This window comes from Meleagris gallopavo, chromosome 6 (assembly GCF_905368555.1).
Source record: "Meleagris gallopavo chromosome 6, MGAL_WU_HG_1.1, whole genome shotgun sequence".
Lineage (NCBI taxonomy): Eukaryota > Metazoa > Chordata > Aves > Galliformes > Phasianidae > Meleagris > Meleagris gallopavo.
The window spans coordinates 42,427,398-42,709,647 of NC_139409.1; the positions used below are offsets into that span (position 1 = coordinate 42,427,398).

At 43.2% G+C, this 282,250-nt stretch overlaps 8 protein-coding genes and 1 long non-coding RNA gene across 22 annotated transcripts; 4 read left to right on the forward strand and 5 right to left on the reverse strand.

Moving 5' to 3' along the window:
- The first annotated feature begins 4,529 nt into the window (after positions 1 to 4,529).
- Positions 4,530 to 27,122, forward strand: CDCP1 (CUB domain containing protein 1). The gene is made up of 9 exons (XM_010712960.4): positions 4,530 to 4,712; positions 13,627 to 13,830; positions 15,213 to 15,566; positions 16,864 to 17,232; positions 19,756 to 19,983; positions 20,716 to 21,099; positions 21,526 to 21,891; positions 23,099 to 23,177; positions 24,341 to 27,122. Exons 1-9 carry the CDS (start codon positions 4,640 to 4,642, stop codon positions 24,786 to 24,788), a joined length of 2,505 nt encoding a protein of 834 aa, XP_010711262.2. The 5' UTR covers positions 4,530 to 4,639; the 3' UTR covers positions 24,789 to 27,122.
- Positions 27,123 to 31,580: 4,458 nt separating this feature from the next.
- CLEC3B (C-type lectin domain family 3 member B) lies at positions 31,581 to 37,981 on the reverse strand. Its single transcript, XM_003207243.5, has 3 exons — positions 37,841 to 37,981; positions 34,528 to 34,626; positions 31,581 to 33,324 (listed from the first exon to the last, which is right to left on the reverse strand). The coding sequence occupies exons 1-3, from the start codon at positions 37,944 to 37,946 to the stop codon at positions 32,924 to 32,926; spliced, it is 606 nt and encodes a 201-aa protein (XP_003207291.2). The 5' UTR covers positions 37,947 to 37,981; the 3' UTR covers positions 31,581 to 32,923.
- A 10,153-nt stretch (positions 37,982 to 48,134) lies between these two features.
- Positions 48,135 to 66,477, reverse strand: EXOSC7 (exosome component 7). Its single transcript, XM_003207244.4, has 8 exons — positions 66,322 to 66,477; positions 66,069 to 66,170; positions 64,050 to 64,144; positions 59,427 to 59,592; positions 55,594 to 55,664; positions 51,176 to 51,299; positions 50,113 to 50,268; positions 48,135 to 48,270 (listed from the first exon to the last, which is right to left on the reverse strand). Exons 1-8 carry the CDS (start codon positions 66,376 to 66,378, stop codon positions 48,166 to 48,168), a joined length of 876 nt encoding a protein of 291 aa, XP_003207292.1. The 5' UTR covers positions 66,379 to 66,477; the 3' UTR covers positions 48,135 to 48,165.
- A 1-nt stretch (position 66,478) lies between these two features.
- Positions 66,479 to 97,694, forward strand: ZDHHC3 (zDHHC palmitoyltransferase 3). Of its 10 annotated transcripts, none has more exons than XM_085226502.1 (9): positions 67,898 to 68,032; positions 70,784 to 71,145; positions 71,836 to 72,128; positions 76,467 to 76,796; positions 79,386 to 79,510; positions 83,594 to 83,690; positions 85,504 to 85,585; positions 88,694 to 88,824; positions 95,636 to 97,694. In XM_085226502.1, the coding sequence occupies exons 4-9, from the start codon at positions 76,491 to 76,493 to the stop codon at positions 95,867 to 95,869; spliced, it is 975 nt and encodes a 324-aa protein (XP_085082628.1). In that variant the 5' UTR covers positions 67,898 to 68,032; positions 70,784 to 71,145; positions 71,836 to 72,128; positions 76,467 to 76,490; the 3' UTR covers positions 95,870 to 97,694. The 10 variants fall into 10 exon arrangements, with proteins under 10 accessions (XP_010711266.1, XP_010711265.1, XP_085082629.1 ...); XM_085226501.1 differs by lacking the exon at positions 70,784 to 71,145 and adding an exon at positions 75,538 to 75,727; XM_085226500.1 differs by lacking the exon at positions 70,784 to 71,145.
- A 734-nt stretch (positions 97,695 to 98,428) lies between these two features.
- TGM4 (transglutaminase 4) lies at positions 98,429 to 108,921 on the reverse strand. Its single transcript, XM_003207247.5, has 14 exons — positions 108,781 to 108,921; positions 104,924 to 105,103; positions 104,743 to 104,849; positions 104,414 to 104,543; positions 103,974 to 104,092; positions 102,647 to 102,754; positions 102,043 to 102,217; positions 101,394 to 101,532; positions 101,053 to 101,156; positions 100,542 to 100,793; positions 99,975 to 100,331; positions 99,413 to 99,582; positions 99,100 to 99,236; positions 98,429 to 98,779 (listed from the first exon to the last, which is right to left on the reverse strand). The coding sequence occupies exons 1-14, from the start codon at positions 108,788 to 108,790 to the stop codon at positions 98,638 to 98,640; spliced, it is 2,130 nt and encodes a 709-aa protein (XP_003207295.1). The 5' UTR covers positions 108,791 to 108,921; the 3' UTR covers positions 98,429 to 98,637.
- Positions 108,825 to 124,802, reverse strand: TMEM42 (transmembrane protein 42). 3 transcript variants are annotated; one of them, XM_085226512.1, is made up of 4 exons: positions 124,625 to 124,802; positions 120,429 to 120,575; positions 119,641 to 119,687; positions 108,825 to 108,969 (listed from the first exon to the last, which is right to left on the reverse strand). In XM_085226512.1, the coding sequence occupies exons 1-4, from the start codon at positions 124,739 to 124,741 to the stop codon at positions 108,924 to 108,926; spliced, it is 357 nt and encodes a 118-aa protein (XP_085082638.1). In that variant the 5' UTR covers positions 124,742 to 124,802; the 3' UTR covers positions 108,825 to 108,923. The 3 variants fall into 3 exon arrangements, with proteins under 3 accessions (XP_085082638.1, XP_085082639.1, XP_085082637.1); XM_085226513.1 differs by lacking the exon at positions 108,825 to 108,969 and adding an exon at positions 118,403 to 119,519 and having other exon boundaries at positions 119,637 to 119,687; XM_085226511.1 differs by lacking the exon at positions 108,825 to 108,969 and adding an exon at positions 119,266 to 119,519.
- A 14-nt stretch (positions 124,803 to 124,816) lies between these two features.
- On the reverse strand, positions 124,817 to 159,715 carry KIF15 (kinesin family member 15). The gene is made up of 35 exons (XM_085226507.1): positions 159,572 to 159,715; positions 159,316 to 159,355; positions 157,385 to 157,568; positions 155,901 to 155,977; positions 155,003 to 155,040; positions 153,718 to 153,815; positions 153,167 to 153,346; positions 152,222 to 152,431; positions 152,003 to 152,128; positions 151,065 to 151,187; positions 150,223 to 150,346; positions 148,188 to 148,279; positions 147,231 to 147,440; positions 146,286 to 146,463; positions 145,714 to 145,855; positions 143,251 to 143,392; positions 142,757 to 142,954; positions 141,714 to 141,821; positions 140,892 to 140,997; positions 140,340 to 140,505; positions 138,877 to 139,027; positions 137,794 to 137,876; positions 137,390 to 137,465; positions 137,043 to 137,129; positions 136,071 to 136,175; positions 135,133 to 135,255; positions 133,520 to 133,666; positions 132,582 to 132,689; positions 132,061 to 132,225; positions 131,536 to 131,645; positions 128,675 to 128,747; positions 128,018 to 128,055; positions 126,852 to 127,017; positions 126,310 to 126,441; positions 124,817 to 125,985 (listed from the first exon to the last, which is right to left on the reverse strand). The coding sequence occupies exons 1-35, from the start codon at positions 159,588 to 159,590 to the stop codon at positions 125,902 to 125,904; spliced, it is 4,209 nt and encodes a 1,402-aa protein (XP_085082633.1). The 5' UTR covers positions 159,591 to 159,715; the 3' UTR covers positions 124,817 to 125,901.
- Positions 159,716 to 159,794: 79 nt separating this feature from the next.
- KIAA1143 (KIAA1143 ortholog) lies at positions 159,795 to 218,938 on the forward strand. Of its 3 annotated transcripts, XM_085226508.1 has the most exons (5): positions 159,795 to 160,026; positions 161,017 to 161,176; positions 210,975 to 211,129; positions 213,215 to 213,278; positions 218,134 to 218,938. In XM_085226508.1, exons 1-5 carry the CDS (start codon positions 159,919 to 159,921, stop codon positions 218,175 to 218,177), a joined length of 531 nt encoding a protein of 176 aa, XP_085082634.1. In that variant the 5' UTR covers positions 159,795 to 159,918; the 3' UTR covers positions 218,178 to 218,938. The 3 variants fall into 3 exon arrangements, with proteins under 3 accessions (XP_085082634.1, XP_085082635.1, XP_003207298.1); XM_085226509.1 differs by lacking the exon at positions 213,215 to 213,278 and having other exon boundaries at positions 159,796 to 160,026; positions 218,134 to 218,157; XM_003207250.5 differs by lacking the exons at positions 210,975 to 211,129; positions 213,215 to 213,278; positions 218,134 to 218,938 and adding an exon at positions 166,553 to 168,060 and having other exon boundaries at positions 159,803 to 160,026.
- A 9,205-nt stretch (positions 218,939 to 228,143) lies between these two features.
- LOC104911554 (uncharacterized) lies at positions 228,144 to 269,526 on the forward strand. The gene is made up of 4 exons (XR_014883995.1): positions 228,144 to 229,894; positions 230,294 to 230,372; positions 233,901 to 234,032; positions 244,455 to 269,526. It is a non-coding gene; the product is annotated as an uncharacterized LOC104911554 (long non-coding RNA).
- The last annotated feature ends 12,724 nt before the right edge of the window (positions 269,527 to 282,250 follow it).

A 282,250-nucleotide genomic window follows, 5' to 3' on the forward strand; every position in this document is an offset into this window, starting at 1 on the left:
GGAATGCTCCTTCTGCTAAGCTGGTTTGCTGTGATTTCACTTACAGCAAGATAAAAATGATGAAATATTACTTCTCCCTGACAAAAAGTTGGGTTTATTCCTGGAGGCACAGAAGCAGACAAGCCTGGAGACCCTTCTTGCTACCTGCACTGCTCTGCGATGCATGGCAAGCACTGCCTTCCCAACAAGCCAATGAGTCCTTCCCAGACAAGGTGCTGTGTGTCCTAAGGCTGTGGGTCTTACACTGATCTGCCACCAGCCCTACCTGCTGCTCAGAAGCCCATAGATACACAGCAGTTGGAGATCTACTATTACTTGCTGATGTTTTTTTCTCGTCCTGCGTGTTGCTTAGCACGAAAGGAAGGCAGTAAGCAGGCGCTGATGGCATTTTGCATTTCTTTTCCTGGGTAAACTCCCTGTAAAATGTAACCACAAAGAAAACAGTAAGTAAATACCGAAGACAAACGAGACACTCTGGAGGCAGCATTTTGTCTCCCATTCTACTGCAACACCACCAAATTATTCACACACAGCTTCACAGGAAAATTGTCTGCTATCTGTTTACTGAAGCGTGCCTAGTGATAAATCCTGCTTGTCTCCAGTACACGAATGAACGGCCCTCCTTTGAGCACACAGTATGACCGGGGCAGAGCTATCGTGCAGTCCCCTTTGCCCTCCATCCAGCCCCAAAGCAATGGACTGCAGGATAAGAGCTCCACACATAATTTGCAGCTTCAAGACGAGCACGACTGTCTCATAACTACAGTGTAATTCAAAATTTCCTAATGGTGCTATGATGAGAAATACGAACAGCTTAACTAACTGACCGAAGGGTAACCCGAGTCAGCCTGAAGGCTGTTTCTGTTTTGACCCCAAATGGCCGAACCAGCTGTATTTCTGCACTCTGCCTGACTTACCTGCCAAGTCAAGTCAGAGCTATCATTGGGAATGTTTTGAAAGTTTTGCTGAAAGAAAACTTTCTTTAAGCTCCTCAGGTGCTTGGTGAGTGTACGTTCAGGTGACAAGCCTTGGAGCAAAGCCATGCATATATGGATGTTGCTGAATTTCACTTGTATTCAAAATCTAATAAGAAGCTGTATTTGAATGCTATAAGCAGTCCCTCTGTGACACAATTCATCTAATCACCACGAATAACTGAGAAGTAATTAAGCTTTTGACCAAAATCATATGCTGTATGACTTCAGACTCTGGAGGACTAATTTGTTGACTCCAAAGTGTTGAAGGCATCATTATTATAGCTGTGCCTAATTTTCCTCCATTTTTAAAAATGATCAATAATGTATATGTTGTAACTGATCATGCAGAGCTACGTTCCTTATTTAGCATTATATGAATCTCCATTAAGCACTGTAATAGAGTAACTCCCAAACAGGGCACATGGGTGTTTTGCACCTGCAGCACTGATACTCTGCATCTCAAGGAACTCTCATTTCATGAACAGCCTTAAGCAGATGTCTATCTTGAAAGCAATTGAATTTAAGTACATGCAAATGATTGTATTTTATTGTGAGACAATATATATTATCTTATGTAGATAGACTTAACCCTGTGTCTGGACATTCAAGTAAACTGGCGACAAGCAAGCTGGTGTCAGGAAGGCACAGTCATATTGATTTTAAACTACCTAAATATGTACTTCAATTTATAAGATGGGGCCTGACTCTAATGCACCTTGCTGTTTATGCCAAACACCTGCGAAAGCTAAAGCTGGGTAGAGTCAGCATAGTAGTTACCAGCAGCCTCAAGTGGACACTCTCTCACTGGAGCAAAGCACATGTAAGTGAGACATGTAAGTCTCATTGTAAGGCTGCTGAATATTTCCTGAGCAGAGTTTTTCCCATGCTAACTGTAGGAAGCTGTGCTCATGTTCCCTACACAGTCCTTACTTTAACAGTTTCTTTACAGGTGAAAAAAGTGGGGAATGTAGTCTCTCATTAGCAGCTCTATTGGTAGGAACAACACTGGCTCTTTCTTTGATGCACTCACTTAGCAAAGTGAATGTGGGGATAAGAAAGCTGAAGTGGGAGATTTGCTCCTCAAAAGCATGGTTTCATGATTCCTGTACTTCCATTGATAACTTTTCAGTGTTTTCTTGTAACTTGCTCTGTGTAATTAGTATGGAATTTCCATGAAAAGAATGTGATTCCCAGGAACAAAAGAGAAATACTTATGACTAATCTCATGCATGCTTTTTCATTTTATCCCACTATATCTCTTCCTTGCCTTTCCTTGCTAAATTCACATTTTCAAGATGATTAATCCCAACTCTTTCTCAGAAATGCATTGACATTTACTGTGTCAGCTGCTCAGGAAACAACACCACTGACCAACTATACATGAGCATGTAAACGGGCTTCTACACAGCAGTTTGACTCTTCTGAAAAATGAATACTGCACAAGTGACAAATAATGTTCATGGCTATTTGCCTCAGATTTCAACCACAACATGATTAAGCCCTCTAATTTTCTGTGCTGTTTCCAGCTGTACTAAGGCACTGTGCAGTAAGCTTCTGAGAGGTGAATAACAAATCAGCCATTTTGAGGGAGCTCTCATTGCGTGTGGGCACATTGTTGCTGTTACGACATTCTTGCAATTATTTTGCAATTCCTGTGAAGCCTGAGTTCCAGTCCATACATTTGCTCCAGTGAGACTGCCTCACAGCTGACCCAGCTGACTCCTGTTCTTTTCTGAGGAAATGACAGTAGAAGGGGAGGGAGAAATGCAAGACAATGTGCACTGATTTTTCTCACTCCCAGCCCAAGCTGGGAGCTAGAGCTGCCTGCAGGATGGGAGGGCCATTGCACAGTTATATGTTTTGGCAGGCTGGTTTTTTTTTATTTGAAGTAGGTATTTCTGTGTGCTTTCCCATGCCAGATATTTTAGGCATCTTAATACACCTATCTACACTGCTTATGGCACAGCAGATGCACAAATTCCATACCAAATGGCTCCCCTATGCAGCCAGTCCATTACTACACTGCCCTCTCCATCCCATCTCTCATCACATACAGACAGTGGTAAGGACAATCTATTCCTTGGTTGGTCATCTCTAAAACAGGAGGGGAACTGGTTAGGAAACAAAAAGAAAAAAAAAAGAAACTGTAAGGTAACATAAAAAGCTGACATAAGAAATACCTTCAGTAGGAAAGTACTGACCTTAATGAAGATTTGAAAGATGATGAGACAGAACTAACATAAACCAAAATTTGTGAGTTAGCTGAAAACCTTTTTATTTTCCTAACAGCAGAAAATTAAAGGCCTAGACGTTCCTTGCTTCCTTATGTTAACCAATTGGTGGCAGAACTGATTACAGGAAAACAAATCATTATTTTCCTCCGCATATGGCTGTAAAACCCATTCATTTCAGGACTGTCTTATAACCAGTTAACCGCTTTCTTATTAACAGCACCCATTTGTGAAGATCCTCAGCAAAGTTTGTGGATGACCAAGCTGCGTGGTGCAGCTGGCACACAGAAGGGAAGGAGGGAAGGGATGCCATCCAGAGGGATCCTGACAGGCACAATTGGTGGAACCATGTGAAATTCAACAAGGCCAGGAGCAAGGCCCTGGACCTGGACTGAGGCAATCCCAGGCACAAATACAGGCTGGAGTGGGGGAATGGATTGAGAGCAGCCATGAGGAGAAGGACTTGGGGGTGCTGGTTGATGAGAAGGTCAACATGAGCCTGCAATCTGCACTACAGACCAGAAAGCCAACTGTGCCCTGGGCTGCATCAAAAGCAGCATGACCAGCCAGAGTGAGGAAGGAGATTGCCTCTGCTACATTCTCTGCTGAGGCCCCATCTGCAACATTTAGGACATGAACCTATTGGAGAGGATCTAGAGGAATGGAAATCCTCTCCTAAGGAGACAGGCCGAAGGAGCTGGGGCTCTTCAGCCTAGGGAAGGTGTTGAGGAGACCTCATTGCGGCCTGCCAGTACTTAAAGGGGCCTATAGGAAAGCTGGAGAGGGACAGGCAGTGTAGTGATAGGACAAGGAGGGAATGGCTTTAAACTAAAAGAGGAGAGGTTTAGGTTGCATGTTAAGAATAATTTCTTTACTCAGAGGGTAGTGAGGTCCTGGCACAGCTGCCCAGAGAAGCTGTGGTGCCCCATCCCTGGAGGTTCTCAAGGCGAGGTTGGATGGGGCCCTGGGCAGCCTGGTCTGGCGGGTGGCAGCCCTGCCCATGGCAGGGAGGAACCAGGTAATCTTTAAGATCTCTTCCAACCCAAATCATTCCATAATTGTTTATTTTTTTCTGTTTTTGTTTGTTCGTTTGTTTGTTTGTTGTGTGTATGTGTGCGAGCACGTTTTGGTTTTTGTCTTTCTTTTGACACGCGACTTCTCTTAATTGCATATGATTAAGATGAGTTGAGTAAAAACTCCCGCTGGGCAGAGGACGACGACAGAGAAGCATACAACTCCCGGATAGCCCACGGCTCCGTAGGCCGGAGGGGAAGAGGCGGCCCGGCAGAGCCCCACCTGCATGCCGCCGGGCGGGACTGCCGCCGTCCCCTCCTTCCCTCCGTCCCTCCCTCCGTCCAGGTGCGCGGAGGAGGCGGAAGCGAAGGCGCGGAGGGAGCCAGCGCCCGCCTCGGCGCTGGGCCCCTGCGGGAGATGGCGGGGGGCCGCGCGCTGCTCGCGTTCGCTGTCCTCATCGCCGCCTCGGCGCAGCACCTCCAGCGGGAAGGTAGGGATGGTGGGGCTGCGGGGAGGGATGAGAAACGGTGGTGGTGATGGTGATGAGCGGGCTCGCTCTTTGGCCGGGTTGCGAGTGAAGGGGCGGCCGCCCTGAGCCCGGGCACTGGTGCCTGCCCGCTTGGCTCGGGAGCGGTTCCGGTGTTCGGCGGCGTGGCTGGGGAGTGGGGCCGGGGCCGGGCGCGGCGCGCAGTCCCGAAACGTGCCTGAGCTGGGGCACCGGGCTGTCTTGGTTGGAAGTTGGTCTTTGTCGTTTAGGTAAGTGCTGACCGGGTGAACTTTGCGATCTCTGTGCCCTCGGTTTCTCGTATTTAGGTTACGGAAGTAACTTCCCGAAGCCCTTTTCCTTGGATGCAGGGAGAGGGAGTGGGTTACCTGCGAGGAGCAGGAGCTTGAGCCCTGAGCCGGCCTGAGCAGGTCCTATAGTTTGTATAATTTTTAATTCCGATATAACTTACTGTTCCTTTAAGTTTGCAGCGGAGAGAGCGGCACTCGCCCTAGCAGAGCTCTGCAGTGCCCAGTGTTTGGGTGTGCTCGCTGCCGGCTGCTCCTCTCACTCTTCCTGGGTGCTCCATGCCATCCATGGAAATGGGCCAGGAACAGCCAAATCTCATCTGCAGCCCCATAAGAATTCCAGCTGTGAGCTCAAAAACAGCACATGGGGCTTTTCCTCGATTTCAAAAGCTGCTCGGTTGCTGAAAATGCAGGATGGAAACACAGGTGGTCCACACTCGTCCTTATGTGTAAACAGTCTGCTTTGTAGCTGTGTGTGCTCTGAAAGACCCTGGAAGGATGTACAAAACAAATGCAGCTACTTGGGGTGACTGCGAATGACCCAGGCAGCCCAACCTGAGCTTCATGCGAACATTTCTGTTGCCTTTAGCTGTGCCCGTTGCACATGCTTGCAGCCATTGATTGTAAGCTACACAGTTTAAAGCACTGGCTGTGAAACTGGGCAGCTCTGAGGGATAAGTTTCAAACTAAGTAATCTAGAACTTCAGTGTGTTGCTTTGGAGTCAAACTAATGACAGCTCTTTGCTTGTTAAAACACTTCTAAGAATAAAGAATGTTACACTGTGATTGATTATGGGTTGTTTCATGGAGTGGAAAAATTGAGGTAGACCCATGCTAGAAGGAGACAAACCAGGCTTTCTCCAGCAATAAAGCAGATGATTTTAGAAGCAGATGAAAAAATCCTCAACGGCATTTTTTTTCATACACAGATCTGGCCTTTCAGTGGGAAACGCAACTGCCCATTAATCATGTTCTCCATCTGAACCACCCTTAGACTGTCTATTCATACATTATTCCTCAGTGTCTGGTCAAACGTTCTTATCAAAATCTTACGTTCCTTTTTCTTCCCTACCATAAATCTCCTTGATGCCTCCCATTAAACTTCATGGGCTTGCTTCTGAGGTGAGCTGCAGCTCTGTTAGAGCCATCGTCTCTGATTTTTTTTGCTTGTTGTCATCATCTGATCCATCATCATCTCCTCTGTCACACTGAAAACATCCAAACTGCATCCAGGTGTGTTGTTCCTGCTTTAACAAAATAAAGAACTTTATGTTTGCCTTATGCAAGAACACAAAGTCCCTCTTCCTACCTCTGTCTCCTTTCATTTCAATGTCACACTTCTGCCTGCCTGCCCCAGCACTGCAGCTCCTCTGCAATCCTGCTGGATCAGCTAACCCAGTGTCCCCACTCTCTAGAACTTTCCTCTCAAAAAAGATGTGTCTGAGTTTGGCAGCATGAGTTGAAGGTTGGTGTGGTATGAGTGGGACAAGAGAGAGGAATCTGTTTCTCAGGCTTGGCGTCCAGATCTTGCATACCTATTGTGTTCATCATTCTGGGAGTTACTTCTGTTACTACACAACCAAAACTGTACCTGAAAGTTCCCTTAGCAAGGATTTGGCCTGAAAACCTGATATACTTCAGGGTAATTTTTTTTTGCCTCACATTCCTACATCTCTCATTATTTTTGAGGCATTCCCTTTGCCCTGGTGGTGCCATTGGTGCACATTTTATCACTGGGTGCAGTTGTGGGTTGTGTGTGCAGAACTGCACAGAAAGTGACTGTGAGGCACGTGTGTCTGTTCTGGAACTGGCTACACTCTGGTAGGACAGCTGCAGGTCCTGGTGCACGCATCCTTACTCTGCTGCTCGTTGTCCTTGGGGAAGACCCATCTTCTCTCCTCCTTCCAATCCTTCCCAGCACATGAGAGCGTTGTCTCATCTTTGCTTTCCTGTGGGAATGTATATGGTGTGACTGGTCATACTGACTGCAAATGAGTTTGTGGTTTTTCTTCAGATGCAACTTTGCTCATAATATAAATTATTAAATGAAATGTTGGTTATCTTATAGGTGGAAAACTATTTGGTGCAATCACTGTGGGTAGTGTGGGAGTGTGTGCATCAACCGTTACGTGCTTGACCTTTTAAAATATGTTTTCCAACTAAAATTTGTCACTGTAGCAGTGATAATGAAGTTAATCAGACTCATATGAAGTCTATAAAACACATTGCAGATTTGTACTTAGAATGCCTTTGCTATAATAAGTGAATTCCCTGCGTTGCTTCTTGCTCTGCCCTCAAGGTAACTTTTTCTTCCCAACTGACTGATTCAAGTCATGCATGAATCATAATAAAAACTGCTGTTTTTTTTTTTTTTTTTTTTTTTTGGAAACTGAGCTGGTATCTGGCTATCTATGGTATTCTGACTTAGTATTGACAGAATATAAGTAATTAGCCTGTTTGTGCTCCTGTGGAAGGCAAGGGAAGCTGGGTTATTTCCGCTTGGAATCAGTGTTGCTTGCTGGATCTCCTTTTAAGACCATAATTGTTGCACATGAGTATGTTGTAGTCTTTTCTTGTCTTGTACCAGTATCAGTACAATGTGCTTAGTTTTTATTCTCTAGAGGATACACGTACAGTAAATTACTGTTTTATTGTATGTCCCAGTTCTGGTGCTACTAGCTTAAGTATAGTCCTTATCACCTAGCTTAGTATATATACACATACATATCTTAAATAAGAGGCTCTGAAATTCCAGTGACTAAAATCTCAGTCCTAGGTAAAGGCTGAACAGCTTTGCATGTAGTCTGTTATAGAAACATTTCATGTGAGACCTGGCATGAAGAGCCATTCTTGACTGAGAAAAAAGCTGTGATACTTTTGGCTTTGCCTGTGCTGAGTGTTGCAGCCATGAAGTAGAAGTTAATGTTGGGAAGGAGAGCACCAGGAGGTGTCTGACAAGAGGAGGTTTTACCATGTGCTGGCAGATGGAGGGCATCTGCACTGTAGCTGCTGTACATGGGTTAATGGCTTTATTACAGCTGTATGTACTCAAAGCAGGCAAAAGGAGAATGACTGGGAGGGGGAAAAACCCTCGGTTCTTGGAATTGTGTGTGACAAAAACATGGCTTTCCCCAGGTCCTGGGAAGCTTAAGGAAGATGTGGGAGAAGAACAGATGTGTGTGCAGCTGCATCCTCTTGTTCAAACTGGTGTGGGCTGTAGCCAGTCAGACTGTAGCTGGTGACAGCCTTCACCTGCTGCCAAAGGGAACTGAACCAATGGGCACTTTCCTTCCTATGGCTGCTGCAATGTCTCTGGGTGCCCCTTGGTGCTCTCTGGTCTCGGCCTCCACTTGAGGGCTCCTGGAAAAACTCAGACTGAGGGTTCCTTTTGTTCCGTGCCTACCTGTGCCACTAGGGTGTGAAGGAAAGGATGTTGGTTGTGCTGTACTTAGCTGCTGGCTGTTACATCAGAGCAAAACCGTTGGTTTCTGTATTAGGTAATGGTAGTGGTGAGCTGAATCTGGCCAATGCATTGATGGGACCTCCAACTGGCAGAGCCAGTTGAACAAACCTGCCGTAACCTCTTGTAGATGTATGTTTTCATAGAATCATTAAAGACCTTTAAGTTCACCTAGTCCAACCACCAACACACCCCCACCATGCCCACTGACCATGTCCCTCAGTGCCACATCCACACGGTTCTTGAACACCTCCAGGGACGGTGACTGCACCACCTCCCTGGGCAGCCTGTGCCACTGCCTCACTGCTCTTTCTCAGAAGTGATTTTTCCTAATATCCAACCTGAACCTCCCCTGGCGCAGCTTGAGGCCATTCCCTCTCTCCCTATCACTGTTACATGGGAGAAAAGGCCTACCCCCACCTTGCCTCTTTTCAGGAAGTTGCAGAGAGCAATAAGGTCTCCCCTCAGCTGCCTTTTCTGTCTCACCTACTTCTGAATGCCCAGACTGCCAGTGCTGTGGGATGACAGATTTTCTTGACTTGTCTCGTCGTGGATAGAGAAGTCCCACTTGTGTCTGTTCTGTTGGCTGCCTTTGTATGACTGTGTCCCGCATGCACTCTCAGGGAGAGCATGAGACAGTTTGCTTGAGGCTGTGCCTTTTGATTTCTTGAGGGATAAAGGGAGTGTGGTCACAAGGAGAGCGCAGCTACTCAAAGTTGGAGCAAGGACTTATTTTGAGCAGCATGATGATGCCAGTGTTTCAGAGCTGTCCCTGGCTGTCCTGTGCCCGTGAATGGAACTGGGAAATTCACATGTGAGGATGGGTAATGGTGAGTGGAAATGTGACCTGCAGTTCCACAGCAGAGAGACAAAGATGTTGGTGGGTTGTTTGGCATGGGAGGAACCACAGATTGTGAAATGTGCTTCTCCATGTTGGTTAACCAGCGCCAAAGCTGGAGAACTGCACAGACATGCTCCAAGATGTCATCCTCTCACTACCTTACCATAAGGTAGGGATAAACTGTGTAAGCAAACATCCCTTTGATCAGAGGAGGCTCCTGCAGTGACTTGCATGGTGCCTTTGTGTTTCTGGTGCCCGGGTGGTAGTGGCTTGTACAGACCCACGTCTCTTAGTTTTATGCGTTGTACAGGGGCTCACATCCAGTTTGCAAAGTGAGTTTCACTTCCTACTTCAATTGAAACAACAGAAGTTAAATAACTAAAAAAGAAAAAAAAACAACAAAACAAACAAGCAGCTCAGAGTCAGTGTTCTCCCTTCTGTAATTACAGACAAGCTTGCCAAATCCCAAAGTGTCTTTTTTTCCACTTCTGGTGAAAAAAGCTTCTTAAAAAATGTCTTTCACACATGAGTTATGAGTGTCTCAATGAGCCATCTGAAAAGGTTCGAGAGAAAGGAATAGAAGTACTGAAGCTTGAGTAATGACGTAGTTATTTTTGAAGTCAAGGTACTTTATTCCTGTGAGGTGCTGCAAATTAACTTACTTAACCACTTCTGAGTGAGCGGTCTTATTGCCCTTGGGGACTGGCAGAGCTCAGCTGAACTGTGCCAGGATGGCTCAAGACATTGCCTCCTTTTTCCCTGGTGAGAAGGCAGCAAGTTGTATGACATCTCAACTGCTGTGTGTCCCCATCCTGCCCTGGTGTCAGTGCAGCCCCCTGTGAGGTGAGGGGACTGTGTCATGGTGGCACAGGAATGGGTGCCATCTCTAGGCTGGAGATCCTGCTGCAACACTTAGCAGCAACCTCTACGTGTGTATAAGCTTTGCAGCTTTCAGCTTCAACTGGGTGATTCCATGAAAACAATTGCTTCACAAAATACGGGCCTCATCTCTTGCATTGGAGGACGGGTGATCATTAAGCAATAAGCAAAGTAGGTAGTTTGCATTTTAAATGTAAACAAAATCCTATTTGCTTTATAAGGTTGAGCTCACAGCAACAGGGCTGGCTGCACTTTGTGCTGGTGATCTCCATTTGCTGCTTACAGCTCTGTCCAGTAGTTGAGTAAAGTTTAACAGTGTGTGATTTGTAGAATCATAGACTCACAGAATGGCTTGGGTTGGAAGGGATCTTAAAGACCATTTGATTCCAGCCCCCCTACCATGAACAGGGTCTTGGCTAACTTGAAGCACTTAAAGAAGGCAACTGCATGGGTAGGCATCTCAATTGGGGTTGGAGCAGTTGACTCTGGCCACTCAGGTACTGTAGATGAACTGGACAGCTGGACCGAAACCTAGAAGTATTCAGTAAGGCAGCTAGAAAATGGCTCAAGTCATCAAATTGAGGAGATATTTGCCCTTCAAAGTATTTTATGACCCATTTTTGACAAGTTGGAGTTGAGAGTGCAATGAAAATTGTGCCAGGGATTCCAGGGAAATGGCTGTGAGAGGTAGCACCTCCTAGCTGAGCCATAAGGGCATTGAGTTGGGATGCAGGAGCTGTCCCCATCATGTCCCTGTGCTGTCCTCCTGTCACGGAGCACTGGGTTGGTTGAGGCCATCCCCAAGGAAGTGAGTGGAGAGCGTTCAGAGCCCTGGGTAGAGCAGGGGCTGGCATCCAGATGCTTCATATCCGCAGAGAGCCATGCAGTCGCTCGCCTCCCCCAGCTGTCTCTGATAGTGAGTGGTGTCTGAGTCAGTCTGATCCAGCTGTTTGTCTTGTTAAGAATGGCTAAAGTTGGTGACTTCTGTCAGTTCTGTTTTTTTGGTCTGTCTGGTTGGTTTTAGTTGTCTTTTTTTTTTTTCGTTTTGTTTTGATTGTTTGACTCCATAGATTGAAGTCACAGAAAACAATCATCCATGGATCCTTATGGATAAATAGCTGCAATAAAGCTCAGTCACTCAGATCTCAAGAGGTGACTACTGGTTGGACTCTGTTCTTCTGTTCTGTTTGGCAAGGCGCTGTGCATAGCTATAAATCACTGTTCTGCCAAGTCCTTTCCTTGTACGTACACTCATGCACGTGCTCTCTGTGAGCACCACTGGCTCCGCTACCCTCCAGCTTATCTTCTGCATTGCACAGGAAAAATATGTTTAAGTGAATAAATGGGTAATTAGTGGTTATTGCAGCTAAGCTGAATTCTGCAGAATAATCTCACTTGTTTTATGCTACGCAGTTTGTTTCTAGATCGAGTTGGAGAAGCTCCAAGCAAAAAAGTTGAAGAAAGGTTTGGAAAAATTATGTTGAGTAAAATCTGGCTGGGATGCCTTGGTGGGGAGATGGGCAGTATGGAGTGATAAGGGGATGCTGTGATGAGACAGTTGTGGAGATGGAGTCCTAAATGAGGACAAGCAGTGGTGTCTGACTACAGCAGAGCAATTCAGATTAATATTTGGTCAGCTGAAGAAATAGTCAAGGAAGGCCACGGAGCTGTAATCGTGTAGAGGAAAATATTTTCAGACAGGCATCCGCCTGTGAACGACCTCCATCCAGGGCAGCCCAGGGCTGGAGGCTTCTCCTCCGACATCTTTTAGCCCAACAATTTCATCACTGTGCGGAGTGGACCCAGCCTTGGTAATGCTTTTCCTTTTTTCAAATATCCTGTGTGTCATCTGTGCAGAATTAACAAGGTGTGGAAATTCCTTCATTACGAGAAGTGTGGATGGTTACTGGTAATACAAATAGGAAGCATAGTGGGAATCATAGAGACAGATCAGGGTGAGTCATGAGGAGACTCACCAATGCTTATAAAAGCTCTGCTGTAGTCTCAATTCTGTTCTGTATTTGGCTATAATTTGGGTTTTTAGCCATTTAATTTTTTTTTTTTTTTTTTTTCTTTTAGTGACTTTGAGATTACTGGATATATTTTCTTCCTGCATGATTCTTTTTTCCCAGTTTGCCTACAAAAATGAGATCTGATAATTTGATGTAACTTAGCACATGGCTAGCAGCTGAATGCTGTTGATATTATGGCACAGTGCTCTCAGTTCTCTGACCAAATGGATTACCTGTGGGATTTGGTTTTAGCAAACTGTGCAGTAACCTGGCATAGTGCCTGGCCATGTGTGCATCTCCAGCAGGTAGCTCCACTGAACCTAATTGGGTGTACAGTCTGCACGGGTGTGCAAGAGAGAAGACACTTTTGTCCATAGATATTAACTATTGATAATGGGCTATTAGAACTTCATATCTGAATAGCATAAACTTCCAAAAAATGATGACTCTCATGATCAATAAGTGCAGTAAAATACAAACAAACGTACAGTGCTATGGAAAAATACTCAGGACTAGTCTGGAAGTAGTCATTTCTGTTCTGAAAGCTGTTTTGCCTTGAAGAGAGAGGAGGAGCAGCAGCTATTTTCTTTTCCCCACCTCTAGGAAGCTACCTCTGTGATTGCTGCCTGTGTGTTTGGGACTTCATTGCACAAGGGAAATTTCTGTGTCTCCTGGGTCCCCCTTACCTGCTGCACACCAGGCTCTGTGTTGTGCTGGGATGCACAGCACTGCTCATGGTTCAGCTGGTGCATCACAGCAGCCTTCTGCACGATCCCTTCTTCATTTCCCTCATATCTTCTCATCTTTTTTATGACTGCTAATATTATTTTTCCACAGGAAAATTCAAATTGAGAAATGCTCATACCCAAAACTGTTGTGTGGGGGCAGATATTCCTCACATTAGAGCTTCTTCCTTGCCTAGAGGATCAGAAGGCTTTCCAGCAGGGCAAAGCCAACCTGTGCAGTAGCTAATGTGGTTTTAGTAACTAGGAATGATTGAAACTCTTAACTGGTGGCCATTGGTCTGGGCACTTGGTCTGTATTGGCGTCACCAGAGTACCTCCTCTGACCTGCAGGAGTTGTTGAGGTTGACCTGGTACCCTACAGTGCAATTTAAGCTGAGGCTGAGAGCCTAAGTCTGGAAAGCAGAAATTTAAAAGGAATAATGTGAAACCCATGACGCTGGAGCAGAAGCGATCCTCCACAAATTGCATTCATGCCTCTCTGGGCACGTGCAGCAGGTGGATTTCTGTGTCATCTGAGCTGGGGGAGCTGCAGGTATTTTATGGAGGTTCAGCACTCAAGACTTACGAGACAGGTGTAAATGCTCCCTGTGATAGCACGGTGTCTCTATAGATGTGTGGTGATGCTTGTATGTGCTAGTAACACAGCACTTCTGCCTTTTTTTTTCCTTCCTTAGCTTCCTTCACAATCTCCCTTCGTGCAGCGGACAACATCACAGTTACAATTAAATTGAAACCTGGTGTTTTACCTGTCTGTCGAATTCATGTAAAAAATGGACCCAGGTTTGAATTGAAGATAAGACCAGGGGAAAATGTGACTTTAATCTTCACTTGTAACACTCCTGAGAAATATTTCATGATGGAAATTCAGAAGAATATTGGTAAGCCATGTTTCTATTTTGTTTTCCTCAGTGGTGATTTTCTTCCAATAAAACTGTGCTTTTTTTTTTACTGCATCAAGGTATTGCCTATATTCTTGGCTTGGAAAAGAACTTTGGATGCTGATAGACAGCCTTGAATTACTGAAACTACTCAAGTTTAAGTCTGTATTTCAGTCTGGCAAAATGAATGTTAGCTCATTGGTTTTTGAAAATAGTTAAATGACACTTCATTGCATCAGTTGCTTTCTGACATCCCTTCTCTTGCAGTTTCTAGCCTTTCAAAGGAGTGCCCTGTCAAAAGCCTTTGAACATTGATAATAATGTCATGCTTCTTATTCATTGAATGTCTTGATTGTGCCTGTATGGACAAGACAAACATTGAGTTATGCATGTGTTTCCTTATATTAAATGAATGGTTCTGAAGACAAGAATCTGAAAATTTGAAAGTCTTGGAATTAAACTTGTATTTGTTTTGAATATAATATCTATTCTATGTCTGCGTGGTAATATATTCTTTAGTGTCATGAGCACGTACTATTTATCAACTAGATCCCAAACTTCACTTGGCACTCAGTTTTTGACTGTGTCTTCTTTATTTTTTAACTGATGTGCAGACCTTGTTATAAAGACAGTTCTTTTCATGTTTGGGGTTTTTTTTCATGTAGTTCATGCAAATAGTAATATTCATAATATTTTATGATACATATTTGTAATATATAGTTGTTTTGTGTTTTCTTTTAAGCTTAGATATAAAATATGATTCATTTTCCAGCTTGAACTATTACTATGCTGGATTTTTCTGATAAAAGTTCTCTGTTCTTCTTGAAGTATTTTGTTGACAGTTCTTAATCGCTTTTGCAAAATCTAGGCCCCAGGTTCTTATCAGGGCACCAAGGAAATGAAGGTACTGTTCACAGCAAGTAATGGAAAACATAATGATTTGACAGGCATTGTATCACAATTCTGAGTGCAGTGGCTTAAAATCAGTTCTCTAGATTCATTATTTCCATCTCTCTTAATATTGAATTCCTCCCTTTTGTTTATTCAGTTCTCTGTTCACTACATACCTTCTAAATTCTTCAGCAAACAACAAAGAATGAAATGCCCTCTGTTAGTTTAGCTGGCTCATTTGTAAAAGCAAGTTTATCCTGTCTACTCAAAGGGACAGGAGTCCTGTTTAAAGACAGGTCTTATAGGAGTGGTATGTCTTTGAATCTATGTAGAATAAAAGTTAAGTGCAACTTTAAAAAAAAAAAAAATATATATATATATATATAAAATACTGAAGAAGTTTAAAGAAACGATGAAAGGGGAAGTAACATATCTTATTTACTTGATGATTTTCTATAGTGTATCACGGCTGTTCTCTTTCTGCATTTTAGACTGTGTATCAGGCCCGTGTCCCTTTGGAGATGTTCATCTTTACCCACCAGGGCTACCTCGCCTTAACAGGACTTTCATCTGGGACGTGAAAGCGAGTACAAAGGCTGGACTTGAGCTGAAATTTTCTGCCCCATTAAGACAGATTCACCCAGGAGAGATATGTCCAGATTTAGTTAGCTACAACATCAACAGCTGCATCGATACAGCCACGGTCAACATTGGCACCTTCTGCAGAAATGGTTCGGTGTCTCGTGTCAAACTGCTTGGAGGAGTCATCTTGTCTCTGCACCTCCCTTGGAACTTGACTCTCACAACCTCAGGCTTTAACATTGCCAACAGATCTTCCATAAAACGTAAGCATGGAGGAGTTTATTGTCCCGTTTTCTTCCCCATGCAGTCCTCTTTTAGAAAAGGTGGTGGTGGTTAGTTTTTGTTCAGTAGCTATTCCCCATCTAGGATCGAAATGTCTTAGTAGTTTGGTTGTTCAACACAGTAATTATGCAAACTGTTGAGTTGCTGCTTTTGGTGCAATCTTTTTAAACTTCCTAAAACTTAAAGATAACAGTTTTCTTGCTTTATGTGAGACTAGATAGCATAACTAGAGTGATCCAGGAGGCTTATTTGCTAGTTGTAGTGTGTAGTTATGTTTCTTTATTTTTAAATAAAGCCTCCTTGACTTGCTTGTGTCTCAAACTAATGTCTCTCTTCAGGAGAGGAAGGTGGGAATAGGGGAGCCAATGCCTGGAGGGCACATGAGTGCCTAAATACAGATATCTGTTTCAACCTGTGCAGTAATATAACAGATTGTGAAATAATCTTTTAAAAATACCTGAAATGTGTGTAGTAGTCAATGGATTACTCTGTGATCCCATGACAGACCTTGATTCAGGATTTTTCTTGGGCTTTACTTGAATTGTGTGATTGTTGCCATCAGCTATAGACCAGATCTAGGTTTGTGTTTCTAGAATGCAGTAACAGAAGATTTGTCACTTTTGCTCTAGTGTGGCACTGTTGAGACATTCAGAAAGGTAAGGGGTGGCACTCCTTGCAGTTGCTCATAGTTACTGGCTAGAGCAGGTTGTAATCTTTGCATACATAGCTTTGCTCTGCCAAGTGCTGGGATTCATCCAAGTACAAGTCATGTTACACCATCTCTGTGGTTCTCATTCATGTTTTATCATGCATATTTGAGGCTCTGTGCTGGTGTGCTCTTTTTAGAACTCCAAAGTTTTTGGACTGAGAGCTCTCTGCTAATTTAAAAGCTGTTGTATTTGTTTAATGAAATGTGGTGAAGCAGTACTAGCGGAAGCAGTAGTCAAGCTTCATGATTGCTCTCGTTAAGCCAGGACTGGAAGTGATAACTAGGATCTTTCCTTTTCAAAAAATATAGGCCCATCCACGTGTTTGACAGGTAAACCCATTACACTGAAAATACAGCGTTAGCACATCCCTTTCCTTTTCTGTAATTGAAGGTAATAGCATTAACTCAAGTATTATGTTTTAGTCTGACATTTTTGTAATAACCTAACCTGTAAGTGCAGTGGATGAGCTCACTGTCAAATAAAAATATTCAGCTGCTGCAGTGCTACATATGCTGGTGTGTTGTCTCCAATTGCTGATAATTTTCATGATTCTTTTCTTCCATCTTAGGGTTATGCATTATTGAATCCACTCTGAAGGGGGAGTCTTCCATCATGTTGATGTCCCCAAACTATCCCTTGGGCTTTCCAGAAGATGAGCTTATGACATGGCAGTTTGTAGTCCCTTCCAACATGAGAGCAAGTGTGTTTTTCCACGACTACAGCCTTTCCAATTGCGAAAGGAAGGAGGAGAGGGTGGAGTATTACATACCTGGATCTGTCAGTAATCCTGAGGTGTTTAAGCTGAGTGACAGCCAGCCTGCCAATATTGCTGGCAGCTTCAACCTGTCTCTGCAGGGCTGTGACCAGGATGCCCAAAACCCAGGCATCCTTCGCTTGCTCTTCCAGGTCGTCGTTCAGCACCCTCAGATTGATGAGAGTGAGTACTGGTTGGTTCCTTCTGTCTCTCTCTGCATTTATTACTTTTTCCTTCTGCAGACACAAACTGGCTCTGTTGCTTTTGTTTGTAGACATTTAGTCTGAGCTCCACGAGGAAGAGAATAGTGCTTTTGTCATTCCTTTTTTTTTGAGCCCTCCTTTAGTTAAAGAGGTGGCTTGTTGAGCAGAACTGAGGCCTGCATTACTTTATTTGCCACTGGCTACTGTAACAGGAAGATGAATGGCAAAACTGAGCTTTGCAATTTGCAGCAGGGTCAAAATGTCCATTGTAGGTTTTATACTGTATCTTGTAAATGGAGATTCCTTTCCTTTTCCAGTGCGTACACCATGTAACTGAGAAATGCCTTTAAGATCTGTGATATCAGACCTTGCACTCTTTATAAACAAAATTAAACATAGGGCAGCATTTCCTTGAGGCTATGTTCTCTCTGTAGGGATCTGATCCAATTATCTTGCAAGAACCTTCTTGATTAAATTGTCCAGGCTTGTGTGTCACCTCGCAGTCTCCCTGTCAAAGGTTTTGTAGCATCCCAACACTCTCATCCTCAGTTCTTTATCTGTCTAGTCTGTTCACAAACAGCAAATGCTCCTTTGTGTACATTTATTGTGTTACATCTCGGAAGCCAGACAGAGAGAAAACATTGCATTCAGTTAATCACCTTTATCTCTGCTCTACTTTGGAAAGCAAAGAATCATTTTAATATATTTATAGCCAAGATAATAACCATCTAAAAAATAAATTATAAAAAAAGGTTGTTGTTTATTTTATGAAGTGCAAGCAATAAACTGCTTGGATTTGAGGAAGAGCGGTGGCTTCTCTAGGGATTTCATAGGATTTCATGAGTGATTTTAGTTATGTAAGTTCATCAAAGATTCAAATTCAGCCCTCAGGACCATATTGAAACTTACCTTGTGTGTCGTGTGCAAGTTAAGCATGGTTCTTATTAAAAATGCATCAGTATCTACACATTCTCAAAGCTTCCCAAACATTTTGGTATTCCACAGCTGTCTGTGATGCTTGTTTTTAAGTAAGGGGAAAATTCAGCTATTTTCCAATCAAAATAACTTTTCAGTCTGATCTTGTGCTTAGCTGCTGAAAACACCTGAAGAGTTAATAACCCTGTGGTGAAAATCCTAGGTTGTTTGCTTGATCATGGCAATGACCTGAAGATTTCTAACTTGCTGAGGAGTGTATTCTATCTTCTCATTCTGTCAATAATGAAAATATTAGGAAGTTCTGGTCTCAGTACTTACCCAGTAGGGTAGACCACTAATGAATGTCCTCCAGACAGACTTTATGCTGCTGATCACAAACCTTTCAAGGTCACAGAATCACAGGGTTGGAAGGGACCTCAAGGATCATGAATCTCCAACCCCCCTGCCACATGCAGGGCCACCAACCTCCACATTTAATGCTAGACCAGGCTGCCCAGGGTCCCATCCAATCTGGCCTTGAACACCTTCAGGGACGGGGCATCCACAACCTCTCTGGGCAGCCTGTTTCAGAACCTCACCACTCTGTAAAGAACTTCCCCTTGACATCACCCTAAATCTTCCCTCTCTCAACTTTAAACCATTTCCCCTTGTCCTGCTCTTATCTACCCTTTCAGAGAATTGATTCCCCTCCTGTTTGTAGGCTCCCTTTAGGTACTGAGAGGCTGCAATGAGGTCACCCCACAGCCTTCTTTTCTCCAGGCTGAACAAGCCCAGTTCTTTCAGCCTGTCCTCACAGGGGAGGTGCTCCAGTCCCCTGATCATCTTCGCGGCCCTCCTCTGGACCCTCTCCAACAGCTCCCTGTCTTTTTTGTACTGGGGGCAAAAAAAAAAAAAGACAGGGAACTGTTGGAGAGGGTCCAGAGGTCAGCAGTTGAGGCAGTTTGTAGTCCACATCACTGTCTGACTTAGTTAGTCTGTATCGGTGTGTTTGGGAATATACATTATGGGAGATGTTCAACTCAACTTTTGCAAGGCTTTTGAGACTGTTAGCCACTGCTCTTGCCTCATCCACCAAGCCAGTCCTGTCATTCTAGAGGGGGTGTCACATTGCCTAAGTGTGGGTTCCTTTTCCTAAATGCATGCTGACTAGACCTGATCACTTTCTTGTCTTCTGTATGTCTGGAAGTTGTTTCCAGAATTGTCTGTACTACTGCCTTCTCAAGATTTGTGGTGAAAATATCAAGGCACTTTCTGAGAAATCTAACAAATCTAACATAGCTACTATGGAGCTCAACTATTTGTATTATAACTAACCTGTTCAAAAGGGACTCTCTTTTACAACTAGCCATTACAACTGAAAAGTAGTCAGGGAACAATGTAAAGGCTTAAACTTAACTGGAAGAGTAATATGCTACTATCCGAGTTTTTATTACATGGATAGAAAGAAGTAAATAATGTTTTCTTAATATAGAAACAGCTTTAACAGCTCCTTGTCTGATAGTGTGAGATGAGATGGAGGCAATTCTCCTTCACACCAGTAATTGCTCTGAGATGTTTGTCGTTGCAGATGTCACTCACTTGGTTGACCTCAGCAAAGAACGGAATATGACTGTAACAATACACTTTGAAGGCTGGCCCAGGCGAACCCCGCTGGTATCAGAACCGATGTGCTTGATCTGCAAGGATCCTCGCTCTTGTGACCGAGTTCTGACCTTGGCCTCTGGCGCCACCTACAAGATTTCCTTTCTGTGCAAGGACTTATCCCGCCTGAGGATCACAGCTGAGAAGGGCATAAGTATGACAAAAGTGGCTTAATCTTGTTTCCTAGAGAATGTTTCTGTGTGCTTTTCCCCACTGGTCAGCTAAACCTTGAGAGACAACGGTGTGTGTTGAAAATCAGGCTTTGGCCGGATGGAGATGGGCACAGTGAATGTGGAGATGACCTTGTTACTCACTGCAGCATCCCACTTTTAAAAATAGGAGCTGCATTGCTATTACTAGAAGGGAAATGACAAAGGCGTGGAAGAATCTTCTTACTGAAAACTGCAAAATATGGAAATAGAGGAGGAGAAGCCATAAATCAGTCCAAGAACGTGTGGGAGCAAGGCAACCATCAGGAATGCATCTTGTGCTGTTTATATATTCTGGAAAGTCCTGTACCAAATGGCTGCTTTTTACTGCTAGTAGAAAAAGTTTTAAGGTATAAGTCTGTACCTTAGCTAGTTTGCAGCTGTGTCCCAATAAGCAAGCAATATAGCAGAAGTGATTTCCCATTTTGCATCTGTTTGTATCTGTACATTTCTTTGGTGCACCCTTCAAAGGAATCATCTTAAACAACAAGCCATACATACATTTGGTAAAGGTTAATAAGAGAGGATGTCTACTCAGGTAAATTCTTATCTGGATCTGTAACACGGATGTAATAGGACTCTGTGGTTACTCTGGTATATCAGAAGGCTTGCTTTTCCTAGGTTACTTCCTCTGCTAGAAAAAAATGCAACTGTTTTACTTGTCTTTGTGATTACAGGCTGTGTGGGGAGTCTTCGGTGGTGTGAGAGCAAGATCCATTCCCTTTCAGTGCCCAAGACTATTACCCAATTGCCAGTCCAACTGCATAAATTCATTTGGAAGCTCATAGCTCCCGAACTGATCAATATAGAAATCACATCTCCGTCATTGAAACTGCGGCAACACCTCCCAGAGCAGAGCTGCAACACAAGCTACAGCTATAGCATTGTTAGTGCCACCCCGGAGACAGAGATGAATGTTGGTATATTTTGCCCTGGTGGAGCCATTGAAAAGATTCAGCTGAGGAATAATATCACCATATCTTTAAAAACATTTGGTAAAGGTTTTGTCAATGAGTCTAATCATCAAGATCTGAAAATGTCTTTTGTGCCACATATTAAAGGTAAGGTAATGTTTTGTACATCTTTACCCCATTGTTGGATCTTTCAGTACATTTATTAGAACACATATGAACAAATAGAAATAAGAATTCAATTCTTTAGAGTCTAGGCCTGGAGTCATTACTTGAACTGATCTTTATGTGAATCAGTGAGGTGGCTTATTCTTGCAGGAAGAAAAGATTTGTGCTGTAGATGGTTGAGGGGAAATTCTGCAGTTATATCTGTGATGATTACTGATACAGAAGAGATGATAGGTGAATTGTATTGCTGGTAATGACATAGAATGCGAATGTAGAAATATACTTTATAAGTGATGTTTTCTGTTACAGAGAAGAAAGTCTATATAATTTTACATGTTGGAAGATAAAGCTTTAGAAACAGATAATGAAACTAAGTTTTCGTGCCTGTATTCATTTGCTTTCTTACAGACGAGTGCACTTTTACTGTGAGTCCAGATTCAAAAGCTAAAACTTACTTACAGACTCCCAACTCACTTTATGGTCTACCCCCTTACGTCTCCATATCCTGGTACATCATTGTGCCCAGTCAGCAAGTTGCCCGCCTAGGGTTCTCCACGGACCGCATGGGCATTGCTTGTGAGACAGGGCGTGCCTATGTCAACATAAAGGAACAGATGCCTGGAGCAGAGGAGATTGTACGCCGTGAGGATGAGCTTCTGCCTCAGCCCCGAAACATGCATCATAACTTCTGGGTAAATGTCTCCAATTGTAAGCCTGTGGACCCGATGCAACTGACCTTGAAGTTCTGGGTGACTTTTGTTGAAAAGCAGATAGGTGAGTCCTGTAAGTTTATCGTGGCTTTTTTTTCAGTTCCTACCACTGGGGAAACAGTACTATATGCTGCTCTGCGTGCCTTGGGTTTTATAGGATTCCTGCTTCCTGAAATGCCTGTCCCTCATAAGCCTCTGAGAGTTACAGATGAGCACTTCTAGAGGCTGAGCAGTAAGGAAAGTTTCTTATGTGGCGGGGGTTTGGCTTTTGTGGCTTGAGGATTGCAAGGCTGGAGGGTGTTTTATTTATTTTATCTTTTTAAACTGGAGATCACAGCTGGAAGGTGTAAAAAGATCAAGTGGTGTTTTTTCACCTCTCAAGGTCAAAGACCTAGTGAACAACTTGGGATTTGATTGTGCAAATTTACTAATCTGAGTAGTCTTCACATGAGTAACAAATAATCCTTGGGGGAGATCTCACTGTTCTGTTGAGACTGCCTTGACTAATAACAGCAAAATCTGCTTTTTGTTATCTTTCATCTCTCTGAAACACAAGTCACTAAAAAAAAACATTTTTAGGGTAGGTTTTGCTCAGATACACGTAAATTTGTTTCATGTTTGCGTTTCGGTGGGAGACTGCTGCTATCCGTAGAGGTGTTGTTACATGGACATTTGATACAGTTCTGGTCTAGAAATGTTTTTATTCTTTTTTTCTTCTTCTCTTCCTCTTTCCTTTTATTTTCTATAATGAATACTTCTGTAATATACCACTTTTTCATTTTTGCTCAAATATGGACTTTCCTGGTCAATTTAATGACTCTCTGAAAACTCCAACTCAACATAACTCTTGTAGTTTAAGGGAAAGGATTGCACTGAGGGGGATTTGGTGAAAAAATAACTATTTTGTTTGTTGATTACTTGCCTGTCTTTTTCCATGCTTTCTTCTCAATACTACATGTTCAGCCAGAGGCTTGTGAGACATTGCAAGTAAGTTCAGCAGCACGTGAGCTGTGTTGAATCTTGCACCAAGGGCTAAGTCTGGCAGAGGGAGTGTTGGTTGTTTTAAAGTCTGTGATCCACTGCTAGCAGCTGGAGCTTGTCATTGCTTGACTGCCAACCTCTTGGAATTGTCTTGTGTTACCCCTAGGCATGCACAGCTTGGAAACTCCCTCTTTGCATGCAACAGATGCACTTAAAAACTGCTGAGGAGGTTTAGACCCAAACAGCTTTTAGGAAAATGCTCAGTGTTCTTGTAACTTGTCTGCTTTCAGATCTAGCAGTGATACTTGGTGTACTGGCTGGGGCCGGAGTTCTTGCGGCTATTGGACTCACAGTGTGCTGTGTTAAGAAGTAAGTTCCTAATTTAGCATGTGTGTAGGTTAGCAGTTCAAGAACACATTACGGGAGAGGTGGGGGCCTTGTATTTCATTTGTTGATGCAGTTCCCTTAAACAAAGATGTGGAGCATAATGTAGGCAATGCACTGGGCATTGGAGCGGTGTTGCTCCAAGAATGCTGCTTTATTCTAAATTGATTCTCTTAAAAGTAGAGCAGCATTCCTGGGGTCGCATTACTTCAGCTCCCAGTGCATTGCCTAGCTTTGCTTTTGGCACAAGCTTCTGACAGTACTAGAAGTAAAGATATTGCTTGGATTTATCAGTGCTTCATGTGAAATGATATTGTGATGAATGTGGGCTGCACATGACTCTAGACAAGTCTTTCTTAAGACAAACTGTAAAGTCACTTAGGGTATTTAAAGACTTGTCTTTCATCTACAAACCCTCTAGCAATTTCTTCCACAGTTTACACACCAAGCAGGAGCACTTTTTCGTGAGATGAGCCCTTGGGGAGAGAACTCATTTGTGCAAAGCCAACACACCTAAATCATGCAGTGGGAGTCTGAAGCCATCAGTATCTTGGGGGGTTCTGATGTGTGTGCACTCAGGGTGGTTTGGTCCTGAAGCTGTAAAGCTGGAATGATTTGTGTAATATAATGATTAGAGCAGTTATGAGTGCAATTCTCTGTTGCACAGGAAAAGTTTTGAGAGTATAGGCTTAAAAAGCCTTTATTTCAGCCTTTGGTCTTTCTGCCTTGAGGACAGTTACAGCAAAACCGGGGAAAGTTCATTTGATTTTCAGAGTGGATCTGCTATTTCACTCAGCCTTGTTGGCCCTTAGGTCCTCTTAACACCTGTGGAAGTTGAGAGGGTCAATACACTGCATAACTGAACTGGAATCTCTGTACTTGGGTGGCTGATGGTGTTAATCTTGCAAACTTACTCAGTTTGCAACTGAAGATAACTGAATAGCTTAAAAACAAACAAACAAACAAAAAAAAGCTTGTCTTAACTCAATAATTGTTTTTCTTAAGATTACAAGTGCAGTCTTTGATCCAGGTAGATTAGACTGACACAGGGTAGGTGGAATGTGTAAACAGCAGCTGCCATTATTGAGCTCAAATGCACTGAGCCATGTGCTGTTTCTGACCTGTGAATCACTTCAACTCTGTAACAGGAAGAAGAAAAACCAAAATCCCATGGTGGGTGTATACAATGCAAACGTCAATACCCAGATGCCTGGAAAGCAACGCTTATTCCAGAAAGATAGGAGAACCAACGAGTCCCATGTCTATGCAGTTATTGATGATGCTATGGTCTATGGGCACTTGCTGAAGGAATCCAATGGCTCAGTCACTCCAGAAGTTGATGTGTACCAGCCTTTTGATGGGCCCATGGGTAGCTTGCCACCTTCTCCACCTCCATTCTCCTTTAGAAAAGACATAAAACGCTCTCCTAACACAGAGGAACCTGCACTTCTGGCAGAAACAGACCGTGACACTTACACATTTGCTCATCAGAAATCAGGGGAACTGGAGGACAGTGGAGACGGAAATGAAAAAAATAATGGCGATACAAGCATGTCCTTGCTGGAGAATAAGGAAGAGGACAGCTTAGAAGAGTAATTTTATGCCAGGCACACCGGTAGTTTCCTGTGGAAATCCAGACAGCCTGCAAGGACAAATGTCCAGGGAAAAAATAGCAGAAGAGGAGTGTTATTTTTAAGTATGTTTTGATATTGTTTTTGCTTTGTTGTTTGTGGTGTTGTTGTTGTTGTTTGTGTTGTTTTAATTCAGCTGTTGGTAGCTTCCAGTTTTAGAGTGAATATCTGGTAAACTCAAACATTGGAGCACTCCGAAAACGTGTGAGTTGTGAGATGGATGGCAGAGGTATGCTCTCGCTTTTTATTGTCAAGACATCAGGAAGGAATTCATAACAATACCAATTTAAAACTGTGTTAAGAAATCGAGTAGAAAGTGTGTTTTGTGCAGTATTCCCTCTTTTCTCACAAGTCATTTGACCTGAGTGTTGGCTGGTGACTTTTTGAAGGCATAGGCCACCTCATGGACTCTAGGCAGCTCCAGATTGCACAGGTATGGGTTCCTTCTCCTAATGTCTAAGCAGAGTAGGAGAGACTGTCACGCCTACTACTTGCTGCTTGAAAATTCCTTTGTATTTAATGTAGTGATTGCAGTGTAAATGTACTGAAAGACCACACGTATGCAGGCTGGAAGAGCTCCATGCATGTTAATCAGTGTGTATGCCTGAGCTTGGGCTCGCCTAGCTCAGAATTAAAGTTGTGTTTTTTCTCTAATTTCCAACAGATATTCTAGTACTTCAGTAGCACTGTGTGAGCCTATACCAAAGACTGTATTTTCTTCTGCTTTTTTTTACAGAAACAGTTTCAAAATTCCAAAACAGTTTGCACTTGTTTTCAGGTGCCTGCAGCATTCACATTTTGTTAGTTTCTTGACCTTTTTGTCCAAGAGGGTACAGGTTTGGCGAAGATGTAACAGTATAGCCATCTATACTAATGCATTTCACTTCAACTCATAAATGCTTGTTTATCTAATAAGGTTAAAAAGGAGGATAAAGAAAATAGGTTATATTCAACAGCCTGTTTCTCTGAAGTGTAAAGCATCTGAGTGAATCCTTAAGAGAGGCCTGGGTTTTGGTTTTTTGGTCTAAATTTAACAATCACATTGAAACAATGTTGGAGATAACTCTTGATTTCTCCCGGTACTTAGCTTCAGTCATCTGGCTCCTCTGAAATACACCTCTTGAAATAATCATTTTCATTTTTGAGTGCTGTGTTTAGCTTCCCCCTCAGTTCCTGTGCCTTCTAAAACTTGAGAGTCATGTCCTCACTCACAGCACTACAGGTGTATGAATCCAGTTGCTTTTGATACACAAGCATCTGGCTTGTCTAGGTGTGCAGTTACTGAGGGTGTTTGCAATTTTGCATGCAAAACTAGATTCAACTTGAGAATTAGTCTCTAAATTGTTCTGACGGCTTCTTGTCTAATGATGCTCAAAGGTGCCACATGATTTATAGGAGATGTTGCATGCAGTGGCATTATGTCTATATTAATGTGTAAAATGAAAACATCCTTGCTAGGAACATTACTGTTTACATCAAAAGAAATGTGGATTTCTTCCTCTGTTAACTATGCTGGCATTGCAAATGACTGTGTTAAACAATCAAGCGTGCCTGCTTAACAGTGTATACCAATATGCAATTAATTATATCTGATCTGACTCAATTTTCTGTGGCATATAGGAAAACGTATGCCAGCTGGAAGTGCCTTTTTATTGCTTCATGTACTTTTTATGCTTATGTTTTGCACTTTTAATACAGAAATATGTATTCCTAGATCTGTGGCTGGTCACTGGGATCACATATTTCTAAGTGTACTGGGAGTGTTTGAATGCCATTTGACAACTTTAAAAGATTTCTCCAGTAACACTATCTACTTTTTCTCAGGTAACTGAATTGCCACTGGATGTTTTATCAGGGTAGCCCAGTTGTTCATTCATGTGGTCAATGCTTCTTTTCTTTTCCTGTGTGTCTGAGAGAAACTCAAGGCTATCTCATCCCTCCGGCTCAGTTTCTGCAGCTGCTTAGGTGAAATCTTCTAGTTCATGTACTTTCTAAACAACTGATGGAAAGGGAACAGAGGTCAGGCTTTTGTTTACAACGTCTTGAAATTTGAAGGAGGAATATGATGTTTGTTCACTGTTGTGTTTTTTTCCTTTTGTTCTATTTTAACTCAGCTTTTGGTACGGTGATATAAACCACAGTTTACAGTTGTTTTCACTCTAAGGTTGACTTCCACTGTGCTTACTTCATGTTTTGAATAAGAGTACAGGTGCAAATTCAAATTTAATTTTCCCTCAGATAAAGTTGTGTCTTAATTTTTTTTTTAAATAAATAAAACATAACTCTATTACCATCTGGAGTATTCAGTGTACTCATGTTTCTCATGTGTGTAAATACCTAGTTTGCTACGAAACTAGTGCTTATTTATTTATTTCTGTGGAAGCTACAACAGACACAAAGAGCATAATAATGCTATTTGATAGAGAAAATTCTCAGCTACGAAACACTATTTTTCAACATAGTCACTGCCATTAGCTGTGCTTTTTCACCAGCAAGAAAAAAAAACCCTGCACGGTTTGTCTTTTAGGTCACTGTCACCACTGTGAAATGCACCACCCACTGTGCTCACATCCACTGTTTGGTCTCCATAAACATTCAGCAAGTGATGGTGATTATCGACGAGTGCCATTTCTCCTGCATGCAGGAGTGGAATGGCATACCTTTGCTTCATACTCACTTCCATGTCAGGTAGCATTCTGGCAGACTGCCCCTCTGCTGCCATCTGCTGCACGACTACAAAATGTAATGGAAAAACTGCAGGGAAGGTTCATCCCCTGCTGCCATACCACCACCATCTGCCTCTGACGTTGTGGGACAGCATAATACCGGGAATTTCTGAAGATTTGAACATCACTCTGAAAGGCTGGAGTCATCCTTCAGAGGTCTCTGCAGCCCCACCAACTCGATTTGGCTTTCTGCACGGGAACAGCCTCCACTGGAGTGACTGGGAGAAGATCCAGAAGCAGAAGATCTTCTCTGACGCTTCTCTGATCCACAAGCACGCCTCAGCAGTGCTGTGGAGCTGAGAAGCCTCCTGCAGGATTTCAGAAGCAAATATTCTTGCAGGGAAATGAGGGAGGGATAATCTTACTAGCTAGTATGTAAATGTTCAGTACTGTGGATTTCACGATGGGAAAACCTGCATGGACTTTGGTGAGTGTTGCAGCTGTGTGGAGGTCAGCCTGAAGTATGTTGATATGTCAGTAGCTTCATCTCCTTAGTCAACAGCAGTGAGTTTCTGGAGAACCTGCTTTGCGTTTGGTAGCATATTGCATCCTTTCAGTTGCATAGCCAGTGATGTGCTCTTATGTGCTGTTTTTAAAGGTGATTTTGGGTCACTGGTGAGAAGTGCGAGCCACAACAATAAGTGGTTCAGTGGTTTCTTGTTGGGGTTGTGGTGTTTATAACTGGAAATTTTCCCTGCTAGCATAATGACAATATAGATGAAGATAATGTATCACTTCACTTCTGAAGTATTATTATTTGAGGCTCAGACACCAAATTTAAGTTCTAATCATTAAGGTGAAACTTATCCCTTATTCTGAGTGAACGTTTTTTCTGGATCTTTCTGATATTTAAGTGCTTTCTTGAGGGTCGGTGTGAGAATTTAATCTTGTCTGCTCTGAGCTTTTTAGCAGTGGCCAGCTTGCTCCATCACATGAGACCACACATGGTCAAGTGAGAGCTGAAGTGGGAGGTGTCCCAGGAGATCCTGACAGCTCTCTCATTTTTGCCCAAAGAGGAGAGGAACCACAAAGCTGCCCTTGATGCAGCCAGATCCCAGGCCTCACAATCAGGACTTTCCATGTACCTCTCAGATCGTCGAGGCCCCCTGATCATCATGGGAACCAAAGACTACCCATTTGCTTTTGGATGCACACACTGCTCACTGCAGTTTTCCTCCACAGATGTTTGCTCTCTATTCAGAGTGAATTTATCACTTGATAGAAGTTGTGAGGTGGTTTTACTTCTGACTGTGGATGCTACTGATACTTGCAGTTCCAGCAGGTTTGAAAGCAGACTGTTCTCACTATAGGCCAACAAAACAATTCAGGTAAATATTTAAAAGAAGGAAGAAATCTGAATGACTATTTTTGCTTGTTTTCATGCTTTTCACATTTGATACGTAGGAGGTTTTTTCCTCAGTTACATGCTTTCAGGTTTGACTCCCTTTCCTGGGGGACCTGCTACAGTGACATGCTGTGCTTTCCTTCCTTTCCAGAGAGTGTGTTTTCATTTATCATTAGGAAGCACTGCCTGTTGCTCTGCCTCCTTCTTGAAAGCACATAGAGTTTCTAGGCTGTGTAGAAAATTGTCAGTCAACGGCTGTAGGTACATGGCACCCCACCCACATAGCTCCTCCCAGGTCCTCATTTTTCAATGGAGACAATTGTTTCACCATGTTTTTAACGGATGCTATTTCTGGACCATTTCCTAAAAGTTGACTCTTTTAAGGCATACTTGAGCATTTGGCTTTCTGTTCTGACGTATTATAGAATGAAGTACAGCAGCCAGTTTCCCTGTGTGTGTTTTGCAGCAGCTGGTGCCCAGGCAAGTGGAGAAGTTGGAGAATAGGAGGCACAGGGGAGACCTTACTGCTCTTTTCAACTGCCTGAAAAGGAGGTTGTGGTGAGGTGGGGGTCAGATGCTTTTTCCATGTAAAAATGATAGGACAAAAGGAGATGGCCTCAAGCTGCGCCAGGGGAGGTTCAGGTTGGATATTAGGAAAAATCTCTTCTGAGAAAGAGCAGTGAGGCAGTGGCACAGGCTGCCCAGGGAGGTGGTGCAGTCACCGTCCCTGGAGGTGTTGAAGAACCGTGTGGATGTGGCACTGAGGGACGTGGTCAGTGGGCATGGTGGGGGTGAGTTGGCTGCTGGACAATGTGATCTCAGTGGTCTTTTCCAACCTGAATGGTTATCTTGCAGCCTTGGTTATCTTAGCCCCAGCAAGGTGAGTGTTGTCACAGGTGGGAGCAGAGGTGTTTGGGAGCAGTTCCTTGTGGAAGATAGTGGGATAAGACTGCATCTAAATATTATTAAAGTAGAAGGTGTTGTGTAAGACCATGTGCCATGATTGTGTATTGTTGTGCCCCTTGCTTAGCAGGACACTTCAGCACAGTATTAACTGCTCTGTGATTAGCCAATCCACTTTTAACCAAGTGTTCCTTTGCTTGTTCTTAAGGAACTTGGTGGACTGGTGCCAGGGCCATCAGTTGGGTATATCAGTGTTGCTCTGTTAAAATCAGCTGTGGATGGTGTAGTGCTGGGTAACACTTTCTAGGACATCAGCCAGAAGCCTTTCTTCTCTTACGAATATGTGTGCCTTCCACACTTCATCTTTTCGCTCTGCAATGCAAGTGGAGAGTCAGCTGAACAGCGTGATGAGTGGCACAAGGTCTATCACACACTGCTATTTTAATGGGGTTTATCTGGCCTTGCTGTAAGGTTTGGAGACATCAGAGCAGCCTCGATGCCCCAGTCCTGTGATAGAAGGAGGTGGAGCCAGGACAGAGGAAAGATGTGGATTCTGGCCTTCAGAACAAAAAGGAATGCTTTGGTTAAGGAGTCTTCCAGAGAGTCTGCCACCAAGAAACTGCTGATACAAAATCTCAGCTCCTCCCTGTGTTAAGAACAGCACACCTTTAGCTTTTAAAAGAAAATCCATAGTTCATAATGTACAGTAAAGAGCAGCATGTAGAGAACTTTTAAACTCTTAAGTGTATCCCTAAGTGTACAAGGTGAGGCACGGCATCCCAGGTCCAGCAAGATGGCAGGAGCAATGTCACCTTTTCCCATGCTCATTGCAACTCCAGAAGAGCCAACTATCTGGGAAGGACAGTGCCTGGTAGCAGCAGAATGCTGTGAAAACAGGCAGCAAGAGAGAGAGAGGAGAGCAACTTGTTATACTGTAGTTTTTGACATATTGACTCCTTAATGTTTTCATGATGAATATCCTTTGGCACTGTTCTCCAGGGCTGTTTTTAAGGTTCACACTCCGTGCACCTGCATCTTCCCCAAAGCCCAGCACTGCAAAGACCTGTGGCTTTCACACTGTCCCTTTTGTTCCTGGGCTATTATAAAAGACTTATTTTTATTTCTCTGAATGTGCATTTGCATTTTAAGACCTTGCAGTTTATGAGCAATCAAGATCAAAGCCAGCAAGGCTTTGGGCTTTGCTACTTTGCCTTCATACAAATCTCAGAAATGGAGAGATCATCTGCCTAGGGAGCCAGAGAGTATGCATGGAGATGAGCTGGCTCATGGGATGCTGCCTTGGCATGCTGGCAAGCTCTGCCTTCCACAGCTCTGCATGGTTTTTGGGGGACGCTGAGGGGAAGGAGGAGGAGGGAGGAACTCTCACCACCTCAGCAAGGGAAGGAAGGGGATGCTTAGTGCTGCCACAGCTTTGCTGGCTATGAAGGAGGAGGTAGGCAGGTGGGGAAGGGCCACCTCCCCAGCATTGCCACTGCTGCTGGGCATGGGCAAGGGAAGGACCTTTCTTCTGGGCTGGCTCCTGAAAATTCCCAGCAGCAAGAGGAGGGAGGAAATGTTATTTTCCTGTAAAAGGATTCCCTGCCTCTGACTGAAATGATAAGAGGAGGGACAATCCTACAAATGAGGTCACAGAACAGTGGACCCTTGCTTCCTGCTTTTGCCCTCTGCCTCCGATGTCCCTTACCCTCAAACAGATCCCTGGTGCTGTTTTGAAGAGAAAGGAGAAGGAAGCAGTCCCACCACACTGACTCAACTCCATTCCTTCAGCAAGCTATATATATTTTTATTTCATATTCATCTGAACAGCAGAAAGTTTGGCAATAATAACAGCCTGGGAAGTATGCACTGTGTGTGTGTGTGTTTTGACCCCTCCAGCTTGGCTCTCCCACATGAAATTCTGGAAACCCCACCACCATGCTGGTTTTAGGCAAAGCAGCAAATAGAAATGCTTCTCCTAAGGGCTCCTCATGAACATATGATTCCCAGCCATGCTAGGAATGTGTAACCCAAAGAACTGGGCTGGCACCAAGCACTGGGCATCAAAGAGCCACTGGTGTGCAGCAGTCAGCAAATCAGTGTCAGCAAGACTGTGATTGCCTTCCCATCATTCCAATTTATATTTCAATTTTTTCAACCCTTTTCTCAGCAGAAAGTTTCCAAGGCCAGGGTCTTCAGCTTTACCAGCGCATGTGGTTCTCAGCACATTTGTGTTTGCTGAGGACTGGGCCTTGACCATCAAGGACTGGAGTAATCACTAATACAGGCCCTAGAGTGACTAAAGTCAGACTTGTTGAGGTTTACTTTTGGTAGCTAGTTGCCTTCTATAGAGCAGCATATTACCAGATAGCGTTGCAGGTTTTTTGTTTACTTGATACTTTCACCTTCTGCTCTCATGAATATATTTGACTGAGTATGCTGCAAGTAATCATTGCTTCCTGCATGGGGCAGGAGGATAAATAAAGCTTATGGCAGGAATTTTGAAAGATCTGACGCTGGGGCTAGCTCCCTCACTGAGATAAATGAAGCACTTTCTTCTGACTGATGAGAAAAGGATCAAAAAAAAGGGGAATGCTTGTGGGAAAGACACTTTTCCTCTCAGCATGCCAGCCCCTTGAGCAGCGTGACACTGAGCCAACAGTTCCAACAGTGCTTGGGTACAAGGCCAACGGTTCTGAGCACAAAGCAGAAATAACACGCTCTGCTCTCTGAGACAGGATCCCGATCCCTGTGCCAGGGCCTGCAGAGGAGCAAGGCTGGAGGAGAAGGCACAGACTGGCATTGCCGTGTCCCAGCAAGGTTCAGCAAAGTGGCAACGGAGGCTGCAGAGAGACAGCCCGGGCAGCCCACATGGCTGTTGATGAGGCTGGGCTGTTACACCAGGTCTTCATCGAAACCACCTCATCAGTTCCCCGTGTACAAAAATATATCTATACATCATGCCATAGGGAGAGGGATGCAAATGGGGCTGGATGCAGCCGAGTGAAAGGCAGCGCAGCTCCGACCTGATACCAGGCCATGGCGGCTGCCCCGGTCGCAGCGCTACGTGGAGGTGCGTGTGGGTGTGTGAGCGTGCACGTAGCCATCCTACAGCTCTACAGAGCCCCGCTACACGATCATGAACTGGCAGACGTAGGGCAGCTGCTCCTTGCACCGCTTGTCAAACCACTTGCCCACCGCCACCCCTGACAACGCCGCGCAGTTTTCCAGCTTGCCGCCATCAGGCTGGGTGGTGATCTCGGTCTCCCAGTTCTTGTAGCGGATGGGGCCACCCGTCATGTCAACCCACTTGCCCTCGGCTGCCATGTCATTGAGGCCCAGCCAGATCTCTGCCTCGTTCCCGATGCTCTTTCGCATGTAGTCGTAGAGCGCGTCGTTCTCCTCTCCACCCTGCGGCGTGCCCAGCGTGCCGCCCTGCGAGATGCAGTGCTCGCTGGCTTCGTGATATGTCTTGCTCTCAGAGAACGCCAGGAAGCACTTCATGTGAATTTTGGTGCCTTTCAGGCAGACTGAGAAGTTGCCACGTGAATGGAACAGAGAGACAACAAGAGAATTGGGTTTAGAATGGACATCCTGCAAACACAGCATGTGCATCCCTCAGGGCCCCTTGTTGTCACGGGAAGAATATGGCCTCCCCATTTGGAAACAGCCTCCCAGAAAGATCCCAGGGGTGAGCCCATCCTTGGTGGGCTCAAGTTGAGGCTACAGGCTCTGGATTGAGTTCCTTGGGGTACAATGTATCTCTGCTGGGGGCTGGAGCATTTAGGGAAAAGCAGCCAGCAGCCTGCAATTGCAGTTCAACCATCTTGATTATGCAAGAATGAAAAAAATGTCTTTTTTAATAGGTTTTGATCAGAAGTGTTGTACTTGCAGAGGTAGAGGTCTTTAGAGGAAATTTCTACTTGCCTCTGATTTCATTGTTAAGAATAGCAACTTTTTAATTTTTAAGCTTTAAACCCTGAGAATGCAGGGTACTCCATCCAAAGAATAGCTAATCAGAGCTATGCATTAATATCCAAACTGCTTACATTTCAATGACTGAGCTTGGATCTAAAGCCTTGATTTTGCTTGTGTTTCTTTTCCTTTAGGGAGAAAATTCTCCTTAACTTGCACTTTTGGTGCATTTCTGTTTCGTGTTCTGCAGATCCTACTGGTGTCATGGAATTTGCACAGAATAACCATGGAGCACATGGTTCTTTTTCATGGAAAAAGAAATTTTGGGGCCTGTACTCCACGCTTGTCACATAAGGCATGGGGGGATCAACCCCCAGCAAGGTTGCCTGGGCAAGAGCATGGAATGTATGAGGGATTAGGTAACCAGCTCCCCAGGCTTCAGACAAAAGCCTGAGGCAAAGAATAAAGCTCATTTGACTGAAGTGGAGAATAATCTATTACCCTTCTTGCTGATTCGTGACGGAAAATGAACATCTGGCTTAGTATCATAGAAATATCAATAGCTCTGCAAATGGGAAGTTCTAAGGCATAAAGAAAGGAGCCATATGCTGCATGCTTGTCATTAACTGCCTGAGGCGCTTCCTGTGCCTGGAGGAGCTGCAGAGAGACCACGCTTTGCTTTGATCCACAGTTTGCTCCGTGTGATGGACACATCATCATGGCCTGCTTGGGTATCCCTTGTCAACATCACCTGGACTACTTTAAAAGCACCTCCTCTCTCTAAGCAAAAGCCAAGCCTTCTTCAAGGAGTCCTTTACCTGTCTGAAGTGCTTGCTTCTCCTTCAGTAGAGCAACCTCCTGAGAGATGTTGTCAATCATGGCCTTCAGGTCTTCAATCATTTTGAGACTCACACCATCTGTTGGAGAAATCCAGAGAGAGCATAAACATCCACCACAGTCCCAAAGGAGGCAGCTGAACTGTTTCTATCATCAAAAGTCCCCAATTCCCTGCCCACAAAGAAAGGCAAAAAAGATTCCCACAGTCAATCAGATAGCATTTACTCACTAGTCTGACTGCACCATCAGCCCAGGTCCCTCAGGCTGGGTTTTGGGGCACTGCTCTCCTCACTTGTTAACCACCAACTCCTGGATTCAAGCATGGGCAGTGGTGGCACCAGTTCTGGGATTGCTGGCTCTGGGTGAATGACATGGCTGATCCAAGCATCATGGCTTAATGTTCACAATGTTTCCAGCAGGGGAGTTGTGGTGACAGCAGCACCACTGTAGTGGGCTGCTCAAGCTAAAGCGTTTGGTCTACTGTACATTCGTATTGCATGGGGAGACCTGCCCAAAATTATTCTGGGAAGCACACTGATATTGCCTGGTGAAAAGTGTCATCTGTGGCTTTTTTAGGTGAGAAGTGCAGCACAACATTTTCATTGCAGCCTCCTTTGTAAAGTTAATCTTTCCTCTACTGCAAGCCACAGTGATGTCTCCTAAGACATAATGAGGAGAATGAGCTGCAAGAAACTCATCCCTTCAGTAAGATTTTGCTAGCATTAAATGGAGTCCTGTATCATGGATCACGCTGTTACCAGAAAGGTCACTAACATATGGCTTAGCACCAGCCCTTCCCTCTCTGGTTTCTCCTGCACAGAAAGACTGGCATGGGATGGAGGAGGTGGAAGATGGGACATAAAGGCATTTGTGGTCATTGCACTATACCTGTCACTCCTCAGTTTGCCCACAAAGCGGCAAGAGAGGCTTCCTTTGGGGTTAGGGAGCTGGGGAGCCCAGCCATCAAGTGAGGCAAGTGGGGAAGGAACTTGGATGCTCACCAAAACCACCAGCTTGAAGATTATATGTGTCATGAATACAAAAGCACAGACAGACCAGGAGGAGAGCCTTCAGCTGCTTTCCTCCTTGCTCAATTAACTTTAATGGGTTCAGTTGCAATTCAGGCACTAGCTATTATTTTGGTGCCTTGATGAAAATACTTTGTGGGAAACAGCTAATTAGCACAGATGTTTATCCACATAAGCCTCTTTTCTAGCAGAACGAATGTCCCTCAGGTTTAAGTAACATCCAAAGGCCATGGTGAGGCACTCAGTGAGTCTTGCCAGGGCACTCCATTCGTTGCTCTGCTTGGGAGCAAGAGTAGTATTTGTCTCTGCACCTTTATTTCCTGAAAGCTCATCTCTGTAAGCTGTGATCAAAGCTGTTGCAATTGTTTTTGGTGCTGCTGAAGCCATCAGTGTGCCAGTGCTGTACCTGGGAGCCAGAGCAAGTCCTGGGGTAGCCACCCCTGAGCAGGAACGCTGAGGACAGGGACAAGAAGAGAAGGGAATTGCAGAAAGACCTGGGTTTTGATGCTCTGGTCATGAAAGCTTCATAAGCAATGTTTCTGAGGCTGCAAATGGGGGCTCAGGACTGATTTTACTTGTTGCAAAGGCATGTTGCATAAGCTGTGCCTCAGCCCAGCATGTTCCTGGAGCACAGGAGGGGATGGAGAACCTCTGCATGGGGTTTGTGTTGCTGGAAACGTCTGCAGGCACTTTCTGAAGACTCTTCCTTACTGACGTTGAGGCTCTGAGATCACATGGGAATTGGGGTAAAGTCAGGAGCAGAGCCCATGTTCAGCCTCTACATGCCTATTTGCAAGTACCTGCATCTGGACTCCAAATACCTTAAAAATATGTGTTGGAGCTACACAGAGGTGCTCCCTCCATGTCCTCATGGACTCTGTCTGGCTGCAATCAGGGGAAGCCCCCAATGCCAGGGGTCCCTAGCCTGGACCCTCTCCTGGTGGCATCACTCCTGCAGCTGTGGCCACCCCCACCCCACTGGGGTTTGGAGAGGATTTGCTGAAGTGCTGCAGCTGGAGCAATTACTGGGAGCAATTTGAGAGGGGAATAAAACAACAGGCAAAGTGAATGTGTTATTTCAGCATTTTTGAAATGGTAGTTTTGGGTTTTTCTTGGTGAAATGACACCATTTTTGCTCTGAAGGAGATCCAAATGTAAGCAATAATTACATCATGAAGAAAGAAAAGAAATAGCGCAAAGAAAGAAAAGAGAAAAAAGAGCTGAAAAGGCTTTGGCTCAAAGCATTGATTTCTTGTTTGTGGCTTGGCCACACAGATTAAGAAATACAAACCCAGCAAAATGCCCCAACACTCCCATGACTTTGCCCTGTCCAAGCCACCCCAGTGAAGGGCAGGGGGACTGCAAGGGGGTTGCTGGTGGTTTTCATTCCCTTCATCTGGCCTCCAAGTGGGACAGGAGCAAGGATGGGGGACAGAAGAGTGACATCCCATCCTTACCATGAGTGGGCTTGGACATGGCAAGGGATGAAGAGGAGCCCCAGGAGATGGGGCTCCATCACTTCCAGCGATAGATGAGATCTCCCTAAGAAATGAGATTCCCTCCTGCCACATTCCAGAAATGCAAGGTGGTATTTTTGCTATACAACACAGGTAGAAACCACTGCTGTGGACTAAGCAGATCTGCACCAATTTCATAGAGGTCCACTGGGAGAAAAAGCTTCTCAAGGATGGGATCTGACAAAAATAGCTGCTGGGAGAGCACGGCCAAGTGAATTCCTGGGATGCTTCCTTTCCACTCTCGTTTGCTCCGAAGAGCAAAGTGCCTGCAAAGCAGTTCACCGCCTGCTCTGTGCTCTGGGTGTTTGCTCTGGGCTGTGGAGAGGAGGGATGAGAAGAAAAGCACTTGAAAATGATGAGCCGTGTTGCCTGTAATAGGTGATGTACCTCTGCCTGCTCCTGGCTGCAGCTCTGCCACAGCTGCCACTTAGCTTCTGGAAAATGAATGAGCAGAGGTAGGGGCTGGAGGAAGGGAGACCATAGCAGAGGGGAAGTTTGGGGAGAGCCTAATGGAGGACGCAGAAAACATGGTACCTTCTGACCATTAGGCTGCCCCACTGCATGCATTCAGTACAGCAGCCCACCCAAACCACTTCCCTATCCTTTCTAAATTATGAAAGCATTCCTACAGGTGTTAAAAGAAAAAGAGACTTCCTTGGGTTTTTAAAAGCTAAAAGCTCCATTAGAGCACCCCTAACTGTGCCAATTGCCCCCCACGCCAGGCAGGATCCTGCAGACTTGGCCCTTACCTTTCTTGGAGGCCGCAGGCTTCTGCCTGCCCTTGCCGTTCTGCTGGACGGAGATGTGGGCGAGGGAGACGAGGCAGAGCAGCAGGCAGGCTTCCCGCAGCGCCATGCCGAGCACTGAGCTGAGCAGGACTGACTGTGCTCTGCTCGGCCCAACACGCCGGCTTTAATCAGCAGCGTCTGGCCAAGAAGCTGGCCCCGGGCTGCTCGCGGCTTCCAGAGGCCGCAGGGAGGGCCCAAACGGCTCTGGCCAATGCTGAGAGCAGCCCAGCCAGCTTTCGTCGCTTGTTTTTGTTAAAAAGTAATTAAAAAAACCACACACACACACACGAAAAAAAAACCCACAAGCGTACTGAGAGACAATTCAGCTGAACCTAAGGGAACGGCTGGGAATACAGCTGGAATGATTCCCTATGACTCTCAGCACAACGCCAAGAGGTTGGTCTCACGTTTCAGTGATGGCAGTGGCACTGTGAATCACAAAGCCCCCAACATTTCTCCCCTCATTTAACTCAGAATCTGTAGCATCAGTGTTTGTTCTCCTGAGGGTTCAACCAACCCAGCTTTCCCTGCATGTCAAGCCAGGAGGCAGAGGCTGGCAATGGTGCAGGACAGGGAGGTTCTGGCCTTGGGCAGCGCCCTCATGGGCGTCTGTCACTGCTTCTCCTTGTGCCCATGGGGCTGGGAACAGCTCTGGGTCTTCATGCTCAGTATTGACTCCTGTGCCATCAAGGGGAGAGCCGCACTGGAAGCAAGCTGAGCACCCAGTGTCTTCCCCACAGGCCACTCACAGAATTTGGGTCTCTGCTCAGTATGGGGAACCTTACGGCTAATATACAGCCCTGAGCTGTGAAATAGGATGTGCGTGGCTTGGGGTGGTGGAAATGTGTCCCACAAAGATGTTCTGCCCTCATGGGGTCTCAGGGTGACTTCAGGGCAGTTCTGTGGCCTAAGCCCAAATTACTGCTGGGTTTTTGGGGAGCTGCAGTTGTTCTGGAGTCTTTCCTGTGGGGAGGAACAGAAATATCCCAGCAAGTGGAATGAATTCACATATGGAGAGAAGGACAAAGTGCTCTGTGCAGCTATCATTAACTGAAATCCTTTCAGAAAAACAAAAACAAAAAGCAAGATGCTGCCCAACACGCTGGGAACCACTAGAGTTGCGTGCACATAAAAGATCTGAGATAAAAAGGGGTATGCATGGAAAAAGATCTGCTGTTGATTTAGTGTGGTGAGCTGTTACACTGCCTAGCTCCTGTGCTGAGCAGGCAAAGCCTTCACTCCTACCTGAACAGAGCTCAGCAGCAGTCCAAACTTCAAAGCCAAGGAAATGGGTTTGATCTTCACTCCCTGTTACCACAAACATACACACACAGTCCCACTCAGACTCAAGCAAGAGAACAAATATTTGGGGGTATTTCTCCTTCCTGGCCTCTTCCAAAGGAGGATGGAGCCCAAGAGGTGCCAAACATCTTCACACCCACATGTGTTCCCTTCTCTTGACACTCGAGCAGCATCTCCCTATCCAAAAAGGCTTCTGACTAGCTCAGCACCTCCCAGTTTTCCTTGGCTGCAGATTTGCTCGCCTGTCATTTCTCTGATTCATGTTCTGCCACACAGGGAAAAAACTGAAATGCTCTCTGTGAAACACAACTCGGGTGTGGAGCCACCTGGTCCCTCCTCACACAATTTAGATGGCTGTGCTTCCTGAAGGGAAAGGTTTTTGGCCAGCACCATCTCAACATGTGGTTTGCAGCAAACGGGTCCCTCCTGCAGCAGCCAGCAGGTACCAGGTTTTTACCAGGTTCACTACAGGTGGGACTTCCACCTGCCATGAATGTCAAATGTCACCTTCGCTTTTCTTGGAGGCTCAAAAAGCTCGTCTCCATGAGACCTGTTTGACAGAGGCTAAAGGTTCCTAAACCCACATGAACTCACACAACAGTACAAAGCTCACAGGCTACTGTAGCAGGTCCAGGACTGGGATGCTCGTGAGGAAGGGCATTGTATAGGCTGTAGGGTTCTTGCCCACATGAAGCATACACCCTGTCTGGGCTTGTGCTGAGGCCTGAGACTCCCATTAAATAACAGGGACATCAATGGCCTTTTGTGTGCTGGCACCTCAGCCAGATAGAACACTTCTGAGATCTGGGTGACTCACATATGTTATGTAATGGAGGTGGGTAGAGGTAATCCTCTTCATTAGATGAACTAATACAACTGGAAGACGATGAGGTTTTGGCCACTGGAATCTTTCCCCTTTCAGGCTGAAAGCTGAAAGTGAAGCAGCAAGAAGAGCCACAGCTGGGAGCCTCATTAAGCACAGATAATGAGAGGAAGGAGGAGTGGGACTTGTGGAAGGGAGCAGTAGGTAATTCACAGAAGAGCTAACCAGAAGTAGGAATGTAAGAAGATGCCAAGAAACCAATTTCATTGTTCATATTGTGTATATATATATATAATCTGGAATTCAGAATTCTACTTTCCAGTAAAAGTACTTTCCTCTCTTGTTTCAAGATGGGTCTGCGGTCAGACAGAAAACAACTCCTGTTAGCTGTAAGGAGACCAGTTTGAGGTAAAAAGAAAGAGCAAAAGAGAACATGCTTAGGAAGATTGCCCAAAGACTGCAGAGGCTTACGTGGCTCTGGGAAACCCAGTAAGTAGGTTGAGATGCTGTACTTGGAGAGGGTTCAGCCAGCAAAACAGTGGCTGGAAGGAGCCCATGGAAGGAAGCTGGATGCTCCTGGCAATGATGCAGACCTGTGATTTCGTGCCCAGCTGGGCAAGGAAATGGGCAGCGACATCAGAGGCGATTTTGATCCAGCTCCGAGGAAACGAGATTGCCAAGCCAAGTAATGCACGAGTGCCACCACACAATGGCTGGAAGGTAGAAGGGTGGACTAGATAACAGCTTTCACACGGTTATTATCGAGATAGGCAATCACTGGCCCTGGCTGCTCAAGGCTAAGCTACCAGCCCAAAGGCAGGCTGTAGCAATGCCAAGCCATGCTCGCTACTCGCAGAGCAGCAGGAGCACAGAAAGGCTGCAGCCCCTCTCCTCTGGGAGGTGTCCTGCATGGCAGAGACTTGAAAGCATCTTCAAACATGGGCAATGCAACAAGCTCAGGAAGGAACAGAAGAGAAACAGTGGTGGACAGTAAAAACGTATTCTGAGGATGTGGGAGAGCAGAGGAAAATCTCTGGTGTTAGCCACCTTGTGAACTTGTGCTGGCATTGGTCCTGATTTCCGCCAGCGTAAACAACATCGGAACAGGTTAAAATGGAAAGAGCTGAATCTATGGATCATTGTTTCAAGAGAAGGAACACGATAATACTTCAGGAAAGGGTGGTTTTCATAAGGACAATGATGGGGAAAATGAAGGACTCAGCACTTTGCCAAAATGTTCTCTCCAGTACCAGCACTTGGAAACTGGCCTTGAGCCTAAGGAGGGAGCTTTTCCATACCCTGTACACTCTAGGGGCAACAGTTCAGAAAGATCTGTGCTAAAAGAGATTCTCAGGCCTTAAACTGAACCCAGTTAAAGCCAAACCACTTGAGTTCAAGTGCCAGGAGCTGCTCTGCATCTTCCCATTTCCAAAAGGAGCTGCTCCAAAGCTCTCACCCCCTCTTCTGCTCAGAGCACGCAGACTCCACTGGGCTGGGGGGAGACCCATCCGTCTTCACTGCTTTTCTTTCTGCCAATCATTCATAGCCCAAAGTCTGACCAGCCACAGGAAAACTGTAGCCACGTGTCTAAATTGAATGCTAAATCTCTGGAGAAATTCCTGATTGCGTAGGTTTGCTGAGCAGACTATGAGAAATCATCCATCTCACCATCAGCAGAAGTGAAGACATTGCCAAAGTGAAAGTCAGTATTTTGGGACTGGGAAGCAGTCAGCCATTCTGCCAGCTTATAAGTGTGGTTGTGTGTCTTCTCCATTGTTGAGCAACTGGTTTGCTTCCATGTAGCTGCAGATGCTGAATTAGGGGGTTTTAAGAGAATTTCTATGAATTTTGTAAATTCTGAGAAAAAGCTGCATGATTGGACAGTGGGAAGAAAGCAATGTGTGTGCTTAAAAAGCCTTATCAGATCAAAGTTGAAGGAAGGAAGAGAAGTAGGACCTCATTCAGGACTTTTCAGCGCACAGGTTCCCAACTCTGGCAATACCTAAACTTACCATTTGCCAAAATGCAGTGAGACCACGTGCTGTGAGAGCACTCTGGTGACAGGAGAGGACAAATTGGTGGCTCTCAGTGCCTCCAACACCTGCACGGAGCTGGCATAGCTGTGCTCCTGTGGTGACAGCTGGGAGACATATTGGCTGCATCAGGAAGTGGCTGAGATTGCATTTCCTTCTTCCCCTCCCACAGGATTAGCAAAGCTGCTATAATTGTTCAAGTCTAAACCAGGGAGATCAAATCTGAGCTACAAGTGACATGATACAAGAACTCCAGGGTGCCTGTACTGCTGATCTTAATCAGCAGGATGGCAACAGAGATGTTTACAGAGCTTGTAAGAAAACCTTAGCCTTATTAAAGTGTTCCAGTGGGTAAAACTGAGGTTGGAACTATCTCTGGGGAGTCGTTAACAGCAGTACATCAAATAGTCAAGTGTTTTTTTGCAAGAATGGCAAAAATATATTTTACAGGATAGCTAGGAATGCGGCTAATTAAAGGAAAAGCAAAAGCACCACATTCTCTATAGAGAGAAGGATGCCAAAGTGCCCAGCTTTCAGTTTGGCCTTCTCCTACTTGCAAGCCCATGCAACTCGTGGGAAATGCTGATGGCTGGGAAACCAGGCCACTGTGACTGAGGTCAGGTCACAGAGTCACAGAATTTCCTGATATGGAAGGCACCCACAAGGATTACGGAGTCCAGCTTTTGGCTTCACACTGGACCACCCCAAATCCAAACCCTGTGTCTGAGAGTGCTATCCAAACGCTACTTCAACTCTTTAAATACAGTTTTCTTTGCTTCTGGACTCAAGTTCAAACATCTGTGGCTCTGTGCAGGACCAGCAACAAGTGCTGGTCAGTGACATCTCCTCTTGCTGCTGCAACCAGCCAGGCCCTGGGCACCACACGCTGTAATGACATGTGGGCATCATAGTGACATTTGAGCATCTCCCAACAGAAGTCCCTGACAGTTCCACTGGATTTCACTTGCTGACTGCCAGGGCGAAGATGGCTCATCACAGAAATGTGTCTCTGTGTGAGAATTTCTGTTAAACTGAGACAAGAAAAATTAAAACTGAACCACCTGAATCAGAAACGTCTTCTGTTTCTGAGCCAGAGAAGCTGGTTGAGTCCTCAGGCTTCTCTTCTCCTCATCCTCCAGGACAGGATGAGAAGGAACAATTTGGGACACTGCTCCAGCATGGATAAAAGAAGAAAAGGATTCATTAATTTCTTCTTCTGAAGAGCAAACCAAATGTTTCCCTCACATTTCTTCTGTGGAGAGCAAGCCCAGCATCTCAAGCCACCATCCAAGCTGGCGCTGCTGCAATCCTGCCAGACCTGCTGCAGAAGCACAGAGGGAAACATGCCAGCCTCTGGCCCCCTCCCTCATCTGCTGCTTCTGCTCCTCCACCTCACACAAGACCCAAACTTACAACCGGCCCAGCACAGCAGGAGCTTCCCCGGCACCCACAGGCAGCAGAGCGGCAGCTCCTCGGGCCCTCCTCACCTCATCCCTTGCAGCAGCCGTGCAGGGGCAGCCCCGTCCTGCCCCAATGGCACCTGCAGCTCTCACCGGGCTCATGCAGGGGATGGGCCGGCACCACAGGTGGGACCCACTGCAGGCAGCGGGGACAGCAGCACCAGTGATAGGTTCATGAGTTGACAGCTCACAGACAGGTCTGGAAAGATGTTTGAGTAATGCACCTCCTCTCCATTCTCTGGTCCTTTTATCTATTTATTTATTTAATGGTTCAGGAAATAAAATGTTTGAATAATTAACTTTTTCAGCTGTCATGTCCTTTTAGTCATTCATTCATTCATTTCTTTAATGGTGACATCTCAGACCGATCTGTATTTTGTCTCTCAAAAGGAAGCAGAACATCAACTTAATGGTCTTCATTAAAGAAAAGAATCAAGCTCTAGATTCTTAGCCTGTTAATTTCAAGAGATAGCTTCCTCTGTTAAGCCTTTCAAGTGATACTTCCTTATTCGTACTGCTCTCAAGAATCGTACTGTGTCACTGTTGATCCTACCCTCTGGGAATCTTTTCAGTATATTAGGAAGTCTGAAGATCACATTAGAGATGCAATAAATTGCCAAAACATGAGCTACATCTTATTGGCAGGCATAGGGCAGCTTGCCTGGTATGCATATTTTAGTTTAAATTTTATCTTTGCTTTGGAGTTCATCTAAAGAATGTGGAGACTGATGCACTTAAACTCAGGCACCAACATCCAAAAACACTGTCCTGGGAAGGAATGCCATCATCTGCTGCTGCATAGAGAAGATGGGCTTCCCAGAGAAGCTGCAGTGCTCCATCCCTGGAGATACTCAGTTGGATTGAGTCCTAGGAAGACTACCTAGTAGTTGGCAACCCTGCCCACAGCAGGGAGTTGCAGCAGAGTGGTCTTTGAGGTCCCTTCCAACCCAAACCATTCTGTGATTCTATGACATGGACTCTCTGCAATCTGTTGCTGGTGACAGCCATCTCTGTATCACATTGTGGCCATGGGCCTGAGTAGTAAAAGAGGTATTTCTGTGGGGTTATGGCTATCCAATGGACTTGGATTTTACCTCTTTTTCTCTTGCTTGTAATGAAAAGACTCTGGTTTAGAAAGCGAGTAGCAGAAATTCCCCATTCTTTTCACTAATCATTGAGTGTGCAGGGCATGAAGTCAGGCCTGCGGATGAGACTGATCAGGAGTCCATGGCTGACAGAGAACAGAGGGACTGGGCATTCAAAGCTCTAACCCTAAACCAGCACCAGGCACCTGGCAGCACTGCGAGGAGCAAGATCTGGCAATACCCGCCCCTGCCAGGCACAGTGAATAAGAGCTCCTATGTTGAGTCTTGTGGCAGCAGCTGACTCACAGTGCAGGGAATGCAAATGGGCAGGAGCTGAGCAGGAACCAAGGGGTGTGTGAGCAGGGTCAGGCTGTGCTAGAGGAAGTTTTTATGAAGTCTGATTATGGGTGGGATGGGCCCTTTCCTCCCCACTGCCTTAGTTTCCCTGTAAGGGGGCAATAAGCTCTCTTTTACACCCCAAACTAAACAATTCCAATATTGAACCGCTACTGTAGTTTTGAAATGTTAGCTGATCATCACGTTTCCTAGACTTGGTAAGTGTTTACTTTCAGGGTGACACAGAGCATAGACCCCACAGAATGAACTCAAGCAGCAAACCAACCGCAGTTGCTGACCCACAGCCTGGCCCTTGGGGCCTGTCCCTGTCAACAACGAGGTAAACTGCAGCTGAGTGCTTTTTGGGTAACACAAGCAGAAGCCTAGCAGGACTCCCCAGACTCCTCGTCTCTAGCACACAACTTTCAGCCTCTTGACACTCCCAACAGAAGCACTTAATTTCTGGGACAAACACAGAGCTATCCTGCTCCACAGATGTTTCCTTTTAGCTCTACTGGACTCAAGTCAATGAAAACGTGGCAATATCTGCACAGCAACACATGGAACTTTCCACCAGCCCAAATGGGAACAGGAGCAGTCTCAGTTGAAGCCTTTATGAAAAATCTCCAATTGCTATTTTTGTTTGGGGTGGAAGGGAGGAGTTAGAGAGCAAAGAAAATAGAAATGGGCAGCATAGTCCTTCGCATGCCTGAGAACCACAGCCTCAGAGATTTCTTGGCAGATGTTGTATCAACTGGGAGAGCTGCAGGCCCTTTCACCCCTATCTGAGCTTTGTTTATCCATTCGGGCTATGAGTTGGTAGCAGTAAATCTCCAGGGGCAGCTGGACTGACTAGCGGCTGCGTATTGCTTTTGGCTGAGCTCATTATTTACATCTCAGGGGTAGAAGCAGCCCCAGGCTGAACTGGGGTCACACTCTACCCCACTGTTTTTCAGTGCCATTAGATGGGAGGTAGGGAGCACATGGACCAAACAGGATCCCCCAAAGGCCTCAAAGTACTCTGCCTGCTTACACAGCTACAGAGGATGGAGGGAGGACACACATAGTTGAAGGAGCCTAAATCTCAGGCTAAATATCCATTTTCTCTAGTAAGGAGAGCAGAAGGAACGCATGTATATTCACCTCCATGGACATATCAGTTAACCCACCTGAGCTGTGTTGGGGTTTCCTTTTTCTCCCAGTCTTTGTAACAACTAATTTAACATGAAAAAGACCAGGAGAGGGGCAAGGAAGCATCCTATCACCACTAGTGAAGCTATGACTATCACTGGTAATTTGTAGAAAGTCTGAAGTTCCTTCAGCTGGACGGCTACTAGAAATATACTGCTATTACAGTGTTACAAAAAGCATCCTGAAAATAACTCCAGGCAGCCTTCTGGTACATGATCACAAATTTGTAATAGAACAGGCAACAGCTCCGCAGAGAACAGCTGCGGCTTAAGACTTGCAATCCTCAACCATTTTCTGAAACATTAAACAATACAAAACCAAACCAAAACTGCCTGTGAGATGTCTAAGGTACTGTAATGGTTGTGGGGTTTTTTTTCCCTTCAGTTTTCTTTCTTTCTAGAAGTAGCATTGCATGGCAAGGAATAAAACACATCTACCGTAAAACTTATGTCAGGTTTGTCTTTGCTTTACACAAAATAACTCTAATGGAGTAACTAAAGATGATCTACATAATCATCATCACATCTTGTCTCTTGTTATCATAACTTACCAAACCCATCACTTAAAGTGCTGAGAACCTCCAAACTATCTGAAACAAGACATCTTGGGCAAATGTTGTGGAATTTTTCTACTTGCTCATTATGGTATTGGCTGCACGTATTTGACATACACAGCACACTGAACTTCACCTTGAATAATTATTTTACCAAGCTCTAGGAAAAGAACTGAAGAGATTTTGAGATCGCTGTTTTAATGTAAGCATAGTTGTTTTGCACTGTATCCGTAGCTCACCTTCAGCAAACGTGTTCCAGTCAAGAAATTTTCTACGTCTGGAAACTGTAAAACAGGAAACTGAGAAAAAGCTGCTTGACTAAAAGGTAATGGATTTTGGGATTACCGTTGTAGCTTTTGTTATAACATGTTCTAAAGGAACCTTCTAACACAGCTGAAACCCCTTCTTGTAATTTAACTTTTCCTCCAAGTTCTCCAATCTGTCATCTCTTCCTATCATGCGGGAGGAACAGCTCTTGCTCTTCTCTGTACCAGCCAGCTGATGCAAGCATCCACTGCTTTGAGGATCTGGTGAAACAACTCAACTGCACACATTATCTGGCATTTTCTCCCGTATTTCCCAGCTTTGATGTATGCCAATCTTTGTGAAAACAAAGCAGAATAACAAGAGTTTTCCTCTTGTTACAAGCTGTACAACTGCCTCCCTGTTCATTCCAGCTCCAGTCCAGTGAAGCAAAAAACCTGCATTCTCTCTCATGTCTCTGTAGGGCAATAGCAGAAGTGAGGCTTTAGCTCTGTAGCACGGCTGCCCCATGACTGTAAGGATCACTACTCACAGCCACTATGCTTTTCCAGCTGAACTAGCCAACTCAGAAAAATTTACTTATTTTCCCTTCAACCTTAGCTGTGCCCCTTCTCCACCATAAGAGGTTTCACCCAGGCTATTGCATCTGCTGGCAAGAGGGACAGACAGAGCTTTGTTTAACAAAATATCTTATTTTAAAATATGATTTAGAAGCTTGTGAGCACAGTGCATTTATAGTAAAATCTAACTTCTTTTTACTGAAAGAAATGTAAGATAATTTGAAGGAAGACTTTCATTAAGTACCACTTTCTTTCCCCCATTAATAAGAATTATCTGGCTGATGAACAAAGAAGTTCTAAGAGGCCCAAAACCTGGCTTGTGCTGTACCAAGAACACCCCCACAGATGCTCTCAAACTCAACAGCTGGTCTGCAGAAGTGGAACACATGTGAACAGAATTAAGCGGAACCAACATCAGTCACCCTTGAAAACAGACTTGAGCACTTCCAGTGCTATTGCATCAGTTGTTGGTGTGCATCCTAGGTGCAGGCAATTACCCACAGGGCAAGCATCCCCTATTTGCCCTTCACATCTAACTATCCCTTTCTTTCAGCTCAGTAACACTTTAAAAGCCTTTTAGTTGGAAGCTACGTACTGCAACAAAGCATCCTTTCTCTATATACAAAACAGACAAGGTTGCACAACTGGTTAAAAACAGTTTTGAACATTTAATAAAAACTCATCCTAGAAACCCAACTTTCTGACGTGTGGTCCCCAAACTCTCTTCTTCATCCAAAACCTTCTGAAGTGATGCGTGCAATGACTTTCCTACTTTCTTTCCAGTCTGCAATGCAAAGAAAGCAAAACAAGTCTGAAACATATGCTTATTAACAGGAAGACAACTCTCACGTCCTTTTGACAAATATTTTCCCATTAATGATTAATATACACCAGCTGGTATAATAAAAACATAGTTTTAATTAAGATAAATTATGGTGGTGGAAGTTCCATTTTAATTTGACTCAGTTCTGGAAAAAGTGCACATAAAGGCAGCGCTCCTTTTTTTCACAGAAGTATCCCACAATCATCAGTGCTAAATGCTGTGCCCCTGGATTGCCCAGGAGAACAAATTAAATTCACATCAGGCACAAACACACACTCAAATTAGCCAGCATATGCAATACAGAGCAGTACATTTTCTGTGTAACAGAATATGGGTTGCTGTGTTTGGGGCAGTGTCAAACAGATAATCTCTCACCTCCCAAAAAACATCTTTGTTTCTTCTCATCAATTTACTCCCTCACTCCCTCAAAACTGCTCACCACCTAGAAGACTTCTTCCAAAGCTTAAGCTTTAATGCCTTCCACAAACAAGTAGGGAAAAGAACTGTTAAGCAGAATAAAATGGTTTGAAGATTCCCATACACAACTGTAATTAGTGTTTATGGAAGCACTGTATCATCTCAGAGTCTTTGAGGGCAGACTATACAATGAAACCACATTAGTTCATTTTCTAGTTAGTGCTCAGTGTAGAGTAAAGTTGGTCATCAAAACAGAACTTCTGATCAATGTTTTTTTCTGCATTTAGACATCAGAAAATTTGCATTGGGGCTGGCTTCTACTATGAGCTTGTATCTAAACTAAGCACCTCTTACTTTGTAGCAGCCCTAGACCTAAAAGCTCAAGTCTTCTGTGACATTTAGTTAGAACTGGACTCAAAATCCATCAAGGCAGACATATCAGATGTCCATATGAAGTTCTGTTCGTTTTGTTTCTTTGTTAGGATGCCAGGTTAGAGATAAACCCTACTCATCACTTAACCAGCAGGATAAGTGACCTCTCTGGATGCAAGAAGACCCTCATTGGTACCACCAAGATTAGAACTCTGGATTGACATCATGAAATAGTGAAGTGTAACATATACTCAACATAAAATTTCCACTTGAGAACAACTGTTTTCAAACTTGGCTCCAACTCCTGCATTCCTCACTACAGCCATGCTCAAATTAGTTCTGGATCTCTAGGAAACGGAGCCAGTTTTAAGTATTTAATTTTCATTCTGACTCAAAGTTCAAAACCCATTTCACTTTGATGTTCAAGGCCAAATCCAGGCATGAGAATTTATACTAGAAGATGGTTTCAAGAAGAGCCTGAAGAAAAGTTTCAAATGGAACTCTCACATGGATGTGAACAACACCCAGATAATGGTATTTTAATGGAGTAAGGACATACAAAAAACCCAATAAAGGAGCAAAGAAAAACAACAGTAAAATGAGAAGAGCTTATCACAAAACAAATGAGTTGTACTAGAATGAATACACCATGCACAAGCCTGGTAAAGTCCCAGTCCTACTTCCACAGGGACATTACCACATTAGAAGTTTTGCTCTTTCAGTCTTTACAGGAAATAATGGGATAGGGGACATGTCTTACAGCTGTGAGTTGCCCAACTGGAACAGATGTGAATACTACACATTTCAGGTATCCTGAAGTTTTACACAACTTCTATCCATATGAAGTTCTGTTTCAAAGGAACTGTCTGTGCCCTGTAACAAGCCTCTTTCACATCTAATACAAGCACCAGGATCCTTGCTTTTAAAGTCCTCACTGTAACATTTCATATACTGAGGTTCCAGTTCATCCAGTATCACCAGCATGCAAGACAGCAACTGCACAAAACTTCTTACCTCCATCATTTCAAAAATGCTCTCAGGATCAAGGCTACCTTTCCCTATTTTCTTCATACAAGTGAGGGCACCTTTACTGGTTATAGCAATAAGCAGGCTGGCCAAACAACAGGCTTCTTCCTGAAGGGTAGCATCCACCACATGCCTATATCCAATCTGTAAGTTAATGACAAAAGAATATGTCAGTCTGCAGTTGTTTAAGTTCTTTACTAAGAAATTAAACTGTAAGTTAGACAGTTATCTGTCAACCTCCTACCCTAACAGCATGTAATCTTTGGTAGTGTTTAGAGACTGAGTTGACAGTACATCACTACAACAGCTTCTGACCACAAAACCACATGCACATAAGAAACAGAAATGAGATAACCATGTTTCTTCAGCATATTTTTTTCTGAACACCCTTTTAACTGTATGAAACTCCATACTCCCTTTTCATCTCAACTCCAAGGATGGACTTCCCTCTCTTCCAGGCAAAAATAACAAATCTTGAGATTGAGGTGAGCTCCTGGTTCAGTCAGGTGGACTTCCAGCTAGGTATGTAACTTGCTTAAAAGATACATCATACAAACGTCCCAGTAACAAAGCTAATCACTAACAGATGCAACGAAGAATGCAGTATCCAGCAAAACAACTGTTAGCTGCGAGCTTCATGTGGAAAAGGAAAGTGAAAACCTATTTGAAAGGATGATTTCACAGCCTTGAAAAGAGAGCTCTGCTCCCAACAACAAACTCTAGGCAGATCACTCAACTTTTGAACTCTGCAATAATGCCCATTTGTTTCAACATACTGGAGCGTCTGTTGCTCTGAATGTTGATCAATGAGTAAATGAAAAACACACAAAGATTTCAAGAATGCATCAAGAGGAAATGTATAAGTCAGAGATGGAAAAAAATGCTTGAAGTAGAAGTGGATGAGCCAACTGGAATACTTCCAAGGATGAACACGTACACAGTAACCACTCATCCAACACCAGTTTTATCTCTAAGGAAAAAAAAACAAAAACATCTGAAATTAATAGAATCTGAAGTCTCTGGGCAGGTGGTCAGAATTTGCCAGGCTTACTTTGTTTAGTGTGACAATGCAGGGCACATCATCCACATTAAGTCGAATACAATCGTAAGGGTCATCAGAGAGCTCAATCTCTTTAGAGCCTTCTTCATCCTCCAGAACACGCACTTTGGGTATTCTGCAGAAACAGAAGTTTGTGCAAGTTCATTGTCAGAACAGATAATGAAATGAGGCTACATGTTTAGAAAAAAATCCAGGATGTTATCAACGTTATTAACAACTCACTGAACAAAAGATGAAAGATATTCAGAATAACTCTGTTTATTTGCATCATTCAGACCTGTAGCTCCCAATCTTGCAGACAACCATAAAGCTGTCAGAATTACAGCAACTGCATTCCCTGGCAAAGCCATGCTATCAGTAGCAAATGTAAGCAGTAAAGCAGCTCGGGAAACAATGACACCAGTTAGGGAGACTTGGGAAAGGGGTAGGATGACACTAGTAAAATCCTTTCTCTTTAGGAGCTTGGGAAGGTTGACAAGATATTCTCATTCTTTAGAAGCCAGAAGACTGCTGTTCTAAAGACAGATATACAAAAGCAATAGTCAGGGATAAAAACTCTTGTAGGAATGCAATTGTGAGTGATGAGATCTTTCACAAAGAAGCCAGACAGGCTCATCAGTGGTACATATAAAATATCTGTCACAGCCTTTTAATGGGGGTTTCAGAGGATAATTTATTACTGCATTCTTAGCATAATGAATCGCCATTTAAATCAATTTAGCAGAAGGTGGTATCTCAAGGAGACAAGAAATTCAGCATCTTAAATAACCTCATTTATCCAGGTGTCTGCTAGAATGCAATACTGACTGACATACTCTGCCTTACTGGCCAGTACAGCCCCCACACAACTCAAGTGATCTGCTCATACGTATTTGCACACAAGAACACAAAATACTTGAAGATATCCCTGGAAAGCTAATTTCAGTAACCGTGTGGAACATAACCTCAAACTCTTTTTATGTTAGCACTCTTACAGTAGCACTGTTTTTCATAGCTAGACTCTCAAGGTTACATTTGTTTATGCATTCTGCACCAAATCCCTCTTAAAAGATGAGATAGAGACGGAATTTTTCTCCAGGAAACCAAAGCGATTTTTGTTGTTCCCTAGACAAATGTTTCAGTTCTTTGTGGCTGGGAATCTGAGAGCCAAGTGCTTTATAACAGCTAACCCTTTTTTTAGTAAAAACAAATTTCTTACAAAAATACTGCCCTGAGCCAAGCTAAAACTAAAACCTTCAGTAAGCAGATAGCTACTATGTTTCAAGAAATTAAGCTCAAAATGCTCTGTGGTACGTAACAAATCCCTGGAGAGGCATCAAAGTCTATTTTCAAGCTAAAAATATTCCATTAAAATTGATGGAATAAAGTCACAAGGTGACTGCTCCTCAGGATACACAGACAATGCACAGCACTGGACACCAGCCTAGACAAGGAGTACACGTGCCAAACCCTGCTTAAAGAGAAGGAAGATCAAGAAACAGTCCATGAGATTGATTAAGCAATTTTAACTCCATCCCAAAATAGTAATGAAAGCACAGCAATGTTTGGGCTGCAACAAGAAGCTGGCAGGATTCATACCTGAAAATTCCCTGCAAGGAACTCTTTTGGCCAAGAACAGATAAGACTGAGTACAAACTACGACTACTGGAAGGGCTGAAAGATTATTGATCAAATGCAAGCACCGTGTTAACATGAAAGAAAGGTACATACACATAAAAAACTAAGGATCCAAATGAGCATAAAGAGTGTTTGCAGCACAAAGAGCACGTCCAGAAAATGTGAGATTTCCTCTCCAGGTTTGTGAAGATTTATCTTAACAACTAGCTGTATGTTTGCTTTGTAACTTTGTAACTTGTATTCTTCTGTTGTGATTCCTGCAACTAATCAGCACAGAGATCTGTACAGCAGGACTGAGTCACGTAACGAACAACGCTCTTGTCCGTGCAACGGAGACACACAGTTCACAGCAGCAAAACCTGCTTTACACTTACATGGAGGCATCAGTTGCAGATGCTGCCCAGCAAAAAAGCAGCACATCCCACACCTGTTGTGCTACAAACTCTGCAGCTTTTGCCACTCGCCTCGTTTCTGTTGCCTCAGCTGCAGTGGAGCACATTCCGTGGGATTAGGTTTAATGCTAAATTTTGACGTGGTGGCTGCTTGCACATTTTGCACTATCTGCTTCAATCACGGATAAATCTAGCCTTAGGCACCTAGGATTCAGTTAGGAATAAAGTCTGCTATCAGCCATCTTTCATACATGATCTGGATCTAGTTTTTAGAACACAGTAAACAAGATGAATCTCCAAAGAGTAAATATTCCCCCTATGACAGTCATGTTGTCATTGCTTCACGTCTGAAGGGGATACAGTGAGTCAGGTTAGACATAACAGGATTTAAATACTATAATCCTTGCACAACATTCCCAAAGTTACTATAATGGATCTACTTAGCCCTAAAGAAAAAGCTTGCTGGATGACACAGCTATTATAAAACATGGTTAGAGGCAAGATTTTAAGGATAAAGCTGAGCTTTTCAAATGCCTATCTGAATACCAGAAGAAAAAAAAATATATATGTTTCAAAGAAAACAACCCAGCAACTTGAACTTTCTGCTCTTGATTTTAAAGCTGAATTGAAGACTGACAAAGATCTGAAAACACTTAAAACCTGGCTGCAAACAGATTATGAAAGGCAAGTAAGACTCAAAAAGAGACACAGACATCAAGTGAAGTTCAGAACACTTAATCTGAAGTGATCTTCAAACTGCCATCATCTTACTCAGGCAATAGTACTTTAAGGAAAGTGGGCAGCTGCTCTAAACTACCTTTGTATCAATCCAAAGAAAATTTAGTAGACATTAAGGGAAAGGGGGAGGAATACCGAACACGGACAACAGCTTTTCACTTTGAATTTCAGCCCTGACTCTCTGAGCTCTGATGAGATGAGATGTACTAGCATTCCCTGCTCCCATCATAGCAGTTCTCACAAATCAAAACTAACCTGCTTTTTGTCATGTCACATCAGACCACGTTTTGGTTTGATATCCTACCTCAACAAGACTGAGGATGGTTACCCACAGATCAAAGACTGTACAAGAGACAGTTTCCAGAACAATCATAATACAGCCTCTATGTTTTCCATTTTCCTCCAAAAGCAACAAACTCACCATTTTTTTTTTAATTTGTTTTTAAATGTGATCTTCGCTCTTTACTCAAAACTAGAACTCTTGTTGAAGTAAGAAAAAAGGCTGAATAATCCTGCAAATAAAGGATGTGCCTTGGATCTGTGGAACAACTCACGTGGGAGCAACTGTTTTAAACACTCAACTTTTGCATCCTGGAAGCCCACACAGCAAGAGAGGAATTTCTTCCCTTTAGAGTGCTGTCAAGTCTTTGTGAGCTGTTACACTTATTACACTATTTCTTATGCTACAAAAACAATCCACTGTTAAAAGGTACAGTTGAGAACTTAATTAAGATGGGAAAATTCTCAGCAACACAAACAAGCCACTGTCTCAGGTGGGTTTCCCCCTTCCCCAGCATTAAAGTGTTTATAACCCAATATATCGCCTCTGTCTTCAAAAGTTTATTTTCTTCTTCTTGCATGCCCTTTTTCAGCTCTAGTACTGCACAATGCTTCCCTGAGGAATAAGCAAGAACTGTGCCACTGACTTCACATTGCTAATTTACAGCTGGAAAACAACTAGAGATCCAATTTAAAACTTTTATGCCTTTAAGATTCTTATTTTTGCACCTCTTCCAGACATTTTTGCCAGATTTTTTAGCAAAAACATGGTTTCTTTCTCAAGAATGCTACAAATCTCTATATTCCCTTAAGATAACGAAGATAAAAACACTAGAAAAAATTGCTATTGAATACTACTGTCCTTAGAACACTCAAAATGTAATTGTATTAACGATACTAGCAGATTTCGTTCTTCTATTCTTTGAACTAAAATGCATGGGAAAAGTCAAACTAAAGACACATCGTTTCACAGTCCCCACAACCTCTCAAACCATTTCTCCCCTCTGTTTTAAAGAAGGCTGTGTATTAACAGCCAGTAAGAAAGAACATGGGAAAACAGAGCTAGTTACAAGCTGCTGGCCATCCTGGCACAGAGAGGGCTTCTTAGTTGGAAGCATCACCTGTCAGTAAATGCTTCTTATTTTACAAACACAAAGGCCTTCAACTACTTGCAACAAGACTATAGTGTGAATACAGTGCAATACAACACTTTATTGGTAGGAGAAAGTCGTGAGTTCATGTTACTTGCTTGCAAACAGACTGCTTTTTACCTGAATTTAGGTTTTCTTACTTAAACACACTGAGCACAAAAGGCTTAGCTCATAGAAAGTAATTCTCTTCCCCTACCACTTGCACTCACATGAAATGAGCTCTGTGCTTTACCTTGTGTTAAAGAGAGCTGCCTTCACCGCGATAGAGATTGCATCAAAGAGGTTCCCACCACATTCCAGTAACTGGGGAGGAGAAAAAGAAAAAAAAAGAATCTCTTTAAAAGAAAAATCGAGTTAGTGCCTTTAAATGAAGTCTCACAAAACTAAGAACTAGAATAGGCTAAAAAAAAAGTTATCTTTAAAGCCTATGGCAATGAACACCAGGTACGAGATTAAGATTTCCACTGACTGCATTTGCATGAGAAATAGAAGACTTAAAGCACTTCATAATAAAATTAATGATAAAATTTCATAATAGAAGCTGAACTGAAATCACTACTATTCTTACTCTTCTCACAGTAAGGCTCTCAAGTAGAATACAACCAGACTATTTCCGATACACTCAGAATGTTTAACGTTAGCTCAGGAAACACCACCTTCTATTTAGTACTTCAGAAAGGAATCTTTGTGTTTTTAATATTAGATGGGCAAACCCAGTTGGTGTCACTGTTTCTGAAAAAGCAATGCAAATTCTCACCCAGGACACAGAGTGAAGTTGTTTAATACTGCTATACTTGAAATTAATTACACAAAGTATAGTTTGAAGGCACATCTTGATTTATCCTCTATTCTTTATGGAAAAGGAGTAATCTTTTCCATAAAATTCTAGTTTTTCTTGTAGCTGACAAAGATCTAAGGAAATACTGTTCTCAAAGTCTACGTATTGATAGCACTATCACTTGAATCAAAGCCTGTGGAAGGAGGCTAGCTTAGTATCTTTCCATTAAGTCAGGAGAAAAACAGCCAAAAAAGATGAACAGCACTGCATACAATTACAAAATAGCAGGGCTCCCATAACCACTTATACCTTCTATAGGCTGACAGACAACTCAGAGATGCATTTAGTGATAGCCTAGTGATAGCTCTCTGACAAGCCCCACTCCGAGTTTGCTCACAGACAGGACTATTCGATGATCAAATCCTCACAAGCATTTGAAACTATGCTGGTAAGAACACTAAACGTAATGAAGAAGCATTCATTCTGCACTGCACAATGAGAGCAAGACAAGTCTTACAGCACTGATTGCACTGACGGTTCTTCAAAATCTATTTCCTCCCTCACTGGGAGCGAATCATAAATCAGATATTCTGGAAAGACAGCTTATTTTTATTAAGACAGACTGAATTGTGTAAACAGAATGACAAAAAGTTGGGATGGAAAGCTAATACAAAGGTGATCGAATTATTTCCTTGCCAACAGCTGCTGGATACAGAGAGGTTAACTTGCCACTTTCAGCCATTATTGGATTTTAGTGGATAATGGAATAAGCCTGCAATATTTTTGTTATTAAAACACAATAAAGGGATGTGCTTGTACTGTTACTAGGTTTGTGTTCGAGCTACTATTCTAAAGCCTTATCTGTATTACACTTGCGCCTATGGGCTAGGAACTCAGCCTGTACCAAGCATGGTGAAACAATTCCTCCAAAAACAAATGAATGCTCTCTTCTCAGCCTAAGCATGTTGTCACGTTGTGCTGAGACTTCTCCCTCCCACTGCATTCATACCTTTTTTTTTTTCTAGAAAGGTCTGAAGAAAGCCTGCTCAATTCTGAGTTTTGGGAGGCAAAAGTTTCTAGGAAGGACTCACTTCTAATTTACTGATGCACAAAAAAGAAAGTTATCATGAGTAGAAAACAAACTATTGTAGGTCTTGCCTTATTCAGAGATTTTCATCAGAAAGGACTGATTTCTAAGTTGCTGGATTTCTTTCCTCCAACAGGGCTGGGTCAAGGTGGGGATAAAGATGACAAAATCTCCTGAAGGAGGCACAGTAACATTTCAGCAGAATCTAATGCAAGATCCAAGCGCACCACGTAGTGCAATGAGATAGGGAATGGAAAAATAATGCACAGCTTCAGCTCTCCTTGCTCAGTGTGGCAGCCTGCTGGTGTGAGTTATGCAAAGAAGGCAAGACGTGTCAAAAACATCCCTCCAAATCTCCTCAAAGCTTACTTCAAACATTAATAACTTGGGAAGGGAAAGAAAAAGACGGAAAGACAGAAGGTGAGAACAGGCTGTACAACTCCCACATTCAAGGAGTAGCTCACACATTTGAACTTCTACTGTTATTAAGAAAGAATATTTTGAAAGGTCAAGGTACATTTCTCAATTTTTAAATCATATCCATGTGTGGAGAGTGGGGTTTCTGAGTGATCAATCAGCACCTACGCAATGTGTCTGGCTGAAACCTGTAAGTATGAAGTGCTTGCATCAAGTATAACTATCACATGTGATAGACACACATTATCTGTTTGGAAAAAGAAACAATACAAATACCATAAAAAAGTTAAAATACAGAAAGCTTGGGCAGCGTGGGGGTAGAATAGGAATGTTAACATTATCTTATTCCATCTACACCACAGCTCTTCCGTGGCTGTCACATAAAATTCTGCAGAATATTACATTAAAAGTCTTATCAACTTTAGAATCCTAGTTACAAACCTACAACAGATTCTTTATTGATACTATAAATAAAGCTAAACAAAATACACCACGGAACACAGGTGTTCATAGTTCTGACATGACTAGTAGCTTAAAAACACCAAGGGTGTTCTCCTCTGGAACTGTGGACAATCAACAGATTTGTGCAGAACAACTCAAATAATTGTCAGTTGTATACCATACAAAAGTTGAGCAGAGCAATTTCTGCAGCAGTCAGCATTATTAAAGTCCCTGTTTATGCTGCAGAAGCAGCACATGGCTTAAATAAGCACAGCTTTTAATATTCTGTACCTCTGCATGCAATTACCTAGTAACGGAAGGTCCCGGTGTGATTTCTGAGAACTAGCACTTTACTCCCTATTAAACTCTGCCAAACTCCACTAAGGTGGTGACTCGGGTCGTTAAAGCACTCAGCAGTGGTACACATTTGATCGTTCTGTACTTGGAGAAAGCCACAGTATGTTCCATGTCTACTATAACGAGAGTAATGCTTTTGCCATTTAAAAACTTAGTGAATTAATTTTCACATTTATTCATATCTCATTCTTGTTTTAATACAAGTCTGTCTGCACCTTTTTGGGGGGGCAATGCAGCTTAACATGTAGTAAGTCATTCACAGACATTAACTGATTCCAGTAAGATCCCTCAACATATTTTCAGTTACACATTTGGCAAGTGGAAACTCAACTCTGCACCAGTAAGAGTAGGAAACAAAGCTCTGGAGACTCTGACTTGCAGAATTCTATTAAATTTCCATGATGGGAATTTAAATATAGCATTACTTGGAAGCTGAGCTGCTGCACACATAAGACTTACACACACAAAACTGAGTTTCCAGTTTTTAATGGGAACAAATATTCACTTTCTTTTTTACATTCAACATATGTATACAACTTCCACACAAGTGCCTAGGCCAAATGTTACGTTTGCCATACAAGCTTCACTGAACAAAGAAGCTGACAGGAGGGAAACTCATATTAGGGCTAACATACATTCATACTCAGTTACACTCAATCAAATGATACATTCACTTAGAAAAAAGTTCAGCCTTCTTTAGTGGCAACTTCCTTGTGAATATAAAATCACTGATTTTTATTGGTGACAGATTTGGAGTATTTCAATCTGTTTTATTAGCTCTGCAGCAGAGCAGAAAGAGGAGGAAAAGAATAAGCAGAATGCAGTGACTATTATAGAGAGATTTGCAAGAAAGTAGCCATCCATGCTGTGAAATATTAAGCTGCATTAGAGAAAGAGTTTTTTATATGAAGCTAAACATGGCTGTGCTAATACCAGTGCCTTGAAAACCTCCTCGAACCTTTTTAGTTTTCATTTTCTTACTTACCAATACATCAACGTAGAGAACCCAGCAGTGTTCCCTGGGATTAATGCAAAGTGATTTCAAGTCTATGCTCCCCTCACTGCTAAATATTCTGTAGAGAGTACTTGCTATCTCTGTGCCAAGTTCTTCTCCTCCCCGGCCTTCAAATTCAGGAGTAGCATTTGCAGAACTGGATAAAGAAGAAGAAAAAAATACCTTTCACTTTTGAAGTTGCATTTCTTAAGTGCAAATACGTACCTCAGCATAAAATGCTAGAAATCTCCAAGGATTTACGTGTACAAGAATAAGCACTTAATCTGTGAAAAAATTATTTCCATTTTGCATAACCAAATGTCTTAATGCAGACCGATTACCTATACTAGGTATCAAATCCGACACTAACTAAATTCCAGTCTTCAGTTCCCAGCATTAGTACGAAAGGTGGTGAATTCCCTCTGCAATTAGTTCTTAGGCAATTTCATCTTCTATTGCCTCAACTCTTTCAAGAAAAAGAAATGAGAGAAAATTGTACTAAGTTCAGAATGGCTAACAAGGCAGCCTGTTAGAGATGAATGTTAAATTATCAAGATAAGAACGTAAGGGAAGAACGTAATTCACAAGGTAAGAAGAGAAAGATGTGACGCTATAACAAGGATATGCAGAATTCATAGGACTGCCTGATTTAAATTGGTTATTTCTTTTCTGTGAGCATACTCCATGCCACCAAACCTCTTACAGACTGCAGGTCATTATTTTCAGCAACCACTGTTTATGGATAGGAGCTAAAAAACATCTTTTTCCAGAAAGAATCTGACAAAAAAAACGTGTGTGGTCTTTGTTTTCCCAATTCCAATGTAACAAATTTTGTTTATGAGGTCGTGCAATAAAGCGTTCACAGCTAAGAACAACATTCTAACAAAGAGCAGAAGACAACAGGCCTATACAAAACAAACAGAAACAAAACCTCCAAATCACAATGAAATGGAGCAGAAATGCCCAGAGATGAATACATGGCATCATAAGAAACATTTTGAACCTCCTCCAGTGTACAGAGAGGGCAAAAGCGTGCTTGAAAGTGGACTTGTGGCAAGCACTGCAGATTTTGGTTTTAAATAAATTAGTCAGATCTCCATCTCTCCAAGATCAATTTCTCTTGACAGAATATGAGAACGGAGGAGATTCCTCAGAATTAGCTTGATCTGTACAAATCTCTGAACGCAAATTTCTCACACACGTTTTGTACCGATACGACGATCCTTAGCTCTCTTCCAACACTGAAAGAATGCAAACATACAGCAGATAACAAACTCTTGGAATATAATTGCTTCACCTTTAAAACTTAAACCATCAAGGGTGCTGTATCAACATGACTGTGGAGACTACAAGGCAAACCCCTGCCACACAGCAACTCTCCCAACTTTGCACAACTGATGAAAATTCAGAATGCCAGGAAGAGCTACTGGATTTCCTAGGAGTTATTTGCTGCTTATATAAGGAGACTTTGCTATACATGCTAAAAAAAAATCAATACTGCTGCCAATCAAGCACTGACCTGTGCTTGCAGATAAAATCGTGCAAATAAGCACTGAAAGAGAAACGCTATTATTTGCAGTTGCATTCATATTATAGAATCATAGAATGGTTTGTGTTGGAAGGGACCTTTAATATCATATAGTTCCAAACCCCTGCCATAGGCACGGACACCTCCCTCTAGACCAGGTTGCTCAAAGCCCCATCCAGCCTGGCCCTGCACACCTCCAGGGAGGAGGCATCCACAGCCTCTCTGGGCAACCTGTTCCAGTGTCTCACCACCCTCACAGCAAAGAATTTCTTCCTAAGATCTAGCCTAAATCTACCCTCTTCCCATTTTGAAGCCATGACCCTCCATCCTGTCACTACGTAGCCTTACAAAAAGTCCCTCCTCAGCTTTCCTGTAGGCCCTCTTCAGTTACTGCTATAAGGTGCCCCCAGAGCCTTCTTTTCTCCAGGCTGAAAAGCCTGTTCTCTCAGTCCTCGCAGGGGAGGTGCTCCAGCTCCAATTTCATAAGACAGGACCATAATTAAATGTACCTTAACTCTGGAAATATGTCCAAATCAACACTCTAGGTTGAGTTAAAGGAGAACTTACCCATTAAAGCAGTTTTTTTGCAAGTTCACTATACTATTCTGTTTCACTTCTCTTTAGATTACAGCTTATGCAAGCATTATGCTTTTCATGATAAGCTGAAAAGAATCATACAAACTTTAATCTATAGCTCATTATTTTTAAACATCAAGTTTTATCAAATGCTCTAGTTTTGAAATACAAATGGTTGCTTTCTTTGATAGCGGGTAAGAAGAACGTAAGACCCAAGTGGAATATTGCAAGTTTTACTCCATCTTAATTCCACCATTATTTTAACACTTCAGTTCCATGCAATCCAAGTGCACTTAAGAAGTAATGTTGACAGGGTACTGATATAATAACTATGTGCTAAATACTGCCACCCAATGCTCACAGAACACTTCAGTAATTCACACTACGTATGATATGAAGGGGGGTTATCTAGTACACTAGTAAAAGAAAAAGCCCAGAAGTATGTTTTACAAAACACAGAAAGAACTCAGTAGTGGCCATGGTGAGTACAGAGCACAGGAAATTTCTACTCTCAGAATGTAGATTTGGAGAATTTTAAAACATTTCAGTGTCACATCACACAACATTCAAGATTCTTCTGCTTCCTTAAAAATCTTTTTTCTCCCAATAGCTGAAAACTGTTGCTCAGTCCTTTAATATACTGTCATATACAATGCAGGTAATTATAGTAGGGAGAACATTTAACCAAATGACAGATAATCTTAAGGATGTATTTACTTTACTAGTTTAAACAATACAAAATCCAAGCAACACATAGAAGAACTTCACTATGAGATGCAGTGTATCAAAATGTGCTGAATTACTACCACCTAGTGGGAGCCTGAAAAAGCATCAGAGCACTGAGAACATCTCACTATCCTATCCATGCAGAAACCAAATAGCTCTCACTTCAAACTGTCTTTGGGATCTTCGTTAAAGCTAGAAGTCACCTTACCTTGAAAGCACAAGCACAGGAGAAGAGATTACTCTTCTCTCAAATTTATGCTTTTGGCCTGTGTTATTACAGAAAACAAGGACAGCACATCTCTAGAATCAACAAGATCCATCGATATTGCTGCACATCTCCCTCCTGTCTTACAAAGCAGTGGTTAATAGCTACAAAATACAACCTAACATTAATCTAATGAGTTAAAGTTTCTCTAACACATCATTACACAGGAAAGAAGCATCCCAGAATTGCTGTTCCTGCTGATGAATTGAGCAGGAGAGAGATGAGGTCTGTATGTCATCTCTGGAATATTTCTTGCTGTCAGTTCCAAGTACTGCTGAGCAGAACATTAACACAAGGGAGAGTACCAGTGTTTCTTTTGTTGGACTTTGTCTAAAAACCAACAGAGACAAGTAAGTACTATTTGGAGTATTTCATACATGAGCTTTATAAGGAAGTCAGCAATACTATCTAAAAACAAGACCAAATCTGGGAAGAACACCCTACTGTCTTACATTTTTTGAACAGTAGTTACAGATAAATTCCTAGCTGAATCCTTCCCTTGGCAAACCATAAGTTTCCATAGCTAACCAGGATAGTGATGTATGCATGAATTCTTAGATAAAATTGCATAATGCCAGAGATACAAAAGTATTTACACAGATAATACCAGTTACCTCAAAAAGATTATAAGATATATGAGTTTCACTAAGTAAGCATATCTCAGGTTTACTAACACAGATTTAACTTCAGAGTACCAACAAATATATATATATATATATATATATGTAATAAGCAGAAGAACTAATTTGACAGTGGCAAAGCTTTGAGAAGCTCTCAAAGCATTTTATTTCATTAAGAATAGTTTTAGGAAGTCTGCAAGACATGGATGCCACAGCTTCAGACAGCAGACAGGAGTAAGATCAAGGTGTCACTAAGCTATCTCAGGGCAGCTGTTTCCTTCTAGCTTCCTTCACAATTCAGATGCTACTAAGCCTGTAATGATAAGCAATGGTTTATTTGTAGCACAATGCTTGGAACTCCATTGAAAACAATTATCACTGTAGTTAACGAAATACTGATTTGATGATAAATGCGATTAATAAATCTATGTTCTAATCAACCTTTGTATCTGAAGTTTATATCATGAGAATTTATTTTTTTTAATGAATGGTCTTGCACGAAGTACACTTTTTACACTGCTTTCAAAGACAAAGTAGATAAAATCCTTTGAGATACAGTTTTAAGTATAATCTCCGTAAGTTAATTCTTTTCTTCCTCCATCTCAGTACCTGGAATACTTCATTACTGAAAGACATTGTCTATATTCAATCAGTGTTTAAAAAAAAAAAAAAAAAAAAGGCAAGTGATACTATAGAGCTGATACTATAGAAATGATGTCTCTGAACGCTCACCACAGCTAAGACAGTAAAATAAACTGCTTCTGTTACTCGGACACTTAAAGCAGGTTAGGGCAGTGAAGGTATACATTTCAGATCTGTTTAGTTTTTTATTTCAAATGTGAGAAGCAAAGAAGTGTATATGCATACTGCTCTATTACCTTTTCTTCTAATATACTAACCAGTCAACAAAGAATTCCAGATAACCTTCATCTGGTTTCTCCAACTTTGGTGTCCCCATTTCAGCTTTTACACCAACCAAGATATCAGTGTGTCCCTGTTAAAACAAAAATACATCATACAACTAGAACTGTGGTCAAAATACACTCAGTTAAGATGCCTACAGCAAGCAGACACTCCTGTCTATTCTGTTGTCTTTGCTAATTGCTCTATCAGAGAATCTCAAAACAGAAAGGCTTTAGAACAATGCTGTGCCCACATATCAGCTTTCTCTATGTTTAGAAGACAATCTTAATAGCTACAGCTTTTTATCATTTCAGTTCTGAATCAGTTATTTCTGCAGAATATTTATAATACTGCCAAAAAATGCCTATTTTCTTTACAGTCAACACATGCCAGAAGTAGCTTTGCTTCACTGTAAAGGAACAACTATTTTTCCAGTGATTAAGCACAACAGTGTCTAACATCAAATAGCAGATCAGCTTCAGGCTCCACTATAAATCTAGCTCAAATAGGTTAAGCTAGCTTGAATTACTCATATATCTTGTCATTATTTCTTCAACCTATCATTTCAATTAGTGCTAAGCACATACATACATGCATAGGTAGCTCTGAAAGTAGTGCCTCCTATTTATTTCCATGGAAAATATAAGAGCTACAAAGAGCACAATAACATTATTCGATTGAACAAATTCTCAGCTACGAAACTTTATCAACATAGTCACCATCACTCTGCATTTTCACCACTGATGAACAAGAGACTGCAAGCTGCGCTCACAAAAATCTGCACCAGCAGAGGTAACCTACTGTTTCATAGCTATGACTGCACCGTTGCTAGGAAAACATTGCTTGAGCAGTCCATTTTCCATCAATCCAAAACAGGGGGAAGACAGAAGGCACCAAATCCAGACTACACAGTGGGCGTGGTAGGACAGTCCAGCCAAATTTGGTAATGTGCTCCATGGTCTTGAAACTGGTATGGGGCCTGCTGTTACCACGTTGCAAGAGAAAAGCTGTCTTCATCTCTGTCTGACCCTGAAAGTTCAAGCCTTCAGCTTAGTTAATGTCACGATGCAGCAGTCAAAGCCGATGTTTTGTCTGGGTTCCAGAAAACCCAGAAGAATCACTCCTTTCCTATCCCAAAAGACAGTGCACAATACTTTACCCACTGAAGGCTGTCTCTTGAACTTTTCCTTCAATAGGGAATTCACATGCCACCACTCCATGGACTGTGTTTTGACACCAGTGTGCAGTGGTTATACCAAATCTCATCACCATACTGATGTGATCCAGGAAAATGTCACCTTCAGCCTTGTATTGGTTCAACAGATCCTGACAAACTTACATATGGTATTCATTCTGCTCCTATGTGAGCATTCATGGGAGCTACCTGGCACATATTTTCTGATATTCCAACACTGCTACCATCGTTTCTGATGCACTGAAGCTGATATTCAGCTCCATACAGAGTTGCCTGGTCATAACCTGCTGATTTGCACAGATGAGCTGATCAAGACACTTAATTTCATCATGTGACAGCTGTGCATGGCCATCCAGAACATGTCTTGTATTTCATGTCACTGTTGTCACTGCTGAAATGCACCACCCACTGCTCCACTGTGTTCACATCCACTGCTGGGTCTCCATCAACATTCAGCAAGCAACAATGAATGTCAATAAGTGCAAGTGCTTCAACATGAAGGAATTCAATTCCACATCTTTGCCTCAGAAGCATTTCCATGTCAGATACCATTCTGTCAGACTGCACTTCTGCTGCCCTCTGTCACACAGCAACAAAATGGAATGAAATACTGGTGGGAAAGTTGAACCTTTACTGCCACACCACCAACACCTGCCTCTGATGTTGTGGGCCAACATCATAAAACAGGAGATGCTGTTTTTGGAGCAGCTCTCATACTAGAGACACACACATATTTACAGACAGCAATTATTTATCATAAGCCAAGTGAAATAAGCCAGTTTCATCAGCAACATATGTGACTCCTGAGACATTCACCTACCAGCTTCACTCTTGCAGATCCACTTGTGTTGGATACCACATCTGTTTCCACTTCTGCACATCTGTAATCTTCACAGCCACGGCCATCCACACGGAGATCCTCCTAAATACGACAACCAACGGATTTTGCTTAAGGGAATCACGAACGTAAAGATAAGAATCTGCGCTTTTAAAGTTTCTTTTTCCCGTGCCAAACACATCAACAAAGAACGAAAAGCAACTTTCACGTAAGAGTAGAGCCGTACAGCCGCTACCTGGACGCCGTGTATGATGTACAGCTTCTCCGCGTCACTCAACACCACAGACGCCATGGTGCTGCGCGCGCTGCACAGCACTTCCGCTTCCGGCCGGTAACCGGCAGCCGCCCCTCCCTCAGGACCAGGAGGCGGGAACGAGCAGGCGCGCGCTCCCAATCACGTGACCCCCCCCCGGGGGGAGGGCGGGCTCTGCACCTGCGCACGGCCCCATTTCCGCAGGCGGGAAATGGTGCGGGTCGCCTCAGCGTCGTGTGCTGCGCGGTGGGTCCTGTCTTCTGTTTGTGCCCTTAGATGAGGTAAAAGCGCCCTGAGAACCCTCGAGCGCGTAGAGAAGGCTTTCTCGGCCCTCAGACCGTGAGGAAATACGGAGTTTTACCTCGTGGAGGCGTCGCGGTGGGGAAAGCAGTGCTGGCGGTGTGGGAACGTGATTAAAGGCTCCGGCTTGACACTACGTTGTAATTGAGGGTTGTTTATTATGGCAGCTTTCATTGAAGTTTCACGATGGTTAGTTCATGTTGTAAGTTTCACACGCTCAGCGCGTTTTCAAACTACTTTGAAGCTGCCTTGAAGCCTCATGCACGTGTGTGCCAGGTGAGGAGGGCCCACGGGCCATACACCAGTGCTAATGGGAGCTGGGCAGGCGTGCTTCTGGGCCACGTAGTGCTGGGAGCCCTGCTGTCCTGTGGTGTGCTGAGCACTGCCCACAGGGAGTGCTGGCCATGGGACGCTCAGCTGCCAGCTGGTCTTGTGGAAGCGAGCAGGGGACAGGCAGGAGAGGCAGGCAGAGCCTCTGTTGGCCTCGTGGAACGTTTCTTGGCCCTGATGTGCAGTGTGAAACAAGCTGCTAGAAGGCTCTGTACAAAAGTGAGCTCCTCATCTGAATGGAGATGTCAGCAGGTGTGCTGCTGAGTGCTTCCCACGAAGGGCAGTGAGATGAGGTTCTGGCTCTGGTCCTGCCTGGCTCCCAGCCGCACCCGCAGTGGCCAGACACAAGGAGGGGCAGCTTGCTTCCTCTGTTTCTGCCCTCCTAGCCCGGAGCTGACCTAGCGTGGCCAAAGCCTCGCACAGTCCAGAAGCACAGCCAGCAGCTCCTCACTGTTCGCAGGCAAGTAGCTTTACACAAGCACAGGAATTCTGGATCCGGCTCGTTTATCTGTCTCACGCAGCCTCCAGGGCTGGCAGAGTGCTGCCCCTTTCAGGGGCGTTGGCTTTCCTGGAGGACTGAACTCCTCAGAGGCAAGGCTGCCCTGAAGGCTATCGGACAAAAGGATGCGCTGTCGTTTTTAACAAGGACACAGCGATGTCCTTTCGGCAGACGGATGACCTCCGTTGGCTGAAATTAAAAAAAAGACCGGGAGGGAGCCCGCAGAAGCTTACGCTGCCTTGTGAAGCTGTGGGTACCGCAAGCGGCAGCCGCCAACGGGGAGCGCCGAGCAAACCCAGCGGCCGCAGGTGCCGGCTTCGGCTGACTGGCTGCACGGTGCCCGGGGCCCAGAGTCCGGGGCGGGGACGGCCGCCACCACTTCCTGGTTCCTCCGGCGCCGCCCCACCTCCTCGCCGGGATCGCGTAAGGGGACGGCGCTTGGGGAGGGGGGGCCGCGCGCCGCCGGGCCCGGTGCCGCGCGCGGGGCGCCCGCTCCGGCGGGGCGGATGGGAGGCGGCGGCGGCGGGCGCGCGCGGCGTGAGGGCGGCGGGCGGCGGCCTGCGGGTAGGTGGCGGGGCCGCTCCGCGGGGCCTCGGGGCTCCGCGCCGGGCGGGCGGGGTGAGGTGAGGTGAGATGAGGTGAGGGGGGATGCGGCCGGGAACGCCTCCGAGAGCGGCCCGTGACACAGGACGCGGGGAGGGGAGGCCGCGGCGCGCTGCCCGCACTGCCTTCCCTCCCGACCCGCTGCGGTGTGTCCCGAGGTACCGCGCGGCTCCGATCGCTGCCTCTGGCTCGGCGGCGTTTGTCATCCCGCGGGGCGGATTACGGTCTGCGAGCTCCGTCCGTTTGGTTACCGGTCGGGAAAGCGGCGGCAGTGCGATGTGCCTGCAGGTTGGGGGCACCTCCAGCAGCGTTTGGCACGGGCAGCGCAACGCCGTGTGCGTTTCTGTTGCCGTTTTTCATTATGAGAAGTGTGGTTGTAGACAGGATACGCGTTTGTCGTTGGAACTGCTTGTTAGGTGACAGACGACAATGCCAAAGCATGACTTACTCCAGCTGTTGGAGCAGGTTGGGGGAAGATGAGTGCCACATCCTTCAACCAAAACACACCTGTCGTGCCCCGGCCGAGCCCATGGCAGTGCATGTACAACCCAAGCAGAGATGGCTCTGTTATGACAAACCCCAACATAAGCTCACTTGTTAGGATATTTGCTTCCTGCACAGCTCCAACAGCAGCTCTGTATGATCAGTGTGGTTTAAACCCATGTGTTGCATTATTTCACAGAAATGTGCTTGTGCAGCCTTGTTGTTAGGGCACAGCTGTAGTGGGGTGCAACCTCATCGAGGAGACTGTGGTGCTGGCGATGGGCAGCCACACTCACTGATCTGACACTTGTGTGGCTGCGCCCAGCCAGCCCCCACTGGTGTTATCTGAGTCAGGGTATGGTTCCCCTGGTCACCCTGTAGTGTACAGTGACCTTTTTCTTGGAGTGATGCTCTGGAATACAGGGTGGGTTTTTTTTTGCATTCCTTAGAGCAGATGGTTTGTAATGCAATATATGGCAATGTATAACATTGTCCTTTTTTATTTTCTTTGCCCTGCACTTAGCTTGCTGAAGCAAACCAGAGCTGAATGATGTGGTACCCAGAGCATCACATTTGTTTTATGCACATAACTAATCTGAAATTCCAGATTGCTTTAGAGTAGATGAGAAGTTAGAGCTTTCCTGATGAGAGCTGTCTGTTTCCTGGGTTGTGTGGATGAGAAGAAAAAAAGATAGCTTGCACCTTGCTTGGAGCTGCAGTGCAGCAAGCCTGCCAGGAGCGCTTCACACATTGCCCTTCTGAGAGGGAGCCCGAAGAAGGATGGCAGCTTTGGATCTGCAGACACTAAGGCCCCAAGCAGTGCCAGCTCCCAGCCGGTATGCAGAGGGTGACCACTATGCAGGGGCAGGAGACCTCCCTCGGACTGCTTCTGGCACTGCCCCAGGAACCAGGTGCTTGGCAGTGCCTTGGGCCGCAGCTTCAGCCAGGCAAATCTTGGGTACCGCTGCTCCGTGAGCTCTAATTGCAAGGAATGGTGCAGAAAGCTCAGCGTTAGTGTCCTGTGGCTGAGGGAGGAATGTTGAATGGGAGGAAGAGCACGGCTCTTGTTGATGTTTGTGCTGCTCGCCTGGTGATGGATGGTGCGTTTGTGAAGTTCAACTGTGAGTTTTGCAATAACAGGAACCAGGCTTAAATGTGGTGCAGCTTTTGGAAGTTAGAACAAATGGGCACAGATTGAAGCAGTACAGGTGAATAAAGGTAATGTGAAGCACTGTGCTACTTAATAATAAAAGAAACAGTTGCAGCCTTATTTGCAGTCTTACTGAAAAGGCTGCAGTACCCCAACAGAGACACAGAAGTTATAGGGCTGTAGCAGGAGTAAGGGTGGTGTGTGATGCACATCTTTGATCTTTGCAGTGACTACTTGGGTCACTGAATGTAACGTGGAGTAGACAGGCAATAGATTCTGTTCTGCAGTTAGGCTTATTTCCGTGTCTCAGTATTTCAAAGGATAACAAAATTAATGTTTACCCATAGAAAATGGAAGACAGAGACTGTTTGTGCTGGCCAGCAGAACACTGAGCAAAAGTAATGCTGTTTGCCAACTGAAAAGTTCTTTGTTTGAAAGCCCTTAATATAGGGCAGCTCTGAACATGCAGGTTTTTCCAGTTCCCAAAGTGGCACCAGAGCTCTCCCTTTGGCTAACTCTTAACATCATCACATTGGATCGTGACAGCCCCAATTTTCACTTGATGCCTCTGCAAGTTAGAGGTGATATCTTCAGTCACTGTTTCATCAGTGCATTACTTAACATACACCCTGTGTCTTTCTGTATCTAGTTGTTTAGGTGCAGCATTTAGGTATTTTAAATCTGTACGCCTTGAAGCCTTCATCCACTTGTGAAAGTCCCTGATGTGATAAGGAAGAGGTGTAGGCCAAAGTGGGGAAACAATAGAAGAGGCTGAGCGACTGGTTCATGCTTCTGGAGGGCCTGCAGCAGTGGCAGGAAGAGCCAAATCTTGGGCTCACCTGATTGAGTAGGCACATCTGAATCCTACCTCCAGTGAGCAGAATATTCTTCATGCTGGGATGGCTCTGGTTCTGGATTGAGATAGTTAAAGTGTAAAAAACAACTATTTTCTGCTTCTCTGGAAAATACATTCTTTATGCCATGAAAACAGTGTGGTTTTTAACACAAGCATTAAAAACAATACCCACTGTATAGGCAAACCTTCCCCTTTTGCTTTCTGTCTTTCCCTTTTTTCAAAGGGCTGATGCAGGACAAATGGAGAATTTGAATTCCCTTGATCCGGTGGCTTGCTGTCAAGTCCTGAGTCAGCATCCAAAGTGGGGCAGCTCCTGTCACATCTCACAGGGCCTGACATCTCTGCAGCTCTCTGACAACCACTGATTGACGTGGCTGAATGTGGGATCAGACCGTGGGCCTGACCTGATTCCTTACTGCCCGTGTGACCTGCATCACCTCATCACCTGGTTCAGTCACTCTCCTGTGCTCGTGTACCTTGGTCAGGAACTGCTTTCTCATCGCCTCTTTTCCTGCTCTCAGGCCAGCAGTGACAAGGCTGTGTAGGTGGAGGTGCAGCTATTTGTCAATTACTCAAGACTCTCAGGCGAGTCTTTGTTGCATTATAATTTATTTATACAATGTGTATTTGTTGGTTAAACAGAAATGATATAGGCATTAGCCAGGAAGCTGTTGCCATCTGTCCTGAGAGACTGTGTACCACAGACATTCTTTTAATTAAGAAAACGTGGCCTTATTTTCCTTACTATTATACTATTGGAATTCCACTGACACTGCAGAAGTTGCTACTTTTTTACAGTGGTGTCAGTGAGAAAACTGTGGGATTTGTGCCCTATGTGGCCACCCCTGCCCAGCCTGTTTGTGTTGGCCCTGGGGCAGGAGTTCCTAGATCGGACAGGTGTCATTGAGGTCATTCCCTCTTTGTACCCTCTCATTAAGCTAAAACTGCTTCCCTAAGTGTGGCCTCAATTTCCAGAAGAAAAATCTAAGCTTGTTTCTACCAGCATAATGCTGTTCCCCTGCTCTTGGGGTGACTGCAGTAGGGCTGGCAGAATGGACTCTGCCCTGTGTCATTTTGATCCGAGTCAAACAGAGTGTGGTTGGTGTAGTGCTAATATCCTGGGGCCTAAACCTTCCCTATGCCTTTTTAACGGGAGAGAGGTAGTTTGGGTCTGTTGTGTTTTGAACTGTATGTAGAGTCTTGAAAACGTTTTGATGAAAGTACAATTTTGTAGCAAATTTAAACCTGCTGATAGTAGGCTTGCTTTTTTTTTAGCTGCCATTCACAGAGCGGCTCGAAGTGTCCCGCTGACTCTCCAGGGTTCTATATGCCAGGAGTTGCAGAGTGCCAGGCAGATGGATGTGTGGATGGATCTGCAGGAGACGGCCAAAAATTCGCAGCATTCTCATTCCACTCCTGTTGATCAGATAGAAGTTTTCAGAAATCATTAGAAGAAATACACAGAATATTGGTATTTCCTTGTTATTCCTGCTGGAACTTGCTTTGGTGGGTTCTGACAGACTTGTTGCTAGATCTGGACTGTATGAAATGTGGCAGGAGAAGCAAAGGTAAATATCCTGTTAGTTAGAAAACACACTTTCATTTCTGTTGCAAAGAAAGATTAAATACCTAATGTTTTCATTAATGTGGTTTTATGTCTGAAGACTGAAATGAACTTCAAAATGAGCTTGCAGTTTATATGCATATTTATGTAGGTATAGGTCACTTATTGGTGTTGTTACAGAGAATGTCCAGTGCCTAAAGATCACTTAGTGTACCAGTTGTGAATACAATGTGACCAGTAATGTATGCTTGCTTCCTCCTTTTTGATGACAATAAAAAGTTAACCTGATAATTATTTATCAGCTCCCAAAATGCTGTCAGTAAACTAGTTCTCTGTGTTAGAAAAACTGTCTTCAGGAATGTGTTTATCTTAAATAATGTAATAATAACCAAACCCTCTAGAAAGACACAGAGTTTGCCCTGGTCTCTCTCTCTCTCTTTTTTTTCCTTTCCCTCAAAATCGCTTTAATACAACTGGCAGAACTTGATGGTCCGTGCAGGTAACTCCTCCCCACAATTTAATGTTAAATGGACTTGTAATAGGGGAAACACTTCCAATGTCAGTGCAGTAATAGTGCAGTGTGGCAGGTCATACTGAGGTATTTCCCAGCATGAGTAATTAGATGCGAATCAGCCAGGTGACGGTGAGCAGTGTACGTCTTGTGAGGTCAGAACATCAAACTGCATTCAGGTACCCACTGGATGAAGGCCCAGATCAGTGTTTCATGCATTCTTAATGTGTTGTTCAGCAGTTACAGGCCATTGGAAATAGTTTGTTGGGTTTTTTTACATGACTGATGTGAGGTCAAAAGACAGTTATTTAATCTATAAAAGGTGTAACTGTGTATTGTAAGTGTTCATTCTAGCAGGAAGTGGATTTTAATTCCTTCTGTTTACATTTCTAATGCGTATATTACGTATTCCTTTCATCACTCCTGTGGTGCTAAATGCCTTCCAGATAAGAAAGAAAAGTTTCACTGTGACATGGAGCTGACTGGACGCGTTTGCTGTCACTGTCTGACGTACCTGCTGGCCTCCCTGCAGCCTGCTGCAGTGATCAGATCCTTGCTGTTGGTGTTCACCTGTTGTGTGCTCCTGAGCACGAGGGGCTGACACACCCAAGCTGTGTGTGACAAACTGAGCTCCTGTGCAGGGTGATTCCAGGGCAGGGCTGCCAGGGCAAGTTACTCCCCCGTGCCACAATCCCTGTTTCTTTTTTAATATGAAAATTCCAGGCTAGCCAGCATAAGCAAAAAGATGTTTATGTAGGTCAGAGCAAGGAATTAAAAACATTCACCATGTGGAAGGGGAGCTGAGACTCTGTGCTCAAATAGCATGACTGTTAGATGATCTGGATGAAGGGATAGAGTCCACCCTGAGCAAGTTTGCTGATGATGCAAAGTGGAGAGGAGTATACATCTGGCTGATGTACCAGAAGGCTGTGTTGCCATTCAGTGTGGCCTGGAGAGGCTGGTGAGTTGGGCAGAGAGGAATCTGATGATCTTCAACAAGAGCAAGTGTAGGGTCTTGTGCCCTGGGAGGAATTTCTGCACGAGTCAGTGCAGATTAGGGGCTGACCTGCTGGAAAGGAACTCTTCATAGAAGGACCCGGGGGTCCTGCTGGGCAACAGGTTGGCCACGAGCCAGCAGTGTGCCCTGGTGGTCAAGAAGGCTAATGGTATTCTGGGATGTATTAAAGAGTGTGACCAGCAGGTCAAGGGAGGTGATCCTCCCCCTCTACTCTGCCCTGGTGAGGCTGCACACTGCACTGTGTTCAGTTCTGGGCTTCTCTGTTCAAGAAAGAGAGGGAACTTCTAGATAGAATCCAATGCAGGGCCACCAGGATGATGAGGGAACAGAACATATCCCTTATGAGGAAAGGCTCAGAGACCTGGAACTGGTCAGCCTGGACAAGAGAAGGCTGGGATTTCATCACTGTTTATAAATATCAAAAGTGTGGGAGTCAAATGGGTGGGAACAGGCAGGACAAGGGGCAGTGGGCAAAAGCTGCAGCACAGTAAGTTCCATACAAATAATGTACATGGAGACACATAAGCGTTTCTCGAGTAATGAATAGTGTTCATACAGCAATTACTGATTTTCCATTTTGTTGCTCAGTGATAACTCTGAAAGCAGTCTTAAACTCACTTGTCCTCCAGCCAGAAGTCAGTGTTGGAGGCCTGTGCTGCATCTTACTGGCTTCCCTTCTGTACTGCAGAAACTGGACCCTCAGGTGAGGTGCCTGCAGGGTCCTACTGGCACTGGTGTGCCTCCAAGGTCCTGCCAGTTCCTTCTTTTGGCACTTCTACAGCAATAGTTTTATTTTGCACTTTATTTCTGGGATGACTTCCGTTGGAGTGAAAGAGCTTTCTGCTTTAGCTCTGCATTTTGTTTGTCTGCAGAAGTGTGCTGTACAGGGCTAAGCCCACAGCCGTGATCAGTATGCATTGGTCTAGCTTTCAGCCAGGACTGACCTTAAGGTGACTTGTCAAACTCATTCCTCTGTTGGTAGGAGCTGGCTTTTCTTGTGATTCTTTCACTCCTTTGCTTTGGAAAACAAAACACGAGGGGAAAAAAAATACAAAGGTGTCTCAAAGGGTCTAGGCAGAAAATCCTGAAAGTCAGTGCTCGAGGCTGTCCCAGCTTGCTGCCGTACCTCACATGTGTAGTTTAAAAGCTGAACATCTGAATTGCAGTTTTTTCACACTTTTAATGCATTATGTTACAGTCAGTTAAAATACCATTGTCAGGCATGAGTCTTTTGTCAGCTTTGTTTTGAGCTGGCAAACCAGTGTAACAATTTTAGTAAGACTATTAACCAATGCAGTGAAGGTTGGCTTTAGCTATAGCTGTGGTTAAAACGCATAATTGTAGTGTGATGGGTGAGTTTTGCAAACGAGTTTTGTTATTTTTTTCCTCACCAAAGCAATTGAGATACACAGGCACTCCTTTAATCTTGATTTTTCTATTCTATGTGATATATCTGTAAAGTTGGTAGGCTATAACATTAACCCGTATGACTTCTTATCAGATTCCTAAAACATCCTGAGCTGTTTCACTTGGTAGCAAACTATGTGTTAATGGCAGAAATAGGAGAACATATCTAATTAATCACCTTGTTCATTAACAGCCTTGATGAAAACTCGATGTCCTTCTGTGAATTTGGCTCTCCTGAAATAACAGCAAAAAAGCAAGTTGTCATCCCCGTTACTGTTTGGATAGGGCAGCAGCATGGCTGTGGAGCTTGGTGCTTCTGAAATAAAGCTTTTTCCTCTCCCGGACAGAACAGAGCTGTAAATGCTTTGAGAGAAGAGAAGTTCTGGATGCTTTTGTGATCTTACTGTGTTTCCTATAAAATTCATCCATTTTGTCTAATCAATTGTATGTTTTAGGGTTGTTTTTTTTTTTTAACAGAGAATGCAAAAATAGCTTCAGTGTGACCTTTTAGACAGAAAATGTAACTAGCGGCGAGCATCACCTTCCTCTCTCTGAATTGAAATGGAAACGAGCGCTGTTTTTTGAAAAGAGATGAAACCAATCCTTATGTGTTAAGGGGGCAGGCAGCTGAGCCCTTCTGCTGGGTCCGTGCAGTTCGGTGTGGAAGGTGGGTCCCATTTTTGTGGAAGTTGGGTCCTGACACATCGGTTGCGGCGTTTGAGTGTTTCGAATGCTGTGCAAACACTTGTTGAGGAATGTCCCTAGAAGAAGTGGCAGAGTGTGTAAACGGCACTTGCAAAGCCTCCAGGAGTTCCAGAGGAGGGCAAAGCAAACGCTATTGAGGGATGGAGTGGAGTAGAGCAGCAGGCTCCAAGGGGCCATGAAGCCAGTGGAGGAGGGAAGAGCACAGTCCAGGCAAGACTGGAGTGTTCTATAAAAATCTTTGCACGGTTTGCTGCTTCAGGAGTTGCTACCACTACTGCTCAGTAGTATGTGCAGATTGAGCCCCCTCTTTTTTCTTCCTTGGGCCTGACCCAGCAGAAGGGGCTCTGCTCTGTTCTTTTTCCCCATGGTGGTTCCCACGTGTTTCTGCAGCCGCTCCTATTGGCACCACCTGGCCACTGTGCTCTGCATCTGCTCGCTGCCTTTCCTCAGTGGGGGTGGCTGGAGTCAGCGTGTGGTTAAGCAAGTCTTAAAAGCACTTGAGAGTCTTCTTGGGTAAGAGGTGTTCTGATAAGTATGAGAGTCTGGCTTCCAAAGCCATTATTTTTTGTTTGACTCATCTTTTTCACTGTTTCTACTTGGTTTCTACAGTTGGGAATGTCTCATGCCGTCCCATCCTGCTGTGTGAAAGGATCTCAGAAGGCCTTGCGAGGCAGTGAGTGCTGTTTCTGATTCTCTTTCAGATGCAAGTATGGACATAATAGCCTATGATGATTTCTTCAGTCCGCCGCTTCAGAGATATTGAAAGGACACCTGAATACCTGCAGCCGGAGAAGTGTGTTCCACCTCCTAGCCGCGCTTCGTTGGGAACAATGTGGTTTATTCGAGATGGCTGTGGTATCGCGTGTGCTGTCGTCACCTGGATGCTGGTGTTCTACGCTGACTTTGTAGTCCTTCTTGTCATGCTAGTTCCCTCAAGAGATTACGTTTATAGTGTCATCAATGGCACGCTGTTCAACACCTTGGCGTTCCTCGCTTTGGCTTCACACTTTCGTGCTATGCTGACAGATCCAGTAAGTATCTCTCCCTGCGTGTCTCGGGAAGAAAAAAGCAGTGTTTTTCTTATCTGATCAGTGTTGAGTAACTCGGTTGCTGAGTGAGTGGCAGATTTAAATAACTTCTGCGTGTCAGCCTGCTGAGAGAGGCTGCTGATGTGGGAGGCTAATTCCTCATCCCACTCAAGTCAAATGCAAACTTGAGGACCCAACTGTAGATTCTCCTTGCGAGAGCAGCTTCTCTTTCTGCACTGAGGAGGAGATCGTTTCTCCCTGAGACTTTTCTCACAAATCCTGGATCTCATGTTTGTGGCTTGTCATGTCTTGACAAAACAGCAAAGCAGGAAAAGCTGGTTCTGGTTATCTTGTGCCTTGGCAAGCACTACTTCAGCAGAAGGGAGCAAAACGCGCATAGTTTTAAAAAGCCATGCAGCCATCTCTCACACTAGTGTTTTAATGAAGTTTATTGGACCGTGCAAAAACAAATGTTATATAAGCATGCTACCAGCTGAAAGTTCTTAGGCAGACAGGAAGCGTATGGACTGTGGCACTCCCTTACCTCTGTTTGTAGGACACTGCCTCTCTAATAAGAGATGGTTTAATATTGCAAAGGTTATTGTGAATGGCTTGTGCTTATTTTGTATGTCAGCCTCTGAAAAGTAGTAGAATTATTCAGTTCAAAGCTCCGTTCACACTAGACTGTGGAAGGAAAAACAAGCTTAGTTTCCTTCTCTCCTTCCTTCTGAGTCTTTTTCTTGCTGTTGGGAATGGCAGTGCATCCCTGATACTCAAATTATTCCCTCCAAATGTCATTTCCTACTTGAAACCTTGTTAGGTGCTGTTAAAACTTCAGTATAATTTTTATTGCTTGATTTTTCAGCTCTTCTAGAAGCTGCAGAGCTGCAGAAATTGCTTGGTTTGGGGTAGTTTTGCAGTTTGTGGTAAAGCAAAGACTGATTCATTGCGTGCGACTGCTTCTGGGCAGAACTTAGAGCAGTAGTTGAGGTGCTGAAACTTCTGGTCTTTGGGGTCACAAATACAAGGTTGTATCAATTTGTTACATAAGTGTTATTGTTGTTGTTAATTATTATATTGAGGACCTTCTAGTGTTATTTTGCAGAGCCAGTGGTCACTCTTGAAACAAAAGCTGTATTTTAAAGCAGGCTGAGAAAGCATAGCTTCAGAGAAACAGATAAAATCTACACAGAGGAATCTGGAAAAGATATCTTAATCCCCACTGTGTGGTTGGTGGGATTTTTGTGAGTGGATGGAGGGAACCAGTGAGATTTTGTTTTATTTTTCAAAGAGATTTTTAGAAAGAAATCAGCCAGGCAAAATGGAGAAGGGAACAAAGGGAGGGAGTGCAGCAAGGCAGGGCGGGCAGTGTGAGTTTGGGAGGGAGGAAGCTGCTGGGAGATGGAGAACAGCGGCGCATCTGGGATCAAGAATGAAGCAGAGCACTGCAAAGAAATGGGAATTGTTATCAAAAACGAATGAACACCTGTATTTTTCAGAATTGATAGCATATCGTCCTTTTCAGGAACTGCTTCCTTTGTGTTCTCCCTAAAAACATTCCTCGTGTTTGGAACTTTGCTGTGTGCTCAGAGAGCATCGGTTGTACTATTTTGTGTAAACTGGTCTTGGTCATCAGTCCTAGATTGGCCAGGACTGTTGGGAGGTTTGTGCAGAAAAATCCCAAGACTGCTCAGGAAAGCCTTATAATACCTGCTTAATGTGTTTTGTTAAGATGCATTATTCTTTATTGCTGCTGAGAAATAATATAGCTTTAAGAAGAGGCTGCTCCATCAGAAATGTGTTAAAATGTTCAGTCCCTTCTTTTATTTCGGTACAAAAGCCTACACCTGCAGGGATGCATTGTGTCAGAGTCCCAGCAGTGATTTCATACATCACGTTTCATCTTTTTTTCCACTTTTGACCAAATTGATGGCCATGAGCTGGAAATTCTTGAAAGTTTTGAAAACTTCTGAAAGTTCAGGCTTCTGCAGCTTCTCCTGTTTAAAGACCTTATTTTAATGTCACAATTGCACAAACAAGAACATTTTGCCTGGTTTTACCTGGGGGGAAGGATTCTTAGAGTGCACTGTTTGAACGTTACACCCTGATTTAAATATCAAATACACAACAGAAGTATAGCTATAAATGTATTAGATGCTTATCAGCAACTGCTGCTGTACACAATGGTACTTCAGAAGTAGCTGCTTCTACCTGAATTAAAACATCTGCTGTCTTCGATTTGTGATGAGAAACACTGGGATGAAAAATCCATTGATAGATGTGGGGAAGGGGGTAAAAATTCTTAAACATTTGAAGATTACTGTGGGATTACAAAAGACTGATTCCTTCTGTAAGGATGTACTGCTGCTTGCTTTATTTTGTTTTTAAAAGTGATGTTTGAATATCTATATATTAGGACCACCTTGTTTAAAATTCTTTTTCTTCTTGCTCTTCCCAACTCCCTGTTGATATTAGAGATTTTTTTTTCCTATTTTCTCTTCCTCCTCTTCCATAGTTTTAAGTCATCTCTACTATTCTGAGCACTGACAGTGTTCACAGGATAATCTTCTGGTTTGATTTCCTTTTCTGCAGGGTGCTGTGCCCAAAGGTAACGCAACAAAAGAGTTCATTGAGAGTTTACAGCTAAAGCCAGGACAGGTGGTTTACAAGTGCCCAAAATGTTGTAGCATCAAACCTGACAGAGCACATCACTGCAGGTAAAGTCTCTGCACCTCAAGAATTGTCCTGTGTGCTTGAATTATTACTAGAGTGTGAGACTTGAGTGATTAAATTGGGAGTTTGGCATTCAAACTCTGTTGCCAGGAGTGGCAGACGCATTCAAGTAAAAAACTCAGGTGTTTTCAGGGACATTTTCATCTTCAGCAGGCTAGGGCTACTTCTTGCAAAGTGAGAAACACTTCACATGAGTGCTGCTTCACACCTGAAATTGACATTCTGTGATTTGTAGTGCTGGCTATTGTGTGAAAAAAGACCTAAAATGACTTTAAAAGGTTCACTAAACACCAAAAATCTGTGCAACATAAATGTCTCAAAGGTCAATGGCCTTTTTATTTTTAAGTCAGAATATTGTCTGTAGATTTAGAAATGATACTTAATTTAAAACTGAAGTTCAGGTAACAAATTGTGTGTGTGTGTGTGTTTAATATATTTTTTCAAGAGTTCTCGTTTCCACATTTTCATTGAGTACTGTGACTTTGTTTTGTGCTTTGTGACAGATCAGCATGCCTACTGATCTGTCATGTTCTTTCTTTTTTGGGTAGGATAAACTTCCCTGAAGAAAGCAACTGGCAGTGAGCTTTTTAGTACTTTTTAGTACTAAAAACAACAACTTCCTAACATATTCTTCTGCTTTTAAAACAAGCAAACCTGCTTTCCAGTAATTAGTAAATGAATGTGCACTGGTATCCTTTCCTTATCTACCCCCAAACCACAATGCATACTGAGAGAGCTCGTGTTGTGGTTACTGGATTCAGGCAGAGGTCTTGTAGGGAGGGAAATACGCAGATGTGACTGAGCTGAACAAACGTGCTTTGCTGTTTGCATTTTTCAGATCTCAGACCTTTAGTGTGCAATTTTTTTGTTGCTGGCTTTTTGTTGTAATCCAGCTCAGGAGTTGGTTGTTCAGTAGGAGCAATGTGATCGTTCCTATCACTTATTAATGCCGCTGTAAAATCCTCTCTGACACGTCTTCAATTATGAATGAAGCTTCACAGCTAAAAAGCTGTCTGGCTGATGACTCACACTGTAGGCAAATGAAAAAGGCTGTTTGGCAAAACACAAAACCTCATCTCCACAGTTCTCCATTCTTTAAGTTAATTTTATAGACGTTAAAATTTGGAAAACCCATCCACTGTGCATTAATGGTGTTAAGAATCTTCAGCCCAATGTTCCCTGTGGAGATCTGTTCGACTTTCACACCCCAAGTCTGCGCATGTGCATCAGCAGGAGTCGTTGCTAGCTGTGTGCATGTGGGACCACAGTGCTTTTTGATTCACGAGTCCCTGGTGCCCAGCAGCATTCCTTCCAGTGTTTGGAAGCTGGGCTGTTGAGACGAGTGTATTTTAGAGTATGGGCAATCCCTGCTGTTGACCACTTTTGGTCCTTGGTTCTGTGCTTCCTTTTCAACCAGTTAGTTTCACCTTTTGCCTCTTATCCACCTCCTTTTGGTACACAAGCAGAGAATGATAAGTCTCCTTCCAGCCTTAGCTGCCTCCTTTGTGGAGCTCTTTGGTTTAACTGCTTCAGGCTGTCCCTATTTGGGGAACTAGGACCTGGCAGCAATTGTAGGGGTTGCTTTAGTGCTCAACCTGCTTCACAGCTGAAGGGAAGTTTGTCTGCTCACACAGAAAAACACACAAACTAGTTCAGAGTACAGGGAGGCACCCTCCTGCTTTATGCCATCCACCCTTCTCCCTCTGCCTCTTTCCTTTTTTTCCAGGTGAAAGGTTGATGTTTGTCCTGTTGAAGTCTGAAATTTTCAGGCAGATAACTTGTTTTTACCACACAACCTGATTTGAGTACCACATAGCTCAAAAACATTTTTGAGTTGCTTATTCTAGCAAAATGAGGCTTCTTCTGTTGTCTACTGTGTCGGGGACCAGTTGTTAACAGGCTACCTGTGCCTACCTGAGCTCTTGCTCTGGCAGCCTGCCCAGGCAGCCTTTCCCTTAGCATTAGGACTGTAGCAGCTCTTTGATTGCCCAGGCATGGCAAGGCTCCTTGGGATTAACTCCTCCTGCTGTGCAGTCACTGCAGGGCTGTTCAGAGAGAGGCTTTCTATTATTTATTCATAAGTGCTCATAAGAACATGCTTATGTTTTTATTTGAGGCTCTCTTTAAGTGTTTGGATATTACTGTTTATATTAAAGGTCAAAATATTTTGAATTCTGAGAAGAAAAATGAACATAAAATGAGGCAGCCTTCAATTCTTCCTGTTCCAGAGCCACGAGAATTGTTCTGGGATCGCTGCTGCTGCTCCCTCTTATGGGGCTATTGTTCGTTTGTTTTGGGGCTTCGTGCTTTTTCATATTTGATTTCTGTGCTTGTTTGTGTGATGCAGTATCAGGAGACAGCCTTTCGTCTGCTATCATATGAGAAAGCAGCAGAGAAAAAGACCTCTTTTATTATGAGGCTCGAAGCAGTTCCTGACTAATCAGGAGAATGATGTTCAGACAAAGTAGCAGTCTTTTAATTATTTGACTTCAAGCCACAGTGTGCCTGCTGGCAAGAACTTGAATTTTGATTTTATTAGTGTGGTTTTGTGAAGTACTTTAACATCTAATTGTACCTTGGATGTATACCGTGGTAATGTCTTCCTGACTATCTGCCCTGGCTGTTTTATGCCAGCGTGTGGCTTACCTTGTTTTCAAGGGTCTTTTCTCACGTTTGCTTCAGTTTTGTTCTTCACAAGTTCCTGCTAGCAGATAATGATAGCAAATAAACCTTTACCTACTATTAGCCTGGTCTGGTGGTTGGTGACCCTGGCTTTGGCAGGGGGGTTGAAACTAGATGATCTTTGAGGTCCTTTTTAACTCAGGCCATCCTATGATGAGATGATTCTGTGATTAATAATTCTGGAAAGTGTTCTTGCTTATTAACCGTTTTTCACATCTTTGTGTTGTAGGTGGGATTTTTGGTTAGTCTTTAATCTGTAGATGTTTTCAGAGACTAACTAGATTAAAACCAGACTAACACACAATTTTTCCATCTGCCTGAATGTATTTTTCAAACTGTATTTTGGCAGAAACTCTGATAACATTATGAGAATGTGTATTGCCTGACATGAATTTTTTACGGTGGTCATTTTGTACTGTGTGGCTGATTTCAGCAGAGAGAGAACCAGAAATATTAAGGTGCTGAATAGTAAATTTACAGACGTTCTGAGTTCATAGAATCATAGAATGGCCTAGGTTGAAAAGGACCACAATGACCATCTAGTTTCAACCCCCCTGCTATGTGCAGGTCGCCAACCACCAGACCAGGCTGCCCAGAGCCACATCCAGCCTGGCCTTGAATGCCTCCAGGGATGGGGCATCCACAACCTCCTTGGGCAACCTGCTCCAGTGCTTCACCACCCTAATATGTGTGACACCTTCCCCCTAATATCTAAGCTAAACCTCCCCTGTCTTAGTTTAAAACCATTCCCCCTTATCCTATCACTGTCCACCCTTGTAAACAGTCATACCCACTCCTGTTTATACATTCCTTTCAAATATTGGAAAGCCACAATGAGGTCTACCCAGAGCCTTCTCTTCTCCAAGCTAAACAAGCCCAGTTCCCTCAACCTTTCCTCATAGGAGAGGTGCTCCAGCCCTCTGATCATCTTAATGGCCCTCCTCTGGACTTGTTCCAAGAGCTCTGCATCTTTCTTCTACTGGGGGCCCCAGGCCTGGACGCAGTACTGCAGATGGGGCTTTACAAGTGCTGAGTAGAGGGGGACAATCACCTCCCTCTCCCTGCTGGCTACTCCTCTTCTAATGCAGCCCAGAACACAGTTGGCCTTCTGGGCTGCAGGCGCACACTGCTGGCTCACGTCCAGCTTCTCATCTACCAGGACTCCCAAGTCCTTCTCCACAGGACTGCTCTCAAGGGGTTCTTTGCCCAGTCTGTATAACCCCTGGGATTGCCCTGACCCAAGTACAACACCTTGCACTTGGCCTTACTGAACCTCATTACGTTTCACTTCTGTTTCTTTCATTTCTTTGTGTTCCTAAAATTTCTGTGAAATCTTGTATTCCTGGAATGGAATGTGCTATAAATAAAGTTCTGTTTTCTTTCAGCGTTTGCAAGAGGTGTATTCGGAAAATGGATCATCACTGCCCATGGGTCAATAACTGCGTAGGAGAGAATAACCAGAAGTACTTTGTACTGTTTACAGTAAGTATTTCACATGTGTTGTTTGAGGCTGTCCAGTGTGCAGCCACAAAGCTGTGTGTCATTTCTGAAGCAGCTCCAATGCTGGCTTGCTTTTCTTTCCTGTTTCAGAAGAGCTTTTCAGGGAACTCCTGCAGATTCTTGTTTCACTAACTAGGGAACGCACACAATATAGCAACTGGGAAAAGGCAGAACAGAAAGTGTTTGCCAGGGCTTTGTGAGGCTTGTTTTATCAGGTGATTGGCGTGCTGCTTCCCAGTTCATGTGGCTTGTTGATTCTTTCACTCTGTTCTGTGTTTGGTAGAGTTGCAACCCGTACATAGGGTACCTAAATGCTGTCCTTGTGAGAGCACCTGTCTGAGATTGCATAATAAGAGATTGTGTCACATCTTAAGCGAGGAGAGGAAAATCTACATCCCCTTTGGAAAGCATTGTTCACGTTCTACTTGCAAGCAGTTTATTTTTGTGCTTGAAAACTGAGGAGATTTTGACTTTGTGCTGTTTTCTATAGTATAACGTGTAAGAAAGCAGGAGCACAGACTTGAATACTACTTACATGGGAGGGTGGAAATCTGTTTCATCAAAAGGACTGCAAATGTCCTGTGGGAGCAGCATGAATGTTGCAAGGCTGCTTGTTAGTGATGCCCTATTTTATTAATAAGTCTTTGGAGAAATCTGTAGGTTCAAGGAAGCATGTTCTCATGTTACCAAGCAGAAAGGGAGAAATTTTGAATTAAGAGGGAAGTCTTGCTCCTAAACTTATTTTCTACTGTGTGGTTTGTTAGGATGTGGGTTACAGAACAAAACCCCTTTTCTTTCCCTTGAGCAAGGTTGTTTTCACTGTAAGGGATAAGCAAGATGCTTTAATCATATCAGAAGGATTTCTGTTTCCCTTAAAACTGCCATTGCTTTCAAGCGGGCTCTATTAAACAGCCAGTGTAGTTGCAAGAGAAACAAAAGATTTTGTTTATTCTTTTTTGTTTTGTTTCTGTTTACTGTCTTTAAGACCTGGGGAGATGAAAGCATGGCAGCTCCAAGGGGAGGCAAAACGCTCTCCTGTCACCCTTTTCTGCTCCCACAGGGTCACCCTGTAACAAAATGTCCCTCACACCTACTAATCTGTAGGTCCAGGAAAGTCATCCTTTTAGCCCTGTCTCTGTAAATTGTAGTGTAGTACTGCCAATAGTTTGAAGTATTTTGTTGCAAAGCTAAGACAGGATTTGAAAAACATGGATTAAGTGCAAAGTGTTGAAGGCTGACAGGAATTTTCCATGCCAGTGTCTGCCTCAGGGAAAAACACTTATTTAAGGGAAAAAAATGAAATCCTTTTTCTCAAACTGGAAAATAGATGAAGTGCTTACTGTGGTTAAAACAAATTAGCTGTTGTTTCACTGGTAAACTGTAGTGCTCTCATGCTTGAGAGCACGGACATGAGCTTTGACAGCACGACACCTCAATGTCAGAGAGCTGCTGGTGTCTGAGAGCTGCACTGTGCTCAGCAGAGGAGGGGTTGCACGCTGTCTGGGAGGCCACACTGAGGCGCAGGACCAGGCTTTGTGTCTGCCTGGCTTCCAACTGAACAACTTCTTCCCATGCCCTTGGAGCTGTTGGTAAGGCCAGATTGAGTTGGGTGTCACTTTAGTGTTTACCACCTTCAGGTTGCTTTATTCGGGGGATGGAGGTTGTTGATTTTTGGTTTTAGGGTTCTTTTATGTCTGAACACTGCACTTGATTTTAAGTTGTTGAAAATAAGCATTTTGGTCTTTGCCTGATACCTATATTACATCATTTTTCTTCTCTTTTTATTTTTTTCCAGATGTATATAGCACTGATTTCCCTGCATGCTCTAATTATGGTGGGATTTCACTTCTTGTATTGCTTTGAAGAAGACTGGACAAGTGAGTACTAATGAAGCATCTCATTAAAATATCAGATGAGCGTATGGAAAAGACCTTGTAATACAGTTTGCTTGTAAGACAACCCTTTTGTATCATCTTTAGGAGAATGGTATCAAAGCTCTGTTACGTGATCTTCAATTTTTTTTTTTTTTTATGATCAATCTTGGAACTTCATAATTCTTTCTGACCTGCCAGGAACTTTGCCCTGGAAAGTCCTGTTCTGTCTTAGGGCTGAAACTGCCTGAGAGGAAGCTGAGACATAAAGACTCCTAGATACTATGTGTGCAGTAAACTACTGTTTCCCTAAATGCAGCACTGATTTCCTGAATGCCAAAGCAAGATAAGGAGAATGTGTATGCTCTTTTTAAAAGGGTAACGTGAATCATTCTTGCAAGACTGCCAGGAAAACATGTTAACTCAGATCCAAAAATCCACCCTCACGAGAACAAGTAATTCCTTTCCACACACATACAAAAAAGAATTAACAAGAACCAAAATAAACTGCCAGCCCTTGTTCTGGAGCAACAAATGAACAAGCTTTCACATAAGCATTTGAGATATGTTTTTAAAAAGTATGAATATGGGAAATCCTCTAGATAATGCTGAGTTAATTAGACAGGTGTCTCATTAAAAGTTGTGTGTGCAGCTTGCACGTTTCTTGGAAAGGCATTAGCTTCCTTTTTCTTAGAATTCCCTTTTCTTACAATGTGTCATTGTGCTTAAGGACTGGTTTTATTAGCTTACAATAATGTGGAGGATGGGTACACTCACACTTATGAGCTGAATTTGACAAGGTTGTTCTGCAGTTCAGAACTTTGCCAATTAGCTGCTAAATGGCACTGAGAACGTCTGGATTTGGCAAGGACCATGAAGGAAGGATACATCAAAAGAAAGTTCCCTTTCTCCTAGCCTGTGTCTGTAGGGGAAGCAGTTTCCCACCTGTCCCAGGTTTTGGAAGCAGAAGAGGGCATTTACAAGAGATGGATTTGTTGTTCCAGCTGCCTTACATTTTTGCTGGTTGTGCCTGATTATTGCTTATCTCTCGAAGCTTCACGTCTGCTCATGAGAGAAATACTCATCTTTTTTTATTATTTTTGTAACAATGCCATGTGCATACTACACGTGGCACTTGTTGAGAACAATGCAGTGATTGCCAATACTAGTATTTCAACCTACCTCACAGCATCTCGGAAGAGAACAGAACCCAGAAAAAGAAAAATGATGGACGAAGTGTGCTCAACAAAAAAATGGACAGATGGGTGCTTGTTTTTTGAGACAAATAACGTGGCACTCTGCTTAATTTGTAAAGAAATGGTGATAGTTTTCAAAGATTACAATTGGAAAAACATTACCTGCAAAAACATGCTGCCAAATTTGATGCGTATCTGGGAACACTTTGAAAAGACAAAACAGTGGAACCACAAAGAAGTCTGTCACTTCAACAAAATCTTTTTTATAAGGTTAAAACTCAAATGGACTTTAAGAGCTAGTCACGTGGTAGCAAAATAAATCTAAACTATTTACTGATGGTGTGCTTATTAAGCAATGTTTGGAAAGTGTGGCAGATATAATGTGGTATAGCTACTGACATTGCCCCAGCAATGGCTGGTAAAAAAGGGGGATTTATTAAATTAATAGAAGGTGATGCAACTGCCACCAGCAAATGATGCTTGATGAAATATCACTGCATCATACATCCAAGAAAACATATATGCAAAAGCTTTAAAAATGGATATTGTTATGCAAATCATTATCTAAGCTGAGAATTGCATAAAGTCCAGTGGATTGAATCGTCACCAGTTCCAGGAGTTCCTTGAAAGAAGGGATGTAATTACGAGGACATCATTTACTTTTTTGAAGGAAGGTGGCTAAGTCAGGGTAAGATGCTGAAAATATGTTATGATCTGTGACATGAAATCAAGTCATTTGTGGAATGGAATTTATGCCAGAACTTGAAAATGAAAAATGGCTCACAGATTTAACAGTTTTTGGTGGATTTGATCGCTGATTTAAATGAGCTAAACGTATGTCTTCAAGGTGAAAATCAGCTTATCTTTTCTATGTTTCAACCATGACAGCATTTGCAATGAAACAAATTATGGCAAGCTCAAGTGATGGCAAATGATCTTATGCATTTTGATGTGTTGGCTAAACATAGGCCTGTGAACAGCAAAAAATATGCATCTCTGCTTTCTGGTTTGATAAAGGAATTTGGGAATAGGTTTCAAGATTTCCAAAAGAATCATCATTTTTTTTTGTTTTTTTGTGACTCTATTTTCAGTTGACATAAATACATTACCTGCACATTTTCAAATGGAACGTATAGAGTTGCAATCAGACATTCAAGTCAAAGCAAATTCGGTCCTGTTTCATTACTGGACTTTTATAAGATCTGCCTTAACAGAGAAAAATATCCTGTGCCTCACAATCATGCCTTATTCGCATCATTGCTTTTTGGCAGTACGTGCACTTGTGAACAATTGTTTTCAAGGATGAATCACAGGAAGAATAACATTTCATCGAAAGTCTCTGACGAGCACCTTGAGAACTCTCTAACAATTGCAGCCACTTCCATGGAACCAGACTCTGATGCATTGGTTTCATAAAAACAAGGCCAAACATCTCACTAGTTTTATGGTTTTGCTCCTCTCTGCTTTTTACATTTTAATAAAAAATATATGGAAACGTAAGTTTTGTTATTTTATTATATATTTTACATGTGGCCCAAGACAATTCCCCTTCACTCAATGCAGCCCAAGCAAGCCCAAAGGTTTGACACCCGTGCTGTAAGTGAAAGAGAGTAGAATGGGTTCCTGACTAGCAGGCTGGGAAAACATCTCACTGAAAAAGGAATCTGCTACTTAACAACAGCAAAGCCCTGTGATGCTTTCTTGTTACTTTGTTAAACTTGTAGGAGTGACTTTGTGCATCCTCACATCCTTTGTGCATCTTTGTTGTGCATCCTCAAGACATCTGAGCTTCCCCGTGCACCTTTTTGAGTATGATCACCATGCAGTTTATTTTGAAAACTCATGGTCTAGTGGGTGTTTTGCAGCTGCTGCATTACCAGATCTGTCCCCTTCCAACTCTGTTGTTTTGTCTTCACAGAATGCAGCTCCTTCTCTCCACCAACCACAGTGATCCTTCTCATCCTCTTGTGTTTTGAGGCGCTCCTCTTTCTCATCTTCACCTCGGTTATGTTTGGGACCCAAGTACACTCCATCTGCACTGACGAAACGGTGGGTGTTCCACACCCTCTTTTCTTTACCTTGTCTCTCACCGTTAATAGAGTTATGGGGTTTTGCCTCATTGCATGGGGAATTCATGTGTACTCTTTGAGGAAAAATCCAGTGTGACCAGCTGAATCAGCACGGTGATAAACTGTCCTCTCTGAAAGTCACTGTGAGGAGTGGTGTCCACCAGCATAATTATTGGTTGGGATGCTGTGGGGTCAGACATTACACTGCGTAAGGTAAGGCATTGGTAATGGGGTTTACTCTGTACAGATTCAAGAACTGTAGATTCAGGAATATTTTTCCTTTAATGAAGTGCTGCTAGGCTGGTCTTTCAGATTTTTGTTGTGTCCCTGCTGGTGTCACAACGTGCAGCTTTGCGTGCTAGAAAATTTTCAGTTTTAGCTTGTTAATCTGTTCAAAATCCACTCTCAAGGAGTGGGGGGGGAACAGCAGGGGAAATTTGAGACATTCCTGGAAATGGAATACAGTCCAATAGTGGTGGGTACAATCTACTGCAAAGCCACCGTGTTTGAATACATCCAGTAAAGGTGACACAGTAATGTTGCTACCCTTGTATTGCTGCACTTGCTGCTTCTGTAAAGGTGGTGCTGGTGCCTCCTGGTGATACTCCCACACATGAATGCTGCTGGCTTTCACCAAGCATGCTCAGAGATACGATAGCTCACTTAAAAAGACTGGAATTAACTGGAGTGACTGAAGATAAATTACAGTCTTAAAAGAGGGACCGGAGTACCCTGCCTCCTTTAGTTGTCCTTATCCTTCGCTTTACTCATGGCCAGTTAAAGCTAGAATAAATATGTTGGCTGCCATTGGAGAGCTGTGACTGTCACTGCAGTGAGTAAGAACCCATCACTCTGAGCCTTCTTTACAGTGCATGTTTTTCTGCCTGGCTTCTGCAAAAGGCTGATGTTCTCATTGTGGCTCTTCTGTGCTCAGAGGAGGGCTGCAGCTATTCGTCCTGCCTCCGACCTCTGCGATGGAGTACAGTATCATAGGAAACAAGATCCTGCCTAAGTCAATCAATAAGTGTGTAAATTAGCAGTGCTCTCTGTGAAAGCATCACCCAAATTTCTCAGTCTTTGAAACCTGGCAGGAATTTTTAGAAGCTGTTTTCCATAGTCAGGTACACAAATAAGTCTCCTTCATTTCCCATCCCCTCGAATTCTGGAAGCTCTTGTGAAAGGACTTAAGCCACAAAATAAAATTAAAGATATGGACACTCCCTGTTTGGTTGTAGAGGTTTGCTTTTGATTTATGTTTTGTTTTTTTTTTTAATACTCAGCAGTAAAGATTTTGCTCTTTGGATGCCTCTATGTTGTCTGTTAATTTTTGCTAGCTTTGAGCTAGCTGGGTCTGGCAAACAATCCGTTTTGAGTGCAGGATATTTCCAGGTGAAGTTCTAATATGGCCCCTTGAAGAATTGTATGTCACATTCTAGAGACAAGACTGTCTTGTGACCTTTCTCACCTTCTTCCAATCCCCAGGAGACCTCCTTCTCCGTCTTCTGCATTGCTGGCCCCCTGGGATGCTTCCTCTCTGTCTGGAGGCACCCAGATCCCCAGTATTGTGCCATTACCTCTGGAGGTGACATTCTCAAGGGTCACTGCAGCTCTTGCAGTTGGCTGAGCTTTTTCTGCAGAGCACCCAGAACTGGTAACTTGAGACACACAGATGTATTACAGTGCATTAATCTATAGCACAGGAGAAATGTGAAGGTCAGGAGAAGCTTACCTTGCAAAAGATCATAAGTTAAAAAACATAACAATCTGCCTGCCAGCACTACCCATGGAAAAATAATTCTCTCCACTGACTGCACCAATTAATTTTGCTTCTGTGACAGCCAGTCATAGCTTTCCTGGAAGACCCAATTCGTGTTTATGGTATAGCACAGATTTGAGTTTGTGGGGTTTTTTGGTTTTGGTTTAAAAATGACTGACCAGTGAGTGTTCCAGCTGATTGCTTGATGGCTTATTTTTATTTTCCCTCTAACCTGTACTAAACAACGCTAATGATTTCTCTCCAGTTGGTATCTTATATAGCCTTTTCTCCCTGCTGTTGGCCCATGCATGTTTTGGCAGTGATTTAATGAAACATGAAGAGGCACCAGGTAGACTTAGCCACATGGAGCCATGGGTGAATCTGAACTTCCTGAACTTGCTTGGTGAATCTTGGAGCATTATAGATATTATCTCATTGGGTTTTTTTGTCTGCAAACCTATGATTGTTTCCTCTAATTTTTTTTTTCCTGTCTGGTTAGCACGTAATGCTTTCAGCCATTAAAGTATGTGCTTTGTATTTGGTTTTATGTGGTGGGTTTTTTTAATTGACAATACAGACAATTGGAGGTCAGATCTTAAAAGGTTTGATGAAATTTCCAGGCCTGAACAAAATCAAAACAGTTCTATTTCCAAGAAATATTTTCTATCTTTTTATTAGTAGTACTATTAGTAGTAGTATAAAGCATGGAAAGAGGAGAGGCTCTAAAGATGGGTTTTAATGTTCTTACTCCATCCTTTGGATAAGGGGTAACTGAGAATAGACCTTTCCACAAACCCAGAGTGACAAAAACTGAGCGTTTGACTGAAAATGTGATATTTCTGTTTTCAGGGAATAGAGCAATTGAAAAAGGAAGAGAGAAGATGGGCTAAAAAAACAAAATGGATGAACATGAAAGCAGTATTTGGCCATCCGTTCTCTATAGCATGGCTTAGCCCATTCGCAACACCAGACCAAGGAAAAGCAGACCCATACCAGTATGTGGTCTGAGGAATTCTTGACCAGCATTTCCACTAAGATAGAAACATATTGCAGCACTACTGTTTAAATTTTCCATGAATGTTTAAAACGAAAAGCAAGACAAACTTTTTTTTATGTCTAATGAATGGCTGATAATTGCAGAGAAAAAAAAGCCCTGTATTCCACAACTTCAGATAATTCTATATCTCTGGCTGAAACTGCTGCTGTTGCTTTTCTTTCTTTCTTCTTCTTTTTTTTTTTTTTTTTTCTTAATCATGTTAACTTTACTGGCCTTTATTTCTTTCTGCTTTTTGTATGGCATAACTAACGTGAAGGGAGTTTTCCTTCTCCGTTGTGATCCACCTCTTCTGAGTAGGTTTTCATGCTGTCTCCTGACTGTGCTGAGCTCTGTGGAAGACATATGAGTGCCAAGTCCTACACAGACACCTTTGGACTTCCTGAAGGAGCGTGCTGCTCTTTCAGAAGTGAACTTGAACTGGGAAGTAGACCCTTCACTTTACCAAAAGGCACAAGACGAGAACGTGACACAGCAAGAGAGCCAGTTGACCTGGTGATTGCACGCAGTTAAAGTATTTAAAACAAACATTGCCAACACTGCTTCCCCCTCGTTTTTCCGTCTAGCTACAAAATCGATCTCATCTTTCTGGCATTATTTTGTCTGTTCCCTCCCTCGTGCGCAGGAAATTGTTGCCATCTTAGGGGAACTGTGGCAGATTTTGAAGACTTTGTGGATTTTTAAAATGCCTTACATTTGCAGAAAAGAAAAAGAAAGAATCTGATTTTCAAATTCTTAGAATGGCAGCAGCATCATGTTGGTGTGTGTTTGTCTCGGTAAATGAGTTGTCGGAGCAATACCTGTTAAATAGCTTTTAAAAACTGATGTGAATGCCTGGAGGCAGATGGATAAAGACTAACCTTGGTGGGATGTGTCATTAAGCCAGGGAGATTGATTCTACGTTCTTAGCATCGCCCTGGTGTAGAGCTTTGTAAATCTTGTATCGTGTATATGCACAGCTGTGTGCAAATGCACACAATGTGTACGTATGTTAAAGCTGGGAACTGGTGGTGGTAAGGAGCATGTGTACTTCATGGACTTTGTGGTGATGAAAGGGGAGGGACAGAAGGCATTCCAGAAACAGGTAAGGCCAAACTATTCATAACTGTGACCGATACCTTGTGTTCAGGCAGAAATTTTGCTATATTTTTGGATCATTACTCCAATAGACTTATCAGAATATTGCTAACAAAGGAAAAACTACACATCAGCTGTGTCCAGGAATTCCAAGGAATCTTTTCTTTCCTTGGTTTAAATAAAAGCCGTATTTTTTGGAAGATGATGTGTTTAGACTGCTTCAAAGCCATGGGGGGATGGAGGGAAATCAGGGAAAGAGAAGTTTAGCGGATGTCTCATTCTGGAAGTAATGTGAATGCTGCATCTTTTCAATCTGTCAATGCTTCCATATGGAAAACAAATGCAATAAAACTTTTCCAAAAAAATTCTTTGCTGTTCTTAACTTCTTGAAACTTTGGGAAAATCTGGAATGGCTTCCTGAGCTTGGTCTGAGCAGGGTTGGCTTTTGTCACCCAGATAGGTAATGAATGAATGCATCTCACAATATAATTAATTGCTGAATTGCATGTTCTGGTTTTGTTTTATGTCCTGTGTTCACTATGCATTTTGAAGGAAGGCTGCTAGCATTGTTCTGGCATGTAGATCATTGTGGGGAAAACAAAAAGTTAATTACTCATTTGTGGTTTCAAACAAACACAAAGTGTTGAAGTATTACCCAGTACTGTATTTTTCAGGCAAACTTTCTGATGTTCGGAGCTGGCAGAAACGTCTGTCTGTTGGTGCCTGGTGTGTGCCTCTCTAACTGGTGTTCTCTGGTTTATTTGCACTGTGCATCTCAGAGTGTGACTTGGTGCAATGTGGCTCAGCACCAACATGAGGAAGGCAGACTTGCTGGCTCTCCCAAACAGCACCGCCTGATTTCAGGCACTGGTTGTGCTTTGGTGCAGCTGACAAAAATGGGAGCACAGATGTGGAGAGGAGGAGTTACGGTGTTTGCCAGTTCTGCTTGTGCCTTCCTTTGGGATTTTAAGCATATGAAAAGAACCAAAGCCTTCCTTCTGAGCCCTGAGAGCCGTCTGCAGGTCACTGCTCCTGAGCCAGAGCCCCCAGCACCCTGTATGGCACGGCATAGAAACGGGTGCGGAGGGAGATGGGGCAAGGAGCCAATTACACAGAGCTGCTGGTAAAACATAAGTTCCTGACTGCTGATTCTTTTCCCACTCGGCTCTATTTATCTGTGCTTGCATATCACAAAGTAAACTTATTTATCTGGGAACCTTTCTTTATCTTTCCCTCCCTTTCTGTAACCTTCCTCACGCCCTGCTGACTGTGGCAGCCAGGCAGAATGTGAACAGGAACTGATTTTGAACAGTTTTGTCTGTCTTGAATATGTGCCCAGGAGGGATCAGTAAGGCTGGGGATGGAGAGGAGAGGGAGAGCCTTGCCCTGCCTGCTGTGCTGCTGCTGGCTGAGCTGCCCTTAGCACAGCTTCAAGCTGACCTCACATAGTGCCGTGATTGGCAGATGCTGTTCTGAGTGATGGGTGCTGGTTCGGAAAGATGTGGCTCGCTGCTTGTAAACATTCACGATCCTTATCCCCCATTTTAGCAGCGTGGATTAAACGGTCACACAACCAATTGCTTAAGGAAGCTGTGGTGCCTCATCCCTGGAGGCATTCAAGGCCAGGTTGGATGGCATAGCCTGATCCAGTGGGTGGCAGCCCTGCCCATGGCATGGGGTTGGCACTGGGTGGGCTTTAAGGTCCCTTCCAACCCAAAACATTTTGTGACTCTGTGACTGAAGACAGGGCTAGAGCTGGCATGACCAGGGAGGCTTTCCATGCTTGGTGCTTTTTCTCCCCAGTGTTAGTGCAGAAGCAAGCTGCTGCTTGTTAATTATGTAATACCACATTAATTGGGGGCTCACTAGGTGTGCAGTTGTGGTGCCACAGAGATTCATTCACATGTCGTTGTTTTCCCCTTGCAAAGCTCTGAGATGATTTGTGGGTACTTAGAGAACACCTCCAGAATCAGAATGGAGGACTGGTTTGTATCACGCTATTCTAAAGCTGCTGTTTTAAATGGTTTGAACTGAACTTGCTCATTTTTCCTCTCCTTGAACATCTCCAAGCTCCAGTCTCATGTCTTCGCTTCTCGAGGAGCAGCATTTCTGCACTGTCACCTTTGTCATTGGTCACTCTCATCTACAAATCTGACTCCATCTCATGTGTAACGCAGAAGGTGGGCATGAAGACGTGTGCCCGACTTCACATAGGAGTGGCCTTAAAAACAAGTGCTCCAAGTGCTCTGTTTCTGCATAGAGAAGACTTCCAGACCTGAGCACTTACAGTCAACATGTGTCCTTACTGGTGGTCGTGGGAAGAAGATGGGTCGGAGCTGACCCAATGCTCCTTCGCACTGGGATTGGCCTTGGACAATTAGTGAAGTAGAAATAGTGTTCCTCAATATTTGCTCTTAATTGGTGCCAAACATGCATGTTCTCATATTAATTTTCATTACCAAGCAACATCTGTCTGTAGTAATTCCCAGTGACTGGGAAATGCAGCTCTGTGATCTTGTTTCTGAACCACTGTAAAAAAAAAAAAGAAAAGCCCAAATAAGGTGAAAATTCAGGTTGTGACTGTATTTTGTTACTTGTTGGAAGGATTTTAAAAGCACTGGGAGAAGAGGTCTCAGTTTGAAAGAGGGATGACCTTCCAGAAGCCTTCTTATTACCAAGCAATACCAACTTACACCCAAATAATTCGCCAAGTTTGGGGCTGTCCATGAGCTGAGTCGTGTTTTGGGGATTTGATGTTATGTCTGAGAATGAATTCATTGGTACAGCAGGATTTCTGTCTGCCTGCCTGTCTGTCCACCTCAGTAGCTGAGCTGTGAGCACCATGATGCAGCTCAAATACCTATTTTGAACATGAAACGACCCCAAACTCTCCTCTTCTTGCAGGGCATCGAGCGCCTTAAGAAGCAGAAGCCGACCTGGGTGCGGATCAGAGGCTGGGAGGGGATGAAGGCGGCCTTCGGCGGTACCCCATCCCTGTCCTGGCTCAACCCCTTCTCCAACATGGACTGCAGGAGCCCACCACCAACCCCTGCCGCCCCTGCGGCCGCCATCATGACGCAGGAGGAGATCGAGCAGTTCCTGGCTCAGGAGGTGTCCATCCAAGTGCCCCATGAGTAGCAAAGCATCAACCCAGGGGCCAAGGGATGAGTCCAGGTGGTGTGTTATTTTATTAACTACTTGTGGAGAAGCAGGGTGGATTTTCTGGTGTTTTTTTGTTTTTTTTTTTAATTGTACTTTGGGTACTTCTGGTGCAGAATATAATTCAGGACTATTTATGGGGAAGTCGGGTACAGCACCAGCAGAAGCAATGCAAATCTCCAGAGCAAGTTTAACCCAAAGTGAGAGCCACACGCCCTTTGGAGCTGTGTCCTGCCTTACCGAGCAGCTCTTATGTGGCCTTCGGGGAGAGACTCAGGTGTGGGGCCGGTGCCTTGGGGCTTCGTGTCCTCATTGCACTGGTTGGATGAGTGTTGCCTCTCATCCTGCCAGTGCCTGCATTCAGAGGTGATGCTCCAGCACTCTGACAACCAAGATCTAGACTGGTTTTTGGCTGGTTTTGCCTTGTCATCCCCCCACTTTACTGACCAGTGACACCTCATCTGGGCAATGTGCTCCTAGATTCCCACCCCCAGTTGTGCAGCTTTGAGGCCCTGTAACATGCAGCAAAGATTATCATCTTGGGAAAGAGAGATGGAGGAGTTGGGGAATAAACTGAGGTATTGTGGAAGACCTGGATTAACTTTCAGTTATTTATGAAAGTCCAAATTCCACTTGGTATTGCAAGGGTTTTTTCCTCATGGCAGTGATAAAGGAGTTTGAACATGAGGTAACAAACAGTCTGGTGGGTGGAAGCTAGGAGTACAGTGGGGCCAGAATCCAGGAAAACAAGGGGAGATGTTTTGAACCATAGTGACCCCCTGTGTTTCTCTTTTTCAATGAAAAAAATAGATTAGGGGGAAAAAAAACGCATAAGGAACTGTGTGTCTATCAAAAATGTCTGGGTAAAGGGAAAGGTGCTGTACCCTGGGGAAACTGAGGTATCATCTTGCTGTAGGTTGGCCCTACGAAGCAATGCGGTGTGGAAATGGGAGGCTGTCTCACTTCTGCACCAGCCTTCATGTCTGCATGTCAGGGTCTGCATCACTGGGACATTGGGGACATGTGTGAGTCTATGCAGGGAGAAGTGGGGGTGTGTAATGTGGAAGCTGGGAGCTGCTGTTCTCAGTTAACTCTCCCACCTGTGGGTGGAGGTGGGGTTGCAGGGCCCCACAGGAAAACCAGCACTGGAAGCAGCATTTGGTGTAATGTGACAGCTGTATCCTCAGTGCTGATTGCTGGGGTGATCTCCTTCCACTTCCTCCTCAGCGATGAGGTTTGTGTGCTGTTTCAATAGCTGAAACTAGAAAGCTGTATGAAAGGGGGACTCCTCTCTGCCCACTCCATGCTGCCACATTTTTGCCCATCAAAGGTGCAGGAGCTGGAAGAATGCTGGCATCAGGAAATCAGAGTGTTCCCTCACTCCTTGGTACCCTCCTGCTCAGCCTTGGTACAGCATGGCAAAAGTCCGAAGCAGCAGAAGTCCTCATGAGTTGGAATGATCTGCTTCGTTCCAAGCCTTGGCATCCACCTCATAGTGTAACTCCCACCAGGTAGCTTGAGACCAAAGTTATTTCCATGAAATTGAAACCAGCCCCCTTCCCCTCCCTGTGGCATCGTGCCTTCACCTCCAGCCCAGCTGGGCTCCATCAGCACTGCAGCATGGGGCTTCAATCCTGGTGGATGGGATCACAGTGGCCATGTGCAGCATTCATGGTCTTTTAAAGCAGGCTTTCTATGCAAGTAAAGATCCTGTATCTCTTGGAAATATATATATTTTGATAATCATAACTCTGGTTTATGCCTCCGGATGCTAACTGTACTTATTAAAGAATTAATATTTCCATGCTGCAGTCTCTGCTCCTCTGTTCCCTGTGCTCCACTCTGCCCTGGGGGGCTCCATGCCCCGGGCAGTCTGACCGAGTGCTTGGTTAGCAAACCTGCCCACAGGAAGGGTGCAGAGTTAAGTCATCTTTGAAGCCCCTTCCAAACCAAATCCTTCTATGACTTTATATGAGTCTATGGCAGGGGGTTGGACCTGAGTGGTCCCATCCTGTACAACCCAAACCATTCTGTGATTCATATAATAGAATCAGGTTGCAGAGGACTTTAATGCCACTCAGTGTCAACCCCCTGCCGTGGGCAGGGTTGCCACCCAGGGCCGCCAAGGGCCCATCCAACCTGGCCACGAGTGCCTCCAGGGATGGGGCACCACAGCTTCTCTGGGCAGCTTGAGCCAGATAAGGGGTGATGTTCTTCCAGGAGAGTGCTGGAATTATGGTGGTACTTCGAAAACGGACACCCCACCCCCAAAATAATACCAAAGAAGGGTGCAAGAGGAGAGGAAGGTACATGAAAAATGCTGCTGGGGAGACTGTGCCAGGTTTGCTCCTTTTGCTGTCTAAAGCAAAACGTACAGAGTGCCAGCATGTTTGCCAGCAGGGAGAGAGAAGAAAGGACACGGGGAATTGCTTGAAATTTATCTTGAGCTCCAGTGCACTAGGGTCTGGACAGCTTCATGAGACTGCAGAGGCTGCAAAACAGCCCCTGCCCGAGCATAAACATCGGTCACACAGTGAATTTGTCGATTTTAACGCTCTTTATTGAAGCACAGTCAGCTACAATCAAAGCAGCTATGGCCTTTAACCAGTGTAATTCCCTTTGCTTAATGGGATTGTAGTTCTTTGCTCATCAAGCCCTATTCTGCAGTCAAGGAGAGGAGTGGTGGCAGTGACCCGCAGCTGTCACATGTTCAGGGTCCCCTTCTGTCCACTGCCGTGGTGCTGTTCCTAGTGGGTGACCATGATGCCCTTCTCCACCGAAATGTCTTTGACCTGATTGGAGGTCAGCCTGGCCACGATCTTCTTCTCTCCTACTCTTGTTGGAGTGCATATGACTTCAGACTTAATAATCCTGCCTGGCTGTATATCCCTAGGGAAAAAGGAGAACAGTCCCAGCATGAGCTCCTTGCACATCACCGGTCTCATTTGCCTATTTGTCATAGTTTTGCTTAAAGAAAAAGCCACTGCATGTGTTAAGCATGGGTATGCCCTTCTGCAACCAAATTGCAGCAAGCAGGGCTTTGTACCCTATGTTGTACCCCCCAGGCACTGTTTTGAGCATGTATGTTGAAGAGCTGCACCGCTCACTGTCTCCTACCACTTCCTCAAGGAGAATTAACAGACAAGAAAAGGATGTTATTCCACGCCCAACAGCTCTGGGGCTCAGGGTTGCCCAAAACCTTGTCTTACCCTTCATCAAATGTTGCCATCTTAAATATGCCCAAGCCCTCCACCATCAGCTTGCAGTTGTCCAGAGGGACGTTCAGCTTGTTCTTGAAGATGAAGGCGCAGGTGAAGTCCTTGTTCACCTGTGCTGTTTCTGGCATCTGGAGGAGGAAAGTGAAGCAAACACAAACACGGGGAATCAGAGAGCTGATAGAGGTGCTGGAGGTGCTGCTAGCTCTGCCAAGGGGAAATGTTTCCTTCACTCCCCCCATCTACTTTTGGGACCTTTGCATGGGGTCCCCTGGCCCCAGCCAAGCCTGGAGGAGTGCAGCCTCACCTGGACCTGGATGGGGGGGTACTCGAAGCTCAGTGACACCTCCTTGGTGAGCTTCTCAGGTGTCCCCTGGATCTCAGCGATGGCAGTGACGTGGACGTGCTCTTCATCGTCCACTGTGGCCAGTGCCTTCATGTAAGCCTCGGGCATGATCTTCAGCGGGACACGCACCTCTGCGGGACAGAAGGCATGACCTGGCTCTTTAGCACATCAGTGGCAGAAGCAGCACTGGTGGCAGTGCCTAGTGATTGCTGGCGGGATGCTGGGTGAAGCATATTTGCTGAGGCCATCCTGCCCTGCATACCCATCTCCCCCCTATGCAAGTGTTGGCTCAGAAAGCACTAGAAGCAAAGATATAGATGTATATTTTTGGGAAGGGTGACTCATGCTTGGAATGAGCAAGTACTGTTAAGTATTCATCGCTCGTTAGTGTGTTGTTTGGCAGATTGCAGTCGTGCTGCTGGGGATCAGCAGTGTAGCCTACGTTGCTCAAAGATATGGAGCAAGCAACAGATAACCCTGGGGGTAAATAGCCTATAAAACATATCACAATTTCCATGCTTACCAGATTGGCCTTCCACCTTGACAGTCTGCTTGATATATCCAAGATTGGCATGGACTTTCCCAGTGTAGGACTGCAGCTGGCAGGAGCTGGCAAGGTCGACAGTCCAGCTCCCAGCCACAGTGCTCTTCACGGTGATGACCACCTCAATGGGATTACCAGGACACAGAGGCTTTTCGTTGGTTATCTCCAGCTGGACACCAGACTTGGGGACCACCTCATTTTGGATCGTGTCCTCGTCACCCGCATTTCTTAGGTTCACATCTAGGGGGACTGCAGCAAAGCGTGAACGAGGTGTCATCCCTGAGGGCTGCAGGTAAGAGACGGCTCTCTTCATGGACGCCCTTTCCTCCGAAGAGCCTGATGAAGCAAAAAAGCTGCCTCAGACCTGTATCTCAGTGCCCTCACCCAGAGCCACCTCCCTTCCCTTTATTTGTTCTTCTGCTGCTGAGCAGAAGGTGTCAGGGCATCGACTGCCTCAGTCTGAGCTCAGGAGAGCCCCGTGGTTTGTGCTACTGCTGGGAGCGGGGCCTGCCTTTTGACTCTGCTTTGGAGGATGGGGGCAGTCACCTTCAGGGAACTTGTACTGCCAGGTGATGTCCTCCCGCCTGTTCTGCCCCACAGCCTTTGTGCTGATGTTGGCGCCGATGCTCTGGCTCTCCACGCCCAGCTTGGTGTACTTGTTCCTGCCGTTCTCCTCCTTGACGCGCCAGTAGACCTTGTCGGCGTTCACTTCCGCGTACACAAACTTGCTGTCATAGGGCAAATACACGTCTCCATCTTTGACAGCCTTCACTGGGCACGGGCCACACTGGAAAATACCTGTAAAGCACATTCAATGCTATTTACTGTGCCAAACATGACACACACATATTGCATTTAAACATTCGTGCACCCACAGTGCCCTGCAGGGTTGGCTTCCAGCCTGCCAAGAAACACAATTCCCTGCTTCCTGGGCTCAGACCGCAGGAGTGAGATTGCCGGCCTCAGGAGCTCACAGCTGGCTGGAGACCACAGCTCCATACAAAACATCCCTGCCTCCCTTGGGAGTTGCAGAAGAGCCCTTCCAGGTAAATCCTACCTTGACTTTGCTCCTGAGGGGTTGCGTCGATTGCCTGCCAGCCATCAAACCCTGATGGCAGGTCCTTCCGCTTCATCCAGACATCATTCCACACGTGGAAGTTCCTGTGTACATGCAGGTTGCAAAGAAAGGGAGTGAGGTGTTGTAGGTAAGAGTGGTGAGCTTCTCTGCTTAGCTCTTCCAGAGGACAGCTTTATTAGAGGATTTGTGTGCAGCCCTGTGAAACTCTAGGCTGTCTTCTTTCCTCAGCAGCAAACACAAAGCAAAGGGAAACTCTCAAAGAAAAGCCTGCCGGGGCTGGGGAATGCAGCGTTGCAGGGATTAAGGAGGGTTAACCCTACCAGACGGAGTCAGAGGACATCCATTTCAGCTTTTCTCCTTTCTCGTTCAGGTAGACATCAACCCTCAGGTTCTCATCGGTGTCATGCGCTGAGTTGAAGTTGCTCACACTGCGGGCTGGGATCCCCAGGCAGCGCATGACTGCAACACAAGCAGAACACAGGGTTACAAAATCACTGGTAGGCACCACTGGGGTCGCTTGGTCCAAACCCTGTTAAAACAGCAACACCCAGAGCAGGAGCCTAGGCCCGCATCCAAGTGGGTCTTGGAGATACCCAAAGTGGAGACCCCATGGCCTCTGGGCAGCCTGTGCCAGCACTCAGTCACCCACATAGCACAGAGTGCTGCCCGGTGTTCAGAGGGAGCTCCTGTGCTCCACTCTGTGCTCGTGGCCTCTTGTTCCAGTGCTGGGCACCGCTGAACAGAGCCTGGCTCTCAGTGCATCACTCTCTCCCACTTGGTGTTTATACACATGGATAAGACACCTTAGCCATCACTACAGCAGTCCCAGCTCCCTCGTTCTCTTCTCACATGATAGGTGCCGCAAGCCTTTAATGAAAGCACCAGGATCAAAGGGCATGCAGAAGTTTCCCTGGATTACTAGCCCAGTAATTAGGATATCAGATAGAGAGACGTGATTTCACCCCTTACCTGTAGTGAGGACTCCCGAGAAGACCCAACATTGACCATAACTGACAGGCTTCTTCGTTTTGTAATACTGCTGCAAAATTGCAACGCTCCCAATCCATGCCATGGGGGAAGTCCCGTTCTCGTACTTCCCTGACCAGTTTCCCAGCACGACACCACTGTCGTCGTTGGCATTCACCTGTGTCCATCCACACACAGAGGAGACAACTTCAGGGATGAGGCTGAATGAGGCCCACATCTTCCCAAGGTGCTCCACAGCTCTACATGGCTGCTGGCACCAGCTGGGGCTTCCCTGCCTGGAACCCATCTGCCTGGATGTCTTCAAGCATCCTAGGCCCCAGCGCTCCCAGAAAGCGTCCCAGTGCAACCAGCAGCTGCCCCTGAAGCATGACGTTGGGCCTGGCCACCAGCTGCCTACTAAAGGACAACGGCACATTTTGGAAATGGAGAGATGCTGCATTTCTCCTGCCTCTTCCCTTCACCCAAAATGCCTCCCTATCTCTTCTCCTGCAGTTTTGTATTCATTCTAATCCTCAAGGAAATAAAAGCGAGCAAGAAGCAGGAAGGAAAGCTGGAGGGGCAAACCACTCCTCTGAGAGAGTCGTACCAAAGCAGACATGGCTCTGGACACAACCACAGGATCCCTTCTACTGCTCATCTTGAGCTTGCTTTTGTCCAGCAGGTACATGCAGGCATCCAGGATTGATTCCTCAAACTGTTTTGGAGAGAAAAAGGAGACTTTTTTACATATCACTCTGAAAGAGGATTTGGTCACTCACCTTAAGGTCTATCTAGGTATTTGGAGACTGCCAAACTGCCAAACTAGCCCTACCTTCTGATCTTTCCTTATGATATTGAATGAACCTACTTCCATTCTCTGGCCAATATCGGTGGTAGGTGGCTAGCTGGACTAGATGATCTTAAAGATCTTTCCCAACCCCAGTGATTCTGTGATTCTGGAGCCTATGGAGCTTCCAAAAGCCTTTTTCTCCAAAGAAGGGTTTAAATGAAAACCCACCTTGGGATAGACGAGCTTATGTCATCCGTCTTGCAAGCAGAGCCAGAACCTGCCCCAGCAATTTCTTGCTCTTGTGAGCACTCCTCAGTCAGCTACATCACCTCCCTGAAGCCTTGCACATCGCTCACATGAATAATGACATTTTGAGAAGGTTACAGATATTCAGGCCATTGACATATATAAAATAGATTCTGGTTAAAAAAATACATAATTGCAGATTACTATGACAAAAGATTCCTAATTAGCAGAGGCTGATAAAGCTCCCTTAGATCCTTCTCAGAGAGATGTCAGGCATCCTACACAATGAAACCTGGCAGAATATCAGCATTGCTTCCCCTTGCTTCATGGCAGAATAAATACTAAGACAGGCACAGTCCTATGGGCGATGGCCTTTGGCCCGTCTGTGGAAAAAGCATCACCATAAGGACTTTTGCTGGGCTCTTCTAAGTAATTACGTTTGAAATTGCAGACTTGGAGAACAAAATAGAGCAAAAAAAGGAACCCCCAAAAGAACCAAAAAAAAAAAAAAAAGATTGCAACAGCATTAATGATGCAATGGGGACAGAATCAGATGTCATCGTGTATCCACCCTCTCCCCCGCTGCTGAGCTGCCAGTAAGGGGGATCCCAGAGGGAAAGATTTGGTCAGAAATTCTCTGTTCTCAGTTTCTGAAGAATTTACCAGTGTCTGGTGATCTGATGGCAAATGCGCCACTGAGCTCTAGTCTGGGGCTAGGGAAGATGCTTAAGCAGATAGTTTACTCTAAGCACCTGAGATTTCCCAGTGAAACTGAGGGATTACTCAAGTGCTTTAAGCTGCTCGTGGGCTTAATCTATTTGTGGATTCATTTAAATTAACACCAAACAGAGAAAGAGTGAAGAGAGGTATCGATGCTGTGGGGACAACTGTGCCTCACCTGCCCAAAATTCCAGGGTTTGCTGTGTATGTTGAAGGCAGACCCAACATAGATGTAGCCTGTATCGTTGAGTACGTACTCCTTTCTCTCAGCCTCGTTGGACAGGAAGACAATATCACCTTGAAGAAAAGCACTTAGATGTTGGCTGACTTTCACATCCGCTATAGGTAGATTTTCCTGGAAAGCTAGACAGTGGCAGCTGGTGGTCTGTAACACTCACACCGCTTGGTGACTGTGTGGCATTCACACTTTTCTTGCTATTGTGGGAGAGTTCCTATAAGGCTAGGGGCTCCCCAGCTGGCTCATTGCTCTTGACCCACAGGGACACAGCAATTTGGAGAGAAGAAAGGATGTACATGGGAAGGGGGAGAGGAGAAGCTCCCAGATCAAGTCCTTGAAAGCAGTATTAATAACCCAGTTTGCCAGACCGCTTTCCTTACCTTCACACCAAGGGTTGAACAGAAGGTAGACAGTGTTCTTCTCGGGCTTGTAAACATTAGGGCCAGTCTTCACTATCAGGCCATATATTCCCACAGCAGCATTGGGTGCGCTGGTGACAGACAGAGTGCACTGGAGGCAACAAGGAGAGGGGACGTGACATGACCAACCCTCCATGGTGGCACCAGTGCTGTGGGGCAGAGGGATGGGGCACATCCTGTGTGCCCAGTAGGGGAGTGGGAGGTGAACAGGGCAAATGGAAATCCATAGGGCTAAAGAAACACAGGACGGGGGCTATGGGGTTTTATTCCAGTGCCGCCCCATGCCCTACCTCTGTGCCACTGGATTTGACGATGGAGATTTGCCAACCGCTGACATTCCTCGTGCTCCTGGGGTTCAGTGACATCAGGGTCCCCGTGGGCTCCTTAGGCTTTTCACCTGGAAATAACAAGTTGCATGGGTTTGCAGGGCTGTGCAGTGCCCGGTGCTCTCCCACTCGGAGCAGTGCTTACCAATGCTGAAGTGCAGTGACAGCTTGTCAGAGGCCCGCAGCTCCCTGCTGAGGGTCAGCTGCACCAGGAAGGGCTGCCCACGCCGCACCACCAGGTTCGAGGTGTTGTACGCATCCGTGTGGTGCTGCACTGAGTTCTGGCTCTTGAGGAAGTCAACCTTGGTGACCTTCAGGTCTCTGTCTGAAAGATCATTTGTGGAGAGGGAGGGAGATAGGAAAAAATATATTGGTCAGTAAAGACAGCTTTCTTCTTACTAGAGCTTTTGTGGGTCATGAAAACGCCTGGGCACAGCAAATATGCTTGTCAAGGACCACTGCAAGGAACAGATGGCTCAACAGCAAAAAACAATACCACTTAACAATACCACTTCTCCTGCCTTCGGGTCTGGAGCATCCCACCTCGTGGTGCAGGTGCTGGGGGCAAGAGGGGTCATGCTAGCAGCAGCTGGGACCATCCTCCTACAACACAACTTGCTTCGCCACAAAGCAAACTTTGCCTCGGCACAGAAACACTTCTGTATTGGTTTTAGTTTTGTTTTTGCTGTTCTGGAGCAGATGCCAAAGGGAATGATGCCACAGGCACTTGCATGCAGCTATGCATCTTCTTCACCTTGTTGTCCTTCACTGTAGGTAACATGCGCACGTGTGTATAAACAGCTATAGAAATATATGTATAGCCAAGGGCAAGGATCTTTGAGCACTACAAACGGTTGTTATTGCAGATATTAAAGCAAAACAGTGATAGTAGTGACAGTAGAAGCAGTCACTGTAGTAGGAGTAGTCAATAGCCAGGACCAGTGACTTAAAAATTAACCCCAACTGTTGATTTTTTCTCAGATCAAAGACTTTATTAGCCTTATCTTGGCACTGAATTCGTCTCTTGTGATTATCAGTTAATGGTTGACAGCAGCCGTGACCTACCCCTGTGGGACATAGGCACTTAGCCAAGTTGGATGTAACCCCAAAGTGTCAAAAGTCAGCCTTCCAAACTGCTGAACTTCGCAGGAGCAAAGCGAGACCCCTGACCCCTCTGCTCCTCAGTAGGGTGGGGGCCTGGGGATCTGCTCAGGTTGGGCAGGGAGAGCCAGAGCATGCCAGGACACGGCCATGCCTCCTCTGAAGTGTCAAACTGTGTTCTGCCTCTGCCCATGAGCCTCTTTAGAGCTAAGTGCTGTGCAAACAGCAGGGAGTAGCAACGCAAAGCAAGCGTTTGGCTCACGAGTGATTCAGATAAAGAGGTGGGCGAGTCACGAAATATGAAAACTGGATCACTTTGAAATAAAGGAGTCAAAGGTAGGAGGGGTTAAGGGATTAGGTCACAAAATGCCTTGACAGTTTTATATGGCACCGCCAGCAGTGCCAAGGTGAGCATCACTGGGAGCCAGCCCTAGCACCAGGGAGGCTGAGATGTGCCGGTGGCTGCGGCGGATACGGCTTCACGTGAGAAAGGCTGTGAGCAGGGCTGGATCCTGAAACCCAGCCCGGATCAAGGCTGCAATTGCTGCACAATGACTACAGCTCTGAGCAAACCAAAGTGATCACTCAGTGAGCTGCACCGAGTTACTGCCTCCCTGCATTTCCTCCTATTTACTCAATAAACCACATTTATCATAGCTGTGTAAGAATTATGGTAGAAGTATGAAGTTAGAAGTATGGTAAAAGGACTTAAAATTAACCGTCACCTTTAGTTCACTGGCTGCCTTTTGGAGTGCTTTTTGTTTGCTTGCTCCATGCCACTGTCAATCTAAGTCTGATATTTTGCACAAAAGGGAATGCAGGACACCAACATTTCAGCAGGAATTGTACAACCCTTTGCTGAAGGGGAAGTGAAGGAATAAACCAATCTCCAGCCACCAGAGCTGCTTGCCCTTGCTCCTTTCTGAAGCTCAGGTTAGCCTGTGCTCAGGAAAGACATTCAGCTGTTGGAGCGGGTCCAGAGGAGGGCCACAAAGATGACCAGAGGGCTGGAGCACCTCTCTTATGAGGAAAGGTTGAGGGAACTGGGCTTGTTTAGCTTGGAGAGGAGCTGCAGAGAGACCTCACTGTGGTCTTCAAGTAATTGAAGGGAACTTAGAAACAGATGAGGAACCGACTTTTTATACCATCTGATAGTGATAGGACATGGGGGGATGCCTTTAAACTTAAAGAAGGAAGATACAGGTTAGATGCTAGGAAGAAACTCTTTACTCAGAGGGTGGTGAGGCCCTGGCACAGCTGCCCAGAGAAGCTGTGGTGTCCCATTCCTGGAGGCATTCAAGGCGAGGTTGGATGGGGCCCTGGGCAGCCTGGTCTGGTGAGTGGCTGCCCTGCCCATGGCAGGAAGTTGGGTTCGGGTGAGTTTTAAGGTCCCTTCCAACCCAAATCACTCTATGATTCTATGATTTTCATCTCAGAATATTTTTTTGTTGACTATCGTTGATATTGAGGATGCAGAGAGAAAATAACGTGGGTAATTGTTAATTTTTTTTTTGAAGCATTCCCTGACTGTGCCAAGTCTCAAGTTGAGGAGCTGTGCCTGCCCAGGGCTGCATGCTAACCTCCCTGCACTGATTTCTGAGAAATCAGTGATTCCTGGTGATCTGTAGTCCAGCTGACACAGCTGTTTGTTCTGAGGAATGCCATGGAACTGGCTGGAGGCATCCCCTATCTTTTGGAAGCATCTCCACCCTTAGGGTGCCTTCTTTGCACTGCCTGCAGGCTTGTAAACATGAGAATTAATGGTTTATAATGGATGAGTGCTCTGAAATACATAAATATACAGATATATTTTTCTCCTAGTTCCATGATTTATCTGTTACAGAGGTGTTACAACCTGACCCACAGCCTCATCCTTACATCCCCATCTGTAAGTTATGAGGTTTAAAAAATCATATTGTAGAGCAGTGTGTTTATAGCCAGCCCGGCTTCAGTGGGAATAAGTGTTTCTCAGGAAGGAAGTGCAGTGGGAATTATATGGTCTGGCTGCAGGAAGGAACAACATTTAGACACCTGCATTTACTTACCATCCTTACCCAACCTCGGGAGAGCACTCATCTCAGGGCAAAGATGTTGCTGCCTGAGGCTGGCAAGGAAATTCCAGCTCATCCACATACAAGGCACAGAGGTATGAAATTATAGATTCATAGAATCCTTAAGGTTGGTACCACATCCACACGGTTCTTGAACACCTTCAGGGACAGTGACTGCACCACCTTCCTGGGCAGCCTGTGCCCCTGCTTCACTGCTCTTTCGGAGAAGAAATTTGTCCTAATATCCAACCTGAGCCTCCGCTGGGCAGCACTGCACAGCCCAGCTCTGCTGCCAGCTGTGCCTTTGGCACCAGCCACCCCTGCTGCCCTGCTGCCCAGCTACACACCAAGCCCAGGGCTTAAGGTGGCCCCAGCAGCTGCAGCCGCTGCAGGAGTGACTCAGGCACCTCACTGGTCAGTGCAGGTTCTGCTGACAATAGGGTAAGCCAAATAAATCCCTCTCATTCACATTGCAACTTCTGACAGGTGGTGTCAGCCATCCCTAAAAAGCAATACTCTACACAATCAAGCAGGATGAAAGAAAGAAATTCCTTTCAGCTTAGCCCAGTAAGTTCTTAAAAAACACACTTCTTGCCCATTACCATTGGCACAGCCAGATTTCTACAGGCTGAAGGAAAACAATGAACACTGAGTTGCGCCTTCCAGCCACGTTCAGAGAGCCCTCAAAACCACCTGCACAGCCTGACCCAAAAGCAGCACTTCCCCAGCAGCACCCAGATGCTTTCCCTCAGAGTCCCACTCACCACAGCGTTCTTGAGCCCCAGTCCCCACCACAGGAATCCTGCCAAGCTGCAAATATACTGCAAGTTATCATAAAGCTCATCAGTACCTTGGCTCATGGTTCCTGATGGTGGTGTGACCAGAGGAGAATGCGATGCTGATGGCTTCTGAGCTCCCGAGTAGCCTCTGCTCTTGCCTGTGTGCTTGCAGCAGGAACAGGGCTGCCCTTTTTATCTCTCCTGCTCTGAGGTGTCAGCAGGTCCATTGCCAAGGGGTGGTGTTTAAAGAAAGGAAGTTCCTGCAAAAAAAAATGACTACAACTCCCTCTGCACATAGTCAGCCCCTGAAGAACAGCGAAACTTAAATCCCGCCTCACATGGAAGGTAAATTTGCACAATCTGATGACAACTGGACAGACCCTTCACTGACAAATAGTAAATCATGGATTAGATGAGTAACGAGAATGCACTCGTGCCCTAATATCCAGGCTACTGGGACTGAGCTAACTTCAAGAGGAAGCTCACAAATGTTCAGTTCTTCAGAAATTAAGAGTTTCCCATGAGGAATGGTCCAACGTTCTTTGAATTTAACAGGATTTTTGTCATGAGGTTTGGGACAGAAACGTCCGATGCCGTGAGCTAACAGCCAGTGCTCCCGCCTGTGGCAAAGCCCCTTAGCTGTGGGGTTGGGTGGAGGCTGGAGGAGAAAGTGGGTGGGAAGAAGAGAGCAAGACTAAGTCCAGAAGGAACAAGAAATGTGGTGGACCAGGAGCCCATGTGCCCCATTGCCTCCTTGTCCTGGGGTGACCGAAGGGAGAGAGAGGAAGGGCATCCCATTGAGGGCACAACTGGTGGCACAGGTCATCAGTGACACGGGCACGGTGGCCAGGGGCAGAGAGAGATGAAAATGTTCCCTCAGGTACTCCAAAGTGAAGGAGCAGCTCAGCAGTGGGAGCAGCCTCAGCCGTCCAGTACTCCTCTATGCGGCAGCAGTCAATGCTGAGTGCTGCACAGTGTGCTTTGACCACCAGCATAGAATTCAGGATGCAAGAGTAGCACATCTAAGCGTAGGAGCTCCCTAAATAACATCTCAGTGCTCTCAGTCACGTGGTCTGATTTTTGTGTGTTTCTATGTGGAGCCAGAAGTTGGACTCAATTATCCTTACATATCCCTTGTAACTTGGGATATTCTGACTACCTCCCTATGAAGCTTTCAAAGGCACCAATTTTTCCCCATCAATTCAGGTAGCGAGGTATTTGCTTTAGGAGGACCTGTTCCATTCGGTGCCAAGTTAGCAGATTCCACCCTCCGAGCATGTCCCTGCTTGCTTCAGGAGCAAGTGAGATGTCCCCACTTGAGAGCATGAAAGGCGCATCACGGGGCATGGAGGGTTCAGCATGCATTCCTTAATCTCACAGGACATCTATATGAACATCTGAGCTGGCAGCGTTTGCAATAGCCACAGCATCACCCACCCTTCAGAGCCAGACACTGTGCCGTCTCTTGAATGTTTCACTATTGAAAAAGCAATGCAACTCCAGTTCAGCTTTCAGCATTGCCTTCATTCTGTGCTTTCATCCTAGAGGGTGGAAGACACTTTTGTTTAGAACTAGGATGAGATGAAGTAAAGTATGCATTGAATGTCGATACAATAACACAACCAATAGTAGGTGTGATCTGAACATTTACAACCTATGTTGCTGGTTTCCATTTGGTTGTAGCAACAACCAAAATCCACTTAATCTGAAGTCACTGACAGTAGCTTTCTAATCCAGTCTCAACCTGCTATAGACATCATTCCGTGTTTGGTTGAAGGCAGCTTACATTGTCTTGGCACAGTAGTCTTACAGCAAAAACTACAGATTTTTGCAAACAGGAAGGGGCTGATGTCAGTAACGCTTTGCTCCTGAAAAAGGAATTACATCGGTATGCACTGGAGGGTCAGTACAGGCAGGGTGTGTATTCTAGTTCCGTAGGGTTTTGCAAAAGGCTGATTTCAACGAGATGCACGTTCTGATCCTCTGAGCCTCACAGTTCAAAGAAAGACTGCTGAAATCAGATAGGTGTGAGTTCTGTCCTTCAATGAACCTTTGTCTTCGAGGACAGCTGACCTTTACACTGTCTCCAGGACTTCTTGGTTTACACCAGCAGACAGGGCTAGCTTTCATTTCTGTTTTCACTTTGTGCAGCTGCTGGTCTTCCCTGCTCCCATTACCTACTTCTGTGCTTTGTTATCATCTCAAATCAACAGCACTAAACTTGGAGCACATGGTGCAACGCTTCGACAAGAGAGCATCCTCCCCCACCTTTTACCAGCTTGCTCTGCCAGAAACGGCTGGTATTAAGTGTAATACACACTGGGAGAGCCATTGGCAAGCTCTGAGAAAAGGGATTGTAGGAATGTTTTTCAACTACATGGCATTTACTTGTTCCATTTTGTCAGCAGGTCATCTCCCTCCTTCCTGCCACCACTCTCCTCCTGTCCCTGCTGGATGGAGCGGGCAGAGGGCTGTGGTCCTGTGCTGTGGCTTTTTCCCATCTCTGTTTCTTGCTGTTAAAGACCTCAGGCCTCCTTATTTTTTTCCCCAAGCAGTTGCAAAGTTAATCACTTCAATCAGGCTTATGAAAAACCTAATATGCTCTTCTAATTAACAGAAGCAGGACATGATCTTTTTTTCCCCTGGCTATCACCAGCCTGTTACTTATCGCTGCAGCAAAGCTTAAGCTCCCACAGTTCTGTTCCTAGCTTGCAAAATCAGACACCAGAGGCTATTAGCCTTATCTGCACTTACCTGCAGAAAGGTTAAGTCAACTTATTAGCTGACACAAAATGCAACACAATGCAAACAAACAAAACTAGAATTCCCCAGTGGCTGCTCCCCTATTTACAAGCTCACTCTTTGTCCCAGGTTTTCTTTATTTTGTGTATCAAAACGACGAGAGTAAGGCAAACTTCCAGAGCATTCCCACAGATACTGATGCCGTGCAGGAACAAGAAGCACAAACCAATCCTCAGCTTGCAGTTTTAGTCAATAACAGCTCTCGTTACGGAGGAGTTGCCTTTTGTAACAGTGACAGCAGACCTACGTTTTTTATCACCGTTCAAGCATTTGAGTTGCTCCCATCGTGCCTTTTTTTAATTTCCCGCATCCAGAGCAACTCTCAAAATCAAACACAGATCAAAAGTGCCATGGTCTTCTCTGTCTTTAGGAATTTCCTCATGGTGAGACACATCTACATGTAAAGAACCTGACGTGCTCTCACTGCTGTTACTCTTGAGGGAGCACTGATCCAATCACTCCTCACTCATGCCCTTTCAGCACAGGCCATGACAGTGGCCTGTCGGCTACGCCCTGTGGGCATCCCGTCCTCCCAAGCAGGCAGATTCTCCCCTAACCTGACGTGAGCTGACTTGTGGCAGCCGATCGGACGTCAGGGTTGATGCAAGATGGCCAAGCCCAGATCGTAACCATTTCCAAGGCATCTGGCCACAGCTCATTCATAATGAGTTTCTCATTAGCAAATACTGAGACGTAATAGATACCAATAAGCTTGCAATGGAAACTCCGTTGTTTCGTTCTGATTTATCCATTAAGGAATGTTTGGACCTAATGTTATGGGTTTGGGTGCCAAGTTTTGGGCATTCATTCCAGCAGGAATGAAAACAGTCCCTGTACCCAACTCAGCGTCCCTCGGAGGCAAAGAAGGCTTTTTGCCTCAAATGGAGACCAAAGCTACACATATCCCACACATCAGTTTATGGTCTTGTAATCCCTCCTCAAGCAAAAACCTCTTGGTGTAGCTCTGAAGGAAAAGAGTTGCTTTAACAGTAAAACAGAGTGACACAGTGCTAACATAATTCTTCTGGTTATTTTTGAAGACCTTTCTCTGGCTGAGTTGCATGAGGCAAGGGCAGCCGCAGCATATGGGGCAACTCTGTCTAGAAATAGACTCTGGGATGTCAGAATTACGCAGTGTGACCCTTAACTCTTGTAAAATCACCGGAAGCATCAAAATAATCACCTTGTAGGGCTGAAAGGATTACATTTTTTTTCAGGTCAAAGTACTACTTGTTTGCAAGATGCTTCTTTAGAATTATGTGCAAGAACTGATGAAAATACCTCCACCATGCCACTTCTTCCAGGCAGCAGCTTCCTCTCTTGTGAAATTGTTCCTTTTTTAACCCAAGTAAATCGTCAGCACTTGCTGTGATGCAGGACAGGGTCTCCCAGACTGAGGTCTGTTCCATGCAAGGAGGAAGCTACTTCAGCTTTGCCTGTGGCCCCCATCCTTGTGGTGGAGGAGATGGTGGGCAACTGGCAAATACAAGTCATGGCCTTCTCAACCCCTTGTTGCAAGACACCGCTGGCCCCTTTCCCATCCTAACCAGCAGACCTGCTCCTCACACCTCCACCCCATCGGCAGAGCTGGGACATAGAGAAAGCCTTGCACCCCAGGAAGGCCAGCACGCGGCCACAACATGGAGGACATCCTGGGAAAGGGTTCAGTGGGGCGGGTGCAGCCACCGCAGGGCCATTACTCCACCCTAGAGCCCTGAACCAGCTTCCAGGGTGCATGTGTGGCCACGCTGACTGATTGCAGTGTGGACACACATCCACGGCCTACACCTACAGCAAACAATATGAAAAGGCACGAGGAAAAAGGAGCAGAAGAAGGTTATAGAAAAAATAAATGGTAAGGGCAAGGAAATCAACAGCATAAATATTGACTCAGCGATAAATAGTTTATCCATATATTTAAAACAGTTTCAGAGAACAAGGAAAATACTGACTGAATGCCTTCCCACCTACAGGATATGTGTTTGGCTGCACATGTCTGACTGAGAAAATAGAAACTGGCCTGCCAGCTTCTTCAAGTGACATTTCTTCCTGCAGGGGCGGCACAACTGCTTCCTGTCTGCCCCTGTGGGGATGCCCACAACACGTGTCGCTGCATGGATGGGCATAGCACGGTGGGTTTTGTGTCTGGGGACCTGCAGCTGTTTGCCCTGAGAAGCTGCTGAGGCAGCACGCTCCCATTCACCCCTCTTTGCAAGATCCAGGTCATAGCCCTTCATAGCAGCTCAAGAAGCTCTCACTTGGATAGGCAGCTGGAACAGCTCCAGGCCCATTAGGATTTCTTAGGAAGCATCTTCCTGCAGCACTGGTTCCTGACAGCTGTGCCTGCCTGTTGCCTAACTTGGGAATGTCCTGAAGGGATCGAGTCACTTGACACATCTCACTCGGCAGCAAAAAACGTGGAATATGTAATGGCTTATTTTTCCTGGGGGCACAGCTTGCTGTTCCTAGCATTGCTGTAATTTACAAGAAACCCTGGCTGATGTTCAGGACGTGCACACGCACTGAGAGCTGGCCATGGCGCCAAGCAGAATTGCTCAATGCTTATCTCTTGATTCAGATCCGAAAGAACCAGCTGCTCTTTTCTCAGAGGAGGTGAGCAGGTGTCACGTCCAACATATCCATGCTTCATCCCAATTCCCATAGATAGGATGAAACTATGGTATGAACCTGTCATGAGTGATGGGTTCGGGGTAAAGATGTACACGTTTCTTCCAAATAGTGCTGGTACCTCCTGCCGCACCCAGCTTACTGCCACTCTTCCTGCTGCCTTCCTCCTTACTTCCATCGTAGTGGCCTCATTGCTGCAAGGCATAGCAAAGCCCCTGCTGCCCCAGCCCAGGAGCTCCCCGGTGCTAACTAACCCAGCACTGGCAATTTCATGGGCCTTCAAAGGCATGCAGTGCACGTGGGAGCTGCTGGTTTACTGCTCAGAGCAAGTGTCCTGCATGTGCCAAGTGTTATGGCTGGATATTGTGGTGCTGTGTGTAACTGTGGACTCCAGGTGCTTTGGCCAACTGGCACTATCAGCAGCCATGCAGTGGGGCCCTTGTCCTTTGATAACAGTGTGTCTCTCTTCAAACCACGAATGCATACCCAAGAGTCCATGACAGTTTCTGTGGTTAGCTATCAGGCCTTTGGTAGCCTAGGTCTGTATGGTACCTCAAAGAGGAACCTCCTTTCTGTAACACAGCAGCACTTAATAGGAACTGGCAAATGTGGAGGCAAACAGCTTCCAGTAAACGTAGTGTTGCCCATGCAATCTGTTCCCGGGTCACAGAAAGTCCAACCTTCTGCCCAAAGTGGGATGGTCATCAGTACTAGACTGGGTCAGTTGAGGTTTTGTCCAGTTGAGCATTGAAAACCTCTATAATGAAGAAGCAGCCATATGGGCAACTCAACTCCTGGTGAAACGTTTTTTTCCTGAATGCCATCTTGGAACTCTCAAGGCACAACCTGTGCCTGTTGCCTCTTCTAATAATGTTTGCTAGAGAGAAGCCTGGTTCCACTGCTTTTGTACCTTTCCTTCAAGCTGCTACAGGGTCACCCAGACAAGCCCACAGCCCTCAGTCTTTCCTCGCAGACCTCTGTCATCTTGGTATTCCTCTCCTACACCAGTTTCCCAACATTTCTCTTGAACTGGTGTGCCCAGTAAGGGACACAACACCCCAGACATAGCCACTGACCACATTAGGGCCTGAGGGCACCATCAAGACAGTGCCCACTGTGCCAACAGCTCAGGAGCCCATTTCAGATATTACAGATAAGTTGATGATGTGTTTTCAGTGTTAAAAGATCTAGAAACGAAAATACTTTAGAAAGAGTACTGAAACACCTAGTCTAACAGCTATCTTTTCAAAGTTAGAACATGTACTTCAGTCTCAAATATTTCATTTTTTCCTCAAGACCACACTGTTTTTTTGGGTGTCAGTCAAGTTCAGTCCCGTGGCATTACTCTTCTGTTCTGAATCATTGAGACTTTCTTTCTTAAAAAGTGTACTATAACAATTTATGGTGTTACAGTGCAATTTTGCAATGCCATCAGCGTTAAAGGTCTCTGGAGGGTCACATGAGGCACTAAATTGTGCTAGATGGAATTTTTTATACACCAGACTGCAGAACAATCTTACTGAGCATATTCAACATACTCACTTCTACCACTTACCACCCTTGTAAACATAATATCCTGTAAGCTGTCTTGATAAACACTGTCACTGAGCTATCTTGATAAACACTGTGACTGAGCTACTGTACAAATCATTCAAGTAAGTGACTCATTGTCAATGACAATAGGGACACTTCTCATATTTTACATATAGTCCTTTACCCAATCAAGTCAAACGATGCTTTAAGGTTCAACTGCAAGTACCATTTCATCTGGTTTTGTTCCCTGTGAAGGTATACAAGATATTATTTATCTTAGAATATAATACTCTCGGACCTTTCTCATACAATAGAATTTTCAAACATTTCCCACAATTAACTCAAGAATTCTTCAATCTTTGTGAGCATTGTTGTGAATCCTGCTGTTCACCACGCACCTGATGGCTCTATTGTTTGAAGCATGACATGGCAGAGCCCTGCTTCAGAAGAATCTGATCACCAGGATGCTTATAAATCGGCTTGTGTTTGACAATGAGGGAAAGGTGCGGGAAAGACTCATTGCCATCGGTGCCTAAGAGATGTGCAAACACAAGTGCATTTTGTTGGAGAGATGTGTACTGGACAATCCTCTCTATAAATACTTGAGCTCAATGTGCAGAAGCCCCATGCACTACTGTAGTTTCAGCATACGGACAACCCAACTTCTGGCCTTGTAAGCTAAGGTTGTATGGTTGGTCGTGATTTTCAGCCACCTCACAATTTGCGAGTTAGTCTCACATCCCTCTTATTGTGTGTGATTTAAAATATCTGTACACAGAAAATTTCAGCCACTGAGGTTTGGATAGAGGAATGGGCTGCCCAGGAAGGTATTCAAGATACGTTTAGGGACATGGCTTAGTGGGGAAATATGAGTGGTAGGTGGATGGTAGGACTGGATTATCTTGGAGGTCTTTTCCAACCTTGGTGATTCTATGATTCTAATGAAATGACATTGCTTTCTAATGAAAATGACAACACTGCTGTTTGTGATCACCTCAGGTGCACTTTGGATAACCACACACAAACTATTTACAAGAAGCACACCATTTGATCCCGCAGCAATTGCAGCCCCAGCCCTGTGCTGACAGGCTCCACCAAGCCCTGCTTACATAAAAGAGAGGAATTCCACCACCAAAATGTGCCCTGCTCAGCAATCTTTCCCTCCCACAGCTCTTGGAACTAAAAACGTGGTTTCCACTTCCAGCATGCAGTATTTATGAAGTCTTGGACAATGTTTTCACAGTCCTAGTTTATCTTCTACTGTCCTAAAAGTATCACAAAGGAAAATGTTGCCCATACTTTCTGTGGATGTACGAACATCTCCCAGACCTTGGCATGCAACAGTGATTCTGAAATAAATGGCAGTTTTGAACTATAAAAAAGAAGGGCAGCAACAATCAAACTAACAACGAGCTCAAAAAGTGATAGGAATGGATAAACTTCTTGTTCCTGCACTCTAGCACTGGGCTTAGAAGTGAGCTTGACACTCATTTGGTAGAAGTCCTTACTCGTGGCAATGCCAGGTGAGAAACCAGCTAAGTTTTCCTCAGAGCCCAGAAGGATACAGTGTAAATTCTACATTTTGCTTTGGAGATTTTGCACACATTGAGCCAAGGGCAAAGAGCAAGGCACAAAGTGGACGCATGGCACAGCGCTGTGGGCACTGTGGCTATCCACAGACCAGATATCTCAGTCACTGCCGGTCTGGTCTTTCTCCAACCACTTGCATGAAAGCTTACAGCTGACTGGGAGCTAGTCATGCTTCAAAGTGACACACCAGGGTAAACAAACTAGGCTTGTAGCCTTTTTTATTTCTCAGTCACATGTGAAGGTCTAATGAGATTTCATAGGCTTGAAAATGCACAATTCTTGGTTGTCAGCTCTGCAGACAGACGAGGGATGATGACGGGTCTTAGCTCCTAGCAGCTGTTTTCTGCTCCCACCGAGGTGTTCAAGTGTGCAGGAGCAGGGGCTGCCCCAGGCTTGCTGCTGTTTCAGCCATTGACTGCAGCAACTTCCTTTCTAATGCCCTGAGTCATGGCAGCTCATTGGCAGCTCTGCAGATCCTGTGTCAGACAGAGCTGGCCAATGTTTGCCTTTCTGCTTGTCTAGCACATGTGAATTAAGCCAATTCAAACCAATCCATCGCCAGTTATCAGCCAGCCTAATCAAACAAGAAACACCTCCTCCTCTGTCTGTCCCTCACTGAAACATGGCCCGGCTTCCAAGGCCATTGGACATATCCCACTCAATCTGTCCTTGCTGGCCTCCAAAAAGCCCTCTCCACATTTATGAGGAATAGGCATTGGGAGCACTCAGTCCCCTTTCCCACCAATGCTGTTTTCTTTGAGGAAAAGACTTATGAGCACAGTAAGGGGGAAAAGCAAAGTGGCTTCTCAGGACACAGATGGCAAGCACCAGGAGCGAGGGCACTCCCTTGAAGCAGCAAGGGGACAGCGACTTTGTAGCTATCTGATATCAAGAAGGAAAAGGCACAAATCCAACTCCAGTGGCATTTCCACCTACAAGTCTATTTTTACAATCCTGTTGGGCACGGAGCTGATCTGCCAGCTAATACAAACATGACAGGTCCTGATAATGAGGCTCACACAAACGTGTCCTTGGATTTTCTGCACATGCCATGACTATGACTCACTTTCTGCAGTTACAAGAAGACACAACTTGGCAAGCCCAGAGCAAACAAATGGTATCACCAGCATGATGCATACATTTTTAGGCATCATTATGATTCTTTATTAGGACTGCAATCAAAAATTACCACAGAAATCAAGCATGCGCAGGCAGTGGAAAGAAACCAACACCTTGTAAATGATGATTCTTGCCACATGCAACATACTGGCAGGCATCTCATTCTGGCAACGAAGAGTAATCACTGACCCAAAATTTAGCACGAGAGGGAACCACTGATCTATTTAGTTACATTGCACAAATGGAAAATAGCATCATTCAGGAGTGATAAAAAATGTTGCCTGAGAAAAAACTTTTTTACTTAAAGCAATTGCTAGCTCAAGTGATGAGTGTTCATCACAGACACTCACAATGAAGAGGGCTGACTGATGACATGGTGTTCTTCCCGTGTTACAGTACGACATACACAAACCAGAAACAGTGATAAAAAAATCAGTGCTGGTTAAGAGTTTAAATGAAAAAGCAACCCCTTACAGTGAGCAACGTGTCAGGAATGGGAAACTGGGAATTACAGCAACAGACGTAGATGGCAAGTCAAAAGGTGTGTGTGATAGAGGCAGCCAAAGGAATTAATGTAATGCTCCACCACCTTCCAGACAATAGGAACCTGGAGCAAGCATAGGGCCTCTCCAAGAGGCAGCAAAGAAAATCACCACCAGCAGGGCAGAAATGTCCACAACCTTCAGTGCCTAGTTCTGCTTTCTTTTTCATTTTAAGATGGTTCCTCTCATGGAAAAATACCAATGTACGGTCACCTTCCACAGCCACTATGTTTACTTTCTCCCTCCCGTCCTGGCACTGGGAAGGTTCCACCAGCACAGGGTGTGAAGAGGAGGGGTGGCTGATAAGCGCTGGCTCTGGTTTCCAGACAACTGACTCAGACTGATCAGCTCTCCCTCAAGTTGCCACTGTTCCCACACCTCCACCAGGCACACGGAATGGTTGCTCTGGCCAACCATGGAAAATGCAATCTGCATAACTTTGCAAATCGATGGAGAAACGTGCAAGGGAGCTGAGCAGGTCTGATGGCACTCAGAAGGCTCTGGCACGGAATGAGAAAGTGCATGGTGTGAGGACCTGGTTGGGACCTGGCGGCAGCACTATCTGAAGCATTATCCAATGGAATAGGATAGGAAAGCTGGAAATGGAGAGAGGAGAGATGTCACAACCCCTTCTTCTCCACCATGTGCAGCGTTGGCTGGGGTGCAGCAGTGTGCAGCAGCACGAGGCCACAGAGCGTCACAGTGAGGCCAACCCACCACAATGGTGTCCACGTCTCCCCAAAGAGAAGTTTGCCCAGGATGGCCTGGAGGAAAAAAGAAAGACAAAGCTTTGCCGAGCTGAACCACCTTAAAGCTTTCTGCATTGCCAGCTCCTTCCTGGGGCTGCTTCAGCAGCCCAGGAGAACTTCCTAGAGAAAACTTCTGGTGGGACCATCACCAACATATGGATGATGATGATGCTGGAGATGACCTTGTTTAGCAGCCAGCCAGGAAGCACAGCCAGATGGAGCTCCCCAACAGGATTTTAGCAGCTGCAAGCATGCTTTGCTGCCTTCCCTGCACCACTCAGGAACCAAGTCTCCACTTCAGTCAGTAAAAACACAGCTCCACTGACTTGAGAGCGTTTAGGACAAGGCTGTGAGCTGGCTGAGAAGGGCTGGAGCACAGAAAGAAGATTAATGGCTTGTGAGAGTGAAATGCAAGCATACCTGTGGGCCAAAAGTGCTTGTGCTCTCATTAAGAGGTGGCTTTGATCTGTCAAAAGTGAGGTTTTGCTTTAGCTAAACCAAAACAAAGCAAACACTCCCAGCCCCAACTCTCACTGGCAATTAGAAAAAACACCTTACAGCTGCTCCAAGGTATGGCACATGGCAGTAATGCTCTTCCTCCCACACCACGCAGAAAATCCTACAGCCTCTGTGTGAGGAACAGCTGTGAGCTGACACAATTATTTCACTGCTGTCTGCACATACCTACACCTCCCTTCACAGCTAGCATCACCGTGCTCCTCTAGGCTTCTGCACCTTGGGAATGAATGTACTCACCGAAGAGATGAAGTTGGAGGCTGTTGTGGTCACAGAAGCAGAGGCCGAGGAGGAGGACAGTCGCAAGGCTTTTGCAAAGACTGTCCACATGACTGCATTGCAGGCACACACCAAGCCAATGCAGCCCACACGAAGTAGAACAGGCAGCTGTGGGACAAAAGGGAAAAACCTGATTATTTTCACTGCTTATTAAGCCTTACTATAACATGAATACTTTGGAGTGAAACCAAAGTAGCATGGGCTTGAAACTGATTTACAGACGGTATTACATGAAGATGAATATATTACATCACAGAAGGCAACAGAAACAAGAAAACAGCCCTGGCTCTGAGGCATCTTAACATGAATCCAGCCTCACAGTACAAGCTCAGAAGTGCTAGGACAGTGTACAGCAGCTGCCAAAGTCCAGAAAGCTTCTGGCCTCACAACTTGGTGTGCACACCATGCAGTGAAGTGCCTTTCCATCACCAGACATATGGAAAAGGGTCATATTTTTCCCTATCAGATTGGAATGCAGCTGTACATGTCAGCACTGTGTAAGAGCACAGCTTTGCCTAAAAAGCCTTTAACTCTTGCAGTCTACCCAATATCCTCTGTTCCAGCTGCTGTGGCCCATTCCTTAGCCTCTCAGTGTTGTGCAGGTGATGTGAAGGCCACAAGGGATGATGTCACAGGCAGAGTAAGTCCTTCAAACACTCAGGGAGTCCATGAAGGTGAGGAAAAGCAAGACTTTGCTCAGCCCACAGTGATAACATCTTCACATCCCATTGCCTCTCTCAGTCAATAGAAGGCCGTTGTGAGATCAGCCCTTGAGGCACAGGCGCTGTAGGCATGAAGCCACCCACAAATCCAGCTTGCCTCCTAGGAACAGCAGCACTGTGCCCTCCTTCTGCTAACTGATCCCTGGGGCCTCCAACCACCTCATGCTCCTACTCAGAAGAAACTAACAGACACCAGCCAGGGAGGCTGTTAAAGGAGCAGAAACTTAAAGGGAAAGGCCATAAATCATAGAAATAAGGAATGGCTTGGGTTGGAAGGGAACTCAAAGATTGTTCAGTTCCAATCTCCTGCCCAGGCAGTGCTGTCACCTACTAGATCAGGCTGCCTAGATTCCCAACCAACCTGGCCTTGAGCGCCTCTGGAGATGGGACATCCACAATCTCTAAGGGAAGCCAGTACCAGTCCCTCACCACCCTCTTAGTGAAAATATTTCCCTGACATCTAATCTAAATCCCCCTCCTTCATCTTAAAACCGTTCCCTCTCTTTCTATTACTATCTACCCATATAAAAAGTTCACTTCTCTTCTGCTTATAATCTCCCTTTAAATACTGGAAGGCCACAATGAAGTCTCCACGCAGCCTTCCTTCTCCATACTGAACAAGCCCAGCTCTCTCTGCCTGTCTTTGCAAGAGAGGTGCTACAGCCCTCTGATCACCTTTGCGGCCCTCCTCTGAACCTGCTTAACAGCAAGATCCCTTTGGATTGGCATCCTTTCCTTCTGTCATCAGAACAAAGCCCTGCTTGATAGCTGGCACAAAGTCTCCAAGGTTAACCCCAATCCCACAGAGTTCACGTTTGGCCTCATTTTGCCCCACTGGTAGCAAAGTCCTCCAACTTTATCAAGGCAACGGCAAACATTCCCAAACAATTCCCACCTGTGGAATGCTTTGCGGTCTGAGGCCCTTTATACCAACACATCACCGCCCGACAAACCTTGCTGAGAGGGATCACAGGGTCAGCCAGGCCCAGACACACCAGTCCTTCGAGGAAGAAATCTGCTGCTATGTCACGGCTCATTGTGGGATGGGGGTTGCCTTCCAGACAACTTCTTACTCCTGGCCTCTCCCTCTGCCTAGATTAATGGACATTTTGCCTTGGCCGGGGCAGCTCAGTATGTCCATGTAGGCTGCTAGAGGTCAGGCAGATTTGGAAGACATGAAAAATATCTCCATGTTTTATAAAAATTCAGTATATTCTTCTCTGGATCAAAAAAAGCCTATCAAGGTAGACTGTGAGGAGAAAGGGCCTTAAGATAGAATCACAGAATCAGAGAATGGAGAATGGCCTGGGTTGAAAAGGACTACAATGATCATCTAGTTTCAACCCCCCTGCCACAGGCAGGGTCACTACCACTAGACCTAACTGCCCAGAGCCACATCCAGCCTGGCCTTGAATGCATCCAGGGATAAAAAGATCTCATACTGTCTCCAGCTACCTACCAAGAAGGTGAAGAGGTGGTGGAGCCAGGCTCTTCAGTGAGTTACATTGGGGTATGACAAGGGGCAGCAAGTATGGGTTAGGAAAGGGGAAATGTTGATACACACAAGGGAAAACAAAAGCAGTGAAGCAGAGGCTGCAGGTTCTGTAACCTTGGAGGTATTCCAAGCTTGACTGGAGAAAGCCACGAGCCATCAGCCAGCCCTGCTGGAGTTACTCCATGAGCCCACCAGCCTTGGAACGATGCTGGCTGTCTTCAAAAACAACTCCACCGCTGAACTTCTACTGCAGAGCCATGAACTCAGCTGTAGCATGCTCTGGAGGTGGCACGTGTCCAGAGGAAGGTTTTCCAGAGAGGCTGAATCCTTCTGCATCTCAAGCAGAAGAGTAGTCATGGCAATAGCATGCAGTGCAGAGATGGGAACATCCCCAGGTGCTTCCCACAAGGAAGGACAGAGGTGTAATTCCTTCCCTGCAAAGTGCTCAGCAGAGCCAGCCCAGTGAGTCAAAGATTACTGTTCTGATTGCTTTTCTAAGAAGAGATTAAGTCAGTGTACATTTCAGATAATCCAGAACCACTGTTGAAGTGGCAGAAGCAAATTTAGACGGAGGTTGGCGGGAGAGTGGGGAAAGTAAAGAAAAGGCTTTCTCCAGGCAAAATGACCCCTTGTGGTGAGGTCGCTCTCAGGTGGGGCCAGCACGCATCCGTCTGCCCTGGAGATCGGTCTCTGTGCTGCTACTGAGCATCCTGAAGCTCTGTCACCACCTCTCAGAAGCATCAGTACACTTTTAACGTCTACTACTTTCCATACTATACAAGTGTCAGCAGCTTTTTTAGATGCATTTGTAGATTTCTGTAGTTCTTCCTCAAATGCAAAACTCAAACTTCAATCCCTTGTGGCAGCCCTGCAGAAATGCCTTCATAGCAAGTGCACAGGAGTCAAACAGTGAGCCCTCTGAAAGTGTTTATGGTCCTGCAGGTCCTGTAACATGTAAGCTCTAGGGAAACCGGCATTTGCTTCAAACTTATGTTTTACAGTAAGACTGATTAATTTAGTTCACAATAATCACTCAAATGGACCTGAAAAGTAAGCGGAGGAGCCAATCTGTTCAGAAAAACAAATCATAATCACAGAATTGAGCACGACTGAGCTCTGGAGTTCTGCCTCTGGAGTTCTCCTTGTCCAACCTGGAGTTGGACCTGGGGCACATCAGGCCCACGCTGCCAGCCGGGAGAGAGAAGGGTTGTTGTCCCACTGTGCTCACTTGCAGCACTGAGTGCAGTTCTGGGCAACACAGTCTAAGGTGGACACAGAACTATGACAGTGTCCAAAGGAGGGCTACCAAGACAGTGAAGAATCTGAAGGGCAAGGAGTACAAGGAGAGGCTGCAGTCCCTGTGTTTGCTCAGAGCAGAGCAGAGGAGCCGAGGAGGGGCATCATGGCAGCTGCAGCTCCTCGCAGGAAGTGGAGGGCAGCACTAAGCTCTGCTCTGTGTGACAGCGATCAGACACAAGAGAAAGGAGCCGTGCCAGGGGAGGAGCAGGGTTTACGGATGTGGATGAGATCCCTACGAGCCTCCCCTCCCCATGCGAGCAGTCCCAGCTCGCAGTTACTCCCACATTAGGGGCTGACACTCCACGCTTTACTTTTCGGTCAGCGCAGAGCAGAATCTTTTGGGAGGGGGGATCAAGAGAGCACCAGCATTTAAAATTTTCATTCTCCTTCCGACCACTCTTAGAAACATGAAAACTCCTGCTGCGTTTTGCAGATACCCGCTGAGCTCAGCATCTCCCCACACCCCAAACGTTTAGCACATCTCCACGGGCTGCGAGAGCAAAGCGGCACCCGCTGGAGCACGAGGAAGGGCCCGCACGGACTTCTCCACCACATGCGAACTCCGACGGGCCCGCCCGGAAGAGGCCGCAGACGGTAACTCAGTGCGGCCGCTTCCCCGCTCCGGCTCCCTCCCTCCTTACCCAGCCTCCGGCCGCCTCCCCGCCGCGCAGTGGCCGCGCCCCCAGTGCCAGCTTCGCCGCGCCCGCGGCCGCCGCCCCCAGCAGCCCCGCGGCCACCGCCGCGCCGCCCGGCCGCATGCCGGCACCCCGCGCCCGCTTCCGGGAGCGCCGCAGCCCCGCCCCGCGCCGAGAGGATGAAGGGGCGGGGCGACGTTTGTGTACAAAGGTTTTATTTAGAAAGGACGCCGTACCGATAGAGCTTTAGTAGTACAGACGCAGACGTACAGCTCGGCGGTGCTCCCGATACTCCAGCTGGCCGTGCCGCGGGCGGCTCTGTTCTCCTTAGCCCTATCTGGGGGCAGAAAGCTTTGTGGCTACCCTGGACAAAGAGGGTGGCGTTACTGACCGTAGAATCCACTAAAAAGACGAGTGCTGTCTGTCACAACCTAGATCGATGCGTTGCGTTCTGCTAAGAAACGTTTCGCTTATTTACAGTACGTGTGATTAAATGGCCTTACGCCACGCTCCTGCTTCACGTTTCTCATCACATTTCTATCTTCTGTTTGAGCACAGAATGGTTGTAAATCGCTTAGAATGCATTGCCTACAGTACTAATACAGAATGCAGACTGATAAAAACTAACTTAAAAACATACTAGTTTTTCGAAGCATTTTAATTTCAATCAGAGAAAGAGAAGAATAAAGGCAAAAGAAATGTATGGTGCTATTTACAAATCTATTATTACATACACATTCCTGCTTTATCGAGCAAACTTCAATTTGAGAGTTGTTTTTAAACAACTGTTGAAGCTTATGGGTTGTTCCATCTGACAAGTTTATGTTCACCTAGTAAAAACATACTACGCTTAGGTTAAAAAGACCTTAAGAATTGTGCTTTTTAAAATTCAGCTCAGGTGGAAAACGCAGCATTTCAGAAATTCCAGCAGGAACCGAACAGAAGCGCGAAAGGAATGAAGAATCCAGGCATGTTCCCAGAGAGAAAGCTTCTCCTTGACAAGATAAAACAATTCAAGAAGGTGTCTGTTAGCACCTATATAAAATCAGTTTTTGAAGAGCCACAGAGCCTCTTCAACAGGGAGGTATTGAAACACCAATGAGAGCTGCCCATTTAACTGAGAAAATTCCTCACTAAAAGTTGTTACCAGCAAAAAAAAAAAATAAATCTAAGGAGTATGTAATTGTACTGAATACAGCTGACAACATTCAGAGACAACAACAAAAGTCAAGCTTTTGCTTATGCTGTACATTTTAAAAATACAGCTTTGCAGATTTGTGCCATTATAACTGATCATGATGTCTACATACGTCACATCTTTTAGTTTCTTTCAAAAAGGCATTTTCAGCTCGCAGTTTTTCAGTCTCCTGTAAAACAGAAAAATGATATTTAGAACTGTGAGTACGGAAGGGACGTTATTCTCGTACCTTTCATGTTTCCAAATAAGTTGCATACATCTATGCACGTTCAGGTGATTTAAACAGCTCAGGAGATGTGCTTTGAGGAAATACAAAGGTAACTGTTGTTTGGGACCTGTGGGAAGGGAGAGCAGGCACGGTCCATACAGCTGTATGAAAGCAGAGGTATGTGTCATTCTCAAACAGAAGAGCGAGAATGCCAGTTTCCATCATCAAAGTTTAGGTCTCCTTTATATCAGATTGCTGCTCTGTGTTCTACTCTCTGGAACTCACCTCAGTAAGTTTAGTGTAATCTTTCTTCAGTTTCACAAGATACTGAATCTTCTGGTTTACGTTTTGATGACCAAGTAGTTTCCCATTCTCCTCAGCAAGAGAGTCAACTTGCTTCCTCAGCATGTCTATTTCCTGTAATTAATAAATATATCATGTACATTTTCTAGCTTTAGAACCTCCTATTTAAAAAGAAATAGCTCATGTGATTAACATACTAACATTTACACCTGTTGTAACATATGATGCAAGAATTGGTTCATCCAGGCAACAGATATTTCTCACATGCTATTCTGGATGCCTCTGAAGAGCAAACGCCTCGTGATTTGTATTACAGATTGCAACACTCATTTCTGTACTCAGAGTTCCACTAGGATTTACCAGTGCATGAGTAAACAGCATTACAAATATGACTGAACTGTAAAGCAAAACATTTTCAGAGGCCTTCTTTGGTTGCTAATTTAGAATATCATTCAAGTCGCAGCGGAGCTCTACCTCTGCAGAGTAAGATTTTACTGGAAAGATAAAAATTACACATATATAACCTTTCCAATTCTATCTCTCTCTTCGTATGTTTCTTCCAATTTTGATCTAATTTCTTCTTTTTCATGAAACGCCTTCAGCTCCAAAGCTCTTGTTCGCTCCATCTCCAGAGTCATTTCAAGACAGGTATTCTCTCTGATTCTGAGAGTATTTTTGGTCTCTTCTAATCTGCCAATATAAACGCATCATGAAATATTCAAAACCCAACATAAATGGCATACAAATGAATTACTCGTGTCAGCTTCAGACACAGAGGCAGACTTTTAAAGACATTCTTTTGACAGAATTTAGTTTTCCAGAGAACTCAGTGCTAGCAGAAGAGGAAATTGCATCCTGTTGCACAACTGCTACATTTGACATTATCTCTTAAGATGAGCAATGTTTTCAAGCCGCTCTTCTTTTTGGGGAAGTGGGCTGTTTCCAGTTCAGGACTCACAACTCCACTCATGAAGCAAAAAACTTCTACTAAAACTGTCTACAAAGAAAACATGCTGTTAGATGGCCACAAGCCAAATATTAGGAGATTCAGCTGCTATGAGTCTCTGAAGCAATACAGATGAGCCTAAGAATAACAGGAGGAGCAGCGCAAATTAGTTTTTGTCTACTAATTCTGTATTTTATTTCTTTACTACTATTTGTCTGTGGTGTGGCACACCTGAATTTCTAGTACTACTTGCACATTAGTGCAAATACAGTGTAGGAACCCTCTCATAAGTAATTTAGTTGCTCAAGCTGAAGTGCAATAGAACCCCAACAAATAGCATAAGAACATTTAGATTAAGTTTAAAATTATGTAATATTTACAGTGTTAGTAAAGAAATGAGAAGTATTTCAGTTGCATTTGAAAAGGAATGTGCTCACATGTCACTAAGCATAGAAGTATTCAAAACCTTATCTTGTAGATTATTTTAAACAATTCAAAATTAAGTCTCTTCTAACCTAAGCTTTGCTTATGCTTCCACCTCTTTCAGAGCATAGGTACGCTATGAACCCTTTAGAAAATGTCATAACAGGTGCTACCGCCACCTACTGGTGAAAAAGAGTAAGAACTCAATGTTACTCAATGTATTTGTAATTTCAGACATGGACTTGACTCCTTAAATACACATTTGTGGTATTAATAAGTTTAATACAAAGTCTCCAGTTCACTGTGCAATATTAAACTTACTCTGCTTTGATTTTCAGCATCTCCTCCATTGCTTTGTTCTGTAAAATTTCAAAATATTAGTTACATTCATTATGTTTAAATTGCTTGTATGTATATATATGCATTCTACTTTTTTTTTTTTTCCCCAAATGATTTGTCACTCACCTGATGCCAAGTATCTCATTCCAGACACTACCAAAATCATCCTGTTACCCAGTAATTCACATCTCTAAGATTCATTATAAATTCACCTTTTGGCTATACGCACATATTTTCATTTCATGCCACCACAAATGACCCACACTCTGCCCATTCATACACAGGACAGCTAGAGCTGGAAGTTCTGCCTGAGAGATCCATTTCAACTTCTATTGTGACATTAGCTTCCCTTTGGTAGAGCCTTGATATTAGCAAGTGATACAACCTCCACTTTCCAGCTCCATGGAGATGAGTCAGATTTAATGATCTGAATCTGTTTTTGCTTATTGTGCAAGCTGATAAACAGTTTACTGAAGTTTTACTAAGATAGAAATCTTATGAGCTGAGCTCCAGGGTCTAAAACTGGTAGAAACCATTAAAAATCAGTACTTGTTTTACTGGCATGAAATAGAAGAAAATATGAGTAATACTTCAGAACAGGGAGACAGCAACCGCTGGGTGAAAAGGGTATTACGATACCTTTGCCCGTCGTTCTTCAGCAATCTCCTCCTCTTTCTCTTGGAGCTGCTGAACATCAGTGTGTTTCTGATCACTGGAAGGTTCAAGAACAAGAAAAAAATTTTGCAAACATAGGAAACCAGTTGTAAAAACAACTGCTTATCCAGATTAAACTACTGGTGCATATAAGTGTCTTAATGCATCTTGAGACTCAGAACCCTGCATCATCATAAAACAACTCCAGAAGGGTATTAACTTTTACAATCCAAGAACATCTCATTTTCCTTTGGCAGAGTACAAAGAAACAGATTTTTTAACAACTTCAGGATTGAGGTAGATGTCTTATGAGTTGGTGATGCTCACTTGCACACAGTCTGCAAAAAGGAACTCCTTCCTACTAGATCCTTGCACAGTGATGTTGCCAAGTTAAAAAGTTAGAACTTTTGTATTCAGATGGCTTGGACACTTATTTTGTTCTTTAAACATGGCACTGGATGGAGGTAAGCAAACACCATTTAAAACAACCACTCCAAAACTGCATGCCACTGGGGTCACTTAATTCCCATTGAGCACATTAAGTGAGAGAACTTCACTGATTAATAGTGATTCCAATTTGACACAATTTTAAAAGTTCAGTCTTTTAGAAACTTAAAATCTTTGTCAGCTTACCTAGCTAGGGGAATTTATTTGTTGTTTGTATCTGGTATATGTATATAACCTCAGGCTGAGAGTGTGAGTGCATCTGTGTGCGTGTGTGTGAAATGTGTTTTTTTGTTTTGTCTTAAGCACTTCAGCACCAACTGGAAAGCTCTGACAACTTCTGAGATAACTGCTTTTCCTTGATAAATTTCAGAACCACCCACTTCCAAAATTCAGCCACATTCAGCCAGCTTATAAGTGGCTGGAAAGAACTACATGCACATGTGTTTGCTTACATTCACTAGCTACTTAAATTTAAAGAGCTCAGGTACAGTATAATTGATAATTATACTGAGTCATTCTTGTACTAGACTATCAGACGGCCTATACTATCTCAAAAGTAATGAGAAGAGTGTTCCAGCTTAGTTTTGCAGAGGTGAACACTCATCTTTCTTGCACAACTACTCTTCCCTGCTTTAAGGCTAAATACAAGAAGAGAGCAGGCACTTGGTCTCATCATGTGTTCTCAAACATTCTCCAGTCCAAGATCTCTGCATCTTTTTTGTTATGTGTGACACCAGTGATCAAAGCATCTTGCTTTCTAATATCACACTGCACAAGGAGTAACTACTGCCTGCTGCTGTCAGCTCTTCCCACATTGTATGAAGTATGTTTCTGTTGTGAATATCCCCACTTGAAATATCTGAACCTGATTTTTCCAGAGCTCCTATAATCTTCTGTCTATTCAAACCACAACTCCCATCAACTAAAAGCTGGGAATTGGGACTGCCTGTCCAAATTACATCTGAAGGTCTCCTGTCAAGAAACCAGCAAACGAAGAACATACAAGCAATGCTTTTCCCTGAAAGAAAGTGGGACCAAGTAACCTATTCAACAGCTGTGTCAAAAACGAAGCCACATAATTCAGTTTTCCACAGCAATCTATGTATATATAATAGATACGTATGTACATAATGTGTGCTGCTGGCAACATGCACTTGCAGCCCAGAAGGCCAACTGTATCCTGGGCTGCATCAAGAGAAGCATGACCTGCAGGTTGAGGGATGTGATTCCACTCCTCTCTCTGCTCTTGTGAGACCTCACCTGAAGTACTACAGCCAGTTTTGAGGCCTCAGTACAAGAAGGACATGGAGCTGTTGGAGCGTATACAGAAGAGGGCCACAAAGCTGATCAGGGGGCTGGAACACTTCCCCTGTGAGGACTGGGGCTTTTCAGCCTGGAGAAGAGAAGGCTCTGCGGGGGTGTATGGGAAATGCTGAATCACGGCCTGAACCTCTGATTGACCACCTGAGGTGAGCACTGAGTCAGCCTCAGGAGCACAGGTGAAGGCAATTCACCTGTGCTGCAGGAAGGGGTGGAGCCTGGCTGCACCTCTCCTAGACCCATTTAAGAGCTGACTGCCAGTGGGGAAGGGTCTCTTCTGGAGATCTGCTCTGCTGGAGTTTTGTAAGCAAGCCCAGGATACAGGTAAGCTTTCTATCTATTTTCTTTTTGTTATTATAATCTGCTTTGTTTAACTCTCTTGTTTATTTCATTATTATAACATCTTAATATTTATTGATTATATAGGGGGCCTTACAGCAGCCTGCCAGTACCTAAAAGGGGCCTACAGGAAAGCTGGGGAGGGACTTTTTATAAGATCATGTAACAACAAGATGGGGGAAAATAGCTATAAAATGGATGAAGGTAGACTTAAGGTAGATATTAGGAATAAATTCTATGCTGTGAGGGTGGTGAGACACTGGAACAGGTTGCCTAGTGAGGTTGTGAATGCTTCCTCCCTGAAAGCATTCTGAGGCAGGCTGGATGGGACTTCAAGCAACCTGGTGTAGTGGGAGGTGTCCCTGCCTATAGCAGGGGGTTGGAACCAGATGATCTTAAAAGGTTCCTTCCAACACAAACCATTCTACAATTCTGTATCTACTGAATCTGTAAGACTTCAAGTAATGTGACAATACATAATACACTATAATGGCTACTTGTATAATTATTTAAGATTCTTTTTCTTCTGTATTTCCCACATTAAATGCAACAAAGTCTTATAATTTATGATTTAAAGTTAGGAAGACTTAAAGTTAGTAAATGATTTTCATAGAAAAGGCTGAGTCAATCTGTAATTAAATTAGCAATATGTGAGATTGTATTTCAAATAAAACCAGTATGTTTCAGTTTATTGTACTTAATTGCTTCAAGTTAAGACTTTTCTTTTTATTTTCCTTTACCTGTTCTTGCTTAGTTTCTGAGCTTCTGTAAGTTGACTCTGTAAATTCCTGTTGTTTTCCACCAATATCTGCATTTCCAAACGTAAGCTCTCCAGTTCATTTAATTGTTCCTAAGCAAGTGAGATTGAAAACACTTCACATGAATATCAAATGGAGATTCCTGTCTGAGTAAAATAGAAGACAAAGCTATTTGTCCAAAAATAAGCACAGTCCTCTGGCAAAGGTCATCTGCATGACCTCTTGATTCACAGCTTCATTAGTAATTTGATTTAGAAGTCAGAACAGTTTCATTACTAAAGATGGTGTTACCATTTGACACTCATGAAAGGAAACCACTCATTCCTTAGGGAAGGCAAGACACAGGGATTTCTCAAGCAAGTTGTCAACATTTGTTACGAGCCAAAGAGAAGACCAAGAACTGCCTTCCTGCATTAATAAACAAGCTAATAAGCAGAGCTCATTAAAAATCTGAACTCTGTCTTACTGTAATCTTAAAAATTGATGATAGAGTTTAATTCATAGTACCTTCAGCCGTAGAATCTCATCATTTTTAGCCCTTCGTTCTTCATTCAGTTCATGTACAAGGTGCTCTAGAGTGATTGTAGAAGCCCTCCTATCAGCTATTTCTTGCTCATGGGTCTCTAAGATTTTTGCCAAATTCACATCAAAATTAGGAGGAGTTTTTGGACACTAGAAAGGTAAAAAGCAAAACAAAAATGGTCCGAAATGATTAGTCAAGAACAGTTTTCACACAATCACAGACTGTCAGGGATTGGAAGGGACCTCAAAAGATCATCTAGTCCAATCCTCCAGTTTTCTCCTGTGTATTGGTGATGTACTTTAATAAGACAACATAGATTAACAGATCCCTGGCAGAAAAAATCATCAATAATATATAAAAGCTACAAACAGGTGGATAGGATTTGACCATTCTTAGATATGCTGTATTTTCTGCTCCCATCACAGTGTAGTAAAGTTTATTAAATCCTTTTCAATGAGTTCTAATAGTCACTATAATGAAAATGTTTCTCTTAGAAATGTCATACCTGAGGAAACGTTACTGTAGATGAGTCCACGAAAAAGCTATCTATTTGCTTCATCTTGAATTCATATTCACTCTTCCTCTTCTCTAGTTCTTCTGTCATTTTGTCCAACTATTAGAAATCCCAAGTAGAATTAAATTAGCTCAGAATAGTCACAAAACATGAAATAAAAAAGCAACCATATCCCTATTTTGAGCGAGGCAAATAGATGCTAATATATATTACCTTTGACATTGCTTTCATAATTGTTTTCTACATTTACCTATTAACTGTTGATCATTTGACAGTTGCACACGAGCATTTTTTGGAAACATATATAATATACATAATGTATAGCTAATTTGAACTTTGTTTGCAGGTGTTACTGGTCAAAACATGATTTGATACAAATATTACGCTGATGATTTTAGACAATTACCTCAAAGAGAATATGGCAACGAGATGAAATGATTCTTTTCCAAAGTAATGTATCACTATTAGAGTTTTTGCCAACACAGATATGTGAATTGGCACTGTAATAGTTATGGCAATTAGAGTTAAAATCTGGATAAAGCCTTAATGTAGGCTATTGGTCTGCAAAGGTTCAAAATCATTCAGACTCTATCATACACAGAACTCAACTATCTCCATTACATAATGATCCTGTTTGTAGGTAAGAGAGAACCTCAGGTTTCTCCATCATCATGCATACTGATAATTACTCTATGGAAATATTTTTCTTTGAAGCTGATCTCAAGATACAATTTCCAAAATATGTAAAGGTTACTTATCCTTTGCTCAAAAGCTTTTGAACAACTACTTTGATTTACAGTAAGAAGTGTTGTTCAGGAAGGCTGTGTACAAGGTATTCCAAAATTACAGGTAAAATACTCTCCAGAAGTTACTGTTAGTCACGACCCACTCCTAAGAAGCTAATTATCACAAGACCTTCCTTGTTTTACCTGTTCTCTGAGTTCCTGGATTAAAGCTTCTTTCTCTGTTATGTCTTGCTGTGCACACTGAAGCAATGCATCATGTTTCTTAGAGGCCTCTGTCAGTCTTATCAGCTGATCAGAGGTGTGATGCAATTCTTCACACAGAAGGTCCCTCTATTTTAAGTTAATGGATGAGAGAAGGAAACAAAGTTACTACTCTAAAGCAGTTTCTTAAGATGTTTTATCAATCTTAACAGCAGTGATAATGCCTAAAAGCATCTGCCCTTTTCTTCCATTTTTCCTTTATGAACTCTATCAAGCATTCACCTATATATTTCTTATTTTGGCAAGTTTTCCATATCCTTGATTTCGATCACAGAACAAAAATTCGAGAACTTACAGAGAATATAGCTGTGGTTAGATACTTGTGGGAGATATTTAGCATCAATCGCTGTATTTAAGAATAATACATACTGCAAAACTAGATACAACTCTGTAAATTAACTAGAAAAAATGTAGAGAAATGCTCAATCAGCAATTACAGCCTTTCTAATGCATTGCTATTGTGTAGACACCTCTGAATTTGTTCTAGGATCTAGACTCCATCCCTGATATGATGGGGCATCAATACTTCCACTAAGCATGCTAATCTGGAAGAAGCAGTTCTTAGTGTTTTAGATACTACCTTGGATTAGAACTGATAGAATTTCCCGTTCATCAGAAAAAACATGAACAAAGTTAATGAGTGATGTACAAAGGCCAACAATGGGAAACTCTATACTCCCATCAGTAGATAGATACAGTCCAGGATATATTGAGATAAACTATTTTCGTTTAAAAGAAGTAGCAAAACAGAACAAAGTGATTCATGTGGCCAGCAACTTGGTTTAGGATTTCATAATGTTACATTTAGATATCGCTGTTAGTGAAGATAACCTGCTTATTAAACTTAGTGAATATATTTAAGAATGGCTTTTGAGAAACAAACACTGCTCTGGCAGACTTTACTGGTAGACTTTATTGATAGGATGAAGCATATGTAATACGACTGGTTATCTTGTGAAATCTGAAATTACTTCTAAGGACAGATTGGTGGCTTTGCCTGAAGGGTGTGTTTATCAGAATAAGGGAGACAGCGGTAACAGGAAAGACTAAATTAAAAAGAAAGACAATTTCAAAAAGCAAAGCTGTACTTGAATCAACTTTGCAACTTAACTAAATCGTTTTCCAGCAGGTGGAGCTTTAGTTTAAAATTATGAGTAATGAAGCCATTGAATATAGTAGCTACTGGGGGAAGAGAATATTGAACATAATGTATTCTTCTACCTACTTTAATTTCTCAGCTGCATCATCTAATACTACCATTAAATTCAGCTGATGACTCCTCAGTGGTCTTAACAAAATTAAACCAGACTTTCAGCATAGGTTTCTAATGAAGTAGCTTATAAAATATTTATGTCAAGTAATGTGATAATTTAACAGAATTTGTCAGGTATCTCATTAAAAATTCCTTTAAGAGCAGCCTAACCAGCTTTATTTTGAACTGAAATGATGTTAAGTCTTAAACAAGTATGTTAGGCAAAAAACACATCCAATTAATCTGTTAAATAATCATCACACACCACCATAAATGTTTTTACCTCAACATTATCTGCCATTTGTCTTCTCTCCAAGGCTTCCCTCAGTTCTTCAATCTTCTTCTCCTGATCCTCTATGATTCCTTTGCTTTCTTCTTTTGCAGCCAGAACAAAATTATACTTGCACTAAGAAAAAGATTAAATTAAATTTAGAGCATTTTAGGAAAGCCTGTTATAAAAGCAAGTTGGCAAATGCAGAATAAACAAATGCATGTCATGCATCCTTATAACAACTACAAAATGTTTAAAAATCTTATCTGTGTCAATTGCTTAAATCAGTGACTAATTAAATTGTTCGAACAATATTATTTAAAATGAGCTGTCAGAACAATGGAAAATTAATACATATTAATTGCCAAAATAATTATTGATCAAAACATGTAACCATAGACAGAAATTGTTCTTATGACCATTTTGTCAGTAGCTCACTGATACACAGCGTTGAGAGCTGCATGTCAGTGAACTGTGTGATGGGTTACACTATCAGTCTGCAAGCAAAATACATTTTAATAAAGATGTATGATGTTTATTAATATTCACATAAACACTTTAGGGCTGGGTTTTTTTATGTAGAAGATAGTTATCTCAGCTACATAAAAATTCACTTCCTCACAAATGAATTTACAATTCTGCTTCAGTTGCTCATGTCTGAAATCACCATTTTCTGAGAAAATCTAAATGTGACTGTCAGCTGAGTGTAGTTTACAGGATGTGAATAGGTCCCCTTAGAGACACTGCTCTTTACCCACCACGTGGAGAGAGTTCAGTTTTCAAGACAGCCTTAGGCATAAAATGTTCAGAAGATTTCAACATGTCAAAACAAAGAAGTTTCTTTCTAAAACACTACAGCAAGTTATGCTCTTTGAGACCCATGATAAGACATGTCATTGCCTTCCATTTCTGAGAAACGACACCATGTCCTTCAAAATGACAGAACATACATTTATATCCTCCAGCTCTCTTGTTAGCCCATCTATGGATTCAGTTTTATGATTAATTGAAGACCTCAACTCCTGGATCTGTCTCATCAAGTCAGTTACAACTTCCTGCAACATAAAGAAAAAAAGGTTAATCTGGAGACATTTTTTCTTATATTAAAAATAAAATACATGTATAGAATGATACATACACACATGCTTCTCATTACTGAACTTGCTTTGGTGGATAATCTGTCAATACCAAATTTCAAACAGACATTTGAAAATGAGGCTCCAATATGCACATGTAAATGAGTAACAGGAAATAAGTTCTTAAAGTTTTGTTTTTGTCTATGCACTTATTTAAAGTATTAAATAATCTGCTGTGTTTATTATAAGAGATTTATACCCAGGCTGTGATGTGATGTGCTTCTAGCTGTACTATAGTTTAAGGTTACTTTATTTGTTTATATTTATTTGTAAAGTAAAAAGCTGCATTCAAGAAACACCACTCACCAAGAGTACCAGATTCTTCTGACCTCTACTTATTTTTTTTAGCATGGAAAACATTTAAATGTATAATGTGTATATCTTCTGAGTAATAAGAGCACTACTGCTTTACATACAGCATAAATACTTGTGCTGTGGGAGCTTCTGCAATTTAAGCTTTCAAAACCCAAAGCCATCTTTTCAGCAGGGGATCCAGGGGATCTATGCATCATTTCTACATAGGATATTTTGTCCAGCAGAGAGCAGTAACCTTTGCTCTCTTTTTTTCCCCCTTTAGTTATCTTGTTTTCCCTGAATGCAGATTAATTTCCTACCACCCCACAAACTCAATGCCAGTAAGTGGTAAGATGTATTTTACCTAAATATACAGCCAGAATTGCCTACAATCACAGAATTACCAAGTATAATAGAAAGGTTCTGAGCTTTTAAAACAGAGCATAGAGCTACCTGCAAAGCTAGGTAGCAGTAACGGAAATAAACACAAACCTTATCTGCATCATTTGTCTTCTTCAAAGAAACAATAATCTCTTCAGCAGCTGCCAACTCCTGTTCCAATTTCTGCAGTTTTTCATCCTAGAAATAATATTATGAAGAAACTTAATTACTTTTATGTAATTAAATGTACTTTAAATACAAAGCCAGGAAAAAAAATGGAAGAAACTAAGTTGTTTACCTTAGCAGAAAAATTAAGAGTAGCTTAAGCTTTATCTAAAATTTGAGAACTCTAAATTTATTTTGCTGATAATGTAAAGAACAGTCAGCTTTCCAGCAGAATTGCTATTAACATACACAGATATCCATCAAAATTGACTTATTCAGTTCTGCTGTTGTACCTGCTGTTCACATCGCGTCAGCATTTCAGATGATGGTTTCTCCACTTGTGCTTTTTCAAGTACTTTCAAGAGCTCTCTGGAAAAGGGAAAAAAATTTTCTCATGAGAAATATAATTGGAACATAAGAGTTTTTACAAGAATCAAGTCATGTATGGTTATTCTCATCTACACTTAGTTAAAGAAGTTAAAAAAAAACTAAGTGCTTTTCATTGTCATACAAGACTAATAGTTACATTACCAGACATAAACTTACCTTCAATGTGAAGAACTTTATTGGCAATGAAAATTTGCAATGTTAATTGGAATGAAGATACCTCATTTTTACATAATTTGGATAAAACCTAGCATAAGACAAAACCAATGAAGTTAGATGAGAATAAATGACACAAGGAAGTAAAACTCACTTTGAATTTTCTTTGTCTTCTTGTAATTGTAATCTTAGTTTCTGATTATGTTCTTTTTCTGCTTCCAGGAGTTTTAATAGGTTCTAGAACACAGAAATATTAATAGTTATAAGAAGTTAAAAGAAGGCTTTTAGAATAACTTACAGTAAAATTCTAAGCAACTACTAAGAAATAACTGGAGGAAAAAAAACCCACAATCCTAATTGGAAAGATGTTTAGAATTGGTCCAGGAAAAGGCTAAAGCAAAGAGTTACGATTAGAAAACAGCTTTTTTCACCTGCCACTGATAATAATACCCTGTGGCTGTAATGTTCCTCAATATCCATCTTATTAAAAGAAATAAGAATTTTCCAATATAGATTAATAGAAGGGAAAGTTGTTTCAAATTTTAACCAGCAATTCAAGATATTTCACTAAGAGTAATTTAAAATCATGTTTTTTCAGTCTGTTAGTATTCCTTTAGACACCCAAACAGAAATGTTACAGCAAACTTGCTGAGTAGGCAAACAGCATACACTGCAGATAACCAGGAAATATCATTTACAAAAGCCCTTGAGCAACCTTATTGCTGTTTTGCACTCACTGCAGTCTGACAGTCTGTCAAGGACAGCATCAACTAAATTGCAGGACCCCCCCCACAAAAATCATAAAACATTTTAACAAAATTAAATTCACTATACAAAGCAAATTCTTTTTCTTTTTTCCCCTCCAAGAAGGGATACACAAGCTCATTTTAGGTAGCACTAAGATAGAGTGCTGTTTAGATATCAGGGTTCTTTTCCCAAAACAGTTTCTTATTCCTTTACTAACTGACCTATTTCCTTCAAAATTCCCCGAGGCATTTATTCAGCCAAAAAACTGCTACTACATCGTGGTATTGGATCATTTCTTCTAGACTGCATTCTGTAAAACCTTGTCCTATTTTTCTTTTTTAAAGAAAACCCTTTGGTTTTGTTTTCCAAGAGAATGCTAGGAAGCCTATCATTACTGTGGAAGCTGTTATTGGTGATATAACAGCAGGAATTAAGTAAGTTGGCTATATAAGTAATTGTATAACATAGTCTTCTAAGAGCTTTTTCTTACACAGAGCTCAGTTTTCATTGCTTCAGTTTCTTGTTGTCTGTCCTCAAGCTGTTGCTTCAGCTGATCTGTCTCAAACTTTGTCACCTCTTGCAAATTGTCATAGTCATCCTGAAGGCTTGCTTTTTCTTCAAGATTCTTTTCATATTCTAGCCTTTATTTAAAAAGGAAAACAACACCCACAGTGTTAACAGCTTCTTTCATTATAAAAACATTCCAACCAATTGTTTTACAAGCTTCAGTGAATCCACAACGTACAGTTATTCTCAAAACAAGTGACTCTGACAGAACTTCTTTTTAAATCCCATATTTATGAAATAGGAAACTTAAATGGCACTAGCAGAGAAGGCAGAACGCTGCTTCTGATCCCTAGAAATAATTTTATTTTTTTTTGCTAAACTCTATAGAAATTTTAGTCGCCTAATCTTGATAAGTGTTCAGACATGGTTTTTTTTTGTTTGTTTTTTTTTTTTTTTTCCCCCAACTGCTGGGCAAAGAAGTCTGTAGCTATTAGAACAGTCCTGGGTACCCATATCTGCTTAGCTGGTATCTGGCTAATTATCCCAGATATAAAGCCTCTATATACTCTAAAGGGAAATAACTCAGATTTCTTCAAATTGCTACCCTGGAAACTTGCTTCATTTGATCTTTCACAAAAGTGAACAGCAAAGAGGGATAAAAGAACCACTAAACAGGTGTTAGGAGTCGTGTTATTAATGGAGAGTCTCCAGTAAGAGCATATACCCTCCACATAAGTCAGTACTTGTGCTGATAAAGGCATCAAGGACACCATAGCACAATTGCAATTGCAGATTCCCAATATCACAATGCATCCCTCAAAAAACAACTTTGGATGAAACACGAACCACTACAATGCAATAAATGTAATTAAGCTTTCCAGGCAAAACCAAATCAAAACATTAACATCCTCACCTCCCACAAAACCTATTAAGAAACAGCACAACCAGGTCACAATAGTGATTAAAACCTCACTCCCAACAATACTTAGTGCTTATTATTGCTTACAACACAGCGATATGTTCCGACTTCAACAGCCAAACTTTGGTTTCTTTTTTGTTATTGTTTCTTTCTGTATGTATATATTTTTAGATCAGCATCATTCTGTCAGCTGCATCATGTGAACAGGAGGTGGAATGATAGTCAATTTTTAAGACTTGGCTTAAAAAAACCCACTCTACTTATCTTAAGCTTGTAAGTATCTCCTAGTAAATGGGAAAATGCTGTAAGAAAACTAAAATTAAGGAAGCTTATTTAATTATCTTCCTGCTAATTTCATCATCATGGTCTGCCCTGCATCTGAAAAGAACTGGGGAAAAGAAAAAAAAAAAAAAGGAAAGAACATTTAAAGTTGCTTTTTGTGTGTCTAAGAAATGCAAAGTGCAAGTTTGCAGACAGAAGATGCATTAGAAGGAAGGTTAAGACATTTTACCAAACTGCCAACATACCTGACACTGTCCAGCTTGAACTGGACATCCATATGTCTATCAGAAAGCTGACTCATTTCCTTCTCTTGCTTTTCCCTAAAAGCTCTATATTCCAGTTTTACAGCAGACAGCTCCTTGTCTGCAGACTGCAGGACAATGCGTAAGTCATGGACTTCACTTTTTAATACTAAAAAGAAAGAAATGTGAAAAGTCAATAAACGATTGACTTGGAAAAAGGCAGAATCAAACAAATTCCATCAGAAATCACTGTACTTCTTTACAGAGCCAGAGGATTTCCCTTTATTTTTGGATCACATTTTCTTTTAAAAATACTGCATCCTGTACTCTATTCATATCAGAATGAATAGAGAACACTCATCAAAATTGCATACTGTAGAAGACTGAGCAGAGAAAAGGTTATTCTGCAACTATTAGAGATTTATTTTAAATCAAACCTATGTGACATTTGAAATCTTAAACCAAATTAGTTACTTAGCATGTACTACTGTTGATTCATTAACACAAAGACAACCTCAAAGCTTCACTTAGAATTTCAGTGTTCCACAGACTTACTATCAGCCTTGCTTTGAGCATCCTGAAATTGCTTTTCAAGCAGTTTTATCTGCTCAAGTAGCTCCTCACGCTCCTTACTCCAGTCATTCCTTTCAGATGAAAGAAGCTGGAGAAGTAAAAAAAAAAAAATGTAAATGAAAATAAACATAGAAGGTTAAGTCACAGAGCTGTAACAACAACATTTTAGAATTGCTCATCAGCTGATCATAAATGCAATTTGATGCAGGTGAATCTGAAATCAGTAGAAGTTCAAGAAAAAATACTTCAATATAAATGAAGAAGTTACCTTTTCTAAAGAGAAAAAGATCACTTAAAAGTAATGCACTTGAGAACTGAAGTCTACTCTAAAACAGATTTATCAGATAAAGGACTACAAGCCTTGTTTTTCCTTTTCATATTAAAGGAAGTGATTAAGGAAGACTTGTAAATATTTCATATCTAAATGACTTTTTGGCTCGTTTCCAACTGAGGAAAGCAATATACTCAGCATTCTGAAGTTCAAAATTTTGATGACTCCTTTCTCTTTTTTCAGAAATAATGAAGTTGGCCAAAAACAAGCACTGACATCCTGCTTGTCTATTTGCTTATGTTTTAGCTTAAGATCCAGCTGGCTCAGAATTACAACCTATTTATTAATTATTTTTAAGCTGTGCTGCTATTTTAATTGTCATTCCTGCCTTTTTGTACAGCCCTGAGTTATGATGCTACTATTTTTTTTCAAAAGTCAAAATGCAAGTGATGCTTCTGATCTCACTAAGAGACAGTAGCTTAAGTGTGGTAGCTATCACTCAAACATAAACCTTCATTATACTGATTTCTCACCTCCTGTATTTGTGCAGAATGATGTTCCAGTTTATTAATATGTTGCTGGAGTTTTATATTTTTGCTTTCTTCTTCATCCAGCTTTGTCTGCATTGTGCTCAGTTGTTCCTGTGACAAAAAGACATTCAAAATTAGAACATTCATCTTTCAGTTACTCTTAAGGGCCACGCATTAGCGTGTCCGTATTAAATACAAACTTTTTTTTAATGACCTGAATGAACAGTAAAAAGAACATCCAAAAATCAACTGGTAACTTAAGTAGTTGATTTCTCCTATTGCCAATAGGACTGCCAGAGCAGAAGAAAATCCATCTGTGAGAACAAGGACCAAATCATATAAGCACTTACACGTTTGTTTCATTCTCAGACGCTCGTTCATCTTAGAGATCCAAGACTTAAAAATGACATTATTCAAAATATTGACTAGGTACATTTCTTTTTGTCTGTTCACAAAGTTTTGGCTGTCGTGCATGCTGGTTTGATTTTGTCTATTTTACAAGCACCAAAATTAGTTCCATTTCTAGAGAATACTTCAGATAATTGTGTAACACTCTTCTATGGTAAGCAATATTTGGCAGGTTTCTTCAAAGAATGCAGTGTTTTACATTATGCTTGGGGCTTGTTCCAAACATAGTCACTTCCCACTTACCACGAAGTCCAAAAGTGTCACTTCCCACTTATCAGGAAGATTCTTTAGATAGGCGTTACCAGGCTAGAACAGTAAAAGGTTAAGTATCCTGCTTATCTCAAATCACAGTTAGAAAAAATGCATAGCATTTCTTAATGTAATAGCTGTTTGCAAGTTTCAGCTTCACTTAGGATTAAGATACACAAATCTCAAATCCCTCTCAATACTTTCAATGTAATCCCTCTTAAGTACATTGTGTAATTAGACAACATTTCACTGATAGCTTAAGTATTCATCACATGCTTCAGTCTCCTATGCTCATCAAAATATATTTGGCAGGGGGAGTTACTTCATGCCCAAACTTGCTTTATTATGAAGTTATTCGCTTACTTCCACTTTTCATTTCAAACACTCACCTGTGCCATTTTGAGTTCCTCTGCAATGGCCTCGTATGCTTGTTCATTCATCTCTGGGGGAACAGGCTCTTTAAAAATGTCATCCATCATCTCTTTGCAACACTCAAGATCTTCAGAATGAAAATCTGAGATCTCTGGGCTTATCCGTGGCACAAGGCGAGACCTTAGCTGGTATGCTTTTGTTGGAGTAGTTATGTTCTGTTACAGAGATTTCAAAACACTCTTTATTTTAACTGCACTAAGGAATTGAGCTTTCTCTAGTGTTGTATATATATAAATGCTCAAAGTCACTTAGTTCTAAACCGCTACACTTTCAGATTTGTCACCTGATTACAGCAGGCAATAACTAAGGAAATAGTTCAAAACAAAAAGCAGCATTCCTAGTTTATCATGTGTAGATTACTGTAGTTAGGCTAGGGTATCCTAGAAATGAAGGCCAGTGTTCTCACACGGCTTAGAATTAAGAACACGGCTTCAAAGAAATTCTTTCATACCTTAAGAGTTTCTCTATGCAGCTTATGCAACTGAGACACTTCTCGGCGTTTGTGTGCTTTGGTCGCTTCCAAAATGTTTTCAAGGTGCTGGTTTGCTTTCTGCAAGGACTGAAGTTCTGATTCCAGTTCCATATGCTTTTTCCTGTTTAGAAAGCATTTTAATACAGTCAAAAACTCTTGGTGAATGTGCTTCCATAAGTAAGAATAAGCTGCAGCATTGCCAACCAGCATCATACTGAAACTGTACTCTTGGACAAAGATTGAAGTACTTTTTTTTTTTGAGAAGAAAGTCATCACTGCTGTATGTTAAAAAAAATAAATTAAAAAGCTAAGAAATTTATTTGTGCTTTCATAATGAAGAAAGCAGATGGGTAACTAAACTTGTCAGAAAAAATCCATTACACGGTAGGAAATAAGCTGAGAACTCTGCAATTCCTTTTATGAGAAAGTGATATCATCCCCACCAAGATAGTTTTAAGCTTTAAAAATGTTATCCAGTTATACAAGAAGTCTGAACTGGTGCTTGCCAGGATTAAAGAAAATCCTTTAAAGATTTTTTTTCCTCTGGAAATGCTACTCTTTTAAGATTATTTTGCCTTACAGAAACACTTTAACTCAAATCCAACAGTCGAGCAGAAATTTAGAAATAATTTTCGTTAGGTATTTGCAGACCTACAAGGTATTACTGTGACTGTTGGCCTTACTGACATAATTGTAAGGCCAAAGCGTACAGACAAAAGAAACATACTGTTTCATCTTTTGGCAGTTGAATGCTGTAACTTTGCATCGCAGTATGAGTTTCTGCAACGAAACAGAGGGAACAAAGTACCCTCTGAGGGAACTTCAGTTCTGACTGCTAAGAGACAGCAGAAAAATTAACAGATTGTTTTTTGCAAAACTGTTAAGTGTTGCTCTGTTTATTCAGTTACAGCACACAGTCATCACTTGCATGCAAAATAAAGCATCCAGTTACTCCAAAACTGGAACCAAGTTTAACATTTAGTAAACAATGGTGATTCCATTATGAGTTCAAAAGTACTCTTTGTGACTTCACTGGGTAAAATGCCAGAAATTGCTAACAAATACATGTATGTACTATAAAGAAATCAAGACATGCACAAAACTCTGAATATAGAAGATAAAAATATATTGCATGGACAGGAAAATGAACTGATGTGTGAAGTTATGAATAAAACTCTGTAATCAGTGATACTGGACAATAGATGCACTGCTGAACTGATAGACTCAGTAGATTCTTACATTATGATATACAAAGATCATAGGATTTACCACACTCAAATCTAAATGTAATTTGTACAATTGACTGAACGCTCAGAATGCACATTACAAAGCTACTTTGCAAAAAAAAAAAAAAAAATAGTGAAACAAAAATGAAAAGGTTAATTCTAGAAGCACCAAGTAGAAAATCAGTTCTAGGTCGTTACAAAACAGTGTTAGATGCAAGATGAAAAACAACAAAAAAAAGTCAGGTCTCTTTTGCTTTCCAGTTTGATATTACGCTCTCTGAACTCATTTTTCTTGCATCCGTAATCACAGGATCTGAATTTTTCAGAAACAACTGATCAAGATAACCCATGTATTACTCACTGGAATGTGAATATATATATTTATAAAAACAAAAAAACCTGAAAGCATTACGTAGGCCTTTCACGTTATCTTGTGCTGACTTCAAGACAAAAACTAACAGTAAACTCTTTCCTGTGTTAGTAAGGAGACCCGTATCTCATGTTTCGATGTCACAGCAAATGGACATTAATGAACTATTGATTGAACTATTAATCATCCCTTTGTTCCAATTTGAATTAAAATTTTTCCAGTAACAAATCTCAGGATGTGGTTTTATCACCTTCTTAAAAAATATTTGAAGTGGAGATGAATATTAACAGATTAGTAAAAACTTTCTGGAATGCTTGGATTCTACATTTAAAATGACTCCCACCTGCAACCGTGCAGAAGTTATGTGAAAGTCTTGTAGCTCTAAAATACAACAACAAGCAAAAAAATCTCTCCCACTCCTGAAAAGCAATCAGTCACTGGTTCCTGTCACTGTTTCTACCTGTAGTATTTCACTTACTGTAAACGCTTCCTCAACACAATGACTAAGCTAAGATCCTTGTTCCAAGAAGCAGGTGACTTGGGGTGATTCAAAGACATGTGCAACACTGGCATGTTGTGAAGCATAATTTTGCCTCTTAGGATAAAGAAAAGCCTTTGGAAAGACAGTGGATCTGAAAGTATGTCCACACTGCAGTAATTGCTTCACTGGTGTGTGTGTCTGGGAGTAACTGAGTTGACTGCAACAGGTTCTGCGTGTATATTGTCTTTCTGAAACTTTTATATAAAGAATACATTCTTATATATCCAGGATCTGAATCTTAATTTAAAAAAGAAAAGTAATTAAAAGCATTTAACTGAAGACATTTCTATACTGTTTTGTCTCACTTGGTTAGCTCTTTAAATTCTTCATATTCTTGTTTCGAACTCGCCAGTTCACTCTGAGTTTGTAGCAGGCGTGCTTTCAGCTTCTCAACAGATGCCAGAGAGTTGCCTTCGGCTAATATGGTGCTAGAATACACGTGCTGACCTAAAGAACAAGAACAGCCCCTCTGAAATCACGGAGTACCTCAAATATCTTAACTTTTACCCAAATGTAGGCATTCATTTGCAGACTTTTGAACACAGCAACAGTGATTGAACAAAATAGGTATCAGCTACACCCCACATGGCAACCATTAGAATAATTAACATTACTAGAGCTCCCATGATAGAAATAAGGACAACAGAAGATTAGCGATGGTATGCACAAGATTAAAATGAATCCAAATACCCTACAGCTGTATTGGCAAGAAGGCCATCACAAAGAAAGTGAATTAAACCTGTTTTATTCAAGTCTTCAAGTATCACTTTGACAAAAGAAAAAAAAAAACAACACATCAAAACATTTCCAGCACTACTTCACACAAAACAGAAATGCAGTAAGCTTATTTAGCTCAAACACTTCAGCATATTTTTACCTCCAGTATTTTTCTCTGTGGCTGAAGCTTGCAAAAAAGCCTTTTCTAGTTCTGCAATAGTCTGAGCGTCAACTTCCTGGGCTTTTTTCACTGATTGTAGAGAACGAAGTCTTTTATTCTCCTCTCTGAGGTTATGATTCTCCATGGCATACTTGGCAATTCGTGGGTGTTGTTCCATCTGTGATAAGCATTACTTTTTTCAACAGTTTTTATTTTACAGACAACACTATGCACATCTAATAATGTCTGTCCTAATTTCTGTACTACTACTTTTCCCCATTTTCTTTGGAGCTCAGTTACAAGACTCAGACTGATTCAAGCTAGTCTTCTTATAAATTTCTACTCCTTTCCCTAACTACTGAAATATTCTTGTACTTGGAATAAACTATTTTTAAAGATCTATCTTCTCTTTAGTTTCTTTGTTTTCCAGAGCTGCCTCACAAACAATATCCATGAGTAATCTAAGTCTCCTTTCCTCAGGCATCACCCTAGGCTGGCCCATCTAACATCTACATTACTTTCACTGAGAGACCTCCTGCATTATTTGCACCCTGCTGTCTTGTTCTTTCAGCAGATGTCATGGAGGGTTCTTCCTACGAATGAGTATTTGTTATTTCACTGAGTCACTTAGAAGAGACTGGGTCCTCTACTACCTAGCTTCAGTAATACTGCCTGCAGCAGGCTCCCACTGTATCTCCCTTACTAGATTTTCTTACAGAAACACTCAAGCTCTTAAACCCACCCATAGCACCTTCCAATGGAGATGGAAGGTGCTATGGTTTTTGAGATACTTCTTTACATAAAGAGGCAACACTTTATGTCCCCTTTTTTCCTGTCTTTCCCAAACTGGTTGAATCCATCCATCGCACAACTCTATCAAGTGAGCTATTCTCACAAAAACGTTTTTTTCTAAAAAGGAAAAAAAAAACCAACCACAAGACTTGCCTGTTCTCTGAGGGTCTGCAATTCCTCCCTCAATTCACTGAGGAGATCTTCTTGCTCTTTTGGCAATAAACTTCCACCAGCTTCTTTATGCAATCTCTCCAAGCGAACAATATGGTCTTCACGGAATTTGACTATCATTTTATTGGACTGAATAAATTTCTCCTTCTTGGCACACAAGTCTTCTAGCTGAGCAATTCTTTCTAGTAAATTCTTAGAAAGTACATATGTAGATTAATGAAAAAGTGATAGTTACACCAGATTAATTTAAGGTTTAAACATTACCTACATATGTAGGCACATAAATCATGCAAATCTCAGTTCATGGTAATTTCTGGAAATATATAAACTATCATTTATTTGGAGCAGATCTGTTCAGAGCAACAGCTCACACCCAAAACTCTAATTCCACACTGTATGAATTGAAAAACTTTACTTAGAAGCAACTCCAATGTGATTCTGTGGACTAAATATTCACAGACAGGGAAGCACATCATGTGCACTCCTAGAACGTCTCTGTTAGTTAGTTTCTTCCAAAAACAATCAATTTTTAATGATCCAGCACTGCACCATGACATGAACTAGAGCACAGCAAAACGAATGCCTGGCAGGTTTGCATCAAAAACACACTGTTGATCCAAATGCTCTGAGATGCCCTCAAAAATAAGTGAAATAGAAGTTTGTTTTTCTGTTCAAATTTTTTAATGGAAGAAAAAAAAAGAAAATCATATCCTAAACCTAATCATATTAGGAAAGCTTATAGCTTGTCTGAATTTGAGATGAAAGATTTTATCCCAAATGCTATTTGACTCGTTTCCTTGTTACTAAAGTTTATAAGCTTTGGACAGAGTATTTTTATTCAAAAAATAAAAAATAAATATCAATTGATTTCAGTATGCTCACTGGTCTTCTACAAGAGAGTATTGTAGAATGCACTTAGGAATACCACTGCTTTCTTACCTTCTTCTCACATTCTGATTTCTCCCAGAACAACATTGCTTCAATAAAGTTGTTAATGTAATTTGTATTTTTTTTCTCCTTTTCAGCAGCATCTGTAGGGCAAGAACCAAATGCCAAGTTTATTAAAATATCACTTAATCACATACACATATAACATGACAGCATGTTCGAACAACGTAATTCCTCTACAAACATCATGTTGATATGCAGAGGAAAGAAGTTTAGACTATAATTCTTAGCCATCTGCACGTGCTTATAGGGACCAGAACCAATGTACATAATTTTATAATTAACAATATTGTTCAACAACTTTACAATTAACTTTTATTAAATAATCAGTTTGTTCAAATGAGTATATCTAATGAAATGTAAAAACCCTACAAAATGAGTAACATATTACTCACATTTTTATTGTAGTTTGCACATATTAAAAATACACAAACTGCTTTATAAGGAAATTCAGAAAAATAAACATGAATTAAGTGGACAGGTAGTAACTTAAACTGGAAGTAAAGTGTTCACACAAGGATTTAAACGGATTTAACTAATCAGCTTCAGAAACTGAAAACAGCTTCCCTTGCTTCATCCAGGCAAGTCTACTTGGTTATAAATACTACCTTATACTCAATTAATAGACAAAAAACAATGCCATTATGTTCATAAAGTTTGTAATAAGCAGATTTTGCATTTTTGTGTGATCAAGTATTACAAACATCATGATCTATCTGTATAGATTAAATACACATTTTATAACATTAGCTATTTCATAAAAGCTCTCTTCAGTGTTTAAGCATTATCACTTGCTTTCCTCAAGAACTCTTTCACAAGTCTAACAACATTTTTGAGCCCTCCATCAGTACCCTGGGAACAACAGATTTGGTGTCCCCATAACCACTGACTTTTTACAATTTAAATGCATATTCTTGTGGGGAAGTCTTTTTTTCCTTAGGAAAACTCAACCATAGATGCTTTGTATTATGCAAATCTTCTTAACTTTTGTAGTATCTTTTGAAACTGGATCTATGTCTTGTCAAGGTCAGAGAAGAGACCTTTGGGGAGCAAAGCAGGAGTTCCAAGATAACTTTATTGCCTTGTAATCAAACATTATATAGGTAGCTTATTTCCATGAAGAAAAGTATTGCAGCTATAACCATCTGGTGATGAACTATTAGAAGAAAAAAATATATCTAGATACAAACATTATCATCTTACAAGGAAATTAGCCCTTCATTGAAAGTTAAACACTCTTATTAAGATCTTCCTGAAGAGGCAAAATGGGGAAGAGGAGAAAAAGTCAGCCCTGAGATGAAAACAAATGCAGATTCAATGGACATTATCAACACCTTAGTTCCCCTGTGTTTTGGAACTACGGCCTGAACCTCTGACTGATCACCTGAGGCAAGCACTGAGTCAGCCCTCGGAGCACAGGTGAAGGCAATTCACCTGTGCTGCCAGGAGGGGTGGAGCCTGGCTGCACCTCTCCTGGACCCATTTAAGAGCTGACTGCCAGTGGGGAAGGGTCTCTCTGGAGATCTACTCTGCTGGAGTTTTGTAAGCAAGCCCAGGGTACAGGTAAGCTTTCTATCTATTTTCTTTTTGTTATTATAATCTGCTTTGTTTAACTCTCTTGTTTATTTCATTATTATAACATCTTTATATTCATTGATTATACACCCTGCAACCTAAAAATACAAACAATTATATGTAAATTTTTGGTTACTGGAAGCACTGGGCAACCTACCACTTATTTTAGGTATTATTTCAGGAAACACAGCCCAGAATTTAAACTTTTGAGAGCAATGAAATAGATATTAAGAACTTCTGCAAAATACTGGATGTAAATAGAGGCAATGTAAAATACAGGCAGCCTCTGTACATGATGATATGACGTAGAATGCCAATAACCAGAAATCATAAAACCATGACAGGCTGGTACCTACAAAACCATTGCTGAGAAACATGATGAATTATACAAAGCTCTAACACACTCTAAGCTACAAAAGAAGCAAATTTTCTTTTTAAATCTAACTCTTACCTTGTGATACAGAAATATCATGCATAGATGGCACTGATGTAAGTTGAGCAAGTTGCTCTTTCAGCTTCTTGACTTCAGCTTGCAGCTGGCTCACGTTTCCTTGTGTGTCTTCATTCACCACAGCCTTTCATAAATATTTAAGAGAAAATCATGAAAAGGTACAAATAGAAAGCTTATTATAATTCACAGTTAAAAGAAAACTGAAAGACTGCAAAGCATTCAAACTATTGAAAACTCTCTAAGTCTTTCTGAAGAAAGAACTCATGGCTAAATATTCAAGTTACTGAACAGCCAATAACTTACTTCTGCTAAAAACAATGATTAAGAAATTTGAATATTTTCTGTACAGTTTACCCTAGATAATCTTGAAAAACAAAGCTAAGCAGTATATGGTGAATAAAATAGTTTCAAGAAAGATGTAAACATACTTTGACTCATGAGAAATTACTCTTTTGATACTAGCATATAGAAAAACTAGATGTACTGAATACCACTGAATCTAAACTTGTCACAACAACTTTTAGTACAGATTTGCTTACATTTTACATTTTCTAATGTTAGTGCTCAGAGAAGAAACAATGAACACAAACACTATCCTGAGCCATTGTCAAATCTCCAGCAGTTGTTCTCAACTCAGAATCAAAAGCAAACAAATTCTTTTCAAAAATAATTCGTAAAAAAAGATCAGGAAAAGCAAACAGTATTTTAAGATGTTATATTCATTTCAATGAGTGATAGCACAAGAGTGTATTAATGGAGTTATCCTGTTTGTAGATATGTAATTTAAATGATAAAAAATTGTCTGATTCAACAGTAAAGAAGACACTGAGGTGCTTGTTTACCTTGTTTTTAATCAACTTTGCTCGCTGAGCAAAATTAAGGGTTGACAGTGTCTCACCAAAACACCTGGATCCTGGATGGACATTTGCAATTATACATGTTTTTGCATTACCACCAAGGGAATCCTGTTCAAAAAAAAAAAAAAAAACCCAAAGAAATTAGCTTTATTTGCAGGTTTAGGGCTACACCAGGAAGCCTAGTACTACATTACAAAATCGTGTTACACCAAAGTGGTATAACTCTTCTGAGGTCCTTGCTTCTAAAGTGTACACGAAGTGGATGGAATGCTGAAGTTTTGCCATTTTAAGTAATAATCTCTATTGTAAGCAAGAGAAATTTTATGCACAACTGTGTCGTATAAAACAAAATATAATATTAGTAACTGTTGAGAGTTCTAGTGAGTGCTGGCATCCCACAGAGAAGCATGCTTCATCTTTGAATGCTTTTATCTTTATTTTCTGATCAGCTTGAAAGCAATCCATGAATTTTCAAATAGGAAACAGTAAATTTGTCAAATGCTCAATATCACATGAACCATTAGCACACAAACTAATTCTGGAGATCCTGTTGTACATTTCAACCAGTCTCTACATATCACTGATACAGAGTCTTTCCCAAATTTTAATTCCCAAATTATAAGGAAGAAAGCATACACTTCTTTATCAACATTTACAAATATGTGGAAAAAAAAAAATGGAAACATAAATTTATTGTCTTCAGTTAACAGCAAAGGAGCATCTGCTTAGGTGAAAAGCTATTTTTCATGCTTTACTCCTCATGCCCCATACCAACGTACATTTTTATGTACATGTGTTCAGTTTGCCAAAGCTGAATTTAAAAATAAAATAAAACCAAAAGCACACACACAAAAAACAAACCCATACAACCACATGCTGTTTCTACCTCAACTAGTATGTAAAATCCAGAGGATATATATTACCCGTAGCAGAAAAGTGAGCTTGGAATCCCGATAACAAATGTGTCTCTGTTTTCCATTACCCACATCAACAAGTGCTGTGATAACTTGGCCCAGGCAACTTAGTGATCGATTTATGTTACCTGCTTCCTAGAATAGAAAATAGAAGTGAGCAGATCTGGTGGATGGGACAGGGCAATGCAACTGAAAGGAAAAAGATGCCACAGATAGTACAGAACTCACCTTCAATCTCAGCCCTTCTGTATGGGTGTCTTTTTGTCTCTCAGACCCTGCCAAGTCTACCAGGTTGAGAAGGGAAGAACGAATGTTAACAATATCATTGTTTTTCTCCATGGATTCCACTGTGATCGTGAAAACTGCATGCGACCTTGAAGATTCTCTGTTCATTGAGGTTGATGCCACACGACGGTTTCTCCAGCCCATAGTTAATACCTAATTAATAAACATGAAAAAGACATTAAACAAGTATTTCAGACAGGACCCGGTATTTACTTGAAAGTGAGATAAACAATATTAAGTACACTTCAGTGCAAGAGCTTTCAAAAATCCCAAGGACAAGCACATTCCAGTATTTTATATATTACATTCAAAAATATCTACATAATATATACAAGAAATAGACATTCTACAAAAAATGAGGGGGAGGAATAGTATACAAATAGATAGTCAAGCTTCATAAAAAACTAATTACAATTTTAATTTCTTTCCTCCTAGAGTGCCGTTGCCTTTTCAGAGTAGAACATATCTAATACATGCACATGTTAGCAGTACACAAGGAAAAGAATATTTGAAGTTGAAAAAGTACTGTGCACTTCACTCTTGGAGGAACCAACTTGACAATTTCTGAAACATACATGCTGCTTAATTAGGGCAGGATGTAATTTTCTGTTGCTATTTCAAAGATGTGAAGAGTATTATGGAGAGATTACGGTGATTGCAATTCGTATATTCCATATATTTTAGAACTATATGATTTCTTACATGTGTGAGATAGTCAAGAAATGCTATCTAGTCATAGACTTTTACCAGTGCTTTGGAAAGAGAGGTTGGGAGAGAGGACTTCATAGACACCACACAAAAAACCAAGTGCTTAAATTAGAGAAATATTTACCAAATAGGCCATTAATCAAGACTAAAAGTTCAAGCATTGAAAAGTGGCAAAAATACCTGGTATGCTTCAGCAGCAGATGACAACACCTGTTCAACAGCACCATCAACAAAGACCCCCTTCTTGATGTGCTCTCTAAGAAAGAGTCCAGCTGAAGCAGAGTCTAGCAAGTCAAATATCTGCTCATTGTAGATTTCAATAAAAGAGCATTTGCAGAGAAAACTCTTTCCACTGCCAGCCTTCAAAACACAAAAATTTACACTATAAGTGCACTAGGTTTTATTAAGCTTTTCATTGTATGACAGTGATTTTATTTTTATATATATATATAAAGCTGTAAGCTTGCTTATGTATATTCAGCATGTTATGCATTTCTGACATCCCTTGATACTCAGATGACAACCATCATCCAGAAACCTAGATGCATTTTTAGACTCAAAGCAAGCATGCATGTGTCTGAAGAACTAGACACAATTGCTTCTGATTAATAGATTTTAAGCAAGTCAGCCATTATCTCAGAAACTTCACTTCTACACACCAGATTACAAAACAGCCTTAGCTAAATTTTGATGTGAGACATACTTCATTAGTAAGCATAAAATAAATGTACCTTTTCTTTCTCACGTTCAATTAGAAAAAATAAGTATTCAAAGCTCCGTGGAATTACACCTCTCAGACTGTGAGTGAAATTATCAGAATCAGATGGTCCTAAAGAGATTTTTAAATAAAAAGTTTTAATTAGTTAGTATTACTCAAGTGAAATGGTTGGGTTTTTTTTCCAAGGTGCCATTATAAAGGAATTCAGTAAGTTTTAATCAGTTTATGGCAAAACCTCAGAACTGCAACAAAATCAACTTCCATGATCTGAGACAATATTCCACAATCAGGTTTAAACAAAATCAAAGTGATCCCTGTGAAAGGTCATTTTCTGTCTTTAGGGTTACCTAAGTCTAAAATAGTATAAAACATGAACTTCCATGTCAAATAGTACAGATGAGGCCTTAAGCCTGACTTGAATAATTAGACAGACAGTGGTTCTAGCCCCATGTTCAGTTAATTTCTATGTAGTCCTCTTAAACAGATCAGCCATACAATTTTGGTTGTTTCAGTAACTTTCTAACATCAAGTGAAATATTAATGCATTTAAAATTACCACTGCATGATGAACAAAATACAGTAGGTTTCATATACTGAGGGATCTTAACTCCTAGTTGGGTATGAACCAATTATTTTGAAAGCCTTACTATAATTTTAATACGAAAGAATGCTACATATTAAAATATTTTTTCTATTTTTTCACATGTAGGATACACCAGCCAAACAGGGCAAACAGCAGAACTACTCATTTTCTGAGACATCTTATTCAAAATTTTTGATACCACTGAAAAGTTTTTCTCCTGTCAAAAACAAAATTATACAACCCCAAAAAGATGGAGGAGAGTACCTGTACTTTGCTATCTATCTTGATACAAAGAGTAACTGCACTGAGCTCCACACCATTTATTGGATACAAGGAAAAAGTCTTCAACGGTGAGGGTGGTGAGGCACTGAAACAGGCTGCCTCAAGATGTGGTTGATGCCCCATCCCTGGAGACATAGAGGGTGAGGCTGGATCAGGCCCTGGACAATCTGATGTAGCTGTGGATGTCCCTGTTCACTGCAGGGGAGTTGGACTAGATGGCCTTTAAAGGATACTTCCAACCATAAGGATTCTAAGATCCTTTAAACCTTAAAGCTACTTACAAAAAGAGAAAAATCTCAATCATCCCCAGCATTTGAGCCAAGGAGACATTTCAACTCCAGCAAAAAAACCTTAAGAAACTACTTACTCACATCTTCTATACAGAATTCTACATGAAGATCAATGTAAGATAAAGCTGTCTTAATGCACTTACCCATCATAGTAAAAGTTTTTCCTGATCCAGTCTGGCCACTAAAAAAAAAACAAAAAGTAGTAGTAAGACAACAAAGCATTATCCCAGCTCTGATTTTTAAATTAATCTATATCTTTTAAAGAAAACTGACCGTTTCAAATGTAAGAAATAGAAGATTAAAAAAAAACAATGGAGGGAAGCTGAGAATATATGAAAATAAAAGAGTGAATTTGACCATGTTAGATAAATTACTTTTTCACAGCCCTCTTTGCTTCCCCCACCTCCCTTTTCTTTTGCGTTTCTGTTGGAAAGGGAATACTAGAAATCAGCATTCAAATAAAGGCTTTCAAATAGACACATAAAATCCCAGAAGACTGCTCCAAAAAAATTAGTTTAATGTCACTCAGTAGCATACATAAACTAACAATTAAAATCCTTTCAAGTTAGATATATCCTCTTATTATCCTTAGTTATTAATAATGCTAGAGAAGTTTCAGAGCAATTTCACTTGATTTTTCCATATTTATAAATAGTAACAAAGTAGAGATCAGTTTTGCAAAAGCTGTTCCAGACTAAAAATAAACAAAGAGTAACACTTCCATAAGATCAGCCCTCCAAGTTAGTATTTTTAACAAAAGTGCCCACTCAGTTTTCAAAGTGAGAAAATATTTTCAGTTAATATGGTGATATTAATGCTACTAATCTTGGATGTAGTTTTCCTCTGAAAACACTTTGAAAGCTGAAACAAGAAATATACTTCAATAGTGCAAGAACATTTTCTACATTGTTCTGAATTAAGGAAGCATTTTCAAAGCTTAGCGTAACATTAAGTAGACTCAGTAAATTAAAACCACTATTAGTCATTAACAAACTCTCCTCAAATAGTGTAATTTCTATGAAACACCATTAAATGACTTACTATGCAAAGATGGTTCCATTGTAGCCATTCATACATGATTCAACAATACTTTTGGCCACACTTGAGAACACTGACTCCTGGGGACAAAGGAAAGAGAAGACACTTGGCTCCAGTAGTTTAAGTCTCTCTTCTATCAGCCTTTTCTGTGTGATAACTATATAACGTATAAAATAATTGCATTATTTGGGGTCAGACAGATTATCATGACCCTTGGAGATCTCTCACAGCATAAAAGTCATAAAACATGGTGAGCCTTTGTGATGTAGAAAATTCTCTGTGAAAAAATTGAGTAAAATTCACTACAATATGGTTTCAAAATTTTTATTATGTGCAGTATTAATTGTAGTCCAATGTTCATTATAATTATTATGTGGTTTATAGCAAAATTGAACCTATGACGATCAGCAAAACTGGTCAACTTTCCACATTTGCCATGGTACAATGGCATATTGGGCAAATATTGCACAACCACTAGCTTCCATTTTCATGCATTTCCTAGACATGCAAGAAAAGCCTTGCTGCAAATGATAGCTGAGTGTTTCGTTTTCTTTTAGAGATGCTGTATATATTATGGGTTCTTATTATGACATTTATTAAGAACTTCACAGCTTCTGTGCAGAGTTCTGCATGAAGATGGATGACAGGATGCTGTCAAGAGCAGTTCATTTCTTCATGTAAAAGACAGATGACACTTGAAGGATGACGCTGCTCCTTTATTAGAATACACTTCAAGTCAGCACTATTAAAAAGACCTCACTCTTACTCCTTATAAAACCAATGCTTTATGAAACTAAGAAATTAATCACCATTTGTAAGGATATTGCAGAAACAACTCAGATTACTTTTAGGTTTTCCCATTAAGATTATATTGTAGGAAGGAAAGACTTCCTTAAGAGCTTGGAAAAGGAAGTGTGGTGCATTTGATGTCAAATGAAAATGATGTTCAGAACTTCAAGAATGCAATACTGCAAAGATTAAATTGGAGCATTTTCCTTCTGGTATTACCTTTTCCAAGGTCATGAGAATATTAAGACTAAGCAGTGAAAATTTCTGAACAATATATCTGTTTAAAAGCAGATATAAAAGAAGGAAATATAACTGTAATAAGGTCATAAACTTCTAACATACAAATCACATTGGCTATTGGCTACCATCCATTTTTGTGTGATTATCTCAACAGGGCATTATTTTCTGTTCATGCTATTACTGTTATGTTTACAAACAGAAGCTTTAATTCTAGTGCAAGCTTCGATTAAACAATTAGTGGTGCTTAAAAATACATAAAAATTATTAAAAGGTGGAATTTAGGGCAGTATCTATGAACTACAACCATATATTACTAAATGGAGCACAGCAAAAAATAAGACCCCAAAAAAGATGACCAAAGGAATGACGTCTTTAGAAAGGCTTAACGCAGCAGTTGCCAAAATCTGGGGAAAACCTGCACTACCGCTACAAAATTCTGTAAGTTACTCAGTTATTACCTGTGTTGTTTCCATATTTGCAACATAATCAAAAGTGAAGATCTTCGGCTCAGGTTTTGAATGCAGACGGATGGTGTTTGATGAAAGAACAGATAAACACAAGCCTTGATCTCCATCAGTTAATGCAGTTCCCTCTGAAGGGGGACGTACTCTTACGTAAACCTTGATAGCATCCCCTTCAACACTAAATGAATATTTATGCATTAGATTTCTTTGAAATACATCTATCAGCTGTTTGTTAAAATTACATTGCAAAAATCAGATTAAGCACATGAAATCATACAAACATTTCCTCAAATTACAGACGTTGTAGCTGTACACATGAATTCATTATAAGACACAGTATTAAAGCTTACAATGTGGCAGATTAAAAAAGAACAAAAAGCTGGTGGAATTTGTTGTTTCTGCATGTAAATACAGTTCTAAAAGAACATTTCACATTGAATTTGAAGTACAAAGAGAGGGGAGGAAGAGAGACCAGACAGGCCACTGCAGTTATAATGGGGCTTCAGTAATTTCTAAGGCTGTAGGTTTCAAGCATCCTCTTTATTACAGGAACTTAGAGAAAGATTTAACAAATGGAACACACAATGCTATGTTACAGCAAGAAATCTTGCATTTTCTTCACTTTTCATAGGAAGGGAAAAAATAATCAATTCTCAGTCGATGAATCTGATCAAGGACAGCAGCTCCTAAAATTAAAAGCTCCCTGACTAATTTCACTACATACAGCGGACACAACAGTTTGTTCTTTGTTGAACAGTTTGTTCAAAACTCAGCTTGAATCCTCTAAAGTAATACCTCCTATTTTGTTATTTTGGCACATGACATCCAATGCAGATGTTGGCAGTATGGCAGAGGCTGAACCTTCCCACCAATATCCTGTTGCATTTTGTTGCTGTGTGACAGAAGGACACGGAGGCGCAGTCTGACAGAATGGCATCTGACACAGGAGTGCAGATGAAGTGAAAGGGTGTCAATAAATTCCTCCATGCGGAAGAAATTGCCCCTGTTGACATTCAGTGAGGCAGTGCGTGGTGTGGTTCAGCAGTGGCAACAGTGGGTCACCACCACAGCTGCAGACCTTTATGAGTGCAGTACACAGGCTCATTTGTTGCTGGTGAGAATACTTAACTAACGATAGTGTCTGTGTTGAAAACTAGCATTTTGTAGCTGAGAATTTACTCTGTCAAACAGTTATTGTACTCTTCGTACACGTTGCGGTTTCCATGGAAATAAGAGGCATTACTTTCGGAGCAACCTACATAACTGTGTACGAATTATATTAATGTTTTATGACATTCTAGTATAAATATCAATAATAATACTTATACCAATTGAATTCTTAAAGAATTTAATTCCTCCATGAAGTGACAGCAAGCTTGTATTTACTTTATTCTTTCACATCAATCAGCTATAGCAAGATAGCATTATAATTGGCGTTGGCTTTTACTTTTGGCAATACAAGAGAAAGGAAAAGAACAATTTTAGAAGTAGACTTCATGAGTGAAATGTAAGATGGGGGAGCAACAAGGAAAAAGCTAAAAGGGGAAGAAGCAGCAGCTGAGAAAGGGAAGACCTGAGACATCTCACTAACTTGCCAAATATTGTCAGTATGTAATATTTTGAGTTGGGGCAATCGTGTATATTTGGGGGGCTTTGTGTGCCTTTCTTTTAGCTTGGGACTCCCTCATAGAAGCCAGCCAGACACCCAAGAAGTATGACAACATTCTAAGAGAAATCCGATGCCTCAGAACAGCGCTTTGATGAAGAGATTTTATTTTTAAATCACAAAGGAAGTTGAGAGAGATAGGCAGTCCTGTGTTGGAAAAACACTGGGTGAAAAACTTAACATTATTTTGTACAGTTACACTATTTGCACTTTTTCCTACAGCATTATTGCATACAGGAAGCGGCCAATAATACTTTACCTAGGTGAGTTCAGCAAAGGCACTGCAGAATCACGTAAATCTACAAAAAGATGAAAAAAATACACAGAAGATAGTCAAGATATAACTAATGTTTAAGAACAACAGTCCAGTCCCATCCCGACCCACCGCCACCCACCGCAGCCCGCTCAATGCGGCGGCCCCACTCCCCACAGAGTCCCCGCGTAGTAACAACAGTACTAAGATACTCCCCTGCCCCTCTCAGCAGCGCACCCCGATCACGCCCTCGTCCCCTCACCTCTTGTGCCGGGAGCCATAATCCGCGCCGGCCCTACGGCCCCCCACCTGCCCACAGTTCCTTCAAAATGGCGGCGTGTTTGAATTTGGCGCTAAGAGCCGAAAGCGGCGCAACCCCGCCCCCACCATGAGGCCGAGAAGGGCGCGGCCATTTCATTGCACGACTCCTGCCCCTACTCTGGCTTCTCTCCTCTTATTGGCTGGAAGCATGTCTGCCCTCGTCACGCGATGGGGATATGGGCAGCAGGGCGGAAGTAGGAAGCGTGCTGGCTGTCCCGCTCGGGCTGCCGTCCTCCGCCACCGGAAGCGGGCGGCTGGCCGCTTGTGGCCGGGCCGGGGGCAGCGGCCATGAGCAAAAGGAACCAGGTCTCCTACGTGCGGCCGGCCGAGCCCGCTTTCCTCAGCCGTTTTAAGCGGCAGGTCGGGTATCGGGAGGGGCCCACGGTGGAAACCAAGGTAACAGTCTTCCTGAGGAGAGGTGCTCCCTCCTTGCTTGGCAGCGTGTCCTTCCTCGGCCCCGTGCATCGCTGCCCTGCTTCCCTTCCCCTCGGTGGGGGTAGGAAGGGGACGGAGCCCGCTGGGAGGCGGGGGATGAGCCTGGAGGGGCTGGGGTGTTGGTGGCTACCCGCTTATTATAAGCTGGGGCTGTCTTGGGGACTCGTTCTTCTGGCGAAGATGAAAATAAATTAAAAAAATGCCGGCCCCTCTCATTTTCATTTAGTAATTGTAGCCCTAGTGCCCCATCTCAGAGCAGTTGGTTTCACCTCTCGGCATCCCCAGGGGGATGGAGAAATGCCCCAAGTTTAACTGTTCTAATAGGATCTGGGCTAGAGGAAAGAAATGTTTTAAGAGTGTAATAAAAATGGTGTATGTAAAGGGTTAAAATGGTCTTAATGCCTGATCAGCTGACACGCTAGAGAAAGGGCCATAGGGCCTTTGTGTGCTTTTTGTTTTCTTCCCATGGGACACTGTCTCCACGATAGAGTTGGTGTTGTCCAAAGAGTTGTAACGAGTCCTATGAGCCCGTTTTAGTTGCTAAGTATGAGCAAATCTTAAAAAAGTAAAAATATGTGTTTGTTGTACTGGGAGTGCATGCCATGGGCTGCAGTAATGCAGATGGTCCTGTCCCTGGAGGTGTTCAAGGCCAGGCTGAATGGGGCCCTGGGCAGCTTTGTCTAGTATAAAATGGGGAGGTTGGTGGCCCTGCATGTAGCAAGGGGGTTAGAGACTCATGATCCTTGAGGTCCCTTCCAACCCTGGCCATTCTGTGACTTTTGCTGAAGGATATGACAGTAGATTTGTGTCATTCAGGTAAAGTGCACTGGGAGAGCCTGGGTTGTGGGCTGTGCCATGGCTCTTCACCAACATTGCTGCAGAAAGTGAAACCAAAACTACTGCCTGCTGTTGTACCAATTGATCAGAATTGCCTTTGTTTCTTTCCTCTAGAGAGAGCAACTTCCACTTGCAGATAGTGATTCTGAGAATGGCAGTGATAATGAAGATGAGCAGCCTCAAGTGGTAACACTGAAAAAAGGGGACTTGACTGCTGAAGAAGCAATGAAAATTAAACAGCAAATCAAAGAGGCCTTGAAGTCAAGTGAACAAGGTGAATTTCAAACTAATTACTAATTTCTTGCTTCATAGAGCCAAAGCGAGAGATTCATAAAAGGGAGCTTGATGATCCTTGCTTGTTTTCTATCATTTAATATTACCTTTGATTCCCAATCTGAAGTAACGTCCAAGATGTCTGTCTCTATATGTTGAAGTTCTGTTTTTCTTGATAGTGCATCATTCTACTTCTAAAGCACCACCTTAATTTATTATTAATAATAATTGGGGGGTAGGGAAATGGAATGTCATTACCTGCTATATCTTCTTGACGTCACCTGTGATAACTTCTGAACTCATTAATCAGTTAATTAACTCTGTTTGATGGTAGGGTTGAGTATATTAAAGGTAATCTTACGAGTTTGTAAAATAATATGTACCTAGAAGGAGGAAACTCAAGTTAGTGCTTTAGAGAAGAGAATGACAGGTTTGTAAACTCAGTTCCCAAATGACTTAACTGACTGCTCCACATCATTACTTTCTTGAAATCATCCTCAGTATGCATTGTGACTTGCACAACTAGTAGTCAGGGCTCATGGAAAACAGGAGTGCTGTGGTGTGACTTGAGATGTGAAAGAAAGGAGATGAACAGAAGAATATAGGGAGTGACATGAAAGGGAACCAGGATCTTCAAAGCAGGTTTGGAATCTAGAATCAAACTGCAGTAAATCAGACTTTATTATTTCTGCTGTTCTTTATGCATCTTCTACACCATTATGTATTTACGTGAATACAGAAAGATATTTCAACTACCCTTCCAGTTATTTTGCTTTGAAAATTTAGACTATTTCACTGAAAACAAAACCACCCAGATAAAGTTTTGCTTTTACATTGCTTAAAAGTTAGTAAAATAAAAAATCTGGTCCTTGTTTCATTGCTTACCTCTTCTGGAAATAATAAACTATCTAGAACCTGGGGAAAGGGGGACAGCATGTTCAGTAACTGATGCAAGAAAATACATACTATCTACAGCTAGTATGGCAAAGCTTTGTCTTTGTGGGTGGATGATAGACCAGTGAGAAGAGTGAAATGCAGCATTTCAACTAAAAATTAAGGCCTTGTTTCTTGATGGGAAATTGATGATTGCATTGTATTGTTCAATCTCTTTGGAAAATCTGTTTACAGCTTTACATTCTTAATAGAGTGAGCGGAAAACTCTTGCTAATTCTGTTATGACAGTTAATTGGTGTTGCAGTTTGTATAGCTGTTGCATGATTTCTTTTCAAAAGTTGTACTGTCATTCTGGTTCTGCTAGAAATTTCAACCAACCGGAAAGAAATGGCATTCTTTTGGAGTGTTGGTTTTTTTTTTTTTCATGTAAGCAAGTTGCTATTCGAGCAGTCACAGTAGGAGGAAAAATGATTTTGTAAAGTTAGGCAAAAAGTTGTCCATGAGAATCTATTGAGGTGGAGTCCATGCTGTGAAAGAGAGTTGAAAAGCAGCTGATACACTAAGATGAATGCACAGTGTGAAAACAGAAGTGTATTTGAACAGTCACTGAACTTCTCTGGTGGAAAAAGGCATTTCTAAGACATAAATATAAATCTATGTAGTAAGGATAGTAGTGTTGAGTCCTTGCAGGACTTTAGGACCTCTGCTTTTGCTCCTTCATTCACCAAGAGATAACATGCACTTGAGAGAAAAAATCCGCAGTGGCAGGTAGCAGGACTTTTAAAATGCTGTGCTGTGGGTAGTGCTGCCCTCTGTTCTGCATGATGGTGTTACTATTTGCTCATCTGCCTTTGCAGTTACTTTGAGGTCTTGCTTTTGCTTCTTGTTCTTACGGGAATACCCAGGTTAAATGTGTTTGTATGTATGTGCCTCTGCTGTATAGAGGACTGAGTGTGAAACTGTCAGTGAAGATCTGGTGCTGCGAGTTGCTGAAGGCTTCTTCAAGTCTTTGTCCATCTTCGCCATGTCAGTAGGAAGATTTAAATGTAGAGGTTTCATTTCAGCTTTGCAGTCTGAGGCAGGTATTTAGGCAGCTTGTTGCTTCCAGTTTAATAAAGAGAATTTTGAATAATGCGTTAGTTTCTCTTCTTTTTTGGTAATTGTCACTTGTATAAATTAGAAGTATAATGAAAGCTTGACATTGCGTGATTCAATTAAATTTCACATTTCTTTTATCTCGGAGTAACAAGTGAAATGAGCGTAACAGATACCGCACCATAATGTATAGCCCCAAATTACTCATCAACGAAATTATGCAAAAAACTGAAAGAGAAGCAGGGAAAGAAATTTCAGAACTGTTAGTTTTTCCTCCCACCATGTTGACATCAATGCCAAAGTGCCTTGGTAGATCATAAGTAATATACTGCTCTCCTCTTTAATATATCTGAGGAATTGTCTTCATTTGAAAGTTCTTGCATTCAGGCTTTGGCTTAGAATATTCTAGGAATTCTTGTTTTTCATTTGTGTCCTTTCTGCTTCATTTTGTTCTACAATCATGTTGACATGGAGTCGTGTGTGTGTGTTAAATCTTAGACACTGGATTCTTCTGGCTTGTGCTTTCTTTAAAAGATGAACAACACTTTTTGCATTAATTTGGCAAAAACAAGAAAGTTGATCAATATCCTAGCTGCACTAAGCTGCCTCCTTAGGCAAAGCACAATTTTTTGGCTTTTGCAAATTCAGTCATAGAGCACATTTTTAGTTAAGACTTAAACTTTGCTGTATGAGGAAAAAAGTTCTTCCATATTGAAATATTTTATCAGTGGAGGGCTAGCTTAGCTTAGAAAGAAGTCCTCTGTTTAACATCAGTCATTTTGTTTAAAATTTTTGTGCAGCATTTTATAAATGGTTACTAGCAGTTCATAGATAAAAATGGCCTTATGCAAAATTAAGTTTGCACAAAAGATGATAATTACTGCAAGATACTTTCTCCCAGCTTTTATTGTACTCTCCAGAATTGATTTTTCTATGGATTTTTTAGTTCACCTTGTCTCTGGGATGCTCTGCAGATGACCAAATTTGGCAGATGTCCTTACTCTTCTAATATTATTCCTGTTGCATTCTACACATTGGGGCTAGGGGAGGAAAAGAGGAGAGGCAAAGAGGTTACAGCCAATGCTGTCTTAAGTATCAGACTCCTTTAGTGTACACAACCATTAAATCACATTTAGGGTTCGTGCTGCTCTTCAATGTGTAAACAGGAGGAATCTAAATCAGAGTTTATCTTACAATTCTTAAATAAGGAAAACATTCTCTATGGTTTTATTTTTCTCTCATAAATGTATGAGTCTGAATATCTGAGAAAGGCTGGTCATCTTATCTTTCTGATAACAGTTCCTGTAGTAAAAGCTTCCAAGGGCATGCATAGAGGAGGGTGACTAGAAAGCACTAGAAAGAACACTGGAAATTGTTGACCTGAACTTATAAACATAAAAAGACAAAGAAATTCACTAGGTTGCCATAAATTTTTTCCAATCCTTGTCATTGAATAGATGTGTGTCTTGAAATATTGTTCATACTGTTCCTCCTGTCCTTCCAATTTATAGGCATTTGTTTTCTCCTAAAGCCTAATAAACCTATGTGGACAGAAGCTGACTGCTGAAAAGTTGTGTTGCTAGCTATGCAAAGGAGTACTACATAAAAAATAAACGGAAGAGCAGTATTTCTTTTCAGATACTCACCTCTACTCCTCTTGTAAGATACAAATTGTAATTAATACGAGAAAGGAGAAAGTTTTCTGAATTTGTGGCTTTGTACTTTGATGCCACTGGTGAAGTGGGTTTTCAGCTCCATGTATGAAAATGCCAGCATAAAGTTTGTGACAGACGTAAAAGCAGCAATGACCTAGCATGGTCACAACTGAACTACTAGTGGTGGTTTTCTGCCTCTTTTCTTGTAAGAAGTGGATTTTATTATTTCTCCTGTTGTGCTTTTACACTGTCTTTTACTTTCTGTGTTTCAGTGGATTTATCAGAAATCCTGCTGTCTGTAATACTGTTACAGTCTTTTATCAGGACTCTGTTTTAAGAAACTGCCAACACTGAGTTTGCTTCTTTTAACCTCTTCTTTGCATTGCTTAACACATTTCTATTTCTGAGGGTCATCACTATAAACAAAAAAGACAGCTGACATGTTGTAACAGTCTGGTAAAATCAGAAGGGATGAAGTGAAGTGAATCTGGGAAAGACAGTCCTAACAAGTCAACACAAATTTCTTGAGCTGCTACCTCAGAGTCTTTCAGAATAGTATATTCTGTTCTCCTTCTCACAATTTGCTTAGGTAAGCCTGTGCCTGCTGTGTTTTGTCATCTGATTGATTCTTTGTCAAGTGCTGCTGACACATCACAGCTCTCTGAAGTTGTCCTGGGCTTCCTGCTGAAAGGAACGTCCTTGAGCACATACTGAAATTTTAACACTGTTTTAACAGGCCAAGAGTCAAAATAGAAGCAATTATGTGGAAAAAAATGTGTGTATATATTTTGAGTCTATACTTCTTAGCCCAGCTTCTGAGAAAAGCGCTACATGGTGTGGTATGTTTTCAGAATTAGTCACTTTTCTCTCCCAGAATTTATTGTTGGCATTTCACGAACTTATAAATCAAATGTACAGCATGTGAATACTTAGTTTTCCATGCAGATTTCACAGTGAATCAGTTGACAAATAAGCTTATCATCTGCACAGTTTATTTTTGTTGGTTATTGTGAGTGTAATGCTTTTCTAATGTGCCAGTACTGAAATGTTTTCAAAAAACCTAGTTAGCTGTTCTCTGCGTAGTAGTGTTCTTTCACAAACTACTGGAGAAGTATACATAATGTAGGAGTCATTGACAGAATTGATGCTCAGGTTTTTACAATAGGTTTCTTCTTAAAAAGGGTCTTCAGAATGTAAGGGATTTGGTTTTTAACTATTTGCTCTAGTACATGCAGAGAAGAAGAAACAGTTATTTCTTTCCAAGGCATGGCACATTAGAGTAAAAGAAAAGCTCTGTCCCTTACATGTGTTCTTTAAAGAGCTACTATAATTTTGAAACAAGTGCGTTGCCATGGATTTTACAAACAGTAAAGGAGAATTGGAGGATCATATAAAGTTGTCCTCTCCATTTTTGGTAAGTGGATGAGGCTGGATTGTGTGGGAAAAGCTTTACTGCTCACAGTCATTGCAGGTAAAGCTCTGGTTAGTTTCTTACTAGGAACAACAGGAGGAGAACTGTCTTAAGCAGTTGGTTGTCATGGAACAGATCTGTGTGCCTCGAGGGCATTTGTTAATGGAGACTGTGTTAAAAAATGGAGTTGAAAAAAACTACGTATTCATGTTTGTTTTATTCTAGCAGAGGTTTCACTAGTCTTGGTTTTGGGGAAAAGACAATAGTGAAGTTCTGTAAGTTTGTGTGAAGTTGAGTTCTCATTTTATTCCATTCATTATAGATGGTGAACCAGAATCTGCTGATGGAAAAATTATGTTCAGAAAGCCAGCCAAACGTTCATCAGAGAAGGTTTTGGACTTCAATGTAAGTTCAAGTAAGAAGATGAAAAAGAAAACTGACAGAGAAGCAACTACTTCTCAGAGTACAGCCAAGCAAGTGAAAAACAGCAGTCTTCTCTCATTTGATGATGAGGAAAACGATGATTAGGAGCTGTATATGTTTAGTTATCCTTTTTGGGATTAGAATAAGAGTGTGGATTTTCTTAGAAATTTAAACACTATATTTGAATCTTTTCTTACTTTGTTATCACTCATATAGAGAAACATAGCATGAGCAAAACTGAGCTCAGTCTTTTCAGTTCAGATGGAACTGCAGGAATAGTATCTCACATCTTTATTTTTAAAAAAGAGTTTAAACAAATGTGTCAAAGCTATTAGAGATGAGTAGCATCTCAAATAGTTAGCTAAATGAGTAGCAAAATATACCTGTACATATCCAGCTTAAATGCATTTTTAGTCAGTTCATTTTAAAATGTCCTTCATTAGTAGAATTGTTTCCCCTCTATCAGTTGGGCTTAGTTAAGAGTTGTGTACTTTTTTTACTTATTATTGTCTTAACATTCAAAAGAGAGAGACTTCATTGCTATGGAACAGAAATGGATGTCTTTTGCCTTGTATATTAACAGAAGCTTGCACTAAATTTTGCATGTATGGTTTGGCAGATAAGCTCTTTGTGAGCTCTCTTGCAGTAAACGAGCCTTCAGTTTCTAAAATCATGTAGTCTTAGTGCAGTATTCACTGAATGCAGTCCAAGAAGCATCAAATTAATTTGAATTAATTGTGCTGGCAAGATATTTAAAAATTGTGATTATATCAACTAGTGTAAAGGAAAGATGCCTAAACCGTTTGAGATCATACCACTTTTACCACACTGATGTGTGAAGGTGGTGTGGTTTTTTGGAAGTACAGTCTAATTAGCTACATATGTATTTGTAATATTTTGGGATATCAGTTTATTCTTTAAAAAAATGCATTTCATCTTTAATCTGTGGAAAAAGTATTTTAATTTTGTTCAAATAGGAAATTGTAAACAGGAAAACTGTCAAGAAATACTATGGCTGTGGTAGAAAGTTTTAAAATGTTTCAACTGACCGTGTATGGCACACTGAAAATGACCATTCCTATTTATGTACTATTTATGTAATGGGATGTACCAAAATTAAGTAACTGCTGATGGGATTGGGAAGCACCAGGAGGTAGAAGTAGGACTGATTAGTCTGAAATGTCTTGAATATATATTGTGTTATGTAGCCATATATAAGCAAGACTGAGACTGCTGTGAAATTACAGGGTATGAAGCAACGAAACCGATTCTTGTGCTGCATGACAGGTCATTTGAAGTTATTTGGGCTGTAGAGCTTCATTGAGGAGCAAATTTGAAGTTGCTGTGTGAAACAGCTGTTTTTAGTTTGTTAATTTGGTATTTAACAATAAATTATGTTTTCTGAAAGTGGTCCAAGGATATTTAAATTAAAAATTCAGTGCATAAAGCGGGATTTTTGGAGTCATCCAATAATGAAGTCTTTTATAATTGCTACCTGTCTTCATATATCACAACCTCTTACAGCATAAGATCAGATGCAAGCCTGCCTGCCACTTCACACTTACTGTGAGTTTCCTTGATTTTGAAAATGAATAAGTATGTTGTCCTTCCAGAAGATTAAAATTAGAACTAGATATGGATATTAAGGTATTGATGTGGCTTGGGTCTGATATTACAACTGCCAGAGATGTGCCATGTAACATCCTGAAGATTCCCATGAGGACATTTTGCATTTGTAGGCAATTAATTTGTCTGTATTCAGCATATATAATAAAGAAAAATACAGGAAGAAGAAATAGAGAATCAGAGGTTCCCAGAGATTCATCTTTTCATTAACTTTGTATGTTTAACATCTGTTTGAATCAATTTAAAACACACATACACACACACATACACACACACATACACACACACATACACACACACATACACACACACATACACACACACATACACACACACATACACACACACATACACACACACATACACACACACATACACACACACATACACACACACATACACACACACATACACACACAACACACTCACACACACACATACACACACACACATACACACACACACACACACACACACACACATACACACACACACATACATACATACATACATAACCATGAGATTGGTATTACAGTATTCTGAAGGAATATTTGGGCACGTTTAAATGACTGAGTAACTATTTTGACTTGCTGAGACCCATGAAGGGATGAGTTAACCAATTAATGCTTACTTAAACATTTCCAGTTCTGGTCATCAGCACAAAACCACACTTGCTTACATCTTTCTTGCAGAGCCCGAAAGCTTTTTGCTTTAGCTGCAAGGCAGTTCAGGAGACGTAGTTATCAAGAGAAAAATGCCTGCCATAGATCAGAGGAATTTACATTTACCTTAAAATCTGAGAGAGCCTCCCAAATGCGGAGCCAATTTGGCACACTCAGAAAGAGATTGAGGTCTTGTTTGAATCCTGTCAGCAATTGCATTTAAACAAAATTTATTAATGAAAGACTTGTTAGATTCAAGTCCAGTGAAAAGAGATTTACTTTAAAATTCTGGGTACAGTACTTTTGCTTAATCATGCTCCTAGCCCTGCATCTTCATGACAGATGTCTGGAATGCAAATAAATTAATTGAGTTTGCTTGGAAATAATATAATGAAAAGCATGTTGTTCTTCAGGCAGCGCAGCAGGGTAAGGAAAGGTGGATACAGAAACACAGGTTTTTTACTTTATTATGACTTTGTAGTACTCGGACTAGGAGACCTTTGTATTTCACTCCCAGTTCACCTAGCAGTAACTAATTGGATATATTTCATTAGGAGGTGTGAGTGATGTACAAAAGCATTTCAGTCGAGTAGTCATGTGAAAATGCCGTGTTTTTATGTGACACATCAAGAAAATTACACACGCCATCAGCACCCCACAGAACCTGTGACTAAAGAGAACAATTACTTGTTCATTTATGAAATAAATGTGAAACTGTCTTAAGCAATCACCTGCCTTAAGCAATGGGCCATGGAAAAAAATAATTGCAAGAACTTTCTAGTAAAGGGGAAGCCAAAGTGAATAGATGGAGCATGGGGCTATCCACTACAGTGGACAAACCTTCTGGCTGCTGCTTCATTTTTCCTTTTTTTTCCCCCTCCTTTTTCCCTTATGTAGGGAGTAATCTTTTCTTCCCCTCCCTCATGGAGCTTCATTTCAGCCAAGTGTGAGAGAAGCGCTATGAAGGAGGAAGGTGAAAATAGCTGAGGCTTGTTACCCAGCACTGGAAACTTGGTCGGATGTGGCCTGTTAACTGGTGTGGGAATTGTGTACAGCTTTTCTTGATACAATCTTTCAGAAGTTTCAGTTCATTAAGACTCAAAACTTACTGATGAACTGCAGCAGCATAACTGCACAGTAGTGATGGGTGTTTATAGAGGAAGCTTTGTTACACTGCAAAGCTGACAGAGCATCTCACCTTTCCAGATGACATCCAAGTGCTTATTTCAGAGCAGTGCTGATGTCTGCGATCAAGGATGGAAATCCCTATTTGAAAGGAATAGGATCTTTTGCTAAATGATAGGAATTAAGGTGGATCATCAGGAACGCTCCGTTATTGAGAAAGGAAATTTCAAAGATACAGAGCAGAGTGAGCAACAAAATGCATGTATGGGCAGGTAGTCCCTGAGTTCCTACCGTTGGTTATATCTCTAGCTTGACTCAAAGATAAAAACAAATCTGTTGGACTGCAAAAGTTCATTTCATTGACCTAAACAGAAAAGGACGAGTAAGAATTCTATTTGATAGTTTTTGTGTCCAGTACTTTTCCAGGAAGTATCACTGGAGGATCAAAGGCTGTGTTTTGCATGCACAGAGTACGAGAAGCCTGTATTTACCTTCAAATTTATAACAAAGCAGGAAGTAGCAATGTCATCATTTCAGCTGATTGTTTCCTTTGTGCTGTAGTGTATTAACTAAGTAATGCTTCACTTGGCTGTGTATAGCCAATTGCATTCTCAAGGACATCAGGCATGCCTGAAGATGAGTCATTACCTTTGGTACAGCACAAGAAGTATGATATGCAATCTCAGCAAGTATTTGTCCATTGAAGTTGGTTAATAACCTATAGCCCTTTCTTGTGGCAAGATGCCACAAATCAATCCTTTGTCCATTTACCTGACAGAAAGACTGGTCTATCAGCTGCCTTGTCAGCATCATCTCATTGTTCCTGCAATGAAGTGTTAATCTGCAAAGAGATTTTCCATGTCATAGACTTGCTCTTCTGCCCCACTTCCTTGAGACTGTTCCAGAGGCAGCAGTCACAAGGGTAACCGTAAAAAATTGGAGAAGCACTACATGGGTGGCTGCAACCTCCTGTAGACCGACCTCAAGATTTTCAGAACGTATAAAACCTTAGAGCAAGCCTCTGGGAAGTAGCTTTAATTTCTTCCTGAGGAAAATGGATGGGACCAATAGGAAAAATTATGAGAGAATGAATTTTAATTTTTTTTTCCCATTATCACCTTTTCCTCTTATTTTTTGTTGGCGGTAAAGCAACAGCTGGCAAAAGCAGTTTTCCCTCTATCAGGAGATGTAAAATGGCTTTGGTGCCATTCCAGTACATCTGGCAAAGTAATCCTTCCCTCTGGCTCCCGTGGCAGTCCTTAGTGCAAAACCTGATTAGTTAAGGCCATGGGCCAGAGGATGCTCCCTTGTAATAGGCAGAAGTTGTAAGAGGAAGTTATCAAGCCTCCATGGGGTAGTGGTGATCATGGCACACTTTTAGTTTTGATATCATAAAAAGAGTTGTCCCTCAGGGACAACGTAGCAACGACGAACTTTAAAAGGGCAGATTATAAAACTACGAGGAAAATGGTTAACAGCAGGCTGAAGGGCAAAGAGAAATACTTAAAAACCGTAGAGATCTGCCTGGAGGCTATTTAAGAACATTGTATTAGAGGCACAGATGGTTTGTATACCTCTGAGCAAAAACACAGCATATGAAGAAGAATGAGGCTCACAGGGTTACGTGGGAGAAAAGCGTGAGTATAGAAAGGTTGAAAACACATCCCTTCAAAATGACAACTGACTGAATGACAGACCAGGAAACGTCAGGAGAGTGGAAAGAGCTGGAAAACGACAGTGCTAAGAAAAAGACTCCCAGTTGCTGCTGACTTTGGATGCCCAGGTTGAAACATTGAAAAGAACGATTCTAATAAAATGCACTGAGCGTTTGCTTTTGAAAACTGGGCTACTCCAGATGAGACTTCTTTAGAAAAAAAAAACAAAAAAGCAATGATACTCTTAATCTCAGTTTGCTAGCACAGGACAAAGCCTGAGGTCTACAGTTTTAATATGTGAGTAGGCCAAGACTAAGAGTAGGGAGCCCATTCAAGCATAGTTTCCCCACACAAGGACTTTTATTTTAACTTGCCTTAGATTCAGTGCCAAAAATGATGTTTTTAATCTGCCATTGAATGTAGAGATGAAAAGAATCAGATACTTCTAAAAAAATCTAAGCATAGTAAAAGCAGAGAGCCTGTCTTTTTTTCTGGTAGAATTTTGGGCTGTGGGACAGGCTACTTGATAAGGTTTCTGCAGCATTTTTGCATCAGCGTGCAATTGGACAGTCGCAGCATTTTCTTGTCATGTGTCTGAGAATGGGAACACTCTGATCATAGAGTAGAAGGGGAACATCTCAAGTGTCTTGTAGTTGTCCTTCACAAACCTGATGATGTAGGCAAAAAAGTGTCCTTGTGAAATCAGTGACAGGTGTTTTCTGGTTTAATAATAAGAAAAGGCAAAGGAAGACTATAATAGCTATTATATATAAAAACTTGATGCGGTCAGTCTCTGTGGAACTAGACCCCTGGCATTCAAGCTGTTTCATTCTGCCCTGTTAAATAGAAACAAACAATACAGCTGCCTCAGTCTCTTCTGTTCTCCTCTGACATGCCAACTATCCCTCGAGAAGAGATAAAGCATTGTTCTGATCAGTGCCACAGCAGCAGCAGTTTTATAATTTAAGGACTGCATAAAATTTATGGAGCACTGAACAGAGCTCAAATCAATTTTATGATTATGATTTTCATAAGTTATTCCAGGCAGGCCGTGCTTGTGTAGTAAGCCAGTGATGTCTGAGCTGTTTATCCAATAGACAACAACATTCAGAGCAGGGATTTTCAAAGGCACCTGTGGAGTTTGTGCATTCAACTTTGATGGGGATTGGAAGACTTGCTCCTTTAAGCTATTCCAGTATTAATTTTTAATCATGCCAAATTACTATAAATATCATAAAAATAAAAAATGGAGGAAGGTGACATTCATCAGCCTCTAGAGCAGAAAGAAAAAATACTTGGTTCCTTGTAAAATGTTTCAAGATCGTATAAGATAGAGATGGAACTTTCTTTCTAGACAACAAGCCAAGCTGGAGCTGAGAAGATACAGATCCCATTTCATCCAGACTGTGACTTGTGACTTGGCTCTGTAAATAACTTGTCACGGAGAAGAAAAATGAAGCAATCCTACCCTGGTTATTCTTTCCTCCAGACCCTAGCTGGAATAATGTGTGCACTTCTGTACACTATACTTGAAAAATGAAAGATGTAGATCAATTTGAATGCCCAACAGAAAGCAATGGCATTGATCACAAGTGCAGAAAACATGATTTGTGGGGATAGACTGAAAGAACTGGGTTTCTGCATCTTGAGAAAGGAGATGCAGAGGAGGGAGTAAGAACGTGACACAGGTATGTAAAACTTGCTGCAAAGAGCAAAGTAATAAACTGTTCTCTGTGTCCACCGGGAATAGAAAAAGAGCTAATGGATTTAAATGGCAGCAAAGGAGATTTAAGGAAGACATTAGGACAGGCTTTCCAGCTGTAACTGGAGTGAAGGACTGAAATGGATTGCCTGGGGAGGTTGTGGGATCTTCATTGCTAGACGTTTTTATGAACAGGTTAGACAAACATCTGTCAGAAATGATTTGGGTATAATTGATCTTGCCTTAGGGCAGAGGGCTGGACTAGATGACCTCGCAAGGTCCCTTCCAGCCCTATTTTTATGGTTCCCTCATTAGGAAGGCTGATGTGATATTCCTAGGACCTTATCATTCCTTTTAAAAGTGAAAACACGCTATCATAATGCCAAGAGTCAGATTCAAACTGACAATATCTGGGGAAATTCAAAGCTTAAGGTTGATATCCTGCACTTAATTACTAACACTTGAATACGATTTTGTTAATTGGACGTGTTGGAATGATAAATACTTGGAGATTGCACCACTGAGTCCTTTATAACCAGGCCGTGATCCTTCTAACAGCATGAGAAGCTGTTTCCTCTAATATACATTAATTTTACATGTTGCAGCTTTGATTTCATCACTCGACTAAGTAGCTAGCATTGTTCTTCAGCATCTAACATGTTCCAGGTGAGGTGACTCTCAATTTGCACATCATCACACATTTGGCCACATGCTATGCTTCTATTCACTCCAAAGCTCGTTCTTCCACTTCCAGTTCTCATGATGCTAATACTGAACTTCATTGTGTGGTTGTGTTTAAATCACTAATACCACTGTTAAAGCATGTTAAAGCATTTCTCTCCATTCTCAGACACTCTGTATTTCTCCTGCTGCTTTCTGCTTGCATGTTCTTTTATTCCTGTTGATAACTTTCATTTTCATCTGTCTTTTGCTGCTTACCCTTCAAGCTGTGCTTGTGTTACGTACTGCACTTTACAGTTTAGCAATTGGACGGCATCCAAATACTACTGAAAGCTACTTCTTTTAATATCAGGCAGAGCAGCTTGAATTTTCTTCATCAGAGTGCTGTGAAAGACACGCTGGCATGTTTTCTGGGCAAATGTGAAAAAAAAAAAAAAAAAAAGTAAAAAAAAAAAGTTTAACAAAAGATGAATGGTGTGAGGCAAGATGAAATGTCTGCATTCCCAGAATTTTCTGGTTTCCCTGATTTCAGGTTTTGTTCCTGACCCAGCTGCTGTTTTATGTAACTCAGGGCAGCTATGCTGGTTTAGAGCAGCCAAAAATTTGGCAATGTCACATTTGTGATCAGTGGTAATATTGTTTCTGAACATCTCATTTTCCTGCACTGGCAATTCACCATGCGCTATATCAGGAGAATAAAACTTTTTTTCCTACCACTTCAATGTCCAACTTACCTACTTGGAAATGGTGTAAAGTTTTCTGGATTGTGAGAGTCCCAATCCATCTTTCTTTGTGCCTCTGGCACTTTGTTCCTCCCTTCTGCAGCTCCTGTGCTCAGGCTGCCACATCACTCAGCAGATCCTGCCTGCAGGGAGGGAAGGTTGCCTGCTCCCTGCACCACTGGAGAAGAACCAGTGAGCGTTTGCCATACCAGCCTGTTTCTTAAATTCAGTCAGGTAAGGTAGTGGCAACCTATCCCACCCCTGCAAACTGCCAGCATTTCCTTGTTTCCTCACAGCTTTCAGTTAGTACAGGCAAAGTCTGAAAGGCCTATCTGGCATGTGAATGGCACATCACCTTTCCCATACCCTCTATACACCAATCCTTTTCCTCCTGCGAGCTGCTCAGAGTTCACAGTGCCTGTAACACTAGCAGCTCAAGGCTGGATTTGGATTTTAAGCAAATTAGCCTTCTATGTGTGGATACTGAGCTTTCTTAAGGTACTTTTGGTGCTTCAAAGCCTACTGAAACTAAATATAGATGCTTTTATCTCAGGCATCAGCTTTAGAGCAATCATTCGATAACATATAAATACATACATCTCTTTGAGCTATGTGCTTTAGAAAGTACCATCCTGGTTGATGGCTGTAAAGGGCCACAGTCCTTTGGTGCAGGTTTACCTAGTGCCTACCACAAGGAGCCTGCATCTGCGCTACAGACTCTGGGTGCTACTTTAGTACCAAAAAGAAAAAAAATGTGAACGAATAAGAGAGATTTTAAAATCAATTTTCTTCACCAAACAGCAGTCATTCAGAGATGGTTGCTGCTTTCACTGAAGACTAAGTGTATAAAATGCTTCAAGATACAGAATTGGATTCTATAAAGATATAATTCTTTTATCAATAATTCTTATAAGCAGGGCTGTTTCTACACTCTCCCTTTTGCCAAAACTCTCATCTCTATTATATACTGAGCTCACTGCTCTCCTGGATAGCTGTGGTTTGTTGGTATACAAGTTAATTTTGTTATTGACTAGAATGAACATTTGAAGGATAAGAGTGGCGTTGCTGTTCATACCTAAAGGTAATCAATGCAGATATAGAGGAATAAATATTTTCTAACCAAGGAAGAATTCTGCTAAGCCTTATTTCATTTTTCTAAAACCCACAGGACTGTACCCTAGCTGCTGTAGTTATGAACAAAGCAGTGATAGGCAAAAGCTTTTAAATCCTTCTACGTCATTTCCAAGGAAGATCCTGGGTGAGTGAAACTTCAGTCCTCAACTTGCCTCTTCCCATGGTCTGGCTCAAAGTCACTGAATCATTACAACCTATACATACTGTTTGATTGCAGCGACAGTCATTATCTGTCATCGACTTAGTATGCCAAAAAGTGGAGAAGAAGTAAATCCCCATCCCAAGAGGACTGACCTCTATTTGGAAATGCCAGACAGCACTTTTTGGCTACAATGCTTAAAGAGAAAGGATATGAGAGGGCATTGCAATGATGTGGTGTGATTTACATCAGTCTGGGATTTGTCTGCGAAATGAACATCAGTAACACATAACAAGCAAAGCAAAGTGGAATGAATACTAAGAAAGGTAAGGGTAGGTGAAGAAAGAATGTGGTAGGGATTCTGGGCATATGCCAATTACTCCTAACCATATGTTAGCACTATTTGCCTTGTATCAGGCATTTCTTGCTCAAAGACCTTCAGGAGAGTCTCTCACTTGCAGACTTAATTCACAACCTAAAATCAGCTGACAAATGCCAGAGCAAGATTTTGCTTTGCTTCAGCTGGCTCAGCCTTTCATGGGATTTGCTATGAAAATGCCAGACTGATGGGCAGGAGACCACAGGCTACCCAGCACCAAAGCACTCTTGAGCTCCAAGATCACATCCCTCTGCTGCACGGTGGCAATTCTGTGCTCCTTTATGCCATGCAGATCCTATCCCCTTGGCTTTCCTAAGCCCCTTGCTGCACCTGAAAGGCCAAGCCAGGAGAGGGAATGCTAGCCCACATGGAAGACAGTGAGGGCACAGAGATATGTAGGACACACGCTCTGCTGAGGTTGCAGATGGGCAGACAGACAGGGGACTGCTGGGACAGCAAGGAGACGTGTGCTGGGGGCTGCAGCACACAGAGCATAGAGCAGAGGAGAGGGGTGGCTGGGGAGTTTGGAAAGGGGTCTGAGCCTGGAGCATGGCTCAGCCTGAGCACCTCAACATGGCAACAGCACCTGCCTCCCTCAGCTGTCAGGGCAGCGGTGGTGGTGGTGAGCAATACTCCTTCCCTTCTTAGTGGCCATGCTTGTCCCTGTTAAACCGTTATCTGCTGCTGAAGAGAGGGAGAGAACCCCGTTCCTCGCCTCTCCTTGACTGCAATTTGTGCTTGAACAAACACATTCCCTTCTTATAAAAATCTGGCCGCTCCTCATGAGGCGGTGTCCCCTCAGGCCGTGCCCTGCCCACCGGGGCCCCTCAGAGCAGCCCACCGCCACCACCCGTGTCCGCACGCCGCACGCACGCTGGGGGGCACCGCCCGACATGGCGGCCGCGCCTGCCTCAGCGCGGGCGAGGAGCTGGGGCTGGCGGCCGCCCCTCGGCCGGGCCGGGCAGGGCGGGTGGCTGCAGCGCGGCGGCAGGGCAGCAGGTGGCGGCCGCGCCTCAGGCAGCGCGCGGAGCCCCGCGGCGGAAAAGGGGAAAAGCGTCCCTTTTCTAGCACGGCCTCCTCCTTACCGGCTGTGTGTTGCAGTCACAGTGCGCAGAGCTGCTGATTTAATCATGTGAAAAGCGTCTCCTAAATTCAGCGACAGTCCCGGTGTGAAGGAGGCATGACCCATTTCTCTTTGCCTCTGTCTAAAATGTGAACATCACGAACGCCTGAATTGTGCAGTTTCCCCTTGATTTGGCTGGCTCTGTGTGCAGCTCCTGACCTGCCATATTTCTTCCTGTTATTTACAACTTCTCTCCCAGCCCAGAACTTTTTTAAAGAAAGCAAGCTGGAACGGAATATTTAGGAATACAGTCTGTAATGCAAGAGAAGATAACCCAATAATGTGCAATTTCTAATAAAACAGAGAAGAATTTGGGCCAGTTAATCAGTATTTGTGGAATTACAACGTAAAACTTCCAGCTCCTGGGTGTTTGAGATAGGCATATTTAACCATCAGCCCCAGTATGCTTACACAGAGCCTGTATATGTAGATGATGCCTTAGAAAGGCAGGAGGTGTTGGAGGAATAAAGGATGCTCTTTCCCTGAAGGTGTTTTCAGGGCCAGGTTGGATGGGGCCCTGGGCAGTCTGGTCTAGTATTAAATGTGGAAGTTGGGGGGTCTGCCAGTGGCAGGGGGGTGAGGAGTGTTGGAGATTCATGGTCCTTGAGGTCCCTTCCAACCCTGGCCATTCTGTGATTCTCTGTGATTCTGTGACATGCTGGAAGTGAGTTCCTTTTCTGATATCCCTGAATCTCATTTATAGTGGGAACAGGATCTATATACACATCAGGTGATGAAGCTTGCCCATTATGACATGAATAACGTCAAATACCTCTCGGAGACTTTGTAAACTTAACTGGATAAAACCAAAGGATGAACAAGCCATTTGGTTTCTCAAGTAAATACATAGATCAATATTATTAAATGTGAAATTGTGAAATTACGCATCAAAATTCTTATTTGGCATCTAACCATCTGTTCTTTGTACCCTCATCTTCTCTCTGTGGTGGCTCTTTCACTGTGTGAGGTGGAGGCCAGTCCTTTCCCCGTGATGGCTTCCATGTTTTCAGCCTGGTACGCTGTGTAAGGTGTCACGACCTCTTGGGTTCAGAGCACCTGCTCTCTCTCCTTGTTCAGCCCATTGCATCAGAGCCATTGTTTGAAGCACAATTTCTCGAGTATCTTGAGGCATTGAGCACAGGCTGCCAAGTCACACTGTTGGCTGCTGTGGTCCTGCAGATGAGATTCGTTTCCTTTGGAGCCTTCTCCCTCTACTTCTCCACCTTTGCTGGTTCCAACAGGACAACACTGAGCCACATGCTAGAGAGCAGAGAGGGGAAGAGCACAGCCCATCTCTAGACACCTTTACTCTATGCCACCTTAATTTCCTAGCTCCAGGGAAGCGTGACTCCTGCACAGCTTGTTTGTCTGTATCCGTAACAGTGTGAGACAGAGGTAAACCAGACACAGAGGTAAACCAGATACCGGGCAGTGAAGCCATCACTCCTACACTGCACTCCAGAAATGCTTAGATGTTGTATAGAGGGACGTGGTTTAGTATTGGTGATAGGTGGATAGTTGGACTGGATGATTTTAGAGGTCTTTTCCAACCTTGATACTTTATGATTCTATGATTTTACTTGCTTTTCCTGAGGAGAGATAGAGCCTGTGGGAATAGCTCTGTCGTTGCCACTGCCAGGCCAGGTCCACTGCAGTGACATCCAGAGCATCTTAATGCATCCTTAATGCTGAAATTTTACCTCTCCCCCTTCTCTACCAGCATAGGTGATTACACACCTTGCTTATGCTTCCAATTGGTCCTGTTTATATACCCCAGTGATGACAAGAGACTTCAAAGTCCTTATCTTATTGCAAATAAATGAGTATTAATAAATATATGTTTAGAATTACAGAAAATAATGCTATTACTAATTAAACTGGCAACACCATCTGCAGTGCAGCTGGCCAGGGTTAGCTTCACATTGCTTCAGCAGCTGTGTCTACACTGTCTGAGGTGAAACTTAAGTTCCCATTTGCCTGTCAGGCAGGCAGTGAGCCCATAAGCGTAACTCTTTGAAGCCAAGGCTCTTTGCATGGCTTGCATGCTCCAGTGCCACCAGGCACACATGGGGAAACAGGCCACCAGCCATCTGTGGGGGCAGTGGAGCTCACTGTAACTAAAGCCACTCCCAGAGCTGCTCTTTCAAGACAGGTCCAGATGAAACCAGAGAGGCTGTTTACTCCACACAAAATAAAATTCTGAAAGCTCAGGCATCCTTTCTAATCCATAATGAGGGAGTCTCTGTTGATCGCATCATGGATATTGCTCTATTTCAGGAAGTCTCAATGTGGGGCAGTGGTGCCCTCTCCCAGTGGAGGACACAAACAGGTGCCAAGGTTTTATGGCCATCCGGGCCTTCTCAGGTTGCTGAATGGGTGGGGGAATCCCTTCCAAAGCCTGGCTCACTAAGAAGGGAATTCCAGTGGGTTCCTGGGGTGGAAAAGACTGACGACCTAGCTCTGCTATAATTATAGTATCACAAGAAGGCAGGTTAGAGGTGCAGGTGATGGAGGTTATTTACTGCTCCCCTCCTTCCTCCAAGAGGCACTTCAATTTCCTTTGCATCCGGTTTTAACTGCTCAGGAGTACTGAAAATTCAACAGCTCTCAGCACTTAAACCAAAAATCAAAGGAAGAAGGAGGGAGAGGAGAGTAATTCCATTTCTTGTAGATCAACCTCCATCCTTCAGACTCCAGGATAAATACAGAATAAGACCCTTCAGTGAAACAGAGGCTTTGAATTTCAAGCCCAAACTTCTTCCACCGTATGCAGAGACTTTGTTGTCACACTGATCCTTGTCATCACATCTGCTTGATCAAAGCATGCCTCGACAGAAAGTGGGGGTTGCAATTGCCAAGCAGAAGAAAATAGTAGCTCTGTGCCTTGTCCAAGCCTGCTCTTGCTCCCATGGCTGCACTCACAGTAGGTGCCGCCTTTGCCTGCAGAGCCGGCATTTTACACCTTTGTTTATAAAAGCTCCAGATAACCTCCTCTGCAGGAGGTGCTGCAAAAGAGCAGGAGTGTCTCCTAGTTTATTCAAACAAAGCCACAGGGTTTCTGAAGGATGTGCAGGAAGCCCTGTCCAGGAATTAGTATTCCTACTATCCTTTACCTATTTATCAAAACTTAATTTTGTATAATGGGGTTTTAAAAACCACACAGCCTTTTCCACATGGCTTCTCCTCCACACTGTGGTTGTTCTCTCCTGGACTATATGCATTTGCACTGGCCAAACGTATTGGTGGATTTTAAAAAATGAAACAGGTACTTTACATGTAATTAATTTAGTGATTTGCTCAGTTGCTGATTCACGTGCATAACCTCAATTAACGTTAATGGAAGTTATGTAGGCATGTCAAGGGCAGAATAGACCCCTAATAATCTAACATGGAATGTTATTACATTACTGCTGTAATTATATCCTGCACACCCATCATTTCTACTTTGCTTCATGAACTGTTTTTCAAATGCAGTGGCCAGCCGTCTATTATGCTACGTGCATTAATGCTGAGGTTACAGGGAGCATTATCATTTGTTCCTCATCCTCCTGCTGCCTGCCCACTAAGGATGTGTGTACCCAAGTAAGCAATCGGACAGTTAGTGTTTTGCAAAGCTGTGAGTTTTATTTTTGAAGGTGATATTGGAAGGCAGAAACAATTAAAAAGAACAAGCCTCAGCAGAACATCTTCTCATCTCTCCTGCAGCATTTTATTTTTATTTATTTTTAATTGGGATCTGAGTAAACGTGGCTGAGATAACAGCTTCATGGTCAGAGAAAGTCAAGTATAGAAGAATTGTACCTCTAAAGGAAGTGTAGAAACAATTCTACCGTTTGCAGTTCTTTTTGGTAAAACTCTTCATCTTTAAAAGGAAGGAGGAAGGCAACAGTCCTATCCTGGTGCACCACTTGGATGAAACTGAAGACTAAAGAAACTGAGAAAAATGAACCTTATCGAGCCCACTTATAGAGCAATTTTCAGGTCTTTGAGCCTAACACATCTGACACAGTCTGTTTCACCTTTTGTTCTGTTCAGTGATATTGTTGTATATGGACAACTTTTTTTCCAGTTTTCCTTCTGAGGTATATTCTACCTTGTGTGTGTACCACCACTCTGAACTGTCACATACACAGCGTTTTTGTCTTGAGGCTCTCTCCTGCTGTTCTGCAGGAGATAAGGCCTAGTATTTCTGTGTATGTAGGCTGCTGTTCCAACTTGCATGTTTGTGGCAGCGTAGTGTATCCCTGCAACCAATTGTCGTCTCCCTGTGGCCATCTTGCTGTGACAGCTGTACCCGGTGCCTTTACTATTGCACTGCCGGGGAGCCGCAGGAACCTCTGCACCTTTAGAGGATCACACAGCTAAGCCAAAGAGTTCAGATTAGTGCGGCAGTTAAGGGATAGTGAAGAGCTGTGAATCCTTAATGCTGACTGACACCACCGCACTACCAGAGGAGAAGGGAAGAAGTGAGCCACTGCAAAAACTGAAACACTGTAAAATAGCCAGAGCCCCTGAGTTAACTCACTTCTTATGGGATTGCCTTCAGGCGGGCAGCATGCTCTGGGCTGCAGGTACTGGCTGATACCAACACCCACCAACCTCTTACAGAGGAATTTGATTTTGCTACTTCTGTTCTCTTTAGCTCCAGTGTTTGCTAAAATGTTTTCTAAAACAGAGCTCTGTTTCCAAGGTAACAGCTACCTAACTTTATTACTAAAACTGCACTAATTCAGACAGGGATCTGAACAAACAGATTCATGTTAATTTCAAGCTCCATTAAAAACACAAGGAAAAAAAAAATCAATGTTTTTCAAATGAAAAAAGAGAACAAATCAATAAAGAAATTTTATTTTCAGCCTTTTAAGTGGGGCTTTGTAAATAGTCGAGGTGAAAAAGTAAAACTGCATGAGAGCAATCCACAGCATCCTTGTAAGCAGTACTGTAAATAGGAGAACAAAAAGATGTAGGGGTAATGTAGAGGCACAGAAGTGGGATGACCTATCTGGATCCTTGAGGTCTCTGAACATCTTGTGCGGTGCCCCCCGGCTGTGACTGAAGAGCGGTCACCACGAGCCTGAGAGAAGAGCAAAGGTGTGATCACACCATGTCCTGCATTATCCTGAGCAGTGTGGGCGGCCACAGCTGTGCCCAGGCTACAGCAGGGAACTAAAATTTGCACACAACCAATGTGCAAACGCTCCAGGGATCCTGGTTATGTGATTTGATTCCCAACATATGCCAAAACCCTCACAGCCCCCATTTGCCCTGCTGCCGACAGAAGGGTGGGTACACCAGGGTGGGTACACCAGCACGTGCTGTGGGCAGTGCAGCAGTCTGCTGTGTGGGCACTCTGATGTCCATCTTCTTACTGCTCTGATCCTCCATGCTGTCCTGCCCAGACCTACAGTGGCTGGGGGACACTGAGTTCTGGATGTCCCAGTGCTGTTTCGAGGTGTTTTTAACCTTCTGGGCAGCTACTTAGAAGGCAGAAAGGCCTGGGGAAGACCTTTTCATGGTAATTCAGCAGTGGACTTTTCACACTTCATATGATGTTTATCAGATCCCTGAAATCCTCTTGACTTTCCTTTCCAGTGGAGTTTGTCTTGGTGGGTCTGTGGGTTTTGAAGCTGCTGGAAAATGATGTTCACAAAGAATAGCAATAACTTTTCCTCTTCACTGGGCTATATCTTTTTCCAATTTGCCACTGTTAATAGAAATATTCTCATTTCCAAAATCCGGATGGAGGAGAGAGAGGTAATATATAGATATTTTTTTTTCTGATTTTTCTACAGTGGTGTGCCCATAGACAAAATATTGTTTCGCTGTTTAAAAGAGAGAAAATAAGTGACCCTAGAAGCCTGAATGCAGATAGTGGCAGCCCCTGATAGTTGTTCAAGACCCAAGTTATTTCATGATTTTCAACAACAGGATTTCTCTTACTTTTCTCTAAACCATTTGCTACTGACTAGTGTCATTTCTGACTAGAAAACAGTTTGCTCTTGCCCTTGGGCAGAGCTCTGCCATGTGAACAACACGTGATTTAGCTGAATAAGACTGTCCAAAAAACTGGGGTAGGGCATAGAACACCTAGCTGGTGCTTATACCTCAGAGAATGAGCAGATGAAAGAAAAATCTCCAGTGCACATGTACTTGTCTATAGACAAGACCAATTCAGTAACGGAACGGTGCAAATGACACAAAACAATTAGCAGCATGGTGCTGTAGTTTATTTAAGGTTATCCTTCTGAGGAGAACTAATGTTTGGAACCCCTTTTTCGCGCAACAAAAGATATAGCCAAATAAAACCTGTGTGTGGCAATCCCTCTGGAGAAAGGGGCTGATGACAACACAAGTCTCTGGCAATGTTTGAGATGATTTCTCCACTCGTTAGTCATTTGGAGAGGTACATTCTATTACAGCAATACATGATATCCCTTTTCCTCCCCTCCTCTCCCCCTTCTCCATCCACCTCGCCGTATTACATTGTTTGCCCCATATTTTAAAAGGTATTTACTTTAAATCTTCTTTGATTCACTCGCTTCACCTTGGCATTCCATCAGCTGGCACACACAAGTAATGAAGTGAAGGCAACGTAGTTAAGTTGATATCTTAAATGCACACAAATCCCACATGCTGTGGCAACAACAAAATGAATAACAAACACACTGCATGAAAATCCTCTTAAGTTCCATTTTTTTTTTCCCCTTCATTCTAGCCTTGCGTACAACAGGGGGAACTTAAAAATAATCTCATAATATTTCTGAACTAATAATGTTGGCATGGGGTACAGGATGGTCTTCTTACACTTCTCCGCATATCTCAGACTATCACAGCTGCTGCTATTAAGTTAATGGCTGGGAGGGGGCTGGGAGAGGCAGAAGAAGAAGAAAGGGAAACGGACAGCCTCGTAGGTGGCCTCGTCTCCGCCAAAACTAAATATTTTCATTGGAGCTTTTCCCATTCAACAATTGGCAGCTTTATCCAGAAGCCTTAAACAGACATAAAAATTCTTGCTGTTCTGCAACTGACTGCTAAAGGGACACGATGCTGCCAGCTGATGTACATGAATGAATATCTATCTAATAATAGAATTGTTTTCTCCTAAGGTACATTTCTTTTTCCTTTCCTTTTAAATTCTTGCCTGCTGGGTCTGCCCGCTTCCCTTTGCCCTAGAAATTTAACCTTGGCACTTTCTTTATGTAAGATTTATGCTAGAAACGTTGGCTGGTATTTCATTGTCAGTCAGGGTGTGATTCTGCAGTGACATTTTCAGCAATATTTTTATGGCAGCTGCAGTTATACCAACATCAAGCATGAAAACAAATATTTTTTTTTCCCCTGACAGAGTTCATTTACATCACTGAACCAGACTAAAAGGTGCACTACCCAAAGCACTTTTGGCTGGTATTACTTCCATTTGCCCTAGAGGGTTTCGCTAGGACGAGTATAGCTGGACTGCTAGAAGCTCAAATGTGTTTATGTGCATGGAGGTTGGTCGAGTGTGCAGAGTGAATACTGAAAGAGAAAAAAGATTTCTAATATGCAGACTATTATTCTGGTATTTGAATAAAAATACTACAACAGAGTGCTGAAGTTTGAGGAAGAGTTAGCATGACATCCTGGCATGCTCAAATTCATTCTGGTGCTGTGATTCAGGCTGTCTGCTGGATGCTGCAGAGCTTCTTGAGAAGATTGCTGCCTTCTTCCTGCCCACCTCACCCCAGCCAGAGCTTCAGGCTGTCAGAAGAAGTCTATGGTAGAACAAGTGACCTGGTTGGTTCCCAGCTGTCCCAGGTAGCATATTGCCATATTAATTTGATTGAAATCCGTGATGTTTGTTGACAAAGCTTCCAGCCCACTCCAGTCTGGAGTTTTCCAGTTGTTTTGGAATGGGGGACAGCACACAGAAAGATTACTGTTAAGCTAAAAAATGATATGATAGCCAAGGTTAGTCCTGTCATCAGCAAGGGCAATTACCCATGAGGTTGAAGTCCCCAGTGTTGATAACTTATGGCCAGTTGCTCTTTTTTTTTATCCACCTCTCCTTTTTTCATCCACCTGATTTATGTGCAGGTCATGTGCAGCCCACAGAATCTGTGTTGCAGGGGCTTAGCAGGAAAGGAGCATAAGAAGGTGCCAGGCGGGTGTTGTGATAGTGGCTGGAAGGGATCTTGAATAAGCAGGAAAAGGACAGTGGGGATGGGGCATGCAGAGTCCCAGGAGACCAGGTAGTGCTGAGCAAGGAGGGAATGGAAACCTGTAACCAGCGGGATCCCATAGTTACGAACCTGTAATCTCAGCCTGTGGAGCAAAGTGGAAGCACTTTATTTACTTACTTCTTAAAGCTGTGTTCCCCCCTTCTCAGAACAAGCTCAGAAGTGGTGTGAGCAATTTCAGACTGTTCGGCTGCAGTGCCTTTTCCACTGGAAACTTCAATTTCCAGGGAATGCCTTTTGTCTCCCTTTTCCCTTTCTGGCCCTGTAGTTTTTGCATTGCTGTATATTGATGCATTCTCATTCTGCAAGGTTCTCTACCACTTGAATTTCTTCGTCCTTCTCTGTCGTTTTCTCCTCAGCACTTGTTTTCGACCTTTCCAAAACCAGGGAGAGAGAGGGGCAGGGGGAGACAGATGTAAATGAACTCACTGGTGTAAATCAGTATAGCTCCACTGACTACAATGGAGCTGCACTGAATTACTGTAGTTGAGAACCTGCTTTGTAGTGTCTCCCTCTTCTGTGCGTTTTATATAGCCTGTTGTAGAAAAAAGCAGAAAAACACTCTGCCAAATCTCCAGTTCATTCTGTTTAGCTCTCCTAAGGGCTGCAGCTGTATGCTAATAGTCTACTTCTCTAGCGGGAAATATGAAGGGCTACAGCATGCTTTCAGATACCAGGAAGCAGGCTTTGATGTCAGTGTGCAAGGAGAGAAACATACAGAGCATTTTTCCCTCTCTTCCCTCTCTTGCATCGATTTCCCACTCTTTTGGTTCTGTTGACATCCAGGGCATCCCTCCTAATAAACAGCGCCATAAACAAAATCAGAACGATATCCTCAGAAATATGCAGAAATATTTTTGGCTTACATGATGTGTTCTGGAGATTTGCAAAGGCACCTCTCATCTTGTTGAGTTTCTTGCCTTCTACACCTCCAATGCTTCTGCTGCTCTTACTGGCGTATTTTTACGTGGATGCGTAAGAGAGATGCAAACAGCAATGCAATCACATGGCTGCTGCTTTGTAAGAACTGGAAGGACTCTGTTTCTGCCCTATTTCCTGTGAAACAAGCAGTTTAAAGTTGTGGTCATGGCTGGAGCAAGAGCCAAGCCCTTGACTGTGTCCACGCCCTGAGGCGATTTGGAGTTGTGTTCTGTTGATGAATTTCAGGCCATGAGCAGACTGAAAGCACTTTGCTTTGCCCTGTGCCTTGGTGCATGTCCAAGGTGTGCCATTAATCAACCCGACTATATGGGCTGTTCTGTCTTATTGCTTAATTAAGACTCGTTGGTAATTTACTTGAGATTAATACCTATTTATATGGAGCTGAAGTTTCATCTATTTGGAGGATGAGTTATTGAACTGCATGATGTGAAGTAAATCAATAAAATATTACTGGAAATGAGAATGATTCTGCCTCGCACTTCAATCCTTTCGCCAGCTCACAGAGAAAACTCACTTAAGGGAGGTGTTCACGTTTACTCTCAGCTTCCAATTTTCCAGCTAGATGTGATGTCTATTAATAATCCTGATCACCTTGCTCTCATTACCCGAATCATGTTGTAAAGCCAAGACCTCAGGGAGTGCTGCTAAGAATAAGAGATGCTTTTAATCAGTTACAGGGTAGTGGGCCTGTTGAAGTATGACCCAAAGTCCAGCTTGTCCAGGGGTGATTACAAACCAGCACCCTCAGACAGCAGGGCTTTGTATCACCATATGAACACGTTATTCCCGAAGAACAGCAGAGAGATCGTATCCAGAATATGCAGCATAATTGCAGGGTTTTGTTAAACTAATGCCACTTGTTTACCACGTACAAATAACTTCCACTTAATGTCATGTCTTAGTTCTGTTCCAGGGCTGAGGAAGGCCTTTCTCTGGCCACATGGCCAACCTGTGGTGACTTTAGGCATGACACCTCTGTCATCAGCAGCACACTGCCAGGAATTCTCCAGATAGTTCCAAGTAACAAAGCTGGCCTTTCTGCCTTTTTTTATATATCTTCCCTTCCTCTCTTGAGCGTGGCCTTCTGGGAGAGACCAGACAGACGTCCTCTTGCCACAAAAACATACGGTTCTACCTTGGCAAATAGATGGCTGCTTTCCGCTTTCAGTATTCCTATAGCTCACAGAGCCCCATCCCAAATGAGAAATGCAGAGACTCTGTTGCCCCATTTCTTTTGGAAAAAATGTTCACTTCTGACACCATTTGATTAACAAGCTGCCATAGAAGAAGGCTTCCAAGAAACTAGAGCTTCATTTTCTTTCTAACAATCTTCCTTATCCTTGAAATAATCTTTTTTGTCACGTTACCAGTGTCAGACTGCAGGGACGTGAGGGGATATGACATTCAAGGACTCTAGTGGCTGCTGTGGCAAGAACTAGCAATGGGGGAAATGGTGATGCTGAATGAGGGATGGACTTCAGTTCAGAGGTGTTCAGCAAGTTGGCAGAGTTCATCGCTGCCTTGGAGCTTCTGTTGCTTTGAAAAAAACAAAATCCCCTTTGGCAAAAGAAGAGGGCTTTTCTTTTACTTGTATGCAGCTCAAAAGTGTCTTTTGCTTAGACCCTGAAGCAAGGACAACCCTCACCCCTGTTACCAGCTTCTCACTCCGTCCCTCATTCCTTCATTGCTTCTTTTAGCTTCACTGTTTCACTAAAAAGCCTCCTGAAGGGTTCACACAATGAAGCAACGAGAAGCTCTCTCCACAGCAGGAGCTGTTTAAAGCAAGGGTTAATCTGCTCTTCTGGACTCAGATGAACCCAGTTTCAGAGCACCCTAGTGCCCCAGCTGTCCTTGTCCACTCTAGTAAACATTACCCTGCTTCAGATCTGCCAGCATAGCCGTAGGTTGGAGGTGCTCCCTAACCCAATTCTGTCACAGTAATCTGGGTCAGCCTCAACACCTCACGAAGTACGTTTATTTTTGTAGCTCTCATCACTTCAACAGTTGGGTTGAAGAAACCCCTTCATGTGCAATTGTGCTGACGAAATTGAGAGGGAAGTAAGTGCCTGAGGGGAGCTAAGTAGAGTGCCATAGGTGTGCTGATGGCCAGGCAGCAGGTTGACCATTCCTTGGAGCACACAGTGAACAAATGTGGGAACAGACCCAAACACATTTTTTGTCATCTTCTAGCAGCATTAAGTGGAAAGTATGCTGATTTAGAATTTAATTTCTACATTCATTATGTGCTGAACTGTTTCCCCCTTCTTTTTCTCTAGTCGAAGTTAGTGATTTGGGACCCAGCCTTGGAATGAGATTTGTAGGGGGTGATACATAGTATTGAGCTACAAAAGATGTCCCAAAAGTCCTTATGTTTTCTTAGGTATGCCTTCAAGCTGACTAAAATGTGCATGGGCATCAAACTAGTGCAACAGCTGATGAGCTCAACCTCTGCGGATACAGCCCAGCATCAGATGGATTTGCTGAGAAATGTCATCAGTGCCAAATGCTAGGATTTTTGGTTTAATATCGAATAAGAACAAGCTCCAAAGTTTGGAGCCAAACTTCTAGAAGTTTAGTAGAGGAGTAGGTAGGAGCCGTTCATATCACAGGTTTTGGTCCATTTCTTCTCTTGATATTTAACTGCTGGCAGAAGGCATTAGAGAGGTGCAGAAAAGAAGAGACTGTAAATCATCTGGACACTTTGTTTTGTTGTTAGCTAAGTTTGATATTTTCCTAGCTGCTCTTTTTCTAACCCTTCCCTCCTCTACTTCCATCCTTCATTTCACTGAGATTATTCTATATGTTAGAGCTGTTTCTCTATAAAAGAAGCAAGCTACAAAATCTTTAGACATTTGCCCCTAGAAGAGAAGTGTGCTGTAAGTAATACACAAGAGTAAGAGCCTCAGGAGGATCTGAGTCCAAGTAGATGTCATTATACACTTAAAACTGAATATAATATCTCTAATACTGCTGAGAACAAACCAACCCTGCTAGTGCTGGGCTCTTCAATACTATCTGCTCATCGGAGACTTGGCAAGTCAAGGAAAGTTCTCCTTTCCCCTGTGAGAAACTGGCACACAGGATAGCATATGTTGCCAGCTCATTGTCGAACTGCTGTGACACTGAAGTCACCAACCATTTTACACACAGTTGGAAGCAGCTTTTACCTGGCTTCCACCTCCTCAGCCTTTTGGACCTCTCTCTTCAGCCTCTATCCTTTATTAAACATAATGAAAATGTCAAGACAGTCCTTAGACCTATTCACTGAGCACATTCACCTCGCAGGTGAAAATAGGTTTGTGACTGTTGGTGGGATATGCACTTACTGAACCGTCTCCATTAGATAACTGTGGTCAGCTTTCCAGTTCAGCCTTAACTAACTCCACACAGTGGAGGAAGTGAAACAGACAGTGTAAATAAATAGATGTTTTGTGCATGTGGTTAGGTCACTTAAACTGTATTTTACAGCTAAGGAAGAGAGCTAGGAGCTGACTGCAGTGAGAAGTCCAGCTGCTTGCCCCAGGGTACAACTCCAATTCCAGAGCAAGAATCAGCAAGAGGACATTGCCAGAATAGCTGAATGAGTTCACAATCACTCTTTGATTTATGGCAGTATAATTTTCCTTTAGAGACAAGCTTTCCAATATTAAAGTGAATTTATTCCTAGAATTATGTCTGTATTTAATACGCACACACGCACATATTTATACCCTGTGAGGAGATCAGATATCCACGTGATAATCTGCCAAAGCAGGTGCTAAATTGCACTTAATCTGGCTTTCACCTTTGATCACCTCAGTCCTTGGCCTTAGGTACTTAAGATGCCTTTGCCTTGAGAACAGCTTCTTGGTTGCACATTCCCCCGGGACTGCATACCTGGAAATCCTGACTCTAATTAGAACAAATTTATCTATTTGTGCATGAGAACATATATCTGAGATGTCATACCTCAGCCAATTTTCTTTAAGCTTCTCCACACTGACCAACAGCAAAAAATTTCCTTTTCAGTTTTCAATATTAAATTTCAAAACAAACTCCTGCTTCCACTCAGAAATCAACCAGGCAGTCAATCAATGAGCCTGCTGGCTGTTTTTGCTAAATGGACAATATTCAGTTCTCTGAACACCTGGCAGTTGTGAGAAACAAATACCAATATCTATCATTAGGAAAGCTTGAAAGGAAGGCTTTCTGCTGCTGGTAGGCTGAGAAATCCTCCTTTCCAGAGGAATACAGCAAATGTTTCTAACAGTGGAAATACAAGATTTTGGAATCACAACACTGTCTGGCAAAATTACTGTTTTAGGGACTTGCTGAGATATTTCTAAATGCACCATTTATATATATTTTCCCTCTTGTGTCCGTGCAGAGGTAAAACCAGTGGTATAGGTAGAGATATTAAGAATGTAGACTTTAAGAAATTCTCCAAGTTACAGTACGTATCTGTAAATCCTTTTGCATAAGCAAAAGGCATTGGTGTGGCACAGGAAAAATCAAAGTGTCAGTCTTTTCAGGGTGGCTAATATAACTCACCTGTGGGCTCATTAATCACGAGTGGAGCAGGCATCCCAAGTTCATGCCAATAACAGCTTTGTGCTACCCCAGCAAATAAATCTACAGATATCCTCAAGTATAGTGAGAAACTCTGGCCCTTCACTGATGTAAAGCAGTAGAACTCTGCTGAGGGCTGTTGAGTGATGCCCATTTTTGTTTTGTTTAGTTGAGTATCTGACCCACATTTGCTATTCGTTATTACCGTGTTATTTTTTTGGGATCCGGCAGAGTTGTTCTTGCTGCTCTGAGCAAAGTGTTTGCCTTGTAATCTCACCCAGCTGGGTATGTCTCAAATGCTCATTGAGAACCCTATAAAAAATGCAGCCTCTGACCCTCTGTTAGGAAAAAGAAATAAGATTTTTTCTTTCTCCTCAAATGAAACCTATACTGTCTCTGGGTACTGGAGTTCCCTAAATAAGGTATTCATACAAATAACGCTAATAAGCACATTTACCACTTGAGTGGTTAGATTTAGATTGCAAAAGGGTGGTAATTAAAAGAGAAAATATTTAGAAAAATAGGCCTAGGCTTCTTTAAAAGGTCTTTTCTTCTCCTTCTTCTTATGTGTTTGGAAGATTGTGTCACCATCCTTATCTCCACACCGCCATAGCAGTATGAATTTGGGACGAGGAGGAAGTGTTGCTGTGAGCCTGCTTACCAGAGAGTGGTTCTGGTTAGGAGCCCTCCCATCTGCCATGCACGACCTCTGTGTTACACCTGAAGAGCAGCCTGAGATGCAGCGGCATGGCTGAGGCTTCCTTTTAATGCTTCCAGCAAGGCTAAATGTCCCTCGCCTCCTCCTCCCTGTGCCACGGGGCAGGAGTGAAGTGAAAAGGAGACAGCATCAATTCTCCTCCCCTCTGGAAAGAAAGGCAGCAAACTGGTGTTTCAGTGTTCCTCACAAATCCCAGCATGACTTTAGGCTGTCAGGTATCTAGTTCATGATGTTTGAATGCCTGTGATTGGAAAGGTAAGATGTTTTCAGCTTTTCATATGGATGAGTGCAGACTGCAGAGAAGAATGATCTGGCCCAAAAGAGTTTGATAAGTGTTTCCAGGGCAGATACGGAGATGTGATTTCTAGTTTGTGCCAGCATGTGAGCTCAGGCTGGGTAGGCTGGCACTCTACAATGGTAAGGGAAAGGCCTGCCAGTGAGCCTTTATCCCAGGATGTGCCAGCAAGATGCCTGCTGGAGCAGTCACACATGCACAGATGTGATTTGAAGGAAATGACATTTCGCTTTGTGTGCACACCTCTGTCTACAAGTAGAAGCCAAGCAATTAAAAAATGTAAGAAAACAAAGGAAAGCAGAAAGTGTCATGAGGTTTCTGGTTGGTCTGATCCTGCACTGAATTTAAAACTGTGGTGAAATATTTTCCAGATACTCTTGGGTGCCCCTGAAAATGGACTGCCCCAGCTCTGGCAGAATAGCATCCCTGCAGGTGTTGCTGGTTTCTCCACTTGTACAGGAGCACAGTAATAGTTCTTGTGGAGCTTCATTGAGTTTTCTGGAGCCAAGCTAACTCCTACCAAGTGTTTCATACTGTTCATATAACTTGAAGATCTAAGGCTTTATTACTAATGAACCCTCTGCACAAAAGGCAGCATATTGTTCTTCCAGCTCTGATGGCTTGCGCATCTCTGTTAGATGGCTTTGGCACAAGAAAATTCACTTACACTCAGTTTGCTTGAAACTTTCACCCTGAATCAGCCTCATGCTGCTGTCTGCAGCCAGGATGGTATTGAGAGGTGGCAGTGTGTGTGACAGACACCAGAAGGGAGCCAGCATAACTGTAAACCCTGAGTTTGTCCCTCACCTGTGCCTTCCTCCAGGCTTGCACAAATTGTCAAGAGACATCTTTAAAGAAGAAGCCAAACCTCATCAGTTTTTCAAATTGTTTTGTTACTGGGCTTAGCAGGGAGGCTCCTTGCTACCCTCAGCCTGAGCAATTGCTTTGCATCAGGGGACAAGTTTGTCACCCCTTGCAGAGAGAGGTGGCAGCTTTTCCCAATGCCTCCTTGGTGGAGGCTGCATGGAAGAAGATGGGCAGAAAGATGAGAAACACTCAACAGATTCCTTTTTCAGGCGATACCCTGACTTATCACAGAGGCCAATTGCTGATGCTGGTCCCGAGGTGGAGGAACAGCCACTTAACTGGGCCCTACCAGCCATCAGGTGCAGGCTAAAAATTCGTAATGAAGGTCAGTGTGTGGTCACCAGCACTTCCCAGGCAGAGGGCTGACACAGTGGTAATTGGCAGATCTCATCACGCTGGTCAAAGGGAGCTCTCCTGTGCGACAATTATTGCCTGGGGGGAAAGGGAAGAAACCTGGAGGCAGGGAATTAGAGTAAGCGCTGATGAGTTGGCAGATGCTGCTGGATCAATGGCCGCGTCATGGCAGGGAGAGCAGCAACAGCCCTCTTGGAGCCATCAGTCACTGTTGTCTTGGGTAAACGCCAGCAAGAGGAGCAAGAAGAGAAACAGGGGAGGGGTCACAGGCCTGCGAGGCCATGCTTAATTACTTTGGTTGCATGAGAGGGACACATGCCTACCGTGACAGTCCCACTCGGGGGGCTGCATGCACTGTGGTTAGCACTGGAGACACACGGCCCCTTTCATCCAGAAAAAAAACCACCAGGATCTCAAAGCACTGCAGCAAACAGCTGACGGGAAGGCACGTATTGTGCACACCCGCAAAGGTCCTGTGCCATGCCACCCCCACCAGGGCAAAACGGCGAGTGTGTGACAGCAGCCACCAAGGCCCTGTGTGGCATGGCCTCAGCAGGGCACCTGCCTTGCCACATGGCATGGGCTGTGTGCTGCTACTGCTGTGAGAAGACTACGCTGTCCCTCCCTGTTCTTCCTTCCTCGAAGTCGCTGTCAGGGCCTATGGCAGCATGCAGCCATTGCCTGCATTGGGAACCATGCTGGCACTTGGGTTGTGAGGCCTGGTTGTTGGTTGTGCAAAGTTACCCAGCTCCTGAGCTTAGCACAAATTCAGAGGGACATGGAAATTGTGCATGATGAAAATACATCCTGCCCTGCACTGATGTAACTTTCATAACGCTAATTTCCCCAGTGGAAACACCATTTTCTAGAGGTTTCTAGAGGTTTCTAGAGGGCTCTGAGGGCATGTGGCTCTTCCTACTTTCTCCTCAGCAATGTCCTGGTTTCAGGACTGCCTCTGCACTGCTCCTCCAGCAGGGCTGATTGGTTGTGTCACTGTGCTCTTGCTGTAACAACAAGCCAATCCAGGTTTAATAAGCAAAAGTAGGCAGGGGTGCTTTGACAGTGCAAACAGTTTTAATAGAGATGATGTAGAGATGCAGAAAACAACAGAGAGAAGAGAGTTTAAAACTGTTTAAGGTGAATTTTGTCATCATAGTGTTGAATTCCATTGGGAATCAAAATTAAACTGCTAAGCCAGCGCAGGCTAGGGGTGTTAGATGTTGTTTCTAGATCAAACGAAATGCAGCAGAACCAGCTGTGCTTCTGTACTGGAGAAGACCTCCTTATAAAACCAAAGGGCGACTTTGATGGGCTGGCTCAGCAGATGGCAGTGGGTTTGGCACCAGCACTGCTGAACTGTGTGGGACCTGAGCTGTGTATGCACGTGCCCCCATTGCTGCAAGGACATCTGAGCTGAGGGCACCCACTTGCCTCACTGGACTTAGTGATTTTCTCCTCTCCCTCCACTTTTTCTCCAGGCACTGGCTCCGGCTAACAGCTTTGTAAGATCAGCCTCTCCCTCAAGTGTAGCAGTGCTAAATTACCACCACCAAGATACTCTTTTGCTTGAGTTATGGCCTTTTCCTCCTACAATATTTTTAACAGTGTCTTCCTATGCTACTCTGTTATTTAGAGGGACAGGCTTTCTGTTATATGCACACTGCTTCCCCCTTCCCTCAACCACCTGTAACTGCATCAAGGTTAAAGCACAATGTTTGCATCAGCTTGTCAGGCTGGTGCAAACAGAACAATAGAAAAAGAACAAAATTTAATGCCATTCTGGAATGTCTGTGTAACTCCTGGGTGGTGATTGCAAAGATAGAGATGATCAAATACAATAAAAAGGTTATTTTCAAATGTTCATAGCTATTCCAAATAATGAGTCTGATCAACAAGAAGTCATACTTCATTAATTTATTTATTGAGTATTTGAGTATTGAGTATTGACCATAGATCTGAAGGGACTTTTCTCACACAATTAAGCAAATGGCTGTTCCTTGCACAAATGCTCCTCTTCACCTGCAAGCAGAAGGATTTGAAAGGAAACAAGAAACACATGTTCTTCCTTGTTTGCCAACTACCCTCTGTCCATGATTGCAGTTACTGCTGTTGCTGGGTAGTCAGAAGGCTTTGGCTAGGGTGATCACTGCTTGTGTGAGCAGAGTTGGAGCTGTTCTGTCCTGTTAGGTGATGCTCTGAATTGGGTTCTACAAGGCATTACGTAGCCATTCAAGAGCCTGCCATGAAGATCTCCTAGCTGAGGATTCACTGCTTTTACAGATTTTGGCATCTGGGCAGGGAGGAAGCGTGGTGTCATTTGGTGGGAATAGTATTCAGTAGGGGAAGAAGAGAATTTACAAGCATACAAGCATCCATTTACAAGTGTACACATGGTTAAAATCAAATAAGTAAGTCACAATCATGAAAACAAAACAGAACACAACAAAAACACCTTTAAAATCAGCAATGAATGTAAGCACGGGTAAAATGAAATATAGCAGAATGCTGGCCCACATAGGTGTGGAGGAAGAGGGATAGGGAGGAGGCTGGTGGTCGGGGGGATTCTCAAAAGGATTCTCAAAATATTTTTCCAAAGGGAAAAGTATTTCTTAAACACGGGCTGAAGATTCACATGGGCACTGAAACCTGCAGGGAGGTCAGTGGTTGCTGTCTCAGTTTCATGCATTTTGGTCTTTGTGCTCTGCACTGCCAGAGTAGTTCTGTTTTTTTTTTCTGGGAGTGCTAAATTATTTCCCAGACTATTTAAAACAAATAAACAAGCAAACAAATCCTTTTTGCTAGGCACTTATTGTATTACATAGGCCCAGTGACAGATATTTCCTAAGGATTCCATTCACACAGCAATTGCATGCAGAAGCCACATTATGCACACAGTGGACCATGCATAACAGCACCTGCTGCTGCTCCTGCTGCTACTAAAGAGAAAGCAACTAATCTCTTTAATTGTTGGGGAAGAATTAAGGCTTGATTTGTCTTATTACAGGAACATAGGTATTTCCCTCGTGTGGGCTGGAGAGGAGATGCTCTTTGCCATCCTGTTCTGCTGCAAGGGGGGCTTAAACTACTGGGTGTGTGACCATCAGCAGCTGAAGGAAGAGCAGAGTTGTATGGACACCCACCCCTCCACCTCTGATTTGGGAGCTTTCTGTGTAGTTTCTCTCCCACAGCAGAAGAGGACAGGCTGAAGGCAGGGTTAGGGGAGCAAGGCGAATGCAAATGGCAGGGGGATTGTGTGGGCACTGCTGGAGTCCTCCTGTCTGCAGGCATGCTGCACGTTCCTGGCGTGCTGGGGAGCCCAGGGGAGCAGCACATCAGCTGGCTCCAGAGAGGAGATGGGATTTGCAATCAGGTGAGCACATCTGCTGCCTTAGCCGAGGAGGGAGAGGCTGTGGACTGGGAGCAGAACACAATCGTAGGGTGGTTATCTTCTTGATGAGGATTTGGTGACATGTTATCAGGGAGACCCTGCCAGCACTCTCTAAGAGGCAAAGGGAGTCAGAGGAGGGTCTGTTACCAGACTCCCAAGTTAAAGCTGCACTGAGCTAAGCTGTAAGTGGTCTTCTTTCAAACTCTACCAACATTTGGTTAGCATCCTTTTCTAAAACCCCCTCCCAGACCTGTTTTTTCCTTTCCAGACCCATGCCTCCTTATCAACGCTAGAGCAAGAGGAATGCAGTCGTGGAAAGAGCAGAAAAGATCCTTTCCATCCTTTTGGCTCCCCACTGCCCTTCCCTCCCTCCCTCCTTCCCACAAAGGAACCGTAAGTATTCCTCTGCACCACAAAAGGGACCTGTCAAGGGCTCTAGGACAGAAAGGGTTAAACTCAGGCGAGCACTAGCTCCAACACAGTTAATCCATATAAAGCTCATGGATTTCTCTGCAGTGATCTTTGTGGTTGTCATTTGCATTTTTTTCCTTTTGTGAAATCTTTTCTTCTTCCCTTTTACACTCGTATGCATGCAGAAATTAGCATATTGTACCGAGAGTGGGAGATGTAAGAAGCCGACCCCCTGCTGTTCAGTGGATTGTGCAATCTGCAGGCGGCATCAATTTTTCAGCAGTTTTCTCATTTCTCATTACAGTCAGGGCACTGCATAGCTCCCAATTCAACACAATCCCTAGTGGTCCTACAGACAAGCATATGGGCTGTCGAATATCTGTACCGATACTTTCATAGCATTAATATCCTTGTTTATGCTTCTGCCGTAATTAATCCTGGTATTAATATAGTTTGGGCTTAGCTTTACTAATTATGCATGGGATAGCAGGATAATTATGTCAGCAGGCTCTGGTGCTGATACTTGACAGCAGTTCCTTAACCTGAGGAGAGGCACATTAACACTTTGGCCAATCCTGCCTGGGAAACGAGGAAAGCGAAGAGAGGAGGAGGAGGGCAGATATGGCGAGTCGGTGTCTGATAACTATAAATAGGGCTTTTAAAATAAGGAAATTTCACAAGCACAATAAAGTTGTCCTCGGGTATCAAACTCTGTGGTTGTCATAGTGATGTGTGCATTATTAAGAGGGTGTTGTTCACTCTGGCATCTAATCTCATAATGAGGACGGCTCATTATCAGCCTGACGAGGGTCCCTTTCCCTCCTGACCACATCCCAGGTGCTGGGGGCAGAGGGGAGCTTCTTCCACTCTCCATTGCTCTCCTCCATCCCACCCCACTCATGCAGATTTCTGTGCAGCATACCCCTGTGCAGAGCTCATTTTCCTCAGGTTTCCCCATATGCGTGAGCTTAATGGGTATGAAAAATGGTGCCCCGTCCCCTTGAGTCTCTTCAGCTCTCCCTGGCACTCGCGTTCATTAACATTGCAGATTGGAGAGTTTAAAATGAACCATTGGTTTGCTTTTATTTCTGCACCTGTTTCTGCTGCTTGCCCATTCCCAGCAAATACCCTTCCCAGGGTCAATGATACCCTTCTGCATCAGGCATGGGGCTTAATGGAACTTCCTTTGCTTATCATTAGCCACTTTGCATTTTTATAGAGCGCCATTAGCTGGGATGCGGGCTGGCTTTTAATTCCCTTCTGAGGTTTGTACACTGCGGTTGCTTCCCTCCCCCAGCCCCCAAACAATCCAATTATCACAGTTTGTCACACAGGCACTGGTGACCCACACACCACCTGCTCCGCTCATGGGACCAATCCTTCGGGCTGGCGCTGAGGCATGGCAGTCCCCCTTCTGCCTCAACAGGACCCTATAAATGCCTTTTAAAATCATACACTTTTTCATTTTCTCTCTTTTTTTTTTTTTCTCTCTTGGCAAAACCAAAACCAGGACCTGAAATCGGCTGTGAAATTGCATTGTTTGAAGGACTGGCATTTGAAAATGACTTTAAAGAATGTCATTCTTCCTTTTACTCTGTGTATTTATTTATTTATTTATTCTTATTTCAGAAATAAATCTGTGTCTAGACAGGCAACCTGTGTATTGTTCCAGACATGACAGCAATGAAATGACCCTAGCGACATAAGGACCTGATCAGCCAGAAAGTCTGAAAAGTTGGACTTAATGGGAGTATTACTCCTAGCTTCCTATGTGGGTACTTGTGTTAGTGTGAGACCAGAATTAAGGCTGTGATTATATGTCATCATCTTCAATTGGATTTGTCATGTGCCGATGCAATTTCCTGAAATGGGCCTCAAATCTTGTCCAAAGGCATGGGTAGAAATACCCCCCATTAAGTTAAATAAGTTAAGTAACTTAGCTTTTTCTGTCCCCACCAGCATGGTTTCACTGGGGCAGGTGGCTGCCAGCCTTGGGCAAGGCGAGAAAGGCTGAGCTTGAATTTCAGCAGGCAGAGGTAGGTCCTGAGCCAAGCTTTCACATTTCAAGGAAAATATGCCATCACTGAAGCATGTGGGTAATGCTGCCTCGCTGGATGGAGATTAAAAGAAAATGGTGACTTGGAGAGACAAATGGTCCCTTTCTATTCTGCAACAGTTTTTCAGAAAAGCAAGGTGCCAGGTAGAGCGAGGCTAGATGAACGCACAGGCTTTGTGCCTTTTAGAGACCTTGTGGACCCATTTCCATGGGAATTGGCAGCTCCTTGACCAATGTCATGGGGTGGGCAGTAAGTGCATGGTCTCACAGATGACATGGCATGGACTGTGGCCAAGCTGCCATGCACAGCTGGGGCTGCTGGCTTCATGCCTGGTACAGTCTGCTTGCAGAGAGCAAGTTTGCTCAAATGGGAGTCAGTTTTAAACGGTCCACTAAGTTTTGTCAAGATGGCTTTTAGAAAGACCTCTGTACAATACAATATGCACCAGAGCTTCTCCACTGCTTCCTTCCTTCTTTTTTCTTTCCTTTGAGCCGCTGTGTTCCCACTGAAATTAATGGAGTCTCTTTAGTAATGATTTATTTCACACTTTGTCAGCCAAAACTCAAAGGGAATTTTGCACATGGCTAAAGCAAGGAGCTGGCAGAGGTCCTCCAGGTGTGGCCAGAAGTCCTGGGTTCTCCATCAGTCCACATGAGAAATCCTGCTGCCCTGAAGCAGCTGTCTCCTAGGAAAATCTGTTTGTGTGTTTAGACTCAAGGCTGTGGATCTGTAGAAACCTCCGAGCTTTCCATTGAATCCCCAAATTGTGCTGTTCCCAAGTCTTCAGATCCAGATTTTCTGAAAGTTTTGAGGTGTTTAAATGCTGGATGTCCCTCTCAGTTCTGTAACTTTCGAAAGCCGAGCAGCAGTAGCAGGGAGCAATATAAGAGGAATGTTTAAAATATTTGTGACTAGCAAATGGATTGACATTTTGTCTTGTGTTTCAAAAGGCATTTTCTACTGGGAAATTAGTCTCTACTCATAGTGTTGTGATAATCCGCTTATAGCCCAGTTCATCAATATCTTAAGTACCCACATGCTTTTCCTCTACAACAAAGTAACTTTGTCATTTACATGCTGGTTGTCAACCATCTCAAGGAAATTGCTTAGTAGAATATGGGTGAGCTTTAGCCATCTGCATATACTTTAATATCATAGAATAAATAGTATGACTAGAAATTACATAGGTTGCTCTGAAAGTAATACCTCCTGTTTATTTTCTTGGAAACTACAACGGATACAAAGAGCACAATAACACTATTTGATAGAGAAAATTCACAGCCACAGTACACTCCACCTCCATTCACTGTGCATTTTCACCAGTGATGAACAAGAGCCTGCATGCTGGGCTCTTAACAGTCTGAACCAGCAGAGGTGACCCACTGTTGCCACTGCTGAAATGTACCACCCACCGCCTCACTGTGCTCACATCCACTGTTCGATCTCCATCAACGTTCAGCAAGCGTCAGTGGGGGCAATTTTTTCCACGTGGAGGAATTCAGTGACATACCTTTGCTTCATTCGCACTTCCATGTCAGACAGCATTCTGTCAGACTGCCCCTCTGCTGCCATCTGTCACACGGCAACAACATGTAATGGGATATTGGTGGGAAGGTTCAGCCTCTACTGCCATCCTGCCAACATCTGCCTCTGGTGTTTTATGCCAACATTATAAAATAGAAGGCCTTACTTTTGGAACAGCCCTTGTATGACAACTGCTTATCAGGAGTTTGTCAGACCCCTCAGTACAACTGTGTTGCTCTCTGCCCTCAGGACCTTGCAGACTGACACCAGCTGCAGCAGGGAAAGGGAATGGCACAGAGGAACCTGGGCATCATGAGAACGGAGACCCAGTGAGAGCCTGACAGGCAAGAGCTAAGAGGGCCTATCAAGGAAAGATCTCTCTATACACACCCTGGTTCTGTTCCTAGTAAATATTTGCTCTAATCACTGTCAGAGACAGGCTATTGGGCTAGAGAAACACTTGGTTTGATGCAAGGATGCCTTTCTTAATTCATTTCAGAGTACTGGTGCATGCATGGTGTGTTCCCACTGCTGCAGGTATCACTGCAGACTCCTGGGCAAAGATCAAGGGCCTTGCTCTCCATCCCTGTGAGTCAAGATGAAGATTTATTTCAGCCCCCACAGGGGCAGAATTACTAATGCAAAATGCCATCAGGAGCTTGCCCTGTTACTCTGGGGGAAAGGAAATCTTAGCAAACTGGTGTGGATATTAGCTGGTTTTCCGTCACTGCCCTCTGTTATTACCAGGGAGACACAGGGGAATAAAGATATAAATGGAGCATGTTTTGTGTTTTGTTTTTTTTTTTTTTTTAACTGCATGAATGCTGAGACTATAACTCATGGTGTTGTTTGATTCAATGAAGTTTTAGATTATCTGCTGCACATGTATTCACTATACATGAACATCTAACTGCAGTTGCACTTAGTGATGCCACTGGAAATCAGAATCATATCTCCCGCTTGCATTTATAAAAGGAGCTGTTCAACTTTAAAGCCTAAATTAGCAAACCAGTTATTCAAATGTGTTATTTTAGGAATGTGCTTTAATGCAGGCGCAGTCCTTTAAGCACACCTCAAACTGAGAAGGTAGGGGAGTGCTTTGCTCAACCAAGCCAGAATGAGTTTTCCAACCACTCCTAGAAATCAAACAGCTGGAGTTATTTTAGTATTTCCAAGGCTGTAACGTCTTTGTAAGGAGACCAGACTCTGATAAAGTGCTGGTTAATGAAATCATTTGGAGAAGGAGGATTCTGATTCTGTGGCAGTTTCTGAGTTTTGCCATTTGTTTCATTCTTTTCCAACATGGTAAGGGGGGATGGGGACATGCTCAGCTGAGCAGGACAATAACTGAGTGAGTAGTTCCTGGTCAGAGCTTTGGACAACCCCAGGTTTGCCCCTTCCATGGGCATGGCTGAAGTTTAAGGAGTGATGCTCTGCACATGGTTTAGGCAATATAGAATTTATTTGCTGTTGATGTATGCTGAATAGGTGAGCTCCCCCATATGTTTATTCACTAGTACATGGTAGCCTTTATTGCACACCAGGAGAAAGCTCTCCATGATGACATCACAGGTCTGCAGAGCCCTGAGCGTGCTGGGCTTAGCTGAGGGATCTGGTTTTTCTCTGCAAATAGAAAAGGTCAGGACAGAGGCAGCACGTCTCTGATGAATTGCATGCTAAAGGAGATCCACATTCTGCCAGTTGTGTGGTTGTGTGCTGGGACATGTTTTTTTAATAGAGACTGAAAAAAAACATTTTGACAGGACCAAATTTTGCTCAGGGCTATCTATCTGTGTGCTGCTCCTACTGAAGTTTCTTGGCCAGATTCATCCCTTGTTTGAAAAGACACAAGTCTACTGGGGCACGATGGAGCCAAGTTTGATACTGAGGTGAGGCAGAAGAAAAATACTCCACTGCCTCCTGTCCAGGTAGTGGGAGGAGCACTGTGAGAATGTGGTTATAGAATGCTACTGCTGCCCTGTGCTTGTTTTGCAGGCAGGTGTTAAGAACTATAATGGAATTCTCTAATGGATCTTTAATTCTGTGTCCTTTCATTTAGGGTTGTCTTGTTGAGCACTCCCCATTAATATGTTGTTATTGTTCTGAGCATGACAACATTTCAAATACTGTAAGGTTTCATGGACATAACATTTTGTTGAAATACTAACAAATAAATAAATAAATAGTAATAGAATCACAGAATATCCCAAGTTGGAAGCGATCCACAAGGATCATCAGGTTCAACTCCTGGCTCCACATAGAATCATCCAAAATTCGATGTCTGAGTGATGTCCAAATGCTCCTTGAACTCAGGCAGCTTGGAGTCACGATCATTGCTCTAGGGAGCCTATTCCAGTCCCAGAGAAGCAGAGAAAGAGAGGAAAATATACCAAATTGTATAATCTGCAATAGTGTTTCTGCCCCTGTACCACTAGAGAGGAAATGCATGGGATGTGGGTCTTGCTAGACATCAGCACAAGCTAATGTTTTCTTCCCTTTGGTGGTGGCACTCGCGGGGCTTTGGAAAGTATCACTACTGTAATTACTGCTGCTTTATCTTTGTATGGTATAGGTGGAATTTCTTTTCCCTTTTTTGAAGTTATGTTAGTTTGAAATGCCTACACCGGTGCTCAAATTATCTCCCTGGAAAACTTCAGGTCAAGGCTAAGACTGTATTGAAAGATACTGTAGACAGAAAGTCAGATTAGGGAGTTCAACAACCTGCTTACATAAATAGCTACTACTGTATTAAGATTGTAAGTTAATGTTGAATGTCAGCAATGACAATGCTTCATGAAATACTGGAAAGGGGTTTTATTTCAGTAGGCCAGACTTCATGTAGTTGTGCAGAACTATTAAGATTTATTCTCGTTTTATGTCCCAGGCATGTTTAGCTATCTTGCTGATAAGCTTAACATCATCATTATATTTTATGAAACTCATATTTGCTGATGCCAAGTTCATGCAAGCTGATTCACCCAAGGGGTGGATGATGCTGGCAGCTGGGGTGGTTGGGGCTGGTTGAAGTCTGCCTGGCTCTGGTAACAAAACTGACCACAACCTCCCCCATCACTGAGAAGCCAATCTTCTGGAAATAACTTAAGCCTTGTCTGTATCGGAGCCCCAAGTGAAGCCACAGAAGACAAAGTTCTCCACCAAATGCATGCAGCAGCCAGTTTCCTGCTCGTTTGTGCTGATTATTTTTTTTTTAAGGAAAAGTCAAATACGACAACAGGATGTGAAAAAGTATGAAATCAAACTATCTGCAATGAATGAGAAAGTAATTCTGAGAAACATGGCAATTCAAATATTTAGATCTTCTCTCCATAGGAGAAAAACCCATCTGTAGAAGAGTCATAAAGCCACATAAATCAGGCTCAGGTACCGTTCTGGAAACTGATTGCCAGTTCAGAATCTGCTCAATGTGGATAAGTACAAATGTACTGTTTTTAATCATGATAAATAACTTCTCTTTTATCAAATCTTCTCTGTTGGAAATAGTTCCACTCCATGCAGCAACAATAATTTGTGCACTTATCATTCAGTCCCTTCCCAAGATGAGCAGCCAGCCATAGGATGTAATTTAACAACTTATCAACCACAAGTTCATCCAGCCCTTTCCAGCCAAAAGGGCATTTCACATTATTTAAGAGACTTCACCACATATAGCCATCAATTTAAGATTTCAGCAGCCCCTCGTCATTAAAGTGTTCCATGTAGCACTTTCCATTATAGCCTGGGACGTTACAGTCTGCTTCATACAGGTGATGGAATAATTACCCAAAAGACTGAGATCACTAAGTGCCTATCAGAGGCAGCAATCGTGATTAACTGTTGCATACAGAGGTGGGAAAGGCACAGTGGGGGAAAAAAAGTGTGCCTGTAGATACTTTTCCTCATTGCATGCCTTCTGCTAGAGGCATCTTTGGGACTGGGTCTACTGAGTCCCAAAGCAATGCGGTCTCCTTCAAATGGCAGCAAAGAGTCAGGGTAGATCTGTGTGTTGGGCCACGGCTGAGGAAAGCCCTGGGTTCAAGGTCAGGGTGCTCCTTCATGACCACATGTGTTATGTTGTCAAAGCTAGGTGGGTAGGAGCTGCACTCTGGAGGGGCAGGCCACCATTTTGGTCCTAGCGAACGAGACCATTAACACACAGGCTTCCCCATGTCCTACACATTTCTCCAAATCCATCTAAGGCCTTCATCAGAAGAGCTGGTAAGTGGCTTGTTTGCTGCTCTCTCTGGTTGTCCCCTGCCAGAAGCACTTGGAGAGCTGGTCTGCTGCTTGCTAAGAAGAAGGAAAAGAGGGTACAACTGGCTCTTCCTGGTCAAATGGATTGGTCCTGCCGAGGAACACGGGCCTGGCATCTTGTGGCACAGGTAGAGGCAAACGTGGGTGGATGAGAACATGCTGTGGTTTAACCCAGCAGGTAGCTAAGTCCCATACACTCACACTCCCCTCTCCCAGTGGGGTGGGGGAGAGAATCAGAAAAAATACCAATAAAGTAGAACTCATAGGTTGAGATAAAAGCTATTTACTAAGATGGTAGAGAGAAAAAAATATCACAGTAATGATAGTATATGTATCCATGTATGTTCAAAACAAGTGATGACCAAACAATTGCTCACCATTTGCTGACCAATGTCCAGCCAGTTCCCAAGCAGCGGCTACTCTTCCATCCAGTTCCCCACCATTTTTCAAGTTTTTTTTCCACATGAAGTCATATGGTATGGAATATCCTTTTGGCCAGTTTAGGTCAGCTGTCCTGGTTCTGTTCCCTCCCAGCTCCCTGTGTCCCCCCAGCCTCCATCACTGGCAGGACGTACAAGAAGCTGAAAAATTGAAATGGCTTTGGCATTACTCAGCAACAACTAAAACAGCGGTGTGTTATCAACATTGTTTTTCTCCAAAAGCCAAAACACAGCATCATACCAGACACTGCGAAGGTAAAAAAAAAATCAACTCTGTCCCAGCTGAAAACAGGAGAGGGTGGCAGGTGAAGCCTTGTGACTGACATTAGAATTGAGCTCTGGTGGATGTGCTGCTTGGGTGCAGTATGCTAGGATTTTAAGATCTGCTTGTGCTGTGTGAGATCTGCAAGTAGAGGCTGGAATAGCCTGTAGGGGAAGAGACACGAAAGAGAGACAGCAGCTCTGCCATGCTGCTGCTGTTGCGAGGGGATGTCTGGGCAGTGAGACTGGCTCTTACCTTCACCCCTGGGTTGAAGATGTGAAATGGGATGACGGCTGGAGCCACAGCAGAGCCCTTTTGAACAGAGAAGTTTTCAATAGTTTGGTGGGGGTTTTTTGGTCTTTGAGGTACACTTCATTATTCACAGCCTCTGCAAATTAGGTCTCTGGGGGTGCAGTGCTACTGGTTGGATGAGCTGCTGTGCTGCGGCGTTGGCTGGCGGGTGGCTGATGTGTGTGCAGCTGAGGGCTGCCTTTGTAGAGAGTGCTCTCTGGCCCCTCCTTGACACTTAGGAGAGCAGCCCAGTTGTGTGCTTGCTCCCAGGCCTTCTCCTGACCCAAGGAACGGGAAATTAACTGGTGTGGTGGGGAGCTTTTACCAAGGGAGGGAGGGAGCTTGGTCCTGTGTTGAGGATCCAGCACTTTCAGCCTCTTTGCTGTGCTGGCTGTCTTGGGGTTTGAGATCCCCTTCTGCCGATATTCTTTACTGTGGGAGTGTGGTTTCTCCTTGGATAGCACATCAAGCAAAAATGTTTAAAGGACTCCTGTCTGGGACTGAGCCACCTGAAGAAAGCTTTCCCACCTCAGTTTTCTGCACAGTGACCATAAGCTTCCATGACAATCAGCATACATGAAACTCACATAGTCCCATGTCTCTTCTTATCCTCATCTTGATCATGGAACCACAAGCCTGTGTTGGTCTTCCTTTTTTTTTCTTCAATAAACAGACAGACACAAGGCAGAACAGCTCAGTGGCAGACTTCTGTGTTGCAATGGGAACAGTGAGATGAGTCCCACCTGTTCCCATTGGGATAAAATTATAAAAAAGTCTTTCCCCTCCTTTGGCAACTTCTTGCTTTTGAAAAGTCCTTATGACTGGAAGGAAAAGCATGTACTTCCTTCCATGAATGGTTTAATGCCTGTTTTCATAGAAACACAGAATAGCCTGAGTTGGAAAGTATAAATCCTTGCTCCACACAGCCCACCCATAATGCAAACCCCATGTCTTGAGAGCACTGTCTAAACGCTCCCTGAACTCTAGCACTCAGGGCCATGCCCACTGCCCTGGGAGGCTGTTCCATGCCCACCATCCTCTGGCAGAGACCCTGGCCCTAGCCCCCAGCTACCTCTCTCTGACACAGCTCCATGCAGCTCCGGCAGCTCAGCGCTCCCCTCCAATCTCCTTGTGAGGAGCTGCAAGCTGCCATGAGATTTTGAAACCCTAAAAAACGTGAAGGAGTCATCTGTCTCTGCTTCACCTGCTGCTGCCACACTGGGGTTTGAACATGGGAGGTACAGCACAGGAAGCAGAAGTCAAGACCTCGAGTAGCTTTGTAAGGGCTGCAATGAAATATATGGAGAGAGAACGGACAAGAAAAAGCAGGGAAGAGAGGAGAGAGAAAGTATGCACACTACAATGAATTCTAGATGTATTTTTTTTCCAATCATTTTTAATGTTGACATGACTTTTCAGCAGATCGTTGCGGATGGCCTCTCAACCAGACCTGTTACAGCAACAACTCACAGCACAGTGCAGTGTAATTTAACCAAATAAAACAAAAAAATAAGTTGCTGAATTGATAAGTGCTCATTAAGCCTCCAAGATGCACAGCAGAGCAGGAAGGAGCTCAGAACCAGGGCTGAGCTGCCACCTGTGTCCCTGGGGTCCCTGCGCATGTTTTAGACCAGTCTGTGCCATTGCCCTCTGTGGTGACATTTAGTGTACTGGAAGAAATGCTGCCAAAGCCCAATCTCACTGAATTCAATGAGTACTTCTTTTTTTTTTTTTCTTTGCTAGCAAATAAACTAGCAAATAAAATGACCCTGACATAGGTTTGGTAAAATGCCACTGTAGTGCTTCAGAAAGTAGGAAAATCCCCTCAGCGTTTCCACCAGCAGTAAGAACGTGCTCCTGGCCTTATGGCTGTGCAGACATGAGTGGAATAAGACTGGCTTGGTGCTAGGGAAGGCTCGGGGCTGGGAGAAGAATTATGGCTCAGGGACAATGCTGAAAGGATGGTGCTGAGAGCTGTGCTCTGCCTTGCAGCTCAGATAATCCTCCCTCGTCATACTTCAGGGTGGGCTGCTTGCATTCGTGTCACTGTTTATCTTCCAGATGGCTTGCAGGTGCTGCATGGGATTGGCATTAAACTCTGCTTGCATAGGATATTAGGGAGGGAACATTTACTGGGAAAAAATGTCTCTAGCTGCAGAAAGAATCTCTTATGTCAGGTTATTTAGATGCAGAGGTGGGTCAGTGGATTTCTTGAGCAAGAACTCGAATTTTCAGACACTGTTTGAAAGGGGCTGTGCTTTAAGAAGTTATCACTTCTCATCAGGGCACGTAAGCACAGGGTCTTCACCAGTGCTGGGAGCTTAGTGTCACACTGACAGCTGCTCGTGTTCTGGCTTAAGCTGGTGAGTAATTCCGCAATCAAATCTCAATGGTATCTCTACTGAAAATCTGTGTGGGTTGTTCTTCAGCTGGGCATGGAGAGCTGGGGGAACTATGCTCTTGGTGTCCAGTAGGCACCTTTGCACACTTAGTTGATAAGGTAATCTTTTTTTAACCCGGTTGTAATTTCGGTATTTGTAACATCTGGCAGTGATGGCTGGGTCTTTGCTTCAGCCCTGCTGTCTGGACATATCGTTGGATGGCCATTCCCCTTCCTGCCAAAGCCATTTGGCTTCACCTCATTTCTTCAAAGAGGGCTCTGATGCAGCACCATCAATCATTATGGCCAGAAAATATCTTCAGAATCCCACAGTATCATTTCAAAGCTCTGAACTGTGTGTGGTCTTTTAAAAACATAATGTATGCTTGAAAAATGTAAGGGTCTTTTTTTCCCCCAAGTGGTCTGGAATGGAGCAGATTGTCCTTGGAGCGCTTGCAAAAGTTTAACAGCTGCTGTTCATTTGGCTTCTGCCCTCCTCCAGGATGGCTGATGTCCTGGAAGGCAGGAGGGGGTGCAGGTTGGGAAGGTTGAGGCAGTGGAGGGAGGGTTTAAAACTGCTAGTCGCTGCACTTTCACATCCAAAGGAACTCTCTTCTCCCATCTCTTAATTTTATTGTGCTCACTTGTTGCTTCTTTTGACCAAAGGCCAACAAACAGCAAACAGCGTTTGCATAGTGGTTGGCGACCCTGCCCGTGGCAGGGGGGTTGAAAACTAGATGATCATTCTGCTCCTTTTCAACGCAGGCCATTCTGTGATTCTATTTAGCAGAATAGAGCTAAAGAGTGAATTCCAGCATAGGGCAGCAGCGAAGTCTTAGTGTATTATTGAAGAATTTATATTCACTCTGTGTGGCAGAGAGAAGGAATCGATGCTGTAATCAGCTATTCAGAAACGACCCATTACCAAAGATAAAAAAAGAGTCAAACAGCAGCAAAGTTCCACCCTTAAAAAAAAAAAAAAGAAAGAATGAAAAGGAATCTGAGCAGGTTTAAATTTGCTAAGGACTTTGGAGACCTGAAAAAAAATACTCCATCCAGGAGCTCAGGGCAGATCATACTCTAGTCCACTAGCTAGGGATTTCAGAAGGAGTGCAATTCACTGAGCTCTGTGCTCCTGAATGCACAGAAGGATTAACAGTGTGAGCCCAAGCTGCTTGGAGGCAGTGGGACTTTTGAGCAGATGAGGGTCAGACCTAAGTAAAGGGCTCACGTCCCCAACAAAGCAGGTGTGCTGTCCTCCAGGGTGTGGGCAAACACTTCTGGTCTAGTGCAGCAGATGCCATGGTCTTGGCAGGAAGAGAGGGTTCATTCCTGCAGGGAATACATCTTTCCTTGCTTTGGGGGAGCTGCAGCCACCGCAGCATGGAGAATCCCCATTTTACCATTCTTACCTAATTTATCTGCCGTGCAGCCTTTAAACCAATGGAGAGCTGCATAAAACTTGCCTCCATACAAACACAGGACAACACAGTGGACGACTTAGAGAAGCCAAGCAGGAGAATGCTGTAGTTGTCTTCCTTTTTTGGGGGGGAAAAGGAGCAAATTCTTTTGTTTTGATCTGTCACGCAGACACTGCAGGCACGAACCATGCAAAACTGCTTTTACTGATTTGTTAAAAAATCACAAAAAAAGAAACATTGCCATCCTGACATCTAGCTTGGCGCATGAATTTATGCTTTATGTACACTTGCCTCTAAATCAGATACTCTAAGTTCATTACTGAGCTGTGCCAAGTGGAGTACTAGACAGCACACCAAAGGCCTTCCCACCCAGCTTCAGTTTTGTGCCACGAACATGGGTTGAGTTTACAGAGCCAGATTTTTATGGGATTTATCTCTTCTCTGGTGATATCTAGGTTAACATTTGAGGTAACAGGCCATACAACCCATAAAAGGGATTATACAGCGTCATGGTCTCACCAAAACAGGCTCCTCTGTTTCATGGTAGAGTAGCTTAGCAGGACATTGAAAATGAGCACAAGTATATAAAAGACAAAGCTCCTCATTTCCATAGCCATTGCTATGAAAATGGCATTAGTTATACCTTTAGTATCCTTAAGGCTAAAGGGAGAGGCACAAGTGACCCCTTGGTCTCGCAGTTAAAATAAATTTCATTGCAAAATGTTTGTTCTCCTGTCATCTTGCTAGCTGGGTGCTTCAGGAGCTCGGATAACACATGTTCAGAACTGTACACAGCTTGCTGCCCATCCCCCAAAATTAACAGATTCTGAATCTGCAGCTTGTGCAAGGTATGCTGACGTATCTGCAAAGGTTTGCTTTGCACTGAATGGATCTGCCTTAGCTTCAAAATGCATCAGTGGCATAGAAAATCTCCCTTTATCTTACATGAATCCGTGGTGGCAATCTGGGTTTAACTGTATACAAAACCAAGGTTGTTTTCTTGTTTAGGGCACATCCTGAAGGTGCTGAAGGCCTGCACGTGTTCACGGTGCAAAAACTGGATACAGGATGCTGAATCCCAGATGTGTGAGGCTTTGCAGAAACCACCACCTATGTCCAGCCACATAAATCCACAGGGTTACAGAGATGATGGGAGCTGCCCGGTGAGCATCTGCAATGGGAGGTGTTGCTTCAGAGGAAGGATTTGCTCATGCAGAGGAAGACTTCATGTGAATTAACTAACATGGGAATTGAAAGTAGATTAGCAATGCCACGTAAATGGATGGATCCCTTGGATTCTTCTCTTCAGAATTAAACTGGTCCTAATTTGTTTCAGTGTAATTATGAAAGAGGATGTTATACAGGCTTTAATGAGATCTAATGTTTTCACCACAAAAGTTAGCCTGGGTTCATTTCTTATGTCTCTCAGCAGGGGTGGGATTGGAATGCGTGTTGAATTTTTTTAGTAGGAAACTTGTATTATCTTTACCTTGGGTTTCAATAACTGATTCTGATAATGGTGTAATCTGTTTTTGTTGTGATTATACTATTTTTAATCACAGGATATAAAAGCTCTGAATAAGCAATTAATTAATCCTCACCAAGTCCCTACAAGGTCGGTAAAAGCTTTATAGGAGTCAATGTATGGCTTTTCCCGTGGAATACAGCGAGGCAAAGCAGTGCAATGAGGCATGGGAGGGAAGATGGGTATCTGACTTTACTGAATACATGGGTGGAGTTAAGCAAGAAAAAGACGTTATTAACCAGTTTAGAATTTGGTTGCACCACCACAATGCACACAGGAGGAAATGTCAGGGGAGCTCCAGCAATCTGGGCGTCCACTTTCTGTCTGACCCAACCCACCTCACTCATAGCAGCACTGCACGCAATGCACCACAGTGGGAGCAGCTAATAGCAGGGTGTGCACATCATGGATTAGAAGTAATTTATCTGATTTCCTTTTATTTTGAAATAGGATTTACCCATTTGAATTAGATTTTGTTAAAAAAAAAAAAAGCGAAGAGGAAGAAAAAACCGTTGAGCTCCCAGCTGCTGTTTGCAGGCTGACTGCGTGTTGACAGATTGCTCTGCTGGTGTTGCAGTCCTTTCTCTGTCGGGGCAGTTTCTTTCTTTTCCCCCATGGATTGTTTATTTTCTGCTCAATGCTAAGTCTCGTGTTTGTCTTACTTCTTTAAATGAGAGCAAGCACTGCGCTTTTGTTCTGCCCCTTTTCCAGTGCCATTTTGCTGATCTTCTCTGCGTGAATCTGAAAGGTCAGGAAAACAAATCAATACAGAAGAGGACCTCCTGCCCCTTTTAACCTAACCTGTGGGAGGGAGGAGGGAGAAATAGCCAATGACATGAAAGGAAATTTTAAGTATGCCCAAAAAAAGCGCAGTGGGAGTGAGGGTTTGGAAGGACAGGTGTCAACAGGACCAGCCTCTGCATTTCACAGAGTGTCTTTATGAACTCACGGTCATCTCCTCTGCAGCAGCACACAGGGGTGATCCATACAGCTGTAAGGCATTGAACCTGTAACAGTTCTGAGAGGGAGGAGGCAATGGCCCTCGTGTTTCTGCATCACTGACTGTGAAGAGCTTTGCTGGTTAGAAGCTCACCACACGATCTGAAAGCCAGCGAATGGCAACAGCTGCCTTGTCATGGTTAGGTGGGCCTCAGTTCTCTCTGATGCCCTGTCCTACTTCCACTCCTGCAGGTGAGCAGCTTGTCTTGCTGTGGATAGTCACCATGCAGAGCAGAAGGGAGCTGGAGAGAGGTTCTGTGCCTCTACAGCAGCTGGATACTGTCACTGGAACAGTGAGGCCTCATCAGAAAACCAAGCCTGTATGTTATAGCCAAGTCTACTAATTGTGGCCTCTGTTCCCAACATCCACCCTCAAGTATTCAGCTGAGAGCCTCCCAATACTGGACACTCTAGGAGCTTCCTCCATTATCAGTGGAGAGGAAACAGCTCTCCTGTTCCTTTCCAATGGTGAAGACTACTAGATTGCTCATACAGGGTCTTTATGCTAGTGTCTAACATTAGATGCTATACGTGCAGACCCTAATCTCTTACTTATGTTACTCTTTAAGCCTCTGCCTTTGGATTTAGGCTTGATTGATCAATCAGATGCAAGACTGGTAAACACCCTACCAGTGTACCTCCTCATGTGTTTTTGTAAGAACTACTTTTCTCTTATTTGTTTTCAGTGTGGAAAAGCAGCTAACTGCTCTTTCCTTCCATTTAGATCAGAAACTACACAATGCACCACTTGAAATCCAGGGGGTCCAAACAGCAGGCATCCATCCCAGGTAAATAAGAACACTGTGCACAGATACCAGGGGACAACTCCCTCACCACCAGATAGCTCATGACTGAATTTCTGGTCTCTTCTTACATTGCATTTTTCATAGAACCACAGAATCACTCAAGTTGAAAAAGACCTCTAAGATCACCTAGTCCAGCTGTCCATCCACCCCCACCATGCCCACTGACCACGTCCCTCAGTGCCACATCCACACGGTTCTTGAACACCTCCAGGGACGGTGACTGCACCACCTCCCTAGGCAGCCTGTGCCACTGCCTCACTGCTCTTTCTGAGAATAAATGTTTTCTAATACCCAACCTGAACTCCCATGGCAAAACTTAAGGTCATTACCTCTTGTCCAGTGACAACATTTCTGTTGTTGTCCCCTGCAAGAGGGTTATGTGTGTAGATGGATGTAAGAGAAGAGAATTTGATCTCTACTGCTGATTTTGTAAAAGCAGTGATAGCACTTCTCAGAAAGCTCAGCACTAATGCTGCTGAGTGTAGGATGGTAGTGCTCCTCCTGGGTGCTACTAGAGCATCAGTCATCAGAGCAAAGCTAGAGGAAAGGCAACAGCAACAATAAAAAGGAAATGTTTTTGTGTCTTGACATGGTCTGTTACACTAATGTAATTGCTTCACTAGAGGATTTTAGGAATAAAGCTCCTATGCTACTTGCAGTAAGAGCCTTTTGGCTCTTGGTACACTGCTTTTGTGTGACGAATTAACTGTAGGACACTGGGGAGGAGCAATTGACTTTCAGACAAGAATGTTTCCTGTGCCACTCCAAGTAGCTCTTCTTTTAGGTCTTTGGACGGTTTCAAAATGCTGTTGGCAAGAAATTATTACCATTAAGGCCTCCAGTATTGCTGGGCCATAGAGGTCTTCGTGGTCCCTCCTTGATAGAGTCAAGATTCAGGTTGCAGCACAGTAAATCTGCAGTATTTCAAATTATTTCTATAGATTTATTCCCAAACAGTCCATGTATAACAAAAGAAGATGGAACATTCTAAAAGAAACAAATTTTTCTGCTGGTTAGCTACCCCCATTCTTTATTTGAACCAGTTGTTTGAGATTCTGATGTTGGTTTGAAATTACCACTGGGACAGGTATCGAAACAATCCTTACAGTGATGGGAATTTGTGTCTTGTTTGCAGCTTGCTGTACCTCCGTAAATGATACTGGGCAGCTCAGCACCTCCCCAAGGTGACAGAGTGGCCATCCATCTGTGACTTAGCTGGAAGCATTTCACAGATCTTTGGAGACTGAGTTGCTGAAATCACACAGAGACATTTGGCATGAACTTCTGCTCATCTGTATCTCCCCATGGAGACAGCAGCATGACAGTGGTGACCTCCCCAGGGCCTCCTTGCTAATTCATTGGGACATGCTGCTCACCTCTTCCAGAGCCACAAAGAGAATTCTGGCAATGGGCTGTAGTGAAGTAGGCAACAATGGAAAAGATGGGTAATTAACATGAAATGTTAATTGTTGCAGGCATTTGGCACCAGGCTCTAGGAGCTAATCAAGCCTTTGCCTACTATAGTTTACTCACAGATACCCTGCATAAAAATGCCACCAAGAGCAACTTGCAAAGGCAAGGCATTGTAAGATTGTACTGAAATAATGTGTGAGAGGAGCCTGCAGAATTGGTTTGATTCTGATACCATTGACGCTTCAATTTAAGATTCTGACTGAAGTCACTGCCAGATAGAAGGAGAGGGAATGGCCTCAAAACTTCTCAAGAAGAGCAGTGAGGCAGTGGCACAGGCTGCCCAGGGAGGTGGTGCAGTCACTGTCCCTGAAGGTGTTCAGATACCATGTGGATGTGGTACTGAGGGATGTGGTCAGTGGGCTTGGTCAGTGAGGTGGGCTGGTGTTTGGACTCAATGATCTTAGAGGTCTTTTCCTTCTTTAATGACTCTATGATTCCATGATTCTATATATGAATATTCAGTATGTGTGCATAACAACTTTGCATTTTTACTGCCTTTCAACTCACACACATGAACAGAAATGACAGAGCTCTGGGTAGTTTACTGGAGAATATGGAAAAGGCTTTTCACAGGTGACTGCCTTTTAAGTTCCTAAACCCATCAAAAGACCCTGAAACACACCTAACCACTGCTGAGACACTTACTACTACATTGCCATGTATTTGCTGGAACTCAGACCCCCTTTCCCTGGGAGATTATTGACATAGTGCTATGATGGGTCCTAGGTTTGAGTCACTAATGACTTGGGGTTTGGTTTTGCAGAACCAACATCCTCCCGTTGAGCTTCTCAAAGAGCATCTTCCAATGTTACTTCAGGCCAGCCTGCGGTACTCAGGTGGAGCAGCCAAGACAGGCAAGGGGGACTGTATGTACTGCTATGCAAACTGATCTGGGCCTTCAGTTCTGCATCAGGCAGCATGTCAGGATGAGGAAAAGGTGCTGACTTTCAGCAGGACAGGCACTTCTGTCCCAGTGCTGAGCTGTGGCAGGTGGCTGCCAGGACTCAAACCCTAGAATGGTAAGAGCCTGGCTGTGGAGAGGATGTGTCACTGAATTACACTGTGGATGCCTCCCCTGTCACTGCTCACCAAACCAGCCAGTGTCGAGTCTTGGCATCACTTAGCATTGGAAGAAAGCCCAGGAGTTCTGCTGGTTGATTATTTCTTTACAACTGGGAGAAAGGCTTCAGTTAGGCTTAGAGATTTTTGTTTTCTGACCATAACTTTGATTTGCTCTGACTTCATGTTAACAACAAAATTTGTTAAGTGTCACTCCTGATAACCTGCTTTCTTGGGAAAGAAAAGTCTTACACTCAAGAGCCATATGTCTCTTAATGCAAGAAAAAATGTGGTTTGTAAATTAAACTGCTTTGGAGGCCTGGTTGTTGATCCTTTTAGTTGATGTTGGTGCTCAGGAAATGTGTGGATCTGGAACTGAGGGTCATGATTAGTGGGCATGTTGGGGATGGGCTGGTGGTTAGACTAGGTGATCTTAGAGGGCTTTTCCAACCTTTATCTTTCTATTATACTATTCTAAAAGAGGAGGAGTCAATCACATCACCTCAGCCCTCAAGTGTCCTCAGGTTGGTGTTCCTGGAGTACGTGGGTTGTGGTATTTCAGCTGTTGATGAGTCATGTAGTCACACAATTGTGGCATGATGGGCTTCTCATCACATGTAAGCTATGTATATTATCTGCACAAATACACTTACCATGTGGCTCACTACAGGCACTGACTCTGGGATACCGGTCTTTCTCTCTTTAACATTTCCACAGAAGACCTTGCATGAACCTTGCAAGTCAGCCAAATCTGGTTTCGTTTGGAGTAGCTGCTGCTTGTTTTGTTGACCGTTTGAGTTTGTTTCTGATCTTGATTCATATTCTTCTTCCAATGTGGTTTGCAGAAGTTGCCTAGAAACCATCTCACATCAGCTCACTCATCCAGGATGCACAGCTTCCCATATGCCAGCAGAGAGATAAGCTTAACTTCCTAATTTTTTAAAGAAATGCAATTAACCCTCCTTCCCTCTCCCAAGGATGTGATATCTGAGAACTCACATTAAAAAAAAAAAAAAAAAAAAATATTGCTGAAGAAAGTCTGGAGTGCATATCGTGTGGGGGTGTGTGCGTGGAGAAGGAAGAGGAAGCTTTCTCAAGACAGTGGCAGAGCCAGAACCATAACAGCCCACACTCGATAGTCCTTAACACAACCCTTCACAGCCTCAAGTGACAGAATAGCTGTAGACTTAGTCTGACCAAGCTTTACACTTTCATGTCCCTGCTTGTTAAAATATTATGCCCTTCATGACATGTCCCATCCAGAGCCTTCTCTCAGCTCTTCCTATCTTTCACAGTAGTTGTAACCAGCTACTTGGTATGAAAATAGATGGGATTCCTCATGTTCTTCCAGGATAAAGTCACCTCACTTGTGATAGATGCAGAGAAACTGGCGGCACTAAACAAGGATATGGTAGTCAAACAGACCTGTGCAAATGGACCTCAGAAAATAAATGGATTGTCTGTACTGAACTGGAAGAAGTGGAGCTTTGAACACAAACCCAAAGATTTTAATAGGCTCTCTGGGAAAATTCAAATTTGGGTTGATCTGTGGTGCTTCATCTTGAAAATTTTTATTTTGGGATGATTATCCTTTTTCATTGGAACGACTGTTTACAAGGGTGGATAGTGACAGGACAAGGGGGAATGGTTTTAAACTGAGACAGGGGAGGTTTATATTGGATATTAGGAGGAAGTTTTTCACACAGAGGGTGGTGAGGCACTGGAACAGGTTGCCCAAGGAGGCTGTGGATGCCCCATCCCTGGAGGCATTCAAGGCCAGGCGGGATGTGGCTCTGGGCAGCCTGGTCTGCTGGTTGGCGACCCTGCACAGAGCAGGGGGTTGAAACCGGGTGATCATTGTGGTCCTTTTCAACCCAGGCCATTCTATGATTCTATGGTTCTATGATTCTATGATTCCATGCAACTTCCTTGTTAAATGAAAAATGCCACCTCAGAAAGAAGTGTTGAAAGGAATTAAATGTTGCTCAAACTGGAAATGAATGTTTCAATATTGAAAAAAGAAAATGCTGCCTTTGTGGGACTTGAAACAAGTAAATTTGGATTGAATTTCCCAGTGTTTCTCTTCTTCTCCAGACTCCACTTTCTGGCAACGTTTGCTATGCTGTAGCCATTCTGATTGTTTGAAGACAATAAGTAGAGGTTTTAAGGACTAACATGAACACCTGCATAGTGGGAGACTGGATTGCAATTTCCAAGTGTAATTCCCCATGACTGACCAAACTGTAACTTGTCCTTTCTCTGTTTCTTAATGCTCCTCTCTTGTTATTTTTGGCTTTTTTGACAGGTTGGTTGAACATGCTCCCTACGATATATATGAGATTGGCATAGGAAACATTTATTGGAATCATGAACATGACACTCTGTGTCCAGCATCTTTTTAATACTTCAAGTTGGTATCTTCTCTGACTAGATCCTCTGCTCGGCTTTCACTGATAGACATCAAAGACTTCATACAGCACCTCTATTACAGAGACCAGTGAGTAATTTCACTTTTAAAGGTGACGTGTCAGGGACACTCAAGCATGACTTGTTTCTTTCTTCTCCTAAATCTTGCACACTCTCTTTTCTTTATTCCTGCAGCAACCTGTTGCTCAATAGTAACAGGTCAAGACCTTCTCTTAGTACTGTATGATACATGGTCAGATGTCTCAACATCAATAGTGCTCTGAGGCACGTTCTGCCTGCCTTCTAGATTTGGGATGAACTGCAGGCATTCATTTTGGGAAGCCTGGTGTGACTTGAACTCTTTGAACTCTAGAGTACTGTTCCTTCACCATAGCATGGTCCATGGTCCATCATTGTTGGAAGTAGCAACCTTCTGTTGTAAATGGCTATTGAGTGGCTGACTCATCTCTGTGTTATAAGTCGGCTTCTCTGAGTGCGTGGCTGAGGTCTCTCAGTGTATATTTGCAGTTACTGACTGTTCCTACCTTTCATGGGGTGAAACGTGAGCTCCAAGAGACGTACAGGATTTACTACCTGTCAGGATACTGCATTTCAGAAGAGAGATGCTAAATCTGCTTACAGATTTAAATGCACACATTGCTCTTGGCAACGTAAGCCATCCTGTAAGTCTTGAACGCTGACCTAAGGAAATATTTCTAATAAAGACATCTTATTTCCTGGAAATTAAAGTGCATCAGAGGCTTTTATCTGAAATCATGTGGAGTTTCACTGTTAATAATGCAACAGACTGAAGAAGCCTTCATATTGCAGGGGAAACAGTGCCACTGCCACTGCCCAAATGTCCACTTCTTTTGGTCCCAAGGAATTTAAAGGCAAAGGCCTTTAAGATGGAGTTCTTATTTCAGCAATTCAAGGATTAAAAACATAGGTAGGCATTCAAAAGAAATCTTTGCATGTTACTCCAAGAAAGATACAGATTAAATCCAGTAAGGAGTCCTAGTTTTGCCCAGCAAATCTGTAAGCAAATAAATTGATTTCAGATGTAAATGCTCAAGTGCTTTCTTGCACAGTGACATGGCACTAGCATGAGTATCTGGTCACCTCTCTGCAAGTCACAGCCAGATTGGGGGGCCCACTGGTCTGGATGTAGAAAACATGGTTTTGATCATAGAGCAGTGCTTTATGAATCTCTTAAGTTAATGTAATGAATTGCAAATTTTTTATTTTCACCTGCATAAACAGTGATTTCTGAATGTCAGGAATACTTGCTCTTGGGAGGCCATTCCAGTGCCCTCTCATTGAAGAATCTTTTCCTAATATCCCCTCATGTAAGTCAGAAGGGCTGAACTGACTCTTGCAAGTGCCATATCCTCCCCATGTTGTTCCTGGATAAAACCTCTGCAACTAATTCAGAGTGGGTGCATGTGGAACTGATGGGCCATCAGGACCAACAACCCTTTGGCTGCAACCACTGCTGATCCCTCTGAGCATAGGTCAGGGCTCATTATCCACTGGCACTACAGAGCCATGGGGTAGTTTTTCAAATATTGCTGAACAATCATGCAGCTGTGGAAACGACTGCTTTGTTGAGTTGATCCTGCCAGCAGTCAATACAGCCATTTCACTTACACCAGTCATTACCTGCTCAGCTTAGTTACAAGTTAATGTCTTCAGATACACCCTTTGCACTCAAGGCATTCATTTTGCTGTGCATGTGATCACTGAACAGTGAACTGGCAGAAGCACTAAGAATCACAAAGACGGTCTTTTATTTTTATTTTTTATTATTATTATTATTTTTTAAATACAAAGCAGTGAATGAATATTGTTGTAAACCTCCTGAGAACTCACCTCACACAGTACTGACGGCTTTTAAAAGCATGAACGCATTAATCACAAGTAACAAGATTGAGTTCCTGTTTGCAGCTGAAGGAGGGACCCGCTATCTGAACATCACAGCGTGGCTGGTACTTCTCTTGGTACTTCTCTACCACAAACTTATGTCTTGTGGCATTCTTCAGTTTCCTGTCAATTTTGTCCTACCTGTGCTCAGTTATCCAAGCTATGTTAGCATCCCCTATAGAAGTTAATCAAGTTTTCAAGGCACAGCGAGCCCTCGTTGAACACGAAGGTTTCATCAAGAAGAAGCAGTAAGCAGAAGAACCACACAACTAAGGCAGAAGGCTAATTGCAGTCAGTGAGATTTGGCACTCCAGTTTTTCAGAAGTGCAAGAAAAGGCATTCTATTGCACATAGGTAGTAAAGTGTGTGACACTGTTTCTGTAGTGCTGTGTACAGCAGAACAAGGCCTCTGCTGCTGAGTCCTTGGATGAAAGGGCTGTTACGCCGTGTTGCTGTAGTTTCCGAGTAAGCCATCCACTCATCATGTTCTTTGCTATAAATTCATGTGCACCTTTTGCTGCATTCTGAAGCTTTCTCTGCAGTTGTAGTTAAAAGTTGCAGTCAACTTTATTCTCTCGTTTCATTCATGTGGAGCAATCCGGCTGCTATCAAAGTCGTGAAGTAGAAGGAGACCACGGTGCAAAACTCAAGTGTTAAAAATAAACAGCAGGCCCAATCTTCACAACACTGGGCTGGGAAGTCAACTACAGCTCAGCCTCTGTTCTTGGGCACGCCTGTCTGTAGGGACGTTTTATTCAGCTTAGCGGTCAGAAATTGTGCAAATTTCAATTTAATAAACATTCAAGAATTTGCCTCACAAAGCTCTCATTAAGCACATCCTCCCACACCATGCTGTTTTGGCAGCTGCCTCCTATGTCTCCCAAGCCCACAAAAGCACCTGGGTAAGGTATCTGTCTGCTCGGACTCGGCAACCCATCCATAAATCCCTAGCTGTCATGCCTTTGCTGAAAGCTGTCAGGGGGCTGCTGGAGGAAAAATTATCCCAAGCTCCAGCCTGTCTTCTGTCTAGACATACTCTCCTTACCTGGCATACCACGGAAGCAGGGAGGAGTGCTGGGACATTCACTGATACTGCATCTGGGAATCATGATAAATAGAAAACGTCTGAGAGCTGAAACTCAGCGTACAGCCCTGATGTGCACAAGTGCCACCCAGCACCTGCAGCCCTGGAAGCTGCGTTGGAAGATAAATGCATTTTTTACATATGCTCCTTTAGGTTGTTACCAGCCTCCTCCTACCGCAGATCATTTAAGTAGGGAAATAAATACTGGCAGCCAGGCTCTAATAAACAGTGGGAAAGATGCTTGGCTGGGGTAAACTGGGGTGGACAGATGATAGCTGCAGCATTTGGGAGATGAGGAGGAGACAGCAAATGACAGCCAAGGACTGAAGGCTGTACTGAGAGATATGTTTATTTAGATGAAATGTTATGCCCTAGCAATATTGGGGCTGCTGCTCTGGACTCTAAATGAGATTCTGTGATGAGTCCAATCTTTGATGGAATTGGATTAACAATAATGCTCATTCCTGCTTATTATGTGTCCGGCAGTACCTGTCATGTCTCTCTGCTGTTTGCAGCAAATAATGCCTCCAGCAGCCGTAAAGGCTTTGTGTTCCTACCAGAAATGCTGCCTCACAGAAGACACACTTTGCCCATTTTGGCACTCATTGTGGAGTGATTTGAGCCTTTTGGCCTTCCTTCCCTTCTGCCTCTGCTAGTTCATGAAACAGCAGAAACTTTGCAGAGGGGACTTCATCTCCCACCTTCTTTCATAGCCTCACTAGCTCCTCACCCCTAGGTCCCGGCACTGTAGTGCAGCTTCAACCCCTGCACAGGTTCTCATGACTGCTGTTGTGTTGGGAGCTGTTCCCTAACAGCTATGAAATCCAAGCTGGAAAGTTCCTCCATTCTGCTTCATCGTCTGCTGCACCAAAACAGTCTTGAAAGCCTAGCTGGAGGCAGAGCAACTGAGGCACATGGGGAGGGTTGTCTCTAAAACAACATGTTGGAGGAAATGCTTTAGATTTGACACACATGGCTTCAGTATGGGAGCTGTGTTTGGAGAAAATATGGAAATAATAATAGCACTTTTAATCTTCAAAGTGCTCTTCATTCGCTAACTAATGAGTGTAATGTTCGGCTTTACAAATTGGTCATACTCTGAAAATGCATTTGGTAGCAAAGAGCAAGGGTCAAGCTTTCTGCTACTGTAATGCCTTTGAAGTGTCAACACCAATCTCACGGTGTTAGAATTAAGGAGTAAAGTCCGTTGTAAGGGTACAGCATCTTGTTGAGTCAATGAAAATTGCATGCCCCTAAATGAGAGCAGAATCATATGAAATTAATGACATACTTGCCACATATATTCTCCCATTGTAATGCATTCGATTATTGGCAGCATCTGCCCTCCCATATTAACAGACCTGAGCTGGGACATAGGACATATGAGCTGGATACTGGTGCTAATGTAACATTGAATATACTCACGCTTCACATACTTGTTTCTGTGGGATCCTTTGCTGGAGAGAATGAAGGAAGAATGTGTTCTAGGTTTTCCCCTGCATTCTGGGATCTAGTGAGAGCTTCGCTGTGGATTTAAGGTCTCTCCCCCAGCTTGTGTTTGTCAAGGTGGCTGTGGCTCTGTTCCTTCCAGCCCAGTTCATGGGCAGAATCATAGAATCATAAAATGGCTTGAGTTGGAAGGGATCTCAAAGATCACCCAGTTCCAAATCCCTTCCTGGGTACCAAATCAGGTTGTCCAGGGCCCCAGGAAAGATCACAGTGTGGCACGGAAGCACTGCGGGCTCTCTTTGAGCAAGGCCAGTGTCACAGCCTTCCAAGCTAAACACAATGTAAGCTAATTTTACAGGTATCCACATATTCAGAATTGAAAAAGCATTTGTTGCTGAGCTACCTCATTCTCTTTGAGCTCTGCAGAAGTGCAAGGTCCACATCCTGCAACAGTGATGAAGCGAGGCAAACAGCACCAGATCTGCTACACAAAAGCAATGCAGGCACCAACTCCTCATCCTCTTGGGTGAAAGACAGAGCAGTGTTATGTTTGTGTTCTCAAGATTAAGTAACTCAAATCATAAATGTCAATAAAATTATGAAGTACATTGAAAGCTTCCAACTATTTAAAATTAAATAACAGCCCTGTAAAGCAGCCAAGCCAAGTATTGCTCAGATCCATTCCATCCTTGCAGGAGGCAAAGGAGGCTTTCAATTTCTTTGTTCAATCACTTCATTAAATTCCAATTTCTCCTAAAAGCTTGGCAGTCCTTATCCTATCCCACTTAGCTCTTGTACAAGTCCCCTTCGTCTGCTCTCAGATTTCTCATGCTTTCCATGATTACACACCTTCCTATATTCCAGAGCCTCACTAAGCCTCAAGACAGTGCCCCTAGAAAGGACAACCTGTGTTTGTTTTCCTTTCTAGAAACATGTACTAGTCTGGAATGTGTCCATGTACATGTTGGAGAAATGCTGCCCTGATGTTTTATGGGATTTGTGATATATGCTGTCAGTCAGCGGTGCCTGTGGGGAAAGTATCTTGTCCAGCCCTTGTCCTCAGCAAGCACGGAAATAACCTGAAGTGAGTGGCAGGGTATTTGTGTCAGTGGAGGTACATGGCAGAGGTACAACTCCTGACCTTAAGAGCATCATTATTATACAAGAAAGACACACTTGAGTGGAGAAATAGCCCCCACAATCCTGTCATTGCTATCTGTTGGAAGTCCTGCCACCTTGATTAGGCACTTGCAGCATGTATTGAGGCTGTGAAAAACAGCCCTGCAAGTGGCCCTGGGCTCTACAACCTCAGGATGTACCTCTGGATCATGGCACTGTGCCTTTTTCCTGTAGTCTTTCCTCTGGGGACAGGCAGGGTGTTAGATAATTCTGTGCTAACAGGAAAATATATGACTGGCTGCAGCCCAACCTTGGGGTGAACTTATATGCAAAGGATTCGTTAACTTTCTCTTCTCTCAGAGGTATTTGAGGAAAAGCAACAGCAGAAGATGCTGTAGGACAAATCCACAAAAATAAATGATACGTCCTGAAGGATGAGATTTTTGTCTTCTAAAGAGGTTCTGGTCACAGCTGAGGTTGCTTATGTTTGATGTGTGCATGTAACAGGCTGTGCTGGCAGTAGGTCTTACAGCCTGTCATGTGTTCACACTTCTGCTGGCTGTCCCACCAGCTCATGAATGCAAAGCCTGGGCTTATTTTCTTTTATAATCTCTTTCTAGGCTCTTGCTGAGATTTCCTGTCTTGGGGGATCTTGCATAGGCTGGATGGATTACTCAAATGTTCTTGGTCTGCCTCCAATTCCGACTTAATTTATCTCTAGCTGTTAGGGTTTCTGACTGGAAAAGCTACCCCATAGATTAACAAATTCTTACTGAAAGAGGTGTAGGAGTTGATGTGCTGCAAATGAGTAGGGATCCCCATGTGCAAGGCTCAACCATTAGTACTGCTGCAGGAGGAGTTTTCTCACAGCATCTGTCAGGGTTACCCTGCTAGGAAAAAGAATGGTCTTGCCCATTCCCTGAAGCAGACAGGAGTGTGTAGGCTGCATAGCTCTTCATCCATGGGCTTCTACTCCACCATACCCCTGGGAAGACTGTTATGCCCTGCTTTGGACACCTTTAGTGAAGAATAGTCAGACCTGGAGAGAGGAAAACTTTGAGTTCTCTGAGTGCGAATTGAGGAAGAACCTCATGTCTCCAGTACAGCAGAGGTTTCTGGATACACAGTTCCTTTGCTATCATCAATCCATGTTAACTCATTTGAGGGTGCTACTGCTACGCAAAGATCCACAGGAATGGCATGCAGCATTTGGCACTGGAGAATGCAAGCAGCCCTCCTAGAGAAATCATGATCTTCATTAGGATTGGCATCTCTAATACCTCGAGGCAGCAGTTTGGTAATGGCCAGTGAACTCAGATACCTTGCAGAGGCTGGACACGGGACTGACTTGGCAAACTGCTCCCATGACCAGTGCCTGAGGCAAAGGTTTCATTCAGTTCACGTCTCGATGTAGTATTTGGGTTTTGGTGGTTCAGAGTGAGTTGCAGATCCTTCAGTTCAAGTCTCAATTGTCTTTCACAAACGAAAGCTTTATATCTTGAATACATACTGAGATTAACATGGGGTTTCTACCAAACCTCTGCCTCTGCTCCATGACATCACATCTGTGCTAACCATGTTTTTGACAGTGCCAGACAGAAGTTAAATATGGCATCGAGGACCAAACATGCTTTTGATATTCTGTAAACTTGATTACACCATGCCATAACAGAACATGTTTCATTGGCATATAATGTGTGAGCCACAACATATTTTTCATTAGCCTTAGCTTTACTCAGTAGGGGTCAATAGTGGATACATCTGTCATTGTTTCTGAGAGGTTATGCTTCAATTCTGTTAGCAGATCTAGAAAAAGACCTTGTGATTCCCCTGCAGAGAGACTGTGTATGATCCATACTAACTGCTGAAATAATGGTCCCAAGACTGTTCCAACTGGCCGATCGAGTGACATTGAAGTGTTGTTGTTTATATGCTCCAGAGAGCTTCAGGAAGATGGATGGGTATTCTTCCTGTGCACACTTAAACAACACATTTGATCCTGTCACCTTCCCTGTATCAACTTTCCCCGTGTTCTTTAGAAGTCAGCAGTAACGAATGATGCAGATCAAATCTAGATGCTGACACTTATCACACTTGTTCCTTCTGTTAAAAAAAAAAAAAAAAAAAAAGAAGTAAAAAATATGGCCATTTTTGACCTTAAAAAGTGAAGGTAATTTTACTTCTATAAAACTCTGAAGAGTTTTAAGGGTTAAATGAAATGCATCATTAGAAGAATGCATTAGCAAACGGAGCCATCTGTATCCTTGGTTAGAAACACTGAACACAGACCTGCGATCAGCTTATCTTCCTTAGACATTGACACCACTTGTTCTCACAGCAATCTGGCCTCGCTTCACAAGGACCTTTAAAAAATCCTAACATTGTATAGCTTGACTATGCAATGGGTGTATCTCTGGCTAATAGTGCTCATGGCCCATTACCACCTTCCCCATCATCTTCCCACATCTTAGCCCCATGTCATTACTACCCAAAAGAATGTCTCTTCACCAGAATTTCTCAGCTGGAACCAAAGCAATTATTTGATTGAAGCTGTCCCAACCCTCAGACAGGTGAGCTGCCCAAGCATCTGCCTGGCCAGTTGGCAAGCATCTGTCATTTGCCAGATGAAGGATCTGCCTCACGCTGTGTCCTGCTTCCAGCAGTGACCAGATGTGGGTACCTGGGTAGACTCCAAACGGGACAGGCATGCATTTCCAGAGCATGCTCCCAGTGTTCAGACATTTTCAGAGTTTTCCTGAATCAAATGCAGTTTCTATGCAATAGTAAGCCTATGTATTTCTCTTCTCCATGATCCTATCTTCTCTCCCTTTGAGTACCTGCTCCAGCTGTTGACCTTCATGACCCATTCCAGCTGCTGGTCCAGATTATCTTCTCCTCCCTGCCCCTGGCTGTTTGCCACAACTTTCTTCCCACATCCTTGACATCAGTTCCTACCATCGCTTCATGCCATCTGTGTCACTTTGTCGATTGTGCAGTAATGAAATGTTTGGTAAATTAAATATATATATCTCTTTTTCAACAGTAGTATGCCCTTAGGTTTATATTTTATTATTAAGACGAAGAGATTACAGATTTGAGCTAAGAAGCAGTCAGATGAACTGTTTAGACTGGGTAAAAGCGTGAATGTGACAACTGCTGTTGGTGTGGAGAAAGTCTGGGACAGACATTGGGAATGGTGACCTCTTCACCTCGACCAGCAGCAGCTGGAACAATTTGCCCTCAGTCTGCCTCTCTTTGGCTTGCTGAATGCGCAAACACTCTGCACAGACTGGAGCTGCCTGAATTTACAAATACCTCTGACCACCCTGAAACTGCTTTTTTTTTTTTTTCTCCAGCAAATAAATGATTCACCAGCCAAAAATAACACAAGCACCTATCATAACAGCTCCAGTTGCTCCTGCGTGTCTCAGAGCTTACAGCAGACCTGTTTACTGTTAGTCTTAATGTGGAGGAGGTGCTGGGTATGTCTGGTTGTCCATCTGTGCCTGCCATCAGGACTCTGCAGGAAGCATTGCCCTGAATCACAGAATTGTAGGGGTTGGAAGGGACCTCTAGAAATCATCAAGTCCAACCCCCTGCTAAAGCATGTTCCCTAGAGTAGGTTGCACAGGTAGGCATCCAGATAGTCTTGAGTATCTTCAGAGAAGGAGAATCCACAACTTCTCTGGGCAGCCTGTTCCAGCGCTCCAACACCCTCACAGTTAAGAAGTTCTTCCTTGTGTTTGTATGGAACTCTCTGTGTCCCAGTTTCCACCTACTGCCCCTTGTTTCCACTGCTGCCTACTTCTGCCTAACCTGGGTATTCCTCCTTTCTCACTCAGCACCCTGGTTTCACCACCCTGATGGAGAACTAAGGGGAGTAAATGGACAGAGCTTGCAAGCCACTGGTAGTCTGGAGTTTGTCTGCCTTGCGTGCTTGTGAATACAGCAGTTTTGTTTGAAAGGAACCTCACTTGCAAACAAATTGTGAGCAAAAATCTCTGACATTATTTGTGACAAATCATTTGGTCAGTGCTATGTGCCTCTGTCTGATTCTTCCACAGACAGGACTTAGTCAGCTCTAGAGCAAACAGCACTGCAGCACACTCTCCAATTGCCAGTCTGGAAGAATGCACTGTTTTTCCATGAGTATTTGTTCTGACTTAAAAATCTGCTTGCTTTGTCTGCGTTCACACCTCTCTATGCTCATGAGCTGTGAATGCTCAAACAGGAGAGATTTACTCCTCCGAATTAACTACCGAAAGCAAAATGAAACCTCGTTGTTTGCAAATGGAGTAATGTGTTTTAATGTGGGATTCTGTTTTTGGAAAGCCTTGCCAGGTCTCTGAACAAAGGCTGCAAAGTGAGCCAGACATGGGTGTGCCAGTCCTTGGTAAATAAAAACATGCATGTGCATAAGTACGTCTAATGAGTGCTCAGACAGAATTAACTGCAAGATCCATATCTTGCCAGCAAATCTGTTGAGCAGCCTGTTTTATTTATTTATTTTTTTTAAAGTAGCAGTGCCTCAGGCAAAGGTCTGTGTGGCCCAGCAAGCAAAAGCTGAAAATGGTCTGTGTAGAACTTGCGGAGTCACGGCCCTCCTCTATGCTGTCTCCGGGCACTGGAAACCATCAAGGGCCTTTGCAGATCCTCCTGATTATGAGATTTGTGCTTATCCAAGCAGGAAAATAACACTGCTATGGGACCTGTGTGGCCCGTTGCCACCGGAAAGGAGTTTTGCAATAAACAGTTGGCAGCCTTTTGCTGAAAGCAGGAAAAGTCAGCACGAATCTGCAACTTCAAACAAACTTAGGGTTGCAAGGAATCGGGGGCTGATGCATGCCTTGAGTCTCATCAGGTAACACGTTTCTGGGCAATGCTAGCTTCTCTTTTAGCGTGAGCAGCAGGAGGGAAAAGGACTTGGGGTACTGGTGGATGGCCAGCTGGACATGAGCCAGCATTGTGCTCTCACAGCCCAGAAAGCCAACCAAATCCTAGGCTGCATTCAAAGAAGAGTGGCCAGCAGGGCAAGGAAGGTGATCCTGCCCCTCTGCTTTGTGCTGGTGAGGCCTCACCTGGAGTACTGCATCCAGATGTGGAGTACAGGAGAGACGTGGATCTACTGGAGCACATCCAGAGGAGGGCCACAAAAATGATTAAAGGAATGGAACACTTCCCCTATGAGGACAGACTGAGGTTCAGCTTGGAGAAGAGAAGGCTCTGGAGAGACTTTAGAGCAACCAACTGTTGCTTTTGTCCTCACGTTCTCTTCATCTTCTGGTCTACAGAACCCCCAGTGCAGTGGTGGCACTGGTGTTCAAGCAGTGCCTGGCCTCAGTGGCTTTCAGCAAGCACTGCTTTGCTGGGGGATATTTTGGATCAGTGCTAAAAGGTTTCTGAGGTGTGCTGGGGTGTGGGGAAAGATATATGGTGGAGGAAATGAGGAACAATGAAATGGCTATTCATTTTTAATGCTTTATGTACTCTAATATAATTGGGAGAGTGGTTCACAAGGCTAGGAAATGGCATGACTTTTGCCTGAGGGCTCTACCTGGTGTATATGAGATCTGCAAACAGTAGCCATCTCAAAGTCTTTCAGGAAACCTGCACAAATTGTTTATAATGCAAAATGTTAGGCAGCCTAAATACAGGAGAAAGGACCCAAATGATCATGTGTTGCACTGCTTTTTATGCTTGCTTTTTAACCAACATTTCTGTGCTCCAAGCAGACGTGGTCTCCCCCCACTGCGTTGCCTGACAATGAGTTTGGTTTATCAGATCCTACAAAATTCATGTTTGTGCACCATAAAAATCAACCAGTTTAGTGGTCCTGATGGAATGGACTTAACGTCTGTGTGTCACCTGGTGAGATAAGATGACTGTTGGGGTTGGAAGCATTCCTAGGAGTCAAGACTGGTTTGGCATTGCTGTGTATTAGGTAGCCATGGAAACCTGCTCTCCAGGTAGATAAGCAACCAAGTGCCACCACCTGGGTCCAAACACAGGAAGAAGAGCCAAAGAAGCCAACACTGGTGGAGATCTCTGAGCTGCTTTGGAGAGCTAGAAGGATGCAGAATACAAGGTAGTGGGGCTGGAGCAGAGGGGAAAAAAGCTTTTTGTATCCTGCAGCAAATGCTGTCAGGGGAAGGTGTTTGTGGAACACACAGGGCTGTCTGCCTATAGATGCAGAGTAAATGAAATATTTGACCACAGTTGTTAGAGGCAGGACCAGCACCTGGGTCTCCCCTCTCCCATCCTCATTCTCTTCTCTCTCATCTTGCAGCTTCCAGTGCTCCTTGTCCATAAATTGGGCACCTTCCACCTGGTAGTCCTCCATTAGCACCACATTATCTCCTCCTAACTGCAGCTGTGCTTTCAAAGGCTGTGGCATGGCAAACTTGTGAAAGAACCTCATCACAAGGATTACTGTCCTATTGTTGTTGTTGTTATTATTGTTTTTATTATTATATCCCCAATCCAGTGTTGCATCTGAAATGAAATGCTCAGGAAGATGAATGAACAGCCCTTGCAATAAGTACATACAGAGACTTCTCCAAGAGGTGAGTTTCGTTCTCATGTGCATTATTGAAATAGGTATAATTATAGCTCATGTGGCTTTTTATTGCTCCTGAAACTCTCTTGGTATCTAGCTGTATAAATGAAGACTTAATGATATGAGTCATCAGAGATCTGTGGTCTTGATGACAGCAAGCTCCACAGTATGTATGTTTTCTTGTCTCTGTTTTGCTCCCTGACAGATTCTTAAAACGATCTCTGCATTTTGGTATGAGGAGAAAATCAGTCTAGATTTTTAATACATTCATTTATATTCTCTACTCTTGTTCTCTCCCTACTTTGTTGTCATCTCTTCTGCTGTAATGTGGGTAAATCTGTTTTTGTGCTCCCTTTAGATTCTCTTTGCCTTAACCTTGATTTACTACTGGCCACCCTGTCTTCGTGAAGTGCTGCTTTGCTTTTTGCATGGTTTGTTCCAACACATCCTTGCTGCCCAGGCATTAGGACTGCTACTGTATTGCTCATCCACCTTCCTGCTGGCCCTCACGGAGTGCCCTTACTGTCTAGTTGCCACCGACACATTTTACATCATCAATAAAGATTCCTATTTTGCTGCTTTTTCAGGCAGAAAAACACATTCACTATTTCCCAGTATTTTGGAGGGCTCTTCTACAGATGGAAATGAGTACATTGCTACTCTGACCTCCTGCCTTGTGGAGCCTCTTCAAGCTCCCTAGGAGAAACTGCTCCTTTAGATGTGAGATGACAAATAATGGACCCTTTGACTTGACTACTTGTAATCCACTCTTCTGGCTCTTACTCAAGCCACAGTTTGTGCTCAAAATCTTCAAGTAGAGATTTGGAAGAGCTGGTTTTGGGGCTGCTGCTGCTGAACTGGTTTGCAGCAGTCACACCAGTCCTTCCAGACTCTGTGAGCGAGAGCCTGGGCTTGGGTGTGAATCATAAAGTTATTAAGGTTGGAAAAGATCACTAAGATCATCTAGTTCAACCAAAAACCCATCACCACCATGCCCACTAACACATGACCCTCGGGGTATTGACTGCTTAAGTGGCCATTCTCTGTGCATAGTTCATACATGGGATGTAGGACAGTGATTCAGTGTGCTGTATTTCTAAATTCATTTTCTGTGCCAAATCCCTTTAGACTGCAAGCCATGTCTTACTGCCCTATAGCATGTGAACCATAATAAACCCTTCCCTGCCCTTCTCAGGACTGTTCATATTCCTTTTGACCCATGCAGGATCCCGGTGTATTTTTGGACCTATGATCTTGTCCCATAATCTCTGGTCTTTTTCCATCCTTTCACTGACAGCCAGTCCCCACTTCACATCTTGAATTCCATCTGCCTGGAAAACAATCAGCAAATAAACATTGGAGGAAATATCGGGGAAAAAAAAATAGCCATGCCTAGCAATTGGCTTGCTGCCTCCAGGCAGGTGCAGGCTGTGTGTGAACAGCAGCATTTCACTCAGCAGTGCTTTTGAAAGCAAGAAGCTGACGGCAGTGGGAAAGCTGAGTGATGTGATGGGTCTGGGGCCAGGGAAGCATCATGTGTGGATGCCAAGCAGACGGCTGAATTTTAGACACCGCTAATTTTAGTTCAGCCTGATTTGCTTCACTGAGCTCTCCTGGAGCTCTGAGTGCTGTCATTCAGGTTAATCAGAATTCTTTGCAAGACTTAGAGCTGTAGGGTACACGAGAATCTGATCTGAGCTTTTTCTTTCTTAAGATGAGGCTTTCCTATGTCTTCTGGCCTTACAATAAATGCATGCCAGACCAATAGAAAAATCATGAATCTGCTCTTCCACGTTGTCTCTCCTCCTCACTATGATCTTTAACCTATTTGCAGGTAAAACATCACACAATATGTAGCCAAGTGAATGTTCAAGCACTCAGCTCCCCTCCTTGCCTCTCACTTCCTGTTCTCATTCAGGGTTATGGATCACTGCCTGGCAGCAGCAGAGTGAGCTGGGAGTGGGGTGTGTGCTGCTCCTGCCACAACAGCTCTTTCCAGGCGATCCTTTATCCCAGGTGACCTGTGCGTAGGTATGTGGACTGACAGCATGGCTGTTTCTGACAGTACAATCATCACCCTTAAACAAAGCCATGTGTTGGCCCCCAGTTGCAACTGCTGCAGAGAGCTAGGGATGGAACAGCTTTTCCCATCTTGTTTAAATCCTGTAACTTGTTTTTCAGTGTTCATCTTCATTGCTCAGCTTTCTATGTGCTTGCAGTATTGGTGGTGGGGAGACTGTCTCTGTGATCAGGTGTGAAAATGAGAGAATGGTTAAAACCTGTTTTGAAAATAGACTCGGACTAACAGAGTTTCATTTAATCTCCAGGTTACCACTTGAAATTCATTTCGTGCAGGTTGTGATGAAAGGTGGTTACCTCCAAACAAGTGCTCAGTGCTTCACCTAATGAAAACTGGCACTTTGCAGCAATTCCTGAGCAGGCACGGCAGCAGCTGCTATGGGATGGCTGAGGCCATCTGTTCCTCCCTCAGCTGCTGGCCACTATGGTGGCCCCTTTCCCCAACGATTGTGATGGAGGGGATGGTGGGCTCAGCACATGACTGCGGTCGGATGCATGACTGGTGCAGCAAGCAAATGTTGTAGTTATGCAGTGCTTCTCCTGGCAGCAAGGGCAAATGAAGTGGTTGTTGTCCTGAGCTGCTTACTTAATATAATCATAAAGTCATCTAGCTTGGGAAAAGCCTTCAAGATCAATGAGCACAACTATCAACCTCATCTACTGAATATCATCACTAAACTATGATAGAATATTCTGAGTTGGAAGTCACCCACAAGGACTATCGAATCCAATCCCCATAGCTACCTGCAAACCCTGTGTTTGTGAGCATTGTCCAAACACTCAGGGCCATGCCCACTGCCCTGGGCAGGCAGTTTCATGCCCACCATCCTCTGGCACAGACCCTGTCCCTCACCCCCAGCTGCCCCTCCCCTAACACAGCTCCATGCCGTTCCCTCAGGCTCTGTCACTGTCACAGAGAGCAGAGTTGCCTGTGAGGAGCTGCAGCCGCCATGAGGCCTCCCCTCAGCGCCTCTGCTCTGCGCTGAAGAGACCTCCTATTTCTGGGATCTCTTAGCCCAGAAGCGTATTTTAACCAGGAGCTGTTGTACAATACTGGTAGATTACAGGAAAGTCATGTCCCTGTCCATCTCCTTTTCTTACCCTAAATCCATTCAAAACTAGATACTTTGCTTTCCCTTTGTGGTCTTGATCTGTCAGGTTTCACAAGCTTTCTTTGATTCAGATTTTAAAAGCTGTACCAATAGAAAGTGATGCCACATTCCTTTATTTCCTTTCTTATAGCAATACCATGCAACCAGCATGTCAGTACTGCGGTAACATCAGCCTTACCACACCAACCAGCCTAGCTCTGCAGTGGCTCTTCTCTCAACACTTCTGTTCTGGAAGGGGAGCATGCATAAAGGCTGCTTTTTTGCTAGGGTGATGGAGCTGTGCTTTCAACAAGCACGTTTATTTTTTCATGATTTCCCTGCAAAAGCAGCTGTTGACCTTGCAGGTGGTTCCCAGGTGGATCCTTGGGATCTGATTGCAGTGTTTGTGTTATGCCTCCCACTGGCGTGCTGACCCTGCCCTGAGAAAAGTCTCTGCTGCAGGATCAAAGCAAGAAGGAATTTGCTTCACCTCAAAGGTACGTTCCCATCTTGCATTAACATCTAAGTTGCTTGCAAAGATCTGTGGAAATTAAGTGCACAAAACTGGTGGAGTTTTTGTGCAAATATGAGGCAAATGGGAGCCCTAGTCACATAAGTTTAATAACTAACTATAAATTTCAAGACTGGGATGTTTATCCAAAACAAACCAAGACACGCGGTAAAGTTCTCATGTTGGTTATGAAGGTCTGCTGGTGATATCAATCTTATTTCTGCTGAGGCAGAATTCTGCCTTGTGCTGTTGGGCCTCCTGTCCTCCTGGGGAAAGGGAGATATGACAGCCAAGGGCCACCACACAGCCCAGCAAGGCATTCCTCCAATGCCTTTGTTAATGCTGTATTTCTGGGAGCTGGTCCAGGCCCATTTAAAAGTGTAAATACTATTTTACTGTTATTTCTTGGGTTGAGTTTTGATCCATGAGGCTTTATCTTTGGACACAGCCATTTCCCAGAGCAGTGTCCCCGTCCTCGTGATGAAGGGCTCTGCAGTACAACCTTTGGTTCTCTAAAACATAGCATGCTTTGAAGACCTGAAGCGTTTCCTGGCTGATTGATGGCAACTCATTTAATGTAACGTGTAGGTCTAAAACTATGAATATATCAAGCTGTGGAACAATATATTTCTTCTTCTCCAGGATGCTTATCGCACACTGCTCTTGCTTAAAATGGAGGGAGCAATTGCATTTTATCACCTGTTTGCAAAAAGTCATTATCAGAGGCTAAAAAATTTACAGGCAGGACCTCTGAAATCTGACATCTTGACACATAGCATTTTTATTGTTTGTTCTATGGCACACACTGAGAGGCAATGAAAGCAGAGTCCTCCCATCTAGGCAAAGGTATCATACTATCAGTGTAGGGACAAAAAGGAAATTGATGTCAAAAATTGAATTTTGTTTACATCTTTAGGGACTGGGCTCAGTTTGGCCACTTTGTGATTTAAATATTAATATTATTTTATCAAATTTGGCTGACTACCTGAGGAACTTTTTTAACATGTCAGGTTTTATAATGAATGTGTCATCAATAGGGATTTATTTATTTTTGTCACATTACCCCATAAAGGCTGAACCCTCCAAATTGCAATACATGTATGACAATAATCACATATGGAATTGTTTGTAAATGACTATGAGTTCCACAGAAACTTTAAAGGATTCTCTGCCATGAAAGATGTGACAATTTTTCTCCTTATCAAGGTTTAGGAAATGAAAATAAGCAAAATAATGTACAGTTTATGGAACTTCTGGGCTTGCCACAGTTGCCTAGGCAGCCATTCCATGAAACAGCTCCCACAGCAGACTGGGCTTCAGCACAGTGCATAGGGTATACTTTTAGACAGGTGACCTAGTCCATGGCTGCGAATGCTAAATACACACCAGCCTTATGCAAAAAGGCTCAGTTCCAGCTCCTGCAGCCACTTCAGTGTTTGCATTTCCTTTGCTCTCTGTAACCATAGAACCACTATAACACTTGGAGAAATATAATCTTTGGCACTTAGTACATTTTCCCCACCCATTTGCACGTGCACTTTTGAAGAAGCAAATAGAAAATCCACGTAATTCTTGGGTCCACAGCCAGGAAAAGCCATGACCTGAGAGAGAGGGGAAAAAAAAAGTAGTAGTTACAGGGAGAAAAAATATTAATGTGAGTAGTTGCAGGACCATATCTAGGAACTGGTGTGGCCAAGTTGCTTTGTGCCATACTGGCACCACAGATGAGCAGCCAGGGCAGCAATGGGGGAGGGGAGCAAGGGTGCTCAAACCAGCACCCAGGTCTGGTTTAAGCCTGCACTTGTACTGGCCATGGCGTGGGAGGTGAGTTTTAATGGAAGGGAACACAAATAGCTACTATTGAATGGCCTGGGGAGAAATGGCTCACCCAGGCTATTTTGGCAAATACTTACGAATGACAAATACATTCACCCATCAACCCATCAGGGATGGCTCAGCAAATTGACTGGATTAATGATAATGACTGCAGTGAATAATTCAACTGGATCTACCGGCAAAATCAGTCTCTCTTATTAGGCAGGGAAAATAAGAAAATTCAAATGGGCTGATGCGGTGCTGGATGCCAGGGAAAGAAAGAAGACATACCCACACAGCCCTGTGTGGAGCTGAGCATAGCGGCATTCAAACCATGGAGCTATTCTGTTTTGTTTCCAGGTAAAATCAGGTAGAGAAGGACTACAAGTGAGGCAAGTCAAGCAAGACCATGTCCTAACATTACTGTCCCTTCTGGCCAAGAGTAGCCCCAGGAGTGCGGGGGTTCAGAGCAACTGCTTCATGTACAGATTTGCGAAAGATCATCTTCCAGCTTTGTCTTTTACTGGTAGATTTTGGTTAATGGGGCCCTTATGTTGCTGTTTCTGGATACTTGAAATACAGAGGACTCACAGAAACAAACAACAACAAACAAACATGCAGATCATCTCAAGAGAGTTCTGCTCTTTCTTCTGGCACCATGTTTTGGTGAGTCCCAGCTAGCGTGGTTGCATAGGGCCTCTTTTAAAATGGTTTCTGCCTGGAGAGATTTGGATCTCTCCTGGGATGGCCTTCCTGGTGAGGTCTGCTATCTAATTGGGATAGATGATGAGGATGGAAGAACGGATTTATGAATAACCAAAAATGTGATGTTCCATTCAGCACAGCCCCTAGCCCTGCATTGCATGTGCAAGCTCTGCACTTAGCAGGGACTATGGTGAGCTTTCAGATGAGGCAAGCAAGCAATTGCCATTCCCACCTGAGAAACAGAGAGAGGCTGCTCCTTCCTTCACTGCCGCAGGGCCTGCTTCACCAGTGTGCTCTGTCAAGATGCCCAGCATGGTCCCTGGTGAGGCTGAGGTGCTTTGAAGTGGGAAGGATGAAGGGATTGATGCAGCTGAGACTGAACTCCTGAGGGTTCCCCCATTTTCCCCACACCAATGGGAGACACCCATTTCCACTGGGCTCTCAGAGCCCAGGGGTGCTGTGAAACCCAGGGGAGCCTGGGATGCTTTGATTTTTTTTCTCCAGCAGCAGGGGAGGCAATTTATGGCTCATGGAGACTCCTTCTCCAACCCTGTGGGCAGGGACACAGTTCTGAGGGGCACTGAGAGGTGGGGAGGCTGCATGTTGCCAGGAGGAGGGCTTCTGGCATGGGAGCCGCCAGCGTACAGAGGAACGTCTGTGTGCAGCGCTGAGGAACTGTGAATGAACCCTAGCAAAAATAATAATAATAATTTAAAAAAAAAGAATTAAAAAAAAAAAAAAGAAAAAAGAAAAAAACAGCTGGGCCTGTATTTCACATTTCTCTCTGCCCTTCCAGCAACCCTTCCCTGAAAAGTTTATGTCTACATTGTGAGAGGCGGCTGTGCTCGCACACACACAGCCAAGCCGTCTCCCCCCGGTTTTCCACAGCTGAGCTGGCCCCAGCAGTACGGGGCCCCTCGCCGACAGAGCCGGGCCTGTCTCCCAGGCTGTTGCACTTGGCCGGCACTGCCCGTCTGCCTCCAATTTCAGCAGCCACCTTTCTGAGGGAAGGCAGCGGCCGGCTTGCTCCAAAAGCAGCCTGCCAGCAACCTGCCTGGGCTCCCTGCAGGGCAGGCTGACTGTGCCTCAGCCTTTCTGTGCTCTCTCAGACACCGACCTGGCTGTATTTCCTCCTGATTCAAAGAAGCTGAAATTGTGTGGCTTGATTGCAATCAGCTTGAATAGGTTGTGTGCTAAACTGGGCAGGAAGATAACCTGAAGAAACACGGCACCCCTCACAAACAACTGTCCCTTGTGCCTGTAGGTTGGCAGTAGAGCCTGCTGTGTTCCTTTGCAGACCAGTAGCTTCCTGCTGGCTCATCCCTTCCCATTAAGTGCAGCAAAGTCAATATTTGACATCTCCCTGCTCCAGTGGGACACGTGGGCTGAGTGCAGTTGGTGGGAAGGACAACATGTAGGGGTTGGGTACCCAACCCCACGTGTTTTCCCTTGCCCTTTCCACCACCTCACTGACCTCACTGTCGATAACACAGCACTTCTTGTGCTGCTGGGACTGACTTACTCTGAGTCACAGCTCTTGAGAACACGGGGACATTCAGGCTGACCTCAGTCCTCTGCTCTGTTGGTGAACCCAGAGTGAGGGGCACCCTCTCTGCTCTCTGTCCATGTGCTGTACTGCAGTCTGTCCAGCTAGCTTGTGACGGGTCAAGGCAAAGCTGCCAAAGACTGGGTTGAAGCAATGGTGAAGGAGCCCAGTTCTCCTTCGCAGCAATGCTCCCCCTTCTAAGTGTCTGCAGCCCCATGGTGCTCATGATGACTTGTGCCGCCAAGTAGGCTGAAGTGGGGAGCTTGGTACCTGGAGGCAGCACCTAAACCAAAGATACACCAAGGAGATCACTGCAGATTTTTTTTTTTTTTTTTTAACTTGCCCTTTTAGGAATAGCAGAGACTCAGGGCAGAACAGGCTACCAGGGAATGAAGTTCAGCTTCCTGCACTTAATGGTCACTTAATGGTCACTTAATGGTCTTAATTCTGAGGTTGATCTTTGCTCAGGCAGAGCAGACACTTATTGCACATAATTTCTTAAGAAAGGGAGTGCACAGCAGGGCCTGTCTGCTGCTGGAAAGTTAACTGTGCCGTACTGCTGCTCCGTGCTGAGGCTGCAGGCTTGAACAGGTACCGGCTGAGCTGGGGTCAGCAGTGAGTCAATGCTGATGTTCTTGTGACTCCCAAGGCGACACTTCAGCTTGCAGAGATCTTCACATTGGCTTTCTCTTTCCTTTTGTTCCTCTTCCCAGAAGAAAGGGTGACTGCAGGAGGGCTGAGAGAGCAGAATGGTGTAAGAATTAAATCATCCTGTATAGCCATCCTTTCCAGCAGATGCCATGGTGCTGAGCTCTTCAGATGAGCAGAGCTGGACTTAGGGAAAGGTGAGGGAGGAAAAAAAGAGATTTTCTGAAATGCTCATCTCCTGGCAATCCAGCTCCACATTCAAATTTTCTAGTTAAAAAAAAAAAATAATAATAATAAGCAGCTTTGGCACTGGCCATCTGCCTATGTTTTTTGTTTGTTTGTTTGTTTTGTAGAAACTATTAAGTTCTGTAATGGGACAGCAACTGTGATGGAGCAATGAACAAAATGCTGAAGTAACTGAGAAAGATGGACGGTTGTGGATTTTTGTTTGTTTGTTTGTACACTGATGGTGCTTTTCAAATTCAGTTAAATTTTCCTGCTAGTGTCATGCTCCTCCCTCACCCTCTCCCTCTCTTTTTTTCAAGTGCCCACTTCCTATTTCCTGTTTATCCTCTTCACAGTCCATTCCTTCCACCACTGCTCTGAATCTTCATCCATCCCAATTTTTCATGAAAGGTCTTTTCAGTTCACCCAGGGCAAATACCTGCCTCCCAAAGCCTCAAAGAGGTTTTCATGCCCTTCTCTGAGGCCATGGTTTGTTCCTTAGTTGGCTCTGCGGACAGAAGACCATCACCGCCCCAAAACATTAGTGTATAGCAGCACTAGGCTGCCTTTGGTGGTGGTACAGTTGCTGTAGGCCAGGGAGGGCTGAAAAACCTGTTGGTGGTGTGAACTGACTCTGACGGACAGGTCAAATCCTGCCAGAGCATCCTGCTCAAAAGTTTACCAGGCCAATCAACAAATAAAAAAACATGCTCCTAGTATAAAGCATGAGCTGTCCTGACTTACTCTAGCATTGATGTATATCATGCAGCTCTGATTCAATGTGCCACAGCTGCCATGCTGCCTGTGTGCAGGCAGGAGGTGCTGAGATGAGCAGGCAGCTCCAGGCATGAGAGCGTAGCTCTGCTGAAGCTATCAGCACACACAGTGGAATCAAACTCAGACTTGGGGAGCAGCAGTAAGGGTTCTGCATACTACAAACTGATGCCATTAATCGTGTTTTCACTTGCCTCCTAGTTCTTGAGCTTTTTGTGCCAGTACTTTTAAAGTTTTCTTGGAAACTGAGAGCAAGAAACATCATTTTCTCAGTAGACAGCTGAGCTTGTTGTGTAATGATTTTGGGAGTCAGGACTTTGAGAGGAACACAAAGTATTGTCATACCTGCAGTGTAATCGTGGCACCTTGCAACATTTGTCTCACTGCTTCCTCAGCAGCCACTTCCCAATTCAGGGAGATGGATGTGTATTAGTTAAGCTTTTGAACAGAAACAATATTTCTTTCAACTAGCTCTAAACCTTATGTCTCCAAATTCCCTTGCGAAGTTTTGCAGCAGAAAATGGATTCAATAGCAACTGAATGGCTCCCTAAAAGTCACAGCTCTACTTTAACACATAGACATGTTTCTGCTTTCAGAGAGTAAATCTTGCTTTATGGTGCTGCAATCTATGCTGCTGGTGAGACTGGCACTAATGTGAACGTGCTGTGAGGCTCTGTGCTTCCTGCTCACTCTGAGCACCAAGTTGTTCCCACCTCAGAAAAGCTGCTTTTGTCTTTATTTGCAAAGCCGCTTTTATCAGCAGTATACTGTGCTGGAAAGAAAGGTTTCTTCTGAGAATTAAAAATACACATAACTCTATAAAGGGTTTAATATATGTGAGTAGCATTCAGTGAAAGCTACCTAACTGGAAGTCCTACACTATACTTAGCAAGTAGCGGAGATGCCGTTTAGGAAAAACAGAAGAGAGAAACTCCAGGAATACAAAATACAATAATGCTCAGTCACTTTCTCTGAGTTGGGTGGGGGAGATAACTGTGTGCATGCTGGAGATCTCTCAGGACCTTCCTCACCTTTAACTGGCTCGTGAATGACATGAAAAACAAAGACTCTGGGCACGTGGAGTTATTAAAAGGGGTGGGAGAGAGGCGTTTGATGCTGGTCGTGTTAACAGAATCCCAGCAACAGTGTATTCATAAGCTCCACTGCTTCCTTTTGTAGAGCATATGGGGTTATGGTAGGAGCAGGCTCACTTGAGCTTTGCTTTGTTTGCCCCAAACCCTCCCCAAGATTAGATAGAGCAGTAAAAAACAAAACAAACAAACAAACAAACAAAGCAGCAGCAACAAAAAATACCACTCCAGCAATTCCTAGAGGCTTTCAGAAGCCTAACCACAGATGTTCAGTGCTTCAGTGGAACCTTGTGCTTGGGGAGCAGTGCAGGCAGGAACTGCACCCTTTGATGTTGGACCTTGAATCCACTTCATTCTCAGTGTAACTGGCCTCATTGCCGTGGTTGTTACAGCCTGCAAAGGTGAAGCGGCAAGTTCACACCAAGGGAGACTGGAAGCAGGTTTTCCCTCCTTCCTCCTGTGGCTGCCCCCAGCTTCCATCTGACCACATCAAAACAGCCACACGGCATCTGGCTGTGCATACCATCCCATCTCTGCAGCGTGGGGAAAGCCTGGCTCCCCACCACCTGCCCCTGCATCCCCCATTGCATATACCGGGGAAAAAACCTCTCAAACAAGCCAGGTACATTGCAAAGCCATTAGAGCTTCTCATCCTACTGGGGACACAACATATGTGAGGCTGGTGATGATCAAAGGCCAGCAGTGAGTCATCTCAAATCCGATGAATGATCATTAGTTGAGGGAAGAGATAATTAGATTGGCTTCACTATCTCGCTGTTATTCTTGGAGGAGTAATGGGGTGGTATTGCTGCTATTGAAGACTTTATTTGTTAGGAGTGACTCATTGGGTATGCGTCATAAATTATACATGGAAAAAGCTCACTGCTCCCTGTTGAGAGCTGAAAGTCCATTCAATGTGCGCAGGAGACCCTGACGGTCTCTTGATGAGGATAGCATCAAATGGTGAGCGTGCCCTTTCCCTTCACCTCACCTAGAGGGACACTGGCAAAGCTGGGTGTGCTCTTGCCACCAGTGTCTGTGGATCTACCCCACTGCAGAAGTTGAAGGGAAAATAGCTTTTGATAAAGTGGGTGAGAATCAGAGGAACCAAACACAGAGCCATGGTCTGCTAAAGTCCTGCAAGGACTTTGTAGCCCTCAAGAAGGAATGTGAACTGCTGCCCTGGGTCAAAGCTTCATGCTGCTCTGGTTTGGTAATAACCTACAGAGAGGTTTGATCACAAAGCCAAGGCATTTGCAGTATCCAAAATCTGTCTCCAGATCTGAATTTTATAGTTGAGTTGGCTCATTTTTTATTTGAAAAAGATTGAGTGAACTTTTGTTCTTAGTTGACTGACTTTTATCCCATGAACTAGCAAATTTTAGCTGAACCAGGTCATCTTAAGAAACTTAGTGTTGTTGATTTTTAAATATTGTTCCTAATGTCTCTGCTTGCAGAACAGCTTAAGGTTTGGAAAGATAGAGACAATCAATTGTAAATGGGGGAAAATAATTGGTTGCATCTTCATGTTCTTTTTGCACATTGAAACCTAATTTTAGATTGCAGCTAATTTACCCGGTCTGTTTTTCTTTCTTCCAATAGAGCAAACTTGGTCAAGCCATGCTTGCCCTTCAAAACTTAGTTCTGAGAAGTGCCCGGTGCAGGGTTAGTCAGAGTAATGAATGTAAACACTGTGAAGATTACTTATTTCCTTTGTTCTTTTAAGTTGGAATTTATTACAGCACTTGAAGAGTATCCTCTTGCTGTATAAAAACACAATTATGGAGACCTGATTCTCACCCTTCCTTCAGTGAAGGAGTGCTGCAGTGACGACAGGTTGGAAAGCAAGTGTGTCCCATCTGCAGGGATATTGTGCCCTGGGTCAGCTGAGGTTTTTGCTCTGTGGTGTCTGCTTTCAGATGGTGCATCGTGGTCTGGCTATTCCTGCTTTCTCATGAAAACAGCCTCTGGATAATCTCTTCGCTACCTGCTCAGGGCTTAATTCAGAAGGCAAAGGGAGCTGTGAGTTGGGAACTCCCCTGCTGCCCTCCCCAGTGCCCCCAGAGCAGATCCATCTTTCCCATGAAGGTGCTCTTTGCCAGTGCTCAGTGCTGGAGACATTAAAAAAACCCTAGTAAGTCAGAGTTTTACATCTCTTGTTATACTGTTATCATTATGCTAAGTGACTGCGAAGTTCTAAAAGAACCTAGAGAAACCAGGCTTTCCTTTTCAGCAAGTTATTTTTTTCTCAGAAGAATAATTTTGTGTTAGCTTGGCACTGCCTGACATACTGCATTATTTTTAGTAAGCCAGAAATCAGCTTGAAGACTGTTGTGGCTGAAGAATTATTAAGACAACAATTTAGTTTTAGGAAATCCCCTTAAATCAAAGCTTAAGAGAGACCAAAGCCCACCGGTGTGATTTTCTGGGATCCTTGTTGCCCAGGGCTTCTGTCAGTCAGTGATACTGGAAGCAGTGCAGCATCTCCCAGTTGTCAGCCCAGCAGTGCGGAGGGGTTGGGCTGGTGCAGTGGAAGCAGAACCAGACTCACAAAATGAGTTTGCCACAGAATTTCCCATTTCTTCCTTGCTCATCTCCGGACCTCTCTCTGGTTGCTTGCATTCATGCCTCCCTGGTGATGGACTTCCCATATGGTACACAAAGAGGTATTTCCTCTTTTTTTTTTTACTTTTTCTTTTTTTTTCTGCCTAACCCTTTTGCTAGCAAAGGCATTTATTTGTTTCTCAAAAGAAGCAACCATAGAGACCCGAACCTTCAGAGAATGGGAGGGGAATTTGTTAAAAACAAAGGAAGACTGCAGGTGTAAAACGTTTGTCATGCTAACACCTGAACAAACATATCACTGCGCCCTTGCTTATCTCCTTCCTACTCACTGCCTTTATTGAGTTCAGCGTCTTGCTAACAGCAGACACATTAATCAGGCATTTAGATTAGAACAAAGTCACTGCCTCTGTGCTGCCTTATCTAGACCATATAAATGTGTCATTATATAGATCTGGGCCAGGCTGGAGGGTTTCTTATACCTTTGTGATGACCGAGCTGCTCACTGCTGCTTGTTTACTTGAATTCCCTTTGCCTTAAAGGGGAATCCAGCCTCCTCGCAGAGGGTAGTGATATTCACTGTTGCAGTTTCTCTCCTGTAGTCCCACCTATAGAAAGAAAAACGTAGCTTTTTTTTTTTTTTTTTCCCTGGTCCACTTTCATTTCTTTATTTTCAGCACTTTCCCACAAATAACCATTTTCTCCTTCAAAAATCCAGGTTGATGTAGGTTGGATATTAGGAAAAACTTTGAAAGAGTGGTGAAGCAGTGGCACAGGCTGTCCATGGAGTGGTGGAGTCACGATCCCTAGAGGTGTTCAGGAAGGAGTAAACGTGGCACTGAGGAACAAGGTTAATGGGCAATATTGGTGACTGGTTGGTGGTTGGACTACATGATCTTAGAGGATGTTCCCAACCTTAATGATTCTGTGATTCTATGATTCGAAGTTCCCGTACCATTTGCAGCCCATAGGTACACTAGTGGTGGGGTTTTGCCACAGTCAAATATTTACCTGTGATTTCTGCTTCTTTGTGCTTGTTAGTTCTTGGTTTGTTACTGGGTTCCTGCTCCTCTGCCCACTTCCCAGCCTTTCTGTGAGGAGATGAAGGTGCCCCTGCTGCACAGCTTGGAGAGAAGCAGGAGCCAGCGTGGGGAAGAAGACAGCCTGGCCTCTGCAGAGGACCTGGCACTGCAGCCAAGGACAGCACTGCTACCCTGGCAGCTTTCACATGTTGGGCAGGTCCAAACCCAAACTAAGCTGCAGTAAACCACCCTGATGGTGTGGCTGTGGGGGAGGAAGAGGAAGGGAAGACAGTGTGGACAGCACCATATTACCCTCACTGTGGGAACACTGAGTAGTCATGCCTCTTCTATGCCACTTTTATCCCCTGTCCACCACAGGAACCATGAGGCCATGATGTGGGTCTGGCACTTTCTCCCATTGCTTGCTCTCTGTCCGTAAGGTATTGTGTGCCCTGGAGGCTGTGGAAGGGAGCTTTTCTTTACAGGAATAAAATATGAACCTGTTTTCACACATATTCAGAAAACAAGATCTCTCATTTTCTACATATACTCAAAGCCCCAAATCTTTCACTTTCCTCTTTCACAATTTGACAACAGTAGACAAAACTCTATGCAAACAGTGAGTGCCACTGTCTGCCTGGTGTGCTAAAAAGCATATTCTTTGGTTAGTGGGCATTCAGAAAACAAGATGCTTACATGATAAAATGAGTTGTGAGCACCATGGCAGCAGCAGATTGCTGTGCTGTAGCTGGGTTTGCTGGTCCCTGGGTATCAGAATGCCTATGGAGGACCTGCCCTGGTTTTCAGTCCTTCCTTTTCCCTTCCTTGTTCTGTTTCTGGTTCTTTAAATTTAGAGGTGGACTAAAGGTATGAGAACTGGATGTCCTTGTGCTTTGGAGAGCTCTGAGTCACAGTTGAATGCAGGAGTGAATGACATGGCTAAGTAAAGGGGATGGGGTCATGAATCTGTGCAGGAAGAGTCTCACTTTTTAAAAACAGCCAAGAAATATGCAGAAAAATCCTTACAGTTCAATGCATAGATTAATACTTATGTACAGCATACATGGTTATAGTATTCATAATCAAAATAAATATGTTTACCAATTCCACAAATCTCCATAAAGCCTTCTTTCTCTTTCACACATAATGTAATTCTCCAAAGGCTTGAAAATGTGCATGCTGAGTCCCTAATGCTCATTTTATTTGCTGACTTCCAGCGTCTCAGCGTAGACATTTTAACTTCAACAGAACATCTCAGCAGGAACTCTTACCAGAATTTCTGAGGCTTGCAACCATATTCACAGCATCTAGTAGAAAGATTCCCAAGTCTCCAGAGGCGTCCCCGCTTAAAACCATATTTGCTTTCCTGGCAGTTTCCTCTGAGAGCCTTTGAGCGTTGGGAACAGTGTTAATCTTTTCTCTCCCCATTGCTACAGCTCCAGCAGACGCTGAGTCTCCTGTGTTTGTGCTCACCGTTCTGCCAGGGAATCTGTTGTGCCATTAAAAGGACTGGAATTGTTATAACAAAAGGTTCCTCCACCTTTTGTATCAGGAACCTCTTTTGCTCTAGGAAATGTCTGTGATTCTGAAAATGGGTTAGCAGTAATGTTGCAAGCAAACTGCTTTCTAAAGGGAACTCCCCTGTTTTGTTAGAGGCAGAACACTGAAACAGATGCATCGTGTCTGGCAAATTTTGTAGTGCTAATTTCTATCATGACAGTGATTTTCTTTAAGTGACTGGCTGGGATAAAATAGGATGGGAATGTATCAGCTGAGCTGTGAAATGCAAAGGAAAGTTCTGTCCTTGCTGTAAATGGGATGTGGGCTCCTGGCTCCTTGGTGTACTTTCTCCTCTATACTTGAATGGATGGTGTGCTACAGGTATATGCAGTATACTATATGGCAGCCATAAGAGATGTACCCCAAAATGATCCCAGAGTCAGAGCGCACCAGGGTGCTGCTAATGGCTCCATAAACTTTGAGAACATCCTGCAAGTGTAAGTGGCAAGCAAGTCTCCAGAGTGACTTCAGCCAAGTGTTCATTGCAATGCAGTGTGTACAGTAGATATTTTTGCTTGTTTGCCTAATCAACTTCTCTTGCAGGTTTTTGCCTTTTAAGTTCCCCCTTGAGTGGCATTTGTGAAGGTAAGGTTGTCAGTGTTCCTGTGAAGTCTGAGTGAGGGTGATACCGTCACTGCTTCTCTAATGGCTGTGTGCTGAAAACAAGTTTTAATGCCTTCGGAGGAAGGATCTCAAAGCTCTTTGTGAACAGGACATCATTTAGCCTCTGAAATGCCAAGTCTGGCAATTTTGGGCTTATTTTTAGTGGAAAGAGAATGTTATAGGAAAGCCCCACATCTGCCTCAGACAGCCAGCGCTAAGTAACCAGCCCTCCCTGGTGCTGTGGAGGAGACCAGGGTTTGTGAACCCAAAAGGCTCCATTACCTGACTAGAAGATCCCTCCTTTCAGGCGGCTGTCACCTTGTGCTTTCAACTCTGTGATTTGCATGAAAGGATCTCATAGTGCTGTCAAAACAGCAAAGCCCTCACATCCTGTACCATGCCACAGCCTACTGAATATCAAATATATTCCAGTGCAGCACGTGCTATGTTGCCTCCTTTGGGAAACCAATCAATATCCCCTCTCCCATGCAGCTCCGTAGCTGCTAGCAGCACACAGGCTGTTAGGTGTAGGCTTCTTGGGCTGATTCGAGCTGGGAGTGGCACTTTTCCCCTGGAAGCTTTCCCTGCCTCACATCACACTGTGAAAGCTGCTTGCTGGCATGGCACTTTCTCCTCCTTGCTACTGTTTCCCCTCTGCTGGCTGTGTAGCCTTCAAAGTATCAGTTTGATGTTGAATTAGCATGCTGCCTATGGTGAGTGAGCAAAATGATGTAGGGGATAGCTTGCCATCTAGCATTATGCAGGGCACCCATCTGCAGCCTGACAGATTTTGGGGAGGTGGGTGGGCAGCGGTGAGATGTCAGGGCTGCTGTTTGTCATGGCCCCAGGTGATGGAGATGGGGCAGAGGAAGGAACAATGGCACTGCCTTGCTAGCTCTGTTGAGACCATCTGTGTTCTCCAGCAAGATGTGTGTTGTTTTCAGTCACTCCTTGGCCAGAGGGTTTCCCACAAGCTCCACCTCTTGTGATGAGTCTTGGTTCAAAATGAACATTTCTATTTAAAATAAAAAAGGGCGGAGAAATGGCAAGTCGTGAGAGCTATGAATAAATATTTAACAGTATGAGGAAGTGTGCATCATTCTGACATCAAATAAATCTTTAGAGTGCCCTGCAAATCTGTGAGGGCTGAATGAACTGTATTTTAAACCACATGAGTTTATATCTTTACAGTGAAATGATTTGTGAACCGATCAATGAGCTCTAAAATGTATGCCCTTGAGTCTCTGGGACTCCTCCCTGCCCTGAAGAACTGTATCTCCATGTGTTCACTAGATGGCCTCCAAAATGACCAGCGCCCACCTTGGTGATGCAATTATGCATGGAAATATTAGCATGAAAGCATTTTAAATACACAGGTGCCAGGCAGAATTAATGCAGTTCATGCCTTTTCTGCAGCCGAGGCATGTTTCCTCAGAGCAATGATAACATCCTGGGCAGGCAGGTAACAGCAGGCTTCCTCCCAAAGAGATGCACAGATGATCCTTTGTCCCTCTCTCCAAACCCTTCCAAAACCTGGCTGCTGCCGCTGTTGCTGCCTTCTGGAGGAGTGTGCTGCAAGAACTTCAGCAAGCAAGGTGTAAATTATCTGTGATATCCAAGCCTGTTTGAGCTTTGTGCTTTCCTTCCCTCATGAGATAACATTATCAAAATCCCAGCATTAAAGACCTGCAAGGTTGGCATGTAAAAGTATAATCAGACATTCTGCACGTCCCAGGCAATCTATTCCACTAGGAAGACCTGCATCTTAGGTCTGTGAATGCATGGGTCTGTGTGGCTGTGCTTCTTAAAATCTCCACGGAGCTGTGGCCAGAAATGCCTCTAGATCCATCCCATTTCCTGCTCCTAGCATGTGCATACACGCACACTGGGGTTTCTCTTTATTCTGTACTGATATGAAATGAACTCTTGTGAGTCTGAGTTTCCTTTTCAGCTCAGCTCTTCCCAGAATAGTTGGGGGCAATTTTCCCACCCCAGCTGGTGAAATGGCAATCACCAAACCCGTGAGCTATGATGGATTTGGCTATGACTGTATTTTAGCATCTGTGACAACAAATGCTACTGCTCCCTAAACTCTCCAGTGTGGACACTTGGCTCAGAAAAGACCATTCTAGCGGAAAATGTATTTCCTCTTGTGAATTTCACTAGCTCACAGCTAATTTCCCCCAGTCCTAGTGTCACTGATACGCTTGTCACTTGCCATGTCACTGATATTCCCAGAGTACCCAGAGAAAAACATGACACTGAGCAAGCACAAACTCCTGCTTACTTATAGGTGTGCTGATTAGAACAAAACATCCAGCATTCTGCTATACACCAGCTCCTCCAGATAACAAAAAGAGTAAATGATATTAATGAATTTAACAGCACACCCCGTTAAGAGTAAATGCATGTTCTTAGAGGGCTCCAAGATGGAGTATAAATGCCTCATTACTATTGGATATATCAACCTGGGAGCACAAGCACAGTAGAGAGAGTAGTGACTGGCAGTACAATGAGTCCAGCAGACCCCATCCACGGAGGCTTTCTTTTGCTGCTCAGCCTACATTCAGGCTCAGCCTGCTCTTTAAAGACACCATCTGTGCAGGTTTCCAGTGCCTGGGCCCTATCTTTGCTGTACAGCCCTGGGCTTTGCAGGGCTTTTTGACCAGAGGAAGGAGCTACACAGGCAGGATGAGTACAGGCCAGACTCCATCTGACTCTGAAGCTGCCTCCCATAGTCTGCAAATATTACTGCCTGATAGTCCAGATACCTTTCTTCTCAGCGCATCATGGGAGGAGTTGCACATTTCCTTGGTCTCCAAGCCTTCTGATTACCAGAAGCAACCACTGGGAAACCCATACTGCTGTGCTTTAATCCAAGCCCTGCAAGTGGACTGTACTGCTTCAAGATTTTTCACTGGATCGTAGAATCATTAAGGTTGGAAAAGATCACTAAGATCACCTACTCCAACTGCCAACCCATCCCCCCCATGCCCACTGACCACATCCCTCAGTGCCACATCCACACGGTTCTTGAACACCTCTGGGGATGATGGATGTGGTAACAGCAATGGAGAAACTTATGATAGTGGCGGAAGGACGATGACTCTACCAGCTGTTTTTAAAAACTCTTTTTTTCCAACACCATCCTCTGGCAATCACCTGGAGAAACACTTTCTGTGTGTCAGACTTCTGGCTCGACCCACCTCCATCTCAAACACTTCAGCTTCCTCTGCCGAGAGCATCAGCACTCAGCCACAGTCCTGTGCTGTGTGAAACTCTTGTAGCAATGCTTCTGAGAGGAACTGCTATTCGCTGCCAGGAGACTGGTCCCGTATGAATATGGAACAGGCTACATTTACCTCCTTGAATCTGAAATGCCCATCACCAATAAATTTCTGTTGTATATACGTGGGAAAGTTTCAGTGGAAAATAGCACTGCTCATGTCTAACATCATCCACTAATTAATCAAGATCATTTTCTGCAGTGTACGTGTACCTAATTACCATTCTAAGTGATCATTAAGATGTACATAGAGTTATCAGGAGCCTCGATACTCCTTCATCCACAGAGACCTTATTCCTCAGGGAGGGAAAGCACGATAAAGGAAAGTGCCTGGAAGGCTGGTGTAGCTCTTTCCACCCACAAATGAGGTACATCCCCCTGCTTTAACTCACCAGGAGCATCATAGCCATGCGTGATGCTAATGTTTCAAACCAAGATATGCTTTACCGAGCCAGCGGTGGGTGAAAGTGCACTCAGTGCTTTTGGCTGAGGCGTTGACGTACCCCTTGCACTGTTTCCTTCAGGGCTTAACACAATGTCTGTCAGTTTCTCCACTCATCATGGAGCTGGGAATTTCTGTTATCAGGCCTGCAATAAGCTGAGCACAGCCTGTTTCTTCCCCTCGGCGCTGACCGCAATCTGACTGTCTGGCAGTCTCTCGCCTGTTAATTCAGCTCTGGCAGGGAGCAGAGCAGTGCTTCTGCGATGGCCAAGGTGCTAAGCCTTGGAAAGCGAGTGCATCATGTCAACCGTTGCTGTATCTGACCTGTATCTGGTTTTAATATAAGAAAGAAGGTGACTGCTGTGCTCAGAAATGTGGGAAGTGCTTGCAGCAGTGAGTGAAACCATACCAAAACAATAGCTGGGAGTGGCTTTCTTCCAGCAGCTGGTGGTGGTCACAGCATGGATCTGCTGGGGCTTGCAGACAGCTCCTGAGCCACCATACTGCAGCCTCTACATGAGGAGGTGTCACTGCTGTCCCTATAACAGTGCACTAAGCACCGGGGAAGTCTTGACATCAACAGCTTAAGGGCAGATTATTTGAGACGCTTAGGCATCTGAAGATGCAGAAAGCCACCCATGAAAATCCCACTTCATGCTCCATTTCCACTGGTTTTAAGGTCAGCAGGAACCAGGACACCTCTTATTTTCCCCACATTTGATTCTGTGAGAGGACAGTGTAAAGATCCATCACTTTCTCTCCCATGTCTGTCTTTCAAACAGCGACTGCCTGGAGGGGTGGCCAGAACACTTGCAATGTGGTGCACACGTTGTGCAACTCTGCACAAACTCAAGACTGCTCCAATCAGAGCAGCAGGTCCAGGGGCCATTCCCTTTTAGAACCCTACTGGCTGCTGATGACTTCCAAGCAACCCGGAAACTTTCCTGCAGTCATACTGCACACAGAAACAAAATGAAAAGTCTTCTAAAGTTTGGGGTGCAATTACATCTTGCCAGAAATGTAACTTTTCAGGTCAAAGTGATCTATGAAGAAAAAGCTGGGCCAGGGCACACTGCAACTCCATCAGAAAATAAAAAAATGCCCAAATCATCATGGTTAGCCACTAACTGTGGCTCTTGATTCATGAAGTAGGGGAGGAAATAGGGAAACAGACGGGCTCAACTCGTGGCACAGGCTATTGGTGGCTTTTCCAGCAAGTCTTGCTGAGGCAGGGAAGGTCTTCTTTAATACTGTTAATGATCCAAGAGATGGAACACCTTCCTTGCAAGGACACACTGAGAGAGCTGGGGCTGTTCAGCCTGGAGAATAGAAGGCTCGAGGGAGACCTGAGAGCAGTATCTAAAGGGAGGCTATAAGAAAGAAGGGGACAGACTCTTCAGCAAGGTCTGTTGTGACAGGACAAGGGGAAATTGTTTCAAACTAAAAGAGAGGAGATTTAGATTGGACATAAGAAAAAGGTTTTGTTTTTTTTTTTCTATAAGGGTGGTGAGGCGGTGGCACAGGTTGCCTAGAGAGATGGTGGAAGCCCCATCCCCAGAAACATTCAGATCTCAGGCTGGGTGTGGCTCTGAGCACCCTGTAGGTGTCCCGGTTCATTGCAGGGGAGTTGAACTAGACGGCCTGTATGGGTCCCTTCCAATTCAAACAATTCTATGATTCTAGATCTCATCACCAGTAACAAAAAATTCTGTTGTTTGTAACTTTCAATGTCAGCATCAAACATGAGAGGAAAGGGTTTGTATGGGGCAGAGGTAAAATCAGGTCAGGGAAGGAGATGCCTGGGCCATTCTCATTTGTTCAGGAACTTCATAGGCTACATTAGTATTAATTTCAAAAGCAAATAGTGAAAGCAGATTTGCTGACAATTAAGATCAAGTGCCATTAATTATTTTCTGAAGCAAAAACATGAGATGAATGAACTAGGTTTGTTCCAAAGCACACCATAGTCCAGGAAGGTCTTTCCACCAGCCTCAGTGAGCACTGGAACATGTTCCCATGCAAGAAGGGATAAGCTAATCCCAGCTGCCTGTCTTTATTTCTGCTCAGGAGGTGTTGAGGGCATTTTGCTGATAACAAGATCATGTCTTGCATGTTTCACACCACACCTGCGAGCTGCACTGGGTGGCTGATGAGGTTTTGCAGCCATCCACATGCTCCCAATGTTGCTGCCAACCTTGTGGGAGCTGCTGGGAGAGGCACATAGAATGAAAGTCCCACCCTTGGTGGTGTAGATCAACAGGCAGCCCTGTTATTCCTCAGACTAAGAACTCTAACATTTCCTGCCAACAGCTATTTTGAGAATATTAAGCCCGAATGTTTTGGTGGAAAGTGAATTCAAAAGGCCACAAGAGCAGGGGTATGAGTGAATGAGCCCAAGCAACTCAACAACACTAAAATTTTGTAACATTTTCTTTTAAACACAGAGAGTGCTTTGATACCACACATGGGTACAAAGACTTTTGTCATGCAGACTGCTTGGAGTTAGTATGAAAGCATCTCCGTTGTGCTGGTGTTCATTTGCGGGAAGCAAAGCTTGTAGTAGAGCGTGAGATAAAAATATTTTTAAGACTCATCACTTTTTGACATCTCCACTCCAGCACCTCCTCCCCAAAGCACTGTGTACAGACAGCTCCGTTGCGACTGCTACTTCTGATCTTCAGCCTAACCCAGCAAACACACTCCGAGCACATGTGCTGATGCAGACTACGTGAGGAGGTGGAAGAGCGTACGATGACAGCCTGAAATCAATGGGGACAGCTCATCTGTTTAAGGTGTGCAAGATCTGGCCTCCAGTGAGCAGTCATTATCTTTCACACTGAAGCACAAAGGAGTTGAATGCATCTGCAAAATTGCATTATTCTACAACAGTGAGGAAATTGACATCCTGTGGTCATGATTATGCAGGCGTTGGACCATGCTGGATATGGCCGTGTTGTTTTCTTTTATTTTTAAAGAAGCAACTGGGCATTCAAATCATTCCATACATTACAAAATTTGATTTTCAGCAGAAGTGCATGTGCTGGATTAGGACCAGAATGTCTAATTACAAAAGTGCATTTCTTTCAGAGAAGAAAAAAAAAATCACCTTTGACATTTTTCTCAGTTTTCTACCTTCTGCCTCAAGGTCTTGAGACAAGGCAAAATTTGAACAAATTACTGCTAAGTAGGAGCATCCAATATTTATTCATAGTAAATGCTTTTCCTAGAAGAGTTATTTGGAGCACATTTGCAATGTATAGCAAAAGAATTCACACTTTGAGAAGGAAACTCAGTCTTTCTAGGCTTACACAGGATAGATTCTGTCCTGGTAAGTATTTCCCCTGCAGCTGGAGCTAACCACAGTGTGGTCCAGGTGCTATAAGCACGTGGACTGTCTCACCATCTGGAGACTGGGTAGATAACATGGTTCAAATGGAATGCTTGTCCATGTTATGTAGAAATGCACTGTGTAGGACCATTACAGAGAATGTAAAGAGCAGAACTGAGGTAGGGTCTGTTACTACCAAACAGTGTATACACAATGTATACTTAGGATGCCACAGATTTCCCTAGCTCTGCACATATTTGTGCACAACCTGTAGCTGATCACAACTACCTGTTCACTAGATAGCAGGGCTTGTTTAGGTACATCAGGGACTGATGCTTAGGTGGGCATATCATGGTTTGGTGCCATGCTTGGCAGAGGGCAGAGGTGAGAAAAGTAACTCTTCTAATTTCATATTAAAATCTTCTCACTTCATCAAAAGACTGTTTTTTTTAAATTGACAGCATCATGGTTTCTGCTGACTGTGGAGATCTTTCAGTCAAGTAGCTGGAAAAAATAAGAGGAAGGTTCATGAGAACACCCAAGACCTGAAGCTGCTCTATGTAGTTTCTATTTGCTGTCAAGCAGAGTGGAATGAGGAAAAAGTATATGTAATAATTTGAATTTGAGACTTTTGATTTGATTGAGTTCAGCTGTCCTTCTGTTTTTTGACTTTTTGCTTTTTTCTGTGTATTCAAGCTCTACAAGCAGACGGGCTCACCTAGTAAATTTTAATCAGAGATGCTCATGTACTGACCAAGAGTGAATTACGAATAGTTCATTTTCTTGTAAAACTTACCCTGTGTTGCTTTCTTACCTATCTCCCATTACCAGGGAAAAAAAAAGGAAGTAGATGGATAAGGCACATATTGCATATTATAATTTATAACACACTGCTCTACAGATAGGAAGTTATTTACTGACATTACTATTGAATATAAATAATGAACAAGTTTCTTCAATCTGTTTATAGAGAATTCTCAGACAAAGGTGAAATTAATGAAAAAAAAAAAATTGGTTGCAAATGACCTGCTTGGCTCTAGTTCTTATTTCTGTGGCTTTGAGAGACCTTAGATAACCTTCAATTCCAAAATGGCAGGCTATGAACTTCCCCACATGACTTACATAATCAGAAGAACGTTAATTAAAAATATTTTTGAATGTTCAGGCCCTTCATCATCTCCAGAGTGACCTTAAAGTTGAAGGGAGCTGAAGCTGACTAGAAATACAGACTGTTCTCCTTTGTCCTTTCCTGCTGCTGTAATTCCCGTGAAACAACAGAATGACAGCAAGGAGCTTAGTCCACACAGGGCCCAAAATTTGGGATGTTAAATAGGCAAAGTTTATGTGTGTCTCTTGAACCTTGGCACAACACAGGTGGGCTGAATGCAATACGGAAACCATAGAATCATAGAATTATTAAGGTTGGTAAAAAACCTCTAAGACCTCTAGTCCAACTGTTCACCTACTACCTATCTCAATATTGCCCACTAAACTATGTCCTTAAGTATTACATCTACTCTTTCCTTTAACACCTCCGGGGAGAGTGACTCAACCACCTCCCTGGGCAGCCTATTCCAATGCCTCACCACTCTTTCTGAGAAGAAATTCTTTTTAATGTCCAATGTGCGTGTTATGTCTAACGTAATGTATCTGTCATTGCCAGGCAGGCTAAACAAGACTTAGATCAATGATCACCAACCAGGGTGCAGGGAGGAGGTTGCAATCTCATATAGATGTTGATGTGTTTGTTTGTGTTAACATGTATGCTGCTGGCATAACCTCTTTTGGGAAAAGTCTTTAGTTTAAAGGACATCCCTGCAAATAAACTTTGTGCCATCTGATTTTACAAAATCGTGTTATCCAGACCAGTCTGAATGTGGACAGCTGGTACAGTCATGATCCATGATGATATCATGTAGGTAACCTGTTCTCTTGATTCAGTCTAACCAGAAAAATGAAACTCTGAGGCATCTCCTTGTTCAACCTGTGAACACCTTTGGTAATCACCCTACTTTTACTGATTATCCTTTTTGGAAAGGATACTTGAGAAAGGTGGAACTAGGAAGTACTAGTGCAACTGGTGCAAGTTCTGGAGAGAAGAAGAAAGAAGCCCCATAACCTGCTCCTTGCTCTCTATGGCTGTCATAGCCTTTCCAATAAGACCAAGGGATACTGCTAAGTATGGCCCACTGTAACCCCTGCCAATACAGCTAGATGTTTGTAGAATCCACAGAGAGGTGGATGAAGCATTTGTTCTCACTGAGTCATAATATGTAGTTGCCCAGGTCTAGCTCCTTGCCCTACTGAATCAAGCCAAATGCTCTCCATCACCAACAAGTTTTGTTCCTGCCCAAAAAGGTCAGTTATGAAGAGGAACTGTTTTTGATATTCAGAGCTACTAGATATGGAAATTTGCTCATAAGTTACCAACCTGAGCAACACCGGAGGATTCAAGACACTTCTTTGTTATTGTTTCATGTTTCCTGAAACTGGAAAATTGTAGTGCCATATATTGCAGTATTTGTATCTGACATATTCTTGAGCATTTAAATATTGTCTTGTGGAGTGAGCTTATTGCCAACCACATGGATGAAGAGCTTTGCGCTCACTTTTGGAGAGCACCCCATCATCAATTGTTTCTGCACACTTCTATTAGTACGTCAGTCACATAAGCAGTGAGTCTCATCATAGAGGTCTGAGTTCAGAGCAGTCTGCAGAAAAGCTGCTGTCATCTCAGCAGGAGTTTGGTTAATGTAAGTGGTGAAGGCAAGGAGCCACCCCTCCAGCTTCAGAAAGCTTGCAGGAGCAGCCCCTCCAAAGGAGTCAGCTTTGTTAACATGGTGAGTGTTCTCAGTAAATGAAACTGTGGAGTGGAGGCAGGTGATGGAAGGTGTGAAGCAGGGATATTTCTTTTTGCAACCAAGTAGAAAGGTTTACTGTTCTGGAGGGCAGAGTATAAAGGTCCAGAGAACCAGGAGGGAGTGCAGAGGTGGAGCTGGAGTCAACCATGAGTTAACCATAGCCTCTTGGGTTCGTAGTATAGCTGGTTCAGTGCCACTAGTCATATAGCTGGTTTGTTGTTTGTTTTCTTCACTCTCACACCTCCATAGTGTATTGCATACGTGATACCACTAAAGAGATGACATGGCAATATCAGGGCTTTTTTCCCCCTCATAGCAAGAATATATAATAATCTCTCTGAGAAACAAGACTCAGGCTATCTCCAAGAACAATCGATGCTTATAAGGCATCCATCCAGTGAAGTCAGAATAGCTGGAGGCTGTGAGTAACGTAATCATTTTTTGTGCTCGCATAGTGTTTTATTTTCAGACCCATATGAATACAAGACAGGAAGTAAGCAGATTTTTTTTTGTTGTTTTTTGGTTGGCTACTTCTCAAGGTGCTGGATTTTTTGTTTTGAAAACCAGGATGCACTATGTTAATTACCACACTGGTAAGAGCAGGATTGGCCCATGAGAACATGAGGTCTCCAGTGGATGCTTCTGCTCTTCAGAGCATTGTAGGGAGGAAGCAGCCTTTGTGGTCATCTAAACCTTCACAAGATGCCTCAGTTTGCAGGTGGAAGTGAAGCCTAGAGTCTCTGAATGAGATGGTGTTACTATACTGTGTGTTACTATAACACAGTCAGGTTGGGATGAGGTCTCTGGTATACCAGATTCTGTGGAATTTGGAATAGTTAGTCATTAAAAATATCCCTTTTACCTCCTTCTCTCCCCCATCCCCCATGGCATTCTTACATGCTTCTTTACATGGATGCTCACCATCCAAATGTGAGGACACAGACTTAGGAGTGCTGAGCCAACTCCCAACCCTTCTGTCCGATTTGTACTTTTAAAAGGGACCTTCACTACTGACTTTTAGGCCATTTTGAATATTGACTCTCTTTTCTGCTGAAATTCTTTCACTCAGATTATAAATACTTGCATATTCAAAGCAAAAGACATTTTGTAGCAAAAACTGATACTCGGCACCCAGTAATTCTCGCCAAGTCTGAGCTGGTGTGCTGTCTTTCAGTCTCCCCTTTTTGTTGTTCTTCTGTCTCTTCCCCACAACTAGTTCATAAATCTCTGGAAAACAAACAATCAAAAACAAAACGACAACAAAAAAAAAAGAAAAACAAAGAATGAAAGTCACCATCCCTGAAGGTGTTGAAGAAATATTTAGATGTTGTACTAAGGGACATGGTTTATGGTTTAGTGGGGAAATAGTGGTTGTAGGTGGACAGTTGGATTGGATGATTCTGGAGGTCTTTTCCAATCTTGGTGATTCTATGATTCTAAGATTCTATGGAAGAAACAAAAAGCAAGGCTCCTCCGTTCCACCTTGAGTGCTTTAGCTAATCTTGGTTTCACTCTACCTCATGGTGTAACCCCACATTTTCCACCTACTTGAACGGAGCCTTATCTCGTTCCCAGCACCTCACACATACATGGGTTATTCCATGCCCAGGCTTCTTCCCCAGGCTTTCCTTTGTATGTTTCTGTTCTAAGCTAGAAATCAGACAGACAGTGATGTCCCTACTTTGGATGACTTGTCTGTAGACAGACTGGTCTTGTTTCCCTTCACCTTTCCTTGTAGAGCAAGACAAAAGTCTTCCTTTTCAAACTTCTTTCCCTTGCCTTTGGGGTGCCTCAGCATGCTCTGTCCATGTTTCAGGGAAAGATCTGAGTCTCTGGGCTTTGGAGGAGAAAGGGAGCATGACCTGTGTCCTCCTTAGCATTGCAAGTAACCCCTGAGCCCAGATGTGAGCCTAGTTTAGCATTTCCCTTTTATTTTGCTCTGATTAAAGATGTGGAGGAGCAAGATATTTTGGGCCAAACAAAATGTTTCTCCATCTCAAGACAGTTTATTTTTCTACTCGCTGAAGAAAAGAGGTAAAAAAAGTGTTTTCAGGCAACTCAGACTGATTTTTTTCTTCTTTTCAATTCTGGCCACCTAACTGAAAATATCAATTATTTCCATGGTCACAGGCACTCTGCCAAACTCCTGATCCAGTATAACTTCGTGGATTTGTTATCACTGCAGATTCAGCCTTGGCTGTTTGGCTTCTGTAAACAATGTTTTGCTCTTCTTTATGGTTCCTCAGGCTTCTTCAGAGAGGAGTGCTAATTGCACCACTCCCTGCACATCTGCACACCTGGTACCTGATGTTAAAAGCACTTGACTAAGCAATAACCCAGCAACAATTCTTTCTGTTGGAGCTACACCCATCTTCGCCTTTGTGCTTGTTCTTTCTAATGTTCATGGTGTAATTCAGCTATTGCCACTGTTTTCCAAACAGCTAAATCTCTTACGTTTCTTTCAGATGACGCAGGCTTTTCATGTTACTTAGCAACTCCGTGTTTAGCCTAATAAGTCATTAGGCTACTCCTACCATTAGAGCTGCCCTTTCAAAAAAAGGTCCAACTGGAGTGTTTTTCCCTGTGTGCAAAACTGGAACGAAATAACAGGGATTGATCATGACATATGTTGTAGTACATTCAGTTGTATCCACAGACTTTTCTGTTTTGCTGCTGGTAGGAGAACCATGACATACTTGCAAGGGAGCAGAACGCAACAAAGACTTGGATGCCATCTTTAAATGCTTGAGCAAGAGAGGTAGCTTTCAAGATTTGAAGCATAGCCCCCCTTTTCTTGGGAGCTGAAGGTATGTATCTTCTCCAAAGTTTCTGCAAAGTGCTGTGAAGGGAAGTGCCATCAGCGCAGGTCTCAGCTTTTGTAGGTACTCTATACTCCAATGCTTGTGGATTTCGTGCCTATAGATTAATTAATGTGCAATTCATTCCTCCTACAGCAGGGATGGCTTAACATATCTAGATCTTGCCTCTTTGTTTTGGACTGTTTGTGCCATTTTTGATTAGTAAAACATCAAATTGCCATAGGTTTTGCACATGAACCATTAATTATTCGGGAACTGCAATCCTCAACTGCAACCAAGGATCTGGAGCATGATGTCCCGATGAAAAAAATGTTCCCCAACCAGCAGATAATTTTTTGTGAAATTAATTGCGTTGTTTAGAAGTCAAGATGTAGTTTGACTGCAATGTCAGTAATATAGTTGGTGACACATCAACCATGCCACAGAATTCACTAAAAACACCATTTCTGCCACAGTAATTCACCATGAAATAATGTATGTTGTCCAGGACTTTTGTTCATGCTATACTTCATTGCATAATGCAAGTTTCTTATTCATTAGATAATAGATACTTCAGGTAATGAAAATTCATTCTGTGTAGCAGAAATACCAGGAAGAAGTGGCTTCTTGTAACTGTTCAAGGGCTCAAAAGTGGATACTTGTATGCTTTCATGTTTGATTCTTGTTCCACATCACTTCAGAAGTATAATTTTTGTTGACAGAAAATTGGCTAGGCTTAATAATGAAAGGTATTTCTGTATCAGCATCTGGGTTCTTTCTAATGTGTTGTCATTTTTGGAGCTAATCGACTTCGTAGACTACATATGTTGGGACCAAATTTTTGAAGACTCCTAGCTCAGTAAAAATATAATCCATTGGAAAGTTGTTGTTTGTTTGTTTTACAATAGAAAAGATTAATCTGACTTACTTTCCAGAGCACTGCTGTATGTTTTCTGGCAGAGCACCACTGTATGTTATTTCAGGGACAGAAAGCACATAGTTAAACTCCTGGTTCATGTGACCCTTCTGGTTGTAACTCATGGGTAACACTAAGGCTGTTGCCTGGAGAAGAGGAGAATCTCAGTACATTTTCTAGATGGTGTAATAGGAAGATGGAGATCTGACCCACTTCATGCAAATCCAGATCCCCTTAGAGATTTTCTGCTTCCATTGCCATGGCAGCTGCATAATTTCTGCTCCTGCTACCACCAGAGAAACCAGAGCTCCAAGAACTGGAGTTGTTCATTCTGAGGGCAATAGATATACTCATTCCTTTGGATGTTACTGTCTTCCATTTTGTTTTGCAAAAGGAAGCAAATCACCCAAGATGACTTCAGAGTCAGCTTGTCAGAAGATATTATGTAAATTGGCAAAGCACATGGGCTTGTATCTAGAGCAGACAACTGAAAAGAGGGAAGTGTTTAGCTCTAGTGTAGTCTGAATTAACTGCCTGACTTTGAGGCGTAAGATTGTCAAGTGACGTGTACATTCAGATGAGGTGTAAAATTGGAGGAAACCAATCATGTATCAAAACTGAAGTATCCAAGGTTAGAAATGCTATATATTTCTGTGTAGACATGTATAAAAAAACCAGGTCCTATACATGAACAGGCACATACTTCTCATTTGTATCCTCTCATTAAGCTGTCCCAGGGAAGCTACCTCATATTTCACAAAACTGGAGTTTGTAAACCATACGGTTGTTTCCAGTTTAAAATCTCTCAAGCTTTCTTTCCTTTTTTATAAAACATTAAATCGTGCAGCTCTCAGGAGTAGTCCTGACAGAGCCCTGGGGAGGGAAATGGCACCATGTAGTTTCAGAAGGAGATCCTTTAGGCCCACTGATTTACAGATTCATGTAGCTCTCATTTTGCATTAGATTTCCTGCTAATGATCAGCATGAGGCTGATTACTGAAAGGGCAGTAACTGCTCGGAGGCCAGTTGTTCCTCCTGGATCTGCAGACAGAAAGACCATCACAGCTTCAAGATCTGCAGGTAAAATAATTGCACAGAGATGACTCCGATGTGAGATCCCAAACTTGCTCAGCGGCTCTGGAAATGTCTTTGGAGAGCACAAGATACTCTTATCTCAGCTGCAGTCTGAGGTCCAAAGAGAGTGGGCTGAGACAGGTGAAAGAAGAGTTAGTGCCTAGCATCACAGCAAAGGCAATTGCCATTATGGTACTTGGCACATTTGGATCCTACTGAATTATTGGCCATAAACACCAATAAAGGATGAGTGGAATCTTCTTGCAGCACCACCAAGCTCACAAGAATGCAGGGATGCTACCTTTCAAGAGGTCAGTAATGAAGGAGCAAGGATTACTGTCTCCTAGAACAGCTCTATTTGGCTTGGACAAGGAGGCTTGGAGCATGGTAGGCTCTCCTCTACAGAGCATTCCTTCAGAGCCTTGGCAGTCACGCATTCACCAGCTGTTGGGCCTATGGAGTTGGGAACCATGCCTGTTACCATACAGCTGCTACATCTTGATAGTGTTGCTTTCCAATAGCTAATGTAGAAGAAGGATGAAGTAATTGAGTAGCAGCAGGCCCAAGAGGAGAGGAAGGTGGGCCTGCTCCTTTGAAGATGATGCTCCTCACAGAATAGTAGTAGTGGGATGGAAATACCATATTTTGCGTATCAGCATTTTGGAAGATTTCCATACGTGTATTTCAGTGAATTGCAGCTTATTTAAGTGTTCCATAAGTACTCCAAATTCTCAGACAGCATTTGGCTTCTTGTGAGTGCTACAAACCACCCCCAGTATAACCACTGAAATGATTTCTCAGTTTCTGCAAATGAAAACAGGACAAATACTGCCCATGGCTCCATTCTGTCACTGTACTCTCTCTCTAGCGTGCTGCAGAAAGGCAGAGAGAAAGCTCTCCTCAAATGGGACAAGGAAAAGCCTCTTATACAAGCACTGAACAAAACCAGTTTCAGTCTGTCCTTCCCGTCTCCACTGTCCTTTGCAACCTGGCGTTAAGAAAACACTTCATCTGATAAGGCTGGAAAAGGTCAGAGCACTGGGTTTAGCATTTTACTGGAAGAATAAGCAGCCTGGCTCTCTGGAGTGCCAGGGACTGTGATCTATTGGCCTCCACACAGGACCAGCAGCTATAAATTCCCAAATCTTAATCCTCATACTGACAATTACTTCCCCTAAGACCTTAAGCAAATTGCTTAACCTTTCTTCTTCTGCTTTCTCCTATAGTGAAATTGGGAATCCTGCCTCACGGGGCTGTTGTGTTTGTTAATTATTTAATACATGTGCTTAAGCATCCTGTGGATGTTTGTTGCATTCTTTGTTTTTATCGGAGCCTGATGCAGCTGGTCACTGTGTTGCATGGACCTTCAGCGCTTGAAGGGAAGCCCCAGATAGCAGTCTCATCTCCAAAGAGGCCATCCAGCAGGCTTGGGGAAAATCCATCCAGGACTGAATGGAGAAGGCTAGAGGTGATCATTGGCCTGGCAGCCTATCTTTCCCGTAGAATGTGCTGCAAGAGCAATTTCTAGGGTGGAGGAAAAGGAAGAGCATGGACATCGTTGTTGATGCTTCAGATCACAAGGTTACGTTCCCATTCTTTGCCTCATCGCCTGCTGCAGAAAGCAGGGCTGTGGCTTGGAGGCTGAGCAATGCTTCTCCAGAGCTGCAGATCAGCAATGTGGGATGCTCTGCTGCTTCTTATTCAGGTCTGCATGCAAAAAGTAACCCCAAACCTCTAACTTTAAAGGAAGGTTGGATCTGGTCCTTCAGAACAGTTGCACTCTGAAAAGAGGAAGAAAGAAAGAGGCAGCAGTACATGATCCGACTGTTTCGCTTCTCTCTGCACTTGCATATCAGTGTTACTTCACGTGCCATTAATTAGACTTAATAGCCTACACTTTATCTCCCTTGTCATAATAAATTAAGTGTGAAAAATTTCAACAGGAAAGCACTCAAGTGATCTAAGCCTTAGCAGGCTTGGTTTTCATGAGACCTGAATTAAGCAAAGTGCTTCAGCATCTGCTTAAAGTTCAGCACGCTCTTATCTGAGCTGCAGCGTGAGTTGGTGCCAAGCTCAGGGCAAATCTCTGAGGTTCGACTGCTCAGCCTTCCCAACTGAAGTTGGTAGCCCTGCCCCAGGCAAATGATTGTCTCCATCCCAGTGGTGGCATTGCTTGTTTAAGGAAATAGATGGTGAGTGCCCTTCAATTGTCACTGATCTTCAGCTTAAAGGGAAGTCTTTCATTTGGAACCCAAATTTTCCAGCTCAAGTGGCTACATTTTGGCTTCCAAATTTGGAAGCTCATATTTGAATTTCTAGTTAGGCAGAAAACCAGCTCTGAAAACTTTGGCTCCAGGCAGAAACTGCATTTCAAATAAGCCAGCCTGAGCAAACATCACGTAAGTGTGTTTCATTCAGCCCTGGGGAAGAGGCGAGCTCTCAGAGCTGCTCCCCAGATCTTTTTGGTTCCAACTTGGGTCATAGATGCTCAGTCTCACATTCTCACACTTGAAGGATGTGAGCCATGAAAGTCCAAAACCTGAAAGAAGGCAGAGGCAGCACAGCAGGAAGAGGTCTCCACTTTCCAGAAAGCATCTAAAACTAGATCAATGTTAGATTTTGCATAAGGTCAGTTGAGTTGGAGACTCTGTCCTCTTTGCTAAAGCCAACTGAAGATCTGAGGGTTCCCAGATCTTACTGAAAATGCTTAACACCTCGAGGGGTCAAAACTGGTGCACTATAAAAATATTATTTAGAGCTTTCGAATATTTTAGCTTCTGGTCCTGGCCCAAATTTGGAAGAATAAACGAGCTTAAAACAGGAAGTAGAAAACCAATAAAACCAAGAGCTCATCAACATCTCAAAGGGTTTTATGTGAATTTTGTTTGAGGGGGGTTGTTCAGATGTGATTCAGGTTTCATTTCAAATGTATTTATAAACTGCAAAAGAAAAAAAAAAAGCACTGATGAAAAAGCAGCATGGCACAAAACAATCTAAGTTTGTGACTTCAGAGCAAAAAGTAGAAATATGTGCTTCTGTAAAGATTCCTGCTGTGCTGAGGTCCGAGGTCTTTATTGGTGAACTCCTGCAGGAACAAATAGCAGGCAAAAGCATTATTTGAACCAAGTTGCTTGTTACTGCTGCAACCGGAATTCAGCCACTGCCAATTAGAGGGCTAATTGAGAACTGGATCCTGAACCCTTTCGGAAATTGCTATCTTGAGGAAGTTTCCTGCCTCTCTCGATGCTGAGATACAGAGCCAGGACAAGCTTGTGCTGACGGCAGCTGGGATAGTCACCATGAAGGGATGTGCTGCTCAGGAAGAAAAGCATGATGCTTCAGTAATCATGCAAAGATTTAAAAAGCACATGTTGTGTGGAAGAAAACAAGAATGTACTTTTGTTTTCTTAAATGTAAGGTCTCAAAGGCCAGAAGCAACTTATGCCTTCAACTGCTGAGCCTGTGTCATTAGAAATCATAGAATCACAGAATAGCTTGGGTTGGAAGGGATATTGGAGACCATCCAGTTCCAACCCCCTGCCATGGGTGGGGCTACCACCCACCAGATCAAGCTGCCCAGGGCCCCATCCAACCTGGCCTTGAGCACCTCCAGGGATGGGGCACCCACAGATTCTCTGGGCAGAATCTCCTGGAATATGGCACACTGGCCTTTTCCCACAGCAGAAGCAATTCAGGCTTTCTCTGAGGAGGCCTAAGATAGTTTTACTTATTTAGAAATTCTTCCAGGGTGTTCCATTTAGTATTCAGGAACCCATCTTTAACACCTTCCTTTATCTACAGCCTCACTCCAAAAGCTGGCTGAGCTGATTAGTTGTTAAGATCTCTTATAACCAGGACTCTCACATGAAATCAAAAGATTAAATCTAGATTAAATCTGATTGCCCACTGGTGCAACTTCACTGAAAGTGTTTAAGCTTAAGCTAGGGATGGATTTGGTTCACAGTCATTAATTGGTTTGTGTAGCTCACAGTTCTTTGCCTGAAAGACATTAAATACTCATTTATTTCTTGCAAAACAGTTTTATCGTGGCCAGAACCTGGAATGGAAAGAAAGCAGTCTTTCAGTATCTAAAGGGGGCTATAAGAAAGAGAAAGAAAGACTCTTTATCAGGGTTTGCTGTGATAGGACAAAGGGAATGGTTTCAAACTAAAAGAGAGGAGATTTAGATTGAACATAAGGAAGTTTATTTTCAGTAAGGGTGGTGAGGCACTGGAACTGATTGCCCAGAGAGGTGGTGGATGCCTCATCCCTGGAGACATCCAAGGTAGGGCTGGATGGGCTCTGAGCACCTGATCAATCTGTAGGTGTCCCTGTTCATTGCAGGGGGTTGGACTAGATGCCATTTAATGGCCTCCCTCAACTCAAATGATTCCATGATTCTCTGATTCTCTAATTCCAGAAAGAGAATAAAACTACCAGAAACTGGATTGCAGACAGCCATAATTCTCAGGGAATTCTCTCCTATATGAAATGGTACTGTCTCAGTAGTAGATTACTCAGGTTATATTAACAGAGCTATTATGAAGATGTGAAACAGATCTTTTGTTGCGTTCAGCGATGCAGAGTTCCCTCTTCTTCTGGTAGAAGTAGGGTTGAATTCCAGGGTAGGAACATACCTGAGCCACCACCCAACATCAACCATCACGAGCTGTTATTTTTTTCCTCAGTTACTTTTCCAAGTTTGTTTGCTAGACTCTGCACTTTTCTGCTATGACTGGAAACAGAAGTGCAACAAAACAGTATGAAGAAGATTTCTCTCCTAGGATTCCTGACCTGAGTAGAAATAGGCAGTATCGGAAATAGTGCAAAACCCATCTCCCTTGAAAACTTTCCAGCCCATTTTTGCAGACTGTAGGCATTTGGGCAGCCCAGATGAACTCTGGATAACCACCCAAATTTTTGGGTTTGCCCATTGCTAAAAATATCACAGACTGCAGGGCACTGTCTTGATCTGAGCCTCCAAGCATTTTGAAATTCACCCAACCCTGGTTGAAGTGATCATTATAATCTGGCAGGGAATGCAATCTGGGTTCCAAACTGTAGTTATTTTTAAAATCATCTTGCCAAAGCCCTGTTGGAGACTGAACAGAAAAGCCATCTTACTCTGAACAGAAAGATCAATAATTTCTTATTCTTGATGAAAAATCTGTTTATGTGAAGCATATATAACAACACATTTCTGTAGGTAAGTTACATACAACTAAGCATTTGTTGATATTTGTTATCTTGCTGTAGAGTCCAAAATAATAGTAATAATGATTTAAAACCCCTCCAAACTGAGTTACAATTTTTAGTTGCCGCCTACTCACGGCCTCCCACACACTCCAGGAAGACAGCTAACTTTCCCTGCTGCTCTGCAATGAGCTCTTCACAAGCACAAGCACATTTCTATTCTAAACAACAAAACTGAAGGTCTCCCTGTGCACATGCCTTTCTCTTATCAATGGGGCCAGAGATGGCAAGCCCTATAGTTGGCATGTGCATCAGCAAGTCAGGTGAAATGAAGGAAAGGAAGCCTGGCTGCATCTGATGCATTTGAGAATTCCCTTTCCAAAGAAACCCCGTGTTCCTAGACACAGAAAAAATGTTAAAGAGCAGCTTGCACAGGCGGTAGTGTGTAGCTTGTTACTGGGGACACCCCACTTGGGATAGCACTTGATTAAGCTGAGACCCATGTGTAGTGCAGCAAGGGAAACAGGAGTATGTGATCGGTGCAAAGATGTCCCTCAGCAGAAATCAGGGAGATTTCATCAGTAATACCTGTATTAAAGTGTGTGGAAGGAGAGACTTGTGGACAGAGGAGTACGGCTGGCAAATCTCTTACTATTTTTATCTTCTACCTGCATGAGACAATGATGGATCATCTGTGTTTAATAGGAATTTATGACCCAAAGAGTGATATTTAAAGGGCTCAATGATGCATTTAATAACTAAACATTCTTCCTGATTAGTGCTCATTTGATCTCTTGAGGAAAGTGCTCCCTCTGATTCAGATCTAAAAAAAATACCCTTGTCTCCCTATAGCTTGTGCCAGAGTGCAGAGACACTACTGACCTCAGGAGCATCTGAGAAATTAATTTCTGCTGAGAATGTGTGAACTGTGTAGCTTATACCCTTTCGGTTGCTCCTTCTTTCTGCTGCTCTCCTTTTAGAAGGATGCAGAAGCTGGGGAGTAGAAGTCCTGCTGATTCTTCATTAAACATATTTTTCTTTGTCAGATATATCAAGATTCTTTGATAAATGCACTCTTTGTGGTTGCTTCACCATTTGCAAAGGTGAGCAAAATTGATCCGAAGTAAACTGCATGATTTTTTAGTCATTTAGATAAAAATATGAAGGAATGAACCTGTGTTGCTTGGCAGAGGCTGTATTTCTCCTTTCTCTTTTCTGGGGGGGGTTTATTTTCACAAATATGCTTGCTCAGATTCCCATCTCTAAATCTGACGGACAGAGAAGAAACAAAGCAATAGAGAATGGAAAAAAGAAGTATTACTTTTTGGCACTGATAATTCACTCCCAGGAGAATTACTCTTTGTCCAGTATTTCTAGTCCCAAAGATGATGTACCAGGCTGCCCAGAGAAGCTGTGGTGCCCCATCCCGGGAGGTGCCCTAGGCCAGGTTGGATGGGGGCTTGGGCAGCCTCATCTGGTGGGTGATAAATTGCAGGGGGTTGGGACTGGATGGGATTAAAGGTCCCTTTCAACCCAAACCATTCTGTGATTCTTTGATGATTCCCTGATGAAGAGCACGCAGTGCCCTATGAAGAACTGGTCAGTCACACCGGTTTGTGTGGAGTTCTGATCCTTTCTGTGCTGTCCACAGCATCCAGGGGCAGCAAGAGCTGGTCACAGCACTCCTAAAGCTCTGCCATGCTCCAAGGTACTCAGGGTTGTGTGAGTTACAGCTTCCATTTTGTCTTGCCACTTCAGTGATGAGTGTAGGATACTTGTTCAAGATGTTTGTACCGTGTACTTAGGAGGGCCACTATTAATCTAGTGAAGGCTTCTCTTTTTTACACCAAATTCCTCAAAACCTTAGAAATCTGTTTCAGTGAAAGCCTCAGGAGTGTGCCCACACTTATCTCCCTGTCATCCTAACATAAAATGACGGCTGCAATCCATATATTGCATCATTTTTACTCTGCTGCAGGAGCTCTGAAAGCAGGATCTGTAACAGGAGGCCATCAGTTGATGAATGTTGGCTGTTTCCTCCTTGTTTACTCTGTGACAACCTTCCTAAGTTAATCGCCATCAGACAGACATGGGCAAACAAATCTTTGCCCAACTCAACAGCCTTATGTTCTCCTACAACACAGGTTACTGTGGCATGGCAGATGAGGAAAAACAGTGACGTCCTTCTTTCAGAGTATCCTACAATTTTTCCCATGTCAGAGATGGGATTTACCACCACAGTAGAGTCTTCTCCCCCCACATAAATGTTAGCAACCTTTGGATCTTTTCCTTTTTCTGTTCCCCTTCAGAAAGGCAGCACAGTTGCAATGATAAAAATAAATAAAGCAATTGAAATGTCCCTGTGAATCCAAGCCCAGTTTAACTCCGCAGAGGGACTCTCCAACCGCTGTCTTTTGTCAGTTCAGCCTGGTGCTGAAACCTGTACTTGAATTTCAATATTTTGATTTATCTCTAAGTTTATCCTAAGTTTGCTTTTGAAGCTCATTCTTTACTGCATCACAATAAAAACATTTTTCAGTGCATGGCTCCCTACAGAAAGGGTTTTTTTATAGCAGTTCATATGAGAAGTCATTTATGAATGTTGTTTGTATACTGTGCTATTCTAATGCCCTGTAAATAGAAGAATTATATATTCTCCATAGTTCGATCTAAAGCTTTACAGAGCAATACCCATTCACTGAACCAGTCCTGTCTGGTGTGTGACAGCTTGACACATACACAAATTCATTCTTATTGTATTCGACATACCAAAATAAAAGCACCTTTAATACTTTCTGCAGAACATTCCACCTTAAAATGAGTCCAGGTAGTTTCAGGGTAGATGCAGATGAATTTTCTGCTGTTCCTATTGCTGCTGTTCTTAAATGTATTATTCATTCAGAGTGATTGATACCGTGTTCTGTCCACATTGCTTAAAAGCCACTGTCTGTTCGTCTGTCTGTTAATCTGTTTTGGCATCTTGCAGAGATGGAGATACAGAAAACACTTTGAGTTTCTGTTGAAGTACCGACGGGAAATAAAAATGATAAAAAAGGAGCTGCTTGATCTCTGGATTCATATGCTTAAAAAAAAGTCTGTACCACTGAGATGGCTGAATGGCCGAAAGGACAGGTTTTTATATTCTGCCAGCAGTGTGCTACAAGCATGGTATGTTTGTTTCTGCCTGATTAGTCAGATGCTGGGCAGGGGAACCAGGAAGCATCGCAGCGGCAGAGGAAGAAGATGCTCTCCGTAAGATCATGACCTCCATTCCAGTGTCATTTCACACCTCAGGCAGTGATCTTGTTACATCTCATAAGCTAGGCAAGGTCAGCCCTGGTCAGGCTAAGTGCTTGAATAGGAAACTTCTAAGGAAAAACTCAGGTGCTGTGAAAAGTGTGGCTGGTGGTTGGCTAGGTGACATTATTCCCTTGGAGTCACTACAAAAGACATGCTCTTTTAAGAAGCCTCTGAGCATCTGCTGCTCCTCTGCTCTGTGCTGCTCCTTGCTCTGGCCACTAAGGCACTGAGAGTCCAACCCAAGTGCAGCCACAGTGCAGTTATTATAGAATCCTAGAATGCTTTGAGCTGGGAGGAACCTCAAAGACCGTCATTAAAAGCATTTCTTTGCAGTTCTCCTCAGAGCAGAAGTGTGAGCACCCTGTGGCCTGCCCAAACTCTCAGCTGGGTGAACACACATGTCCTCAGCAGCTTCTCCCCTGCAGTTCTGCAGGAGGGGTTGCATTTTGCATTACCCTTCTTGCAAAGCACCCTGGGCAGTGCAGACTTCTCCCTCCCCAAGCACCATGCAGCTAGGGGCTGGGCAAATCAAACATGCATGTTTGTTGAGAAAAACACACTACTTTAAATGGATGCTTATGCAAGAAGGGGAAATACTGAAAAGACAAGAAGTTATCAGACAGAAATGCCCCTGGCACTCCCACTTCTCTGCCCTTTCATTTGTGGTCCCAGTCACAGGTTGTCTTCTTTTCCCAGGAGTCTTACCTCGACTGGGACTCAAACTGCAATAGGCAGTGGGAGGGACAGGGCAAAGCTGATAATGCAGTGCCAGTTCCTTCCTGCAGATGAGGCAAAGCTGTCTGTACAGAGTCAAGCTGCACAGTATCTATAATCAATAGCATGATATTATTAAAGTATTGTGATACTTTTCCTAAGAAAGACAAAGCAGAGCTTAGAAATCAGCCTGGAAGGAAAAAGTATAGTGGTGAACCAGCGAATAAAACCAAGATATCCCACAAAAAATAAAGAACATCCCCATATCCAAACTGCTGTGCTCTAAATGCAGATATATATGGCACAATGTGTACAGGGATTCTTTATTAGTGGGGTTTACATTGTAATGCTTTGTTTCAGCCTGAGGAAGAGGAGGCTGCAGGGTGACCTCGTTGCAGGCTTCCAGCACCTAAAGGGAGCCTACAAATAGGAGGGGAGTCAACTCTTTACAGGGGTAGATAACAGCAGAACAAGGAGAAATGGTTTTAAGTTGAAGGAAGGAAGACTTAGGTTGAATGTCAGGGGGAAGTTCTTTACAGAGAGAGTGGTGAGGTGCTGGAACAGCTGCCCAGAGAGGTTGTGGATGCCCCGTCCCTGGAGGTGTTCAACGCCACGTTGGATGGGGCCCTGGGCAGCCTGGTCTAGTGTTAGATATGGAGGTTGGTGGACCTTGCATGTGGTAGTGGGGTTGGAGCTTGATGATCCTTGAGGTCCCTTCCAACCCAAGTTTATGGGGCTGCTGAATCATGGCCTGAACCTCTGATTGATCACCTGAGGCGAGCAATGAGTCAGCCACGGGAGCACAGGTGAAGGCAATTCACCTGTGCTGCAGGAAGGGATGGAGCCTGGCTGCACCTCTCCTAGACCCATTTAAGAGCTGACTGCCAGTGGGGAAGGATCTCTCTGGAGATCTGCTCCATTGGAGTTCATCTCACAAGCCCAGGACAGGGTGAGTGACTTTCTCTCATCTTTCTCTCATTACTCCAGTATCAATTATATTAGCCAAGCTCCTGGATATAGATATAGATACACACACACCATCTGTATATCCATTGATTATACACCAAGCCATTTTATGATTTTATGATTTCCTACTGGAAAGCGTGTTACTTAAAGCTTAATTCTGAATTGTCCAAAGTAGAAGCTTCTCACTGTCACTACATCTCTCACTTGCAAAACTAACGGTGAGACAAATGTTCTGGGGGAAGCTAGCAAAGTCATAGGGACAAAACAGCTCAGGCCAGCCAAAAAATCTGGGGGGAGGGAGTCTTCAAATTAAAGATCAGTTCCATTCATGGACCACAAAGGAGTCCTTTAGAGGTGAGTGTTTTGCTGTTACAAACCAGAAGTTTCAAACCTTTGTCTCCATGAATGTTTCACAACTTCTAGTGTTAGCTTCACGACCAGCAGGAAGTTCTTCATAGCTGCCTCCTTGTCTAAGTGAACCAGCAGCAGAAACAAACAAAAGTTCTGCTTGAGATTCTTTAAAAATATCCCTTGTATTTGATGCTTGCCCTCTTGGTCGCCTATCAAATGCCATGCTCAACATGGCATTACACGAACAATAGTCATTTTCTGAAATAGAACCTCTCTCAAATCTCCTTCATTTGTGTTTGTTGCTGTTGTGACTCTTCACCTGCTGGCCTTTATCTAGCAAAGTAAGGTGAGTTCAAAGGAGACTCTGGAGGCCTGTAGCGATTTTAATGATGAGGTGAAGTTGGAAGGTCTTGTGTATTTTGAACTTAATGGGGCATTCTTCTCATTTACACTGACATCCTTTACATGGAGTTGTGAAAAGGAAAAAGTATGGACAAGTGATCACAAGCAATTGGTTTGTTAAGATATAACTACCCTTGGCTGTAAATGAAGGTCTGGTGAGCCAAACAAATATGTGATGTAAGCCCACATAATCCTACCGGAGTTACAATAATCTTGAGTTCCCATTGTCTTCTCCAGCTTGCTTTGCTTTGCTGTATGAAGCCATCAGATAAAGAACAATGCCAAGAATCAATAACTGAGCTGTGTGAATACCTGAAATTTTATTTTTTTCTTTTCTGGCTATGCTGAGATGTCATGAGAGAAATTCATTTACAGTTGAACTGCAGTGAATCATTTCCTACATACTTGGCAACTACTTTAAGTTGGCTGTAACATTTTCTTCAGCCTCAGATTAAGTATTTTTGGGTGACTTCAGCATCCAGGAGTTTTTAAATTAAAAACTCAATGGAGGTAAATATTAGAAGTGACATTTCTAAAACATATTTAAATGAAAATTGTTTTTATCAGAAAACAGTAGCACATATAATCCGCTGATAATTTCAAACTACTTTACCATCACAAAATCACATATTTTTATCCATGAAAGTATACTGCTATGAAGAAATTTCCCAGGTCTCAACTCAGTATCTGTGTTCCCAGTGTTGATGCTGGAGCTGTTTATGCTGGGCACTTCATGCACCTGTAGAAAATTCAAAATGGTACGTGCAAAACCATTACAGACATGCAGCAAGGGACTTTATTATAGAGCATCTGGTGAGATGTGGTGCTTTCTTTTGGAGTTTGGGGTAATTCTGCAGAGACAAAGCTATTATCCAAAGAACCAAATATCACTTCTGTTGAAATAACTTTTTCTAAGATTAAAGTGTCACAAAACTTCCATGGCAAATATTTTCTTCAGCAGCTCTGAAGACCTAAACTTCTTCAAGATAAGTGTGTAAATTCATCAGTGCCTGCTTTCCCAGAGGCTGGGAACTATTTTAAGATTGCACTAGGAGAAGACAATACACTGGGGCTCGTCAGGAAACGGAGTCAAACCAAGAGCTCAAGTTAGCATTGCCAGCCAAAAATAAGTAGCTGAGTAATTGCATGTTATTAAAGGAAATACTTAGTTTAATACATTCATTCTGTTCCAGGAAGTGATGTCAAGCTATTGTTAATGGGAAGAGGTAAAATCCAGTGTAGTACAGTGGCTGGGAAGTCTGTGAGTGTCTGCAATGCCTCCCCAGTGCCTTTCTGGATGCACTTGGCTGTTCACCTCCCCTTCCCCACCCTCCGCTGTTTATTCCCACAACATCCTGTCATGTGGGGACCAGGGACACTAAGAAGGAAAGTTCCTGTATGAAAGCCATGCAGAAGAACAGGAATACAGATGTCCCCTGGGCTTCTTCATTGAATCATAGAATGGTTTGATTTGGAAGGAACCTTTTAGTATCATCTATTTCCAACCCCCCTGCTATAGGCAAGGACACCTCCCAGTATACCAGGTGTGCAACTAAGAGACCTCTGCTTTGTAGCTAGTTTTTAGGTCTGCCAGGCTGAATAAACAAGATGATTTTGGACTGTCTGTTTGTCTTCTCTACAATAAGCAGGAAAAAGATAGTCATTTTTCTTTTCAGAAGGCGCTTCTTGAGCTGAGATATACCAGTTCTCCATCTTCACTAAGTATTTCTGCTGCTGGTAGAAATGTTGCCCCGTTACTTTGGAAAAGCAAACATTAAGTTCACAAAAGGCAGGCAGGTCAATCAAAGAGTTCATGTCTGATTAGCTGCCTGATAACATTAATGCACCATCACTGCAATAGTGTAATACTTGAGGCAGGTCATAAGGAGCCCAACAACAGAGGCTGGAATATACACAGCACTGAGTAACCTGGACATGTCTGCAACAGCAGTTATCAAAGCAAAGGGAAACAGCGGGAGAATGGGGCTGTTTCTTTAAGGAAAGCCCCAGCACATCTCTTGGAGCAGGAGCTGAACCAGTCCAGGGCTGAGCAAGAAGAGCAGCCATAGATGAGATAAAATCTGTTCATTTGTGACCCAAAAAAAGGACAATTTGCAGAAAATGTTGAGTCTGTCTCCTCGTGGATGCGAGACTCTGGAAAGACACTTGTTTCTGAACCTGAGGAAGAAGCAGAGTTCTGTGACAGTGCCATGAAGGCAATCTCCTCCCAATGACTGGATTTATAGATCCATTACTGGGTGAGGAAGCTTGACAGCCAGGCACGTGCTGAAATTCTCTGTGACTTTGTTCACAGTGGGATGCGCGCTCACACTGACCATCAGCCAGCAGATCCACTTCTTGGTGAGCCGGGAACAGAGCTTTTCATGTTCAAAGGGGACAGGAGGTTTGAAGGTTTGGAGGCTGGCGCTGGGTATGAAGGTGCCTGCCTCTGATCTTCATATGCCTCAGTTCTTCTGGAAAATCCAAGCTAATTGATGTTTTAAAAGACTATTTAATTTTAAAACCTTCCCCTCCCCCCGCCCCTTCCTTACCAAGCCAGCATAGCTTTCATCACAGAAAAGGTGTGTGCTATGTGAAGACAAAGTAAGGAAATGTCAGGCAGATTCTTGCAGGTACTAAAAATAGTGTGCAAGGGACAGCAGAGGAAGTTAATTCTTAGAAGATAGGGATTGAGTGGCTTCCACTCTATGGGATTTTGCTGCACACAACTAATTAATGTTTGTAAAGCACTTTGAAGATGAAAAGCGCCAAATTATCACTAAGTTTAATTATTTGCATGGTGTTGCTTAAGATTTCCACTGCCTACCTTCAAACTCTCCCCTCTGCACGACAAGCAGGTGGAGGAATAGTAGATAAAGCTTCTGGTGTTGGCGGGAGGACTGCAGGCAAGGAACGGGGTGAGAGCAAGGCCTTGCACTGCAGCCTTGTGTTCTGTCACTGGAGGTGGGCTCCACCTGTGTGCCCTGATGTGAGCCTTATTGGGCCTGGGGATCTCAGAGGCACCCAAGCGGTTTCTGTTGAGTTCCTACTGACTTCCAGCCCCCTTTAAAGTTAGTGTGTAATTAGCACTCTTTTAGGTTGGCAATTCAAAGGAAAATGATTTTGTACAGGACATCATTTGCACTGCACAGTCGTATTTCTAACATATGCAATTAACAACATGGATAGAACATGAACTTTTGCTGCTAATAGTGTGAATGCTAATTAGCAACCTTTTTAGTAAACATGTTAAAAGCACGACTACAAACTCAGATGCAGGTGTACCAGTGGGAAGAAATGTAAGGAAAACAATCACTTAAATAGCAACTCACACCACCTGGAAGGAAAGAGCTTTTAAAAACATGGATAAATTCACTGGAGCAGCTCATCCAGTGAGATAAATCAACACAGCTCCATAGATTACACACTGTCTTTTGAGATGGATCAATATTGTTCACATTGATACAACCAATGTTCTTCTCTCTCTTTTCAAATGAAGTTGTTAAAAGATCCTCATCGTATTATTACACCTGTCTTTGCAAGCGAAGCGTTTTACTTTTTCAAATAGCATCCCTGGGGGACATTCAATTTTGAATGATTTTCTCATTAAAAAGTATGGTTCTTCTCATGAGAAACAGAACATCCTAGTAAAATAGGACATGACAGGGCCAGAGATTTATGGTTCACACAAGGATTGAAATCTTGATTACTGAATAGAAGTGTCTGCAGAATTAATGATAACTTCGGGTTCTCCACTCATCTCAGTGGGATGCTGCTCATCGTTTTCTGATGATTAAGAAAGAAATTGTTCCTGAGCATTTGTAAACTCTCAGCAGAAACTTAAAATTAGCTGTAAGGATGAAAGAGCCTCATCTGAGAGAGATAGCTCAGGTTTTTGCTCAAATCAAATTTGGAATGAGTTTGGGAAACTCAGTTTCCTGTACCCTCTCTGTGCCGCCTGATTTGGCTGCAGACAGGAAAACCAAAACATGGAGATCTTATCCAAAGCTAGCATATTCTCAGGTCTCTCCCGTGAGATTTTGCGAGACTTCCAAGCCAGTGTCCAGCTCAGCAAGGTTTGCACACACACACTAGAGAAGCCCCAGAAATGTTGGGAACTCTCTGTAGTCTGCAATACGCAGGATGCAGGAGGTTTTGCAGTTGAAGGGCTTTAGGTGTGGAAGTTGCTTGCACCCACAGCACTTCTAGGAGCTGGTGGTGCGATCTGACCCTCTGCTTTTAGGAAGAGATTGAAAGCATCTGGCGGTGAGGGCTCCCTGTGACAAAGACGTCAGTGTTTGTACAGGAGCAAATGAGCATAGTTTTCCTTCTTTAAGATCCCGTGACACCACAGTGTGTTCATACTTAGACAAGCAAGACCCAATCGTTGTTTTCTTTTCAGTGCGTAACATAAGACAACTAGGGTCTGCTTTAGCAGTGGTGCGTTTCTGTAGTGGGCAGTGAAGTCATACATGTAGAATATATATTTTTTTTCCTTTTTATCTGCAGTGCAGATTGCTATTACACATTCTGCACTTGTTTCGCACACACGATTCCTGCAGAAATCAATGGAAGTCCTGTGTGCGGAAAAAGGCACAGAAAGTGCAATGGAGATTTGCACCACGAATTAAGAGATTCTCAGTGTTGATCAAAGAGGAATTTTGTCCGAGGTTTGTAAAGTGCTTTTGAATCCTCCTTGATGAAAGACTCTATGAAAATGTAAAGCTGCTGTTGTTGTTAATGTTCCCTCGGTATGTACGTAATAGGAGAATAGATGCTGAAATTAAAGTCACATATATTAATATGGATTAAGAAATAAACAAATTCTTCCAGAATTTGATCTGCCTTTCATTGCGTGCCCTTGATCTTCCATTTTCAAACAGGGCATGGTTACGTCTTGGAAAATCACAGCCTTGAACTCCACCAAACCACAACTACAGATTATATATCATTATATATAATTTTGGAAATCCGTCTGGGATACACCATAAAGCAATAATAAAAGAAAAACTGTGAGGACATTTGTATTTGTCAGCGTCTCCCTAGACAGAGCCCTGAGGATATGATATTCTTAGAATAAAGCTTTCATTTCACAGTGCATCAGTGGGAAAATTAACAAGCTCTCCTCGTACTGTTCCATAATTCATTTTCTTTGTTTTAGATATTGAGCTGAGCTGGTACAGTAACTTAAATAGATAGGGGAGATTTTAAGCACAGATTTGAATTCTGGCTGGTTTGGGTTGTTTAGCTTTGTTTTGCTTTTTTCCTTCCTTCTCCTGCAGGTTCCCACTATCTAAATAAGAAGTTGCCTCAATTTATTTCAGCACTTGCCTTTTAAATGGAAAGTGCCAAATACTGTTATAACAGTTTAAAATATATCACAGCAGGCTCACTTCAGTTAGTTCCAGGAATGCACACTGCTTCTCCCACTGTACCAGCAGCGGCACTTGATCTGTGGGAGGAAAGAGCCTGCTTGTCCCCAGCCATGGCAATGGAAGGCCAAGACACCAGCGAGTTGGAGGAGACGCTCTTTGGGGTGGGAAGGCTACCACCCGCCCTCCATCTGAACCTCAATGAACAACAGCAATTGCCTAAATTGACAGCAAGTTTTACTGCTCCTTTCTGGAAATACGAAGTTACGCTTTCAAATGAAATTACACAAATGCTTCGGAAGCAGAAGTAATGTTCCTCACTTTATTTTCTGCCAATAAATTCCCTCTGCTCTTGGAAGTCCTGGGATTCCAGAAACAGAGATGGGAGGCCAGAGCAAAGCTAGCTTTTGTCACTGACAAAATTCACGGTTGAACAACAACAACAACAAGAAAACATCAAAACTTTGACAGGAAATAGTCATCCGTCTCCTCCAGTTCTGCTTGTTCAGGTGCTGGGCAAAAATCCACACCCCAGCAAAAAGTTAGGTGCTCGAGCTTGATGCTCGGCTGAAAATGAGCTGGCAGTGTGCCCAGGTGGCTAAGAGGGCCAATGGCATCCTGGCCTGCATTAGAAATAGTGTGGCCAGCTGGAGCAGGGAGGTGATCATCCCTCTGTACTCAGCACTGGTGAGGCCGCACCTTGAGTATTGTGTTCAGTTTTGGGCCCATCACTACAAGAAAGACATTGAGGCCCTGGAATGTGTCTACAGAAGGGCAAGGAAACTGGTGAGGGGTCTGGAGCACAAATCCTATGAGGACCAGCTGAGGGAGCTGGGATTGTTTAGTCTGGAGAAGAGGAGGCTCCGAGAAGACCTTATTGCTCTCTATAACTACCTGAAGGGAGGTTGTGATGAGGAGGAGTTTGGCCTCTTCTCCCAGGCAACAAACAGGACTTGAGGAAATGGCCACAAATTGTACCAGAGGTTTAGATTAGACATAAGGAAAAACTTTTTCTCTCAAAGAGTGGTCAGGCACTGGAATGGTCTGCCAAGGGCGGTGGTGGCGTCGCCGCCCCCGGCAGTGTTCAAGTGACGAGAAGCTGTGAGATATGCTTTAGTGCTTGTGGTAGCAATGGTAATGGGAGGACGGTTGGACTAGATGATCTTGCAGGTCCTTTCCAACCTTGTGATTCTATGATTCTATGATTCTAGAGTTTGGCTACGTAAATACGTCCATATAACATCAGGACAGAGTGGTGCAGGTGCTGTGCTCTCTGAAGTCTAACAGGGAGCTCCAGCATTGCTCCATTATGTCTTTCCTTACAATTCCCCTGCCTGCAAAGTGTCTAGGAACAGAGCAGCATGTGGTTTCTCCCTCTCAAAATCCCCAGGAAAGATTTGTTTGCCAATGGAAAGATTGTTCATTTGTGAAAAGATTGCCTATATCCTTCTCTTTTGACAAAAAATTAAATTCTGGAGAAGAAATATTTCGTGGCTGGTGCAAAGCAGCCTACCAGGGACTTGAAGAGCTTTGGCTTTCTTCCACCTGACCCTTTCCTTTTGCTACGGGTATAGAGCATCAGAGAAAGCAGAATCCCCCAAAAGAGCCATTCTGTCAATCTCAGCCATGGTTGCACCAGAAGGAAGATGCAGTTCGAGATGTTATCTGTCATAAATAATGAAAGTCCAGAACAGAAGAACCACTTTATCTTTTACAGTGATCTGGCAGTGAATGGGAAGTCCATTGGTATAGATGCCTTTGACACCCTTATGAAAAATACTGCTAGCAGCATGGAAGGCTGGGGCCAAATATATTGAAAATCTCCGTGATGTGAGAAAAAAAAGGAGTTGCAATCAAGACAGTTGACAAAATTAAATATATTTTTTGGCATCTGCAGCAGGAAAGCCATCCATGCTCTCAACAGATAACCTCAAAGGCTTTCTTGCCAAATCCCCCTTTTTCATCTGTTAGCAGCTGCTCGTACCTCCCAGTGTCATGATGCTGGGTTTATAGAGGGGAATATGAAACTGGATGGAAGCAGTGTCACAGTGATGTGGGAAAATACATTCAGTTGGCAGTTTTCAATAAGAAGTGATGCTATCTGGTGCAAAGATATCTTTTTCTTTGTGCCCATCTAGACAGTGACAGGCACGCTGCTGTGTTCTTGCAACACAAATAATAGCGGGGGTAGGGCATGCTGAAAGATGTGTTCTTTACTGGAATAAGCTTCTTCCTTATCACAGCCAGTAATAGCACTGTATTATTTTGGCTTTTCAAAGAGATGAGCCTGTTTTTGCAAAAAGGCAGATGCCCTCAGTTCCCATCAACTTCGAGCACAGCTAGCATTGCTCAGTGCCCTGCAGAAGTAAGGCTCTGTGGGAGTTCTGCTAAGGGAGGCTGAGGTGCTCTGACAGTGTTAACCCTTGTAGATGTAGGGGTGCTAGACTGCTTGTACAGAGAATCACTACTGTAGTAGTGCCCCCGTCCATGGTGGAATCCAGTTCTTCCCCATAGCAGACATTCTTTACACTGGTATGGAGTACAGCTGGAGAGGATATCTTCTATAGGATGGTACCTATGCTTTAATAACTCTGCATACTTTAAATACTTGCAGAAATGTCTTTGAACTCTATAAAATTACTGAAAACAATGCGTTCCAAAAGTAAAAGAAACAGCAAGAAAAAAAATACCGTACTGCAATTTTCTAGTTCAATGAATCTGCTTTGTGCCACAGTCACAACTAGCCGTGAACCAGCCCCAGCACTTCCTTTGATGTGTATAAAATGCATTTTTAATTTCACTAGCGTGCTGCTCACTCTTGTTTGAAAGGGTATTTGAAAGGGTAACTGGGAATGGCTAGGTTGCCTTCTCTGCACTTTTCATTGTTTTACTACCTCTTTCCCGTCACCTCTTATTTTTCTCTTGTGTAAAATGCAGTCTGAACCTTCTGAATCTTTCCTCACAGAGACCTTTCCATGTCTCAGAACATTACCATCACCTCCTAGACCTCTCTCTGGCTGCTGTTTCTTTTTTTTTACAGAGTAGGGGCAAGCATAGCCAGAGCTGGACAAGGTTATTGAAGCTGGGCATGTCCCTGCATTTATAAATCCCATTATAGTGCTTGTGATGACAAAACATTTATTCCAACATCCACTATATAGACTTGCTACAAAGCCCCTTCCTGCCTGTACTGGGAGAACTGCTTGTAACCTTGTGTAAACAGGGACTATTGGGGCTGCCAGCTGTTTCCAAGGAGAAGAGATGACAGCACCACAAGGTATCCGTGAGCTGCTTGCTGGGATCTCCCATATTACTGAGTGGATCTTGCTCAGCGCTGGCTTCTCACTCAGGGCTTTGTGTTCTCCCCACCAGATGGACGTTGGCAGATGGCAAAACTATTTTGCCATTTAATTATTTAAAATGAGGCATGCAAATCAACCTTTGGCATCCAATGACAGAACGTCATCTTTGTGGTCCACATTCCATTTTTGATGCACTGTCTCTTATTTCTTTCTTTATAAGGCTGTGTATATTATTGTGGTGTGCTGTATTTACATGTGCACACTGTTCTTTCTGTGGCTTTCCATGAAGGCCATTGCACACTCACTGTTGTGCACTGGGACTTCTCTACAGACCTTGTCTAGCTATGAACCAAAGCGACAGCCTACAACTTACAACCAGTAGTCTACAACTATTCACGTGAATACTCCTTTTGACTTCACTCACCAAGAGACAGAAATTCATGTTCTCAAGGAATGTGGGAATCAATTTTTGGTTGTAGAGTTTATTAAAAAAGAGCTGATGCTTGAAGCTGCTGGAAGAGTTGGAAATAGTGCCAGCCTATCACTGATTGAAGGCTGGAGGCTGCCCATCCATCAGCACTAGCTTCTAGCAGGAGAGCTTTGTCATCAAACCTGGAGACAACACATTTTTATTTGCCTGGTGCACTGAATCGAATTATTATTTTTACAAACTTTTAGGAAGAGATTCTCTCATTTTCATCTCATCACTAGCTACTGCCTTGAGGACTTGGCCAGTTAAAAAGTTATTATAATGCATTTGTCTGCTTGGATTGAGATTTTCGTGAGACTGCAGAATATAACATAACAGCAGAGCCCACAAATCAACAGTTGCCAAGAAGTTTCACAGGAAAAGACAGTCCAGAACCATGACCCAAACTAATTTTTGAGGATATACATAAGTGATATAATTCCCCACAGAATCTCAGTTTCTTCCTTATCCCTTATATCCTGTGCGACTATGCAAAGACTTCTTGGTGTCTGGTCACATATATACCTATATGTCACTGTGTGCACCTCTGCTTGTAAGAGTATAGAATCACAGAATCACAGAATATCCTGAGTTGGAAGGAACACATAAGGGTCATTAAGTCCGACCCCTGGCTCCACACAGCCCATCCAAAATCCAAACCCAATGTCTGAGAGCACTGTCCAAATACTCCCTGAACTGTGGCACCTGAGGCCTTGCCCACTGCCCTGAGCAGCCTGTTCCATGCCCACTGCCCTCTGGTGCAGAACCTGACTCTAACACCCAACCTGAGTACAACTCTTGTTAGCAGAGCAGAACTATTTTTCTGGTGCAGCTCATACAGAAGTTGACTCAGCCAGTAAAACATTATTTTGCAAGCT

Bases quoted from the DNA above. Each gene is read 5' to 3' on its own strand.
- CLEC3B (XM_003207243.5), bottom strand. From the start codon at position 37,946: ATGGCGCTGCGGGAAGCCTGCCTGCTGCTCTGCCTCGTCTCCCTCGCC. The intron at 34,627-37,840 runs GTAAGGGCCAAG...TTTCTCCAACAG, and splicing joins GCCTGCGGCCTCCAAGAAAG to ATGGTGTGAGTCTCAAAATG. The intron at 33,325-34,527 runs GTAAAGGACTCC...GCAACTTCTCAG, and splicing joins GAAGCAAGCACTTCAGACAG to TCTGCCTGAAAGGCACCAAA.
- KIF15 (XM_085226507.1), bottom strand. The intron at 152,432-153,166 runs GTATTTTTGCCA...TTTATTAATTAG, and splicing joins CTGCTGCTGAAGCATACCAG to GTATTAACTATGGGCTGGAG. The intron at 139,028-140,339 runs GTATGTTGGCAG...TTTTAAATAAAG, and splicing joins TTCAAGCTGGACAGTGTCAG to GCTAGAATATGAAAAGAATC.
- TMEM42 (XM_085226513.1), bottom strand. From the start codon at position 124,741: ATGCGGCCGGGCGGCGCGGCGGTGGCCGCGGGGCTGCTGGGGGCGGCG. The intron at 119,688-120,428 runs GTGAGTACATTC...TTTTTCCTCCAG, and splicing joins CCTCCAACTTCATCTCTTCG to GCCATCCTGGGCAAACTTCT. The intron at 119,520-119,636 runs GTTGGCCTCACT...CTCCATTTCCAG, and splicing joins CGTGGACACCATTGTGGTGG to CTTTCCTATCCTATTCCATT.
- TGM4 (XM_003207247.5), bottom strand. The intron at 104,093-104,413 runs GTAAGGAAAGCG...CTTTTCTTCAAG, and splicing joins GTTCAACCCTTGGTGTGAAG to GTGATATTGTCTTCCTGTCC. The intron at 99,583-99,974 runs GTAAGCATGGAA...TCTGTCCCGCAG, and splicing joins CAAGGTGGAAGGCCAATCTG to AGGTGCGTGTCCCGCTGAAG.
- EXOSC7 (XM_003207244.4), bottom strand. From the start codon at position 66,378: ATGGCGTCTGTGGTGTTGAGTGACGCGGAGAAGCTGTACATCATACAC. The intron at 66,171-66,321 runs GTAGCGGCTGTA...TGTCGTATTTAG, and splicing joins ACATCATACACGGCGTCCAG to GAGGATCTCCGTGTGGATGG. The intron at 64,145-66,068 runs GTAGGTGAATGT...TTGTTTTAACAG, and splicing joins GATCTGCAAGAGTGAAGCTG to GGACACACTGATATCTTGGT.
- CDCP1 (XM_010712960.4), top strand. From the start codon at position 4,640: ATGGCGGGGGGCCGCGCGCTGCTCGCGTTCGCTGTCCTCATCGCCGCC. The intron at 21,892-23,098 runs GTGAGTCCTGTA...GTCTGCTTTCAG, and splicing joins TTTTGTTGAAAAGCAGATAG to ATCTAGCAGTGATACTTGGT. The intron at 23,178-24,340 runs GTAAGTTCCTAA...ACTCTGTAACAG, and splicing joins ACAGTGTGCTGTGTTAAGAA to GAAGAAGAAAAACCAAAATC.
- ZDHHC3 (XM_010712964.4), top strand. From the start codon at position 76,491: ATGATGATTTCTTCAGTCCGCCGCTTCAGAGATATTGAAAGGACACCT. The intron at 76,797-79,385 runs GTAAGTATCTCT...CCTTTTCTGCAG, and splicing joins GTGCTATGCTGACAGATCCA to GGTGCTGTGCCCAAAGGTAA. The intron at 85,586-88,693 runs GTGAGTACTAAT...TTGTCTTCACAG, and splicing joins CTTTGAAGAAGACTGGACAA to AATGCAGCTCCTTCTCTCCA.
- KIAA1143 (XM_085226508.1), top strand. From the start codon at position 159,919: ATGAGCAAAAGGAACCAGGTCTCCTACGTGCGGCCGGCCGAGCCCGCT. The intron at 160,027-161,016 runs GTAACAGTCTTC...TCTTTCCTCTAG, and splicing joins GGCCCACGGTGGAAACCAAG to AGAGAGCAACTTCCACTTGC. The intron at 211,130-213,214 runs GTGAGCATCTGC...CCTTCCATTTAG, and splicing joins GAGATGATGGGAGCTGCCCG to ATCAGAAACTACACAATGCA.